This window comes from Mirounga angustirostris, unplaced genomic scaffold, assembly GCF_029215605.1.
Source record: "Mirounga angustirostris isolate CCGP_5_RB_7025 unplaced genomic scaffold, mMirAng1.0.hap1 SCAF_4, whole genome shotgun sequence".
In the NCBI taxonomy this organism is placed as follows: domain Eukaryota; kingdom Metazoa; phylum Chordata; class Mammalia; order Carnivora; family Phocidae; genus Mirounga; species Mirounga angustirostris.
The window spans coordinates 27,863,223-28,151,580 of record NW_026991712.1 but is presented as its reverse complement, the minus strand read 5'-3'; the positions used below and the strand labels follow the sequence as shown (position 1 = coordinate 28,151,580).

General features: G+C 35.6%; 1 long non-coding RNA gene and 3 pseudogenes across 3 annotated transcripts; 2 read left to right on the top strand and 2 right to left on the bottom strand.

Annotated features, from left to right (window-relative positions):
- The first annotated feature begins 49,907 nt into the window (after positions 1-49,907).
- On the top strand, positions 49,908-271,925 carry LOC123858790 (uncharacterized). Of its 2 annotated transcripts, none has more exons than XR_010410400.1 (3): positions 49,908-50,050; positions 66,080-66,281; positions 271,699-271,925. It is a non-coding gene; the product is annotated as an uncharacterized LOC123858790 (long non-coding RNA). The 2 variants fall into 2 exon arrangements; XR_006794233.3 differs by lacking the exon at positions 271,699-271,925 and adding an exon at positions 66,442-66,853.
- On the bottom strand, positions 156,700-157,614 carry LOC123860494 (homeobox protein NANOG-like; annotated as a pseudogene).
- Positions 159,365-160,540, top strand: LOC123858568 (BH3-interacting domain death agonist-like; annotated as a pseudogene).
- On the bottom strand, positions 261,810-264,233 carry LOC123834648 (52 kDa repressor of the inhibitor of the protein kinase-like; annotated as a pseudogene). The gene is made up of 2 exons (XR_010410543.1): positions 264,001-264,233; positions 261,810-263,914 (listed from the first exon to the last, which is right to left on the bottom strand). The product of XR_010410543.1 is annotated as a 52 kDa repressor of the inhibitor of the protein kinase-like (transcript).
- Positions 271,926-288,358: the final 16,433 nt, after the last annotated feature.

Below are 288,358 nucleotides of genomic sequence, written 5' to 3'. Positions count from 1 at the left end.
ACTTCACTTTAAGCTGTAGCCAATCAGTAATTTTCTTGCTCTGCTTCTGCATTTTCTCTATAAAAGTCTCTTCTGAGCCCTAGTTGGTGGAATGCTGCTAACTATTCTGGCACTGCCTGATTTGAATTGATTTTTGCTCAAATAAACCCTTAAAATTTTTAACGTTCTTCAGCTTATCTTTTGACAGATGTTATGTCAATAACCTCTATAATAAGCGTTATACCATATTGCTGATGAGGACATGGGGAGTCAGAAAGATACATTATTTCATAGTATGATAAATATCTCTATTACTACTAAGAAGAAGAATCAGGAGGAGGATTAAAAAAAGAAGAAAAATAAAAGGATGAGGAAAAGCAGGAGGAAGAGGAAACTTGGGGAGAAGGGGGGAGGAGGAAGGTGGGGAGAATGACAAGAGGAGCACAAGGAGGTGGAAGAAGTGGAGGACTTTGAGGAAGAAAAGAAGAGCAGAGAAATGTTGATACCTGAAGGGATGGATAAAGTAGTAATGTAAACAAACAGATGACTGACTGCAAAAACACCCCTACTCACGTTGACTGGTTTCTCTTTCATTGAGAAAAAGGGGACCCTTTGTGCAGCCTCGTGATCCAACCATATTTCCCCTGGGACAGAGTACCCTGTTTTCTCTGGTACTTTATTCCCTACCATTCTCACCCTTGCTGTCTGTGCTCCAACTACATTGGCCTCCCAGCTATTCCCAAACAGCTTCCAACCTAATGCCTTTGCCCCTTGCTCGCTTCTGCATGGGCTCCTCTCTCTAGACATCTGCAAATGGGCTGTTCTCTCACTTCCTTCAGCACTGCTCAGATGTCACCCACAGAGATGTCCTCTCTGCGTACTACATTAAAAATTGTATACACACACACTCAAATTACATTTTATCCCCTACTACCTTCTTCACTTTCAAAGCACTGTAATCTAATTTAATTATGTGCTACATGATGTAAAAAAATTTTACCTGTCTTTCCACAGTGAGCTACTTGAGGGGAGTGGTTTTGTTTTATGCACTGCTTTATCTCCAGTTCTTAGACGAATTCCTTCTTTATAGTAAATGCAGTTTTTTTTGTTTGTTATATGGACAGATGCTCTTATTTCATGCCAAGTGTTGCTCTAAGTGCTTTACATATATTATCTCATTTAGTTCTCACCAAAAAGTTATGTTAAGTGCTATTGCTGTTTGCATTTTACATAAGGGAAAACCAGGTTACAGAGATGTTAAATAGTTTGCCCAAGTCCCAGAGCTAGTAAGTATTGGATAAGGTAACCTGAAATCAGTTCACTGCTAGGGGACACTGCAACACATGGATCATATGTAAGAGCTAAGTTGCAGAACCAGACTTAAATAAGTTTAACTCCAAAGCTAGTCTGACTCAGTAGTCCTTTCTAGAAGTTGTGCTAGAATGTTCTCACACATTTTCTCCTTTAATGATAGCAATAACCCTAAAAATATCTATTACTATCTCTGATTTGCAATTTAGTCTTAAAAAAGTTTTGTCCTGAGAAATGAATTGAAATTAAAAGTGGCTTTAAAAACCACTTCTCTTTTCACTCCATTCAAAGAAATTGCGAACTGAAACCTTTATGTTTAGTGTGTGAGAAGAGAACAATGTTGATCTATGTCTTCCCTCAAGGTTTTCTTGCTTTTCTTAAAATTCAGCACATCTTGTGAAATGAAACTATTCCACAATAGATTGACAGTGACTTTTTTTAATCTAGCTTTTTATTGGTCCATTTGTTCTGCAAATGTTCAACAAAAGTCTTACCTGCCTGTAATTTAGTATGAATGTCATTTATAATAATTACATATCCTGCTGGCTGCCATTTAGGACCAGAAAAATAGATTCTTTTTTTTTTCCTGAATTTTCTGTAACGTATGTGAGACCAATAAATAAAATGATTAAAAAAAATCTACACAAAAGAAAATACCACTATGTGATTTACTTAAATTGACAAAAATTAATGGAAATATTATTCTAGCTGCCACTCCACCCTTATTACAACTCACTATAGTTAGCAAGCTTAAGGAATTGAGTTATTCTATACAATATTTCTAATATAATCCTTGGGGACATTTAAAACTAGCCTGAATAAAGTATTACAAAGTCTATTGAACAGGATAATTTTGCACAGGCAGGGAGATTTATTTAGATTCAATGCATTCTTTTTCTATCATTGTTCTTAATTTTTAAAGGACAATTATATAAATTATAATGCACCTATTCTATTCTCAAGTTTTTTAGTTTTTAGGAACATGTTTTTTAGTTATTAGGAATTGCATACGTAGGGGAATGAAAGAGGAGAATGTGGGATACATACCTTGAGAATAGACTACTTGTTTTCAAAATAAGTTCATTAGCAATTCTTAGTAGACCGTATAGCCTTGTTCTTTGTCCTCCTCCACAATCCATTCAAATACAGGCTAAAGGGAGTAGGTACCTTCAAACTCAGGAAGTAAGGTTCTATATTACTAAGGGTATTTAAGTGAAAGATGCAGAGGAGGGCAGACACACATAGCAGTATCCCTTCGAAATAGAACAGACAGTCCTCACTTTGCATATAGCCCAGAACCACAAAAATGACTGTGTGTGTTGAAACCATGCAAACCAATCTTAATAATTAATAAGAAAAAATTATGATTTTTCTGTGATCCATAATGATTGTTGTTACAACATTAACACTTTTTTATAGGGCTGCCTGAGTGGCTCAGTTGGTTAAGTGTCTGCCTTTGGCTCAGGATGATCCCAGGGTCCTGGGATCCAGCCCCGTGGTGACGAGCCCCACATCATGCTCCCTGCTCAGTGGGGAGTCTGCTTCTCCCTCTGCCGCTCCTCCCCGCTTGTGCTCTTTCTCTCTCAAATAAATAAATAAAATCTTTTAAAAACTTTCTTATAGTCTATTATAAATTTATAGGGAAAAAGAAAATAGTGAAACTAATATTTATTTAGTACACTGTATTTTAAAACGTTAGAAACATGGACAAAGTATTTGTTAAAAACTTATAAGGAGTAGTTTGAACTTTTTTTTTCCTTGTTGGATAACTTACAACATGAAACCTGCATCCCATCTAAGCCTTGGCAAATTGTCATACTCCTGTGAATGTTTGGATCAGCTTCCAATATTTTATTATCTTCTGTTGTTTCAATATTGTGAAATAGCCCCATGAATTCCTTTAATGTGAAGTTTTTTTTGGCCAGTGCCACTTCCTCTGAGACATCTTCATTCTTTTTGTCACACCCACTTTTCTCATGTATGTTGAGAAGTTCACCTCTAAGTTCCTCTGCTTCATATCTGGAATCTTGAATGGCAAGAATGGCAACATTCCCAGGATTAGCTCTAACTCCATTTACTTCTTATTTATATTTTACTCTTGGAAATTTTTGTTTCTTGGCTTCACTTTCATCTTTGTTTATCAATTCCCTTTTTTGATTATTCATTTTTACATCATGTTACGTATGTTTATCATGAGGAGGCAATGCAACGACACCCTTCGTTGTCTTTGTGTGAACTGCATACAGAGGTGGAGTGACCAATCACTAACATGATCTGAAGGAAGTGATGTGCTTGGTCAATAATTATGATGCACATCTATTACCTGTGTAGTGATTTTTGGACCAAAGACATAGCAGCAAGACTTATACTTTATACAACTGCAATATACCATGGTAACTAAACCGTATACCATGGTAACTAAAATTTAAACCATGTTGTTGGGAGGACTGTGTTTATTTATACTTAGCTAAACAGTGGTAACTGAAATTCATGCATACTCAAATTGTGCAAATCAGAGACTGACTGGTATATTACTGCTATGCATATTACTTATGTCACCTTCATTTTTACTACTGTCTTTTACTGAATGGCTGTTATGTGCTAGGTATTGTTTGGCTGTTTCCAAAAATTATTCCATTTAATCCTCACATGAAGTCCCTATGGTATTACAGTATCTATTTTGCTGATAAGAAAACTGGGGTATAATTACTTAAGAGACTTTTCTGAGGTTCTTCAGTAATTGGCACAGACAGCCAGAACTAGGCCAATCTCATTTCAAAGTTGATGGTAGTTTGGATTTGACTTTATTAACTCTTTTTAATTTGGCCAACCACAGTTTCCTATAAGCTAAGCTTTCTCAAACCATTTATAATTTCAAGTAGGGCTTATGAGATAATTCTTCTTGGGATAAGAAGTTTCACTTATTTGTCTCCTTACTTGTGAAGAAGAGTAATAGTACTCTTCATAATCGATATCGTTTGTTAAGGCCCAAATGTAATTATATTTTATTAAAGATTGCTCTAGTGCTATTCTAATCCTTCAAGCCACTGCCACAAAGAAATGTATATCACAAAACATGTATATCATATCACAAAACGTCTAACTTTAACTATAATGGAACGTTCAGTGACTCTAGAATTTTAAGTCCACTGAAATTAAATGATTTGGTTCTATTCTGTTTACTGCATACAGAATAGGAGGAACGCAGATCTTTGCTTTAATCAAGGTGCTGAGTCACAATGATGATTCTGTCCTAAACAATGCTTTCTCGGGCAGGAATTTCAGTAATACACTGATTAGTTAAGTTCTAGCCACAAAAATAGAGTATCAAAATTAATAGAACATTTGCTTTCTCAGGCAGGAATTTCAGTAATACACTGATTAGTTAAGTTCTAGCCACAAAAATAGAGTATCAAATTAATAGAACATTTCTATGTCCTCTCCTACCTATTTGTCTTTTTGTGTTACTTCGTTTATAAACTATACATTTCTTTTTTTTTTTTTTTTTTAGAATGTCAAAATGAACTTCACATTAACTGGAGTAAGGATTTTTGCAACTCATGAGATTGATTAATTTAGGTTACTTTTTTTTGTGTAAATTCTGTTTAAACTTTAACTTTTCTCTTGAAATGATAAGAAAATGCTAAATGTACAGTGATATGAGACCAATATGGAACTTTTTCTGACACCTAATATTTAAAAATTTATCTTCCCTAAATGCTGATTGCTTTTTTTAGTAGTGAATTAATATTTGTGTGATTTAATTTAACTTACTGAGGGTGTGATGCCCCTAGAACATAGGAAGGACCTTACAAGGACCTCGGTCACCCAGCCAGTCACTCAGTTTACTGAGTGTGATATGTTCAATGACAGGCCCAGGAAGAGCTGCCTCAAACTAAGTTTATGGAGAAGATAGATTTTGTTTTGGGGGTCATTGTTCTTGATGAGGTTATTTTGGGGGATGAAGTGTATGAGATGAGATTCAACAAAAGAGAAAATTTAAACGTGCTATTAAAACACTCAAATAAAATCTCTTAGCTTCGGGGCGCCTGGGGGGCTCAATTGGTTAAGCGACTGCCTTCGGCTCAGGTCATGATCCTGGAGTCCCTGGATTGAGTCCCGCATCAGGCTCCCTGCTCGGCAGGGAGTCTGCTTCTGCCTCTGACCCTCCCCGCTCTCATGTGCTCTCTCTCTCTCATTCTCTCTGTCTCAAATAAATAAATAAAATCTTTAAAAAAAAAAAAATCTCTTAGCTTCTTAAAAGCTATCTAATTGATGTCTGGAGAGTGGTTATACCCCTGTGTGGGAATGTTTTTCCTGAAATATTCTCACTCTTGTATTTATAGTGTTATGTCAGACTGTGTGTTAACATATCTCTTTTGGCATTTGCTGTCACAAATACCAGAGGCAACAGGGTAGTTGTCTCCTACCAAGTTGATATGTTCTTTGATAATATGCTCAGACATTTCAAGGCTTCCCATGTAACATATGTTCTTGAAATAAAGCTGGTTTCTTTATTAAAATTTGTTATACCCATTTTTATTTTTATTGTAAGCCACCTTATTTTGAAACAGTATCATCACAGAGAATTAAGTACTTAGTAGTTTCATATTTTGAGTCCAAATAGGGTCTTTTAACCTGAGCATATATATCTGGGGATGTCTATAGTTGCACTTCAGGGCAGCTGGGATGTCCCTGTAATTGTATACAAAAATGCATGCCTTTATGCATTTTTCCAGAGAGAGAATTTTCACCTGGTTGTCAAAAATTGAGAAAGAGTGTTCTTACTAGGGCTTAATTTTTTTCTTTACTTTATTTTGTTCTTTTCATTTTAGCAGGGTAGTTCTCCACCGTTGACCTAGGTGCTGGCCTTCCATATCACCTCTGGTCACCGGTGTCTGCCACTGTACTGTTCCCTCAAGGGACATTTGCACACTCTTCCGCAGAAGTCCTGGCTCAGTTTTGCTTGGATCTTAGTTTCCGTCACTGCCTACTCCTTTGGCAGATCTTTGTTTGCATCATGGCCTGCACTCACCTGGATCTAGACATTTCTGCTTTGCTATAGGTGAAAAAAAGATAGGAACATTGCCGTGTGAGCCTGAAGTTTTATATAGTTTGGGTACATTGACTGTCTTTTTTAAATAAAGTATATTTTGTATTTATATTTCAAAGTTCTTTAGGTCTTTAAAAGAAAATTTTAAAGAAGAAATCTAAAAAGGAAGCCAATAGGCAAAGCAGATAGATAGCAGATCTGCATGTTAGGAAAATAATCCATATTTGTGGTATATTCTTCAGAAGAAAACTTCTTTCTGAACCTGACAGACAGTTATAGCCTTTTGTGATATGGAGGTAAAACTGTGACTCTACCCAGGCACCCAGCTGGAGGTCTTCTGGAGTAACACCCTCTCCCCTAAAGTAGTGTAGTAGATATGTGTTCTAGTAGATACGTGTGTTGTAGATATGTGTGCTTTCCTCCTCAGCATCTACTCCTCCTTTGTCTGATAATACACCTCAATGTCCAATTCCACATCCTCCTCTACTGTTCATCTTCATGGGTTGAATGAGGTTGACACTATGGCTAATTCGTAAATCCATTAGTGTACCCATCCCTCTGGTCACAGTGTGACTCAGCTTAAGAAGAGAGGCACATCCAAGACTTTTGTTTAGCTGCTGGCAGGGATAGATAAGCTCTCTCTCCCCACGTTTCTTCGTGTTTTTTCCTGGAACTACTTCACAGGTCTTGCACCTTGAGGGGAAAACCCATCAGAGAATAAAGTCAACACATAGAAGGGAGCAGGACTGAGTGGAGAGAAACAGAATAGTTTCTTCAGAGTCCTGATACTGTCTTTTAACCCTCTGTATCAAAGTCAAACTACACCTGAAGCTAGATTTATTCATGGATTATTTAGTTAGGTAAGTTGGACATTTCCTATTTTTCTTTGTAAGTCAATTTAATGTGAGTTCTCCATGTACCACGGATGGAGCCCTAGCTGATGTATGAGGGCTGGATTTTGGCTGACCAGTGAATTTGGAAATATTTTCATCTCTGGAGTCTCACTTTCCCATTCCTGAACTGCTCCTTGATGTTTTTGTCCCCATGGCACCCAGACATCTCAGGTCACTCCTGACTACCCAGAGCCCCCTATGGTGATGATCTCATAGGCCTCCACTTTCTGACAATGCTGAAGTATCCAGGCCTTCCTAGAGTTTCTTTCCCATAATCTGGTTTATCTATCAAACAATACCTTTATCTCACCATCTTACTTGCTGATGAGGTGATGTGACATACTAGTTTATGTTATAGAGTCAATAGTGGATAGTATGTTGGTATAGATTCTTATTAAAAAATCATGTACTTTTTATGAGGAAGCTCAGTGTCTTAACCCAAAATAAGTGAGCTTTTTAGTTCTTGAGGTAAATATACAAGGGAAAAATCTTATTGATTTAGGAAGTTGGATGGTTTTCATCAATCTATTTATATGACTGATAATGTGACTAAAATATCTTTGAATTAAAGTTCTTAAAAGACATTTGAAAACCTACCTAGCTGGATTGTGGGGAGACATTCTAAGATAAAGAGAACCAGAGTCGGAAAGTTTACAACTGCAATGCAATTGCAGTTTCTATTTTATCCTTTTCTCAGAGCTGGCGTTGGTCTGTGGTGGAAACCAAGGCATAAATATGGAGGAAAGGACCTGCTTGTCTGCTGACTATAACCTGGGCTGTACCAGGTGTGTCTGCATGAATACTGCTCTTGGTAGCATGTGAGCAAACACCAATGAGTTGCTCATTCTACTTTATTGCCATGTGAATAAAACTGATCCTTTCTTCTATTGAACAGGAAGGAAATCAAGATACAAGGTAGTGAGGGAGTTCATGAGAGAGATGAAATTTTTGTTTAAATACTTCTTTCTGAAACTAAAGCCTCCTAGAACTGATAAGAACTCTTAACTCCATTTCTTTCTGTGATGGTAGCTTTATTTTCAGAGAACTGGGATATTTTCTCCAACCACTTCCCTTAAGTGTGTTGCATATTTGAAATCTCAGGCTGCAGACTTTCAAAAATGTTATCCCCACTGAGTTTCTCTCTGGATAACCACCTAGTCCCTCTCATTTTTAAGATTCAAATTGTTTTTCAGCAAAATTGGCCAAATTGAAGTGATTTCACTTTGCTAAATTACTGTTGTTGATTAGCTCCTTATTCCAGCATAAGTTCCTATTTCTTTGGAAACAATAGGCTCTACTAGAGTCCTTGTTCAATCTCTCAGCTGCCCACCCCAAAACTGCTTTATTCCTCTGGATAACCAATCAGTGGGATTTCACTGTTGTATCCTATCAGGGGAGATTAGTTGATCTGTTCTGCCCTTTTCATTTTACCAATTCATGAAATATTTGCAAGGATCAAATAAGTTAATTTCTCTAGTTCAAACAAAAATTTTCAAAGCTACCTTGTTGAGAAATAATAGAAGGTATTTCAAAATGTCATTATCAAGTCCATCAAAATATACATGGTGTTGTGTCAGACATTATTCAGAACAGTTTAATAGCAGTTTTCTACAACTTTAAAAACTCGCTTGCAGATCTCTTTTTAACATAAGGCATTCATCTTGGTTTTTCTTCCACTATTGTGATCTATCTGTGCTTTTGAGGATGTTGGTCCTTCTCTGTGTTCTGGCTATTTTAAAATCTAAATGTTCCATTTGATTATGTAGAAAAGAAAGAAATTCCATCCCTTTCCATGCCAACTTTTTAATTCTATTATAGTTTTAAAATTTAATGGGAAATACTATTTTATGATTAAAAATACCATAATATTTGTGCTAGAGTTTTGTGTAATGCTTACAGAATTTTGAGAAATCAACTAAAACATGATACTGAAAAATTTGCTTGGTAATTTTTCTTGACAAAAGATAAATTATCCTAATGGCTACCATTTTATTTGTAAAATAAAATATATAAGAATTTTTATTTTTAAGGTTTTTCTACTTGCCAGAAAGAATTGTCAAACTGTATCACCCAGCCAGCTTTAACATGATTGTATGGTTTTTATCATGGGCAAAAGCAGGAGAAGTACAGAATAGGAATCTCCTATTTTACCACTAATACTTTAAATATTTTTAAAATACATTATATTTAATCATATCATAGTACATATATTACATTTAATATAATACCACTTTAATAAGGTTCAGAAACAAGAAACATAAAACAATTGGTAAGCCAATTTTTAAGCAAGGGAAGTATACACAAATTTCAGGTTAGCAATGATTTCTCAAAGAAGTGAATGATGGCAGGAACTCCAGAATCAGTTTTTGGAAGAGAGATAGCGATAAAAAGAGCTTACTCTTTTTATTGCCAGGTGATAAAGTAATGGCATAATCAAATATAACTAATGATGGTATAAGAAAAATGCATGTTTCAAGTTAAACTTAGCAAATGAGAACAGGAAATTTTAGATGTTGGAAAAGTTCATAAAATGATTGGTAAAATCTGTCCCCTTTTCTGACTTCTTGAAAATAATTCTGTCAGTTGTTTTAGAGTTCATTAATTTCGATTTGTAATAAATTTATATATTCACCGATTACGATCCAAATAACAAATAGCTATACTGCATCTCTTAAAAGTGTTTTTTCCAGAGAAACTAGTAGGAGTACCAAGTGTTAAGATCAGTGAGTCTATGAATAATTCCATGTGTGCAGTACTATGATAATTTGGAGCCTGAAACCACTTGCCAAGCTTTGCTGCTGCCACTGGAAGGTAGAAGCAAGTGAAATAACTTTCTTCTTTAAATATTTTCAAGGTACAACCCTTTAAAAAATGGAATCACTTTTTTTTTCTACAGCCAACATTCATTTCATTTTTACCAGCCAGTAGAAATGGGACCAATGACATTTCAAAGCCTGTAAAAAGAAACAAGTTTTTCTAAGAAACTCATTATCTTGCCATCATAAAAAAAAAAAAAAAAAAATCCCAAAGATTTTTCTATAGATGCAAAACAAAAAAAAAAAACACCTTTTTTTTTTAATCTTTGGAGAGGTAATGTTGATTCTTGTTAATCCATAAATTGGCTCAGGAACTGTTGATCTCTAAATTTTAGTATTCATGTGCTTTTGGTATTTTATAGGTACCTGAAACTTTTATGCATCATTTATAAAGGATTTTTTTCTATATTTAAAATTTTCACAGAGACCAAGAATATTTTACTATACTGCTTGAGAAGAAAAGAATATAGGCCCTCTCTATTTGGAATGTACTCTATACTGAGGAAAACTAGCTAATATTAATACATCAAAATGAAAGCTGCATTTGGTTTTCAGTTTATCTTAATGCCTATGTCTCAGTGGTATAATCTGTGTTGCTCCAGGTTTGTTAATGTTCCAAATAGCCCCACTTTAATGGTTATAATTTCATGGGGAAAAAACTAGCCCATGGCAGTTTTATTTCCTATTTGTAATATGGCCAAGTAATTTTAAAGGTGTATTAATGTATTGAAGGCAATTTAGGAAATGATTGCATTTTGAAGTGTTGAAACATGTGTCTTCTTGAAAATTTCCCTTATGTTGGATAAAACTGTTTCTTCCTATATTCCTAACAAATGCCAAATATAATAAAAGACAGTAGAAAAATATAGAGGGCCATCATTACCATGTTTACTGAAATGTAGATACTTTGAGTCTACCATTTTTATGGACCATGATGGTGGATGAATGTCTTTGTGTCAAAATGCAATCAGGTGTTGAGAATAAGAATCTCATAACTTTTACAAGCGAGTTTTATTCATTATGTCTATATGGTCATGTTTGCTTGATTGGGGGAGGGGCTCCAAACAGACAACTAATGAATTCAGTGAATGTGTTGATCAGATTATTTATTTGGAACTTTTAAACATGCTATTTGGTAAATTGACTGAGTTTATTTTCCATCCAGGTGCCATGATATAGAAAGTACATTAATAGTGATATGTAAATATCACTACTTAGTCAAATGAATTATTTGATTTCTTTTTTTTTTAAGATTTTATTTATTTATTAGAGAGAGAGATAGAGCAGGAACACAAGCAGCGGGAGTGGGAGAGGGAGAAGCAGGCTTCCCGCTGAGCAGGGAGCCCGATGTGGGACTCGATCCCAGGACCCTGGGATCATGACCTGAGCCGAAGGCAGACGCTTAACGACTGAGCCACCCAGGCGCCCTATTTGATTTCTTCCAGAGGAGTTTACTGAATATGGTACTACTTCTTTGCCTGAAAAATAATTTTAAGCATTCAACTAGGTAATATGTTTGACACAGTGTGTTAAAACTTAAATCACTTCATAATATCAGTATTTTCTTTTTTTTTTTTTTAAAGATTTTATTTATTTATTTGAGAGAGAGAGAATGAGAGGCAGAGAGCATGAGAGGGAGGAGGGTCAGAGGGAGAAGCAGACTCCCTGCCGAGCAGGGAGCCCGATGCGGGACTCGATCCCGGGACTCCAGGATCATGACCTGAGCCGAAGGCAGTCGCTTAACCAACTGAGCCACCCAGGCGCCCAATATCAGTATTTTCTTCACATATGTTAAATCTTCTGATAAACCAATATTTATCAGTCATCCTAAAAAAATAGTATTTACCATGAACTATAATGCCAGCTTTATTAATTGAAACATTTATGTAAATTTTGAGTAATGTGATTTAAACAAATTGCATTTTCAAATGATCAACTTGTATAGGTAGTATCCTTGGTAGTATTTGAAAGTGTATTTAGGGTAGTACACTGGCAGTTCTAAAGAACAAAGCTTTCATTTATTATTAGAAAATAAATAAGACCTTCCAGGGAGTATGCAACCTTCCGTCAGGTTCTCCCTGAGGGCACTGAGGTGAGATTAAAAGGCATAGGAAACCATAGCTTCAGTTTGGGACAATTTTGAAAAATTTGCTACCAGTCTCTGTCTGTGTGATTAAGAAACGCAATCCCACCTGAATCTAGTGGGATTCCAGCAATGGATGCCAGCAAGTAAATATGAGATACCTAGTTTGCAATTCATTTTTCTTGTATAAGAAAGAAAACTATTAATTGTTAGAATGGATGGAATACTTATTCTAATCTTTTCAAGGGATAAAATTTATGATTTTATAAAAATATTGAAATAGTTTACTTGTAATTAAAATAAATTATTTGAATTCACATTTATATTGTTATTTGATATTTTACTTCATATTTAAATGTGATTTCTTGAAAATTTCAAGATTCTCTGCTATTTATTTTATTTTATTTTACTTTATTATGTTAATCACCATGTATTACATCATTAGTTTTTGATGTAGTGTTCCATGATTCATTGTTTGCGTATAACACCCAGTGCTCCATTCAATACGTGCCCTCTTTAATACCCATTACCAGGCTAACTCATCCCCCCACCCCCTCCCCTCTAGAACCCTGTTTGTTTCTCAGCTTTGCAAACAATATTGGCGTCATTTGCACCAGATTGTTACCAGGTAAATTTACCAAGTTTAGAAATGCCAGAAAAAGAAAGCTCTAGTGGATTTAAATTTTTGCCTTTCAGATAGTTTTGTAGCTATGACTCTTATATCTCAAGTGGGAGCAAAGTGAGGGGGATGGGAAAAAGTTACTGAGGCTTTGCTACTTAACATAAATACATTCATCAAGGTTTTGAAAAGGACACGTTATTCAAATATGTAGCATCTGTCAGAATTAAAGGGAAATATGCATAATGAAAGACAGAATTTGTTTCTGATTGTACAAATTATATAGAGGCCTGGCACAATTTTGCATAATTTAGAAAGTTGATGAAGAAAATATCCATTAGGGTACCTCATCAATTCACCTAATGGTGTGGGATTATCTCCTAAGGCATATTCTTGAATGTTTTAATAAGTTTAATTTTACATCAACCAAATGACTATTTTTCTAGTGCTTTTTATATATGGCAGTGTTAAATCACACCGAAGATTACTCCATCTTTCTTTCCATTTTTGGCTTCTTTGTATTTCATGTCCTCTTGACACTCAACAGCTACAATTGAAGTGAAGTTAGAGGTTTCTTAGAGGACTCTTCAGCCCACCATTGTTATCTGCCTTTATTTAAAGTCCTGTTACTTACCTGTTATGAGGCTCAAATGAGGACAGATATGGTGTTGCTACTTTTCAAGCTGTGAGAGCAAGGGTGTTGCTTCTTTTTACTTCAGTTTGTTATTTTTGTTATAACTTGATCATAGTCTATGTCATATATATTTCAAATAACTTCTGCATACAGATCAAACACATGAGAAAGATGATATATGGATAATCAAGAGCTGAAACTTCACTGTTATACAATGCTCTATGGCAGAAAATCAACTTTGGTCACCAAGGTATCCATTGGAGATTTCATTAGATGAAATAAAAGTAAGTGTAATTAAAGCTGAAGTATCTTAAAAAATTACACTCTATGGAACATCAAACTGAAACATATCGAAGAAAGTAGATCAATGACAAGAACCTTCCAACATGATTCTGCATTAACAATGGAAGTGAATTACTTTAAGTGAAACTCAATCTTTTTTTTTTTTTTTTTTAAGATTTTATTTATTTATTTGACACAGAGAGACACAGCAAGAGGGGGAACACAAGCAGGGCAAGTGGAGAGGGAGAAGCAGGCTTCCCGCGGAGCAGGGAGCCTGATGCGGGCCTCGAGCCCAGGACCCTGGGATCATGACCTGAGCTGAAGGCAGACGCTTAACGACTGAGGCACCCAGATGCCCCAAGTGAAACTCAATCTTAAAATGTCCTCTATTACAGACAATATAAAATTATTATTTTAGTATTTTTCCAGTTGTTTAAAATCTAGAGTTTGATCATCCTAAGTGTTAATTCTATTAACCTGGCCCTCCCTTATATATTTTCAATAAATATTAAGTAAGTTTGATACAATAGATTTAATAAATAAATAAGTACAAAGTCGTTTTTAAAATGACACTACCCAATATTAATTTACACAAGTGTTAAATTTCAAGGTAAAACCAATAATCTCATCGAATCTGTGTATAAGGCTGAGAAGGACCTTAGGAAGATAGTATAGTACTATCCCAATTTTGTTCATGGGAGAATATGTTTATAGATGCGAAAATGCTTTTTCTTCCACTTGGTAGCTAAATATTAGGAAAACTAGAATTCTTACTCATTTTTTCTTATTTTAATCCTATCTATAGTTCATAACTGCAACTTCAGTATAGAAATTGATCTTCTCCAAATTAAAACGATGAATCTTTTTTGTTTGTTTCTTTTAAATGTCCACTATTTTGGAATTTTTTTTTTTTTTACTAAACCTTATAATCACATAATTTAAAAATATGTTCTGGGGCACCTGGGTGCCTCAGTTGGCTAAGCCTCCAGCTCTTGATTTCAGCTCAGGTCATGATCTCAGGGTTGTGAGATCAAGCCCCACGTTGTGTTCCATGCTGGCCATGGAGCCTGCTTAAGATTGTCTCTCTCTCTTCCTCTACCCCCCCCCCAAAAAATGTTGTAATGATATCTTTCTACATCCTTAACTCTTCAAATGAATACACTATAACATCATTGGTATTCACATGCAAAGGATTTCTACAGCTTAATGCATTTTTGAAAAACTTGTCATGGAAACTCCAGAAATACAACTGAGTGGAGCTCAAATATTTAACATATTGGAGACAGAGCCATTATTTGTTTAGTTTTGTTTTCTACCATTTTCCTCCATTAGCATAAACATTTGTCATTTAAAAATTTCTAAAATAAATAAATAATTTAAAAAATTCTCAATATTTCATGTGAGAAATGATAAATTTTCTTTATTTGAAGAACCATATTGAAATGCCTTCCATTAATTTTGGGAAACTACAGTTAGGTCATCACATAGAATACTAAAGAAGGGATGCCTGCATGGCTCAGTGGGTTAAGCATCTGCCTTCAGCTCAGGTCATGATCCCAGGGTCCTGGGAGTCTGCTTCTCCCTCTACCTGCCTCTCCCCCTGCTTGTGCATTCTTTCTCTCTCTAACAGATAAATAAAAATCTTTTAAAAAAAGAACACTAAAGAAATATAGAAATATTTATTTGTCAATTCAGTAGTTCTGCCCTCAGTTCTTTGCTTAAAAATATATATAGTTTGGTGTTAAGACAGGAACTGTGAAGGTTCTGAGATTTAGCCCTACTTACAAGACACAATGTTAGTTGGCTACAGTTTTAAAAAAGGCTGGGGCGCCTGGGTGGCTCAGACGGTTAAGCGTCTGCCTTCGGCTCAGGTCATGATCTCAGGATCCTGGGATCAAGCCCCGCATCGGGCTCCCTGTTCCAGCAGGGAGTCTGCTTCTCCCTCTCTCTCTGCTGTTCCCCCTGCTTGTGCTCTCTCTCTCTGTCAAAAATAAATAAAATCTTTAAAAAAAAAAAAAAAAAGGCCTTTGGCCAGAGAAAAAGAAGATACTTCATTATTCAATTGCTCATGGTAAAAGCAGCATCCAGAGTGTTGTCTTGCATTGTTTCTCTGAGTCTCAATTTAGATAGGATTATTTGATGAGAGCTGATGGTACCTGTATATGAAGTATAATATAGAAGAACTACCTAAATTTTTACAGAAATTAAAAAAGATAAAAACCAAAATACAACTCTGATCTTACATGAGATTTTGGTAACCTGCCTATCTTCCTCTCCAGAAAGAGAGAAACCTTATTTTTACTCTGGATTATAATCAAATTTACTCTGGGGAGTGACAGAAGAGGTCTTTCTCTTTACTAACTTGGGCCATCCCTGGGGAAGAAGGTGTCTCTAAGATTTATTTTCCTGGAATATCTCCTTATACAAACATACCTAAATTGACAGTAAATGTCTTTGTTTAGAGGACAGGAAATACAGAAATGTAAAATATTGATGGAAAATTGTCTTCATTTCCCAACAGTTGGTCTTGGGTTTTTCTAAGTTTTATATTAGTGTGTACTCTGAGGTGGTGCCTTTGTTTTGGTTGGCATCTGTGTTACAGGGTTCTGGAGCCTGACCTGCAGATTAAATCCTGCTCTGTGCTAGCTTCCCTTTCCAGCCATTTGGCTCTGGAGACTTTTCAGAACTTTTTTCCCCCTTCTTTCCAGAGTCACTCATTTTGTGTTTAGCTCTTTTGGTAGAACTCCACTGTTAGGTGAAGGTTGTCTCCCTTTCTAGGTCAGCTGAGATTTCTTAACTTTAAGTTTCTCCTTTTTTTAATTAACAAGTGAACTAACTCTTTGGATCCAAAGTAAATGTTTTTAATTCATTCATTTCTTTTAGTAGCAATCACTCTATAGCCACTGAATATTGGAAGATAAGTACATTACAGCTATTGCCCTAAGGAGGTTATAGTCTAGAAGGGAAAGTCAAACTTGCTAAGTAATCACAATGTGTTACAAGTACATGCTTGAAATCTGTAGACTTTGAATCAAGTGAGATAGATTCAGTTCTACCACATGGGTCAGAAAGTCTTCACAGGGGAAATGAACCTCAAAAGATGAAAGATGTTGGCCACTTGTGAGGTAGCTGGAAATTATGAAGAAAAGGGTATTCCAGGAAGACTAGCAATGTCTTCAAAAACATGGAGGCAAAGCTATATGTGACATTTGGAGAAGCATGAATAACTGCATGTAGGAAGGTAGGATTTGAAGAGAAGTTAAGAGAAGAAGCAGTGACATAGATCAGATCTTAAGGGTCTTCAGTAACATACTCAGGAATTTCAATCTTATTCAATAGGGAAGTTCTTCAATGGAAATGTCTCAATAAAATTTAAAACCATACCATAGGTAATAATATGCTTAAAGTGGTAGTGGTAACATTTAGAAAGATTAGCCTAAGAGTGGAGAATGTACTGAATGAGTATAAATAGGAAGGGAGAGATAACTGGAATATTTCAAGTAAGAAATAGTTAACTAACATAGTTAGCTAACACATGGTATTATTATGTGATTAATAGCTATTGTTATAATGATGATGTTATACTCAAGTAGAAATCTATAGCTGGTAAATGAAATAACTGTGTGGAACTGGGAAGAAAGATTTTGTCTGATCATAAAGAATCAAGAATAATCTGCACTGGGTAGACATAGTCTTTCCTGATTCTTCCTAACTGGATCTTACTGCTTCTTATTTTGAATTCCCATAACAATTACTTCTCTAAGCCACTTATCTTGAATTATTCTTGAATAAAGCCATTTGTTAGCAATGGTTGTGGCTAACTCATTTGTATTCTCCAGTGTGGTTTGAATAAATCACACATTTAAAAAGAAAGAGAAAATATTTTGGGGTAGTTTGTTGAGGGATGGAGAATGGGTAAAGACATGGTGTGGGTGTGGTGCAAAAGAGTTCACAGCCAGCATAAATATGCCTGGATTCTTTTTTTTTTTTTTTATGTTATGTTAATCACAATACATTACATCCTTAGTTTTTGATGTAGTGTTCCATGATTCATTGTTTGCGTATAACACCCAGATTCTAACCCAGGTTAGTCACTAACTGGCAGATAATGGCTATAGAATGACTATATAGGTGTACATTGTTTTCTTAACTTCTTCCAGGGCTAAAGTTTTCTCATCTGCAAAATTAGCTGGGCAAAGCATATCATTTCTAAATTTCCTTCCAGGGCAATCTCAAAAAATCATAGCAGAAGGGTGAATCTCTTTTTAAATTAAAGCGTGTAAGGGTAATGGGTCAAGGGTGAATGGGATGATGGGTGGGATGTAAGAACTGTAGATGGAATGAGCTGATTACAACAGGCTCAAGCAAGGACATGGTGGGTTCTTTGGCAGCAGTGGATCTAAGAGCAGACACTAAAGATATGAGGAAAATTAAATTGACAAGGTGCAGAACATTTCTAAAATTTAGGGCAGGAATTAGGCTTTCTTTCACTGTGAGGGAAAACTAAGACTTGGCAGAATGGGTTTGTAGGATTTTCAGGTATTTTCTCAAGACTCTTAAGAAAACAGAAGACTTTGAAATACCTTGTTCTTGGTAAGTAATTTTTTTTCTTAGAATCTGAGAATTAGCAAGGTTATGTATAGTAGGGAAGATTACACTCTTCAATGTCTCTAATGCTGTGATTGGATAAATAAAGGGAAGAGCTAAGATAAAGACATGACTTGATATAGTGAAAATGGAATAAGAAACATCAACCATATGTTTTTGGAAAACAAAAATAAAACACATTGGTAAAGAACTTTTATTTGCACTTCTGCTTCTTTTCTGTGGCCGATACAGACTGAAATAAAATACTTAAGTCTCTTGAAAAGCCTGATTAAAGAAAGTAGTTATCTTTATATAAACAAACTAATCTAGAGTCATGCTAAATTTTTTGACCTTTATAATGTAATCAAAATGACTTTTTGGTTTTAATTTAGAATCTCCTCTTTGGTTTGTTATGCACAAATTAAGTCCTTCCTATTAATGGTTGTCTTCAGATTCGAGACACAACTAGGAAAGGGTCCCAGTCTCCAGCCTCAGAGCATCACATGGTATTTGATTTCAGGGAGCACTTAAAGACAAACACAGGGGGTTATTTTAATTTGGCATATCCCTTGAGGAAATAGCAACTATTTTGAAAAGTTCATCACATTTTGTTGCTTAGGTGATAAGGTGGTAGGAGGAAAAGCACTCATGGAATAGAGGAAGCAATGAGACAGATTCTCTGCTTCTCCTTTGGTCTGCCCAACAGAGCAGGTCTTCCGGATATGGAGACTGCTCTTGCAATTCATTCACATGACACCCAAGCTAATCATGACACCAGTCCTCAGAGTGTTCAGCCCAGCGTAGGATCATTAATTAAGCTAAGAATGGTCAGGCTTGTGTTTGTCAGAATGTTCATGCTTTCCTCCTTAGGCATAATTTCTGTGGGCAAAAAATTAAATGTGAGGGAAGAGAAAGGAAGGCTATTTCCTCTTTCTAACATCATTCTATTGGAAGAGGGAGTACGGTTTTAGGTTGGAGCTACATAAATCTTTAGCATAAAACAAAAACCTGTTAAAAGGTGAGAACTGCAGGAACATCTACCTTTTTCCAAAATAATGTGTTTGGCATCATGCACTTGAAGAGTACATTTGATAGGAAAATTAAGCTTATGGGGGAGCTCTAGTTGAACATTTATTGGAGTGTGTGAGCAGTCTACAAAGAAAAAAACCGAGACAGTCAAAATATAAGGGAAAACTTGGGGGTTTAGAACAAAGATAATCATTTCTAGGGAAAATCATTTAGAGAAGCGATGGTCAAGTTAATCTATTAAAATATTTTTGTTTCTTTTTATAACAACAAGAAAAAAATGCAAATTATATCAAATATATTTATTTTTCTTCTAACTGGAAAAAATAAAAAAAATTATAAGAAACATTATTGGCCAAAATGTTAAAAAAATAATTCTCATACATTAATGGTATTTATGTACATTGTTTCAGTGTCTCAGAGAGACTGTGATAATTATTATTAAAATTATAATTCATAAGCAGTTTGATTTAATTATTCTATTCCTTTAAATATCCTGTAGATATATTCATATTCATAAGTGGGAAATTGCATACTTAACTATACTAAAAAAAGATGAGAAACAATCTACAATGTGATAACATGCAGTGTTAAAAACAGAACACATCTAGAAAGCTCTATTATATATTTATATCATATGTGTTTATGTAGAGTGAGTTCCAAAATATATGGTTAAGTAAATAAAGCCAAGTGCTCTATGTTCCAAATATTACAATGGCCAATAATTGATTTTATTTATGTATTTACTTATATCTTATTTTCCATTTGTTCTAAAATAAAAATATTCATGGCATCCCATTCAAAAAGGTGGAAGTCTCCCTCCCAAAGCTTGACCTCCAGGTATTCAGATGCAGCCTGTGTTTTTAGTTTATAAAAATTCCTTTCAATAATCTTCTATGTATATAACAAACATTCTCTTTTTTCAACACACATGGTAGCATATTATACATGCTGATCTGATGTGTATAGAGCACTTGGCTCATAAAACTCTATGAGGACAGTCCTACTGTCTCCTTCTTAAAGATGATAATGTAGAGTCTTAAAATATGAAGCAATATGCCTTATCACACAGCTAGTAAGTGGCAGAATCAGAATTTGAAATCAAGATGTTCCAACTCTACAGGTCAGGTGCTTAGTTAGCTACAGTGCAGCCTCCAGGTTCTCTAGAGAAAAACACTGTAGATAGCCTGTTTTCAAGAAGTTTAGAGTCGAGTGAAGAAAGATTTATCTAAATACGTGCATTCAATAAAATGTTATATGTATTTGATTAAAGTCTTTTTGGAGTATAATAGCAACACTAAATTAGCTTTGAAGGGTTGAAGTATCTGAACATTTGAACAAAGACTTCTCCAACTCACTGCTACTCATTCAGTCCCTACCAGCTTCATCTTCTGTATATGTGGTAATAGGCAGGGATAATACTTAATAGTATATTAGGCTTTTGAAAGTTTCTGGAAGTGAGTTACTTTTACATAGTAAATCCCTGGGTGAGCTAAAGATATTATAGTTAAAACTGAAAGATCAAAAAAATTGGAGTCCTGTTTAAAACATATCAGACAAATTCACTATTTTATTTTTATTAATTTTGGTTATCATGCAACAGGTTCCTTTACTTTGTAATTTTATTTTATTTATTTATTTTTTTAAAGATTTTATTTATTTATTTGACAGAGAGAGACATAGCGAGAGAGGGAACACAAGCAGGGGGAGTGGGAGAGGGAGAAGCAGGCTTCCTGCGGAGCAAGGAGCCCGATGCGGGACTCGATCCCAGGACCCTGGGATCATGACCTGAGCCGAAGGCAGATGCTTAACGACTGAGCCACCCAGCCGCCCCTACTTTGTAATTTTAAACAATATATTTTCCAGTAAGATGAACTCATCATTACAACACATTGAATTTATGAAGCACTTTGTCACTTAGGAAATTTATACGTAGACTTATACAGTCCATAAGACAACCAGCATTTTCAGATTTTTTTTTTTGCTCATACATAGGCGGATTTCAGTACTCTCCCCCAAAATCCCCAGACTGAGAAATGGGACTAGCGAAATAGTAGTTGCTAAAGGGATTAAGTTAGTGTAATAGATGTTGCTATTTGTAGATAAGGGGCCTACACATTATAATTTTTTTAGGACACTGAAAAGAAAATGACCTTTTCAGAAGAAAATACTGAGACTTTCCGTGTGCAATTTTCCTATCCGTTTTTAGGAAGCTAAGTATTTTTTGTATATCAATGCCAATTGTGCTATAGAACTATTCCAAATTGGACTCTTTGGTCATTTGGCAAAAAAAAGAGCAGAGGCAAATATTCTCCTTGCCACATGAAACTGTGGCACTTCATTAATTTATCAAATTTTATCAAAGTGTATGTAGATCACTTGAATCAATGTTTATTTTTTTATTATTTTTATTATTTTTTAAAAGATTTTATTTATTTATTCATGAGAGACAGAGAGAGAGACAGAGGCAGAGGGAGAAGCAGGCTCCCCGCGGAGCAGGGAGCCCGATGTGGGACTCGATCCCAGGATCCTGGGATCATGACCTGAGCCGAAGGCAGACGCTTAACCGACTGAGCCACCCAGGCGTCCCTCAATGTTTATTTTTAAAGCTTTTATTTATTTATTTGAGAGAGAGAGAGACAGAGATAGTGAGAGATAACACGAGGTGGGGAGGGGCAGAGGGAGAAGCAAGCTCCCCTCTGAGCAGGGAGCCCAACACGGGACTCAATCCCAGGACCCTGGGATCTTGACCTGAGCTGAAGGCAGACACTTAATCGACTGAGCCACCCAGGTGCTCCAAACCAATGTTTTTTAAAATGCACATTTCCGAGTTCTACCTGGACCTATGAAATTAGAATTTCTTTAGGTAACTCATGAAAACTTGCATTTTTAATAAGCATCACAATTAATTATATATTATGAAGTTTGAGAACTAGTAATGCTGTGCCTTTTGCTGGATGTTTATACTATATACCTAGTCCTTTGATTGTTGCCCTATGTTTCCCCTGGAATTAAAATCAGGTTAACTAGAAGAAAAAGAAAAAAAAAAACTAAAGTTTTTTATTTATTTATTTGAGAGAGAGAGCCTGAGAAGGGGGAGGGGCAGAGGAGAGGGAGAAGCAGGCTCCCGGCTGAGCAGGGTCAGATGCAGGGCTCCATCCCAGGACCCCAGGATCATGACCTGAGCTGAAGGCAGACGCTGAGCCAACAGACTGAGCCGCCCCAAAAGAAAATGTTCTATCTCACTGATCAGCAGGATTTGCACAACATTTTGGGTGCATTTTGTTTAAAAATGCCAAAAGCTTTAAGATATATATTCCCAATTTTGGGACAAGTATTTCTGTTTCCTGGCCTCCTCATGTCAGTTTTTTAAATATTTTTTTTTCCCATGTCATTGATCTTTGTGCATCAACAGTGGAGGTTTCATTTTCCTTGCCTATAATCTACTTTTTTACACCAGTGCTATCAACCTGAGCCCTAAAAGCTGTGTATTGTGATGGTGTTGGAGAGGCTATCTATCCATGGATCAGAATCAACTGGGAGTCTGACATTTGGAGATCAAAAATGCTCCTTTAACTTTTGATAAAAGCTTAGAGTAGAGAATAAAGTTTATGTATATAGCCAAATGGACTTTTGAATATTGTTTTAAAGTCTAAGAACTACTCGTTCAGTTGTTAAGTGGAAGCCAGCAGACTCCTGTGATGGAGGAGGAGACTATGCATTCTTCTTACTGTGTGGCTGGTTCTACAAAAAACAAAGTCAATGGAGCATGCCTAGTATATTTTTTCATCAGTAATCAATTGATAAGATCTCCCTTCTCCTGTAGGAAAGAATAATTAGATAGGAATGGAAAGAGAAGCCAGGAATATTACATTAGGTTAGTTCATTTCAAAACATGAGGAGCAGAAAATAAATGTAACTGCTCACCTATTGTCCTGGGCTCCCAGTCTTATCAGTCAGTCATCCTCTGGTTAATGTGACCTGCTGTGTTAGAAGCTCATACTGTCTCTGTCATTTCTTTTTTTTAATTGAGGTATCATTGACAAATAACATTATATTAATCTCAGGTGTACAACAAAATGATTTGATATTTGTATACATTGTGAAATGATCACCACAATAAGTCTAGTTAACATCTGTCACTATGCATAGTTACAAAAATGTTTTTCTTGTGATGAGATCTTTTAAGATCTACTCTTTTGGCAACTTTCAAATATGCACTACACTTTATTAACTATAGTCATGATGCTGCATATCACATCCTCATGAATTATTTATTTTATAATTGGAAGTTTTACTTTTTGATCCCCTTCAACCATTTAGCTCACCCTCGAACCCCTCCATCATTTCTAATGTCATATTCCATTGTGTTACTTGATTGCCATCCCTTAGGATTTTCATGTTTAACTATTTATTGAGTGTTTAGTGTGTTCTAGGCTCTATTCTAAAACTTCTATAAATACCTATTAACTCATTTAACTCTAACAAGTTCATAAAGTGGGAGTATACACAGGTAATATTACATTATCAATTTTACAGATGAGGACATTGAGACATAGAATTGTTAAATAACTTGCCCAAGGCAAAAATCTAGCATGTGTTTGAATCATAGTTTGAACCCCAGAAATTTTTTTAAAGGTGCCAAAGAAATTTATTGGGGGAAAGGATAGACCATTCAACAAATGGTACAGGACCTACTGAATATCTACATGCAGATAAGTGAATTTATGCCATCATTTTACACCATACACAAAAATTAACTAAAAATTTTATCATAAACTTAAGTGTAAGCTCTAAAACAATATAACATTCAGAAGAAACCATAGTAGAAAGTCTTCAAGACTTTGGGATCAGCAGTTTTTTGGGGGATACTATAGTTAAAGCAAGTCTATTAAAAAAAGATAAATTAAACCCCATCACAATTAAAAAACTTTGTTCTTCAAAAGACATCATTAAAAAATTAAAAGATAAGTAACATACTAGGAGAAAATATTTGCAAAACACATATATGATAAAGGACTTGTGTGGTATGAATAGATATGTCAATAAAGGGGCTGTATGAATGGCTAGTAACCAATTGCAAAGATGCTTAACATCATTAGTCATTAAAAATTGCAAATTAGGGGCACCTGGGTGGCTCAGTCATTAAGCGTCTGCCTTCGGCTCAGGTCATGATCCCAGAGTCCTGGGATCGAGCCCCGCATCGGGCTCCCTGTTCAGCGGGAAGCCTGCTTCTCCCTCTCCCACTCCCCCTGCTTGTGTTCCCTCTCTCTGTGTATCTGTCTCTGTCAAATAAATACATAAAATCTTTAAAAAAAATAGCAAATTAAAACCACAACGAAATACTATTTAATACCCAATAGAATGTCCATAATTAATGACAAACAATAACAGTGTTGCTAAAGATGTGGAGAAATAGGAATCCTCATACATTGCTGGTGTAGTCACTCTAGAATGTATTTACTCAAGGGAAATGAAAACACATGTGCATACAAAGATATGCACATAAATGTTCAAAGCAACATTACTCAAAATTAAAAAAAAACTTGAATCAACCTAAATATTGATCAACTGCTGCATAGATAGGCAAAATGTGGTCTCAATATAATGGAATACAATTCAACAATGAAAAAAGAATTAACTTATGACACATGCTACATCATGGTTGAACCTCAAAAACATGATGCTAAGTGAAATAATCTGGACACAAGAGGCCATGTTTGGATGATTCTATTGATATACAATGTTCCAAAGGGCAAATTTAAAGCATCGGAAAGTAGATTAGTGGTTTCCTGGCACTGAAGGTCAAATGAGGCTTAACCGTAAGAGGGCCTGGGAGTCTCATGGGGAATGAAAACATTCTAAAACTGATTTATGGTGATGATTGCACCACTCAGTAAAGTTGGCCAAAGTCATTGATTTGTAAATTTAAAATGGATGAATTTCATGATATGTAAAGTGTATTTCCATAAAGCTGTTAAAAATATGAAGAATTCCACCTTAAATTGTGTGAATTTACCCCCTGGCTAGTGGCCAGGATAATTAGGCTATATTGGTATGCCTTTTAGAATCCATAAGTCTGGTCAAGTTTTATAATATACAGTTTTTCTAATTTGCTAAAGAGTAGCAATACTGCATGAGAGAGAGGATTAGTGCTTCAGAGTTCTGGGCAAATGGCTTCAACTTATTGATGGATGTTGTCAATTGAAAACACACACACACACACACACACACAAACACTACAGTTTTCTCTAGGGTCTTACACAAATCAGAATTAATATAACATTATTTCAGTTAGCTTATTTCTGTGCTCTCTCTCTTTGAATAAAATACTTGAGAATTTAAAATAAACGCTGGGTATTTTTAAAATGAGCAGCTTTACAATAGAATCTAAACTGGTCCTTTGGGAGCAAATGCAAGGACCATAATATATTTTTCTCATTCACTTAACACTCAGCCTCAAGCTAACGAACAAGGTCATTCTTATTAAAAGGAGATTTGGGACAATTTGTCTCTCCAGAAACTAAAGTTAAAAAACATGGTTAATATCAAGTGTCTAAAAGGATTCTGAGAACCTTCAGGAACAATGTATCCTGCTGTCTTTGCTTTTTTGGTATATAGTAAGTGATAACAGTAACATTTTGTTACTACATAATGTTCTTTTGTGGCTCTGTGGTCTGTACCAGATATCTTGTTAATTATTTTTGAAGGTTAAATAACATCGATCAGTTTTCCAAGTGACTTTTCCTAAACATAGAAAAAATGTGACCACTTTGTATCTCATACTTTCAACATAATTTTCATGGAGAGAATCCAGAGAACAATACATTTCACTAGCTAGAAAACAAAAGGGATGGAAAGAATTTAACCAGTGCATCTCAAATAAAAATTAAAGTGAGGCAAAAATATTGTGTAACCCACAGCAATCAAAATACATTTGGTATGTAAAATATTTTTGGAAAAACGTCTTAAGAGATGTGAGCATTCTTTTCAAAAATCTTTCTGTGTTTTTGATGCATGCTTATGTGACTCAGTGGCACCCATGCTTGATGAGCTGTCAAACTGCCAGTAATTACTGGGTTCCTAGGATTTTAGCATACTCTAGGGATTAGAAAGGTCTACTAGGAGACTCAGTTGCAGATGAGAGAACTGTTGAGACACCAAGGCTAAGAGGAATGTGCCACAGAATAGCTTCATAGCTATTGTGAAGTGTATAAAGCACCTTTCAACAATCCCTTATTATGAAAGATCTGCTTCACTTCCTCCTAAGCCCCTAGTGCCAGAATCCAACAGCCTGGAACCCTCTGAAAGCATCTGCCAGAAATTACATCAGCTTCCACCCAGAGAACGCTGAAACATATGAACAGTGTGCATTTCAGAAGCCAAAAGACAAAATACAGGAAGGACATAAATATAATTGAGCAGCTGTGTGAAAGGAAATAACCCTGTATATCTCCTTAGCCGCAGAGGAAGAGAGTAAAAGAGAATTTTATTGTTTATTTATTTATAATGCTTGGTCAAGAAACCTTGATTTGATAAGGTAGCCACATTCAAACATAATTGAAAAGGAAGTCAAACCAGTAGAAAATTAATAGATTATAAAGAAAGTAAATGGTTTGTGACTCCTTTGGGACACTAAAGCTTTCTTTCTTTTTTTAATTTTATTTTAATTTGTCCACTAAAGCTCTCTATGCCTTAATTTGTTGATCTGAGAAATAAGACTATTTTAACAATTCAGATGTTTCATATGTGTTGGTAGTCATTTGTTATAAAGCTTGGGAAACTAATTTTAAATGGAAAACATTTTTCCTATTTTATGCATAGATGTTAATATGGAGGAAATGCTCAGGACTGTGAAAAAAGGTCTGACACACATTAGTTTGCTATTGGACTATCAGGACCTTTATTTTACTAAATTAACAACTTTTTTCCCTCTTCAGTTAGTGATGTCTCTTTATTTGATATTTGCAGAAAATAAAGAAGGATAAGTGATTATTACCGAAATCTAGGAGTATAAAATTTATTTTGAGATAGTAGAAATGACAAAAGTCATAGGTGTATTTTTTTTTTTTAAAGATTTTATTTATTTGACAGAGAGAGAGACAGCGAGAGAGGAACACAAGCAGGGGGAGTGGGAGAGGGAGAAGCAGGCTTCCTGCGGAGCAGGGAGCCCGATGCGGGGCTCGATCCCAGGACCCTGGGATCATGACCTGAGCCGAAGGTAGATGCTTAACAACTGAGCCACCCAGGCGCCCCTAAAGTCATAGGTGTATTTTAAACCTGATGATGACAACCAATAGCAATAACAATGCCCCCACATAGTGACTTTTTTGGTCACTGGAGTCTACAGATTAAAATAAGGTAATGTATGTGAAGCCTGGTGCACCAAAGATGTTCAGGAAAGGGTAATTCCCTTCTTCCAAAAACAGCTTTAAACTTATTTCTAATATGGAGACCAAGAGCCACTTAGCAATGTGACTCATCTATTCCTTTTCCTACTTTCTGTACTTCTTCTCTTTGAGATTTTGAGGAATGCAAGATGGAAGAAGGAACAAGAAACGGATCCAGAGACTTTGGGTTTACCTTGCTTCAGCCATTAGCATGACATGAATATTCTCTGCAGACCTCATTATTTTTCTAATAGTTGTCTAAAGGATTCTATTAAGTCACAAATTCTATCTTAACAAAAAAAAAAAAACAGGGTGTTCATGGGTCACAGGTGTACCTTCTTTTCTCCTCACACTTGAAGGAGCAGCTTAAATCTAGTTTGTGATGTCTTCCATGTGTCCTTCCTCACAAACCTAATTAATCATTGCCATCTTTGTGGGTCCATTGAATTTTATTCATTCTAATCAAGCATTAGGGGTCATCAGATCAGTTGCCTTTTTTTTTTAAAGATTTTGTTTGTTTGTTTATTTATTTATTTATTTATTTATTTATTTATTTATTTATTTATTTATTTAGAGAGCATGAGCTGGGGGAGGAACAGAAGAGGAGGGAAAAAGAATCTCAAGCAAACTCTGTGCCGAGCACACACAGGGCTCGATCCTACCACCCCGAAATCAAGAGTCAGATGCTTAACAGACTGAGCCACCCAGGTGCCCAGATCAGTTGCTTATTGATACATCTCTCTCTAGGAGACTGTCTAGCAACTCTTTCTAGAGACAATGGCTTCTTCAGTTCTGTATTCTTAGTCCTTTCCATAGTGCCCATCCTATTTACAAATATTTGTTGAGCTGTATGGATGTGTAAGAAAAGGGACTTATATAAACACATTGTGTTAATCTCTTCTCTTTCAGTTCTTTTATTTTTAGCTTTACAGAGGTATAATTGGTATAAAAATATTGTACACATTTAATGTAGGCATTATGATAAGTTTGGACATACACATACACCTGTGATATCACTGTAATCAAGTTGCTAAACACATCTATCACCTCCAAAATTTCCTGTGTTCTTGTGTGTGTGTTTTGTAGTAAGAACATTTAACGTGGGATCTATCCTCTTAACATATTTTAAAATAAACAATACTGTATTGCTACAGCAGAGATACTGTGTTGTACAGCAGATATCTAGAACTTATTCATCTTGAACAAATGAAATGTTTAAGTTCTTGTTCGTGTCTTACTCCCTTCTGGGGTAGAGATGGTAATTTAAAAAATGGATTTTCGTAATAGAAAGAATCACAAACATTTTTGCTGACAAGGGCTATTGAAGCAAAGAAATGTGGCACAGAGAGGTAATCATCCTGCTAATTCAAGTTAATTACAACCCCTTACTTTTTATCTCTTTGTCTGAATGTTTGAGTTGAGCATATCTAAGATCCTGCTTTAATATCAAACAAGACAAAATGCACAGTGCTCTCATTTTCTATTTTACTTTATTTTTTTTTAAAGATTTTATTTATTTGACAGAGAGAGACACTGCGAGAGAGGGAACACAAGCAGGGGGAGTGGGAGAGGAAGAAGCAGGCTCCCCACTGAGCAGGGAGCCCGACGTGGGGCTCAATCCCAGAACCCTGGGATCATGACCTGAGCCGAAGGCAGACACTTAATGACTGAGCCACCCAGGTGCCCCATTTTCCGTTTTACTTTAATATGAAATAATGGCTTTAAAACATTTTCACATGACAAATTAGAATGCTGTTGTATATAGTTTTCCTTGTTTTACCAAGTAATCTTTAGATCCAGGTTTTAAGCGGGTAATGATTTTTGTTTAATATAAATCTAACATGAAATGCAGCATAAGAAGTAATTTGGTTCCCTTTCTCCCTCCCTCCCTCTCTTCTCTCCTTCCTTCCTTCCTTCCTTCCTTCCTTCCTTCCTTCCTTCCTTCCTTCCTTCCTTCAAAATCCCCAAATAAACTTGTCCTTGGTTAAATTCTGAGGTGATTTTAGCAGAAGGAGAAAGTAGCATGGGCTGATGAGGGACTCTTGTAGGTTTGAGGACTATTAGTGCACTCTTAAATAGTTCTTACAAATATACAAATATTTGCTAGGTCATACTTTAGAAATAAGAAATTAAGTTTTATTTATATAAATGTATATGAGTGAATGATTTTGAATACACAGTTGTCACAGATTCACTGGTTACCTAGTGTACTCATTCTTCTTAAGATTTTATTTATTTATTTGAGAGAGAAAGAGAGAGAGAATGAGCAGTGGGGAGGGGCAGAGGGAGAGAGAGAGAGAGAGAGAAACAGACTCCCTGCTGAGCAGAGAGCCTGATGCAGGGTGATCCCAGGACCCAGAGATCATGACCTGAGCCGAAGGCAGACATTTAACTGACTGAGCCACCTAGGCTTATTCGTGTACTCATTCATGGCTCTGAAACTTGACCTGTCATTGGAAATTACTTGTTTCACATCAATAGTACCTGAAAGAATTATTTTTTGAGACATAATGACAATAAAAAGAATATAATTGCTCAACTTAGTAAATGGAATGATCTTTATATAGTTACCAAGCCATTAATATTAAGATAGTTATACATAGAACAGTCTATAGGTCCCAGTTAACTAGCATATTGTTGAAATTCTTAGCAAGTACATTAGTTCAAACTTTTTGGTTGCAAACACAAGAAACATATTTTTACTAGCTTATGCAAAAATGGGGGATTTATGAAAAGAAGTATGATGTGTGTTGAGACCTAAGGCATGAACGTAGGTGGACGCCAAGACCTACTGAAACTAATGATTTGAATGCAATGAAGATTCTCTTTCTTCTGTTTTGCCTAAACATATTTTGAACATCTGCTTCCTTCTTTTCTCTTTGATTTTGTCCTCCCACTCTCTCCAGATTAGCTAGTCTACTTCTTTGATCCTCATGCTGGTGAAATAGCAGTTAAGAGTTTCTGAGGCTCCCATATTATCTCTTTATTAGTTTTAGTTCCAAATTTTACTTTATTTTACTTTTTAAAAAATTTTTTTAGCGAGAGAGAGTGTGCATGAGAGCAAGGGGGAAGGGGCAAAGGGAGAGGAGAGAGAGAATCTTCAATAGGCTCCACACTCAGCATGGAGCCTGTCCCGGGGCTCGATCTCATTACCGTGAGATCATGACCTGAGCCGAAACCAAGAGCTGGACACTTAAATCGCTGAGCCACCCAGGCACCCCCAGTTCCAAATTTTAGAAGAGGGTTTCTTTGGCTAGACCTTGTTCATTTTCCCATCTCTGGACCAAGAGACTCTGCCAAGGAGTCATATTGTGAACATTCACTTTGTTACTACATTTGTCAATTGTTAATACCAGGCAACTTTAAGTGGGTGTATGTTGTGGTAGGGATGTGAATTTTAAATTCCCAATGGGTAAGGAGGAGCAGGATGTGCAGTTATCTACCACATACAGGTTTTGCTTAGGTGATTGCTCTTTTGTGGAAAGTGGTTCCTAGGTTTTGTTTTGTTTTATTTTCGCTACTTGAAAAGAGTATTATGTGAGAAAGTGACTTATTTTCTGGGTTGTACTACTCCCCACCCCCTCTGATACCCTTACCCCAAATTTTACCATCACTGCTGATACCTGAGATTTTACTGCCTTGTGATTTCATGTCCAGAAAATATAGACAATTTATTCTCTTTGTTTTCCTAAAAATCTTAGGTAACAAATTGTTCTAATGAGGCATTGATTTAATTAATGAAAATTTGTCTGTCAAGCTCTTTCCCTAGACGTTGGTGTTCTCTTTGCTCAAGTAACATGATCTACACTCGAGCACACAAGTCAAATTCTTGTATGCCTCCCTGAGATTGTTTTTTCCCATGGGGTCTGACTTACTCTGTCTGGAAATCCATCCCTGCTTCACTGCTGTTAGCACCATCACTAGTGGCTTTGGCGAATGTGTGGCAGGTGGTGGCTCTAATGTCTACCAGCTATGATTTTGGTCAGCTGCAGGAAGAAGACCCAAATGCATCCACAGATGGTATACCAACTCCACCACAATGAATATATATATCACTTATACATGTGTATGTGTGCATTATCCATATGTAATCCAAATATCCATTAACTAAATTTATATCAATTTTGGTATGATAAAAGAGTTTCTCTGAAATCCTGCACTATCTTTTATGTGACAGATACATGTCCACCATTTTATTTTTTTATTTTATTTTATTTATTTATTTATCAGAGAGAGAGAGAGCACAAGCAGGGGGAGTGGCAGGCATAGGGAGAAGCAGGCTCCCTGCTGAGCAGGGAGCCCCATGCGGGACTCGATCCCAGGACCCTGAGATCATGACCCGAGCCGAAGGCAGACGCTTAACGACTGAGCCACCCAGGCGTCCCATGTCCACCATTTTAAGAGAGGCACGCATTTTAGCCTTTTCTGTAAGACATTAATCTAGGTGGCAGAGTCTGATTATGTAACTATTGGGTTTACTCTCCCCAAAGAAGGCTACTCTGACAGACCTGTTTGCAGTGTGTTCTGGATCAGTGCTCACAGGGAACAAGTTTCCTAGCTGCCCTCCTTTTCTCTCCAAAATGTCATCAACTGTTAGATAAATGTGTCAGTGGAAATTATGGTGGTTTTACAGAAACTTCAGGAAACCCCTCTCATGAATATAAATAGCATCGGTGGAAGCCTAAACCTCTATTTTTTAATAGAAATAGGAAATGTTTGAGAATAAGTGCTATTTGATGCTTTGTAAATTGTGGGAATTTAAAACGGCAAATAGCCTCAGAAGCTCTTTTCCTGAAACTACGGCATAAATCTTTCTTACTTTTTGATAAAAGGCAGGGCTGAACAAACCGCAGAATTCAAAGTTCTAATTTTACAAGCACATGTTGGCTTATGTGGGACAGTTATGCAAATAATGTGTCCTTCGATTTGCCAACATTTATGTAATCAATTCTAGAAAGATTTCTTCTTTTCACAACTATTGTTTCTACTACGGCTTGAACAAGGGTAAAAATGAGCTGGAAGGACTTCAATTATAATTATGTGAATAAAATAATTAGTATAGTAGCATGTTTACTTTGGAAAGGAAAAAGGAAGGCTTCCTCAGAGAGATAATGGGCATAATACATATAGAAGATAATCCTGCTAATAACTATAGAAAAACAGGAGGGGACATATTGGTAATAAAAAGGCAGTAATTACCTGTTTTATGGTGCAAGCAGTTCCTTTCTTTGATCACAGGAGAGCACTGTTCATCTATGAAACACTTGGTTTTAAGGGAATAACTAGAGTGTGATCCAGAAGAGGTTTGATTTGGCAAATTATATAGCCCTTATTATTGAATCATAGCTATAAAAGAGAAACACATTCTTCTCACAGAAAAAGAACGGATATATCTGTACAAGATTTTGTAAGCTGTCACTGTGCTAGTCTTGAAATCAATTGGCAAAAATGTACATATATGAATCTAGTGCAAAGATCTAAGACTGAAAATGTCTAACAATATTTCCAAGATGTATTTCCTCTCTGAAAGAGAAGTGATTTATGTCCTGCTTTGTAATTTCAGTGTTTCATTTAAGAACTGATCTCAACTAGGCTCAAACCAATAACACTTAACATAAATATTTAGTAAATATAAGTAACCAAAACAACCCATGAATGGTCCCTGTGGACATGGTATGCATGTTTCTCAGTCAAGTAATACTATGAGACTGTATTTCAAACTTTTTTTCCTTTGCAAGAATCAGGGGGATTTAGCAAAAGATGTGGTTATTTCTTCTGGGGATGTTTAGCAAGAGATTTGGTCATTTCTCACAAAAGCCACAGACAAGGAAGGCTACCTTAAGGATTATTTATATCAATTATATAAGAAAAGTGTAGTATTTCTAAATCATTTAATTTGCAGATGGCAATGCAAATAGGGGTTTACTGCTTTAAATTTATCATATCGAAAATTCTAAATAGAAATTAATTTGGGGAGTACAAGCTGTTTTTCCTTATTACTTTCTAAAGTTAAATCCAAATGTATCCTTTGAGATTGGAAGCTTCAGAGGCACAAAATCAGGAAATGGCCAGGAAAGTAGCTTGAGGTTACCAATTTCACCTTTCCTTGTCCCTTCCTTAATGCATATCTCCCCCCACCTCTCTTCAGTTCTTTCCCAGCCTGGATTTCCAGGTTTCATGGTCACAAAGCTGGGTTCTTCTATACTTAAAAGAGCCATTGATATTTATTGATAATTTAGCTGATGAGATGAGAGTCCAAACCTCCCCACCTCCACGAGTGTCTGTCCAGGAGTATGAGAGAAGAGTATTCCATAGAATTCTCTGGAGCATACCATTCAAATAAAGAAACATCATCTAAGACAGTTAAAAAATATGAAGCTTCTTGCTGTGATCACTGCTAAAACTCCCCATTTTCCACTTAAACATGCAGTACCAGAGAGTGAGCTTTAACTGAGTTCCCTCGAGACTAATTTTCTCAAATATTTTATTAGCAGATTTCCACATATTTGTGAATTGGAACTGCCTCGAGTGTTAATTTTTAAATTTTTAATACTGATGTCTGATCCTGGGTAGACACAGTCTGAGAGCAGTAGGTAGAAAATGTCATCCAGAAGAAAAGTAGAAAATAAAAATCTTAAATAATTTGGACCAATTTTTTGGAAAAAGAAACATACTTTTTTACTTGGACATTACTGATCAATGATTTCTAGTCATGCCTTTCACTAGATACTGCCATCACATTGAGGATTTATTTTTCTTTTCAAAGGATAATGATCAGTGTACTTAATTATCTTAAAATTTTTGAAGATGTCTACAATTTTAAATGTGTTAGCCATAAAATGCCAATCTGAAGAATATCAAAGGTGATTTCATGAAAAAATAATGCATTTTTAAAGAAAATTATCATAGCATCATAGTATTAAGACACAGATAAGGCTAAGAAACTTATGAAATTAAGTGAACTGTGTACTCAAATCTAAAAAGATACATTTTGGCAAGATGGTGGAGGAGTAGGAGACCCAAATTTCGTCTGGTCCCAGGAATTCAGCTGGTTAGGGATCAAACCATTCAGAACACCTACAAACTCAATAGGAGATCAAAGAAAAGAATAGCAACAACTCTCTGAACAGAAAAGCGACCACTTTCTGGAAGGTAGGATGTGTGGAGAAGTGAATCTGAGGCGATATTCGTGAAGATAGATGGCGGGGGAGCGGGCCTCTGTCAGCTGCTTCTGGCAAGTGATAGAGCAGCAGAGCACAAAACTGGAACTTTTAGAAGTTGGCTCTGCAGAGGGATGTCGCTCCAGTGGCTAAGTGGGGGGTGGAACACTCACTGGGACAGTGTGGTCTCAGGACCCTCGGGGTCACAGAAAGACCAGGGGTGCTTGAGTGTGGCAGAGCTCCCAGGTATCAGAGCGGGGAAGCCAGCTGCAGAGACGAGCCGAGGAGCGGGCTTTCAGCTCGGTGTTGCCATAAACCGTGATCCGCGGCACAGTCGGGCCACTGCTCTTCCAGCAGGGATCCAACAAGTGGCAGATCCGGGGAGACTCCCCTTCCTCCCCCAGAAGGAGCGGCATGGGAGCGCACCTCAGGGATCTGCTGGGTTTGGAGACTCCACATGGGGTCATGTGCCAGAGATAGAAATGCTCGGTCACAGGCCAGGTGAGCATGGAGTGTGGCCGGAGACAGGGGAGATGGGAGTGACTAACAGCTTTTCTCTGGGGGCGCACTGAGGAGCAGGGCCCTGAGTTCTCGGCTCATCGGGGGCGGAGATTGGGAGGCCGCCATTTTCACTCTCCTCCTCCAAAGTGTGCAGGGAACAAAAGCTCCCAAGAGCAAACCTGAGCAGCTTACTTAGCCCGGACCGGCAAGGGCAGCTCAATTCCACCTCCAGCAAACACATTTGGGAACCATGGCAACAGGCCCCTCCCCCAGAAGATCAGCAAGAACAGCCAGGCAAGACGAAGTTTACCGATCAGTGAGAATGGCAGAACGCCAGCGCTAGGGGAATACTGCACATAGAATTCATGGCTTTTTTACCATGATTCATTAGTCTTTCAAAGTTAATTTTTTTTTAACTGTCTTTTCTTTTTTTTTTTTTTTTGAATTTTTCTTTTTCCCTTTTTCAACCAACATACTATCAATCCCTTTTTTAAAAAATCTTTTTTATTTTTCATTTTTAGAGTCATATTCTATCCCTTCATAGTAGTTACCCTTATTTTTGGCATGTATGTATAAGTTCTTCTCTCTTTAAAATTTTGAGATACAGTTTCTTCTAACAGATCAAAATATACCCTAAATCTCTAGTGTATGGCTTTGTTCTAGTCTCCTGCCTGATCACATTCTCGCCTTTTTTTTTTTTAAATCCTCTTCTTTCTTTTTTCAACCAACTTCTTAATCTTATCAATTCCTTTTATAAAATCTTTTATAATTTTCATCTTTACAGACATATTCCATCCCTTCATCGTATTTACCCTTATTTTTTACATATATAAGTCTTTCTTTCTTTCATTCTTCAAGACGGAAAATATCACCTCAACAAAAAGAACAAGAGGCAGTACCGACTGCCACGAATCTAATTAATACGGACATGAGTTCGATGTCAGAAGTAGAGTTCAGAATGATGATTTTAAAGATATTAGCTGGGCTTGAAAAAAGCATGGAAGTTATTAGAGAAACCCTTTCTGGAGAAATAAAAGAACTAAAATCTAATCAAGTCAAAATCAAAAAGGCTATTAATGAGGTGCAATCAAATATGGGGGCGCTAACTGCTAGGATAAATGAGGCAGAAGAGAGAATTAGTGATATAGAAGACCAAATGATGGAAAATAAAGAAGCTGAGAAAAAGAGAGATAAACAACTACTGGATCACGAGGGCAGAATTCGAGAGACAAGTGATACCATAAGGCAAAACAACATTAGAATAATTGGGATCCCAGAAGAAGAAGAAAGAGAGAGAGGGGCAGAAGGTATATTGCAGCAAATCATAGCAGAGAACTTCCCTAATTTGGGGAAGGAAACAGGCATCAAAATCCAGGAGGCACAGAGAACCCCTCTCAAAATCAATAAAAATAGGTCAACACCCCGACATCTAATAATAAAACTTATGAGTCTCAGACACAAAGAGAAAATCCTGAAAGCAGCTTGGGACAAGAGGTCTGTGACCTACAAAGGTAGAAACATTAGATTGGCAACAGACCTATCCACAGAGACCTGGCAGGCCAGAAAGGACTGGCATGACATATTCAGAGCACTAAACGAGAAAAGGAGGAAAGTATATAGCAATACAAACCTTTCTCAAGAAAGAAGAAAGGTCTCAAATACACAACCTAACCCTACACATAAAGGAGCTGGAGAAAGAACAGCAAATAAAGCCTAAACCCAGCAGGAGAAGAGAAATAATAAAGATCAGAGCAGAAATCAATGAAATAGAAACCAAAAGAACAGTAGAACAGATCAATGAAACTAGGAGCTGGTTCTTTGAAAGAATTAACAAGATTGATAAACCCCTGGCCAGACTTATCAAAAAGAAAAGAGAAATGACCCAAATCAACAAAATCATGAATGAAAGAGGAGAGATCACAACCAACACCAAAGAAATACAAACAATTATAAGAACATATTATGAGCAACTCTATGCCAGCAAATTAGATAACCTGGAAGAGATGGATGCATTCCTAGAGATGTATCAACTACCAAAACTGAACCAGGATGAAATAGAAAACCTGAACAGACCTATAACCACTAGAGAAATTGAAGCAGTAATCAAAAATCTTCCAACAAACAAAAGCCCAGGGCCAGATGGCTTCCCAGGGGAATTCTACCAAACATTTAAAGAAGAATTAATACCTATTCTTCTGAAACTGTTCCAAAAAATAGAAATGGAAGGAAAACTTCCAAACTCATTTTATGAGGCCACCATTACCTTGATCCCCACACCAGACAAAGCCCATCAAAAAGGAGAATTACAGACCAATATCCTTGATGAACACGAATGCAAAAATTCTCACCAAAATACTAGCCAATAGGATCCAACAGTACATTAAAAGGATTATTCACCACGACCAAGTGGGATTTATCCCTGGGCTGCAAGGTTGGTTCAACATCCGAGATCGGTCAATGTGATACAATACATTAATAAAAGAAAGAACAAGAACCATATGATCCTCTCAATAGATGCAGAAAAAGCATTTGACAAACTACAGCATCCGTTCTTAATTAAAACTCTTCCCAGTGTAGGGATAGAGGGTACATACCTCAATATCATAAAAGCCATCTATGAAAACCCCACAGCGAATATCATTTTCAATGGGGAAAAACTGAGAGCTTTCCCCCTAAGGTCAGGAACAGGGCAGGGATGTCCACTATCACCACTGCTATTCAACATAGTCCTAAAAGTCCTAGCCACAGCAATCAGACAACAAAAAGAAATAAAAGGCTCCAAGTTGGCAAAGAAGAAGTCAAACTCTCACTCTTTGCAGATGATATGATACTTTATGTGGACACCCCAAAGACTCCACCCCAAAACTGCTAGAACTCATACAGGAATTCAGTAAAGTGGCAGGTTATAAAACCAATGCACAGAAATCAGTGGCATTCCTATACACCAACAATAAGACAGAAGAAAGAGAAATTAAGGAGTCGATCCCATTTACAATTGCACCCAAAACCATAAGATACCTAGGAATAAATCTAACCAAAGAGGCAAAGAATCTGTACTCATAATACTATAAAATACTCATGAAAGAAATTGAGGAAGGCACAAAGAAATGGAAAAGCGTTCCATGCTCATGGGTTGGAAGAACAAATATTGCGATGATGTCAATGCTACCTAGAGCAATCTACACATTCAATGTGATCCCTATCAAAATACCATCCACTTTTTTCAAAGAAATGGAACAAATAATCCTAAAATTTGTATGGAACCAGAAAAGACCCCGAATAGCCAGAGGAATGTTGAAAAGATAAGCAAAGCTGGTGGCATCGCAATTCTGGACTTCCAACTCTATTACAAAGCTGTCATCATCAAGACAGTATGGTACTGGCACAAAAACAGTCACATAGATCAATGGAACAGAATAGAGAGCCCAGAAATGGACCCTCAACTCTATGGTCAACTAATCTTTGACAAAGCAGGAAAGAATGTCCAATGGAACAAAGACAGTCTCTTCAACAAATGGTGTTGGGAAAATTGGATAGCCACATGCAGAAGAATGAAACTGGACCATTTCCTTACACCACACACAAAAATAGACTCCAAATGGTTGAAAGACCTCAATGTGAGACGGGAGTCCATCAAAATCCTAAAGGAGAACACAGGCAGCAACCTCTTCGACCTCAGCTGCAGCAAGTTCTTCCTAGAAACATTGCCAAAGGCAAGGGAACCAATGGCAAAAATGAACTATTGGGACTTCTTCAAGATAAAAAGCTTTTGCACAGCAAAAGAAACAGTCAACAAAACCAAAAGACAACCGACAGAATGGGAGAAGATATTTGCAAATGTCATATCAGATAAAGGGCTAGTATCCAAAATCTATAAAGAACTTAACAGACTTAACACCCAAAGAACAAATGATCCAATCAAGAAATGGGCAGAAGACATGAACAGACATTTTTCCAAAGAAGATGTCCAAATGGCCAACAGACACATGAAAAAGTGCTCAACATCGCTCGGTATCAGGGAAATCCAAGTCAAAACCTCAATGAGACACCACCTCACACCAGTCAGAATGACTAAAATTAACAAGTCAGGAAACAACAGATGTTGGTGGGGATGCAGAGAAAGGGGAACCCTCCTACACTGTTGGTGGGAATGCAAGCTGGTGCAGCCACTCTGGAAAACAGTATGGAGGTTCCTCAAAAAGTTGAAAATAGAGCTACCCTACGATCCAGCAATTGCACTACTGGTTATTTACCCCAAAGATACAAATGTAGGGATCCGAAGGGGTACATGCACCCCGATGTTTATAGCAGCAATGTCCACAATAGCCAAACTGTGGAAAGATGTCCATCGACAGATGAATGGATAAAGAAGAGGTGGTATATATATACAATGGAATATTATGCAGCCATCAAAAGGAATGAAATCTTGCCATTTGCAACGACGTGGATGGAACTGGAGGGTATTATGCTGAGCGAAATAAGTTAATCAGAGAAAGACATGTATCATATGATCTCACTGATATGAGGAATTCTTAATCGCAGGAAACAAACTGAGGGTTGCTGGAGTGGTGGGGGGTGGGAGGGATGGGGTGGCTGGGTGATAGACATTGGGGAGGGTATGTGCTATGGTGAGCGCTGTGAACTGTGTAAGACTGTTGAATCACAGACCTGTACCTTTGAAGCAAATAATACATTTCATGTTAAAAAAAAAGAAGAAGAAGAAGAAGATAGCAGGAGGGGAAGAATGTAGGGGGGGAAATCGGAGGGGGAGATGAACCATGAGAGACTATGGACTCTGAGAAACAAACTGAGGTTCTAGAGGGGAGGGGGGTGGGGGGATGGGTTAGCCTGGTGATGGGTATTTAAGAGGCACGTTCTGCATGGAGCACTGGTTGTTGTACGCAAACAATGAATCATGGAACACTACATCAAAAACTGATGATGTAATGTATGGTGATTAACATAACAGAATAATAAAAATAAGTAAATAAAAAGATACATTTCTTGGTATAAGGTAAGTATTATATATCATTATGAATGAAACCAAATACAGAAAAATCCTTTTGACCATGTAAAAATCCCCATGCTTATGTTGGTTTGGTTAAACTGAATAGGCTTAGAAAATATGCATTGAGCTTAAAATAGCATACTTAGAGTAAAGACGTTGGAGGACCAAACTTTCTTTCAGTCATCAAAGAAAGAATTGAGTAAAACTTCTTAAAAATTTGTTTTTTCTATTATAGATTTAACTACTGTCACCCTTTTGTAAAACTATACTATGTTTCTTATATTCTCAGGTTGTTACTTAGTAATATTCATTCTATTTAACTAATATTTAGCTTCAAAATTACTCTCAGGTGCCTGGGTGGCTCAGTCAGTTAAATGTCTGACTCTTGGTTTCCACTGAGGTCATGATTTTGGGATTGTGATATAAAGCCCTGCATTGTCTCCGCACTCAGCACTGAGTCTGCTTGAGATTCTCTCCCTCTGCCCTTACCCCACTTGTGCTCTCTCTCTCCTCCCCCAGTCTCACTCACTCTAAATAAATAAATAAACAAACAAAAAATAAAATCTTTAAAAAAATTTAAAAAAATACTTTCATGAGAATGAAAGTATATTTTCCCCCAGAGAGATTCTTTGTAACCTAAGCCATAACAAATCTCTTTCCTCCAGTATTTTTTTACTTTGACTTTATTATGATTTTTAAAAGTATAAGGGTTGATATCTTCTTAAATATTGAGTATTCAATCAGAAAAGAGGTAAGCTATAGAGTCAAACCTGCCTTGGCTAAGTTCTTAAAACATGCTTCATTTAAGGAAAAGCGTGTCACGGAGCATTTTGTGTTTAACTTTTGATTTAAACCTGTTAGCAATTAGTTACAGGATAATGACTTTCTTTTTTTATCTTTCTTGTATATGGTATTTGGTATCTGTAATTTTTGAGACTTGTTTTATTTTTTATTTTTAAATGCTCAATGTTCAATATATGTGAGGTGTCATACTGGGTGGCAATCCACATTTATTGCCTAGTTTGTAGTGTATTAGATCCCTAGAAATCAAAAGCTCACAAAATGGATGTAAATACACAGACAGGGCTCCTAAAATAGAAGCAAAAAAATCTTGCTGAATCAAGAAGGGTTTTGCGAGTTTTTTTTTTTTTTAACAGAAATGAACTAAAAAACAAAAACAAAAACAAAAAAAACCCTGTGGATGATTTAAGCAGAAACAAATTTTATTGAGAATATTGGTACTTATATAATCAATTGGAAGGATGGATACCTACATTGAGGACAGTGCAGCTAGAAAAAGTATGCCCCAGAAATGGAACAGGTTAGTCACCCTGCTGTCATCAGTGAATATTAGTCAAAGAAGCCTGTGCATCAACCTGGACACCAGATAATATCACTACCTCCAGGTATTCCACCACCTCTTTGTTTCACTCTCTCTTGCTTCAAAGTTTGGGTGAGTACACTTGATTGGTGAGCCTCGGTCATGTGCTTACTAACTATATTCATGGGAGTTACAGACGTGTGTTTGGAGCATTTTCAGATTCTATGATCTAAGAATATTTATAAGGTGGGGGTTTTGCAAACATTGGAAGGGGATTCAGCTAATGAACAGTCAAAAGAATGGCACTTGGTTCTCTTTATAATGAACATCTGTGATGGGATGTTGGTTCTTATGGTCAGATAAGGTTGTGGTAATTGCATAAAATACTATTATATGAAATCTCTCCTTTGGGGAATATCCAGGTACTAACTTTCAATTGTTATCATAATAATTAACTATCATGTTAAATATTGGGGGGATAATTAAGATTTCAATCTTCTCGGTTCCTTAATAATAATAAAAGATGATACAATTATAATTCTGAGAATAAAGCAAAAAAAATGCCTCAAGGGAACCAAAAATGAAAAGGACTGCTAGAATATAAATGAGGTTTGTATGTTATGGCAAAAGCCTGATTATTATGCCAAATAAGATTTGCATTAAAGAGATATATCATATGTTCCAAGTCTTACTAAAGGGAAGAGGACAATTTTTTTTTCTCTATTCATGGAATTGACTCTGTTAAACAAGTTTCTGCTTTTAAAATATAAATGGAGTTAGTTTCTCTTTGAAGTTGTTCAGTGGTATGCTCTAAACACACTTTCAAAGACTTTTCAGTACTAGGGTCTCATTCTCTCTTCACAAGAAGTGTCCATAGGCGGAAAAGAGGAAGAGAGTTTTGCCATTTTCACAAAGTCTTGCCTAATCCCCAAGTAAAGTCAGAGGTTGCCAGGCCACTGGTCTCAGTGGGGAGGAGCTGGTTCTCTGCTGCATTTCTTCTAGTACAAGGACACCTCGGTTTACTTAGTCTATCATTTTCAAACTGTGCAGGAATATGGATGCCATTGCCTAGTTACAAACAGTTCTGCTCCATAGTTTGGCCTGAATTTCTTGGGAAAAAAAAATACTGGTAATTAGGGATACCCAAACTCTCCACTGCAGCTCTTGCCTTGTGAGTGTACCCACCAATGTATGTAAAACAAATAAGAACTGTCAGCATTTCATCAAGTTTTGAACCACACACTTTGTGAATGACTCCACTTCAGAGAATGTTGCGGAAACATTGTACTGTAGCTAATTTGTTGAATTAAAATGAGGTTCTTGTATTAGCAATCCCACATGCAAATGGTAAACTAGCTTTGAATTTAAACAAAGACAATAAGAGGGAGAAAGCTTTGGCCAGCCCCCACACCACATTTTTATTTAGATCTTGCTTTTCCTAAGGCTAATAATAAAACCATGAAGTCAGCGTTCTTTTTTTTTTTTTAAATAGGACTGTATACATTTATTTTCCCCAAGCAAAACAGCAAGTGGTTATTTCCATGCTTGCATATCAATATCATGAATGACTTAAATATATTCCTGTATTGATAGTCAATTGCTTGGGCCGTGCATCAGTTGGAGGCCCGTCAGAAAAAAAGACATCCATCTTGTTTCCTAAAATTGATTTAATTAAATGCACTTTTAAATGTCTACTCTTTATAAAAGGGTATACATTATAGTTTAAAAAATGATGAATTGTTAGAAAGGGTTTCAAGGTAAGAAATCTTAAGTTGAAAATCTGCTTTCAACTCTTAGTGTGTGATGTTGCATAAGACACTATCTGCTCTAAGCTTGAATTCCTAAATTTGTGAAATGGTCTAATACTAATAGTATAATGTGAGGAGCAAGATAGGCTGAATGTTTGGGAGTGCTTTGGAAGCTCCAAAGCACTATGGAAATATTACTATTATTACTCATGCTAAGAGAAAAAATAGATACAGTAGAACTTCAGAAAAATATTACTCTTATCTCCTGCATGCTTATAATGTTCTTCATATGATATATAACTAGATAATAAAGCAAGGGGACTCTGTTGATACAAGGAAAAGCAAGATAATGATTATTGTGGGGAAAATAGGGTCATTGCTTTGAATGCTATTTATTACCTCCTTATATATAATGATATATTTTAAATCTTGAAAAAGTGGGAATATCACAGGAATAGAATAAATGATATGGATTGCCAGACTGGTATATATAGAGCAGTGTCTCTGTGTCAAGCTATTTGGGTTTCAAATCTTGGATCTGCCACTACATAGACATGCAACCTTTGCAAAGTTATTTCAGGTTTCTCTGCCTCCATTTTTTTTTTTTATCTGTAAAATGGACATGCTTACAGTTCCTAGCCCATAGAGTTATTTTATAAATGAAATGGAATAATGCAGTTTTAATAAAGTCCCCTCCCCCTGCCCCCAGGACATGGTACATAGGACTCAATAAATGTTATTTTTTATTATTATCATATCTATGCACTTTATATCACTCAAATATCTGTTTAGTTTTCTGGCTACCTTATTTTTTTTCAAATTAGTCTTTATATCTTATGATATATATATAAGTTGTCTTTGTATTGGCTTAAAACACAAATGCACAGTTTCTTTGTAGTGGTCATGTTTTTAGTTTTTAAATTTCATTCTTTTTCTCTTTTTTCTTTTTTATTTCTCTTCCTTCCTTCCTTCCTTCCTTCCTTCCTTCCTCCTTCCTTCCCTCCCTCCTTCTGTTCTTCCTCCCTCCTTCCCTCCCACCCTCCCTCCCCTCCGTATATATATCTCTCTTATAAAGGCCTGACAACTGTGTGTGATGTAGTGGAAAGACATTTTGCATAAGAGATCTGGCTTCAAATCATGGTTTTCAACAACCTTAGACTCTCAGCTTTTTCACCTGTACTATGTGAGAAAAAAAAAATCCCATTTTTGAAAGAATGTATGTAAACTGCCTGACAGATAACATTCTGAAAATAGTAGCTATTAGAACTATTAATTTTCTTTCTGTGTTTAGAACATTTGGACTATTTTTCTGATTGTTCCAAAGTTAGTCATCACATGTTACCATATTGAACACAGGGATAGGTATGCTTTTAGAACTTGTATAATAGGTTGCCCATTAGCATTGGTTGTAAGGGCTTAATATGTTGGTATAATCAAGACACTGCAGAGGCCTGTGCTATCTCTTCTGCTTGGGGAGATTTTTACTCAGAGTTGTAGCATACTGGATCTTGTGCCCAGGCCTCCAGAAGGCAGCTTCTTTTGAAACAATCAGACATTTCTTAGGGGAGTATATGATGGTGTAACCTAGTACTATTGCTGCAATATGGAGCCTTTTGTGACATTTGTTGTCTATTTAAACTGCATCTAAGTAAAATTTATCATGGCCTTCAGAATTTTCTTTCTAGGTGATGGAAAGATCCCCATGAGTCAACAAAGGATGCTTTTGAAAATCTTTGCAAACTCTTCACTTTAGTATTCCTGTGGACCCTGTCAGCTGCTATTTGGTAACTCTGAAATACCATGGGATATAGTTTACTGAGCATGTTATAGAGCATGTTTGTGAGGGCTGGCAGCCATCTGAACCATGCCACAAATAACCAGAGCAGTGACTTCTGATAATAGAGCTTCTATTTTAGATTCCATTTCACAATAATGAATCTGACCTCTTGGATTCTCTCAGGAAATAAATGCAGTTCAGCTGCATGAGGAAAAATGCATTTTATGGCCATACTCAGTAGTTGACATAGACTAATTACCCATTCACAGTACTGCTTTAAAGCCTTTCTTCATGGTTTTTCATTGCAGTATTACAATTTTAGAAAATGGAGAATAAGCATATGATCCTAGCTTCAAGGAAACCCTCCAAGCCTGTGATCTAATAGCAATGTGCAAATCTTCTTTAGCCTACTTCAGTATGTCTCATTTAAATTGATGTCCAAATAGTTTTGGGCACTTTTAAATACAATGTTATAAACATTTAAAGACACAGTAGAACTATCTGGAAATAATATTTCTTATAGAGATAAGACTAAAAGGGAAAAAATAAAAATAAATTGCAGTTAAGATAATGCTTGTCTTTACTGTAGATAAATCACATAGAGAAGATACATGAGGTAGTCAGAAAGCAATGGGCAACTAATATCCTATTACTACTGCTACTGAGTCACAAGTATTTGGTAAGGTCTTGACCTATGCAGGACGCTCTCAAAGCATGTTCTAAACTGAAAGATATGCAAGGGAGAAGGTCTATCTTTCGTACCTTAGGAATTTATATTTTCATTCACAATAGTGTTTTCAACTGTAATGTCTGATTTATGAAAGTGTTTGAATTAATTTGCTATTCCAGGCTAGGAAGATATGGACTATATTTTTGCATTTATTTCTGGATCTACTTCTTGTGATGGACTTCATTTAGATTCATTTCCATTTGATAATGCATGTAGGGATGAGCTCATTCTTATGGATTCAGTAAAGTTTTCATTGAATGAAAGCATTTAGATTTAATCACTAATGAAAAGTAAATCTGAAAAGAAGGAAAGACATTCTCTTTCTTATTGAATGGGGTCCAGTGGTTTCTTGAGTAACAGTCTATTACTCTGACAACAGATTCAACTTCCTGTCATTCTGAGATCAAAACTGCAATGTTCTCTATATGATTACTAGCTCATCTGTGGCTATTGTGATAGGAAAATTTTTGTGTTCATTTATTACAAAACACTTCGTGCAATGCTTCCAAAAGTATCCAGTAGGTTTCTCTGACATCTTGGTATTATGTCTGTGGGAAAATATGTGCTTACATTGAAAGTTTCTCTATGGAACAGTGCTGGTGTTGGATGCCCTTACCACTTGAGTAGGCATCTTGTAACAGAGAAGAGTAGCAAGTAAAGGATGGGGTTAGTTTGGGGTCAGCACCTTGGAGAGCTCTTAGAAAGGATTTTAACATTGTCCTGTGTACACACACACACACGCATACACACACACACATATATATATACATATACATATATACATTTACATACATATATACACACATACACAAATGGCATGTACATATAAATATACAAATGTAAATATATACATATTTTATGTATATTTATACATTTGCACAGATATAAACATACACATATAATATATTTATGTATTTGCAGATAGACACACAAATTTTAGATGGATTCAGTGTTAGCAAGGACTTCACTGTGGAATTATTAATATGTGATGATTTCAACTGGGCTGAGGTAATGTTTTACTCTTCACCAAATTATGTCCCCAGGATAAAACAGTGTATAACTTGATGGCTCTTTATTTAAAGCAGTGATGCTTCTAGATACATGTTCCCCTTGAAAATCTATTATGATAATAATCATATTCACTAGACTTTGTAGTGATCCTACTGTATTCCAACCAATATGCTAGGCTAGGTATTTTATATAAAAATTATATGGAATCCTCACAATTGCTAAGTAGACACTATTATTGACATTCTAAAGTGTAGAAAACTGAGGTCTAGATAATTTGAATGATGTGTGCAGGATCACTTATGAAGCAATTTGTGGCATGATTTAGACCCAGATACATCTGGTTATAGAATCCATGTTCATTATACTACTCTGGGATTTGTCATTTGTCTTTAAAATTTTAATGTCATATTGTTTGGTCATATCTCTTTTCTCTTTGGGAGCTGGATGAGTGGCAAAAACAATTAACAAATTTTCTGAGATTAATTTGGTAGAGCTGCTATATAATTCACATCACTGAAGGAAAAACAATGCCAGTAGCCATAACACACCCCTGTGGGTGAGTAAATTGGTGCATTACAGATATTTAGTGACAATCTGGCAAAGGAGCAATACTGACTACTGAGAAGTCCAGTGATCTTCCATTTGTTTAATTCTTCTTTTATTTCAACCATCTGAGAGTTGTAAGGGACCACCCATGCTGATTTGCATAGAAGAGTTGCTATAGTAACCTTTGAGCACGTTACTACAGGCAACCTATTAACTGTAACCTTTATTTTTATGAGAGCAATACACTTTATATGTTTTATAGGTTATGAGAGTTATGTGTCATTTATGTCCTCAAGGTGTTTGACTGTATTATGAAGTCAGAATAGTTTAACTTTGAAATTACAGTCTCTTATGAAAGATTTCTATTTTTGAGAAAATAAAAAAATGATGACTTTATTTTTAGTTTAGACTATTAGAGAATGTGACCAAATATGACATTATTGCTATTTTATATGCCCTAGGAATGAGCATACCATTAGGATTTTTTCTTTTTTTCAATGTTTCCAATTTAGTGGAATGTTATTGCCTTCTGCCACTTTTCAACACTATCATCATAAAAGTCAAGTGAAGAATTGAATTTTGAGCTTTATAATTCAAGCAAAACAAATGCATTTTGGTCTCTTATCTGCATATTTTAAAAATTCTCAGTTTTTCACTGCATTTTAATGGTGTATAGTAGATAAGCTATAGTTAAATGTAATAAAATTAGTTGATCTTCTATAAGCCCACCTTTTCATCAGAATTCCCCAGATCATGTACTAATTAATGCTTATTCATCAGGATTCTGTCATCTAAGTGTAAATAAGCTTCAGATAGATCTAAGAACCAATGGTCTTCTTCCTGTCTCCCAGAAATGAGAGGACAATTTCTCCTATCTTTGGGCTTTGGTTATCATCTGCCTCCTGCGTGGAGTACCCTGGTCACTCAACTTCACTTTCCTGTTTATCCTTCAAGTATCAGCTTGAGTCCCACCTTTTCAGGCAAGAGTTCCATTAACCAGTACTCTTCACCTACTCCACACTTACATAGTACTTACAATCTTTAATATTCATTTGTACCTATATGCTTGGAAGTCTTGGAAATATCAGACTGTAGAAATACTAAACCAAAAATTCACTATCAGTTTGAGAGAACCTTATCTGAAGTATATTAAAAGTAGAGACTATGGACTCTGAGAAACAAACTGCGGGTTCTAGAGGGGAGGAGGGTGGGATGAGTTAGCCTGGTGATGGGTATTAAAGAGGGCACGTATTGAATGGAGCACTGGGTGTTATACGCAAAGAATGAATTATGGAACACTACATCAAAAACTAATGATGTGGGGCGCCTGGGTGGCTCAGTTGGTTAAGCGACTGCCTTCGGCTCAGGTCATGATCCTGGAGTCCCGGGATCGAGTCCCGCATCGGGCTCCCTGCTCGGCAGGGAGCCTGCTTCTCCCTCTGAGCCTCCCCCTCTCATGTGCTCCCTGTCTCTCTCATTCTCTCTGTCCCAAATAAATAAATAAAATCTTTAAGGAAAAAAAAAAACTAATGATGTAATGTATGGTGATTAACATAACATAATAAAAAAAAATACCGTTCTCATTGTTGAGATCTATACCTTGTTGCTTCTATTCCTAATGTGCATGGAAGATTTAAACCCAAGTGCCCTTTGTTAATGCAAGTCAGGTTGAATAACTGTATGTCCAAGTTTCTTGCTCTTGATTCTTTCTGAAGAAGTCTCTGCTAGGGTCTAGATCCTTACCCTGTTTCTTCTAATTTCCTAAGGCACCTGGCCACTTACCAATCCCACTCCCTACCTCTGGTCACACATTCTATAAACCTGATTTGGATCTCCTTGCTACAGGAATTGCACTAAATGATACTCTATATTACTGCATATTTCACTTCCAACTGATCTCTTGGGTAGTGAAGCTAGCCGAGAAGCTAGCCGAGTGAAGCTAGCCAAGGTATGAATAAACTTGGATTGGCTGGCTTAGACTCTTCATTCTATACTGAAAGTTTCTAGGCCTCCATTATGTTTATTTGGTCCATCACCCCAATTTTCTGTTCAGGTTCTTTCTTTCTCCTCACCATTTATGTCAAGCAGAGAAGCAGGAAAGAATTACAGGAGACAGGCTGGCAGGGACTAGAATAGGGCATTTGATGGTCATTTGGGCCCTGGTATCGCAGCTTGGATTAGGGCTATTGCTCAGGCCCCAGAAGTTGTATTTGCCAAATAAAGACACCCTCCTGGCCTTAGGATGTGAATAGGAACCAGTCAGTGTATGCAAATAGAATACAGGCACTACTTATCAAGTATAAACCCATCTACAGAGGGTGACACAGTCATGGGGTTCAGAACAGACAGGGAAAACTGTTCTGGCAGCACTTTATATGACCGTGGTCAACATAGGGCACACACAGATTTTCATGTCAGCCTAATAGAAGAGAGGATTAAGTAGGAGAGGAACTCAGAGGTTAACACTGAGGCATTATGTTGCTGAGATGATGATTTTTGATTACTCAGGTCCTCTGATTACAGTTGCTTGAAGAACCAGAAAGGACTAAGTCAACAACACTGACTTTCAAAAAAGGTGAGTATGACATAGATATTGAGTATCTCTTTGACTGATTAATATTACCATTTTATTGTTAGTGGAGATTTTTTTCTTCCACATTTATATACACTTGTTTATATTTATGTTCACATAGAATTGTTTTATGTTATATAGTAAACTTTTATTATTCAAATGACTTAGATTCCTGCCAACCCTAGAACTATATGCAGGAGAACATAAAGGATTATTTGGTGGGGATGATATAAATATAATCAACTCTCAACTATTCAGGAACCCTTAGATATTTTCCCCTGTGTCTAACAGCTAGTCATTTTCCCAAACCTATTAAATGAGTATATCCATGTATTATAAATAACATTTTTTATGATTGTATTTGGTAAGTTCCTCATGATTCATGATTTTTAAACCTGCATGATTGCTATAATGCTGGTCTGATGATTATTTTATACCACTAAGTTTTGAGAGTATTCTACAATTCCCTAAAACTCTTCATGATTCCCTTAAAATCCTGTTTCTTTAAAATATTAATTTAAATAAAAATAAATAAATAACTAAATTTATGTATTCTTATGATAGATACCGCCATTTTGGTTTTCTTTCATCCTGCATACATAGCTTCATATTTTAGAAATATCACAGACATATGCACATTCATTTTTAATGGGAAAATCTGGGGTTAGGAAACATTACCGTTTTTTTACATAAATCTTAATCAAATTAAAAAACAGTGCTAGGCAAATAATAATAATGGGAAAGAAGTAAATGTTTTGTTTGGTGCCTCTTTTTTTGAGTTACCACTGTATTGTATATCAAAGCACACTTACCTGTATTTGGGAGTTAACAATTATATGCTATGATTAAGCAAATTCAGAAGTTAGTATTTATTTCATTCTTCCTTTGGTTTCTTCCTTCCATCTCTCTGGATTTTTCTTTAAGAGTAAACATTTTATTTATTCATATTTTTGCATGAGTGAGAGGTGGGAAACGGTCTCAAAGGCACATTTTATTCTGCAAGGTTAATGGAAGAAAGAAAGGCTCTGGAAACTTTATTTTTCCAATGAATCAGAGATGAAATATTTGTTGGAAACCCTAAACTTGTCTCTACTTTGCACTAGTTAAATATCATACAATTCTCAACCTGTATTCTTTCATTTACATGGACATAAAGAATGAGCTTTACTGTTATTTATTCTAGCATAACTGAAACTTTATATCCAGTCAACCTCCCCATTTTCTAGGCCCTGGCAACACTATTGTATTCTCTGCTTCTATGAGTTTGGATTCATGCACTATTTGTCTTGTGACTGGCTTATTTTACTTAGCATAATGTCTTCCATGTTCATCCATATTGTCACAAATGGCAGGATTTCCTTTTCTTGTGGCTGAATAATATTCCATTATATGTATATACCACATTTCCTTTATCCATTCATCTGTCAGTAAATACTTGGATTGTTTCCATATCTTGGCTATTGTGAATAATGCTACAATGAACATGGGAGTACAGATAATTTCTTCAAGATCCTGATTTCAATTATTTTGGATATATATTCAGAAGTAGGATTGCTGGATCATATGGTAGTTTTATTTTTGATTTTTTGAGGAAACTCCATACTTTTTCAATAATGGTTACACCACTTTATATTCTTACCAACAGTGTATAAGTTTCCAATTTCTCCATATTCTTACCAACACATTTTTTTTTCTTTCTGGTAATAGCTATCCTAACTAGTGTGAAGTAGTATATCATTGTTGTTATTTGCATTTCCCTGATGATGAGTGATTTTGAACATCTTTTTATAACCTATTGGCCTTTAGTATGTCATCTTTGGAGAAATGTCTCTTCAAATTATTTGCCCATTTTCAGTCACTTGTTTTGTGGCTGTTAAGTTGTAGGAGTTAGGTAACAATATGGTACTGTGCACTTCAGAACTTATTAAGAGGGTAGATCTCTTGTAAAATGTTCTTAACACAAAAAAGCCCCAAACAACAAAGGGACACAAAACACTGGTAAGTGTTGGAAATATATATATATATATTTCCTTGTTTGTGGTGATGGCATAATGGGTGTTTGTGTATGTCTAAACTTATCAAACTGTACACATTAAATGTGTGATTATTTGTATATCAATATAACTCAGTAGAGCTGTTAAAAATGAATAAGGGTAATTATTAAAGGATGTTAAGATGAAATGAGCTTTGAAAAGAAATTCAGTTAAATCTCATTAACTTGGAGCCAATTTGGAGTGTTAGACAATTTTGTTCAAGAATGAAGTGTGGTTGAGGTGTTCCTTAATTTTTTTGAAGGACAAATTATTGGTTTGGTATTATAACTGCATGAATGTGTTAAGTATTCTTCCTTCCAACTGCATTTAAAATGTTCCATTCATTACTATTTTTTCTTTTCTTTGTTCATAACAATCTCCAATTAGTAATAACAATGATAACAAACAAACTGTATTGGATTGAATAATGTTTCCCCAAAACTCATGCGCTTCCTGAAACCTCAGGATATGACCATTTTTGGAGATAAGGTCCTTGTATATGTAATTAAGATGAGTTTAAGTTAAGATGAAGTGATACTGGAGAAGTGTGGGCCCTTAATCTATGACTGATGTCTTTATATGGAGAGAAAGAGAGACACAGAGATACACAAGGAGAATGCCATATGATAATGGAGATGTAGATTGAAGTGATGAATCTACAAGCCAAGGAATACCAAAGATTGCTATCAACACCAGAAGCCAAGAGAAAGGCATGAAACAGATTCTTCCTTAGAGACTAGTAGAAACAGATTGGAATGGTGGATTCAGGGGCTGGGGCCTGGGAGAAATGGGGAGATATTCGTCAAAGCGTACAAACTTTCAGTTATAAGGTGAAAAAGTTTTGAGGACTCTTAGGTACACCATGGTGATTATAGTTAACAACAGTGAATTATACAGTTGAAAGTTTCTGAGAATAGATGTTAAATGTTTATCACCACACATACAAAAGGTAAATATGTAGTTGATGGAGGTGTTAAGTAATGCTATTGTAATTATTTTGCAATATCTAAGTGTATGAAAGCAACATGTTGTACACCTTACAATTATACAATGCTATATGTCAATTATATCTCAATAATTCAGGAATATAAATAAAGAGAGACAAAACGTAATCTTAGATCCTGATTAGTTCACTGTTGATTATGGGGGACAGACTTGTAATGAGATAAGGACAATAGAGTATCATATGTGCTGGCAAAGAGGTAAGCACAGGCTTTAATGGAAGCCCATAGAAGGAACTTCTTAATCCTCCTTGTGTGAGCAAAGATTTGCTTGACATGGTAATTAATCTCAAATTAATCTTAAAGAATTATCAGTTGTTAGAAGTAAAAGGTAGACAGGAGAGCAAGAAAGTAAATCAAGTAGAAGAAATAACATGTGCAAATGTCCAGAGTAACAAGGGCTCATTTTGACAATTGCAAAATATTTTATTATGACCACAGCCTGAAGTAAAAGGAATAGAATGATGGAATAAGGCTAGAGTGATTATCAGGGTACAGATCAGGGAAGGCCTTTTGTGACACATTAAAGAGTTTGAACTTTACCCTGAGAGTACTGGGGAATTGGTTAGCATTTTAAGCCTGAAATATCCTGCTCAGATTTGTCATTTAGAAGAATCACCCTGGCTGCACAATAGATAATGGATTTGAGACAGGCAAGACAGAAGGCAGAAAGATAGTTAAGAGGTTGTTATAATAATTCATACTAGAGAAAATAGTGGCTGGAATTGAGATAGCAGCTGCATGGATGGAGAGAAATGGCTATATTCCCCTTATACTGAGAAAATAGAATATTTAGACTTTTCTAATGGATTTGATTTGAAGGGTGGAGGTAGGTAGGCAGGCAGGCATGATTCCCAGGTGTCTGGTTAGACATTAAGGCTGCCATTCACTAAGTTAGGGAATACAGGAGAAGAAAGTTGTGAAATAGTTAATTGAGATAAATCTTTAAGAAATAAAAAAGAAATATTATACAGCTATTAAAAATCATAGACTATGTACTAGTACTATGTACTAATAAGAAATTCGTGCTACTAGCTTAAGAAAAGCAGGATGTAAAATTTTACATGCATTATGATTATGGCTAAGTAAAATATACAAAGAAAAATAATATAGGGAAATAAAAGAAAATGCTAAAAATGATTATATTAGAGCATTGGAATTTTTATTTTCTTTTATCTATTTTATAATTGTTTATATGATTATGTTGGTTTCATAATGGAAAATGTTCTAAGAATAAAACATTTAAAAATAATTGATCAATCTAACATAAAACCAAGGTAACATAAATAAAATATAAAAACTAGTAAGTCTAATTTCCTGATTTCTAATGTTTATTATGTAAAATATAATTCCTACCAGGTTTTATAACATATTTTGATAAACTGAAATTAGTGACTTTTTGACAGTTGAGTTGAGATGAAAAATTAGAGGCAAACCATATCTCTAAGAAAGTTTTCTGTTCATTATCTACACTAGGAACAACTTCCCAATGGCGATAACTAAAAGACAGATGAAGATAACTAGTGCTCAGTCATCTTTCCTAGGTTGAGGAATTAAAGGACCTTTTTCCATTATGGACTGAAAAAAATGATCTATCAGGGAATTTTTATAATGCTTAACATAAATATTCTGAATTCTTCTTGCTAAATTGGAATCAAGAAATTGAAGTATTTAGACCTACTTTTATCTACTTCTTCATTGTAAGACAAGTACTATACCTTATGTATAGATAACTGACCAAAATGCATTCCCTCATGTAGTAATTGTAAATTCTATTACTCAAAAACATTTTCAGGTCTAGTGGGTGGCTTAGTCAGCTAAGCGTCTGACTCTTGATCTCAGCTCAGATCTTGATCTCAGGGTTTGTGAGTTCAAGCCCCCGATTGGGCTACATGCTGGATGTGGATCCTACTTAAAAAAAATCAAAAAACAAAAAACATTTTCTTAACAAAACTAATTCTCTCACAAACTTATATTTTTGTAAATTCAGATTTTAATACATTCGTTTAGAGCAGACTACATGAAAATTTTAATACATTCAGAATATTTATTGATTGGATGTTTTGTAAATGAATTAACCATAGGATTTCTTTAAATGGCCAATTTGGATCAGACCTTTATTATGTCATTTATTTTACCCTAAATGTGGATATTTCTTTGGAACTTTCTTGGAAAAGACCAAGTAGGAGAAGGATTTTTATTCAAAGTTGGCACAGATTTGCCTGGTTCTGGATACATTTATGCTCCAGAAGGCTGAGAACTCTGGTTGTAATTGTTAAAATGATAATAGTAGATAACACTTACAGGCACTAAATGCTTTATTATATCAAAAAGTTTTACCTCCACAATAACTCTAAGACTGTAATGGCCTAGTTTTAAAAATAGAGAAATAGAAGCCCAGAAAGTTTTAACCAGTCAATCTAGGCCATACACCCAATAAAACAGCCAGGATTTGAAGTAGTAAATATGCTCTAGCATCTGTACCCTCAACCACTGCATGTTGCATCTTTTGTACAAATTACGTTTTCTCATTCAGGTTGACAAATTTTGCAGACTTATGTGTCAATGTGAGATGAATTCAATTTCTTCAATATATGAAGTAGGAGTGTGTGTGTATATATATACATATATATGTATTTCATTTAAAGTCCAGATAATTGTCAAACAACTTAGATTTGGCTTGAATTTCAAAGTAGTTTCCCACTTCACATTTTAGAAAATGCGTACTCTTTAAAATTTATTCAACGCTCTTAAACATGTAATGTTATAATGCATAACACACTCTTTTTAAGTGTCTTGCTTGATATTGTAAAATTTATTTTAAAAAATTGAAGCCATGTTATTCATCATGTAGTCATACAAATGAAGTCTAATGACCCATTTTGTGCATGGCATGATTTGTCACTTTTCTTATTTTATTTAGACAAGGAATGCTATGCAATTCTATGATGGTATCTGCCTTACCTTTGAAAGATACAAGGATAAATTGCAATTAAAATTCTCAGTAGAGAATTCTCGGTAGAAAAATGTACAGGCTATACTTCATATGATAATCATAGGTCCTAATTTAAATTTAATTTTAAAATATAGATTCAAAAAGTATTTTTGCCTAACACAGGATGTGGTGTACTTTTCAAAATTCTGATTTTTAACTATTCCTTTTGCTAAACTTTTATTTTCTGTCCCAGTGAGATATTTTCCTGGGAATCAGAGGGATATTGAAGACAACGAATTGAATTTTCATAGATAAAATAAATAAAAATGATTATTTTAAAACTCATCTACAAATAATGTCCATACAGATTCAAGTATAATTAATAAAAATCATCTTGCCCTTCCGTGTTAAATGTTTGAAAGAAATTTGTTAAAGGATTTAAAAATACTTGAAAGATTTTCCATGTCACATTAATGCTTACTGGCAAGTTTATCACTTTTTTTCTTTATGGGATTCTTTTTTTTTTAATTGAAATATAGTTGATACACAATATTAAATTAGTTTCAGATGCAAGTTGACAACTCTACACAGTATGCTATACTCAGTGGAAGTACGGCTACCATTTGTCACCATATGACACTGTTATAATCTCATTGACTATATATCCTATGCTATACCTTTCGTTACCCGGGCTTATTCATTTTGTAACTAGAAGGCTGTATGTCCTAATACCCTTCACCCACTTCTCCCATCTCCACCCCCTCCATTCTAGCAACCACCAGTTTGTTCTCTGTATTTATGGGTCTTTTGTGTTTCATTGTTCATTTGTTTGGTGTTTTTAGATTCTACTTATAAGTGAAATCACATGATTTTCGCCTTTGTTTGGCTAATTTCACTTAGCATAATACCCTCTAGGTCCATCCATGTTGTGGCAAATGGCAAGATCTCATTCTTTTTTATGGCTGAGTAATAGCCCACTGTGTGTGTGTGTGTGTGTGCATGTGCATGCCTGAGTATACCATATCTTCTTTATCCATTTATCTATTGATGGACACTTAGGTTGCTTCCATATCTTGGCTACTATAAACAGTGATGCAATGAACATAGAATGTGGCAGGTACAGGGTTATTCCTGTTATCCGTTCTCCCCTTAGGAAATGGGTCTCCAGTTTTTGACTGAATTCATGGCTACCCATAATAAAAATTAAATTCACAGGTGTCTACGAAACTAAGAATGGCCATGTGATTATATGCTGGCCAAGAAGATACAAAAAGAAGCATACATACTCCTTCTGCTTTCCCCTTTCCCATTGGCCAGAATATTTACATGTAGTTGAGTCATCTCAAATCATAAAAATGAGGACAACATTCCATGATGGAACAAAGAAATGAAAGATACTGGATTCTTGGCATCATGAAATCACCACATTCGTGATGGAATATTTGCACCCAAAGAGCTAAAATTCTGTCTTGTTGAATCAACTATTATTTTAGGTCTCTGCTAGAGTAGTCAAAGCTATAGCATAATTTGTAGCTATTTAGCTAAAGAGACTGTGCTCTTGTTAATGAGCTAACTTCTGTATCTCATTTCTCATTCACCAATTATTCCCCTTCTAAAGTGAAACCAGGGGCGCCTGGGTGGCTCAGCTGTTAAGTGTCTGCCTTCGGCTCAAGTCATGATCCCAGGGTCCTGGGATCGAGCCCCACATCGGGCTTCCTGCTCTGCGGGGGGCCTGTTTCTCCCTCTCCCACTCCCCCTGCTTGTGTTCCTGCTCTCGCTATCTCTCTCTGTCAAATAAATAAATAAAATCTTTAAAAAAAATAAAGTGAAACCAGGAATAAATTTTATATATTATATATATAATATATTTTATATTAATTATATTTTATTTAATATTAAATATATATTATATATATTTTTTATTATATATATATATTTGTGTGTAATTTACCATGAAAATGGTTTTAAGTTGTCATTAGCCAGGAGATACAGAAAGTGAAATTTACTTATTTATTACTGTCATTCAAATTAACTGACAAATACATAGAAACAGATGGTCTGGATGGCAAAATACAAATTATAACCTTTAAGTCCAGATATTTTATGGTCTTAATAAAATGTTAATGTTAATAACATAAATAAGAATATGACATCCTAAATTTTATTGCTCCTGCTCAGAACTCTTCTCTCAGACGCTCACATGTTTCATCAGAAGAATAGAGAACGCATTGATCAGCACTTCTATTACTAGATTTTAAGTCATATTCTGTTAATAGGTAGTTAGAGAATAAAAATAACAAGAGCTCTAGAACTAAGGTTTCTTTATTCCTAATCCAGGATTCTTTCTGATTATACTAGGTATAGATAAAGTAATTTGCCTTTAAGAATATTTTCTTTTTTCATCTACACTTTTGTAATACCTGGTGCCTTTAAGTGTTTTGTAACTACTCTGATACCACTTTTTAAATGTTGAATTGGGAAGCTTTTAGTTCAGTTAATGGTAAGATTCATAACTCACTGTAGATAACTTCATATAAAATTTTTTTTGTTAATTTAATATTTCTAGTAAAATTTAATTACTATTTACTAATTCACTGAAAACCCATGTCTTTGGGGTTCCTGGACCCAATTCCAATGTGTTCATGGAGGCTTCCTCATAACAACAAGCAATTCTTTGATACCGTGCTGTTTTCTACTCAATTCTCAGGTAAAGTTTTAAAAAACCTTAAGAAGTTTTTTTAAAAAAAAAACTGAAAAAATTCTCAGTCCCACAAGACCACGCTTTACTTATCTCAAGCCCAGGTTGTTACCTGTACTTCTGACAGACTGGCTATAAATCAGGGGCTCCCATGATCTTGCCCTTGAGTTTGATTAATTTGCTAAAATAGTTCACAGAATTCAGGAAACCAAGTTACTCACTAGATTACAGATTCATTACAAAGAATATTAAAGGATATAAATCAACAGCCAGATGAAGAGATACATAGGACAAGGTCCCAAACAAAGAAGCTTCTTTCCTCATGAAGTTTGGGAGCTAGCACAGTGGCACGTGGAAGCATTTGGGTTCCCCAACCTGAAAGCTCCCCAAACCTCCTACTTGTGGGTTTTTGTGGAGGCTTCATTACATAAGCATGACTGATGAACTCATTGTCCACTGGTGATTGATTCAATCTCAAGCCATTCTCCCCTCCCTGGAAATCAGGGGATGGGGCTGGAAGTTGCAACCCTCCATCCATGGTTGATTCCCCTGGCAAGCAACCCCCATCCTTGGAGCTTCCTAAAAGTCACCTTCGTTAACATAGACCTAGTTGTATTGGAAAGGGGCTTGTTATGAATAACAATACACCCATTTCACCTTTATGGCTCTGAAGTGTTTTCAGGAACCAAGAACAAGAGACCAAATATGACAAAAGATGCTTTAATTGCTCTTATCACTTGGGGAATTCCAAGGGTTTCGGGAGCTGTGAACCAGGAAATGTGGATGAACACCAAATACATATGTGAAATGTATTTTGGTCATCTGAATGACCAAACATATATTGCTTATAAATCACAATATCACAGTCCACCGCTGGTCTTTGAACAAAAAATGGTAATACCTGTCACAGCACTTACACTTGGTGTAGCACCTATAGGACAGATAGAGCAATAGTACAAGCAAAATATGTCTAACATTTGGAGAAGCCTTGTAGGATACATTGAAAGAAACTCATTTGTCCTACAAAACCATTACAAACAGTTATATATTCTACTAGTTTATTCTTTCTATCTCCTGCTGCTCGTACCTTATGATAATCTGAATGAACAAATGTATTTCTTATAAAACACAATATCACACCATGTAATGGTAATGATTTATAACCTGATTCCTACAGGTAAAGGTGCATTTCCAAGCATTATGGAACTGCAAAATTCTTCAATTTTATATATCTTCATTGTAAGATATAATGCTGACACTTGGGCATAGCAACAGCATAGTTCCTTCATGATTTGGTCTCTGCTTACTCTTCCAGTTTTTTTTCCTCTCAGGCATTCTGTTTGATGCTGTAAGTTTCAGAGATATCATACTATTTTTAGATGCTTAAAGTTGAAATATTCTGTCATGTTTTCACGTAGTGCTTTTGACTTAACAGGGGTTCCAGTGTCACTGTCTGTGGACTTCCCTGACTCCTGTAGGGGCCAAAGGCAGGCTGCCCCAAGATGGACCATTTTGGCAAAAGGATCATTTTTGAGTTAAAAGCAATCAAAACCCAGCAGATTCCAGAAAAGTCCCTTACCTGTCCCTCAACTGCCTAAAAAGAATTTAGATGGAGAAAGAAAGGTCCAGGAAGAGAGCTATCACCATAGAGAACTACATTATTATATGAACTAGATATTGTAGACAGGGAGGAACCTAGCAAGGCCTGTTTGATCAAAGCCCTCTATGTCCCATAGTTTCTGGATGGCCCAGGAAACATTTGTTTACCAAATGTTCACTCTTTTACATCTGTTTGTAAATTACATTCCTTCCCTTTGGAGAGCCAGACCCCTACCTCCTTCGTAGTTCGGGATGACATATATACCTCATTTTGCCTGACTGTCTTTAGAATTTCATGTCTGTGTGGATTCCCCATATGTATGAAATTAAATTTGACTTCCTCTAACTAATCTGCCTCATGCCAATTTGATTCTTAATCAGGCTAGAAGGACCTTGAAGTGCAGAGGAAATTCTTCCTCTTGAAACTCCCATAGGAGGACTCAGGGACTCTTCTCTAATGTTTCCACTTTACCTTCTATTTATCTACATTATAACTCTTATTACTTTGATGTAATTGTTCATTTGTACACATCTGTCTCTCCAAAGTATTTAAATTGGATGAGGATAGGAGTCTTACTTTTATATATATTTTCATTATTTTAATCTTATATTATAAAGATTAATTTGCACTAACTTTAGAAAGCTTGTCTAACATAGCCAACATAACTCTTTTGATGCATCAAATGATGATCTATGTTTTGCTAATAATGCCTAACAGGTATTTTATCTTAAGTTTTAACCACAGAGCATAAAATAAAATAATAATTCTTTCATTTTATGAGTATTTTATTAAATGACTTTTTTTAAGTTTTAAAATAATTCTTCTTTTCATAAAGGATTCATGTTGCTAGGTACCAGTCTACAGCCTTATGTTTCCTGGGTCATTGGCTATTTTTCCTTCTATTAATATTTCAGTTAAGGATTTTTTTTCCTGTTATTTGGCATAATTTCATCATGCCACAATCTTAATGTAGAAATTCTTTCAAACATATCTATCTCTACTTCATTTTCCTTAAGAAAATGAAGGAACTTAAATAGCCAGGACATGCATGGTATCACTTGATTTCAGTGATTCACAGGCTTAATTCCCATTCAGGATAAAATAATATGTTTATCTTTTCCAGTGTCACATCATGAGAAAAGCACATGATTTTTAGATTCTACATTCTTTAAAAGCAGGACCACTTTAGGAAACAAGTACATGACTTTTCAAAAGAGGTTCTGCCATAAAAAACCATTGTCTGTGGAAATTACTTTGCATTATCTGCCCCAGAACCCTAACATTTAGTGTTCCTATGCTGTTTTTGTTTTTGTTTTATTTTGTTTTGTTTTGTTTTTTGTTTTTGTTTTGTTTGTTTTGTTTTTTGCTTTTGGATCTGCCCCCAGCTCTGAATCCTCTTTTTCTCTCAAGCCTGCAGTGCCTATGACTCAATGGCTATGAAATAGTAATAGATAACACTCCTACATTTTTTTCTATGTGGCAGTTTTAAATCTAACACTTTAGTTATGGTAGCTCACTTAATTCCAACACTTATATCAGGTATATGGAATTATTGTCCTATTTTACAGGTGAGAAAACTGAGGCACAGAAAAATTATATATTGTCCAGGGTTGCATAGTTAAACAAATTTTGGAGTTGAGACTAGATCACAGAAATCATCACTATCTTCATCATACCCTATCCTACCTCTCTATAAGTGAGTGATACATGTATGAAAGTGGGTAAAAGAGGTAACATCCTGTTACCAGCTTCATAGTTGAATTCCTATTAGTTGCATATAAGGCTTTGGAAAAAGTAAATAGTTTATAGCATATATACTGGAGTAGCTAATGGAATTGAAGGTCAGTTAAAAACAGAGACATAAGACTCCTCTGGGACTATGCTAGTAGGATTCAGAGACCTCTTCTCTCTTGAGTGCAAGTGACTCAACTCCAGTGACATCAGGTCAAATTGGTTCTCCATTGAATTTTATTTATTTATTTATTTATTTTTTAGTAGAGATTTTTTTTTTTTAAATTAAAGTTAGTTAATATATAGTGTAGTATTGCTTCAGGAGTAGAATTTAGTAATTCATCACTTACGTATAACACCCAGTGCTCCTCCCAACAAGTGTCTTTTTTAATGCCCATCACCCATCTAGCCCATTCCCCACCCACCTCCCCTCCAGCAACCCTCAGTTTGTTCTCTATAGTTTAAAGAGTCTCTTATGGCTTGCCTCCCTCTCTGGTTTTTTATTTATGTATGTATTTATTTATTTATTTGTGAAAGAGAGAGCATGGGGGGAGGGGCAGAGAGAATCTTCAGCAGGCTCCATTGGGAGCCAGGCAGCCACCTTACTTGGTTTGTATTCTCTCAATATGTACTGTACCTTTCTATGATTTATGTGGTAATGTGTTGGAATTTGAACAGAAATAAAATAGCTTAGTTAAACTACATATACATTAAGACTAATTGCTTCTCTGTTTACCCACCTCTTCTTAATTTTACCTCTCTTGTCTTTACATCTGCTTCTAGTTACATATTTAAGATAAATTAGATACATGTAATATTGTTACTGAAACACCCAAGTTCAGTTTGTCATCACTGAAAAAGCCAATAATCAAGAGACAAGTTTTGATTGGAAAGGAATATGAAATTTGTTCAGGAGGCCAGCCGCCTGGGGAGAAGGTGGACTCTTGTCTAAAAACCAACTCCGAGGCGCCTGGGTGGCTCAGTCGTTAAGCGGCTGCCTTGAGCTCAGATCATGATCCCAGGTTCCTGGGATCGAGCCCCCGCATCGGGCTCCCTGCTCAGCGGGAAGCTTGCTTCTCCCTCTCCCACTCCTTCTGCTTGTGTTCCCTCTCTTGCTGTGTCTCTCTGTCAAATAAATAAATAGAATCTTTAAAAAAATAAAAAATAAAACCAACCAAGGTTTCTGCTTGGCCCAAATATTTTTTTTTTGAATTTATTTATTGAGAGAGATAATAATACAGAGAGAGCATGAGAGGGGGGAGAGTCAGAGGGAGAAGCAGACTCCCTGCTGAGCAGGGAGCCTGATCTGGGGCTTGATCCCAGGACTCCAGGATCACGACCTGAGCTGAAGGCAGTTGCTTAAACAACTGAGCCACCCAGGCGCCCTTGGCCCAAAGATTTTTAAAGCAACTTTAGGGCAGGTAATCAGTAAAAGGGGAGCATCTTAGTCTATAACACTTCTTCATTGCAGTGGCCAGCTACACATTATTGTAGTGCTTGGAAGGTGTATATTGGTCCCTGGGGGGTGGGGAGGAGGAGGTAATGCAAGAGGATTTGATTCTGAGTCTTTCTAGGAAACAGTGCATGATCTACAGATATACAAAGAATGGTTTAGTTATGAGGGCTAGAGGTGCTTGCTAAAACTTAGAAGACTACTAAGTTGGCTGGAAAGGCCAAGGCAGCGGCTTCAATATTGACAAAAATAATTTGTTTTTATGGTTAACTATTGTATTAACTGAACTTCCAGGTTCTGTAAAGGATATATGCAGTGTGACTTTTATTTAAAATTATAAAGTAGGGCGCCTGGGTGGCTCAGATGGTTAAAATTATAAAGTAAATTAGGAAAACAAACTGATTCCCTTTGCTTATAATTTTCACAATGGTGTTGTTTGTCCCCAAGGCTAGAAGTGCACTCACATATTAAGGAAGGGAAATATTCCCTTTTATTTATTTATTTTTTATTTATTTATTTTTTTCACCATACATTACATCATTAGTTTTTGATGTAGTGTTCCATGATTCATTGTTTGCGTATAACACCCAGTGCTCCATGCAGTATGTGCAATTTTCTTATGTTCAACAAAACTTACATATTTTCACACAATAGAAACTTAAGTCATCATCTTTTACCCCAGTATGTGTTTAATACCCATCACCAGGCTAACCCATCCCCCCACCCCCTCCCCTCTAGAACCCTCAGTTTGTTTCTCAGAGTCCATCATCTCTCATGGTTTGTCTCCTCCACTGATTTTCCCCCTTCATTCTTCCCTTCCTGCTATCTTCTTCTTCTTTTTTTTTTTTTTTAACATATAATGTATTATTTGTTTCAGAGGTACAGGTCTGTGATTCAACAGTCTTACACAATTCACAGCGCTCACCATAGCACATACCCTCCCCAATGTCTATCACCCAGCCACCCCATCCCTCCCACCCCCCACCACTCCAGCAACCCTCAGTTTGTTTCCTGAGATTAAGAATTCCCTTTTAAAAAGCAAGTTTAAAGGTAAGTACATGCTACTTTAAGTGCTTAGGAATTTTATGCATTTGCTAATGATTGTAAAGAGATGTGCAATAGATCATTTCCACGGTTGAAGGTTTGCCCTTTTACATTGATGAAAAGTTATAGAGGCATCATACTAATGTCACAAGTAATGGAAATCATTTCTAAGCTTGGGGAGGTCAAATGTGGTTTGTAGTAAGTAAACTGCATTTGCTGAATCAAGCTTTTCAATCTAATTAGTTTAAAGGCTCTGTGTATACCTTATGACCTTTGGAACAGTTATCCATTTGAAAAGATTTTTGCCCCCTAGACCTCTGTGAACTCTTTTCAGTATATGACAAATTTAATATATAAAAATCTTTCCAGACTCACTTTTTTTTTTTTAATTAAAGTTTTGGTCAAAAGATAGTACTTAGATTGGGAAGACTATAGATAACCTGAGAAAGCAGCCTGAATTTTGAAGATACCAATATGTTTTAAAATTTATTATCTAATGAGCAAAATAAAGATAAGATCATGGATCAGGCAACAGTAAATAGGTATAAAAATCTTTGTTTCCAGGCTCTATGAGCTTTGGAATTTCTGTTCTGCCAAATCAAATTGACCAAAGTTAAACTGCCAAGAACAAATAACATAGATAAGCCATCAAAGATGTCATTTACCTTTTTTCTCCCAGAATATAAACTTATCTCAAAACTTTGAACCAAGGCACATAAAGAGTTATCCTAGAAGGACCATGAAGTTACAATTTTATACTGGGCAGAATTATATGAAAATTCTTTGAGCTTGCAAGTTTGAGTATTTCAGGAAAACTGCTTAGAACTCTTGACAATGCTCAAAATACAGAGATTTGTGGTAGAAAATCCTGGTATTTGCTATAGTGTCATCAGGTGTCCACATAAAGAAAGTATATCATTATGTTTCCTTGAAAGTGTGTGTATGTGCTCCACATGTGTGACTTACTTTTCTACCAGAGAAAGGAATCCAAACATCAGCTCTTGTTATTAGTTAGCACTCCCTACATGCATCCTTCCAAAACTTTTCTTCTTGCCATATCTGCTATCTTGGTGGATGATTCTGCCAACCATAATGTAACCCAATTAGAAAGTCTGAATTATTTATTTTTTCTCAAAGACAACTAAATAAAACTCAGCAACTGGAAGGTCTTCACCTTTGGGCTATAATGGAGCAATTTCAAATAGACTAATCCTCCTGAAAACAATATTTTTGAAATCTGGACAAAATATAAAATCAACTGATGAAACATCAGAGAACAACCAACGCAGTAGAACTAAGGAGCTAAGATTCCAGGATAAGGGATAGAACTTTGAGGTAAGGCTCATATTTGCCTCCATTTTGCTCCTGAAACATATGCTTATTTCTGCTGCAGACAAAATAAGCTAAAAGTCATAAATTCTGAAACTTGCCACAGTTTAACTGTACAAAGCAGCCAGAATTCAAAGTGTCAGTAACCCAGAGAGAGAGAAATTGGAGAAAAGTAAACCTGACACTTCTCTCACAATTTTTCTTCAAGGCTAACTTCTTAGTGCTTGTGCAAGGACAAGACTCAAAGAAGCAAGAAGAAAGCAGTTGCTGAGAAGCTAAAGAATTAAGCAGAGACTTCAGTGGTCATGAGATGTTGAAGAGACAAAGGTTCCATGTTAACAAATGGATCAAGTCCTCTAGATTCTCAGTTACCTCTCTGAATACCTCTGGAGACATCCTATGCAGCTATGGTAAGTCATTGCAACCAAGGAAGGACAGAGTTCCCTGCTTATTAGCAATATGGAAATATGGTAGTTACTGTCTATTCTCAAACCAACGATTTCAATTTCCATTAACTCTGCAGACTTCTAAAAACCTTCTAATTCTCTTCTCCATCTTTTTAAAACTCAGCCATAATTTTGTTCTTCCTATTGTGGAATCAGAGGAGCCAATGAAAAATTGGATGTTGGGCCAAAGACCCTCAGGCAAATCTGGGTAATTTTTTATTCTTTATTTAACCAAGATGGAGTTATAAAGTGGCAAAACTACTATTTGCATTTTGGGAGGAGAATCTGGCAACTTTGTTCTCTGTGGTGGAAAAAAACAAATACATTATCACCTACAACAGAGCGTACTTGGAAGATAAGTCTCTCTGATAACACATAGCTTCTATAGACAATATTATGAAGGCTGTGGAGAATTCAGGAACTGCAGCTGGAGTGGTATCATTGATAATTCTGAATGGACTAAAGAAAAGCATTGATAAGCTCAAATTCCTATATTTGTGCAGTACACACAGACTGAAAATCAGGTTCTTTTAATGATTATGCTTAAGGAGTCTTTGTTATCTTTGAGTCACAGTACAAAGATGCTGGAAATCCAAAGTTAATGTTGGGGGGAAAAGGATGAGTTTATTTTCAGTTTTATGAGGGATAATTTTACTTTGTCAACTTGGAGCACTTTTGAAAGAATGAGATATAAATGTGAATTCTGGGCAGCAAAGAGGAGAGTATAGTGAATCTTTGTAATTTCTGATTTCTCTGCATTTCTATTTCCTTTGTAATATCACCTTAATTTTCTGTTTGGGGATATTACCCACCCCCCTATAGTGTATAGTTTTGGTGGAAAGGTACTTCCTATATGATGTATGGGAAGATGAAGGAGACAGATCCTCCCTCTGCTACTCTATTACTGCCATGGGGGAGGCTGCAAGACCTACATTTGGCCAGTCAGAATCTCTATTCTCAGACTTTAGCCTTGGAGTGAGTGGAGTGAGTGAATGGATAAAGGGAATCATTGGAGGTCATGTACTGAACTATGGTAGGGGAGAATGGCGTCTTCAGTGGACCATTCTGCAAATGTCCAGATTCTGTCTTTCTGACGTCTCAAACCTCATGCTGTCATTTTTGTTTGTTTGTTTCTGCTTCCATTATTGGTGGTCCTTCAGCTCCAGTTAAATCAGAGAGGATCCAAATCTCTTTTATTAAATTTTTTTTTACTTAATTAGGCAGAAGTAACTGAAGTAATACTGCTTGTTCTTGTATCCAAGAACTCTAATTGATGCTAATTGATGATATATTTCATGGGAAATGAAGGAAAATCATGTGAAATAATTCACATAAAGTCTTAACATAATACCTGATATATAAAAAGTATTGATTAAATGTGTGTTATCAATTTTTATAATCAATAGAATAAGAAAATAACAATTGGAATTTTCTTATGTTCAACAAAACTTACATATTTTCACACAATAGAAACTTAAGTCATCATCTTTTACCCCAGTTAGAGTTCCAAGGTGTATGTACTTAGTTCAAGAAGTCTGATTTGATTAAGTCCTTCAGTGCCTTATCCACTGTCCAATAAACTCTTTAAAAATTGTCACTGGACCAGAAGGATATGGGTCTAAAAGTTTGTAGGACTGTGAGAGACTATAATCTATCCTTAAGTAACTAACAACTACATATCCTGATGGAACCATTCTCAGTCAGCCACTCTGCTGAGAATAACATTTGTCTCCATCATTCTAGGCTAAAGCTAAAAGGCAAATATGGTGGATTAACTGCTTTTTTGTAAACCACATGAACTCTGAGTCAGTTAGAAACCCTTTGAAGATAGTTTGGGTTCCTCTTTTGCTCATGAATGCATTTTCTCTTTAGATATGTCTTCACATGCCAGAAACAAGGTTGAGAAGTTCTGACTGATTATTTCCCACTGTCCTTAGAAGAGAGGGACTTTCCAACACAATATCTAGTTTAGTCTATTATAGAAAATACTGTGCCCATTTTGATTAAATGTTATTTTACAATTTTTAAATAGTATTTCCAATGCATGTTTTATTTTCCATGAATGAGATTATAATTTTCTAAAAGGGGGGGAATATCATTGTGTTGTTAGATGAAAACTAACTATTTTTCTATCTTCCAAAGAATTTATAGTTTTACAACTAAAGCCAGAGTTCTCAATGTCTTTTCTGGGCCCAGCCAAGTCTTTATCTTTCTGCTAAAAGAGCGTAATCATATGACTGCTGAGTAGAATATAGGTATAGACAAAAAAATGGGCTTAGGAAATACATCATAGTTTCTCAACTGAGCCATTTGGTATACTAATATGAGACATCTATATAAACCAATCCTTATAAGTAATAAGTACAAAATATAGTCATGTACTAATTGTTACTAAAAACAAAAGAAAGTAATCGGTTCCTCCTGGGAGGGGGTTTGAAGGAAAAACGTTTCCAGAGAGTTGAGGTCTCAGTTGCATCTTGATAATTAGTAAGTGATTGCTTAGACAAGGGCATTTCCAGTCTTTAAAAACTGCATTATTAAATGGTGTAAGGTCATAAAACTGAATAGATTGCTCAGAAATTGAACTAGCCAAGTGTGGCTAAAGTGGTCAGAGTTTGATGTTGGGGCAGGGTGTGATGGGGATAAAGATGGTGAAATAAGTTGAGAGGATTCTGAAGGCATGGTAGAGAATTTAAGCTTGTTTTACAGGTGGAGTTGTACGCTGGAAGTAGAGCTGTTCTCATTGTATTCTAGAATTGCATAATGAGGCAACCCTGCTTCAAAGATACTGAAAACCTACTCAAGAGGATTAAAACAGGAATGACACAATCCAGTTTGTATCTTAGAAAGATGACTCTGGCAAGAAAATGGATAAGGGGGTTAAACAGTGCTATCTAATAAAAATAGAATATAATCCACCTATATACTTAAATTTTTTTAAGTAGAAATAAACAGATAAAGTTAATGTTTTATTTAACCCAATTTACCCCAAATGTTATGATTTTAATATGTAATCAATATAAACAGTATTAATGTGATATTTTATATTTTCCTTTCCATATTATGTCATCAAAATCTGGTGTGTGTATTTTACACGTATAGCATATTTGAATTCAGACTAGCCATGAAATTTCAAGTGCTCAATAGTCACATGTGGTTAGTGGCTTCCATATTGGATAATGAAGGAAAATGATTAGACATGGAGATGAATGGATCAATTTTTTAATGGAAGAGATGGCTGTGAGGATTAAAACTAGTGTGATAGCAATGAAAACAGTGAGAGGAAAACCCAGGGATATTTAGAAAATGGAATCAACAGAACATGGTAATGGATTGACTGTTGTAGGTGAAGGAGTAGAAAAAAATAAAACATCTGCAGTTTTACTTTGGATGACTGTTACAGAGGATTAGGTTTGGTAGAAAAGATGATGAGTTTGGATTCATATATCAACTTGAAGACAATTTAGATATTCTCAAATAATATATGAATCACAGGAGCTAAGATTTTGGAGCTATTGATGTAAACGTTGACATTAATCCATATAAACAAATGAGGTCATTCATTAAAATAGAGAAGGAGAACTGGGATGGAACCCTCAGGAATACCAAAATACCTAATATTTAATGATATTCCATAAAGAGAAGAGCAAAAAATAGGGAGAGGGAAGTAATTATCTGAGATATAGGATAAGAAACTGATAGAAAAGTACCTAAAGGAAGAGATTTTATAGAAGGAAATGGAGGATCAACAAGCATGAAAACTAAAAAGGGAAAATAAAGGTTGGTAATTATATCAATTGTTGTATTTTCAAAAATCACTTGCATACTTATGATTTCTACATTTGTATTTCCATGGAAAGTGAAAGAACTGGTATTACTGACTTTCTAGGGCATGTGCAGTGGTAAACTAAGATGCTCCAAATATCTTAACACATTTAATCTTCTCTACAAACTCAGGGAGGGCATTGTCAGTCACTTTAATGGTGATGCTTATCACTAAGTCAAGTTACCTGGAAAGGTCACCCTACCATTAAATGGCAGAGCTGGGATGAAACCCAGTTCTGTTCTCAAAATCTTGTGTTTTTCCTCCTATATCATGTTGCATTTCCTCAATTCCTGCTGGGTCTTAGTCTCCCAGTTGCCCTTCTTTGCTACGAAAATCTTTTATATCTTGTTATCTGAAGAAATTCTGAGCAAGAGAAGCTGGGGGAAATAAGATTGCTGGAGAATGAAACCCTTAATATTGAGCAGAGCACCAAAGGTTAAGGAAAATACATCTCTCTAGAATCAAACATCACGGTTACTTTTTCTCTGCTCCTACATTTGGAATGCAGTATGCAAGGCTGCACTTTCTGGCTTCCTTGAGGTCACCATGGTCTGCTAGTGCTGTCCTCTTGAATAATGTATGTTTGGCATAGAAAATGACCTTATCTGCTGGTTAGCATCTTTTATATTGAAAAGTTTATAGCATTCAAGTCAAACTGAAGAGTTTTTTGTTAAACATTTACTTTTCATTTTTATTTACAAATGACATTTTAAATTCATGCATCATAATATGCAGTTTTAATAGGAATTATGGAAATATCATCAGCACAAATCTATGTATCCTATGTATTGTTTGAATTTTTTTAATTGAAACAAGTAATTTAGTCTTAAATTTTTCAAAATGTGTGGGTAAATATTTAATGTGATGATAGATTTTGTTGTCCCTGCCCAAGAAAGATCAGGGCTCCTTGCCAGCTAAGGCCACATCTGGTGTAGGCTTCTGATATCAGGAAGTTAGAACATGTTTCAGTCATACTATTAATTTAATTTGAAGGTGGATCTTAAAGAGGATTTTGGGAAAAACAACCTGAACTATGTTAACAATCCTAACCAAACTTCTATTGTAAATTGCATAATTACAGATTTTATGGCTTTATGTTGCTGAAGAAAAGAAAGAGATAGTGGTATTCCACTTAAAACATGGAAAGATGCTGTATATTCCATCTCCAGACACCAAAGTCCAACCCCTCTTTTGTGCATATCCTTAAATGCCACACCTTCTTAAAACTGCCCCTTTTCTCTCCCATTAGATGTGATATTTTCCTATTCCTCTGAAGAATAAATAATGAGAAAATTTTGTAAAGTTCTGGCATTATTCATACTTAGCCTTTTATTGGAGGGATTGGTGTTCTTTTTCTTTCATGTGCTCTAATTGATTAAAGTTTTTGAAACTATAACCATTTTCTGTTTTTTTATGGGATGTGCTATGCACCTACCTTCTGACTCACACACTCAGTGGGTGCTTGATAAAAGCTTTTGTTTATTTCTGAAATAAAGGTGTAAACTAGTGTTGTCTTTTGGGAGAAGTGAAGCAAGATCAATAATTACTGAGAACTATAGCTCTTCTTACATAATCTATATCCCAATTTCTTCTCTGGTCCCAGTTCCTACAGTTTCCCCTCTTTTACTCGATTCTCATAGAATCAAACTACATTGTGTCTGAAAATGCTTGTATCTTTACCTTTGCTTGTGTTGTTTCTGCTTTCTTGATGTGTGGGTTTGTGGTGTATGTGTGTATGTACATGCATGTGTATAAAGGTGGGGGAGAGATGATATTATGAAGCAAAAAAGTTATTTTTTATGTATTTTTTAAAGATTTTATTTATTTATTTGACAGAGAGACACAGCGAGAGAGGGAACACAAGCAGAGGGAGTGGGAGAGGGAGAAGCAGGCTTCCCACTGAGCAAGGAGCCCTATGTGGGGCTCATCCCAGGACCCTGGGATCATGACCTGAGCCCAAGGCAGATGTATAACGACTGAGCCACCCAGGTGCCCCGCAAAAAAGTTATTTTTTATAAATAATAATAGCTAATAGTTACATAGTGCTGACTCTATTCCTGATGGTGTTCTAAGTGCTTTAAAATATGAACTTACTTGATCCTTCTAACAACCCTATGGCTTAGCTACTATTTTTATCTCTGTTTTTTTTTTAGATAAAAAAAGCATGAGAGCAGGAGGTCAATTAATTTGCCCAAATCATACAACCTGAAGTGACGGTATGCAAGGTAGCATCTGCAACAGAGTCAGACCCTGGCAGAAGGCTTGTGCCCACTTAAGCTATGCCACCTGCTACCATACTGGGATGTTTTGGCTAGGATGAACTCTCCTGGTCCCAGACAGACAAACCATCCTTTTATCCATACTCTCTTTTACAGAATTAATCATTTTCAAAAACAAGTTTTACTAATTTTTCACGAGAACTGATAAAATATCTTGACTTTCATTTCTGATAGAAGAGTAGAATAAACAAATATGGCATTTATATATAAATGAAAACTGGTAAATGATCCTGCCATCCATATTTTCAAGCAATTTGTTACTGATGTATTACTTTTTAGAAAATTCTTTCTAAAATGACCAATGAAGGAATTTTACAGTTATAGTCTTAGAATTTACTGGTATCTTTGATATTTCAAAATGATTGATCTGTTTTTTAAAAAATGATTTATAATAAAGCACATGGGAATTTTTGTATTGTGGATTAAGAGCTAAACTATTTGGTTAATAATACTATAAAGGAGTTCTTTAAAGCATTGGAAAATTCTTAGAAGAGTCAATCATTGAACAGTCAAATGAATATGAGAACTTTACATGTGTCTAGTTTAATACATCTTATGGGAAGCCAAGTTGTTTTAGTAGAATAATAAATTTTATTTAACTGGTAGAGATAATCAGGTAAAATACTTTGAAATATTTTATTCTATCCATAAAAACTAATTTTGTCATTTTAGAAATGTCAGTGACAACACTTTTTTATCTTTTCAACAACCTTTGGAATGTTTTTCGTTTAAAACTAATTTCTGTTGGAACTTCACATTTTATTTTCTTTTCTCTTAGAATTCTCAAAAATATCTCAGTCAAATGCAGTCTATGTTTCTCTTGACTTTGCAACTTTCTAGGATACTTAAATACATCTTTTTTTATCTGTAAAATGCCACTTAACATCCTGTCCTTTTATTTTTCTGTTTAATAACTATAATAACACATATAAATAGATTAATTTGTGTTTGGTGGTTGAGACATGCCTAGATCACTCCTCCACACCACCTGGTTTGCTAATTCAGCATGTTCATTATATATAGATTTTGTTTTAATAACTTTCCTAGAAGCCACAATCTGTAGATAAGTATTTTTTTTTTCTATTGAGAATAAGGTGGGGATATAAAACTTCAGAAACATTAGTTCTGCCTCAATTATTGTGATTATTTTCATGAGGTTAGTTTTCCTTAATTCTCTTGTTAGGCCTTCCTGTAATTAATTTTTTCACTGACCCTCAAGGGATATGTCTCGTTCTTACTAAAAACCTTTTAAATACCAATTTCCTCCAATTTTCTAATCAAAATGTTTATACTCCTTATTATAAAATGCATTACCCAGATCCCAATTCTCTCTAGCCGCAGCTTCCATCAGTTTCCTCTGATACTTGATTCCTGAGCAGAACTGCACCACATTTTCTCTGAGAATTACTTGTTCTTTGACTTTGCAGGTGTTGTTTCCAGCTCCCAGAATACCTTGACTCGAGATCTCCTTGTCTTGTTAATCTCCTACTTATTCTTTAAAGTTAAGATCAAACGACACCTCTTCAAGAAATCCATTGCTAATTTCCTTGGATATAGTTGGCCATTCTGCTCTGTTAACAGCTATATCTTGTGTAAACTTCTATTTTAGAAATTGACACCTACTAAACAGTGAGCTCATTCAGTCAGGATCATATTTTATTCATTTTAGTCTTTGGGGATTAACAGAGTGTCTGGTGCACTTTCACTACTGTAATAGTAATATTTCCAATTTAATAGTGTTTACTATGGACCAGGAAAGACACTATACCTTTTAGATGATTGATTTCATTTAATATAGGATAGGATCCCTGTGAAGTGGGCATTACTCACCTGCAATTCACTGACGGAAAAAAAGTCAGAAAGGCGGAATGACTTATCCAGGGTCACATGACAGTGAACAGTGGAGCCATGATTTAAACCAGGATCATCTGACTCTTGAGAAAATCTCTCTCTTTACCCACAATGTAATAAGACATACCAAGAAACTTATGGGATATTGACTTAAATCTAGCATATCAAAAATTACTGAACTTATTGATAGGTATCAAGAATAAAGACTAAAGATTAAGTTAGTGGAAAAAAAACTGGGTTTTTTATTGTTGACATACAAATCTCTTAAAATGGATAATTATTTGGTATTCTAAGAAATGATTCGAATTTCCTATGTTATGATAGGAAGTATATACTCCTGAGCTTAGTTCTCAAGGCAAAAAAAAGACTTTTAGAGTTTGACAGAATTGATTTGTACTTAACTTGGCAACTTAAGGCTTGCTTTACCTTGAATGCAACTTAGTGTCAAAGCCTGTTTCAAATGCTTACACGCACACTCGACCAAGCATCCAGAAGCCCAGTACCCACCATTCTAAATGTCCAGACAAACACTTTCACCCTGACTTTGTAATTAGACAAATTTTCTCAGTCCAAGGAAACTTTGGAGATCAGAAATGCATTATTTCCTTAAAGATTCTTTATTGTTTATCAGTCTTAATGTCTTGCCATCCTCGCCTTCTTGTAGTACTTATGGGAGTTGTAAATGGCAGTAATCCATACTAACCATTTCTTACAGCCTGAAATGTAGTTTCTACTACCACCCTCATTTTTACTGACAGTGATAGTAGGGTCCATTTTTAAAAAAATATTTGTACTAGGGCGCCTGGGTGGCTCAGTCTGTTAAGCGTCTGCCTTCGGCTCAGGTCATGATCCCAGAGTCCTGGGATCAAGCCCTGCATCGGGCTCCCTGCTCAGCAGAGAGCTTGCTTCTCTCTCTCCCTCTGCTGCTCCTCCTGCTTGTGTGCCCTCTCTCTCTGCCAAATAAATAAATAAAATCTTTAAAAAAATATTTGTACTGACTAACGAATAAGTGGGCAGAAGTCATTGTAACAGCCATAAGATTCTGCAGATTCTATAAATTTGTCCCAAACCAAGCATCTGTTGGAGCTGTCAAAGTGTGGGATTATTGATCTCTAAATGTCTTCATAATCATATCCATCAAATGGCTGAAATCTGTAGCAGGAGGTAAGACACTAATCTAAACAATCAGAAATTGCGACTCATATAGTATTCCTGCTGTAATGAGCCTACTTTATTAAATATAATAAACATGTTTTTGTTTAAGTAATCATTGGTTGAGATTTTTATAGGTAAAACTGATAAGAGAAATATTAAGATTTTATTGCCTGTAGAGGACATATTATATAGGTATTAAGATGAATATTAATCTGATAACTGAGAGGTCAAAAAGAAACATAATATGAATATTTAACTTCCTTGAGACTTAGATTCATGAACTTTAAAATTAAGATGATAATACTTCCCTTTTAGAGGTATTACAAAGACTAAAGCAAATATATGCATACAGTGCTCCTTAGCACAGTACTTAGTACATTGTTGAAACTCAATAACATGTTAGTCTTCTTTCCTCTTAATATGAACAATCAACATTGGAATGAAAGATGTTAACACAGACTTTTTTTTTTTCTCCAGCTGTGGAAATTAGCTAAGAGCTTTAGCTGTGACTCTTAACAGGAAATTCTCTGTAAGCCTTGGACTCCAAAATCCTAGACTAAGCATAGGACCTCGGAAATAGTAGGAACTAAAAATAAAACCTTGAAATAAGTAGTCCCCTAGTGCATGCATTTTTTCTTCATTTATAATTTTGTGTTTGATAGTTATGAAAAACAGCTCTTCAAGAAATGACCAGGAGTATGAAGAGCATAGTGTAAACATTTCAGCTACATTACACATAAGGAACTTCTGTCATATTTTGGGAAATACAACTGTTGCTTAAAGAGACAATTGGCATGTAACTATTCTTATTCTATTATTCACATGATGTTAAAACATGAAACAAAAATTTAAAGATAGAGAATAGATCATTGCTTGCCAGAAGTTAGGGATGGGAAAGCTGATGGGGTGGGTATGTCTACAAAGGAGTAACATGAAGGAGGCTTCTGGTGGTGGTACAGCTCAGTATCTTGATTTTGGTGATGTGAGGAAGCTGTGCATGTGATTAAAATTACATAGAGCTACATACACACAAACACATAAATGCATACACACACACATACATAGACAAATAAGTACATATATAACTGGAAGAACTCAGGCTCTGTGGAATCTGCCAATATCAATTTTCTGGTATTAATACTGTAATGACAACATGCAAACAGGAGGGTGCTGGGGAAGGGATACATCGCATTTACTTGTACATGTCTTTATAACTGCACATAGATCTTTAATTATTTTAAAATAAAAAGTTAAAATTATGATAATAGGTGGAATGGACAGGGAATTACTGTTTTCTAGCATGCAATGAGCACCACATATGGATTATATTTTTTAATTTTTACATCAGTTCAAGTTAAATTATTCCCATTTCTCTTTTACAAGTAAGGAAAATGATATGTTGAACAGTTAAAAACTTACTCAGAAGGAGATAGCCAACTAAAAGAACCAACATAAGCAATACAATTTTATCCCATGTTTTTGAATATTTGTGGCTAAATACAGAATTTCAGAGTAGACATCAAGCATTGCTTCTCATAAATCAGACATCCTGTCACTTAGATGATCAGTCTTCTCAATGACCAATTTGATATTCATTGACATTTAGTAGTCAATATAATGCTAAATCTCCACCACTGTTATTTACTAAAGTTGATTCCTCAAAGTTTATATGCCGAGGTTTGTGGTGAGATAAAGCTCTTTCCATAAAGTCATTAAATGATATTTACCATCAGAAAATATTTGTGAAGCTTTCTTTCAAATTAATTCCTGTCTGATCTGTTTTTATTACACATTAATGAAATGTTCTATTAAAATATATAATGGGTATTAGAGCATGTTGGAATCAGTAGATGCAAAGCTTTGAAAATATGTACTAAATATGGGAGAAAGGGAAATCCCAGTATGGAGATATGGGTGAGCTCTTTAAATGCAAATTATGATATTTAATAAAAACGTGGCCAGCTAATTTGGCAATTTAAAAAAGAATGTATTGTGGTTAAGAACATTTAACATGAGATTTGCCTTCTTAACAGATTTTTAAGTGTACAGTAGCTAAATTGTGGAAACAACTAAAATGTCCACTGAAAGACAAATTAATAAAAAATGTGGCATATACATACAATGTAATATTATTTAGCCTTAAAAGAGAGGGAAATCTTATAGTATGCAACATGGATGAAACTTGAGGACATTATGCTAAGTGAATAAGCCAGTCACAAAAGGATAGATTCTAGGCAATGTTAAGTGAGATGATTACTATTGGTTTATATAGGAAAATAATTCATTCCTGGATACTTACCCAAAACATAGAATGGAAGATTTTTAAGAAATAAAATTGGCACACAAAGGAGGAAAAAATGTCTTACTTTGTATATAACCTGAATGTGGAGCCAATGGCTAATTTAGCTGTGTGAGATTTTCACTAGTGTGGAGGGATATGTGTGGAGTAATAAACATGTTTGGCAATTAAGATTCAACATAAATTTTTATTCATTTTAACAAAAATCAATCAGCTTTTAAAATACTAAAGGATAGCTTGATGAGTGAGGAGAGCCAGGTATGAAGGAGGCAGAATTCACTGTTAATTGTAGTCATTCCTATATTCCAAAGTTTAAATTAAAGTAGAGCTAATTTGTTATATTAGTTATCATTTTTTTGAACACTTACCATGTGCCAGAGACCATACTAAGTGTTTTCACAGCATGATCTTGTTTAATCCTCCCAACAACCCTAAGAAGCAGCTGCATTATTATCTCCATTTTAGATATGAAGAAAAGGAAAATTATATAAATTATCCATTGTTACTTTAATAATCAAAATACTGATTGAACTTCTGTAACAAGAACTAGAAAAATAGAAGTTCAGGGCAGATGATATGGTAATCCCCACAGTACCTGGAGCTCTGCTTCTTCTGTCTTCTTTCTCTACACATCTGTCCTGTAGCATAACATGGCAGCTATAATACCTGCCATTGTGTCTGAGTTCCACCAGTGGGATGAATGGAAGAAGGAAATGCAGAACATTCTCCTTTCCTTTTAAGAACCTGATCAGCCATTTGCTTACATTAGATTCACTTAAACTCCATTGTCCAGCTTATAGAAACATGTCCATACCAAGAAGCAAGGGAGGCTGGAAACATAGTCTTTAGTTGAGTAACTATGTTTTTAGCCAAAACTATTTGTGAAGAAGTGGAGAACAGATTCTGTGAGTGTCCAGTCATCTCTTCTAAAGAAAATTACCGTGAAGGGTCAAATGTGTATGTATTCTTCATCCCACACATAGAATTCATTCATCCCTTCTCCGAGTAACAATCCCAAAGACCGTTGCTACTGTATCCAGTTTAAAGTCTAGGAATAAATTGTCATTCTTTCCATTATGATTGGATATAGATCCTCATGGTCTGACCCACTCTAAGATAAAAGATGAATTATCTGTGGATCCCCACCCACAATTAGCATACCCTCAGTATGGTATAACAGAGTAAGAATAGGACAGTTGCCATAAATGGCTACTGATAAATGGAAAGAATGAAGACAGATATTAATCACGAGTTCATAGTTATTAACAAATCCCACTGAGCAGAAATTACAAAAATCATCTGCTCTGCCTGCTCCAGAAATGGGATCCGTTGCCAGATCCGATGCTGTCTGGGTCTGCGTTCCAGGGGTAAGAGTGGTGCCCTTTGTATATTGTCTGTTGTCTTTCCTGGCCTGCTTTACATTCCATGAGGTTATTTGTCCCCTGTCCATGTCCGTTGAAGAGAATTCACTTTTTTGTGGGTTGTAGAGCTCTTGATTTGCTTTCTTTGATGCATTTTAAGGAGTTGGGATTTTGGGGGAGCAGTCACAGGTTTGTGGTTCCTTTGGCAATACCAATACCAAAAGTCGGTAGGCTTCTTGTAAATACATCTCCAGATAGTTTCAGACCAGCGTATATGTGAGTGTGGTTCTTCTTTGACTGGAATCTCTAATGATTTTCTAGTATCTTTAGTTTCATCTCTTACCTTTTTTTCCCCTGAATTTACCACCTCTATTTACTGGCTCATAACCACTTTCTTTGATTTTTATAAAGTCTTTTTATTCTTTTAGTCATTCAGTAAGTATCAGAGGTCCTTACTCCATGTGAGGCACAGTGCTAAGCACTGAGGTTATAAGGATGAACAGGTGTGACTCTCAGTCCCAAGGAGTTAACTGTCTGCCTGGGGACTAAGACAGTAAGCAGAAGACTGTTCTGATTGTTAAATGTTATTCTAATAGAGTCTACAATGGAAAAGTGTAGTGTATGCATATACTAATAATTTTTAAAATGTAAATTCTATGCAATTTTGACGTATTCTTTTCTCTCTTAAATAATCAATTCTCTATCCTTGATCATTTTTATACTCCCCTTGCTCTTATCAGTGCTCTTGTTCATAATGTCCAGGTCTTTGTTAGTTTGGCTTGAGAAATAAATACTATCATTTATTTTTTTAGAAAATTAAGTATAGCAACACTAGTTTTTCACTGAAACTGTTATATAATCAATAAACAGTCTTTGGTTATTGATTAAAGACTGTAATGTATCTTTAAGTAAAATTTAACTTAAATCCTTTATGTTTCCCATTAATCTCTTTCTAGCCTACTCAAAGGCTACAATTATCAGAAAAGAGGGTTTTTTTTTTCTCCCCGTTTTAATCTTTGGAGCTATACAGTAAGATTTATGTTTTTAGCACGTATCTCCTTAAGAAGTAGGATTATTAGCCAAACTATTGTGAACAATATTCACACTTGTACTCCAGTTTGACAACTATGAATATGTTTTTGTTATGTACTGTATATTCACTTGGTGTTTTTACATCTTAAGTGCATTTCCCCCTAACTGCTACATGCAGTTTCTATGGTTACAGGCTCATTCCATTTCTATTTTTGCCTTTAAGAGGCCATACTGCTATACATGGAAACAAAAGCCAAGAAGAACTTAGCCCTGATGCTTCTTCTCTGGATTTTGTTTTCAGTCCAACAATCTTTAGTACAAAATTGATTTCATGTTATTAATCTATTAATGATATACAGTAAATTATAGAATTGTTCCCCTCTTTTCTATCTGTCTAGCATGAAGACTGCCTTTGTGGCTGGACCGATTTAGTCATTTACCAATGTTCCAGTGTTTTGCATCAGACTTCTGCCAGAAAAACCATTGTCCTAAAAGCACAGTGGGACTACTAATTTTCTTTCTTCTTTGAATCTATTGCTCCCTATTTTGAGAAGAAAAAAATTTAAAAACCACACTTTCTCAGTTATATTCCTTCCAACTCCAACGATCCTTTTCCCAAATAATTTGAAGCTACTGCCTGCTGGACAAAATTCTAGTTGCCGGGGATTAAAGCAAACAAAAATACTATAGTTCCTATTTTGTTATGGCCTAGATTCAGATAAATAACAATAAAAGTGAGCCAAATCAATGTGATCGGATCACATTCAACAAGACATGATCAATGAGGGCTTCAGTCATTAGGGAAAGCTTTACAGAACTAGTGGGATGGAAATACCTTTTATAATTATACAGAAGATGCTTGTGGCTAGATGTGGCGTATTCATAATAGGTGTCTTTAATACTTAAAACCGCATCTGGCCACATGCAAAGTTGATGGCCATGGAAGGATAGATTGCTGCCAATAAGCTATGATTTTAGTTAAAGGGAGAGTGACTTGGAAGTTGTTCTCGCAAACTATCTACCTACTCTTTCAGTCTTAGTGATTTATTCTTCATCTTAAATACCTGATATAGTTTTAATATTATATACATATTTTTAATGTTGGATCCCTTTGATCCTGGATCATTATTTGTTGATTCAAAAATATTCACTGAGTACTTGCTCTGTCCTAGGCATTCTTCCGTGTGGCAGGGATACAATAATGTACATTTCTAGTTACTTATCTAGTCTTTCCTCATTTGCAAAATAGAGATTATAATTCCTGTCTTTTATGCCTTATAAAGCTATCATTCCTTGCATTTTAGATAGTTTAGTGTTAGCTAAAAACTCATTTTTGTCATATCTCCATACAACCTATACTATTATTTTTTAAAAGTTCATCTTAAGTCATTGTATTTCAGCACAAACCATATCACTCAATTACAGTGTATAGCTGATATATATATATAAAGATTTTATTTTTAAGTAGTCTCTACATCCAACATGGGGCTCAAACTCACAAGATGAAGAGATCAAGAGTTCAGAGGCATTAATTATATCAGTTACAATTCAGAGATATTAATTATATCCACAGTGTTGTGCAACCATAACCATTGTTTTTAAAACTTTTCCATCACCTCAGACAGAAACTCTGTACCCATTAAGCAATAACTTCCCATCCCCCCACTCTTTTGAATCTGGTTTTGGGGGAAAGCTTTCAGTCTTCCACCATTTAGTATTGATATTAACTTTGAGTTTTTAAAATAAATATCCTTTAATCATATTGAAGAAGTTCCCTTCTATTCCTAGCTTTTTTAGTGTTTTATAATCATGAAAGAGCGTTGGAGTTTGCCAAATGCCCTTTCTGTGTCTATTGAGATGATCATGTCGTTGTTTTCCTTCATTTTATGAATGTGGTATATTATATTAATTGATTTTCTTGTGTTGAATCACCCTTGCATTCCTTGGATAAATCCCACTGGGTTGGGTCATATATAATCTTTTTGATAAGCTGTTGGATTTGTTTGCTAGCCTTTTGTTGAGAATTTTTACATCTGTTTTCCTAAGAGATTTTGGTCTGCATTTTTCTTTTCTTTGATGTCTTTATTTGGCTTCAGTATCAGTATCAGGGTAATGCTGGCCTCATAAAATGAGTTAGAAAGTGTTCCTTCCTTTTATGTTTTTTGGAAGAATTTGAGAAGGATTGGTATTAGTTCTTAAATGTTTTGTAGAACTCACCAGTGAAACCATCCATCTGGTCCTAGACTTTTCTTGGCTCTGAAGTTTTCTTTGGAAATTTTTTTATTACTGATTCAGTCCTTTACTTCTTATAGATCTATTGAGATTTTCTATTTCATCTTGAGTCAGGTTAGTTAATTTGTTTGTTTCCACTTCATTTGGTTCGTCTACTTTTTGGGCATACAACTTTTCATTGTATTCCTTCATACTCTTCTTAATTTCTTTAAGATCAGTAGTTTATCCCCGCCTTTATTTCTCACTTTAGTTATTTGTGTCTTCTCCGTTTTTTTCATTGTCAACCGAATTAAAGTTTTGTCAGAAATGAAGAAATGTAAGAAAATCTAGCATATATTTATTTATTTATTTAATTTTTTTTAAAAAAGATTTTATTTCTTTATTTGACAGAGAGAGAGACACAGAAAGGGAACACAAGCAGGGGGAATGGGAGAGGGAGAAGCAGGCTTCCCGCGGAGCAGGGAGCCCGATGCGGGGCTTGATCCCAGGACCCAGGGATCATGACCTGAGCCGAAGGCAGACGCTTAACGACTGACTGAGCCACCCAGGTGCCCCAAATCTAGCATATATTTAACTTTGTAATGGATAGCTATAAAATTCTGAGTAAGGGAATATTACTGACATTTAGTAAACTGGAGTCAGAATAGATAAGAACTATTCTAAAAAGTAAAGATGGTGGGGGAGTAATTTTAGGAGATCATTAATATCAAACAAATGATTAATAATCATAATTCCTACATTCTTAGTCCCATTACTGTAGTTGTAAAACTAAAAAACTGAGTTAGGGAAAACTGAAGACTTCAATGTGGCATAGTTCCTGAAAAGATTTCAGGGGATGTCTGGGTAGCTCAGTCGGTTAAGCATCCACCTCTTGATTTTGGCTCAGGTCATGATCTCAGGTTTGTGAGATCCAGCCCTGTGTTGGGCTTCATGCTGGGCATGGAGCCTGCTTAAGAGTCTCTCTCTGACCCTCTCCGCTTCTCTCCCTCTCTTAAAAAAAAGGGGAAAAAAGATTTCTTAGCATATATGTATTAAAAATACAGACTTTATGTGTTATTTGGACCCACAAGTTTGGGTGATCATATTGTAGGTGAATCTCAATGGAAGAATTCATAATAATTCCCTATTCTATAATAAGCTTTTTCAAAGAAGTACCTGCTATATAAATGAACCAAAGATAGACTTGTATGTTGGTCCTTAAATTGTTTACTTTATGACAGGATGAGATCTGTCAGCTCAAAATCCCCCTACCAAACTCAAAATTTTATACATAAAATTGTTTGAACATAGTCCAAATAAGCAAGATTTTAGCCATTAGAACTATCTGATTTGCTTATCTAGGGAAACTATGCTCAACATTTACTAGCCATAGATTAGATAAAACTTGAGGCTAAAAAGGCTCAAACTACAGCTGCCCTTCCAAGCTATCTAACCTGGGAACTCCACACTATGTTGCTGAGCAACATCCATCAAGACACATTAAAGTCCAAGTCTGTAGCCAGTCCCTCTCTCCCCTAAGAGTTCCTTTGCCTTCCTCTTCTGGATGGTATCCGCTCCCTATAACTTTGGGTGGCCCCACACCGTGAGAGACTTACCTTGCATGCAAACCTGTCAGTGTCACTCAAGTAAAGCTTATGTGTGCTACTACCTTTTTGTGGTTATCTTTTCCTTGATCAACTCAGAGCCCTTGAATCCCCTATAGGACCTTCTATTAGATAGGGGTGGCAGATAGCCATATTTTCATTGTAAAAAAAAGCATACAGTTCAAAATCAAAGGAGAGGCTGACTTGGGTTTTTCATATAGAAACAGCATGTGCAGAAGTCCTACCCCAAGAAAGAACTTGGTACTTTTGAGGGTGTGAGAGGTGCTAATGTACGTGGAGCATAGTGTGTGAAGTAGAGAGTAGCACACCATGAAGCTGGAGAGATGGGCAAGGCCAGATTGTTTAAGGCCTAATAAATAATGATAAAGAGGTTGCATTATTGCATGTATAATAGGAAGCCATTGAAGATTTTACTTAGAGAATGACATAATCTTTTATATGTTATAATGTTAGAATAATCTTTTAATGATGAATTTTAAAAAGGCAGAATAAACTAAACTAAGTAAAAACATGCGTAGAGAAATGAGTTGGAATTCAACTGGCTTTTCTTTAAACTTTTCTATTAGTCTGGCCAATATGAGGAGAAGGAGAGAGAAGGTTAAGCATAGAGTTAGGATGATGTGCCAACAGGCTGCAGCATTACCCAGAAAGCTAGGTGGCTGCAGTGGTCATGGAGAAACATGCTAGGACTTGAGATACATTGTATAGGTAGAGACAACAGGCTTGCTGGTAGTATAGATGGTGGGTTTGATGAAGAGGGTTTCTGACCTGAGGAACTGCATGGATGGTGTTGCCATGTTCAGAAAGGGGAAAGATGTAGGAACAATATATTTTAGTTCTGTTTTGAATGTGTTAGAGTTATGGTGCTTTTGAAACATCCAAGTGCTGTTGTTAAGAAGTCAGCTAAGTGTAAGAAATGGAGATCTGAAGAGAGTTCATATAAGTGAGGGACTCTTCAGAGTATATAGAATAAACCTTGAAGGTCGGTCCCAAAGGAGCATGAAATCACAGTTTTAGATGGACAGATAAGTAGATAAGACATGAAAAATAGTCATGATCACACTGTGGAAGTATTCAGTGCTAAGGTAAAAACTGAGGTTGGAACTTCAGTTGGATGGCAAGGGGGAATTATTGGATGTTTTGTATAGGAACTACTTTATAAAAACGGCGATTATGAATACTAATCTGGTGGTGGTAAGCCGGACAGGTTGAAAGGGAAAACTGAAGTGAGGGATATGAAATACAAAGCAGTTTCATCATTACAAAATTATCAAGTATTTTTAGAAAGCGTCATTCAGTACATGTGAGAATAAAATAAAATGCATATGGCTGCTGAGGATGGACATTACTATGAATTTTTTGGAAAGAAAATTTACTAAAAAAATTATATAATGTATAAGTGTATTTTATTTGTCTCAGAAATATCAATTCAAGGAATTTACATTAAGGGGAAAAAAAGAGCTTCCCAGAATCCTCAAACAAGAAAAATTCTTTTTTTTTTTTAATAAAAATTCTTAAACACAATCATTGCAGTATTCTTTAAATAATAAAAACAGAACAATTGGTTAAATAAATTCTAGTATGTTCACATAAAATAATACTATGAAACCATTAAAACAATCTTTATGCAATGTTTATTAAATAATGAAGGAAATACCATATTTAAATTGCTATGTAAATTACAGGTTATATAATATAATTTGCAGTAAATACAAAAAACTAAGTTATTTAAAACATGCATAGAAAATGTTATAGTGATATTAGTAATGCCTTCTTCTTTTCCCTTTCTAAATTTTCTATTGTTAAAATAATGACCATGGAGAAGAATTCAAAAAGACACTGCTAAAAAGATAAAGCAATTGTAAACATTTAGATGTAAAGTAATAAAGGGATGAATCAGAGTGTTGATTCAAATGGAAATATAAGAGCAAATTTTCATAGGTATAATCACTACAATTTTCAATATTTTTTGAGTACTTACTTTGCTTGAAGTTTTATTAAACATTTAAAATACCCTGTTTTAATTCTCTATCCTCTTAATTCTCACAATGAACTTAAATGGTTAAGGCCAATATTATACTCATTATACAGATAAGAGTTTTATTAACTTGCAACGGGTTTGCTTTAGGAAGTTGACATAGCAAAATTCAGACCCATTTCTATGTAATTCAGAACCACCATACAATAATTCAGGAAGCTCTCAAAAGGGGGGTGGTTGACCTTATTAGGGTAGCTGAGATAACTAAGAAAGATAAGAAGAAAATCTTGTGGAAAGACGACCATAACTGAGGCAAGAGAGGGATAAGGAATTCATTGCCAATGCAAGTTTGCTTGGAACATGATTACCCTGTCCTCCCCATGTGGGTGTTTTGTTTGAATCAAATCATCCATTAGCTTGCCTGACACACTCCTCTCAACACCAACCCCACTCCTTTTCACCCTGATTTCCTCTTTCTGACATGCCTTCACTCTGCACACCCAGTTGAATTCTAACACTCCTCCCATCCCTCACATTGAAGATTTCCCAGAAAGCTGCATACCCCCTCAACTTCACTCATTGTTTTTATGAGGCTCTGATGTGGAGTTAACAGTCAAGACAATTCTAGTTTAAATATATATCAATTCTAATATTATTGAGAACCTGGGGCTCAACCAGTTCCTGAGATGGAAGTGGAAAGTCTGGTTACCTAAATAATTGAGGTTCTTCAGGACCCCTTGTGTACAATGGTTACGAAGGAGCTAGAGCAGAAAAGAAAAAAAAATGCATTTTCTTGTGATACATTTATTAGCTGATAAACTGAAGAGGAGAGACACTACTAATTAATAAAGTGCATTGATTTACAAATCTTACAATCAGGCTAGGTTATTCTCTGCTGCATTAGCTTTGGAAGGAAAGGTGGAATCAGTTTTACCATTCTTGGTTTTCACACCCTATTGTTGTGCTATTTTTTCCGACATTATACTCTTTTCTAGCTTTATTCTCTTCAGGTTGGCTATACTAAGAGCAGAAGATAGGAAACATTGTTCAGAAGCATTCAGTGATATTTGGAACATTTCTTTCCATCATTGATCAGCCATTACATAAAGCCAACTAGGATGTCTATATCTTTAGCAATGGCCCAAAGTCTCTCATAGCCAAGATTTATATGTAAGGGCAGAATCAGTGGCTCTTGTGTTACTTATTAATCTTCTGTTATGTGAGGCAGACATGCCCATTTTTATTATCTGCTTAGTTGAAAGCAAAATCACTACTAATTAATAAAGTACATTGATTTCCAAATCTTTCAATAACTGGTAACTATGCCACAAGGGCAACCTTTAATTTCCAAACTGTCTTCTGCTATTAATTAGGCTTGAATAAACAAGAAGATTAGTAAATGCAAATGGATAACAAGATCTAGCTTCACCAGAGATATGTATGACTTTTTGTGAATATAATGTTTGCATGCTAACGACAGGATCTATCTTAAAAGTAGAGATAATACCAGAGAGAGCTATTAAAAACACAACATGATACTTATAAAATTCCTTAACATCTTTCTTGTGCATTGATGAGGTTCACGGCAGCCTCCTTCAAAATATGCCACCTTGGCATATTGATTATTTTGAATTAAAGTTACACAAGAAACAACCAATGCAAGAAGTTCTTCTGATGTTCTTTGTCTCCCTGAAGGCAGGGAATAAGTCTCGTACATGAAAGGTACCCTCTCTGTACCGGGAGGAAAGGAGATCATTATTGCCAAGGATAGGGAATCCAAGGGTGAGAAGGTTGTATAAATCAAATTTGTTAATTCTTTACTAATTTACTGCCCCAAGCCCCAAATTCTTTGTCTTGTCAATTCTTCACACGTTTGTTTCATTGTCTAAAAGGTATAAAAGCTGCCTGCTTTGTTCACTTCTTCAAGTCTTGTATTTCTAGGAGCTCCTGGATGTAGGAATTAAATTTGTTTTTCTCCTGTTAATCTGTCTTACGTCAATTTAATTATTAGATCAGCCAAAGAACCTAGAAAGGAAGCAAGGAACACTGTTTTGCTCCTAAAGGATGAGTATCTTTTCTTTCTTGTTCTTTGTTATAAAATATTTGAAACTTTAACAGGAAAAAAATATATATGGTATCATCTTTGGTTGTTGGGTTTCATGTATTGGTGTTATTGAATACTTTTACACTTTGCCCACTTACTTGGTGAATTTCAGAAGCATCATGTCATTTAATGTCCATAAGGGTGAGTGTGCTTGTTTTTATGTAAGATGTTAGGAATAAAGTAGAATGCCTCTACTTGATGTAGGGAACATACCATGGGGCAAAGGAATCATTAGTTCAGATCTCACAGGATGGTTCTTATAAAAATGTCAGTTATCTGAAATTTCCACTTAAATATATTTCAAGCATAAGAAAAGAAAATAATTTATTTTAGGAGGCCAAAGTTAAAATCCCATCACTCTTGCTAAGTTTTCACTTGATGACTTAGTCTGTGCTCAGGCTCTTATTCTGTGTCTCAGTCATATCTGGAAAAGAATGTTTGAACTGGACAAAGGCTGGTACATGCATGGAAGATAAGGCATCAGTCTTGTCCACAGCTGGCCATGGACTGCTTCACTAGTTGATGATGACTAATTAGTTCTTTCCAAAACAAGAACTGGTTTTACCACCTTCCTCAGTACAGTACTTTTGGCAGCCGTAATGTCAACGAGAGTTATCGCAGATGCTGAAACTTGCATAGTTACTTGGAATACATTTACTAAATGTCCTTCCTGGCTTTAAAATTCTATATTTCTGCTCAAAGTTTAGTATTGATGGTAATAAAATGTTATTTTTGACTCAGTCTTTGATGCATTTCAAGTATATATTATACCTATTTAATACTTGTATCTTAAGATTTTAAAACTAGGGGTGTGTGGGTGGCTCAGTCAGTTAAGCGTCTGCCTTCAGCTCAGGTCATGATCCCAGGGTCCTGGGATTGAGTCCCGCATCAGGCTCCTTGCTCAGCAGGAAGCCTACTTCTCCCTCTGCCTGCCGCTCTCCCTGCTTGTGCGTGCTCTCTCTGACAAATAAATAAAATCTTTAAAAAAAGATTTTAAAACTATATTACACTTACTTGATATTTACACTAAGATTCTTGAATAATCAAGACTTTCAACACATAAACATTTGTATTTGGAGTATATTTTTCACCATTTTAATTAAAGACCAATTAGAGGGGTGCCTGGGTGGTTCAGTTGGTTAAGCATCTGCCTTTAGCTCTGGTCATGATCCCAGGGTCCTGGGATCGAGCCTCGCATCGGGCTTCTCCCTCTCCCTCTACCTGCCACTCTGCCTACTTGTACTCTCTATCTCTCTGTCAAATAAATAAATAAAATCTTTAAAAAAAATAAAGACCAATTAGAATTATTTTACTGATTTTGAAATATAGTTTTATCTCTTATTCATTTAATGCTAAATTTGTTATGGGATTTGAATCTACCACTATTCCTTTGGGAAATATAGTTCACTAAATACAAATTCGTTTTATCCTTTGATTCCAAGAATTCACTCCCTGCAATTTTCTTGGTTAATATTTGACCTCTTTTAACCCTTTCTTCATAGACTTACCTGTGAAAGTTGCCTGAACCTGTCTTGACAGGTACCATACTCATTTACTGGGACAGTTGTAACAAATTATCTCAACATTTGTGCACTGAAATAGTACTTTCTTACAGTACTGGAGGCCAGAAGTCCAAATTAGTTTCAGTAAGCCTAAATCAAGGGGTCAGCAGGGCTCTGGTTCCTTTGGAGGCTTTAGAGGAGAATCCTTTGCCTTGCCTTTTCCAGCTTCTGCAGCTTGCTCCTTGTGTTTCTTGGCCTGGGGACCCTTTCTCCATTGAAGCCAATAGCATAGTATCTTCAGATCTCTCTCTCTGCTTAGGTCATTTCGTCACCTTTTCTCTTCTGTAGTAGTATTTCCCTCTATTTTGCTTTTATAAGGATACTTTTGATTATATTTAAGCCCAGCTGGTTAATTTAGGATAATCTCTGTACCTCAAAATCCTTAAATGAGTCGTATCTGTAAAGTTTCTTTCTACAGTAATATTCACAGATTCCAGAGATCAGGATCTGGATTTCTTTGGGGACATTATTTCAGCTTCCCACTGAGGCCTCAGGGAGACATAGTTCAAATATAAAAAATAAGGAAAGCAAACTTTTATCAAGATTTATGAACATATTCATGGTATCTCAAGTTCTGATGTCAGGAAATGTTATGACTTCTCTAGTTATATGCAATTGAAACTATAATGGTACTACTGACTTCTTGTTGGTTGAAAACTTTTCTTTTATTATGTTGAGGTATTGGTTAAGTCATTTTGTAATCTGACTCTCTTTGTGGCTAAGTTTATGCATTTTTTTTTTTAAATCTAGCTGGGTTTAGGGGCATAGTCTATGCCTATGTACAAGATTGTCTCATAATACTGCACACATATTATGGTATGTGTTTCTCATACTTACTGTTAGGCCAGAGGAGAAAATTTCAATTATAGAAAATATGATGAAAAATTTAGTTTTCCATTCAACTAATATTTATTAAACTTCTTCTATATTCCATGAATTGTTCTTAAAACTGTGGCTATGTTTAAATCAAATGGTCAAAATCCCCTGCCCTAATGATGCTTTCATTCAGCTTGGTGGAACATGAACTATAATAATACAGTTGACCCTTGAATAATTTTGGGGGTTAGGGATGCCAACCCTGGCACAGTTGAAAATAAGTGTATTACTTATGACTCCCCAAAAGTTGACTGCTAATAGCCTACTGTTGGCCAGAAGTCTTACTGATAACATAAATGGTTGATTAGCACATATTTTGTATGATATGTATTATATACTGTATCCTTACAATAGAGTAAGCTAGAAAAAGGAAAATGTTGTTAAAATCATAAGTTAGAGAAAATGTATTTACAGTACTGTATTTATTGGAACAAATTTGTGTATGAGTGGACCCATGCATTTCAAACTTGTGTTGCTCAAAGGTCAACTGTATTCCACTCTTCTGATATAGCATCAAAATCAACTTTTCATTAGAATAAAACATGAAGGCCAGGAAAATTTATGACTGCTGATTGTCTGATTTATTTCCTTCCCCTCCTTCTTTCTTTACCCACTCTCCAGAAACATCTCCCCCACACATGGGCACTTTTAATATAAAAAATCTTTGAATCACCCTACTCCTCTGGAACAGGTGCAGTACCAAAGCCCTGAGCAGTTTGAGCCCATAACATTGGTATCATTCCCTTCATCAATAACCTACCTGATAAGCATAGTTTCCTCAGGAAATTAAAAAGTCATTGAAACACTGAAAAATATATCACAATTTCTGTATGTGCTATCAAACTGGATATAATCCTTGGCCATCCTCTAAGCAGTTTGCCATGTCTCCCTACATTACTTACAGCTTTGGAGAAGGTATGCTTCCTGAAAAAGAGCCCCAGATCATTGTTCTCACAACCTCAGTGTAAAAGAGTATTTGCCTCCAAGCACACAGTATTTGGGGTTGTCAAAATGGTACTTATTGAAATTTGATGAGGTTAGAAATCAGTAGGATTATAATGTAGACCCTCTGGTGACTGAGAAATGAACTTTGATCATGTGTTGTTTTTTTTTTTTTTCCACATATAGATCTTTTTTAAAAAGATAGGAAATGAGATACAAATAAATTCAAAGATATGAATATATCTTTCTTTGAGGAGGTAAATATTCCTTAAAATATATTATTTTCATGTGTAATATTGGTTTACAAATTCTATAGAAATTATTTTTTAACATTCTAATTATCATACATATTAGATATGTATGATATCACTGCCTTTGGAGATAAATTTCATTTAGCTAATGTAAATGTTTGATCTCTTTTTAATATCCTAGTAGTTCAAATAAATTATCATGGTCACTAGGTTAAAAGCTTTCTAAATGTTTACATGGGCTGGAAACCCAAGGATATTTCTAAACTATCAAATACTGAGACACAAACCTATCTTCACTTATATGACACTATGAAGGTTAAATTGCATTTGACACTATCTATATAGTCATGACTAATGCTATGAATATGCATAAAAGGTTACAACAGAGAAGGTTTTCTCTGTTCAGCATGTCAAGGGTTAACTGTAGACTTAGGTAACACAACTAGTGGCGAGCGGAGGCTCAAGGTCTGTGGAGCTGCATCCTAGTTTTTGTAACAGTATCATACTCTCAGGTCTCCATATCTTCCCTGAAAACCTTCTGTGATCCAAATGTGACAAACTTTAAGTTCTTCTTAACTTAATTTGACATTTTCTGGGTTTTCATCACCTCTATAAAGCAAATCAGTGAATGCTGAGTAAGGAAAGCAGAAGACCACCAGCTTGACCAAGGCTGACAGAAATGATAAAGGGGCTGCGTAAGTAGGAAAAGTGATTTGTGTCTCTAGGAAAACTATAGCTACCCTATAATTCCCTAGACACCCCAGTAGCAAGTGCTCAACAAATGTTTACCAAATGATGAAATGTGTGATGGGGTTCATGTTTATATTTCTGTAACAATATCTGAACATTATAGTAGACCCTTTTCAGATATTGAATCTTAGTCTTTAACAAAAAAAATCTGTAAAGACACCAGTGGGACAAAGGGCTTTCTACAGATCTCAGAACTCTATCAGAAACTATATAATGCTCTTTTATATATTATGTGCATATGCTTAACTGAATGATGTTTTCTTTAATGATCCATTAGTATAGCAAATTAATGCCTCCCCCAAGAGTAAATTAAGCAGTAGAGAGTTGGGAGATTAAATTAAAAAGCCTATTGAACGTCCTCATTAAATCAGCTGAGTATTTCTCCTACTGCATTCCTGCAGAGACACAGAAGGCTGGGTCAAGCTTTAAAATTCCTGCTATTTGTAGATCTTGGCATTGTAGAAAAGTGGCAGATTAAAACCCACACATTGACCCTGACTGCAATCAGTGTCAACAATGGTCTGCCCTAAACAGTGCCTTCAATTTGTTTTTGGTTTCTGCCTAGGACTCTGTCAACCTTTACCTTCAAACTCTATAGTTTCCTCTTGCAGCTGTTCTGAAGGTTTTCTGGTTCTTATCTAAGAGTCAATTGATCCCTTTACAGATGTTAACTAAAATCACTTAGAGGACACATTTCTTTGTAGGCAGCAGTTAAAATAAGTAATCCTTTTATTAATAACCCTCCTTTACTAGTACTTCATTCCTTTACTATACTATACACAAGCAAATGTTTTGCATTATCATTCAAGTTAATTTTTGTGACATTTAGTTTTTATGAGGTAGCTATCATTTGTACTTTTATTTAAAAAAAGAAGAAGCTTAAATTAAGAAAAATGTAGTAACTTACCCATCGCCTCCTGTCTTTTGGGTCCTTCATGGCACATTGTAGAGGTGGTTTTCTCCATTAACTGAACTCTCCCTACTTCATAGACCAAACTTGGTTCCAGCTTGCGTTTGTGAACTTTTACATTTATTAATTCCTCCCCACCCACCCCAGCTTTTGTTGGTTTAATACAGACTTCCTCTGACTTTGGAAATTGTCAGATAGGCCTTACTTCTTCTGGCTTCTCCTCAACTAACTTCTCACTCAATTCTATGCTTGTTTTGATGGTTAAGAAAGACTTGATTGCTCCCTATCTGCAGTTGGAAACTCCGTATCCTGATGTCTGGAGCTTGGAATTTGGATTAGAAAAGTGAATTATCAAATGAATAAGAAAGATCAGGATATAGTCTTTTCTTTTCTTTTTTTTCTCTTGTGGCCTAAATAGGGAAGAGGTAGATGAACGTAACTTCTGTTTAAGAGCAGACATTGTTTTCTAGTGCAAGCACATTTCTCATGAACCTCCTTACTTAGGAAGTTCACTAGCACAATTTTGCATTAATGTTATGATCATGGGGTTAAGGTAAAATTGAATTTGGTTTAAATAATATATCTTTGCTAATTCAATATAAATTCGTGTTCTATTAATGCTTGGGTTACACAGGGTCAAAGCTAGAAGGAGTCATTGATATTCTGGTATATTGACAATAATATATGCTGGTCTGTTACAATAATGTAATTTCAGTATAGTTGGTATAATAATGCAATCTATGTAACAGTTGATTAAACATCTTCATCAAAAACTAAGAATGCATGGTGGGGTTTCACTTAATTTTAATATAAATTTAATTTAATGTTTAAATTTAATTTAAACATTTGTTACTTTTCTATTATTTTAATATCCTTTCATTAGCTTCTGTTATATGAATTGGCCTTCTTTGCAATAAATGTCCAATTAGTACAGTGTGGGACTATTGCATGAAAAACCACAACAATAATTTGAAGTGTGGAAAAATTTTTTGAAAAAATTTTAAAGCACTTAAATTTTTATACTCCTAATTTATAGTGAAGAAACATATGGTGAAGAGACGGAAAGAGAAAAAAGTATAAGCAGCCTCTTGCAGTGGGGTCTTACATGCACACCTTCATAGGGAAACTCTTGGCTCAAGGTCAGGTCCTCCTATTTTGGGGTTTAGAATGCTCAGATCAACAGAAAACTCTACTTAATAATGTAAGATGCTCAACTACTTTTTGATTGCTGTCTTAGACCAGAAATGGCTTGAGGATCATATAATCAGAGCAAAGGGGTATGGCGGTCATGAAGGATATTCGATACATCTTTCTCTACAACATACCTATCCAGAAAATAGTTATGCCATGTGGGTCTTGGCTACTCCATCATCATCTTAGATCTAGTGATATAGTTCTAGTCCTTTTTTTGAGATTTTTATCAAATGGGTAAATTTGACTGTTTTCTCTATTGATCTTCCTTTTGTATTCTGCTACTTTTCTAGTCTCTCAGTTTAGAATTTATATTTTGGACTGGTTGAACAAATTCTAATTAATGGGCTCCTTCCTTTTAGCCTTTATATGAAATGCTGCCCTATTCTTATGTTAGTGAAGTAGATAGTTCCTCCTCTTAGTAACTATTTGTCTTTTGGGTGGTGTCATGGGATTCATTTCATATTAAGTAACCTGATGATATTTAAGAGACATCTGAATTCCACTCAGACTATTTCTTAGGTTAGGTACTTTATTTCATTTATTTAATCTACATACCAGCTTTACTTTCAGTGATGATATTTCCTTAACTTGTCCTCTAATTCTGGGGTCTATGTCCTGTTGAAAGCTAATTCTGGGGGCTATGTTCTGTTGAAAGCCTGCAACTCACTTTTCACTACTGTACTTAATGGCAAGGTAACATTTTATAAAATAATAAATGAAGTCATAGGCACATAAACATTAGTTCCTTAATAAAGGGATACATTTTGCTACTGAAATATTTTATCTAAAAGTTTTTCAAATCAGTTTGCTTTTCTATAATGAGGGGGCATTTCCCAGGCAAATTTCCTTGTTTTTGGCTGCAAATAGAATTGTAAATGAACTGGGAAATATTCTTGCCTCTGAGATGCTTGTACTTTGAAGGGCTCTGAATCAGGTAAGATGTGAGTGATTTAGTAGAATTAGAATAAACATCCTGCATCCAGTCAGTTTCTTATCTTGTCCTTCTTCTATAGACATCTTTTTCTTTAATACCAAGAGAAAAACATCATGACAGCTGGAAACTTAATCTTAAAAATATCTTCAAAGAACATATGGATAAGTTTAAATAACCGTATCTATCCTTAGTTATAAATCATCACAAACTTGAATCTTAGGATATAATTGTGAGTGATTATCATAGTAGCCTGTGCTTTTGCTATGAGTACTACAAAACTCTCTTTTAATTAAAAAAAAAGAAAGAAAAGTCAGAAGCTTTAGACTTATTGGTGCAGAAAGTTAAACCCAGAGAAAATACTCATGACACAAATATCTTTGCTACTCTGTCATCAAGATCTAATGATCTGACTATAGTGTAATTAGAGAATTATATTAACTTCCCCAAACTTGAATTTGACCTTATTTTTCATCTAGGTTATATTTTTATATTTGATAGACACGTGTCAATGGAGGTTTAGTTTTTCTATTATAATCCCTAAAATATTTACTTTTAGTTATTTTCAAAATATAAGTTGTATCTACCTGCCACATCTAATCATTATGCTAGTCTGAGTTACTTTTTTTTTTTTAAGATTTTCTTTTTCTTTTTTTATTTGAGAGAGGGAGAAAGAGAGAGCATGAGTAGGGTGAGGGACAGAGGGAGAGAATCTCAAGCAGACTTCCTGCTGAGCATGGAGCCCAAAGCAGGGCTCAGTGATGTGGGGCTTGACCTCACGACCCATGAGATCATGACCTGAACTGAAACCAAGAGTTGGATGCTCAACTGACTGAGCCATGCAGGCACCCCTAGTCTGAGTTACTTTTGAATAGAAAGTAGGATTTGTGGTGTGATTCAGGAATGTTATGGGGGACATCTATTTTTGCTGGCAAGAATTCCTTCTTATGATATCACAGTCCCTCTTTTCCTTTTAGTAAATGACCCTTCAATATTATCAGTACCCAGAGGTTTTGGCTTTGACATATGACCCAGAGTTTGTAAATCAAACTTCAAAGTGATTGGTTCAACAATGGGCACTTGATCCAATCTAGCTTGGAGAATTTAATTAGCTTGAAATATTTGGAAAGAGGTGTTCCTTCATTCAGAACTGCCTGAAGTGAGGATAAGTTTAATTTTTTTTTCTTCTCTTTGGAAAGATGTATTAGTTAACAATTGTCCATATAACAATATTATCACAATTATTATGGCTTAAAACAACACACTTAAAACAGCTCATATTTTCTGTGGGTTTTAGCATGACTCAGCTGGGTCCTTTCTTTTGGGGTCTTACAGGGCTACAATTCTGATAATGGCCAGGGCTACAGTCTCATCTGAGGCACAGCTAGGGCAGAATTCATTTCCAAGCTCATATGGTTGTTGGCAAAAAATAGAATCCACAGATTATTTATTATGAAGTCAGTGTTTGGGATACTTGAATAGGCTAATAATGGGGCTTTAGGGTGATATCATAAAAAGAAAGTCAAAAACACAAAAAGATTAAGGTAGCTCATCCACCCCAGCCATTCAGACCTCTGGCTGAAAGTTAAGGCAGTTGTTTCAATGTGGCCAGATTTCACACAGAATTTTAAAAAGCAGATCTGGAGTATTTAGTCACATGTTAATTAAGCCTTAGCATAGGGAATGAGATTATGCCTCAAGGATCCATATCTCACAGTTACATTGGACCACATCATTCAAGGACTTTCCATAAAGTATAAGTAAACAGAAACAGGATATCTGAAAATCCTCACTGTGTTCATTTTTTAAAACTCTCCATATCATTAAGCCACGGTGTGCTTTCTCTATATATTTAGATAGGCACTGATGCCCTGCAAATTGTGCTGGAGCTCTTTCAGAGTCACCATTTGGGAGCTCAGCATGCCAAATTCTCACACACTTTTGTCCAATGTCCCAAGATAGAGTATGGGTGATGTCTCAAGTTAAGTTCTTTAGAAGCAGAGGTTAGGGAAGAAACTCTTGTGAAAGAATGTATTGAGAAGTACTCTCAGTAGAAGGGAAGATGAGAAAAGACAGAAGAAGAAAGTTAAGCCATGTTGTGCTCTGGATAGAAATTGCCCTACAAGTTGGTGCCATCTAGAGAAGAGGCCCTACCTTTGGTAACCCCGTGGTAGTCAACCATCGGCTGCTGGCTCTAAGGTGTTGTCTACCTTTGGTAACCCCGTGGTAGTCAACCATCGGCTGCTGGCTCTAAGGTGTTGTCTACCTTTGGTAACCCCGTGGTAGTCAACCATTGGCTGCTGGCTCTTAGGTGTTGTGCTGTAAACAGTTCTCTGGGAGGAGGGGAAGCTATGAGCCTCAGCAGCCAACATACATAGCCATGGGGGGAATGGGTGCACCTGCTTGGGGGAAGTGATCAAACATCACCTACTACAGGTATACGTTACCTATTTTTATTACAGTAACTATCAATTTGTCTTCTTAGCTTCTGGGGGTAAATGGGAACATGATTGCTTCCTGTTATGTGTATGGTATTCTAGACTCCAAGTAAAAGGGAGATTTTGCCAGGCATCTGATTGTACCCAGAAAACTCCATGCAAACTTACAAATAGAATGAAGGGCAATTGGTTGAAAAAAATGCATAATGTCACGCAAGTGAATTGAATTTTCATAGGTAATTTATATACAGTTAGATATTAATGCATTATAAAAAATCAGGATTATTTGAAACATAATTAAAGTTTAGAATATAGATCATCTTGGCAATGGTGAGAGATTATGTAGTGGACAGTGAGAGGCTGCAAGAGAGAAGGGGTAGTGGTCGTAGAGGAGAGAGAGAGACACAGAGAGAGCAGGAGGGAGAGAGAGGGACAGAGAGAGAGACTGAAAAAATAGTTCAAGAATAAATCGAGTGATAGCAAAAAGCAAAAGGCTTAGGCGAATGACAAAGAAATTGAAAAATCAGTTGTGTAATTGACTATGGACAGGTAAACGGCATAAAAAAGAGTAATATAGACAATAGGGAGTTTTCTTCATCACAATTCTCTGATTATAAACTGCCGCCATTTCCCTCCCAGTCCTCACACATACATTTCTCTCTAACCTTATCTTACCCTTACCTTTTGCATATGCTCATCTCTTTACCTTGGACATTTTTTCTTCCCACTCCATTCTTATCTTGGACAGCTCCTCCTTTATAAAATTATATTTCAGCTTCGAAAGGAGCAGTTCCTTCTAGAGACTTCCCTGCTCACTTAAGTTCATGGTTAGTGGTGATTCTCTTGTGTGATTCTCTAGCAGTGTACATACAAACAGGACACATTTTCAGACTGTATTTTAACAGCACATTTATGAATCTGGATTATTGTTTTGTAAAGACAGCAAGCATCACTTTTCAGTTTACCTGTGCCTAATACAGAGGCAAGCATATAATTTTATACTTAATTTGTGTGTAGACTATTTGTGTGTAGACTATGGCCAAATTAACTCAACTGTGTGTATTTAATTGTATACACCTGGATAGGAATTTTTCCTATTTTGTATTCATAAAGTGTTAGTAAAATTACAATTATTATTCAGATTTGGATATTTTAGGTTATCATTAAACAGAAATAATCATCTCAAGCCTTTCATAGAAATAGACAAACATGGAAACAGAGAAGCAAAAGTAGAGGGGCATAGAGAATTTATAGAGAGACAAAGAGTAAAAGAAACATCTAAATAAAAAGAAACAAGAATGCATTTGATATTGAGGGGAAAATATGGAAGATGTAGAGAAAAATTCAGAAGCAGAGCCAAATACATAGTCAAGAAAAACTGATTAGGAAGAAGCTACTTAGAGTGAGATAAGTAATATTGATAATAACAGTTGTCAGTCTCCTCAGTATTTGAAAACCAAACAACTACTTTATCTTTATTAAGATATCCAGAAGGCCTGATTCATTCCAGTATTTCAGAGATATCTCGGAATTAAGATTTAATAAATTATTCTGAACATTTTCCCATCAAGTCAAGTTTGGTTTCAGGGTTTATTTGAGTAGGTATAATTTATAATTAAAACCAAAATGATGGAAAATATCTTTAGACATGAAGAAAATTACCACTATTAATAGCTCTTTAATTTTCAAAGGCTTCATGCTGGATGATATGGCCATAAGAGTCTAACTTGAGGGACATGATTCTGCGGATTATTACCTGTAGTGTTAAACATAATGTTTAACAACTGGTTCTGAGGGGAAGGAGGGGAGGGGCCTGGTTTGTACCATTTGCTAAATTCTGTGGTGTAAATATTCCTACCATGGCTAATTTCAAGATATCAGAATATCACTAAGTATGGATCTTGGGAGAAATGTGCCCGTTTAGTTCTCATGGCATACAATGGTTGATAACACACTTTTTCATACTTAGTAAGAATGGAATAATGGTAATTACCAATATGATTTCTACCTGTATAAGTCAGCATTTTTTTCAGCTGCAAGTGGCATAAATCCAACTTAAATTAGCTTCATTTCATTCTTTTTTTTTTTTTTAAGATTTTATTTATTTATTTGACAAAGAGAGACACAGCGAGAGAGGAAACACAAGCGGGGGGAGTGGGAGAGGGAGAAGCAGACTTCTCGTTGAGCAGGGAGCCCAATACGGGGCTCCATCCCAGGACTCTGGGATCATGACCTGAGCCATCGCTTAACAACTGAGCCACCCAGGTGCCCCACTTCATTTCATTCTTAAACTCATTGTTCCTTCTTCACATCACAGAGAGGGCTAAATATAAGGCTGATTTTGCCATCTTGAGACCCAGGGGTTCAAGACATTTCAGCTTTCGTGAAAAATTTCTGTATTTCCTTCATCCTTTTTTTCTCTGTGATGGCTGTATTTTCAGGGGGCTTTTCTGTAGTAGGCAGATTCTAGGGTGTTCCCCATGATTGCTATCTCCTTATGTTCATACTTTTTTTCTGATTCTGTCCTGATCCTTTAAAAATGAAGCATTTCTGCATTCAGAAAGCTTATGGTCTGATAATGGAGGCAGATACACATGTCAATATGCTCAAGTACAAAAGTAGAAATTCCAGACAAGGAGAAAAAAGTGTGTTAACCAGCATTAGTTTTATTTTTCTTATATATATGTTAAAAGATTTCAAAAATATATGATCAATTCTTTGAAATAGTGGCTATATTTTATCATTTTTTCCCTTTGTGACTATATAAATGTGGATGAAAATAGAAAATCCCATCATTAACATAAGAATAAAAAAATAAAGAAAGAAAGAAAAAACAAAAAACAACAAAAAAAGAAAATCCCATCATTATGATATTTGCTACAATACTCATAAAGTACCCTGATTTTGCTACTGTTCTATTACCAAAAAATATATCATTGTTCTTCTAGAGTCACATTTTCTGATTTGGATGGCTGACTTCTTTTGTCAAGAATACCTATCATTAACAGTAAGTCATAGAGCTAGAAAAATAAAATGATACCCTACTTATTTCATAAAAATTTTATCTACTTTTCTTCTAATATTTCTCTTTGAAGTCAGAACTTCCTATGCTTATAAGTGCTAGCTTCTTTTCTGGCTTTCGCAAACTGGTTATGAATGCTTTCATTTAGACGAGATGACTTATGCCTATATGGTTAATAGCTCAAAAATTTTAGTGTGTTGTTAAATTCTATCTAAGATGCACATAACCTTTTAAGCAATTAGCTATGATGATACTCTGAAGTGTCTAAAATGTAAATAAAAAGCCAATTTCGGTGTTTTTTTTCCTTTGTGATTTGTTTTGGAATTCTATTCTAACTGTGTTAAAATGATATTTGGTTATACAGAATGAAGCTGTTAAAAATAAAGCATGAATTCGCACTCAATGATAAACTTCCCAGCTTTCACCTAGTAGGAAGTTCTAGGGCTAATGTATTCAGTTTGGGAGAGGAATAAAAATGTTTCCCAGATTTCAATGAAGTTACGTTAAGAAATAATAATATGTTACCATATAATTTTTCCAAATAGACACAAAGTTCACTTTGAGGCTACTTTGCACCGTTGGTAATAAAAGAAAAATAACTCAGTTTGTATCAGTCATTTTTCACTTCTGTGAGTGCTTAAAGATTTATTCAAATATAGCTGTTCTGAATTTCTAATTGTAACTGGTGACAAGTGCCTTCAGCTCTTGCAGTTTAATATTTAAAGTAAGTACTAGTGATTCCCAAACCCTGGCATACACAGGGCTTACACTTCAGTGACAAATAAAATGTCAAAAATACCTGTTAAAGAAAAACAACAGTAGAGAGAGAAATAAACAGAGAATACTCTCTTAAAACTTTATTTTTAATAACCTGGTATAGCAATTGAATTGCATTTGGACCATTATGTGTTTTTTAAAGCATATAAAAGTTTTGATGTTTATAACATTTGAGTAACAATTCCCCATTGATCTTCAGCATTTCTGCACGTCTTCTTAGCAAGACACTGAATGCTGCTTGTTCCATACTATATCCCGGAATGATTGTGTAGAAAACCATCTTGAAAGATATAGTATCTCCTCCTGGAACAAAGGGCAAATAAGCCAAAGACAATGCTTTCCTCCAGAACAAAGGGCAAACATGCTTATTGGCCATTGTAGAATATTCTAGTTGCCTAAATTTGGAGTTCCTCTATCATAACCTAACCTACAGCCTGTGTAGCTATCTGATTCACTTCACACAGCCATGTGGGAATTGTGGCTTAGGGAAACAGCACAGGAATGCTGATACTCTAGCTACTGCTATTGCTCTGTGTAAGCAATCTCTACACCCAATGTGGGGCTCGAACTCACAACCCTGAGATCAGGAGTTGCATGCTCAATCTACTGAGCCAGCCAGGTGCCCTTACTTGCTCTGTGTAAGCAATCTCTACACCCAATGTGGGGCTCGAACTCACAACCCTGAGATCAGAAGTTGCATGCTCAATCTACTGAGCTAGCCAGGTGCCCTTACTTGCTCTGTGTAATAATCCATCCTCATTTCTGACCCAGGAGTCTTGTGTCTTCTGTCAGCATCCATAAAATTGTGACAGTCTAACTTATTAGCTTGCAGGTAAGGTAAAATCTCAGACCCTTAATAGTTCTTGACAGTAGACTAATTACTACCTAGTAAAGCTGACAACCGAGACATTCTAAAACTATTATAGTAGTCACTTTTACTAAATAAATTTGTTTGTGTTGTATATTACACAGGCAAGTCTCTGGAAACTCAGGCCTGATTTTATGATGTTGATATACCAGGACCAATGAATGCTTTAGACATTCTATTTGAATTAGTTCTGCAATGATTTTTTTCATCTGAAAAAACTGTAGCTCTCTAGAGGTATTTATTAAGCCTAACTTTATTACCTATATGTACTAGAGCTGATGGGCTTCACCAGAAATTCTATTTGGATTTTTTTAATTAGACTTTGTTTTTTAGAGCAGTTTTTAGGTTTACAGCAAAAATGAGCTACAGATACAAAGATTTTCCATAAACCACTGCCCCACACATATACAGACTCCCCCACTATCAACATCCCACAACAGAGTGGTACTTTTGTCACAGTGGATGACATTGACATGTCAATATCACCCAAAGTCCATAGCTTACATTATGGTTTACTTTTGGTGTTACAAATTCTGTGGGGTTTGGACAAATGTACAGTAGCATGTGTATATCATTGTAGTATCATTCAGAATAGTTTTGCTGCCTTAAAATTCCTCTGTGCTCGGCCCCTTGATCCTTCTCTCCGCACAAATCCCTGGTAACCACAGATCTGTTTACTATTTCTGTAGTTTTGTTTTTTTCCCAAATGTCATATAGTTGGAATCATATGGTGTGTAGTCTTTTAAAATTGGGTTCTTTCACTTAGTAATATACATTTCAGTCTGCTCCATATCTTTTCATGGTTTGATAACTCAATTCTCTTTAATGCCAAATAATATTCCACTGTCTGGATGTACCACAGTTTATTTATTCACTCACTGACTGAAGGACATCTTGATTCCTTCCAAGTTTTAGCAATTATGAATAAAGCTGCTATAAACATCTGTGTGCAGGTTTTTGTGTAGACATGTTTTCAACTCCTCTGGATAAATACCAAGCAGTGTGATTGTTGGATCATATGGTAAGAGTATAGTTTAGTAAGAAACTTTTAAACTGCATTCCAAAGTGGAGGTGGCCATTTTGCATTCCCATCAGCAACGAATAAGTGTTCCTATTACTCTATGTCCTTGCATTTGATGTTGTCAGTGTTTTGGATTTTGGCCATTGTGATATGTGTACAGTGATATTTCATTGTTTTAATTTGCAAGTCCCTGATGACATATGATGTAGAGCATCTTTGCCATCTGTATATCTTCTTTGGTGAGGAATGTGTTCAGATCTTCTAAATCAGGTTTTTCATTTTTTTTACTGCTGACTTTTAAGAGTACTTTGCATGTTTTAGATAACAGTCCTTTATCAAGCATATCTTTTGCAAATACTTCTGCCCAGTCTGTGGCTTGGCTTCTCATTCTCTTGATAGATTTTTTTATGTAAGGATTTTACATTTGAGTATGTATGCATACAATCAACAAAAGTTAAGAAAATTAAGACAACCATATTTATTTGTTGCCATGAAAATATTTAATCAGATATGCTGTCAATCTCTTCTATTTTTAATAATCTCTTTTGATTCTTTTAGAAAAATTTCAAACATTATAGATCTCTCATATAACAAGTTATTTTCACATGAATCCTGGATTTTTGGATTTGACTAATGTTCTTTGAGGCTAAAAAAATAAAATTAAGTTTCCATCCTAAAGGAAATTGCAGTAGGAAGACAGACATGTAAAATAAGAAAAATATCTAAGGAATCAAGTGGTAGCACGAGCCAAGCAAGTCAGGTTTGTGAGAAACAATTGAGAGTGTTCCCAGAGCGATGAACTGAAAAAATGTCTGTGCTCTCAGTACAAAGTATCAGGTACTACTGGGCCAGAGATAATTGTTTCTGTATAGTAACAAGTCTTTTTAGTTTCAAGAGAAGCCAGAAACCTAGACTTTGGTGTAAACATTTTAAATTTTAGAATGTGAGAAAATATGGTGTGGACCAAACAAATCTGTGAACCTGTCAGTCGCTTTAGCCACATTTAACAGCTTCTGTTTAAAAAATAATATGATATGTACTGAATGGAGGTATATACAGCGTGTGTAGTAGCATTGGAAAAGTTATATAAAAAAGATGATTTCTGAAGCAGTCATCCTTGGAAGGATGTATAGGACCACTCCTTAGCATTGCTAAAAGAGGCAAAGAAATAACATGGAAAGCATGGAGGCTTGAGAATGTTTTCCATGTTTGGGAAACTATTTATGGTTATATGGGATATAGATAATGGTATGTGGGGAGTGGTGGATGTGCTTCATCAGGTCAGAGGGCCAATTCATGAAAATCCTTGAATGCCGTGCTTAAAAGCACGTTCTCTAAGTGAGTAGATGGCATTAAAGCATTTTGAGTAAGAGATTGCCTGATCTGGTTTGTATTTTAGAAATAGCACTGGTTGTTGTGTTGAAGATTAAATGGAAAGGGAGACAACTGAAAACAATTTCCTCTGAAGGGAGAAGAGAATGGGAACCAGAATTCAGCTGACTGGATTAGGTTTAGAGAGTAGGAGGAGCTCATTCATGCATTTGATATAAAGTAAGTTCTTGATATGAGAGGATTTATTTTGCTTCTGCAGATCTATATTAAAATTATATTTTATTATGTTTCCTCACGTGATTTAATTAAATTAGTTCTCAGAGGTTCGCATTAAAAAAAATTAAAGTGGAAAATATATAAAGATGCTTTTAGTAACATTTTAAAAGTATTTTCAGAAGTGCTGGTTATCTGAAGGGATGACCTTCTCATATCACTTCAGGTATGCTGGACTCAGGTCACTTGGACTCTATCGTTCTCTCTTATCTCTATTTTCCTTAACGTCTGCTTGATTCTCAGTTCCCAAATAGTGGCAAGATGGCCATTAGCTTCTCCAGGCTAAAAAGCATTCTACTGTGTGAATCTTTATTAGATCAACTTGAACCACACATCTATACTTGAAACAAATTCTTCTACCAGACCTATGAATGCTCATATTGATTAGTCCTGGGCCATATGACATTCTTGGAGATAGGTTTAAGGTCAGCTGTATTCAAATAACATGGATTTAGATTGGGAGCTAGGCAGATCCCCAAAGAAAAAGCAGGAGACACTTATTAAAGAAGGGAAATGATTGCTAAGCAAAACAACAACAACAACAAACCTGATGAAAATATATACCAAAAAAAGAAACAATAACATCTGTTCAATACAAAAACAAAAATTTTAATCAATTGCTTTATGTCAACAGAATTCAATAATACATGTGTTTCATTGAATTAATTGAAGTTTATTTATGTTTTGTAACAAAATAAAAAGTTGCTTACCATTTGGATACAACCAAATATTTATACTGCAAGTTTGCTTCAAATTACTTCATTCTAGAGAATTAATTAAAAATAACAATAACATATATAAAATCCTATATTACTTGGAATGTGCTTGGAATTTAATGTCATTTACTTTGGAATAATTTATTGAACACCTTTGAGACCTATAAAGAGAACTGAAAAATATTGCAAGATCTCGGTTTTGACCTGAGTGTTCTTTTGGCCTGAGTGTTCTTATTCATTTGACTGCAAGAGCCAATGAAAGTTCTCATGTACTTCAAAAATTATTTCTACTTACATTATATATTCAAAAATTTATGTAGCATTATGTAGTATTAGTGACTATGTCAAGAACAAGTTTGATGAACTAAGAAAAATGGGCTAATATCTGAGGGGAAAAGAGCCATTTTTAGAAGCTTTCTTAATTCAAAATTTGTTAATGTGATAAATGCTCTATGGAGTCTGATTAGTGGACCTGTTCAGCATAAAATCTTCACATAAGTCAATATCTAGTTTATTTTTGCATTTCACCTTTGATAATAGCCCCACTGACATTTACATGTCTATTAAAGCTTATTTTGCTTTTCCCATCTAAGGTTAGAATAATTCCTTATGTTAAAAACAAGAAATAATATCATTAATTGTATATTTAAAACATGTTTGCAACTTGTCTATTACTGATCTGATTAAATTATATAAAAGAGCCTATTTATAGAAAGTTGGTTCTCATAAAAACATGGGACTCATTAACGATGACTCCTATTAATCCTGCTTTAAAGTTTATCTAGAGTGAATCGAGACATTAGCTCTAAATTGGGAGTTAAGGAACCCATCTTTTCTAATGTGATTTCTATCCTCTTACTTTGTAGTACAGGGATGAGGCTCTACATGTATTATACAAGTTGATTATGTGACTCTTCCTAAGAGACCTCTCTCCTTTGCATCATTTTATCCTTATTTTTATTACATTATTTATCTGTATTAGTATTAGCCCTATTGATGACAGAACCTTGCTTATTTCAAGGAGTAACTTAACTATATTTATTGAATGACTCTAAGAAGTAGAATAAAAAAAAATTAAGTGTAGGGGCACCTGGGTGGCTCAGTCGTTAATCGTCTGCCTTCGGCTGAGGTCATGATCCCAGGGTCCTGGGATCGAGCCCCATATCGGGCTCCCTGCTCTGCAGGAAGCCTGCTTCACCCTCTCCCATTCCCCCTGCTTGTGTTCCCTCTCTTGCTATGTCTCTCTCTGTCAAATAAATTAAAAAAAAAAAATTAAATGTTTTCCTGTCCTCAATAACTTTTAATCTAATGCAGGAAAAAAAAAAAAAAGGTGTGTGTGTGTGTGTTGGGTACATGAAGAATAGGTGCAATCAAACGTAAGATGGGTATTTTATTTTTCATTATTATCATTATTATTATCTCATGTTAGCTTTTGAGTGAGAGAATAAATGAAAGTTATAGAAATTAGCAAAATAATACCTAGTAGCTGATGGTTGTGAGTAGAAGAGTGCAATAGGAAACATCTCTAAAGGAAATACTCTAAAAAATGTATAGAAAGTACATGTAGCTAAAACTGTAAACAGTGAAATAGATTTCCACATTTGTAGAATTTGCTATAGGTCAGAGAACCCATGATTTTAGGGTTCCAGTTACAAGGTAAATTATTAAAAATAAAAATATCCAAAGAAATTTTAATGAAGTTTGAATCTTTTTAATGGGCTGAATTGAGGGGATTGGATCACTGCATAACAGGACATTCTACGTATATGAATGCAACCAATCTGCGGTTTTCTAAATATTCTCTGGGGAGAAATAAAGGTTTGATAGAGTGTTGCCCTTTAGTCATTAATATAATACTTCAAAATGTGCAGGTATTTGATTTTCTAAGCAATCACTGAGTATTTCAGCAGTGGTATAAGAATTTGCTTCTGGGTGGCTCTTGACAGTGTTTTATGTGACATGATTGGCTATTGGTTTAGAAAAGAGATTAAAAATCACAAGAATATTGTGGATATTTTCCAGCCCAGTTGGCTTTTAGGCTTTATTCCAAGTGAAGCTTATTTCAAAGGTCTTTGAAAAAAAACAACAACAACAAAAAACAAACACAAAGGCAGAGGCTGTTCAATAAGGTTTAGCAGTAGTTAAGACTTCATTCTGTGTATTCTGCTCTTTTTAGCTCTAACCCCATGATTATTCTGAGGGACGAGAGAAGACTGATTCTGTGGAGTGGTGAAATTTTTTTTTTAATTACTTGCTTGATTTTTTTTCTTTTAACAAAGTCCATGTACATTTTAGCTCTGTTGGCAAGTAGCAGTGCACTTCCATGTTTTTTCCCATGTGCACATGAAAATATATTAGCATAAAATTTTAGGAGTGCTTAATCTAGCATAAATATGGAGCTTGCCTATGGTACCAACCTTCGACACAGAAATTACTTTTTCACTTGAGTTCCCAGCATTTATCATAGAATTTTCAGATCACTTCTCCATCCCTTCTTCCTCAAATATATGTTAAATTCTTTTCTCATGCTAAAATACATGTAACATAAAATTTACCATCTTAACCATTTTTAAGTGTGCAATTCAGACGTATTAAATATATTTGTAAGGTTGTGCTATCATAACCACCTTACATCTCCAAATGGATGCGGAAAAAGATCTTGTATAACTGAAACTCTGCACCCATCAAATAATAACATTTTCCTCCTTCCCTTAGCTCCTAATAACCACCATTCTATTTTCTGTCTCTGTGATTTCAGTTACTCTGGGTACTTCATATAAGTGGAATCACATATTATTTGTCTTTTGGGGAATGGCTTATTTCACTTAGCATAATGTCCACAAGGTTCATCCATGTAGTACATGTCAGAATCTTCTTTCTTTTTAAGGCTGGATAATTTTCTATTATATATGTATACCATATTTTGTTTATCTGTTCATCTATCAGCATTTAGGTTGTTTCAGTTTCTTGGCTTATCCATTCATCTATTGATGATGGACCCTTGGGTTGCTTCCACATTTTAACTATTGTGAGTAACAGGTTCTTTTAGATAAATACCCAGAAGTGGGATTGTTGGATCATATGTTAATTCCATTTTTACATTTTTGAGGAAAACTCCATACTGTTTTTCACAGCAGCTATATCATTTTACATTCCCACCAACAGTTCACAAGTTTCTAATCTCTTCATATCCTTGTCAACACTTATTATTTTCTGTTTGTTTGTTTGTTTAATAGTAGTTATCCTAATGGGTATGAGGTGGTATCTCATTGTAATTTTTATTTGCATTCCCCCAGTGATCAGTGATTTTGAGCATTTTTCATATGCTTATTGGCCATTTGTACACCTTCTTTAGAGAAATGTCGGTTCAACTCTTTTGCCCATTTTTAAATTGGGTTGTTTGGTTTTGTTGAATTGAGTTTTAGGAGTTCTCTCTATAATTTGGATATTAATCCCCTATGACATATATGATTTGCAAATATTTTCTCTCATTCTGTGTGTTACCCTTTTACTCTGTTGATAGTATCTTTTGATGCACAAAATTTTAAAATTTTTATGAAGTCCAATTTCTCTATTCTTTTGTTCCCCATGCCTTTGGTGTTACTTCCAAGAAACCATTGCCAAATTCAGTGCCATGAAGTTTTTGCCTTATGTTTTATTTAAGAGTTTTATAGTTTTAGTTCTTACATTTAGGTCTTTGGTACCTTTTGAGTTAATTTCTATTTATGTTTTTAAGTAATGGTACAACTTCATTCTTTGCATATGGATATCTGGTTTTCCCAGAACCATTTGTTGAAGACAGTCTTTTCCCCATTGAATGGTCTTGCACCCTTATTAAAAATCAGGTGAAGGTTTATTTCTGGGATCTCTCTTCTATATTATTGGTTTATATGTCTGTGTTTATGCCACTACCATGTTCTTTTGATCATTATAGCTTTGTACTTAGTTTTAAAATTAGGAAATGTAAAATCTCCAACTTCTAAATCCCTTGGAATTCACTATAGCCAGAGGGTAGGTGCTTGGAACAATTTTCTGTCTCTGTGTGCACCTCTGAGATCAGAAGCAGCAATCAGCAATCATAGTACAAATCCCCAGTCTTTGGAGGATAGTTCCTTTTTGCCCAATTTGGCTTTCACAAACTGCATGCAAGCTGATCCTAGAATGCATGCACAGATGCCTGCCATGAGGATAGGAATTGAGAGATGGGTAGCTACTACTGTGCTAAAAGGTGAAATTGACCTAAAGCAACCACAATTTACTGTCCAAGCCTTCTCTTGGAAGTTGTAAGCCTTCAGTAGACCTCAGAGTTCCAGAATAGTTGCATCTGACAGATTCTGCCAGTGTAATTGTTGTCTAGGTGGAGAGAGAGATTCCTAGTACTTCCAACACTATCATCTTCCCGGAATCCTTTCAAATACATATTTGGGACTGAAATTGAAAGGGCCTGTATGAAATATGGTAGCATACTGGTTTCTTTTGGTGAAATGAAATAAAGCTGGTGAGGTGGAATAGGCTCAGGTTATGTTGTATCAATCTCTCCCTTCAAGTATGGCCTTGAGTAAATCTGCGAAAAATTTTCTCACCAAATGGGGATAACAGTAGCACTCAATTCACAGAGACCTTGTGAGTAATAAATAAGATAGTGTTGTAAAGACACTGGCACTCAAAAATGGAGGAGCTGTGGCCCCATGTTATAGGGTGTCATCCAGAGAAGAAAATGTTCATGCAGTCCAACTGATTATTTATAGACAACCCTCATTCCCAGATGAATTCAGACAATCTAGATCAATTGAACTGCCAGTGACTCTCAGAACACCACCCTCTCAAAAGATGATTAAATTAGAGTTGTGAACAATGAATGTTCTTCCTTGTGTCCCTTATGCTCTAGTTATACACAGAATAAAAACATAAAACCATACATTCTAGCTTGAACAACACTTCTGTAGCTACCCCAATCAAAAATAAACTCAGTGTCGTAAGAACCAAGGGAGCTGAAGATAATATTATATTTCATGAAATGAAATCACTTTTAAAAGTGATTTTCTAAGGTCTAAAAATAGTGAGTTTCTTTTTGGTGTGTCCTCATGGGTTTGCTACAAACTTTATAAAATGTCAAGACATGACACTGCAGTTGAATAGATTTCCAAACCAGTAAGCACCAAATATACTACACATATGATCTCTTTCATTTCTAAAGCAATTTTGTGAAATAAATACAAGAAACACAGGTGAACTATATTACAAAATGTAGAACATATTCAAGTAACTCATATGATAATCCAATCTTGATAACTAAATTCAAAAGATTTGTTAAAGTCACAAGACAAATGGCAAATTTTAAAATGTTTATGTGAAAAAATGTACATTGAATTTTGTCACTCTGGTCATTACTAGTGTTTGCCTCCCCAAATAATTCTCATTTGATATTTCCCCTGAGATTTACAATGCTTATACTTCCTCTCATATAAGAGTCACTAACCATAATTGTGGGTAGAAAAGCTAAAAAACATTTTGATAAACTCAAAAGCTTTGGCTAGACTGGGAAGAGCAGAGCACTAGGATAATGTGTTTTCCAAAAATGTTAAAGTTCTGCTGTAAGTGTTCATATTATGGTTATTTTTGACAGATTTCTGGTGAATTCTTCTTAGGGAATCAAATGGGGAGAATGTTTACGTTCCTAGTTAGAGTCAAAAATTTAAAAATGCTCAGATGATAGCACTCAGAAAAATCTTCACACTCTCAAAAATAGGGCTAACCTCTAAAACAAATGAAAACAAAACCAGGAATCAAGAAGACAGTTTTTATCTGAAAGAATGTGAGCCTCTTGCAAATCCTTAGAGACTACTGCTGCTGTCAGACTTTTAGCTCAGGGAGAAGCAGGTAAAAATAAATGCATTAACTGGATGGAGAATTGAGTTGCTTTTGTTCCCACACAGGTAAAGAGCATAGTCGTTACTTAATCTGAAATGGTCAGACCTCATATAATCTGATTCTTTTTTTCAAAATGTATAGTTTCATCTAATATAGCAGTGACTAATTTTTATATATTCTTTTTATACCAAAATCCCTTCAATATCCTATTGACAATAATAAATACTCACATGCAGGTACATCAAGGGTGTTATTGGAACTTAGTTGATTTAGCAGTTAATTCTCCCTGAATTACTAGAGTTTGACTTGAACCTTGAAAGATGAGTAGGGGTTTGTCAGATGAACAAAGAGTAAAGGAGATTTACACAGAGGATGTTGCAAATGTTCAGACCTAAAGATACCAACAAGCTGGGTGGGTGTGTAGGAGGACCATATAATTTGTCATCCAAACTGAAATTCATTTGAGAGTAAAAGAGGACACTACCAATTCAAATTACATTACTTTTTGAATGCTAATTGATCCACAAATCTAATTTAATAAGTTGATAGACATATAATAATTCTAAAAAATTTACTTTCAAAAGTAATTTTTCTAAAAATTAAGCAATACATCTGTGTACTAAAGAATATTTTAAAATTCTCTCTTCATTATTGATTATCTGAGTATGAAATTCAATAGAAGCAGAATAATTATTTTTGGTGCACCTTAATAACAATAAGTTTTTGGTTGTTTCTGTCTCTAGATTCTGTCTCTAGTATCTGGTATGTTCTTATTATTTCATAAAATAGCCTGCAATTCTAATTGACTGCATCTTATAGCTAACTCATTTGAAATTGTTGATAATTTAAATGGACTCTTCTCTGTAGACAATAATAGTTTAAAATTTTAAAATATAGCATATGGGTAAGTTTACTATTTTTGGTATGAAGTACTAAGAATTTTAAGACACTTATAGATTCATGTAACCATCAATACAGAGTTAGATTAGTTCTACTATGCTTTCCCTTTGTAGTCACACCCTCCATCCAGTTCTAACTCCTGATAACCACTGTTGCCCCTTTCTTACTACAGTTTTGTCTCTTAGAAAAAAATACTCTTTCATAATGCATAAATTCATAGTTAAAGATATAAATATTTTGCATGAAATGTTTTCAGGGTTACTGTCTTTTTGTCTCCATTGAGAATACCTTTACGTGACATCTTTTTTTAATACAAAACTTAAGTTCATCTGTCTGTATGGTTCTTTTGATGATTCTAGGAATTTACATGCTGCAAGAGTTGTAGGTTTTTGCAATGCCATTTTATACCAAAACAGAATATAAACTTAAACAATAGAAAATAGGAGCCTAAATAAGTGATTCTACAATTCAGGATATTTCAAAGCACAATTATAAATATTAAAATTAAGTCCTGTATACTAGTTGAGTTCTATCATTTAATTTTGTTACTCCCATTCATTGATACATATAAATTTCAAAGTTTTACTATTATCAAGAATAGCTTTCAAGAATTACTTAATAAAGCTTCAAAAGCCAATATATTTGGAGACTTATGGGGAAAATAATGGAGTAGAAGGACTGTAAGCTCACCCCATTCTGTGGATACAACCAGATAACACCCACATCAGTGGAAATAACCCAGAAAATGATCTGGAGACTGGCAGAGCAGACTCTCCAGCTAAATGTAGAAATGAGGGCATGTCAAAAAGGGTGGGAAGGGCAGAGATGTGGTCAGGAGCTAAACTGACCTTGAAAAGGAGGGACTGTACCCAGGAAGGGGGGACAATGTGGGTGTGGAGGGGGGAAGGAAACAGACCCTCACACTGGGCACCACTCCTGCTCCATGGAGAGGGGAAGGTAACCACATGCACCAGTCGATGGCAGCCCCAGTAGTCAGACAACTAGTCTGACTACAGACCCCATCCACCACCACAATTTTCTCAAGGGAAAACATGGGAGAAATCACCCTGGCATTTAATGCTATCACATCTCTGGAAAACACTGGGTCTGACTCAACTCAAGCCCAAGGCAGCCACAGACCTGGCCTACTAACAACAAAGGGACCAAACCTGACCACAACAGGCAAAGAGAGCCATTGCAGATGGCTGGACTAAAAGCAAAAGTGGCTCAGCCACAACAGTAGGGCACATGCAATGCACATAGGCAGCACCCCTGAAGGACCAGGTTCTGATAAACAGGGGACACTGCACTGTAGGGCACTACAGGATCTCTTCTTCATAAGGCTACTATTTTCACGAGCAGAAGACATAGCTGACTTTCCTAATACATAGAAATAGACACTGAGACTTAGACAAAATGAGGAGACAGAAAAATATATCCCAAATAAAAGAATAGGGCAAAATCACAGCAAGAGAGCTAAATGAAATGGAGAAAAGTAATATGCCTGATAGAAAGTTTAAAGTAATGGTCATAAAGATATTCACTGGACATGAGAAAAGAGCAGAGGACGTCAGTGAGACCCTCAAAGAGTTATAAAACATAAAAAAGAACCAGAGATGAAGAATTCAATAACTGAAATTAAAAATACACTAGTATAAGTGGTAGACTAGAGGAAGCAGAACAGATCAGCAAGTTGGAGGACAGAGTAATGGAAAGCAATCAAGCTGAACAAGTGAGAGAAAAACAATAATACAAAATGAAAATAGACTTAGTGACACCATCAAGTATAATAACATTTGCATTATAGGGATCCCAGAAGAAGAGAGGAAAAGGGGCAGAAAATTTATTTGCAGAGATAATAGCCAAAAACTTCCCAAATCTGGGGAAGAAAACAGAAATCCAGATCCAAGAAGTACAGAAAGCCCCAAAGAGAATTTTAAAAGCAGCAAAAGAAAACAAACAAACAAAATCAAAACAGGTACAAGCATGGGAAACTCTCTAAGGCTATCAACTGATTTTTCAGCAGAAACTTTGTAGGCCAGAAGAGAGTGGCATGATATATTCAAAATGCCAAAAGAAAAAAACTGCAGCCAGGCATACTCTGTCCAGCAAAGCTATTGTTCATAATAGAAGGAAAGATAAAGAGTTTCTCCAACAAACAAAAGTTAAAAGAATTCATGACTATCAAACCAGCCCTACAAGAAATGTTAAAGGAGACTATTTGAGGGGAAAAGAATGACCATAAACAAGAGTAAGAAAAGTAGGAAGCACAAAAGCAATATAATTAAGTATATCTATAAAAATCAATCAAGGGACTCACAAAATAGAAGGATGTAAAAGTATGATACCATAGAGCCAAAATGTGGGAGGGGAAAGGAATAAAGTATGGGTTCAAATTTAAGTGACCACCAACATAATATAGACTGCTATATGCATGAGATCTTGTATATACACCATTACCATTAGGTAATCACAAATCAAAAACCAGCAATAGATATGCAAAAAATAAAGAGAAAAGAATCCCAGTATATCACTAAAGAAAGCCAACAAACTATGGGAGAAGAGAGCAATAGAAGAAAGGAACACAGAAGAATGATAAAAACAACCATTAAACAAATAGCAAATTGGCAATAAGTACATACCTATGAATAGTAACTTTGAATGTAAATCGACCAAATGCTCCAATCAAAAGACATGGGGTAATGGAATGGATAAAAAAGCAAGACACATCTATATGCTATTTACAAGAGACTCATTCAGACCTAAAGACACATGCAGATTGAAAGTGAGGGGATGGAAAAGCATTTATCATGCAAATGGAAGTGAAAAGGAGTTGAGCTAGCAATACTTATATTGGACAAAATAGACTTTAAAACAAAGACTATAACAAGAGACAATGGACACTATGCAGTCATAAAGGGAACAATCCAACAAGAAGATATAGCAAGAGTAACTATGCACCCAACATGGGAGCGCTGAAATACATAAAGCATCTAATAACAAACATAAAAGAAGTAATTGATAGTAATACAATAATAGTAGGGGACTTTAACACCCCACTTACATCAATGGATAGATAGCCAAAGAGAAAATCATAAGAAAACAGTGGCTTTGAATGACACATTGGACCAGATGGATCTAAAAGATATATTCAGGACATTGCATCCTAAAACAGCAGAATACACATTCTTTTCAGGTGCACATGGAATATTCTCCAAAACAGATCACATATTAGGCCACAAAACAAGTCTAAACAAATTCAAAAAGAATGAAGTCATACCATGCATCTTTCCAATCACAATGCTATGAAACTAGAAATCAACCACAAGAAAAAATCTGGAAAGAGCACAAATACATGGAGGTTAAATAACATGCTACTAAACAATGAATGGGTCAACCAAGAAATCAAAGAAGAAATCAAAAAATACATGGAGACTCGGAGGGGTAGATGAACCATGAGAGATGATGGACTCTGAAAAACAAACAGAGTTCCAGAGGGGAGGGGGGTGGGAGGATGGGTTAGCCTGGTGGTGGGTATTGAGGAGGGCACATTCTGCATGGAGCACTGGGTGTTATGCACAATGAATCATGGAACACTTCATCTAAAACTAATGATGTAATGTATGGGGATTAACATAAGAATAAAAAAAAAAAAGAAAAGAAAAGGGAGAACCAGAAAAAAAAAAAAATACATGGAGACAAATGAAAATGAAAACGCAAGGTCCAAAATCTTTGGGATGCAGCAAAAGCTGTTCTAAGAGGGAAGTTAATAGCAATACAGGAGTACATCAAGAAGCAAGAAAAATCTCCAACAATCCAACCTTACACCTAAAGTAGCTAGAAAAAGAAGAACAAACAAATCCCAAAACCATTAGAAAGAAGGAAATAATAAATACTAGAGCAGAAGTAAACAAATAGGAGTTGAAAGAACAATAGAACAGATCAATGAAACCAAGTGGTGGTTCTTTGAAAAGATCAACAAAATTGATAAATCTGTAGCCAGACTCCTCAAAAGAGAGGGGGCGGGAAAGGCGGAGAGAGAGAGACAGGGGACTCAAAATCAGAAATGAAATGAAAGAGGAGAAAAAACAACTGACACAACAGATGTACAAAGGAATATAAGAGAATATTATGAAAAATCATATGCCAACAAATTGGACAACCTACAAGAAATGGATAAATTCCTAGAAACATATAACCTCCCAAAACTGAATCAGGAAGAAATAGAAATTTGAACAGACTGATTACCAGCAATGAAATTAAATTAATATTCAAAAATTCCCAACAAACAAAAGTCCAGGACCAGACAGCTGCACAGGCGAATTCTACAAAACATTTAAAAAGTTAAGACCTATTCTTCTCAAACTATTCCAAGAAATAGGAGAGGAAAAAAAGCTTCCAATTTCATTCTGTGAGGCCAGCATTGCCCTGATACCAAAACAGATAAAGACACTAAAAAAGAGAGATCTACAGGTAAATATCTCTAATGAACATAGATACAAAAATGCTCAACAAAATACTAGCAAACCGAATCCAACAATATGTTAAAAAAAAATCATTCGCCACAATCAAGTGGGATTCATTCCTGGGATAGTTAGATACTCACAAATTAATCAAATGGCATCTCACATCAACAAGAGAAAAATAAAAACCATATGATGATTTCAATAGATGCAGAAAAAACCATTCAAAAAAATACAATATCCATTCATGATAAAAACCCTCAACACAGTAGGTTTAAAGGGAACATATTTCAACATAATAGAAGTCACATATGAAAAACCCACAGCTAACATACTCGATGGTGAAAAACCAAGAGCTTTTCCATTGAGATCAGGGACAAGGATGTCCACTTTCACCACTTTTATTCAACATAGTCCTGGAAGCCCTAGCCAATAAATAGAAATAAAACGCATCCAATTGGAAAGGAAGAAGTAAAACCTTTGCTATTTGCACATGACATGATACAATATATATAAAAAAACCCTAAGGACTTCACCAAAAACCACTAGAACTGATAAATGAATTCAGTAAGGTCTCAGGATCCAAAATCAATATACAAAAACCCATTGCATTTCTGTACACTAATAATGAAGCAGCAGAAAGAGAAATTAAGATAACAATCCCATTTACAATTGTACCCAAAATAATAAAATAACTAGGAATAAACTTAACCAAGAAGGTGAAAGGCCTGTATTTTGAAAATGTTAAAACATTGATGAAAGAAATTAAAGATGGCACAAACAAATGGAAAGATTCCATGCTCATGGGTTGGAATAACAAATATTGTTAAAATGTCTATACTACCCAAAACAATCTACAGATTTATCATAATCCCTATTAAAATAGGAACAGCCTTTTTCACAGAAGTAGAACAAATAATTCTAAAATTTGTATGGAACCACAGAAGACCCTGAATAGCCAAAGCAATCTTGAAAATGAAGAACAAAACTGTAGGTATCACGATCCCAGATTTCAAGTTATACCACAAAGTTGTAGTGATCAAAACAGTATGATATTGGCACAAAAATAGACACATAGATCAGTGGAACAGAATAGAGAACCCAGAAATAAACCTACAATTATATGATCAATTAATATGCAACAAAGGAGGCAAGAATATGCAATGGGAAAAAGAGTCTCTTCAACAAAAGGTGTTAGGAAAACTGGACAGCTACATGCAAAAGGATTAAATTGGAATACTTTTATACACCATACACAATAATAAACTCGAGACGAATTAAGGACCTAAATGTGAGACCTGAAACCATAAAAATCCTAGAAGAGAGCATAGTCATTTCTCTGACTTTGGCCATAGCAGCATTTTTCTAGATACATCTCCTGAGGCAAGGGAAACAAAAGCAAAAATAAATTATTGGAACTATATTGAAATAAGAAGTGTGGAGCCTGACTTAGGGCTCGATTTTATGACCTTGTGAACATGACCTGAGATGAAATCAAGAGTCAGATGCTTAACTGACGGAGCCACCCAGGCACCCCCAAGAACAGACTCTTACCTGTAGAGACAAACTGATAATTACTAGAGGGGAGGTGGATAAGGGGAATGGGTGAAATAGGTGAAGTGGGTCAAGAGTACACTTATCATGATGAGCACTAAGTAATTCATAGAATTATTGAATCACTATATGGTACACATGAAACTAATCTAACACTGTATATTAACTGTACTAGAATTTTTAAAAATGATTTTATTTATTTATTTGAGAGAGAGAACAAACAAGCATGAGTGGGTGGGGGAGGGGCAGAGGAAGAGGGACAAGCAGACTCCCCACTGATCAAGGAGCCTGACACAGGGCTCAATCCCAGGACCCTGAGATCATGACCTGAGCTGAAGTCAGACACTTAACTGACTGAGCCACCCAATTGCCCCTATCCTGGAATTTTTTTAAAAAGCTGGTATTTGGGCGCCTGGGTGGCTCAGTTGGTTAAGCGACTGCCTTCGGCTCAGGTCATGATCCTGGAGTCCCTGGATCGAGTCCCGCATCGGGCTCCCTGCTCGGCGGGGAGCCTGCTTCTGCCTCTGACCCTCCCCCCTCTCATGTGCTCTCTCTCTCTCTCATTCTGTCTCAAATAAATAAATAAAATCTTTTAAAAATAAATAAATAAATAAAAAATAAAAAGCTGATATTTTTGGTGCACCAGTTGACAAACATTTTGGTTAGGATTATCAGATGATTTGCATTTGAACAAAATGCAACAATAATTTAGAAGCCTGACATTAATAATTTATTGATCATCAACTGTGTACCAGGATTGTGTCAACATGGGGAATATAGTGGTGGAACAGACATAGGTGGTTCCTAACTTCATGGAGCTTTCATTTTAGTACAGGAGACAGGTAATAAAGTGAACAAATAAACAAATTGTTATATTATTATAAATGCAAAATATGAAATAGATTGCATGAAGAGGGAATAATTGATATGTATGTTAGATAAGTTAGTCAGGAAATACTTATTTCTACAATCCTAATTACTGATGAATACACCAAGCCTCAGGGAGGTTAACATTCAACCATTGATATATGCTGGAGTTGAAATTCAGATTCAAGTCAACCCAATTTCAGATTTTCCATTTCCACTGTAGTCTGATGGGTGGTGGGAGTAAATGCTGGATAAGTCCCCTTCAGACCCCAAGATGCTGAATTTCATGTGACATAGGCTTTCATGGTTGTCAGTGATATAATCAAAACTGCCTCCATACTGATTTTTAAATTATTTTTAATATTATTAGAAAGATTTTCTTAAATACTGCTCAAAAATGAAAATAAGGAGAGATATGGTAAAGCCTAGGCTATGCAGAGTGGTGGGATTATTAATCTAAAGATATTCACTTGCATTTTTGTAATACATTTCCTTTGTATTCAAATGCTGCTGCTAAAGTTGATACTATCTGCCAAACTAAAGTGGTTGACTAAAGAGGAGGAGGCATTTGATGAAATACTTGCTTCAAAATCACATAGAGTGTAATTTTGTCTGAAGAATAGACCTTGTTAGAATATTTGCAGTAGATAATTTTTGATATGTTCCTCCTAGATTATGCTGTAGGATTCCATTAAATAATTACTAGGACTTCAACTGCAAGATACCAAAAGGAGATAGCTATGGATATGAAATGCATTCTGAGTTTGCACTCAAATGGCCTGAGCTCAAGTCCCAGCTCTGAGCCTCAATTTCCTTTTTTATGTGTAACATGGGCATACCATTGTTGAGTTCACAGGATTGAGTGTTGAAGACTAAAATGCAGTGCTGTGCTTCCAGGGGAGAAATATATCTTCTTATAACACTAATCCTTAAGGAATAATACTTTCTTTGTTCACTCACTGTTCAGAAATAATTTCTTTAATAATTCCTAAATGATGAATTTTCTATATATAGTTAATTTAAGCATGTATGTTTCAAATTACATATAATTTTGTATATCCTTTACCTCAACAGTAAATAGCCATTGTGGCAAATGGAATTTTTTTGGAAACTCTTTTTAGTTTGTTGCCCTGCTGATTTTCTGTGCCTGATGCCATTCCTGCATCACACCTGTTGAATAAAAAATGTGCTCATCTTTGTTCTAGGGTTTAAGCTACTTTTAGGGCCTTCCTTTCTTTATCTGCATTTTTCTAAACTGCATCTTCCACATGTATGGATATCTATTGCTCTGGCTCTCACTGTTTCTAATTTGGTCTAATTTGGAATAGATTTTTGGGAGGCTGCAGCTTTAAGAATGTTTGTTCTCTTTTAACTGTTATGGTACAAAATGCCTACCTGTAAGCTAGGGTTTACATCCTTCTCTAGCAGGGGAAAGGTCATCTGGATTGTTTTGGATGTTGGCTCTAAGTGAATAGCTTTCAGGTTGGCCACCACCTGAGAAAGTTTTCCCTGCTGTGTAGAAGTCATTGACTTTAGGACACTTACTGGGCTGCACACACTCGAAGATTTCTCTAGAGTGTGCAGTCTGAGATCTATTGTTTAACTATTTTGAGCCCAGCATATGCAGGCTATGAAAATGTTTTATAATCTTCAAACCTCTCATTATAGGAATTTGCTAAGAGATACAGCCGTTTTTATTAATTATATTATCTAATTTTACAAAAAATAATACCTTTGGAGGGACCTCAAGTTGTTAACATTATCTTTTAATGACTAAATATTAAAGATCTTATAAATGCTTGATATCAGTGGTTCTCAAAGATGGTCCCCAGACCAGAAGCATCCTCAGCATCACCTGGGAACTTGTCGGAAATGCCTACTGAATCAGAAACTTGGGGGGTGACTCCCAGCCATGTGTGTTTAACAAGACCTCCAGGTTTTTCCGATGTTGCTACAGCTTGAGACACACTGTTTTGTAACATGCCCATTATAGAGAAGAAAGTAAGGAGGTCTGGTGTGGGGAGTAGAGACAGGAGAGATGAGTTTTGATAATGTAAGGAGAAAATAAGAAAATGGTACACATTTCCACCACAGAAGGAGAGCAATTGATAGGAACACTTCAGTTAAGGGACATAAAAAGCCTGGATTTTAGCACCTAAGCAGAGGGTTTCCGTATGGAGAGAGATATGAACAATGAAAAGAATGAATTTAACAGCTACTGAAAACTCACTTCAGATTGTCATTATTTGCTCAGAGATGATGGGCTCAGCAGTGTAAAACATTGCAGGGTCCACAGTGTTTGTGGGAGTCTTAGTACAATGCACACTCCAGCAGATGCTGTGATATCATACAGTCCTTTATCCTGCAATAACTGACATATCTGGTCTGTTGGCTTTGTTCTCCCAATTTTTTTGTTGGTAACTTGTTACACTGGAGGTATCATCTGCAGTAATTCACAGACCACACCTATAAACAAGATGGGATAACATAACTGCCAAGGAGATTTTAACTTGGTTGGTAGAATTATTCTTTGTGGCTCTCCTGAAAGACATTCTGGTCTCCTTGAATGTCTTTTGCCAGTGATCTGTCTTTTGTCAGTGATCTGCTCAGGGAGTAAAAGTCAGTATAAGTTTTATTTCATTACTCATGATGAATATGTTTGTGTAAAGGGTTTCTTTATTCAAGTTGCTAAAAAAATTTCATTATATTCTTGCTTTTTTGGCCAGTTCATAGGGCTTACAGATGTCAGCATACCCTAAATAGAATTTCTTCTGTGAAGTTCTCATTAACTTATATTAGTGTTCAAACCATTAAGTTTGGATTTAGAATATAAAGGGAAAATAAACCAACCCTTTATTTCATTTTTGTTTGTGTGTGCCATCCAGATCTCTCCCTCCCAAAGGCAAAAGCCTGCATGGTCATTTATACATTCATTCTTCTCTAATTACTACTTGTAGGAGCTTCCAACTACACTTCCAGATTAAATTATGTCATGTTGTTGTTAAATAAAAACAAATCATTCTTCATTTAGTAAATGATGCATCTTAAGGACTCTCAGTAAGTATTAATTAGACCATAGTTCATGTAGTTGATTCTCTTTGAATTACACACTGCATCCAGATAGAACAAATAGTTAGAAGTAATGGTGGGTAGGTTTGCTATGGAAGGAGTGCCAAGTATGTGCTTGGATACAGTATAAATGAGGGCACTGCAGAAGTGGTAAGGGTCATGGGAAGCGTCATAAATCTTAAATCGTAAATATGAATTTGGTTAAGACTCAGCAAAATTTGTAATTTTGCCCCAACTGGTTAATAAACTGTAATTAAACTGAATATATTTTTCCTTCTCTTAATCTTTCATCTTTCCTTTCTTCTCTTTACTTTTATTTAATTATAATACACACAGATCAATTATGAAAATGCAGTGTATTAACAAGTACTTTGTAAAATTGGAAAGTTTAAAAAGTTAAGTTATAATTTTTACTTGCTGGCTTTGTATTCTCAAACAAGTTACTTTATACTTAGGCTTTTTAGTTTTTCCTGTAGTAAAACTTATGTGAAATTCACTTCAGAAAGGTAGTACTTTATCTATTCATTCATCATTCAGTAACATTTATTGATTGTCTTCCATGTTGCAGACACTGCTATATACCATGGTTGCCTATGATCCCCTAATATGTACAAGACCCATTTCTAGAGACAAAAAGAAAATATATATGAAGAAGAAGTAGAATAATATCTAAGGCTTTAAATAACCAAGTGCTCCATAGCTACTCGTATTCTCTCCACAATGCTGTGATGTAGAAATACTTATAAACCAATGTTAAAGATAGGAGAACTGAAGCTCAAAGATATTAAGTGACTTTTCCTAAGTAACAGCTTTGAGGTGGTGGAGGTGGAATACAAATCCAGGAAATTTTGCTTAACCAACTGAGCCACTCAGGCATCCCTAAAACTTAGGATCTTAAATTTATTGCCGAACTGTCTCACTCTAAATAGATATTATGGAAGTATGCTTGTAAGTTGTAAATGTGTAGTCTCTAGCATTTATATCCTACTTTATTCTAGGGTTGTTTTAATATGATGCAAATATAAATAATTAATAGTTTCAGTCCTCGAGTATCTTCCAGTCCCATGGGAAAGACAAATAAGATATAATAGTAGAGTCATGTACAAAGTCCTACAACCTGGAGCTATGTATGGAAAAACATTTAGCCATTTACCAAGAAGGAGGGAGGTAGGTTGAGGGAAAAGTATTCTGGACACATTGCAATCTATGCAAAAGCACAGACCTTGTAGTTCCAGTGTAATAGAGACAATGTGTATTGGGATATAAGAATCACTTAGATTAAAAAAGGAAGAGTACTGAGCAAGAGAACGAGGTGTTTTAAGGTTATTCTAAGTGTCCATGCAAAAAACTATTATTATCTCCAACTTACAGATGAAGAAATTGACATATGGAGACATTACCATTGAATTTCTTGGAGCTAATGAAGTCAGCAATAAAAATTCTTCTAAATCTAAATCTGGTAGTCTTGTACCACTCCAATCATAGTCAGTTGTGAAAAATTAAATTATCAGTATGAGAGGGCAGTGGAGGGCAAACTGAGAAAGCTAGGGAAGAAGTGATAATGAGCAAGTAGTCAAAAAGCTTATTGGTGAGAAAGGTCAATATTGAGAAAACAATACTTTCTGAATGACCTCAATTGGGATGTTGTCATGGAAGCTTAAGTTGTAGAGATTTTAGAATGGCTGCTATTGATAACATTATAGTAAATCATTTAGAAATATTTAAATAGCATTGAGGATTAGTGGGAAGTTAGCTAGCATACAATTTTAGCAGAACAAAGAAATAAGGGGTTGTAGAATGACTAGAAATAATAATTGACTGGATAAACCCCATGTTCAGGTTAGTTTAGAAGGTAAGTAGACTTATTAAGTCCATGAGTTACCATACCCAGCAACATTAGAAATATCATGTATCTGGAATCAAGAATGACATTTAACACTATTTCTTAGTCTCTCTGCCCATAAAATGAAGAAATATGAGTTAGGTGATAGTAAGATAAGAATAAGTGACTACTTGGCTTGGTCATAGCTAAGATATATTGAATAATTGATTCATTCTGGGTATCTGATTCAGCTACACTGGCTTTCTTCTTGTTTTTTTTAATAGACCAAGCATAATTTCACCCCAAAGTCTTGCTGTTCCTCTTCACCTAGATATTTACATGGCTTTCTTTCACTTAATTTAGGTTTCTGCATTCTTTTTTTTTTTTTTAAGATTTTATTTATTTATTTGACAGAGAGAGACACAGCGAGAGAGGGAACACAAGCAGGGGGAGTGGGATAGGGAGAAGCAGGCTCCCCGCAGAGCAGGGAGCCCGATGTGGGACTCCATCCCAGGACCCTGGGATCATGACCTGAGCCGAAGGCAGTCGCTCAACCGACTGAGCCACCCAGGCGCCCTAGGTTTCTGCATTCTTAAGAAGGTCTTCCCTCAGCACTTATTTAAAATACTCAATTCATATTACCATAGTTTATTTTTCTTTGTAGGACTTAACAGAATCTGTCACCATATTGTATATTTGTCTCCCCCACAAGGGTGAGGACTTTTTTTTTTTTTTAAATGTGAGGCAATACCTTTCTGTTCTTTTTTTTTTTTTTTTTTAAGATTTTATTTATTTATTTGAGACAGAGAGAATGAGAGACAGAGAGCATGAGAGGGAGGAGGGTCAGAGGGAGAAGCAGACTCCCCGCTGAGCAGGGAGCCCTATGCGGGACGCGATCCCAGGACTCCAGGATCATGACCTGAGCTGAAGGCAGTCGCTTAACCAACTGAGCCACCCAGGTGCCCCTGGGTGAGGACTTTTTTAAATAGAATAACCTTGACACCACAAAAGTGCCTGGCACACAGTGGGCACTCATTAAATATTAGATCAATGAATGTCTGAATCAATGATGGGGATGAGATTTCTTGACTTGTGTGGAATTGTCCTGTTTTAATCAGTAATTATATAAAGACATACATGGCAGCTTATCAACAGCATGGGAGGAACTTCTGGGAAGATGGCAGAGGGAGTAGATGTGTTAGGAAAAGCTCTGTGCAATTTTTTTAACACAATGCTTGGAATATAGACACAACAAATAGCATTTCTCTATACCATATGCTTAAGAAGTCATTTGAATCAAACAGGTGGAAGACACAAAGCTGGGAATCTCTAATGTGATGCATTATGATTCAGAAAGATTTTGAATAATAAGATGGGTTACATCTAAGAAAATGAAATGTAACGGGAAAACTGTAAAAACTACACATGGGTTTTTAAAAAACATTGCATAAAGATAAGATAGGTGAAGTTACAATTAAATTCATAATGAAATGAATCCAGCCTAACCAAAACCTAGAGACTTTAGTAAACAACGAACTGTAATAAAGCTATTATAAAAGTTAATTCAATATTCAGCTTTGTAAACAAAAGCATGGTGTGCAGGCACAGTGGTAATTACTCCATTATACTCTAAAGGTAGCACATCTGGAATATACTCTTCAGTTTATTCATTTATTTATTTGTTTAATTTTTTTTTAGTATCTACTATCTCTTAGGGACTATTCTAAACAGTGAAGATACAACAATAAATACATCTCCATATCTGGTTTCTCTTTGTGATGGTGTATGTATTTTTGAAGCCGTAGAAAGCTACTCACTTCTCGATAGAAGTATTGACAAATCAGCATTCATTTAGCCAGAGTAAATTTGACAAAGATGGAAAGAATGAAATTGATAAAAAAAGAGAAGACTTGCTTTAAGTATGTGAAGATGTGTTTTTGAGAGAGGGAACAAATGTGCTCAGTGCAGAGTCTGCTTGAGATTCTCTCTACCTCTGCCCCTCCCGCTTCTGCTCTCTCTCTAAAATAAATAAATAGATCTTTAAAAAATAAATAAATAAAGCCAGGAGAGGGGAAGCAGGGTCTTGATGTTGAAGATGGTAAAGAAATGTGAGACTGGGCTGCAGAAAAGGAGAGAGGAGGGAATAGAGAGGAAAATTGTGACTGCGTCACTGAAACCATTATGCTTTGCTGAAATGAGAGTGGGTAAAAATTGTTTGCATAATGGATGCAGAAATTTTAAAAAGCACAGGGTCATAGCAGAATTTCCCAATTGGCTTCATAATTACACTTTTTTCTTTGGAGAGTGGGAAATAGTGCAGTTGGAACTGGAGATGATTTAAAATGGAAAGAGATGACATTAGAATGAACACGGTCTTCTTGGAAGTAACATGGGAGGAGCCCGGGAAGAAGATCAAGGTAATAAGATGACTTTATTGAAATACAGTAGAAATATTAAAAAGATCAGATTAATTAAAGGTGGAAAGAACTTCTAGACTATTATCTCAAGGGATATAGTTACTGACTTAAAGAAATTGCTAGAGAGAGAGAAATTTGCACCCAGGATAATAATTAGGGATAATAGGATGATGGAAGCAGTGATCTGGTAGGAAGGCTAGGAGGACTTTTCAGGAGTGTATCTCTTACAGGTTGATCTGGAAATTGCTGAGCAGGCTTATTTTTGCAATTATAGGAGCGTACTTCCTCAAATTCTGTTGGTTATGCCAATATTTATTTGAGAAACTAATTCTTTAGGTGACAAAGAAGACCCTAGCTTAGAATGACCAGAAGAGATGAACAGAAACAGTGTTAGGTTTTGACTTGGGCAGAAGTAAAAACGAACTAATAAAAGAGAGCAGTGCGACTCCATAAAGCTTGTATAACCGATACAGTTAACTTGAGAAGATGGATTGAGGCTGTATGTGAGAGCACAAAGTTGTGCTTTAAGGTTAAACTAACTGAGTAATGGAAGTTTGCATATTATGCTACCAGTCACGTGCCTTTCTTTATCTGTGGCAAAATATACTGGTTAAGAGCACAGAATGTCGAGTTGGACCTCTTGGGTTGGAATTATGATCCATAATTTACTACCATCTAATTTTATGCGAGATATTTAACATGTCTGTGACACAGTTTCCTGATGTGTAAAGTGGAACTAAAAATAACACCTCAGAAAGTTGTTATGAGTATTAAAATGAGTTAATATATGTAAAAACAAAAACAACTGATAAATAAAAAAATCAAAGTCTTGGCACATAATGAGAGATGTATACGAGATAGTTAATATTCTGAATAGGCGACCAATTGGACTAGTGTTACTTTGTGTATTTTCCATCAGGTACAACAGAAAAAAATGCAGAACCTCTTAGTTAAGGTTTTCCCTGGGGGCTTTGTTTATCATAGCTATTTTCTTTAAAGCACAAATAAGTGGAAGATTAATCTTTCATTTACCTGCTCTTGTAAAACTGGCAGAATGAACAACAGTTTTAAAAAGTGGTTTTATCGTCCTTTTTGGAAATGTCTATGTACTCTTTTTGTTATCAGAGATTTTAAATGTTAGAGCCACTTGTTTTCTTACATTATTAAAGTTCTCGATGGCATCAAAAATGCCCTTTTACTCTAATTGGATCATTCTCTGTATCAGTCTTCAGTAACTTAGGAATCCATATTTTCATAAATGCAATCAAATCATCTCCTCCTTCAGAATTCACCGACCCTGGAGTCTAGCAACACACAATCGAGTTTGGTTTTTTAGCCACTCAATCTTGTTTAGCAAAACTTGATTAGATTCTATCATCCTACTCATTAAAGATTCCATCTGTTTAAAACTTCTGTTTATAACAAAATTTCTTTATTGTACTCTGCTTTCTTTTTGACTTACTCACTATTTGAATATTGTAATATATACTTTATTTTTCCCAAAGAGAATCTTTTAGCTATTGTTTAAAGTTAGTTTTAAAGACTAAATTTGGGAATCTAACACAAATAGGAAAAAAACCTTCTCTGAAATATGGTAAACCAGATAATATGAGGCAGGACAGAGTATTAGGGTGGGGTGGACCCCATGGAGATGAGAATTGGAGCTTGATTTTGGGATAGACAGGCTGTGAAGTCAACCCAGATACAGATAAGACACAATTTTTTTTTAAAGATTTTATTTATTTATTTTACTTTAGAGAGAGAGCATGAGCGGGGAAGAGGCAAAGGGAGAGGGAGAGAATCTCAAGCAGACCACTCTCAGCATGGAGCGGATATGGGGCTTTATCCCATGACCCTGAGAACATGACCTGAGCCAAAACCAAGTCTGAAAACTGACTGAGTCACCCAGGCACCCGAAGGAGACAAATTTTATTCAGACAGAACAAAATAAGAATATGGTGACAAGCAAAAGGTAGTAAGCATGGCAGGAGTTTGCATATGAGAATTAAGCAATAACTAAATAAAAATCCTAGACAGGGAGAAAAACAGAGCGATAAAAAGACCAGAAAATTTGCAAATCAGAGTAGGTAAGCAATTGGAATTAAAGTCAAACCACTTTGGGATATACATAATGTATTTCTCCCTGGAGTTGGGATGGAAAATAGAACTCCAGATTTAATGGAATCTAAGTCCTGGGTTCGTTATTAAGACTTAAGTATAAGGAGAGATGAAAGAATTCTGTTACCTGCCTGGGGTACCTGAGTGCTGACTCTCAGGTAGGGTACAGTTGTCCTCCTAAAAGAACTTGGGATCGAGGGGGAAGTAGGACTTAGTTTCAGAGTGAAGAGAAAAGACATTCCACTGATAATTAAATACCCATATACCTCAAGATAAGGTCATTCTAGTCTGAAAACTTGAAAATTCCCATTCCTTCTCTGAAAGTTAGTTTTCTCATCTGTAAAATAAGAATAATCAAAACTAACTCAAAACAATTTGGTGACCTAGCATACAGTGAGCATTCAATTTATGATAACCATTAATATTTAAATTAATTAAATACATTTTAATTAATATATAAGCCCTAATTTTAAAACAGTATTGTGAGAAAATGATGACCAATAAAAAACTGCATCCTATGAAGAATAAGATCAGAATCTAAGAAGTTCTGCTATAGAGTGGGTGATCACAAAGTTTAGTACAAAATTTTGTTAATCATCTATCACCATAAAATTTTCCTGAGTTTAGGCTGTTGAATCTACCTCAAAGAATTGATTCCAAGCAACTAATTTGAAAATAGGAAAAATATATGTACAATGATGTTCAGTGTTAGGTTAATTATTATAGTAAAAATGTAAAACTATTTGAAAATCTGTCAGAAGAGGAAAGTTTAGGTAATTCTAAAGACTAACGTGGTGAAAAATCTATATAAAGTTAAATGAGAGACATATTTTGTGATCTAATAGGTGATCTATCCTGGAGAATGTTCCATGTAAGCTTCAGAAGACTATGTACTCTACTGCCGTTGGGTGGGAAGTTCTGTATATTTCTGTTAGGTCCATTTCATCTACGGTGTTGTTCAAGTCCACTATTTCCTTATTGGTTTTTCTGTCTGGATGTTTTATTCATTATTAAAAGTGGGATATTGATGTCTCCTACTCTTTAATAGGTATTTTCCAGAGAAGATATACAAATTGTCAACAGGTATATGAAAATATGCTCAACATCACTAATCATCAGGGAAATGCAAATCAAAACCTCACAAACGTTAGGATGGCTATTATTTAAAAAACAACTAAAGGTAACAAGTATTTGTATGGATGTGGAAAAATTGTAACCTTTCATGCACTGTTGCTGGGAATATAAAACGGGGCAGCAACTATGGAAAACAGTATGGAGTTTCCTCAAAAAATTAAAAAAATTAACAGCAATCCCATTTCTGGGTATATATTCAAAGGAAACTGAAATCAGGATCTCGAAGAGGTATCTGCACTTCCACATTCATTAACTCTGGATTTTTCCCTTACTTGAATCAATGGATTTCAATTGTACTTGACTTCTTTATTTTTGATTTTTTTTAATAAGATAAAGTTTTGAGTAATAGATTAAAAAAATCAACTAATGGTTTAAGACTTCTGAGAAACATTTAGAATTCCAAAGCCTGGATTTTCATTTCTTGGATTTTACCTCAAAATACATTGAGAACTATACATTTGAATTACATATTTAAAAATAAACCAAATGCCCTCTTTCTTGCCTTGCTTAAAAGCAATATTATTATTTAATTTTATGCCCTTTTCTGAACTCAGTTATTTGTATTTAGAGAGCACACTAGTTGCTGCAATCCCTCCTCAACACAATAATTAATTTATGTTAATTCCTCAAGAATTACAAAATTTCCTGCTTTTACTTCAACTTCTCTAGAGACAAAATGCAAAGTGAGCTCTGTAACCATTGAAGCCAACTGCTGTTAATCTATTTTAGGTGACAGATTCTGGGACGTTATGACAAGAGTACATAGATGACATCTTTAGATAATCCTGAAAGAACAAATGGCAAACCTATCAAATAACTTTATTGAACCAAGCCAGAAAAAGATCACACAGAACAAGAATGCTTGGAAAAACGTGAACAAAAGAAAGGGATTTATGGAAGTCATTTTTAGAATGTTCCCTTACGGATCCTGACACAGCAGAAAAAAAAAAAAGGTGTTGGAATACATAACACCTTTTTTCCCTGCTTACTTGGCAGGCACTTCTCACTTGGGGGAACTTTATTTTATTAAATGACTGTCAGGAAAGAAAAGGATCTGCATTATCACATTTTTCAGGAAGGGTAATCTGGTGCAACAGCTGTTAGCCTTTGTACATTATTTGTAATTCTGTCTTTTCCAAGGTATGTTAGGAGGCTTGATTTTGATTTACAGGATTTTATGGAAAGTGTAAAACAGATTACCGGCAGCATGCACAAAGGAAGTCTAGTTTTCATACAATAACCATTTTATTCAGGAGAGTGCATGTCACTCAAGATTGTTACACTTTCTGTAGTTCTTTTAAAACAACTTAAAAGTGTGTATTTCTGAAAACTATTTTTTATTTAAAACTTATCTGACTGGTGCGCCTGGGTGGCTCAGTCGTTAAGCGTCTGCCTTCGGCTCGGGTCATGATCCCAGGGTCCTAAGATCGAGCCCCGCATCGGGCTCCCTGCTCGGCGGGAGGCCTGCTTCTCCCTCTCCCGCTCCCACTGCTTGTGTTCCTGCTCTCGCTGTGTCTCTCTGTCAAATAAATAAAATCTTTAAAAAAAAAAAAAACAAAAAACTTATCTGACTGATTTTTTACAAACAGTTCATGGATTTAAGTTATATACTTCTTTTATGAAATCTACAATGTAGATGGTAATTATCTCTTTAAATATCTCTCCTCCTTCCACCTGCTCACCCAACTGGATTGTGAGCTCCTTTGGAGCAGGGGTTATATGGCATAATAATTTTATTTATCTTTGGAACCCCAAATTCAAACAATGAGCACGTAGTATTTGGTAACTATTTTCAGAATGACAATAAATGCAAACAAATTTATTCTTTCAATGGTTATCTCTTGTTACCAGTGGCAGGCATTTTGTCTGCAGTTACCCATGATTTTTCCTTAAATCTTTACTATTATGTTTTTCTGTTAGAGAGTATCAAAAACTAGATTTGGCTTAGGCAAACCAGAAGTTGATTATATGCCTTCTATCTTTGATGGCTCCATTTAATATCCTTTTTTTTTAATTCAGCATTTCTTAAAGTATATTCCAAATAAATTTAGACCAATGATGTGCTCTCTGATAAATAAACTCCATATTCAAATAAATTTGGAAATGCTTCTTATATTCTATATTGGCTTCTTGGAAATTCATATGAAAGCCACAAAAGAAAAGCCTTGAGAACTTTTTTACTTGTTTGACTGCAAGTCACATATATCAAAACTGTGTTTGCCAGGGGTGCCTGGGTGGCTCAGTCAGTTAAGCATCTGACTCTTGATTTTGGCTCAGGTCATGATCTCAGGGTTGTGGGTCCTGCATAGCGGCTCCATGATCAGCGGGGAGTCTACTTCTCTCCCTTTCTCTCCCTCTGCCCCTCCCCCATTCCTGCACTGGCTCTCTCTCTAAAATAAAAGGAAATAATAATAAGCCTTTTTAAAAACCTGTGTTTGCCAAACTTATTTATATATGGACTTTTTTTTTCCTGTAAAACTTATTCATATCTCTTTCTAAGTATGAAGAAAACACATTTAGGTTATGATGTCCACAACATTTCAAAGTTACACAAACATTTTGTACTCTTGACTTTGTTCTATGTTTTTGCAAGTTCCAGTTGCCCCAGTAACCTATTATATAAATACTTAAGTGTTTTGTTTAAGCAAAAAATAAAGAACTGCTTATCTTCCAGTATTCTGCTGTATAAGATTTGAGATCTCCATTTTGATCTGACTGGTTTACTGTCACTTTGTGGTCTCATTTCTACTTCATCTCAAGTTGAAAAATCATGAGCCAAGAGTTTATCTATAGAATCTGGCCTGGCCTTCAACCTGGTTTAAACATCATCAAGGAAAAAACTTCTTCTCATCTTTATATTTTCATCTCACATTCTCTGATAAAATTAACCCAAAGATATTTGAAAAACAAATTGAGATTTCAATTGCATTAAATAGTCCCCAGATCACAAAATCTCTTAGACACATAGAGCTGCATTTCAGAGTGTTGTCAGAGTACTGGCATGACCTCTCTCTCCCCTGCATTCTATGTTCATTGCTAATATGGTCTGCTCTATAACACTCTAGAATGAGATCAGCAAATTTTTAGAGCCAAAGCTCTAAACTATTTTGCAAGCCAATTAGAGAAATCTATTATTAAACTAGAAATCACAACTTCGTTAAAAAGGAGAGGTGAAATGCATGCTCTCATTTCTTCTAAGCTATTAGTATAGGGTACAAAAATGAAAAATGATTAATTTTTGTGAGAGATATCTCAGCAGTTGAGCCCTTTATTTAATTTTTTAACTGATTTTGTACTCATTTTCTGAACTTGATGCTTTTATTTTCATTATTTAAAATACAAAGCTATTCTTAAAATTCTGTACAACTGTAGTCATGTTTTATCTCAACCCAATGACTGCAATTCAACATTGCATGCAGCTAGCATCCAGGATCGTTATTCTGTCAGTAGCTCAGTTATAACATTCACTGAGTTTAGAGAAGTTGTTGAAAATATCATTTTTTAATTTGGATTTTTCATATTGTATTTCATGAAAGGTAGGAACACCAAATGAAATTTCATGGTATTTTAGTAAGTATGTATGTTGCATTTATAATGAAATCCAAGAAATGTACCTAATCTACCTAATTAATTATATCAGTTATACATCCAATTCCTATTTTTCCTACTGCATTGTTAGAAGTGTTCAATTTATCACAAGTAAATAAAATGAGATTAATCTGAGTTTTTGAAGATCTGTTTAAACAAAAAATTAAAAATCTGACCTATTTCGGGATGCCTGGGTGGCTCAGTCAGTCAAGCATCTGCCTTTGGCTCAGGTCATGATCTCAGGGTCCTGGGATGGAGCATCACATCTTTGGGTTCTGGGGAGTCTGCTTCTCCCTCTCCATCTGCCCCCCCCCCCCCGCTCATGCACACTCTCTCTCAAATATATAAGTAAAATCTTTTTTAAAAATCTGACTGATTTGATTCTGTTGTCTTGTCTGTCCTTCACAGTCTCATAACTGAAGGATCTTTCTACTTGTCCCTTTTTGAGAAACTTCTATGGCAAGATTCTTTTCTCCCCCTTTTCTATTTTCCATTCTGAAAATGGATCACACTAATAACCCAGATCTTTATATAAAGTTTAGCTTAATAACTATATAGATGAGCTAATGTATACATTCCTTGTCATGATTTGGATATATGTGCCACTGCTAGATAAGAGGGAGAGATATGTGGTTGCTTAAGTCCTTCAGAAGCCTTCATTTAGACATTTCATAAGGGATAATGGACTCTGGGCTATAACAACCTTGAAGGATAACCAGAGAAGGGTTGGTGGATCTGTTCTCTAAGTCTGGGCACTGAGTAAAAGAATAGAGTGGGATGCTAAGATTGCTACATTACTGAATGCTGCATACATTTACTTTCCTAGTGCAAATCCTTTCCTTGAGAGAACTTTCAACATGTATTTTGAAAGAGCTAAGCAACAAAGCGTTTCTCATATGTGAGCTTAAATGTGAGCTTAACTATCTCGAAGTGGTGCTGAGGAAACAACAAAAGTATACCACTTCAGTAGTGATTTATAAGTCTTTAAGATAGTTGGGAGGATGCATGCCTGATTGCATCACATTAATGAATGAGGAATGATGATGAGAACATGTACTGGAAATAATTAGTGGGAGTCAATCACTCCTAGAAACAGGCCATGTTATGGTGGGGATATTGTATTACCTGGGAACATATTTTACAGTTAGGACAATGTCGAGCTCACTGCTGAAAATCTCTCCAATATCTATCAAAGCTTTCCGACATTCAAAATAACCCCTTCTAAATGCTCCCATATCATCCTTGTAGCAGAACTGTCATATTGATTCTCATACTATTTTATAAATTGTTATTTTTCTGTATCACTTACCAGACAATATTGTAATGCATGAATTGTAATTATTATACTCCCAATGTTTAGTACAGTCCTAGATAGAGAAGAGAGTTGGTAAATATTTTATCAGTAAAGAAGTAAATGAATGCAAACATGATTGGATAAAATAGTTGAAAAAGCAATGTTGCATTAATAATTTATCCATCATTTCTTCAGTTATCATGAAATATGACTCAGAACACTCAGACAATGAAAAGTGTTCTGAACCTCAGCCTTAGGACTATTGTTTCAGTAATTCTGAGGTTGAACCTAGAAAGTTTTATTTTAAAAATTTCTCCCATGTTTAGGACCTATTATTCTAGTCAAACTTTAGGTTATTAATACCCCTACAAAATTGCTTTTATGGATTGTAAGTTGATACGATGAAGCCTTTGTGAAGGAGAATGATAAAAGGAATACATGTTTTAAGAACTTTGTTATGACATTAGATGATGTCTTCTCTATGAGGACACTGTCAAGATAGCTGTATATCCTTAGTGTCTGCATAGTTAGGTGATCAACAGTAAATTGTATTGTCTGAACCTGAGTCTACAGTCTCAGATATATAATCAAAATTATTGTATTCTTTTTAAAACAAATTATTTTTACTCTGAACTAATCCTCTGTTGGGTGGGGGTAAATTCCAATCATAGCTGGGACCCTTCCTTTTCCAGGGTGGTACCATAATCTGGGAGCCTTACATGGCACCACCAAAATGGGTGAAAGAGCTATGAAAAATGAATCTTAGCCATTAGAAATAATCTTAATGATATGACACTCTTAATAATGGTGAAATAACTAATATTTATGGAATTATTTGTGTTGGGTGCTTTCCTAAGTATTCAAATGCTTTATGTCAAAAAATTATTCTGACACTTGTTAAATAGTTAGGCAGTCTTTATTCAGGACTATCATGATATGCATAGGGACTAATACAGTAGGGTTTTTCAGTTTTTTACACAGGGAAAAATTCTGGGCTCAACCACCAAGGTATCTGCAATTAATGCCAAACCCCACAAGTTAAGTGCTCAGTCCCACAAGACTGCCCCCACTTCACACACCAATTGCAAGACCAAGACTGTCAGATGTATTCCTGACCTACTGGCTATAAATCCTACAACCCCCTCCTTGGGTTCATAATTTGTTAGAAAGGCTCACAGATCTCAGGGAAACACTTATGTTTGCTGGTTTATTATAAAGAATATAACAAAGGGTACAGATGAACAGTTAGATGAAGAGATGTATAGGGAAGGGATGCAAGTGTGGGAACTTCTGTTCCCATGTAGTTGGGGTACACCACTCTCTTGGCAAGTAGATATGTTCACCAACCTGGAAGCTCTCTGAGTCTTATACTTTTGGGATTTTTATAGAGGGTTCATCACGTAGGTATGACCAATTATTTACTTAATTTCCAGCCTCTATCCCTTCTCTGGAGAATGGAAAGTCGGGCTAAAAGTGCCAAGCTTCTAACCATGGCTTGATATTTTTAGTGATCAGCCCCTATCCAGGAGCCCACCAAGAATCTTCACCTTAGAACTAATGTTGTTCCTATTATTCAGAAAATTCCAAGGGATTTAGGAGCTCTGTGTCTGAAACCAGAAATAGAGACCAATCCATATGTTTCTTACTATTTCACAGGTGATCAAGTTGAAACAAGATATTTGCAACATCCAAAATTGACAACAGATTATAGTTCCTTAAAAATATAAGAAAATAAGACATAACACCCAGTGGAAAATTGGCTAGGGGAGGTGAACAGGCAACTTCCAGAGGGAATACCAAGAGGCTAATAAGTATATGAAGAGATTCAATTCATTAGTAATAAAAATAGTAAAAATTGCCTTCTACCAAACTGCAGGGCTATAATCAGAAAGGTATGCTATTACCTAACATCACTTAGGTGTTGATGAGACTATGAGAAGCTGGAACTCATATTGAGGCTACTGGGAATATAAATGTTTAAGAATATCCAAAAATAATCTGACAGTATTTACCAAAATTAAGCCAAATGTCTAACAGTCCTACTCCAGAGTAGTGCAGAGTTGAAGGCACCTTCCACAATTATGTGAGTGGTGAACACAGTTATGCACCTACTAGATTTTCCTTCAATGAAGGATTTGTTATACTATGTGCTAAGATTGTTGTCAGTAAACAACCTTCAGTCTCAGCTCCTTCAGAGCACACCAAGGTCTCAGCTGCACAAAAACTAGCCCAAGTCTGTTTATGGAAGGCCCACATCCAATGACTCATTGATGCAGATATATAAAGCTTTGGACATCTCTGTCCAGTTGAGAAAAACTGAAAGACCATTCTACCTCCAGAGCTTCTACCAAAATTATTGTTGGGTTGGTTTCACAGCTTCATTTTTCCTCCACTCCCTCCCACTTCCTTCCATTCATTCCTTAATAAAACACTTGCATGCTAAACTCTATATTAAAACAAGTTTCCAAGGGAAGCCCAACCTGTCTGAGAAAGCAGATGAGAAAGATGAAGTTTTGAAGCTGCATCACTTGCTACCCAGACAACAATGAGGATTTCATCACTAGCTGTAGGTGAAGCAGTGAACCCTGACATAAAGTAGAGAATTGGGATCATATATTGGAAGGGGATGTATTAGCCAATATGGTACATTAGGGATTTGGGAAATCATGAGGAACTGGCAGCTATAAGGAAAACAAAATTAGCCATTGTTAAGCTCTATTGATATTTTAGAAACAACTATAACAAAAAGCTGATCTCATTTGTAGAATTTTTACTTCTAGTTCTTGAAACTTTGGGCTCTGCTAGTTTAAAGACCTTACTTCTCAAATGGGATATCTTTCTGTCAAGGAAACAGACATTGAATTTTAAGTGGTAACTGTTGCCTGAGGACTTCAGGCTCCTTGTTCCAAGGGACCAGAGGGCAAGAAAAGGAGTCCCTATCCAGGCTGGGATAAAAGGTCTTGATTAGGAAGTGGGGCTACTGTTTCACAATGAGGAAAGGGGGTGGTATGTTTGTCAGCCAGATCATCCAATTAAGGGTCTCTTTTGATGGTAAATGGACAAGTTCATCAAACTTGGCCTGAAAAAAAAGTATGATGATCATGGGATCAGAAGTCTCAGAGATGGGGTTTTGGGTCATGCCACTTACACATAAGCCAGCAGGATGGCAGAGGTGTTGCTAAGGATGTGGGATGGATAGTAGATGAAGGAGATGATGAGACCAGCAACAACTGTGGGCACTGGTTTTCTTTTTCTGATTCCCCTAAAGAAGAGAGGTTCATCAGAATGCCAGTGGAACTGCTTCCAGAATTGTGTTTGAAGAGGTGGATCCAAACAACTAAAGGAATGAACTATGCTATGCCACCCAGTCTCTCTCAAGGAAGGACATGTCGATGGTGATGCTGGGAGTGTTCTCCTCAGAAAGCCTTCTGCTGTCAGTTTAGGGATTGTGCAAGGTTACACCCCTTCCTGTGTGGCCCTCATTCATCAAACTATAGATCTAGAAATATAAAAGCCTGGTCATTCTGGCCAAGAGAAAGATATTTCACTTTAATATAAGAGAGACTTGAATATGTTTAAATGCTTTTGAAAAGAAGCCAATAGGCAGGAGAAATTTCTTCAAAAAGCAGAAGAAGGCAGGCGGGATATGAGATTCAGATCACAGGTGATATTATAACATGGGATCATGTCTTAATATTAGTTAAGAGGCACAATTGAGTATAATAATATTTCCATGAAAAGCATCACCATTACCTTCACTGAATTTTAAAAATCACACTTGTAATATATGATAACAATTACAGTTAAATCATTTAATGTTGTCTGTATTTGAATATTTGACACATTATAGCAATTTGATATTGTCATCAAATTATCAGTATGATAGTATTACCCCCAAATTGAGGTATCTGCAATATAATACAATATTGTAACTATGCTTAAATTTTTATTTTAACAATTTTTCCTTATGAATTTTGACTGAATTAGGCCATGGTTGTTGGCAAAAACCTTACATTGGCTCTGGGCTTCATACCAAGTATTGTGTCTTTACATAGAAATAAAGCAAAACTTCTTGTATATAGATCACTGGGGAATGGGGCTGATTTGGATATATGGGAATCCTGAAAGCTTGGCTCTCTTTCAGCCATGTGGCCGCTTGCTCTGCCCCCTTCTGGCTAGCCCCATTTCTGCTTTGGGAACTCATCCCACCACTGCTTCATGCCAGTTTTTCTTTAGATCCAGCTGGCCCTAACTCTGCTGCTGGCTCTGGCTGTTCCATGTTTCTATGACAGACTAAGTCTTCTATTTCCAACATGGCTGGCCCCATCTTTATTTCTGGTCTCAGGCCAGACTCAAATTTATGCAGATAAACTGGAAATTTGGGTGTGGTTAAACAGAGTTGGGGAGGGTATTTGGGATTGTCTTAAAGCCCATCAAATTTTACAATTTATTCATCATAAGATCAGTAGTATTCTATCTTCAAAGGGAAATTATTTCCTGTCATTCTTCCCCCTTCACCAGGCTTCCATCTCCCACTGGCTGAAAATCTGGAGGGGCATGGTCCTGGACATTCTTTTGAGTTAGATTGGTGCAATATAGCATCACCACCACTCTAACACATTTTGTTGAGATTTAAATTTATCACAAAGTGTCAGACACTAGCCATCTCTAGAAAGTAGCTACCGTACACTTTGGTTTCTCTGAATCCTAAGGCACTCTCAAGCCAAGCAAGAAATGTCGATAAGCAGTGCAGAAGGAATCTCTTTACCATCTGTACTTGGGGATTTTTAGTCTCAAATATCCAGCAGATAGTTAGGCAACTTGTTTGAAATAAAAAGCAAAGTTGTAACTGCAAAAACTCCCAAATGCCCCTCTTTTTATCTGCCAGTGTTGAAACTATTTAATAAAAATAAATCAAATTTAGAGATTAAGTGGAACAGTATTTTAACAGAATGTAATGACCATGCTAATATACAGCTGTAATTTTAGTCTATTTGTATACTTAGAGATATAAATATATTGCTCATTTTTATTACATAAATCTAATTTAAGAAACATTACAGATGCAAAATAAATCAAGTGATTGTATTTAAAGATCCTATAATGATTTATAAAAGCAGTTGTTTAAGAACCTATGGAAACTAAAATAGGTTAAATGTAACTGCATGTACTAATTTGTGAAATGAGAATTTTTTGCCTTCCTTAATTCCAGGTTTAAAAAAAAAAAAAAAAAACAGGCCAGAATTTTCACCATCTGTTTCTAAACTGCACAGATGGTTGCAAATTTAAGTCTGTTGTAAAAGCGTATTGCTTAGTGGGCTGTCCACAGTGTTCTCTGATAAGTGTCAAATAAATCAATCGCCAATTTATAGTAGCAGTAACTTTTCATCTACCTAACAATGGTACTAGAACCCATTAACCCATGCAGAATCTCAGTCTTTTCCTAGCTAACTCCCTGATGCTTCTTTCTCACCTGATTCTCTCCCCCAGGTTAGAAAAATCATGACAGTCAAATTCCCGTGTGTCTTATTACCCAAATTAAATGTGTGTAGTATTAAAATGGTGAGATAGCATACCTGATTGAATGGCATGACATGAAACTTAAATACATATGAGTACCTGTAATTGTTCACTGTGAGAAGGATTGCTTTATTGTCACTAATATAAAATTGAAAATATGAATTAATCTATTCCAATTTGGTCATGCTGACCTATTTTTTGTTAGTATGTTGGTTTTGCTTTGTTCAGTAGTGGTAGTTGGAAAAAAGAAGTAGCCATCCCACAAGTAGGTGTAGTGAAGAGTAAGGGACAAAATTCCTCCATGTATAATACATGGCACATATATACTGCAAAGCAGAAAAAAAGTTCTGTCATACAACTTGTTCTGAACTTGATGTGGCTGTGTCTCTTTCTGTTTTTTTCTTGTCCTTGGCAACCTTGGCAAACACTTTGGCTATAACTTTCACGTGAAGAAAATTTAACAGCATTCCACCTTGAGGATTCGGCTGAACATCTACTTGTCAGGAGGCCACAAATCCTCCAAAGTAGGACATTAAATCATTTATGGTTTAAGCTTTGATCACTTTCTCTAAACTTAGGGGCTATTGGACTTCATAGATTCTTATATTTCCTTTATCTGAGAGGAGTGTCTGTTTGATATTTTATTCAACTCACATTTCTTGAATACCTTTTATTGCTTATGCACCAATGATAATTCATTTTTGATATGTATTACCTAAATGTCCATTAATTTCATCCACCAAAACCCACTTCTAAAATTAATTGTGTGGATACAAGAGTCTCTGGTATTAATGTCTGCTTAGTAAGTTGCCTTTCTTCCTAGTGCTACTTCAGGATCCCTGGCGTGTAAATTTCTAATTACAGCAACTCACTGCCACCAAGTAGTGATGTAAACAGTCTAACTATACATTCGTATATTCTGTCTCTGGTCATGTCTATGCATAGCTAGACTAGTTTGTCCTTGGCAGGGATTTGAATGTGAGAAAGCATCGCATTTGCCCTCAAGTAATTCCTTATTAGCATTTAATTTTCTTGAAATTCTCTCTTCCTTCATCTTGGGTGAAAGCTGCTGAAGAACTGAAAATTTTCAGCCGACCCTAGCAAGATCTTAGTTCCCAAACTGGTCCTCCCCTCTTCCTGATCAAAAATCAGCCAATTAATGGCTAAACCAATTAATGGCTAACTGCAGTCTTGGTCTTGAGGTCTTGCACCCTATCTCATCATTAACACATTCCCCATGCCTTCTGAGAATTTTAACAGTGAACAGTTCTTGAAACAAAACTGGACTTTGATTGATCTTCCTCAGTTTGTTCCATGAAATCTTTAATTATCTGTCATTATTAATAAGTTACTGTACTAATGGTTTCGGGTTGATTTTCCTCCTTCCCTTTTTGTGAACCTCTTCCAAATTTTGGGGCTTCTGGACAAATTATCCTGTATTCCATGCAGCTAGTGTAAAGAAAATGATGTGCTGTTTGTTGAATACTTTATACTATTTTTAGTAATAAATATTTACATAGTACTTACCACATGCACTGTTCTAAGATCTTTAAAAGTATTAACTACTGGGGCACCTGGGTGGCTCATTTGGTTAAGCATCCAACTCTTGATTTCTGCTCAGGTCATGAGATCAAGTTCCACATTGTGATCCACACCAGGTGTGGAGCCTGCTTAGGATTCTCTCTCTCCCTTTTCCCCTGCCACTTCTCAGCACCCCACCCCAGCTCACTCATGCTCTCTCTCTAAAAAAAAAAAGTATTAATTACTATAATCCTCATAACTATCCTATAATATAGATACATATATTATCTTGATTTGAAATATGAGTAAACTGAGGCACAGATAAATTAAGAATTTTGTTCAAGGTCACACAGCTAGTAAGTGGCTTAGCTGAAGTTCAAAACAAAATAATCTGATTCCAGAGAATGTGGTGTTAATTACTTATAGCACATAACATATCAATCAATGATTGATTAATAGAATGATAATTATTGATTAATCAATAATTTCTTATTCATTTGTCTTATTTTCTTCTCCAAGTGATTACCAGAAAATGAGAGGTAATTTTTATCTTCAGCCATCCAACATCTAAAGAATTACCAAGACTTTCTATCCTGCAAGACTGCATTCCCTTTCCATAGGTGATTACTAAGGAAATGTTACTGTCATCCTATGGGCTTCTAAGGCAATCAAACTGCCTTACCTAGGAGGGAAGAGAAATCTAGAGGGTGGAGGGAGGAGTGACCTTCAAGAATGCCAAAGAAGAATAGAGAATTCCTAGAGTTTGGGGGCATTTGAGAGAGTGAAGCCCTTTGAGGAGGTAGTATTTATTGGCATTGATACAAGGATCCTTGCAGATCACAAATTAGTTCTGCAGTGTTGCAGAAACTAAGATGACCAACATCCAATTGAACATAAATGGACTGACTCCTGTAAAGACAAAGCCATGGAGTTTTAAATATACCTAAACAAAGTTACTTGTTTTTCATTAGAAGTGGGTTTTATTTTTTATTTTTTTGTTCCCAGACTTATTGAGATATAATTGACACTAACACTCTGTAAGTTTAACATGTACAACGAGATGATTTGATACATGTATGGATTGTGAGATAATTACCACAATAGGGTTAGTTAACACTTCTATCACTTCACATAATTACAATTCTTATTTTGTGGTGTAAACATTTAAGATCTAGTCTTTTAACAATTTTCAATTATATAATACAGTATTATTAACTATAATCACCATGCTGTGCATTAAACCCTAAGAACTTACTCATCTTATAACTGAAAGTTTATACTCTTTGACACAAATCTTCCCATTTTCCCTACCCTCAACCCCTGGCAATCATCCTTCCCTCTGGTTTCAGTGAGTTTGACTTTTTTAAATTCCACATATAAATGATATATATAGTATTTGTTTTTTTCTGTCTGACTTTTTTCACTTAGTATAATGCCTTCGAGGTTCATCATGTTGTCTCAAATGGCAAGATTTCATTCTATTTGTGGCTGAATAATATACCATTCTGTATATATACACAACACTTTTCTTTATCCATTTATCTGTTGATGGACACTTAGTTGCTTCCATATCTTGGCTCTTGTAAATAATGCTACAATGAACATAGGGGTGCATATATATTTTCAAATTAGTGTGAGTATTTTTTAAGATTTTATTTATTCATCTAAGAGAGAGAGAGAAAGAGAGCATAAGCAGGGGGAGCAGCAGAGGGAGAAACAGGCTCCCCGCTGAGCAGGGAGTCTGATGCAGGGCTCGATCCCAGAACCCTGAGATCATGACCTGAGCTGAAGGCAGATGCTTAACCAACTGAGCGACCCAGGCACCCCAAATTAGTGTTTTTGTTTTCTTCAGATAGGTACTCAAAAGTGGAATCAATGGATCATATGGTATTTCCATTTTTAATTTTTTGAGGAACCTCCATACAGTTTTCCATAGTGGCTGCACCAGTTTACATCCCCACGAACAGTGCAGAAGTGTTCATTTTTCACCATATCCTTGCCAATATTTATTATTTCTTGTCTTTTTGGTAATAACTATCCTAACAGGTGTGAGGTGATATCTTATTGTGGTTTTGCTTTGCATTTCCAGATAATTAGTGACGTTGAAAATTTTTCCATGTACCCATTGGCCATTTGTATGTCTTCTTTGGAAAAATGTCTATTTAGGTGCTCTATCCATTTCTCAACTAGATAGTGTTTGCTTTTCTGCTCTTGAGTTGTATCGAGTTTGTTACATATTTTGGGTATCAACCCCTTATCAGATAGATGATTTGGAAATACTTTTTTTTCATTATGTAAGTTGCCATTTCATGTAGTTGATAGTTTCTTATGCAATACTCTGTACTCTGGGTGCAGTGAGGGAGAAATGAGCCCATCTGGCAGCATCCCATGCAGCTAGGGAAGCAGGGCACTCACTCACTTACATTCTCTCACCTCCTCCTGTGGGAAAAATCAGGGGCCAAGAAGAGCTTCCCTAGCACTGGGTTGTGCCACCTTGGGGGAGAGCTGATGTTGGTAAAGTCAAATTATTCAGCTTACCCTTTCCAGTGTGTCCAATCTCAGATTTTTTTTTTTCTCCTGCAGTGTGCTGGAACTTCTCTGCTGGGCTCCTGGACTTTCACAAAGGCTCCATGGTCCCTGAGTGATTATCTAAATCAGTGATGGCCAGGGACTCCCAGACCATGGCCAAGAAGGGCTGGAGCTGGTTCACAGTTCCTATCAGGGTCCACAGCCAGGATTAGGGTATGTGTGCTTCTTCCACGATGCACAAGTGGGCTAGATTCCTCCTGGTCCTTTGGTATAAAGAGCTGGTGACAGAACCAAAGCCAAAATGGCTATAGCCAAATATTCAGGGATATGGAGCTATTTCCAGATCTATAGATAGGATCACAGGTCAGCACATCAACTGCTTGGCTATGGGCTTTTCTTCTCAAAATGGCTCTCCTGGATTTGGACTGTACCAGGATTTCACAATCTCTTTACCCAAATCCCACAGCTCTCACAAAGGTACTTTTGTCCGTAGATGGATGCCAAGTTGTTATTGTTGAGGGGAATATGAGCAAGGGATGTCTTATCTGGCCCTCTTCTTGTTCTGTTCTAAACTTTCTGCACTGTGTAAGCCTGAGTATACTTTCATGACTTAAGGCCAAGGAGGGGTTGCTATTAAGGACTGATGTTTGGATACCTTCCACACACAGGCCACTGGAGGCTTGAGATTTAGAACTAGCTTTAATTTGATGAAATATATGTTTGCTTTAAATTGTATGTGTGTGTGTATGTGTGTGTGTGTGAAATTTTTAAAACATAAAAATGTGGCCACAGTATGCATGCTATTTTATAATTTGACATTTAACTTATCAACTCTTCTTGTTATTAGATTTATATGTCATTGTTTATTCAAAAACTCTTGTTAGATGTTATATATTTTCTAACTTTGTTACTAGTAATGTAGCCATGAATATTTTAATAGATAAACTTTTTTTAATTTACCCTTTTACTTCTAAGATAATTTGCTAAATCTAATTATTTTGGAAATTCTGTTGCTAGGTCAAAATGATTTTGTAACATTTTGTGGTCTTTTTTTTTTTTAATTCAATTAGCCAACATATAGTACATCATTAGTTTCAGATATAGTGTTCAATGATTCATCAGTTGCATATAACACCCAATGCTCATCATGTCACATGCACTTCTTAATGTCCATCACACAGTTGCCCCATCCCCCAACCCACCTCCCCTTCCACAACCCTTAGTTTGTTTCCCAAAGTTGAGTCTCTTATGGTTTGTCTCCCTCTCTGATTTCTTCCCATTCAGTTTTCCTTCCCTTCCCCTATGATCCTCTGCACTATTTCTTATATTCCACATATGAGTAAAACCATATGACAATTGTCTTTCTCTGATTGACTTATTTCACTCAGCAAAATACCCTCCAGTTCCATCCATGTTGATGTAAATGGTAGGTATTCATCCTTCTGATGGCTGAGTAATATTCCATTGTATATATAAACCACATCTTCTTTATCCATCCATCCATTGAGGGACATCTCAGCTCCTTCCAGTTTGGCTATTATGGACTTTGCTGCTATGAATATTGGGTTATAGGTGCCCTTTTGTTTCACCACATCTGTATTATTATGGTAAATACCCAGTACGGCAATTGCTGGGTCATAGGGTAGCTCTATTTTTAACTTCTTGAAGACCCTCCATATTGTTTTTCAGAGTGGCTGTACCAACTTGCATTCCCACCAACAGTGTAAGAGGGTTCCCCTTTCTCCATATCCTCACCAACATTTGTTGTTTCCTGTCTTGTTAATTGTAGCCATTTCTGACTGGTGTGAGGTGGTATTTCATTGTGGTTTTGATTTATATTTCCCTGATGCCGTGTGATAGTAAGCATTTTTTCATGTGTCTGTTGGCCATTTGTGTCTTCTTTGAAGAAATGTCTGTAATGTCTTCTGCCCATTTCTTGTCTGGATTCTTTGTTTTTTGGGTGTTGAGTTTCATAAGTTCTTTATAGATCTTGGCTACCAGCCCTTTATCTGATATGTCATTTGCAAATATCTTCTCCCATTTGGTAGGTTGCCTTTTAGTTTAGTTTAGTTTTTTTTTTTTTTTAAGATTTTATTTATTTATTTATTTGACACACAGAGAGAGAGACCACAAGCAGGGGGAGCTGCAGGCAGAGGGAGAAGGAGAAGCAGGCTCCCTGCCAAATAGGGAGTCCAATTTGGGGCTTGATCCTAGGACCCTGGGATCATGACCTGAGCTGATGGCAGACACTTAACCGACTAAGTCACCAGGTTGCCTTTTAGTTTTATTAACTGTTTCCTTTGCTGTGCAGAACCTTTTTATCTTGATGAAGTCCCAATAGTTCATTTTTGCTTTTGTTTCCCTTGCCTTTAGAGATATATCTTGCAAGAAGCTGGTGCGGGCGAGGTTGAAGAGATTGCTGCCTTTGTTCTCCTCTAGGATTTTGAAAGATTCCTGTCTCACATTAAGGTCTTTCATCCATTTTGAGTTTTCTTTGTGTATGGTGTAAGAGAATGGTCCAGCTCCATTTTTCTGCATGTGGCTTTCCAATTTACCCAGCACCATTTATTGAAGAGACTGCATTTCTTGCTTTGGATATTCATTCTTTCCTGCTTTGTTGAAGATTAGTTGACTATAGAGTTGAGGGTCCATTTCTGGGTTCTCTATTCTGCTCCATTAATCTATGTGTCTGTTTTTGTGCCAGTACCATGCTGTCTTGTTGATCACAGCTTTGTAAAATAACTTGAAGTCAGGCATTGTGATACCCCCAGCTTTGGTTTTCTTTTTCTTTTTTTAAGATTTTATTTATTTATTTGAGAAAGAGAGAGTGAGAGAGAGCAGGAGGGGAGGGAGAAGCAGACTCCCTGCCAAGCTGGGAGCCCAAAACAGGGCTCGATCCAGGACCCTGGGACCATGACTGAGCCGAAGGCAGATGATTAACCAACTGAGCCACCCAGGAGCCCCTGATTTTCTTTTTCAACATTCCTCAGGCTATTTGTGGCCTTTTCTGATTCCATACAAATTTTAGGATTGTTTGTTCCAGCTCTGTGAAAAATGTCAATGGTATTTTGATAGGGATTGCATTGAATCTGTAGATTGCTCTGGGTAGCATAGACATTTTAACAATATTTATTCTTTCAATCCATTAGCATGGAATGTTTTTCCATCTCTTTGTGTCTTCCTCAGTTTCTTTCATAAGTGTTCTGTAGTTTTTAGTGTACAGATCCTTTACCTCTTTGGTTAGGTTTATTCCTAGGTATCTTATAGGTTTTGGTGCAATGGTAAATGGGATTGATTCCTTAATTTCTCTTTCTTCAGTCACATTGTTAGTGTATAGAAGTGCAACTAATTTATGTGTGTTGATTTTGTATCCTGCCACATAGCTGAGTCACTTTATGAGTTCTAGCAATTTTGGAGTTGAGTCTTTTGGGTTTTCCACCTAAAGTATCGTGTCATCTGCGAAGAGTGAGAGTTTGACTTCTTTGCTACTTTGAATGCCTTTTATTTCTTTTTGTTGATTGATTGCTGAAGCTAGGACTTCTAGTACTATGTTGAACAACAGTGGTGAGAGTGGGCATCCCTCTCATGTTCCTGACCTTAGGGGAAAAGCTCTCAGTTTTTCCCCATGGAGAATAATATTTACTGTGAGCTCTTCACAGATGGCTTTTATGGTATTGAGGTATGTTCCCTCTATTCCTACACTGTGAAGAGTTTTAATCAATAAAGGATGCTGTATTTTGTCAAATGCTTTTTCCGGACCAATTGAGAGGATCATATGGTTCTTGTCTTTTCTTTTATTAATGTGATCTATCACGTTGATTGATTTGTGAATGTTGAGCCACCCTTGTATCCCAGGAATAAATCCCACTTGGTCATGGTGAATAATCCTTTTAATGTACTGTTGGATCCTTTGTCTAGTATCATAGTGAGTATTTCAGCATCCATGTTCATCAGGGATATTGGTCTGCAATTTTCCTTTTTGATGGGGTCTTTGGTTTTGAGATCAGGGTAATGCTGGCCTCATTGAACGAGTTTGAAAGTTATCCTTCCACCTCTATTTTTTGAAACAGCTTCCGTAGAATAGGTATTATTTCTTTAAATGTTTGGTAGAATTCCCCTGGGAAGCTGTCTGTCCCTGGACTCTTCTTTTTAGGGAGGTTTTTGATTAGTGCTTCAATTTCTTTGCTGGTTATTGGTTCGTTCAGATTTTCTATTTCTTCCTGTTTCAGTTTTGGTGTTTTATATATCTCTAAGAATGCGTCCATTTCTTCCAGATTGCCTAATTTGTTGGCATATAGTTGCTCATTCTATGTTCTTAAAATTGTTTGTATTTCCTTGATGTTAATCATGATCTTTCCCCTTTCATTCATGATTTTATTAATTTGGGTCCTTTCTCTTTTCTTTTTGATAAGTCTGGCTAGAAGTTTATCAATCTTATTAATTCTTTCAGAGAACCAGCTTCTAGTTTCATTGATCTGTTTTACTGTTCTTCTAGTTTCTATTTCATTGATTTCTGCTCTATTCTTTATTATTTCTCTTCTCCTCCTTTGTTTAGGCTTTATTTGCTGTTCTTTCTCCAGGTCCTTTAGGTGTTAGGTTAACTTGTGTATTTGGGATTTTTCTATTTTTTGAGAGAGGCTTTTATTGCAATGTACTTCCCTCTTAGGACTGCCTTTGCTGTATCCCAAAGATTTTGAACAGTTGTGTTTTCATTCTCATTAGTTTCCATGAATTTTTAAAATTCTTCTTTAATTTCCTGGTTGACCCATTCATTCTTTAGTAGGATGCTCCTTAACCTTCCAGTATTTGAGTTCCTTCCAAATTCCCTCTTGTGATTGATTTCAAGTTTCAAAACACTGTGCTCTGAAAACAGGCAGGGAATAATCCCGATCTTTTGGTATCATTTGAGACTTGATTTGTGACCCAGTATGTGATCTATTCTGGAGAAGTTCCATGTGCCCTCGAGAAGAATGAGTATGCTGTTGTTTTAGGATGGAATGTTCTGTATATATCTGTAAAATCCATCTGGTTCAGTGTGTCATTCAAAGCCCTTGTTTCTTTGTTGGTCTTCTGCTTAGATTATCTATCCATTGCTGTGAGTGCGGTGTTAAAGTCCCTTACTCTTAATGTAGAGTTATCAATTTCTTTTGTGTTTCTTTACTTTGGTTATTAATTGGTTTATATAATTGGCTGCTCCCATGTTGGGGGCATAAATATTAAAATTGTTAGATCTTCTTGTTGGATAGACCCTTTAAGTATGATATAGTGTCCCTCTTCATCTCTTACTACAGTCTTTGGTTTAAAATCTAATTTGTCTAATATAAGGATTGCTATCCCAGCTGTCCTTTTTATCCAATCTGATACCTTATGTCTTTTGATTGGAGCATTTAGCCCATTTAAATTCAGAGTAACTATTGAAAGATATGAATTTAGTGCCCTTGTATGGCCTGTAAAGTCCCTTTTTCTCTAGATTGTCTCTGTTTCTTTCTGGTCTGTGTTACTCTTGGGCTCTCTCTTTACTTACAGGATGCCCCTTAATATTTCTTGCAGGGATGGCTTGGTGGTCACATATCCTTTCAGTTTCTGTCTGTTCCGGAAGCTCTTTATGTTTCCTTCTGTTCTGAATAACAGCCTTGCTGGATAATGTATTCTTGGCTGCATGTTCTTCTCATTTAATACACTGAATATATCATGCCAGGTCTTTCTGGCCTGCCAGGTCTCTGTGGATAGGTCTGATATCAGTCTAATGTTCCTACCTCTGTAGGTTAAGAACCTCTTGTTTCCAGCTGCTTTCAGGATTTTCTCTTTTTCTTTGAAATTTGCAAGCTTCATTATTATATGACGGGGTGTTGATCTATTTTTATTGATTTGGGGAGGTGTCCTCTCTACTCCTTGGACAAGAATGCTTTTTTCCTTCCCTAGATTAGGGAAATTCTCGGCTATGATTTGCTCAAATATACCTTCTGGTCCCCTCTCTCTCTTCACCCTCAGGCACTTACATAATTCTGACGTTGGTACATTTCATGGCATCACTAATTTCTCAAAACCTCTCTTCATGGGTTATTAGTTGTTTTTCTCTCTTTTCCTCAGCTTCCTTCCTTACCATCAACCTGTTGTCTAGGTCACTTACTCTCTCTTCTGCCTCATTCACCCTAGCTGCTAGATCATCCAATGTAGACTGCGTATCAGTTAAAGCATTTTTAATTTTGGCCTGATTAGATTTCATTTCTGCACTAAGAGATTCTGTAGTGTCTTTTATGCTTTTGTCACGCCCAGCTATTAACTTTATAATTGTTATCCTGAATTCCATCTCTGACATCTTACTTACATCCATATCAATTAGATCTGTGGCAGAAAATATTACCTCTGGTTCTTTTTTTGTTGTGAATTCCTCCTGCTAGTCATTTTGCCCAGAGAAGAATGGATGAGCAAGTGAGCAGAATCAAAAGTATCAACCATGACCCAAGCAACATACACACTAGACAAATCAGAAAATGTCAGAAACCAAAACAGAAAAGCAAACAAAACAAAACAAAACAAAGTAAAAACAAAAAAAAGGAGAAGGGGAGAGAGAATATAACCTCACAGGGTGGGCAAAACAGGATGATCCACTTGTTCCTGAGTGAATTTTGGTCTCTGTGTTAGAAGACACTAACTCCCAAAATTGCAAGGAAAGCAGAATATCTATCTATCTATCTATCTATATATATACACACACAAAAATAAAATTGAGTAGAGAGAAAGGAGGCCAAAAATGAAGCATATATCTATAAAATGTAGATGGAAAAAATAAAAGTTAAAAAGCAACTAAAAAAACAGAGTTGATAAAATAAGAAACTAGGTGAAAAGGGAAAAAAGAAAAAAAAGAAATGGGAAATTTTAGACTAAAAGATAAACGAATCATGAGAAAAACCTCGAGTTCTATATACTATTTTCCCCTAGCGCTGGAGTTTTACAGTCTTGTGGGATCCATAAACTTGTCATGCACCTGTTCTTCCAGTTGGTCTTCTGGGGGAGGGGCCTGCTGTGCTGCTTTTCAGGTGTCTTTGCTTGGGTGGAGTTGCACTGCCCCTTGCCATGGGGCCTGGGCTTAGTGTAAGCTGGTTTTCTATGTGGCTTTTGTTTCCTGAAGGCTTTCCACACCTCTTTTGAGGATCAGTATAAAAATGACTGTGCCCCCATTTCTAGCCCCAGAGCTGAAAGATCGCAGACCCCCTTTTCAGTAAACACTCTGGGACAAACGGTCTTAACTTTTGTGTGTGCCAAACTCCGCAGACTCCTGCGGTGCGTGCCCACAGCAGTCCTCCCCGGGGGACCCCGAGAGTCCCGAGTTACTGCCTTTTATAGGGCTCTGGTGCTGAGAGCAGTCTCGGAATCCTGTGTGTACCTGCTCAGCCCCTCCCGGAGGATGGCAGATGGTTCCCGTGTTCCAGTCCATTGTAGGGTTCCAGGCAGAGTGCCGGGCAGCTTGTGGTTTATGGCAACCTGACCTGAGATCCCCCTTCTGGGCTCGCTGACCTTAACCATTTCCCCTGCTCCACTGCTAGGGAACTCTACTGGCTCAGGTACCCCTTCTAGTTCTGTGACTCCTGGGATCCTGAGACCACACTGATCCACCTAGAATTCTGCCTGTTTTATCCCCTAAGCCCCTTTCAGACAGGGATATCTTTAACTGGAGCAGATTTCTAAGGGTTCTGGTTTTGCCCTCTGGGGCTATATCACTTTCCAGTAGCTAGCTTATGGAGGTTCCCTCCCCCATCTCTTTATCTTCTAATATCTCCCCTAAGATACACTTCTCTGCACCTCCTACCTTGTAAAAAGCAGTCACTTTTCTACTTGTAGAATTCCAGATATTTTTTTCTTACATCTCAGGCCGAATTCATGGGTGTTCAGAATGGTTTGATAGTTATCTAGCTAAATTCAAGGGACCAGATGAAACGAGGTCCCCTAATCTTCTGCCATCTTGCCTCCTCCATCTAACATTTTGTGGTCTTTAGAAAGATATTGACTTACATTATTATTAGCTGGTTATAGGAATGTTCATTTCTTCAGATATTTGAAATTTTAATAATTCTGTGCCAAATCTGATATTATTATGAGTGGTATCTCATTGATGATTTATTTTTTGCATTTATTTGATTACTGGGGAGATTTCATGGTTTTATTTATTTTTATGTCAATATTTTTCCTCCTTGGTGGTTTGCCTACTTTGATTCCAGAGCAAATGTTTCTAAGATCTTCTAAAATTATGATATCACCCTTTTTCTTCAATAGCTGTATTCTTTGGCTCAAGAACTATCAATAAATTGTCTCACTTTCTCCTTAAGTTTTATGTTTTCAGGATAAATCTTGAGTATAAACACATATTAATTTTCCTAAGTTAAAGTAACTATTCTGGGACATCAGGGAACATTACAGAAGGGGGAAAAATTCACAACCTGATATAATGACATAGTCTATTTTTCTTGTGAAGATAAACATTTCATTTTTATAGAAATCTGTATTTAAGTTCTCCAAATACATAAAGAACCTCATTACCAGTTGACATATTACAGTGTTGACATACCAAGTAGACTTTGAAGCTGTTTTTTCAACTTTATTTTCTCATATGTGAGTCAAATTACAGAATAAACATACCTGAATATGAAATAAGTTAAAATAAATCATAGACTGGTAAAAGAAAGTTGATAAGAGTAGATATAGAGAGCAATCTTGCTACCCGTGAAGGTTTTCAGCATTTATTATAAGCATTTATTAGACAAGCCTGAAAAAAATTCTTCCTCATTGGTGCTCTGAGATTGGTTGAATCACTATTATAAAACTTATCTGGTAGGCTTGCTAAAGTGTATGCAGGGCTATATGTCATGAAGAATTTATATCAGGGTGTTAAAAGTGATTTGAGAATCCCATTAAAAGAAATAACTTTAATCATCCACAATAACATTGCATTAATTATTGATAAATCTAATCAGTAGTCTGAAATTGCTTACATCTAATATTAATCAGAAAGGCAGATGAATTCCCAGCATGATGACATGCTCTTTTTGCCTTCAAGTACCTTTATAGTGTTATTATTTACATGTTCCTGGGTTGGAGAAAATTTATTTGAGTGAGAATCAGAAAGATTAGATCCTTCAAAGAAATGCCCTCACTGTGGTTGGTTTCCACTCTCAAAATTGGTGTATATAGTATTGTCAATTCATGGAAAACATAACTTCAGTGTTTTTTGTTTTAAACTGATTCTCTTATAAAGTCAAATTATCTTAATATATTTATTTTTGTCTTGATTTCAAGAAGCAAATGGAGAGAAAGGGAGAGAGAGAACTGTATGCAAAATGGCAATATACCCATAACGCAGCTTAAGAAATAAAATATTTCTATCAGAGCACTTTTCCCTAATCCTCTTGGATCATATTCTCCACCCTCCCAATTAGAGTTAATCATCATTTTGAATTTGAATGTGTTTACAAATTTCATTTGCTCCTTTATACTTCATGTATGTATGTATACAAATATACTTTATGTATACATGTATACAAATTAAATTGAAATAATATAGGGTGTCATTTTCTGTTTTAATTTTTACAGAAATTATATCATTATGACTCATATAGCTCTGTATTATTCACTTTCAGAGATGTAGAATGCCCCAGTGTATACATATACCGGAATTTATCATCTATTCTCCTGCCAATAGACATTTAAGTTATTTCTAAATTCCTGAGATTTGAAATACTGCTGCTTTGAACATTCTTGTACATATCTGTAGGAGAAAATATTCAAGTGTTTCTCCAGGGTATAAACCTGGATTGGAATGGCTTGTCTGAAGCGCTTGCAAACTCTTCAACGTTAATAAGTTTTCAGCAACTTGATTTTCAGATGGGATTGTGCTCATTTGCACTCTCACCATCATCAGCTAAAGTTTTCAGTTTGTTCACATTCTAATTAACTTAAAAGGTTTTTTGTTTTGGGGCGCCTGGGTGGCTCAGTCGTTAAGCGTCTGCCTTCGGCTCAGGTCGTGATCCCAGGGTCCTGGGATAGAGTCCCACATCGGGCTCTCTGCTCAGCGGGGAGCCTGCTTCTCCCTCTCCCACTCCCCCTGCTTGTGTTCCCTCTCTCGCTGTGTTTCTCTCTGTCAAATATATAAATAAAATCTTTAAAAAAAAAAAAGGTTTTTGTTTTTGTTTTTGTTTTTTTCTGCCAGTTTGCTATATGTGATAATGATTTTCATTGTGGCTTTCCTCTAAATTTCCATGATATTTGTGAGACTGAGCATTTTTTACTTGTATTGACAATCCCATTTTCTCTTTTGAATTGTATATATTTGTCATGTGCTATTGATATTTAATTGTCTTGGTAATATATTTTGCAGTTAGCTGCCCACATCTGTGATTTTTTTCTTTACTGTTTTTGTTACTGTGTTGTCTTTTGGAGCACTTAAATTTTTATTTAAATACAGCTAAACTGTCAATAGAGTTTCATTTATGGTTTATACTTTTTTGTTTGTATTCTTTAAGAAACCATACATTACTGAAGCTAAAAAGGTATTATATAATTTTTTCTAAATGTTTAAGGTTCTTATTTTTCCTGATAAGGTAATTGTGTATACAATGTGAAATAGGAATCCACTTATATTTTTAAATATATCATTCCAGCATTGTTTTAAAAAATGAGTCCAGCTTTTCCCATTGATGTTTGATTATATCTCACATCACAAATGACACTTTCCTACACACAGATTTTTTTTTAAAGATTTTATTTATTTATTTGTCAGACAGAGAGAGAGCACAGCAGGGGGAGTGGCAGGCAGAGGGAGAAACAAGCTCCCTGTTGAGCAAGGAGCCCAATTGGGACTCAATCCCAGACCCTGGGATCATGACCTGAGCTGAAAGCAGATGCTTAACTAACTGAGCCACCCAGGCACCCCACACAGATATTTTTTATGGTGGCTCCTATTCTGTTCCATTTGTGTGTTGATTTATCTTTACATCAATACTATATTGTCTTTTTTTTTTTCATAACACATGATATCTTATAAGGCAAGTTTATCCACCTACCACACACACCAGTTCTTTTTCTTAAAGAACATTTTGATTATTCTTGATCTTTTACTCTTCTATATAAATTTTAGAATATGTTCCTCCCAACACACACACACAGAATCATAATTGTTATTGGAATTATTTTCTCTTATACACTCATACATGAAATCAAGATTTATTATTTCAAAGCACATTTTCTAACTTTATTACTGATTTTTATATATTGATTTATCTTTAACATATATATTGATCTGTGTTATTAATCTTCTAGCTAAAATCCTTACCTAACTGTCCTATTAAATCTAAAAATGTGTAGCTATCTTGATTTCTAAGTAAATAATTATAAGTCAATACATGAAGATATTTGGTGTTCCAATCTTTAAACTGCTGCTTGTTTTTCTTGCTGCGCTGACTGAATCCTTACTATGATATTTAATACACACTGTGATATTTGGATCTTGTTTTATTCAAACTCTTAAAGCAACATTTCTAACATTTTACTATCCATTATGTTGTTGCCGTAGGCTTTTTTTTTTTTTAAGTGGGTATTTTATTTATTTGTACTTAAACCTATAAACGAATCAGCCAAACTGGTACTATTATCATGATACATTAAAATACAAAACATCTTTCTACAAATACTAGAATAATGAACAAATTAACAGTTCTAGTAAAACATCACAAGGGACAGAGGAAATCAATGAAGCACATTATAGCTTAACCCTTCACCGTTAACAATTGAGGTTATTAACAAGAAAAGCCTCACAATCTCAGAAAATACAAATTATCCTTCATCACATGTCTTTGTATCTTCACTTCCTATTCTTGAGGTTAGATTCTAGAGCCTAAAGATATCCACATTAGGATTGTATCTAGTTATCTATAGCCAGAAACACCTTTTATCATGTTGTCCATAGCAGCCAACGCTACTGAAACCTCTTTGACTCCAATTGTACCCCCTCAATGGACACAATAAATAATAATGGGAAACAGAATATTGAGGCAGAGCTATATAGGACCCTTAAAGACAAAGCCTAGGAGAAGTAATACAGCCACCGCCCAAATTGAGATCAAATAATATACTCATCGTCACACATCTTCAGGCTGTATGTTCTTCACAGAGTAATTTGGGAACAAATTCCTTATTTGCTGGGTACTAAAATACTTCACAGATTGTTGTATTACACTATGGCTTTCCCCAAAAGTTTCTAAGATGGACTCCAAATAGCTGATGGAATTTTGCTGGGACTGGATCTGGGGCTGCAGGGATTCCTCTCCACAGTTCTAGAGCTGATTGTTCCAGGCTTGGGGGCACCAGGTCTGACTGGCCCAGGAGTGGTTGCTCCAAGACTGGCTGTTCCAGGTCTGGTTGCTCCAATTCGGGTTATTCCAGGTCTGGTTGCTCCATATTGGAAGGTTTCCGGAAGTGTTCCTCAGGTATCCCTGGTGGTAGGAATAGAAGCCTGGGTATTCTGTGGTTGCTGTGCTGTTCTGAGTCACACTCTTGCTCTCCTTTGGCCAATGTTTTTTCTGCCACCTCTTACATTTCATTCTCTGGTTCTGGAACCAGGTCTTCACCTGCTTATAACTAAGGTTCAGAATGTTGGAAAGTTCTTGCATCTGCTGGAGACTGAGGTATTTCTGTCTCTGAAATCAATCATTGAGGACATAGAGTTGGGTCTGAGAGAACATAGTCCTGATCTTCCTGATCTTCTGTTTCTTGCTCTAGTTCATATCTTCCTTCCTCACTGTTCTCTCCTCTCCAGAAGTGGGTGGTAGTTTTACCCTGGGACTGGTGGAGGAGTCGGGGCTGTCCTGAACAAGCAGATCCATGGACGAAGGAAGAGGAGAGACAGTCTCCGCGTAGGGTGTCTCAGCAGATGACATTTGCAGGGACGCATAATTTTCTTCAGGCCCATAAATCTCAGGCATTGGAGAAGAGTCCCTAGAACTGGGTGCTTCAGGACCAGGTGGGCACTGGGGCAGAGTTGGATCTGCACTCATGTTGGTGAGTTGAGGGTAGACGGAAAAAAAAAAAAAAGGAGCAAGATTGTAAGAATGGCCCAGGTTTATGGATTTAGGTGGAAGAGCTGAGAGGAGTAGGAACACCTCCAGATGTTAAGAGTCTGAGAAAGACAAGATGAAGTGTGTCACCACCCCAATAGTAAGAGCCAACCAGCCCAATGGAGCCTGCCATAGGCTTTTTGATAGACACATTTTATTACCCTAAGAAATTTGGTTTGTTCCTTGATTGCTGAAAAGTTGTTTATATGTATTTTTAATTTTAATGTTGAATGTATAACTTCAGTCAAATACTTTTTTCTGAACCTAGTGAGATAATCCTTTTCTTTACATGGTCTATGCAGCTTTAAGCAATGATGGGATATATAATCTCTAGCTGGTTGGCCATGATCCCAGCTAAAACGTTATGGGTTATGGATTATATTACTACAATTATCAGTTTTTACAACATAAATTTATACTGCTTCATGCATTGATTAGAAAGCATTTGCTCTATTTCAAATCCCTGGAACAATTTATATGTGAGGTATTATTTCTTTCCCCCTCTGTGCCTGGTGTTTTATTTTCTTTGACTCTTTCTCCCTCTTCCCTCCCTTCCTTTCTCCCTCCCCTGTTTCCTTCCTTCCTTCCTTCTTTCCTTCCTTCTCCCCTCTTGGGGGATTGATTCAATCTTTTTAAACTTTATAGTTAATTAATGTTTTCTATTTCATACTGAGTTAATTTTGGTAAGCTATATATATTTTTTTGTGTATTGACTATTTTCTCTAAATTTTCAAGTTTAAGTATTCAAAATATATTCTTTTTATATATCTTTTTAAAAATCACTGCTATATTCCCCTTTTTAATTCTTTTTAAAACTTTTTTTTTATTATTATTATTTTTAAAGTAAGCTCTACACTGAGCATGGGGTTTGGTCTCATGACCCTGAGATCAAGAGTCACATGCTCCAGGGACTGAGCCAGCCAGGCATCCCTTCCCCTTTTTAGTTCTTAATATTGTTTATTTGGAACTTATTTTGTTTCCCTTGATCAGCCTTGTGAGTGGTTTGTCTAGTTCATTAATTTTGCTTTTTAAAAAACCAATATTTATATTTCAGGATCTTCTCTATTGCGTTTTTGTTTTCTGTTATTAATTTCTTATTTTATATTTATAAAGCTTATATTTATACAGCTTTTTATTTTTATATTTATACAGTTTATTTTCCATTAGCATTTTAAGGGTATAATCGTAGTACTTTTCACTACATTTAGTATTAAGTATTTTCTGATTTCTATTATTTCATCACACTTACTCAGAAATATGCTTTTAAAATTTTAATTTATTTTATTATTGTTTGTTTATCTTTTGGATATTGATTTATTACTAATGGTAAACTTGACAAAACATTGTTCTTTTGAAATATGATTAGTTTTCCTTTTGAGTCAAATAAATAGACAGTACCACTGTCTTTTCTGCAAATGCTTGAAAACTGTATTTTCTGATTGTTGACTGCAGGGTTAATTGTGCCCATTATTAATTTGTAATCAGATTATTCAAATCTTTATTCTTCAAAATTTTCCCCATTGATCTATTTCCCCATTATGAGAGTTGTGTTAAACTGTATTTTATTATAATTGTGGATTTGCTCATTGCTTTTTACAGTTATGTATATTTTTTCCTAATACATTTTAGGCTATGATATTAACTTCATTTTTTTGTTAGTTAACATTCAAACTTTCTGTGGTCTTATGTCTTATATATGCTGATTTTAAGTTGTAAATAGTTAGGTTGTATTTTATCCAATAAGGTAACCTCTTTTTATTTTTACCTGTTGAGTTTAATAAATTTATATTCTTGGTGCCTTGGGGACTTTGCCTCCACCTCACCTCACCTGGCACCCAGCACCACGCCCCCCAGCTGCCCACCTCTCAGCCTCCTGCCACAACTGGTGGGTGAGGAGTTCAGTCTGGAATGCCCAAGAAACTTAATAGCTGGAGCAAGCAGCAAAAGTATGACATCTAATAAATTATGGACATAAGAGCCTTTAAAGTTTTATCCCCATTGGAGGCTGCTGACTTGGAACACCTGCAAAGCCAGAAGCAAGTGAGAACCCTGCAAGGCTGCTTGGGCCATGGATTCTAAGGTCAGCAATGTTCAGCCCTCCAGGATGAATGCATCACAAATTTGCTGGTGTTTGGCTTCCTCTAAAACTGCTCCAACTATAATCTCCACAAAGAGTTGGAGGTGTTGAGCCATGAATAGCCCGTAGCAGCTTACCTGCAGGGGGACCATGATGATGAGCTACAGATAATGGCAACTTCCTGAAATGTGAGCCACTCAAATGGCAGCCACTTCCTGAAAAGTGAGGAGACAGATTCTGAGAGGAAATCATCCAGGATCTCACCAGGCAACCCACCCAAATGGAGTGAGTTGGATGCCGGATGGATCACAGCATCCACTCAAGACTAGTGTATAACCTGGCAATGCAGTTTATGAGTGTGATCCTGTGGGAGAAGACAGAAGGAAGTACCTCACTGCTGTGTTGGAGCAGGTTGTGCAGGCTGATCCTAAAGACATGGAGAAAGAGAAGACCAAGCTGATGTTGACCATACTGTTGGCCAAAAAGGTGACCAATCACACACCATCCTTGCTCCACAATGTCTTTTGCACAACAGTGAACTTTATTAACCAAAACCTACTCACCTACGTGAGGAACTTGGCAGGAATGAATGGGCTGAGTGGACAGCTCTTCAAAAGTATGACTGGTTAAAACTTGATATGGTGACAACTGTATACATTTCTCCAGCGGAGATGGAGCTGTGGCCTTTTAAACAAAGTTCTTAGAGAAGATAGGCAGGAGATAATAGCTGTTTATTTCTTACTACTTTAAAGAGGATATTTTAAGCAGGTAATCCATTTAGAAATCTTTACATTAACATGCTTGAATGAAAATGTCAACTTGTACATATTTCAGTGAGTTTCATGCCATCTTCTAAATCCCCTACACACTGTGCCTTTATCTTATTTCAGCTGTATGGGTCTTCACTTGAAATTAAATTGAGGAACAGATTGTAAGGCAGAAGTGAAAAAAACACATTTTTTTTTTTATTTTAAAAAACAACTTTACTGTTTATTAAAGTGCAGCCTTGGGGCATGGTCTTACAGCAGGCGTGTTTGAGGAGAGCAAGGACTGGAGACAGATGCACATACCCCTCACAAACGAAAAACATCTTAATACTATCTTAATACTAAAAAAGTAAAGTATTCTCATTTAAAAACCAAACAGTATGAGAGGTTCTGGACTAAAGTTCTATCCTCAAACAAGGGAAAAATCAGGCCTCAAGAGCATGTGTTTGATTATTTTTTTTTCAATTTGATTTCCTTTTATTTGAGTCAAGAAGGACCACAGGCAATTAAAAGATGTGGAAGTAATTTAAGGGCCCATGTCAACCTCAGTTTCCAAAATTGCATAACTAAATGCACCTTTTCTCTTTCCAGGAAGTCAAAGCTTTGATAAAAATTTTAAGCTAATGGAGTACCAGAAGCTACTGCATACCTCCCCATAGGGGAATGTCTGTTAATAATCTTGTATTTTTATTTCCCTCCCATATGCCTCAGCTGATCCTTGCCCAAGAAGCTACATCTGAAGAAAATAGGTTTCTAGTCATAAAAGATGAAAGAATGGTTAGACTTTTAAAAAAATTCAGCACTTGAGGTGGTTCCCTTTCTTAAAGACACAGTCAGAATGCAAGTAATAACAAAAGCAAGTCACTTGGGTAGTGCCAGAATAAACCAGTGAGAGCTTACATTTTAGAAGCAGTGCAACCCCGATAAGCATTTCCTAGGATTCTGTTTAAAAGTATGATAGTGGATTCTGGGTCCATATCACACATGTTACTGTTACTCTTACCAGTAACACTCTTGCTACTGTGAATATGACACTCTGGGGAAGCATATGAACAAGATTAATTAGGTACTCAATACTTTTTTGTTACCAAAAACACTTTTCTCTTCCTTGAGAGTTTAATCAGAAAAGAAAAAAAATGACTATATTGTTCAGTATTAAATACATACCACACTAGGGCTGGGTCTCAATCTGATATCTGCAATATGTTGCAAATACTAAAAGCAGTACTAAAAGCCATGCAGTATGAAGGCTACCATTGGAACTAAATCTTCCAGTAACACTATTAAAAATAAATTAATTAATTATATTCTTTATTATTACTGATAGATTTATGCTTATATCATCTTATTTTATGCTTTCTGGATATATGGCTTCTTCAATGTACAATTTGATATTTCCAGATAATATATTTATTTTTAATATGTGTTCAAAAATTGTTTTAATTCTTGTTCCCCAACACCCCTTGCACTGAATTGAAGTTTATACATTTTATTTTTGTTTTTGAAGTTAATCTTAAAATATCAACACCTATACTTTATTTAGCAATGATTAATATTAATTAATCTTTTTACTTTTCTCTCCTCCACCCCCACTCAACATCAAGTTCTGTATAACAGTTTGAACTTGCCACTGCCCTTTTGTCTTACACCTGAACTTGTAGGTTGAGTTCTGCAGTTTGTTTTTCCTGAAAACTGTGCCTAATATTGATTAACTTCCTGGTACATATTGTTAAATTAGAGCTTGTAAGCTCATGCTCACTAGGGCATTATTTGAGAGAATTCTGTAAGGCTTAAGAAGAGGATGTGTTCTTCCAAAGGATATTTTAGTTGGTGTCTTGACAAGGGTGTTACCAGCCTGGGATGGCTTTTTATGGTAACTCTCAGCACTGGAGTGTCTGGACAACACAGATAGTGACAATTCAATACCAACAAACAACAGGACAGACTTTTGTTATGAATTCCTATGGGGAGGCTCTTTTTTCTACTTAGAGCCTAAATCAGTCAGATAAACTTTCTCCTTTTTCCTCGCCTATCCTTGTGCTAAGAGTGCAGCCTTTCAACAGCTCTGTCCTTACATAGAAATAAGGCACGGCTCTAGTTCCACAGATAGCCCTGCTCCCCTTTCTCCACCAGATTCTCCTTGTTTGTTTAAGTCTAGCAAATGCCTCCTAAATAACCCAAACTTCAGGACTACTTGTCCCGCAGTGTTTCACTTTCTTCTCTAGCTTCAGGGTCCATAGATAGAGGTAAGAATTAAATAAGTAATGTTTAAATGTTTTACTGATCAGCTGTCCAGACACTTCATTTTATATCTGACAACAATGAGGAGCAGAACTGAGTTTTACTGACTTGACCACATGCAGATGTTTTCTGATGCGGAAGTAGTTGGGAGGTTATTTGTTGTCATTTCCCCTGTCACCCAAAGTTTTATGCTTCTGAGCAGCCACAGTAAAGACTCAAAGAACACTACCCTCATCCAGTTCTCTTTGTAAGATTGATAATATAACAAATAATAGGTTTTCTTCTTTTTCTTAGTATATTTCTAGTCCCCAAAGAAATCAAAAATGTTATGATTCATTAACATAGAACTTGTCCCAGCTCCTGTTAGACTAACTGGAATGAGAACCAATCAAATTTTGCATTACCTGAGAATAGCTATAATTTTAAAATATATGTATCTAAATGTAATTTAAATTTTCTTTAATCTTACATTTAAGTACTTGACACATTGAACTTGTAGCAATAAGCTGAATGTTATTCTACAGTGTACACAAATTCATAGTTAATGGAAAATGGTATAGAAAAGACATTATATAAACCCTTTTCTTTCCTTATTTAAAAGTCTCACCTGTCTTAGCTGAACAGGCTGCAGCTTTAAGATAGAGTTGAATTGTATGATTGGATTCTCTTTTTAATTGCTCTGTAACAGACTTCACAGAACCATGTCAAGTTTAAGAAGAGTTACAAAAGAGAGTTTCACCTCAGTTGTACCTGTCACAAAGAGAGCTGTTGAAACATGGATAATGGGCGTGTGCCCTGGGTTTCTTTGATTTAATTGCCTGAGGCCTCCTCTGTAGTAATAAGTCTGGCTAAGGTTTTCAGAGTGAAAGTTGCTAGACTGTAGAGCTATTTAATAAAAACCTTTCTGACTGACTTTCAAGATACTCAGTCTCCCCAAAGACAGGAAAGCCTAGTTTTAAAGAAAAAAAAAAATAGATTAATTGATCTTCATGTGAAACTTTCTAGATAACTAGACAGATATTAACCTTTCTGAAAATTCAGAGTTAAATCCTTGCTGCTTGAAATATGTCGCTTTTATAAAGTTAAACCATCCATGAAATGAACTTGAACATTATGGAGTACAAACAAGAAGATGATTATTTTATCATCAACTTTATTAACACAATTTATTAAAGGTCCTGGCTGTGGTACAGGGAGGACTAAGTGAGGTACTACAGGGAATTATAAGGGAAAAAGCTTGTTCGGCCCAACTAGGGTTTTAGTCCTGAGAAGAACCTCTGGAAGGCCTGAGAAAGGGGAGCCAACTTTACTGAACCAAGGGAATTTAAAAGGAAATAACCACCCTGTTTTCACTGTAATTGGTCCCTTTGAGGCCAGCTTTGCCTGAAGCAGATATAATTTCAAAAGGAGGCAGACAACCCACTTGGATTCTTCTTTAAAGGATCTGAGGGGAAGCATGGGATTAAAGATTGGGGACATATTCCTTGGAGCTTCTCCTGTCATTGAGGCAACATCTCTGTTTAGCTCATGGGATATCTTGGACTTTTCTTGAATCTTTTATTTTTACATTTTATCACTCCTGAGTTTGCTGAGTCCAGTTGTATAAATATCTGAATTGTGACTTTTATTTATTTTTTTATTTTTTAAAGATTTTTTATTTATTTATTTGACAGAGAGAGACACAGCGAGAGAGGGAACACAAGCAGGGGGAGTGGGAGAGGGGGAGAAGCAGGCTTCCCGCTGAGCAGGGAGCCTGATGCGGGCGCTATCCCAAGACCCTGGGACCATGACCTGAGCCGAAGGCAGACGCTTAACGACTGAGCCACCCAGGCACCCCTGAATTGTGACTTTTAAGCCATATGCTTAATTGTTAATGCTGATAAGGAAGTACAGTTGTAAATATACACAGAACATGGTATATCTATATCTGTCTATGCATATCTATGCATCTGTTTATTAAAAATAAATGAGTTATTATAAATTGTTGATTAGAACAATGCAATTATTTCTGAAATAAAACTCTTTCTTCCCAGAAAATCATGAAAATAAAACAAAGATTTATTAAACACCTATCTAATAAAGAGCAACATGCCAGATATTGTTAAGGACACAAACATGAAGGCATGGTCCGTGGCTGTGAAGTACTCACAATATAATAATGGACACAAAATAACTTTAACACATGACAGAAATTGATGAGTGCCACAAGAAAGAAAGAAGACAATCTCTGTACTAATTTAGAATGAATGCTGTTTCTTATACTTTGAGTATCAGAATTTCTGGGACCTTGGACATTATGCAGATTCGTATTCCCCCCTTCCAGGATGGACCTAGAATTTGCAATGTTAATTAAATCTCCAAATGATTGTAATGATTGGTCTGTGGACCACAATTGGAGAAACATCTCAATAAGTAGAAATATTATTTATGGCTAAGGATGATGAGGAAAAACCGTGTTCATGAAGCATGTAGGACTTTTGTTGGCTCTCAAAACTAGAATTTTAACAGAATGGAGATAGGGAGAGAGGACAATCCAGACAATCCAGGTGATAGAAATAGTATAAAGAAAAGCATGGAGGAGGTATTCTCAGAGACTGCCCCTGAAACAGGTAGCCACTGGCAGTAGAACTGCAGAAAAGCAGAGTTGTATAGACTTGGGGAGTCACCCAGGAATTAGCATCTAAAGGGCCCAATCAAACTTGGCTACTCTGACTTCTTTTGTTAACTCAATTTTAGTTTTGGAAAAAGAGACTGGATGGAAGAAGTCATGGGAGGAGGAGATGGCAATAATAATAAAATAATATACTTAATGAAAATTTAGCTTGTCTGGGGGTGCCTAGGTGGCTCAGTCGATTAAGCTTCTGTCTTCGGCTCAGGTCATCCCTGGGTCCTGGGATCAAGCCCCGCATCTCCCTCTCCCTCTGCCTGCCACTCCCCCTGCTTGTGCTCTCTTTCTTTCTCTCTTTTTCTCTGTCAAATAAATAAATAAAATCTTGAAAAAAAATATAGATTGTCTGAGCTTCGTTATCCAAGTGAATATTGTCAAGGAAATATTTAACATCTCACTGTCTTTGCAGCCATTTGTAAGATGGAGATGGTGTCCTTCTACCTGTGGTGGTCTGTCCCCCTTATTAGGGAGAATAGGATTTTGTTAGTCAGGCCGCCTGTCAGTGAAGGGTGCTCCCTTAACTTGTCTTTTCTTTTAAGCTCAGGAACTGCTCTTGCACTGGATTTGCTTCTATCCTAAAAGGAAGCATAGCATTGATGTAATAGGGTTAAATGGATTAAATAAGTTAACATTTGCAAATTACTTGTAATGGCTGTCAATGTAAAATAAACAATGGGACAAAACAAAGCAAAAAAAAGAAACTTCTTGGTTTCTGTCTATATCTCTTTAGAATTATGTAAACTGCTGCCTAAACTAAACTCCATTCTTGCTACCATACATTTCCTTTTAGTTCTTAATCCATTTTCAAGTTCCACTGTTCCTGGTTCAACCCTACCTTCTGACAGTGAGTGATGCTTTGCCTACTGCAGTATTTCTGAAACCTGGTCACGTTAACTCTTTCCATTTATAAAGAAGGGAGTTCTAACATTATGCCTACAACCTTTCTTGGTTCCACTTTGTTGGCTCAGAGAGAAAGGTGTTATTAATACTTGTTTCTATTGTTTCATATTTCTGGCTCCGCTAATGGCCCTTGGTGCCTGTGCTGGATGTTTTCCATCTACTCCTTCAGATCCACTCTCCTAACAGCATCTCTGTGTCTGAGTGGCTGATCTTTATAGGCTGCAACACCAGACCTCCTTGTCCTTTGGTTTGGGCAATAGAAAGCCCTTGCAAAGGATCAGAATGTGCCTCACTGAATATCCTCAACAAAGGAGAGCTTATATGAGTCAGAGACAGTACTATATACATTTCTAGAAGAAAAAAAAAAGATTGTTAAATGCTGTTGCTTTTTATTCAGTGCCATTTGGGAGCTCTTTTCCTTAGTCTTCCCTCCATCTCTCATGGATCTGTTCTGTTGGTATAATACAAAGAACTTGAGCTTGTCCCAACACAAAAGAGCTCCCTCACTTTGAAGGTGCAACAGAACCTAAGGTCATTCCGGAAAAAAAAAAAGCATTGCAAGCTGCATCTTGAGCCAATTCTACTTTCTTTTATCTAGATCCATCTTTTTATGCCGGAGGGGAAAAGGTCAGCATAGGGAGCTACCTTACTTGTTAAAAAGGGCAATTTTGTGTTACCTGCCCTATTATTCTACATGATAATCCCCATGCCAGATACTGCTAATTGAATGGCACTGCTTTTCTCTAAACCGTGTTCTGCACGAGCATCCTTCCCAATACAACATTCAGACAGCCACTCCCAGTCCATCAGAATTGGTATTCAAGATGAAGTATATTTTTCATCCCTTCTAAGAATAGAGGAACAAAAAGCGCTCCCAAAGGTCGTCCATGGTGTAGTTTAGCTCACCACAAAAGGAAGGGCAGTATGAATTTGGAGCCATCATTCTAACAAATAACAGAGTTTTTCTTTTTTTACAGTTTTGGAGAAATGTTGTGCTAAATTAAACAGCCTAAGCAATTTAGAATTTTGTATATGCTAATATGCACTGCTCATCTTCAACAGATGAGAGCAGTCTATTGTTTGAATTAATCAGCTTTATTTTGGTTGTAAGTGAGGGAACTCCAGGTGGAATGAGTTTAGTGGGGGGGAAGACAATTTATGGATACCAAACTACAGAAATGCATGGCAAAAGTAAGCAGCAGTTCAAAGCAGACATGGAACCAAGGAGAGTGATATTGTCAAGGTTTTTTCCATATCCTTTTTCTGCTTCTATCAGTTTTATTTTATTCTTTACTCTTTTTAGACTGGCTTTTTCTCTATGTCATAGAACATTCCACTAACATTTCCAAACTAGTATCTCAGGGCTTTGCCAAAGGGAGGGAGAGAGGGAGATTGCTCCATTTTACTTTTTTTTTCCCAGTTAAAAGAATAAAAGAAGGAAGCACACAATGGGCTTAGTTTGGGACATGCCCTGGGTGTAGAATATTATAATGGTCAGCCCCTAGATCCATAATGGTCAATGCTTACAAATGAAGAGCTCAAAATTGAAAAACAAAGTGCTTTTGTAAAGAGCAAATGCTATTGGACAGAAAAAATTTATTTGATCATTTAATCCTTTTTTTTTTTTTTTGGTAAAGAATATCTTACAAAGACCTCTAGTTTGCTAAATATCCTCTAGAAAATATTGGTTAATTTTAAAGATAGTTCTCAGAATATTGAAATGGTAGCACATGGCTTCTTGAGAAATCATACATTCAGATTTCTGGCCATATTAGGTACATCTATACTTAGCCAAACAATGCAGTGGTTTTTCACACTTGCTTAAACAAAATTTTCACTCTCTTTAGTCCTTTTACTTCTTTATAACATTTTTATTAATTATCAATTTCTTTCCTTTCTACTTACCCATACTTTACCTAAACTTTTAGCAATGTTCAAATTGCTCTGATTGTGGGAAACTCACTGCCGAGTGAATATTTAATGTCTTTAAGATTTTATACAATGTTATTTTACAATTATCTGGCAAAATTGCAAGTACTTTAAATTTTCATCTTTGTGTGTGTGTGTACATGGAGTGGATATGTGTCTATATGTGTGCATAGATGTGCATGTGTGTGTCGGGGGCATGCTATGTACATAACTGAGGGCATATAAATCAATCAACAGGTTCTGTCATGTTGGGGTTAATGTAGAGCATAAAATAAGCCATAATACCTGGCTTGCTAAAATGTAACACAGAGGCGGCTGCGGGCAGGTGAGGGTTTTGGAGAAGGGTGTGGGCCTTTGGAATGCAGGGTCCACTCTGTGGAGCGACCACTCTGCTGTTGGAATGCCATGGGGAGTTACCTTCCCCGAAGCTCTCTTAGCCCAACAGCCACGCTGTGATCTAAGAGATGTATGCATTGTCCCTTAGGCTATGTTTAGTAGAACACGCAGATTAGCATATTTTATCTTCCCGCAAATCCTCTCAGTTTCAGTAAGACCCCCTTGTCACATCAGGCGCTTGAGAACCAGTGATAAGGATTTGTGATAACCCTGAAGGCCCAATAAAAGCAGGAGCAAAGAAGAGCAAAGGGTCTTCATCTCTGAGCGTTGACCCCCTTGCCTTCTCCTCTCTTTCACGGCAAAGTTTTGAGTAATCTTTCATCCGTCGGTCCAGGGATTGCTGGCCACTCCCAGCGCTGTCATAGATCACAGAGAAAGAAAGTGACAAAATAGGTCTTGGGAGTTAAGAACAACTTACAAATTGTCCTACCTGTGCAAAAGTTATTATTACTGATGAGAGTGTGTTATTTTGGTGACCATAACTATGTTCTGTAGTAGATGGTCAGTACTGGCAGGGAAAAAAAAAAAAAAAGTCATTTTTCTCCTTTAGTTATTTCTGCCTTACTTTTTAGGGAATTTGGATATTGAGTCCCCAAATTGTGATGCCTGAAATGTCAACATTGTTTTCCATTGGTATTCCAAAATAAGAATCAAACCAAAGTTATGCAAATGAATATATATTATTTGATAATTAAAGAGTGTATCATTTAGATTAAGGTGGGTTGAATGAAAAAGAAAACCCAAAATATCGGTGATTTAAATAAAATAGAGCTTAATTCTCTACTTGAATTAAGTCCACAGGCAAATAGTCCTGGTCAGATGTGAATCTTCCATACTCAGGAAAGATCCTTTGTCCTTCCACTCATGATTACTTGCAGAAGTTCTATTTTCATGGTACAAATTGAATTTCAGGCAGCAAAAAAAGACCTTCAGTCTTTTAAAATGTGTTCTCAGGAACTGTTATCCAGCAATTCTACTTTAGTGTCTCCAGTCAGAGCCTAATCCCACATTCTCATCATTGACCTTCTTTGTTATTTATTTACTAATTAAATAAATATTTGGCACCCTATGCAATATCTAGAATACTGACAATAAATTAGAAGTTATATAATTGTCAAAGTCAATTCACTACAGTCCACTCATTCCCTGATTGAACAAATTTGTGTGTCTTGACCTTCACAACTAAAGTCAGCCTCCAGACCATGGTGAGTTTACCCAGGCAGTGTTGTGCAAGAATGCTTCCCAAAACCTGGCCAGTTGCATTTTTTTCTGGTGACATCTGCACTTCTAAATAACTCTCTTCAAATTCAACATGTCATAATTGTCATGGTTGCAAATGCCAACTTTGTAACCAGGCCTATCTACATTTACCTAACACATTTGAGATGACCAGGATCATTATTTACAAAAGACCAAAACAAACAAAATATAAATATGACATTTATAGATAAATTGACTAGATACAGGACAAAATATCTAATTCTGATACTTCATGCACTGATAATTTCATGATGTCAGTCTTCAGATTAGTGTTCAAAATTTGGAAGCTAATAGATTCATTATATTCCAAATAACATAGGTATAATGAAAAGATCCTTATTTTTCCTCCCATACACACACTCTTTTTCCTTCAATTAGAATTTGTGATTCTTTTATCTTCCTAGAAAGTTTCCTTCCAGCTTCAAGTTATGTGGATTAAAATTTGTTGATTTTTACTATCACTAAACTAAAGTTTACTACCTCACATCAAGCAACATCCAAGTCAAGGGAGCAAACTTTTCTTTCCTATCACAAGTAAACTTATTTATTTTGTGCTTATAGGGTAGATTTGTACTTAATAGTTTCTTTTAATGTGCAATTATTTTTAAAGAATTTTCCTTTTTCTTTTTGAAATAGCTGTCTGAAATTTATCTTAGAAATCAGATGAATTAAAATTAATTGAGTTTTGGGAATTAGAGGATTTAAAGCATAGATTGAATGACTGAAGACATCTCTAGATCAAGTGTAGATAGTAATTTCTAACTTGAATTATGGTTCCAAGGGTTGAAAATGGCAGGTGATGTAAATTCAGCATGTGAGCAAAGAAGGACAGGGCATAAACAAATGCAGAATGAATTCAAGAAGTGAGAAAAACATTATATATATGAAAAAGGCTGGCAAAACTTACCATAATTGTAGGAATCCATGAATCATAAATTAAGACAGTGTAAAACGTTCAAACATATCTGGCTATAGCTTACATTGAAAATATAATCCTACGTTAGGACTGTTAGCTGACAATTCAGAAATATTCTCTTTTTTTTTATTATGTTCAGTTAGCAACTTTATATACATCATTAGTTTTTGATGTAGTGTTCAATGATTCATTAGTTACGTATAACACCCAGTGCTCATCACAACATGTGTCCTCCTTAGTACCCATCACACTGTTACCCTCCCCCAAAACCCTCAGTTTGTTTCCCATGGTCCATAGTCTCTTATGGTTCATTTCCCTCTCTGATTTCTCCCCCTTCAGATTTCCCACCCTTCCCCTGTGTTCCTCTGTGCTATTGCTTATGTTCCACATATGAGTGAAACCATATGATAATTGTCTTTCTCTGCTTGACTTACTTCACTTAGCATAATCCCCTCCAGTTCCATCCATGTTGATACAAATGGTGGGTATTCATCCTTTCTGATGGCTGGTTAATATTCCATTGTATATATGAACCACATCTTCTTTATCCATTCGTCTGTTGTAGGGCATCTCAGTTCCTTCCACAGTTTGGCTATTGTGGACATTGCTGCTATGAACATGGAGTGCATGTGCCCCTTCTTTCATTTGAGGAAGGGGGTAACCAAAAAAAGAAAAAGGCATCTCTTCCCTACAGGTAGGAGTCCTTGTGTGTACAGGCACTGGAAGACTGTAGCTGTGTAAAGCTGGGACATCTTCCCATGAAGTGGACATGAAATTTTCCCTGATAAAAAGTCTATGGTTTTTAGGACTGAGCATTACTGTTCTTCTTCATTGTTGCAAATGAGTCCTTTTGCCCATTCAGCAAATGTCAGTGATTGCTAGATAAATATTCAGTCTCTGGAGTTTAAAAGGAGGTAGGAATGTATTTCTTTTCCTTCATATCCTTAGTACCAAGTGGTAGGTATCAAAGAAGGCAAATACTGCTTAATGTACAAAGATTTAATAGCAAGAAAGCACAAAACAGTCTTATGACCTATTCGGTAGCTCTCTCCCTTCAATATTTTCACTGGCAATTTGTATGAAGACTTAAGTCCAAGGTGGATGTATAGATTCTTCAAGACAAAACTGGCCAACCTTATAGTGAGGTCAAGTATATGTTCCCTGTGCATTTGGATGTAGGAATGTTTTAGCTTGGAGTTACTATAATAATACTACATAATAGACATGAAATCTGAATGGCATAAAAAACCTAAAAAATATATACTTAATTCAAGCTTTTTATATTGGCAGGTGGAGGTAAGGGGCTTGGCTGGATGGCTCTGCTTTAAGCCCTGGCTGGACTTGGCTCTTTGCTAAGATATAATTTGGTCTGGGGACCAAGATACTAAAGAAGTAGTTACCTGGGGGAAGCGCTCATCTTATGGAAACAGTAGGGGCAAAGTGGGCAAGCCTAACTGCCCAAGTGCTTTTTAAGCCTGTGGTTATGGGACTCACACTAATATTCTACCAGCTAAAGTAAGGCATGGCCAAATCAGTAATGAAGGGTTAGAGAAATATACTCCTCTTTAGTTAGAGAAACAGCAAAGTCAGATGGTAAAAGATGTAGACATAGGGAAAGGTGAAAAATTGGGACCGTTGAAACAATGTAGCCCAAGGACCAACAAAGTTATAGAAACTCAAGAACTGCATGCCCTGCTTGCCAAATTCTTACACCCAATATTAAGAAAATGAGACTTGCACTATCTTCCTAATCAAACACTTTTGTTTGAACATCACTATTTCACCAATAAAAGTATTGCTTCTAACATCCTCTTGCGCATTAACAAACTCTCTGGCATAGATTTCCACAATGATATCAGAAATGTTAAATAATACTTTTTAGAGTATCAATGACTGCTTAAGGTACTTCATGCACTGTCAAAATCATCTTAGTGTTGTGGACACACATATGCTACATCTTTGGTGCTGGAATATGTTTAATAGAAGTTGACATACAGACAATACAAGAGCCACAAGACTTCTAGTGAAGTAATATCACCTGGCTTTTGTAAGGCAATCCCACATATGTTCTAGGAAATTGGTCCCTCAGATTTTAAATTGTATATGTTTGGAGAATTTCAGGCTTTTTAATAACTGTATTGAGCAGAATTATAGGCCCCGGGTCACTATTTCCTGAAATTCCTTTCCACAGTTCATTCTCTTTTTACCCTCACTTGGCCTTGGATACCTGGTGGTACCCATTCCTCAGGTGTGACCACCCTGACATACTATCAATTGGTTATTGTTAAACTAGCCTAGAACCAGCTACAAAGTTTTAAAACCAATGGTAATGTCAGAACTACATAAAATTTCTTCTAATAAAAAATTTACCCTGGAGGGAAACAGAATTTCTATCCCAGCTAGTTAGCTAGAGATTGAAAAGGTGAGGAGATCAATCTCTCAGAAATGAGTGGCAATTCTTGACTGCAATCATTGGGAAGGAGAAATTTGAGTAAGTTGAAAAAATATTCACACGAAAATTGCTCTCCTGATGCTTCCCAATGCTGGTAGGGGAGGCCAAGTAGGCAATCATGCAAGGAAAGTTAATTGCCTATGAGGCTTGCAGCAGAAGAATAAGCCAGAGGGAAATCATTGGATTGGAATCCAAATATAAGTTTTCAGAAAGGAAATTAGTGAATGATAATAAAGTCAAACATAAGGAAAGAAAGCCTATAAAATACTACTAAAATGATAACAGACACTTGAAATGTTTCTAAATATAAGGAAACTATGCCCTTAAGTTATGGCCCTATTTGTATACTAATACACCTGTTAGTGGACAAAATGAGACTATGGTTATTTGAATAATAAAGATTCGAAGGAAAGGGTCTATTAGAATCCATGGAATGAAGGTATGAATCACAAAACGTCAGAATTTCTTTGAAGAGATGTGCTGGCAGTTATTATTTGAACCATTAAGGAAAATAAAACTATGTGCAATATTTCTGAACAGTAAGGGAAATCATTACAATATATCTTTAAAGAAAAAGTATGCTGAAGTTTTTAATAGAATATATAAGAGGTCCCTGAAGTTCATGGGCTTTTTCCAAAATCTCTACAAATTATCAGTGAGATTTAGGTATATTTATTGTGGAGTATTTTTTATTTTGTCTTTCACGATACCTTAAATTCTTTTGACTCTTGTCTTCAAAAAAAAAAGAAACAAGTGATTGTTTGTAAGCTAATATTGTTTTTAATCTATAAAAATAAATTCTAAGATGCAAGAAGTTATTATTTCCTATCATTTCAAAGGTCAAAATGTTTAATAAAGTGTGCAGGCTGTGTGTATGTGGGGACAGAGGATAAAAATATATATAATAAGATAAATTTATAATTAGAAACTTCAATGTCATCTACTTTAACCACTTCATATAAATCTGAGAAAACCACTCTTAGATAAAGTAAGTGCTTTGCACAAGTCAGAATATTCAGTTAGATATTAGATCTTTGGCCTCCTAGTCAAATGCTCCTGAACTCCAAAATTCCTACTAACATTTTGACAAGAGAGAAATGTTTCATATAGATATTAAATGAAATACAAAAGTCTTACTGATTGCAAATTAAGAAATATTTTTATAACTATTCTCTGGAACAAAAATGAAAACAAAATAATTTTTTAAACTATCTAAAGAGCAACAAAAGTGTAGCACTTTACACTAAAATGTGTAAGACAAAGCTACAGCATTATTCTGAAGAAAATAAATAATTTAAATACCTCCATTGCTAAAGAAAAACATTGCCATTCAAGGACTAAATTACTCATTTTAAAGATTTAGGGAGGGGTGCCTGGGTGGCTCAGTAGGTCTGACTCTTGATTTCAGTTTAGGTCAAAATCTCAGGGCCATGAGAGCTAGCCCTGGATTGGGCTCCTCGCTGAGTGTGGAGTCTGCTTGTCCCTCTCCCTCTTCTTCTGCCTCTCCCCCACTCACACTCTGTCTCTCTCAAATAAATAAATACAATCTTTAAAAAAAATAGATTTAGGGAAACAATAAAGTGAATCAAAACTGTAGGAGAATTAGAAAACTCAGGAAAAAATCAAAGAATAGATACATTCTGAAATCAGTTCTTAGAAAACAAAAACAACAAAATTTATATAGTGACTGATTTAAAAAATAAGAAACCTATAAAGGTTTAGGAATGAGTTTGGAAATATAACAGTATAGAAGAAATGAAAATGAATTATAAAACCTATGAAACAATGAAGAATTTAAACTTCTAGAGAAAATAAATTATTTCAAAGTAAAATGTAAATATGCTAAAATTGGCCCAAGAAGAAGTTGAAATTTAAACACATTTCTTATCAATGAATAGATAAAAATGAGGAACTTTATGATTTTGTTGTGAATATTCCTGAAGATTGACACATTCCTATCCCTGTTGCTTCCTTTATAATGAATAACAGACAATAAAAGGGTAACAACTAAATAAATAATAAAATTTCAGGGAGTGAATAAGGCTCTGAAGAAAACAAAAGCAAAGTAAGGAACTGAAGTGGACATATACTGAGGTTATTGTAGAGGCAGTTTTGATCGAATGCCTCTTCCAAACAAACAAACAAACAAACAAAATGATATTCAGACAAAGATCTGATGTGATATGCAATCTATGCAAAGATCTGGAGATGAGCACTTTCTGAGGCAGAATATATGAAACACTGTCGATAAGGAGAAGGTGTCAGGCAATGAGACGGAAGTGGCATCAGCCTCCAGGCCAAAGCCAGGCCTTTTAAGTCACAGTAGATTCTATTCTAAGTTTTAATGGAAAACAGTTTTTATGTTTTAAGCACAATGATGTTATAATCTAATTTACATTTAAAAATATTATTCCAAGTGTTTGAAAAAGAACTGAATGAACAATGACATAGTGGCACAATTAAGAGGCTTGTTTTTTAAGGATTTATTTATTTGAGAGAGAGAGAGAGGGTGAGGAGGGGCATCAGCAGAGGGAGAGAGAAGGAGAGAAGCAGACTCCCCACTGAGCATGGAGCTGGCCACGGGGTTTGATCCCACCACCCTGAGAGAGAAAAAAAAAAAAAAAAAACAGAAAGAAAAAAAAGAAAGGAAAAGAGAGAAAAGAAAGAAACATATTTTTAATATCTGTAGTCCAATAGTGATGTTTCATCTTTTATTACTGATTTTAGTAATTTGTATCTTTTCTCTTATTTTCTTGGACAATTTTGTTGATATTTTCAAAGAAACATTTTATTTCATTGATCTTTTTCTTTTGTTTTCTGTTTTCTAGTTCACTTATCTCCCCTGTAGTTGTTATTATTTCCTTATTTTTTTCATGCTTTGGGTTTAGTTGGATTATTGGAGAAAGGGTGTGTTGATCTACTCGTTCTATTATGCCAGAAATGAATCTCTCGTTAAAGTAGAGATGCATCATTTCAGACCTTATTAATCAAAATCTCTGGAGGGGCTTCCACTGAGTGTTTACTTCATAAAATTCCCATGATGAATCTAACGCTCACCAAGATTGAGATACAATTATATTTGGCAGTATGAATTTGGTTAAGTCTGTATTCAGAAGCAATTATGTTCATATTCCTGACATAAGATAATCAAGCTTAAATGATAACCTAGGTGAGGAATCAACAAAAGTTATGTATATTTCATATATATATATGAAAATTTCAAAATGACAAATAATATATTATCATATCAGTTTTCTACAACACTCTTTTCTTCAGAAAACCAATTCACATGTGAAGTCAAATTGTAATGAAAAGCTTGTTTGACATGATTAGGTAATTAGGACAGAGAAAGCTAAGTAATTGATTGATGGTTCATTTGATTAGGTTTTGAGAGCTTGGTATCTCCTTTTCCCCTTGATAATTACACCTGACAGAGTAAATTCAAATATCCAAAGCAATCAGGCACTCTCCAATGGACGGTATTAGAAACATATTGACAGCTCTTTCTATTTGGTTGCACCTATTCTAGATTTCCTTCAGATCTTTAACAAGGTTGATTTAAATGCAGGATTAGTTTTAGTTACATAATTGGATATGCACATATACAAAGTCTTCAGAGCCACATATTTAAAATCTCCTCCATTATGGGTTATTTCTGTGTGGAGCTTCATTATTAAGAGGGAGTGTCATACTCTCAAATGATACCAAGACTAGAATAAAGAACATCTTCATTCCTGATGTTTTAGCAGCACTCTAGATAAATGTTGAGAGATGACTATAACATTACTTTTTCAACATTGGATAAGGACCAAAATAATCTTGATATTACAGTTTTATATCTGATGGAAGACTTTAGTGTAATTTTATAAATACTATTAAGTTAATATGAAAGAGAGAGAGAATGAGACTCATATAACCTTATAGGTATTTGGCTTTAGTCTCCACTCAGATCAAAGTTCTCTACCTGACCTTTAGGCTGCCAAAGGTAGCATTTGAATTGATAAGGTCTCACTCAAATAGTCATGAAAGTAGTGTACATGTTCCATACGATTATTTGGACAATTTTAGCATAATAAGCCCCCATACCTTTGCCTGTGTTTTCTTTGTGTTTCATTTCAAGAGATTTGGGCCTAAACTTTTTAGATAACTGGCTCCATCCCTGTCTTAGTTTGGGCTGCTGTAACAAAGTACCATAGACTAGGTGGTTTATTTCTCATAGCTCTGGAAGCTGGGAGGTGCTGCCACATTTAGTGTCTAGTGGAGGCCCAGGTTCTGGTTCATAGGTGTCCTCACATGGCAGAAGGGGCAAGTAAGTGAATTCTCTAGGATCACTAATCCCATTCATGAGGTCTCTACCCTCATGAGCTAATCACCTCCCAAAGACCCAATCTCTAAATACCATCACACTGGGGATTCGATTTTAACACATGAATGCTAGGGGACACACACATTTAGTTTATAACAACCCTGACTTCACTTTGCAAATGTAGATACAGGAATGCTCCTGTGACCATATACACCTGCTGATTCTGCTGAGAATCTAAGAAAGAACAAAATGATTGCATTTGCACGGGAAAGAACAATTAACACTTCTTTTTATTTTTAAGCAAAAAAATTCCTAGAAGCAGTGGAATTCAGTGTGTTCTTGAAAGATAATTGTCATGTTTGTTGTAGTAAAAAGTCTACAATAGGGCTGTTTTCACATGGGCGCAGATTTATTTATACAGGATTTCCTGCTAGCAAAGCAAGTTTGCTTCAACTAAATTACACAGAGACAATGCTTAAGAGACTCCAGAGAGAGCAATCCCAACTCAGTAATTCCAAGCAGCTTTCCCTGTGGTGATTCATAGTCTATACCCTAACAGTGTTTCACTCAGCTTGATTGTTGCTAAGCAACAAATAGGGGATAGGGGTTAAGCTTCTAGAATCACTTACACATTAATTATAAGTGAGTAACATTAGAATAATGCAAGTTTTGATAATGAAGGGTATTACATACATTGTCACAGTATGCCTTTTTTTCCTACCCAAGAAGAGAAAGACCTGTGTGCCAGTTGTCATGGTGAAATGACATTTCATTAGCATTTGGAGGTACCAAGGGAGTAGGTTTTAAGAGAAACAATTAGGTGTTTTATAGCTATCTTTTCCTTTCTCAAAGGTTTTCTTTCCTAATTGCTATTGACTTTGCATTCTTTGAACTACTGAAGCTAACAATAGCCTAAGTAGGTGTTAAGTTTCCTAGTTAGGAAGTTGCTGAAGTGTTTTGATGATTGCTTGATTGCCAAAGACTTTTAAATGCAAGGGAATTAAAAACCATTAAATGCAAAGAAATTAAAGACCAATTTTTTGTTCCCTACATTTAGAGATCTTGATCAGAATTTAATTTTCCCACCAGGAAAAAGCAATATTCTAAAATCATAGTGCATCTCCATCCACATTTCTCAGTGTGCTTGCATTGCTATCTACAGTCACTCTCTTTTGTGAAATTGTATTTCTACACGACTTTCCTTTCTTTCTAAATGAAAAACTCTGGGGCATGTGTTAGCTTAATAAATACCCTTTTTATCCTATGGTAGCATGCCAATATTTGGCCATTAAAATAGACTACGGAAAACCTGGATTGTTGTCAGCAATGAGCCGCCAATAGACGTAAATACTGGAAAATACTTTTCATACTGAAAAGCCATTGAAATAGTGCAGTGTAGGCCTCTCAATCAGCAAAACTTGGATATGAATGATTTTAGCTACACTATAGCCTATCAACTCAAGCTATTGAAGAGAACTGCCAAATTAAAAATGCATTCAACCTTCACATGTATAAATATTCTTTGAGAAAAGTGCACAGTATAGTGAAAAATGAAATTCGGATAAATACGAGTCCGATTTCAAGCTCAGGCACTTGATACCAGCATAACCATGACTCAGTACTGCACTGTTTCTTCGTCCTAGTTTACTCACAGGTAAAATGGGGAAGGGGAGTGTTAACCTAACTCAGGGGATATTTGTATGACTGCTGTAGAGATGACTCTTCCTGTCAGCCACACCCACTTTCATTTCTTTGCTACATTTTCATCTTTGCTGGCCAATGTGCTCTTTTGATTTTTCCATTGTTGTCTGTACACGGTCACATGGATTTATCACTGGGATAAAGGGGGCAACACCTTTCCTATCAGATACTGTCAGATAACCACATCTTGCTCTTTGTGCATGAAATGAATATAAAATGTGCAGTGATCAATCACTGACAAACACTGAAAGAAGTGGTGTGATTAGCTACACATCTGCACATCTATTATTTATGTAGTAATTTGTGGGCTGAGGAGGTAGCAGTGAAGTGTGTATTTTATGAGTTTACTTACTGTAACTCTCACCCCAACTCTAACTGTAACTGAAATTTGAACCATTTTATTGTGACTCTGGTGCTATTTAACTAGACGTTGGTATCTGGAAGTTACATAGGTCGCAACAGTGTACAGCAAGGGCTGCTTCTGTATATGGATGTATCTATCTCCCTTTCTCCATGAGAGATCATGGACTTTGTCTATTTTATTCTCTGCTGCCTTCCTGGCACTTAGGAGAATGCTAAATACCTAATGATATCTGAAAATGATAAAAGACAGAATGAATGTTATCACATGTCTAGAGTCTTATCAGAGAGCCTGGAATATATAATAATTCCTCACTAAATGTTGGGTTTCTTAGTGTTTGCTTAAAGCCTCTGGTTTTAAGAAGAGGCAGATTTGTCAAAATTAATTAAGCACTCAGTGTGCTCTAAGTGTATATTTGGCACAGTATAATTTTGTGAAGGAAGATAGAATTTATTTCCCTGAAACAGTCTGATGGTACAGCTTAAGGCGTTCTGCTTTACTGTCATAGAGATCTAAATTTTACTCTTGGCTTTGCTACTTCACCCTAGGTAAGTTATTTAAACACTCTAGGTGTCAGTTTCTTTAAATAAGGACAGCTACTATGTCTATTCATCTCAGTAAAGTATGTGAGGCCCAAGAGAGATTATAAATGCAAAGTGTTTAGCCCAGTACCTGGCACTTAGTAAGCATACAAAATATTTTAGCTTTAGTTTATGAGCTTCTGGACTAATAAGGAAGAACAAAATTTAAACAAAAAAGATATAATGAATTTAAAAATGTAGATGACAAGAATATACTACAAATATATCCAACTGTGACCACATGCTATATTTTAAAATTCAAATGTAATTTCCCCCAAGTGTAATTGACTTTTTTTTGAGAGTAAAATCTGAAATTGAACAAATTCCAAGTCCTTTTCTTAGAGGAAACCACTGTAGGCATTCACAAAGCAGGAGTCTATAAATGTCTATGGAGAAATCAGAGCTGTAAAAAATTATATTGAGAATTAAAGGCAAATTTAAGATTATTCTGAAATCAATACCAGTTAAAAAGATTCGGTGTTTTAATTAGGGTTTTAAGAAAAGCAAATTTCTTAGTATCTATGTGCCTCAGTTTCTTTATTTATAAAATAGAGGTGGTAAAAATTCCTATCTCATTGAGTGGTATGAGGGTCAAATGAGAAAACACATTTAAATTATTTATCATAAATCCTGGACATAGCAAGAAATTTAATGACCTTTCTATTCCTTTGTCCATATTAAATTAATCTTAATCCCTGACAATTCTTTCCTTATTATGCATTTTTACTTCTGCATTTTCATAGCTTTCTTTTTTTTTTATTTTGCATTTTCTTTCTCATTAATGCTATTTCCCTTCTAGGCACATGCTCATTACAAGATTAATATAATAACCCTCCTTTGGTTTCCCTGTTCTCAATTGCTCCTTCATTTACCCCTTTCCTTGAGTTTTTAATCATTCTCTGTTGTACACAAGAAAAATCCAAACTTCTAGCCACCAATTATAGTTCTTACAAACATTTCAATTAATTTTCCCTATATTCTTCCTGTTTCAGTCAAATAAGTCTACTTATTATTTCTCTGTTATACTCCACAATAGTTTGTTTGGCCACCATGGATGAACAGCAAAGTTCTCTGTAGTCCATCTTTAATTGATTGGCAGCCGCATCTTGATGGGCATTCTGAGGCTGCCCCTAAACTCAGGAAGAGGAGAAAGCCACAGTTTATTAGTGATGTGTGCTATGGACTCAAGAGTGGGGACCGGATGAGCATCAGAGATATTTGTTATTTCTGACTTATGTCATTCCCCTGACAAGACATCCTTACATGCCTTTGCTCTACTTCTCTAAGTTCTAACTTTTTCAGAGATTCAGCTCAAATTGTACCTCTTCTATATCCTAGCCCACAGTAATCGCTGCCTTCTCACATAGGACTTACAACCTGAATCTCTTCTTTGTCACTAACATATGCTACTTATATATTTACAACCTATAGGTCCTGTGATGTCACCTATATTCTACTTCTTTTCAAAACAGAGAATTCTGTATGCATTGATTATCCATGGTTTTTAATAATCAATAATAGCAATCCCTTACATTTTTTATTATTTTATCTTTTTACATACTAAACCCATTGAGATTTAATTCTTCATGGCTTTATCAGCATCATGTATTAATATTTTGAATATTGACTGGCTTTAGTAGAAAGTTTATACTCACCAACTTTATTTTCATGTCAAGTGTTATTCAATTTATAGGTATAGACTTGGAAAAATCTGGGTAGTGTGTCTTATAATTCAGCACATTTTTATGAGTCCACACTAATAGTGACAGTTCAGTTAAATTAAGTATTAGAATGAATATTAAGTATGTTTATACACAGTAATTATGGATTTCAAATTAGAGAAAAGGGAATGTAGTATTACTCCTTGAGTATTGAAAATATAGGGGAAGGGTTTTGATTTTCAGGAGAAATTATGACATTAACTTAGAGTCATTCCACTTTACCTTCTCAGATCTTCCTTTGTTCTTGAACACCTCACAGTGGCCTAGAAATTAAGTTTGGGGATTATTCAGACAAGAGTTTAAACCTAATTGCAACACTTACTAATATCTTGATCTTGGACAAGCTACTTAATTTATTTGAACTTCAGTTTCCTTGCAGTAATTTGAGATTAATAATCTTATCTTATATATTATTGAGTGGAAAAATGAAGTAAAGTCCCTTGCATATAGTAGGGATTCAGCAAATGGTAAAGAATATGTTGTGTTTGACAGTTGTACCAGTATCTTTTATTGACTTATAAAGGATGCATTTATCATTTTCATTATTATTTGAATTTTAACATACTAACGTATTTCAGTGACTGGAAATACAAGATCTTTTATCCTGGAACATAGATGAAAATTCTAAATAAAACAGTAGTAATTGAATCTAGTAGTGTTTTATAATAATTCTATAGTATGACCATTTCTTTAATAAGATAAGAAGGATGCTTTAATTTTTTATTTATTTTTTTTAAAGATTTATTTATTTATTTGAGAGAGAGAATGAGATAGAGAGAGCATGAGAGTGGGAAGGGTCAGAGGGAGAAGCAGACTCCCCGCTGAGCAGGGAGCCCGATGTGGGACTCGATCCCAGGACTCCAGGATCATGACCTGAGCCGAAGGTAGTCGCTTAACCAACTGAGCCACTCAGGCGCCCAGGATGCTTTAATTTTTTAAAATCTATTGATAAAATATTTAGATCAGTGTATTTTTATATTATTTATAGTTTATATAAACATACATTTTTGTAGTCATTTATATTAATTAGATGTATTAATTTATATTTATTTTATTGCTGCATAACAAATCACTCCAAATCCTAGTGGCTCACCTCACAGATTTCAAGAAGAAGCATGGAAATATGCAAATTCTTTGAGACCTAGGCTTAAAATTGAAAAATAGTGCTTTTGCCACAGTCTACTGGACACAGTAAGGCATATGGACAGTAGAAATTCAAAGGCTAAAGAAATCGATTTCTCTTACTGGCAGGAGCTACAAATGCATGTTTTAAGGAGGTGTACCTACAGGGAAAGGTGGAGAATTGTTGAGCCTTTGTAATCTGTCACAATATTAATACAGTAAAGGGGAAAATAACAATAGAACATATCAATTGTACCGCTGAGAGGTCATTATATTCAACAAACATGACAAAAACTTTATGTAAAAGAGAAATAGAAGAACATTTCCTTAATTTGATAAAGAATATCTTTAGAAACCTAAAGATGTCTTTTTTATAGTCAATACTTGGATTAGTTTTCTAGGGTTAACCCCAACAAAATAACACAAATTAGGTGGCTTAAAACAGCAGAAATTTATTATCATAGCTCTGAAAGCTAGAAGTATGAATTCAAGCTATCTGCAGGACTGGATTCTCTCCTGGAGGCTTTGAGAGAGAATGGGTCCATGATTTTCTTCTAGCTTTTGGTGGTTGCCCATTGTCTTTACCATCCCTTGGCTATTTCACTACAATCTCTGCCTCCATCTTAATATGTTTTCCCCCAAGTCTCTATCAGTGTGTCTCATCCTCTTCATATGATAGTGGATGCCTAGTGGATGAAGGGCCCACCCTATTCCTGTATGACCTCATCCTATCTAATTACATCTGCAGCCATCTACAGCCATCCTATTTCCAAATGAAGTCACATCCTAAGGTTCTAAGAAGGACACAAATTCATGTGGACACCTCCAACCCAGTACAATATTACGGTGGTGGGATATAGATATATATCATTCAACTACTTTTCTGAATATTTATGTCAATAATTTTAGATGAGATAAAGAAATAAGATAATGAAACAGATTTGGATAGGAGATGAGTTATCTAGCTAATAGGGTTGTCTATTAGGAAATGTCAATAGATTCAGTTATAAATCATTATAATTAAGATGATAGTTTAGTGGAATGGCTGAATTCTAGACAAAATGGTAATACAAAACTAGTAAGAAAATATAGTGGGGAAAATACACTATTCATACAGAGGCATCAAAACATAAAGAAAGTAAATGTGCAGGTCATATATGAAGAAACATGTAAAATATCTCCTAAAGATAAAAGCCTTGTATAAATAGTGTGAAAGAACATTTTCTAGGTAGGAAGCTTAAATATTATAAGGATGTTAACTATACTCATATTAATATATAACACTAGCTGTAATACCCATCTGGAATAATCATAAATACAGGCAAAAAAATTGAAAACAAAGAACAATTAAGTGGGACCTGCTTTAACTGGTGTCTAAAATTATTATAAATTTCTAGAGATAAAAGAAACAAGGTGCTGATTCAAGATTAGACATATAGATTAATGGAACAAAATAACAGGTTCAGAAACAGGATCGAGGACTTGTGGGAGTTTTGGAATGATATACATGGCATTTCAAATTAGTGGAAATACTTCTTTGCAATAGATGACATAATTGGTTTTTAATTTTGGTAAACATAAATTAAGGCCCTTAAGTTCATAATGGTAAAGACTTTAACATTATGAAACCAAAACACTAGGATAAAAGCTTTTGTATTCTCTAGATGTAGGTCATCTTCAGCCAGCCTCTAAACCTAGAAATAATAAATGATTGTCAGATTTGACCACATAAAACATTTGAAAGGTCTTTACAAAGAAAAACATCATAAATAAATGTAAAAGACAAATGATAGTGTAAAGGAAAATCTTAGCAAGACATGTAACAGACTGATTTTCTTTAAATCAGTAAGTAAAAGACATATAGCCTAGTAGAAAAATAGGGAAGATGTATGAATGGGTAATCCATAGAAAAAGAAAAGGAAATGGCCAATAATCGGCTACAAAAAATGCTCAAAAATCACTGTTCATCAAAGGGATTGAGGTGATAAGATTTTTTTAACCATTAGTTTGATAAAGTTTGAAAGACTGATAATATTTATATTAATAAGGGCCTAGGAAATAGACATTCTCAGATACATAAAAATACAATAACACAGTGGTTAAGGGGCGCCTGGGTGGCTCAGTTGTTAAGCGTCTGCCTTCGGCTCAGGTCATGATCCCAGGGTCCTGGGATCGAGCCCCGCATCGGGCTCCCTGCTCTGCAGGAAGCCTGCTTCCCTCTCTCCCACTCCCCCTGCTTGTGTTCCCTCTATTGCTGTGTCTCTCTCTGTCAAATAAATAAATAAAATCTTAAAAAAAAAAAACCCAAAAACCATAGTGGTTAAAAGCTAGATTGCCTGGGTTCAAATCTCAGTTATGCCACTTACTGTGTAATCATGGACAAGTTATGGGACCTCCCTCAGCATCAGTTGCCTCATCTGAAAAGGAATACTGCTACTACTACTACTACTAAATAACTATCTGATAGGGATGGGCGGGTAAACAGGTTAAAAATGCAAAAATTGCCTGGCATACAACAAATATTGAATTGATGTTGGCTGTAAATGTCATTCCATATTTGAAGGGGTATCTACTATACTATTTGGAGGGTCAGTTTCTGTGTTTGTGTGTGTGTGTGTATGTGTGAGATTGTGTACATAAAGTACAATACTCATGAAAATGAATTAGATAACTTCTACGTACTAATATAAGTAGCTCATAATTTAATTATAAATAAAAAGTGTACATTTATACATTAAAATTGGATAACGACAGGTATATGATGATCTTATTTTAGTAAAAAAAGGAAAAAAGCTTATTTTTATATGGATATAGAGACATGTATAGTCAGAGAATATTTCCATAAGCGCCTAGCATAACACTGGCAAGATACATAGTGACTCTCTCAGAGCTCCAATCATAAAATTCCAAGGGAAGTTTTGAAGGGACCATATGAATTCCCCGCCTCCCAGCCAAGCACCGTGACTGGAAGGGATAGATGCTCTCATTGGTTCACTGTGGGCCAAGTATTCAGGCTTCTGTATAGAAAATGGGAGATGCTCATGGCTACAGTGGAAAAGAATAATTCTTCAAAATTGGGGGAACTATTACCAGAAAAATGGTGAAATGGTTTGGGGAAGTTAAGCAACAAAACAAAACACATGACTACCACATTTCCAACTATTTTGTGTATTTCTCATTGCATTTCCCCCTGCCCATCATACACATTGCATGCATGCGCTCACACACACACATGCACACAGCATTATTACCACGTCTTTATTTTTCTCAATTAACAATAAATGACTGGCTCTATATATTTAACTATGAGAGTAACCCATACTCATTAAGGCCTATTTCCTGTAAGTTTTTTGTGGCTTATTGGTAAGTTACAGAGTTGATCTGGAACTATCCCTGATTTGAATTAAAGAGTTTGAATTTCTGCTGTAACTGAAACGGACTTTTTTTTCTGGTGAGAGAGGTGGGTAAATATGAAATAGAAGATGGAGTGATTTTTATGGATACAATTTCATTGTTCAGTCAAGTCACATCAAAACGAGGCTTATAAAATGACCTTTGAGACATTTGCTACCTCTAAGTTATAATTCACAATGATATTTTATCATAACGAGGACACATTTTTATAATCCTTCCTTCCACTTTTCTTTTGGCTAAAAAAGCTAACAAAAGCTAGACATAAGGCAGAAAAGAATCGACGTATATCCAGTTAGATTTGTTAATGATTTTGTGGCCTTACACCAAGGATCTGTAGACTACTGCCCTGGGACCAAATCTAGGCAGTATTTTTACTGTAGAAGATTTCATAGGCATCCAGCCAACCTTATTTCTGTATGAACTGTCTGTGGTTGCTTTTGTGCTACACCGGCTGAGTTGAATATGTGACAGGGACCAGAAGGTCCTCAGAAGCTAAAATCACTACTCTCTGGCAATTTACAGAAAAGTTTGCCAACCTATTCCTTACACACTCACCCCAACATAGCCAGTAATTCAAACAGTTCCTTGCCTTCTGCTGAGACTGTCAGCGTATATTCTGGTAATTATATTATTTCTTTTGAAATGGGTACTTTTCAGTTAATTTATTTAAAATTATACTTGATTTCCCCAACCTGGGATTTTTTTTTTAAAAAATGCCTCTCTCTCTCTTTTTTTTTAAATGCCTCTTAACGATTTCTTATTTCTAATTTAGCTTTTCCTCTCTTCTTTTAGGAAATTTAATGCCTACGGAATCTCAATTAGATTAAATGGTTTATATTTGTTTTGAATTTGTTATAATTTGTGAAATTCCAAGCAGCCATTGGAACCAAGAGCAGATTAATAGAACTGTAATAACAGTAAGGTATTCGTACAAAGTAGAACAAACTATTTATTTACTTGTGGCGAAACTTTCTAAACGTCTTGTTTGCAAAGTGTTTTACCACTGGCACAAAACTTTCAGATATTTTATCATGTTTAATTCCCCTAAGAGTATGAGATATAGAGATAATATTATTTCCATTTTATAGATAATGAAATGGCCTAGAGAAATTAATTGAATTGCTCTGAGTCTAGAGAGGAACTAGAGAGAAGGAATTAATCTCATACCTTTTGATTGATTTACACTTCCACTGTATATATACTTTGCTACAGTTTCAGTCTATCTATGATCTATCATCTCTTTATTTACATGAAATTTAGCTAAGTCACATAAGGCAGATAAACTTAACTGCAGAGACTGTGTTTTATTTATGCCTCATGGATTCTACTGGGTAGCTTAGAGCACTACTTTGAATCAGCAAATCACTGCTTTGAACTCAATAAAATTTTTGAATATCATGTTATTCTAATGTTTGGTAACAAGTTAAGTTTAATTGTAGGATTGGGTAGAAAATATAACTATAAATCTGTTGCTTTGTTTCACTAAGTTACAAACTTCTTGAGCTACCTGTTTAGATGATGCCCCTTACTTTCTATTGTCTAAGCATCTTCACCTTTCTTACTGTAAAAACATCTTTCTTTTTGTTGGAAAACACCCTACTCTGTATTGCAGAAATCTTTTTTTTTTTTTTTAAGATTTTATTTATTTGACAGAGCACAAGCAGAGGGAGAGAGAGGGAGAAGCAGGCTTCCTGCTGAGCAAGGAGCCCAATGTGGGACTCGATCCCAGGACCCTGGGATCATGATATGAGCAGAAGGCAGACACTTAACTGACTGAGCCACCCAGGCTTCCCATGCAGAAACCTTTGATGGAGTCAATTTTAGCTGCCTAGTCCAGCTTGTTACCTGGGCTTGCCCAAATAGAGCAGAGATCTTTAATTTAAGCTGCATGTTTACTGGGAGCTATTTGAAAGCTGGGGTGGCCTGTTCAGATAACTGTTATATTAACAAAATAGTGGCAGAGTTATCTTTGGATTGTTTTTGTGTAATAGAAGTTTTCTTGAGTTGGGAATTTTATTTTATTTTATTTTATTTTATTTTATTTTATTTTATTTTATTTTATTTTATTTTATTTTATATTTTATTTGACACACAGAGAGGGAGAGATAGTGAGAGAGAGAGCACAAGCAGGGGGAGTGCCAGGCAGGCAGAGGGAGAGGGAGAGGCAGAGGGAGAAGCAGGCTCCTGCTGAGCAAGGAGCCCAATGCGGGGCTGGATCCCAGGACCCCGAGATCATAAACTGAGCCGAAGGCAACCGCTTAACCAACTGAGCCACCCAGGTGCCCCAAGTTGGGAATTTTAATATGAAAAATGGCCTTTCTAAAACAACTCTATGCAAGCTTCCATCTTCCTCAAGCTCTAGTCTCTCCATTTGGCAACGTCCCCCACTGTACTGATAAGCTTCAGCAAGGGAGCGAGCATGTCTGGCTTTTTTCCCATTGCTTTGCTCTCTGCACCTAGCTCAGCACTTGGCATGCTGTTAAAGGATCAGTGATTAATAGCTAGAAGGACTGGAGGAACAGCCTGAGAGGGAGCGTGAACCTGTGAGAGAACAGCATGTATGAAGGCAGACAGTAACAGAAGAGCACGCTGCAATTAGGTCATGGAAGGTTTTACAGAATAAGACAACTTGTGGAGGAGAATGGTAAGGGTGAGAAAGGAGATCATGAAGAACTTCATAGAGATAGGCAAGAGAAGGGCTACTTTATTGTGGAGGCTTTAGTGAAATATTGAAAGATTTCTACGGGAGGATTAAAATGGGTAGGTTTTGGAAAGCTCATGGGGTAAAAATGAGGGGGTAGATTGAATGGAGCCAAGACTGGGAACAATGACCAGTTAGATGTTGTCATAGTATCTGGGGGCACTTGGACTAAAACAGAGGAAGTAGAAATAAATAAGAGGAAAACAATTCAAGAAAATTACAGAAATCGTCATCCAAAAATCATGTCTACTTTGTGGGATGCAAAGAGTGATGAAATGAAGGAATTTAGATTTATAGGAAGCATTCAAAGATCATGTTTAGAAAGAAAGAATTGAGTTTTAAAACCTTGCTTTGAGGTATTTGTGAAAAATCTAAGTGAAAATATCCAGTTAATTTTAAGGATGTGGGTTCATCAGTTCATCAGTCACTGTTTATTAAGTGCACGTGTGTGTGTGTGTGTAAGACACTGTTATAAGTACCAAGGGTTCCATGGTAAAGAGAGCAAATCTTTGCTCTCATGAAGCTTAAAATCTAGGGTTTGTATCCAGACAGTAGATTATTCTAAATAGGGTGGTCAGAGAATGCCTCTGAGGTGGTCTTTAAACATGGGCCTTCATAACGAGAATGAATCTTGTCACATTAGCTAAGGGAGGAGAAGATTTAAAATGGTGGCAAGTTGTCAACATTGTGAAATCCATGGAGTGCAATAAAATAAGGATATAAAAATGTCCATTTGATCTAGCTCTCTGGAGGCTATTGGTGACCTAAATGAGAAATAGTTTAAGTAGGTACAGGGACAGATGTTAGATTGAAAAAAGAAGGCATGGATAGGCTTAAAGAAATACAGAGTTAGCACAAAATAATTTTAAAGGAAAGCTTGGCTGTGAAGGGGCAGAGGGAAGTAGCCCTCAGGATCTGGAGAGTGCCAGGAGATAAATTTGTAAATTTTTCTGGTTATATTTTTTTCATAAATCTACAGAATGAGTATATCTTATATAACCCTCATTAGAAGATAAAAATTAGCTCATTGAAAAAATGATATATTATTTTAGAGGTGGGTAGTAGTATAGTATTTTTTTCTTAGTCCATTAATTTCATGGTAGAACAAAATGGATAAAATCTGGGGAGTTGTGGGTAAACTAGCTGCATGCTGTGTAATATAAAAGTCAAAATTCAGTCACTAATAGATTATATCAGAATGACTTGGAGCTAATGGTATTTTTAAAGCATTTCTAAATTTAAGGGATGGATCATTTTCCTTTTGTCATTGTTTTCATAAGATGAGAGCAATTTTTAAACTTTCCTCTGGGGAATGATTAAAATATTTGCTCTTTCTGATTCATCATTATCATGGGAGCAAGTCTTGGTAAAGAATGCCACACTTTCAGTAATAAACATGCAGATACACCTCTAAAAAAATAAGCTGGAAAACTAAGCACAATTTGATCTAATAATCTTAGTCCCATCATGTTATTTTCTCTTCAAATGTATAAGCAATTCTTATTGCACTGAGTAGCACTTAAAATATATTGTCAAATGATGACAACAACCATTATTTTTCTTCTCCTTTCAGTGATTGTTCCTTTATTCTACCAGGCAGTGATGCCATTTCTGATTTTTAAAGTAAGACTTTCTAGCTACTTTTTTAAAAAAGCTTTTATCAAGAAAGCCACTGGCACTGAAAATTAAATGTCTCCAGGAATGTTTTTGTGCCATTAGGATGTGAACTAATGATGAGCTATCAGATTGAGTCTATACCTAGAAACGGCTCAGGAGACCCAGATTTTAATTGACTGTAGCAAGTAAGATAGGGCTGTGCTTACGATGCTAGGCGACTGTCAGGTCTCAAACAAATCGTTGAGCATTTTTCATAACCAATTAATAGATGACACCTTAAATAACATGGCTGTGCTATTCTTTATTAAAAGAAAGTAGGGCAGAGTTGCTAAACGAAAAAATGCTAAGAATATCTGCAACTCTGACAATTAGATTTATATTCAGAGTTCTCTGCAATTATTTCTAAAGGTAACAGAGATGACCCTAAGATTTTCCAGAGACTTCCTTCACAATCTAAACCTTTCTCACCACAAGAATAATGTCAGTATTATGTGCATAGAAAGTTACTGAAAATATTTCTGAAATGATGATAGTTTATCTGGTGGATAACAAATACACCTGGGTTTGCTTTTTGATCTGTCCAACCATTAGTAATTTCTTTACAGACTAAACCATTCTTTTTTTAAAAAAGATTTTATTTATTTATTTGACAGAGAGAGAGAGAGAGCCAAAGCAGGGGGAGCTGCAGGTAGAGGGAAAGGGAGAGGAAGAAGGAGGCTCCCTGATGAGCAAGGAGCCTGACACAGGGCTGGATCCCAGGATCCTGGGATCATGACCTGATCCAAAGGCAGACGCTTAACTGATTGAGCCATCCAGGCACCCCCAGACCAAACCATTCTTTCAACTGTGTATTAGGAGACACTGAGCTCACATCCCAGCATTTCCAGGGAAGCAGGAGTCTGTGAATTATTCTTTCACTACTGTTTGTGTAAAAGGGAACAAAGGGCATGTAAATAGCTGTATTTATTCAGTTCCATAAATGCAGATTCCATTATTACTAGCAGACTTCTTATTTTCTCTCTTCTAAAAGGTTATTTCAATACTGGCTGTTTTCAACTCAGAAGAGATTCCTTATGGCAAGAAAATTATAATTGGCCATCAGGTATTAAAGCTCCCACAAGTCCCACTTATTAGAAATTGTACAGTCTACTCATGTTACTAATTGTGATAAAATTGAATTGAGGGAGAAATCAAATTTAGGATAAAGAAGGAGGAGGAAGAATAAATTATTTTATTTGATTTTCCTAAGTCCAAGATTGGTATTATGCAAGATTTTCCAAGGGCTTGCCAAACTATACCCATATCCTATTGTTCTCTCCAGCTTCATGGTATATCATTGTCTCAGTCTTACAATTTCTCAGGAAGGGGGAATAATGGTTATGAAATTACCAGTTGGCAAAAATCAATGGAAAAAGTTAGGGGCACTTAGGGTGAAAGTGGAGAAAGGAATAAAGACCATACTTAGGGAACTCCCAGCATCTCTATAGTGGGAATTAAAAGACTCACACAGACATTTTTATATTTTAGAACAATTAGATTATTCAACGATAAAATATGATTACAAAGCCTACTTCACATGGTATTTGGGAAAAAATACCCTGCATGGGTTTGAGAATTAATATTCAATAAGTATTGCCCCTCCTCCATGAAAAAAAAAATTGCAGATTTCTAGCAAGATTATATAAGCATATAAAAGAGCATATCAAAAGATATGCTATTATTATTACTATTATTATTCCTTTTCTACTTTCACCCTAAGTGCCCTTTTCTCCATTGATTTCTATAAGTGAAAAATGCAGAGAAGATCCTTGGAATATTTATAGAAGAATCTTTATGAAGTTTCCATTAACATTACATACACAAGAAAGTGTCAACATCTTTACAGTGGGAATAAAAAGATTCACATAAGACATTATATTTGAGATCAGTTATATTAATTGTACTAGTACAAAGCTGAGTCTGAGTCAAATGGGATCCAGCATTTGACCAATATCGCTATGCTTGACCTACCTACATGAGCATGCTAGGATTGATCACTCTTGCCATTGGTACTTTATCTTAATTCAGTTTTATTTGACAAATATGTTTAAGTACTGGTATGGACTGGATGTTTGTGTCCTCCCCAAAATGCATCTGTTGAAGTCCAAATCTCCAGATTTTTTGTGTGTGTATTAAGAGGTAGGGCCTTTGGGAGGTAATTAGGTTCAGATGAGGTCATGAGGGTGGAGCCTCCATACAGCAAGAAAGCAGTCTTCTGCAAGCGTGGAAGAGGGGCCCCAGCAGAACCCAACCATTCTGCTCCCCTGATCTCAGATTTCCCAGCCTGAAAAATAACTGTATATTGTTGAAGTCACCCAGCCTATGATATTTTGCTATAGCAATCTGAGCTGCCTAAGAAAGCACCTATTTTATGCCACACAATTTCCTAGGCACAGAGGATGCAAAATGAATAAGATAGGATCCTTGCCCTGAAAAGTTTCACTGTATTTTTGGATACAACTTGAGTAGTACAAAATAAATGTTGAGGTATCAGAGTGGTGACATCAGATACATCACTAACTTGAAAAATCAGATTTTATATTTACTGGAAAATATAAAATCTTGCACTAAATCTAGTGACATGTTTTTCTGTTTCTCTTATTTTCCTTACACTGAGATGAATGGAATATATTTTATCTTGGTACAGGCAGAATCCTAAAAGAACTGACACCATCTTCAATAAAAGGTTTCAAATCTTGAGATTCTTACTGTAATCGTGGAGACAGATAGAGAGCATAAGACAAAAGAAAATGATGAAAAGTAAGAGAATATAGTTTGGAAAATATTATTGTATTACCAGAGAAACCTGTTATATAATTGGTTAAATCTATGAAATTAGGGATTAGACTTGCATTTAATCTCTTTCTTAGGACTTCATATTTAGAGCCCCATTAAAACTTTATCTATTACTGAGAAATGTCTTCTTGTATCTTAAAGTAATACATATTTAGAGGAATCAAAATGGCTTATTATATTTCCAACCCTAAAAAAAAACTAAAAGAATTTTTAAAACAGGACTTTGTGTATATGCTTAAAGAAAATGATGACAAATGATTCCTATGTTCAGTGTGTTTTCCATTGTTTTTACCTCTCCATGGTTTTGCATGTTGTTTCTTTTTATAATAGCTATATACATGGGTTTTATGTCACTTTCTTTCTAATGATCAATTATCTTCAAACATAGCAAACTTTTATGAAAAATATTGTGGGGTGCACTGGGAGTAGGAGTCTCCAAATTACATTCATTGGCTCAAATCCCTCTCACCTAATTTGTATTTTCTTCCTATGGGGCATATCTCCCCATCCACCTCGAAATAGCCTACCTCACCAAGTTTTTTTTTTTTAAGTTTTTATTTAAATTCCAGTTATGTTGGGGCGCCTGGGTGGCTCAGTTGGTTAAGCGACTGCCTTCGGCTCGGGTCATGATCCTGGAGTCCCGGGATCGAGTCCCGCATCGGGCTCCCTGCTCAGCAGGGAGTCTGCTTCTCCCTCTGACCCTCCTCCCTCTCCTGCTCTCTGTCTCTCATTCTCTCTGTCTCAAATAAATAAATAAAATCTTAAAAAAATAAAAATAAAAATAAAAATAAAATAAATTCCAGTTATGTTTATCTAATTGTAGTACATGTGCATAGGTGTATATATTTTAAATTTATTGTATTGTGCTTGAGAGCTCTCAGATATATATATTTTATTTTACTTTATTTTTTCATTAAATTTAGTTTAATTTTACTTATTTTTTTAAGTTTCTGTTTTAATTCCAGTTAGCTAACATAGAGTGCAATATTAGTTTCAGGTGTACAATAAAGTGATTCAACACCCATATATCACCCAGTGCTCATCACAAGTGTACTCCTTCATCCCCATCACCTATTTTGCCCACTCCCGCTCTGGAAACCATCAGTATTTCTCCATCAAATCTTTGATGTGCCTCACCTTCTAAGCTTGAAATGTAGTTTCATCAGGTTTACCTTTGAGTTTCCTTTTGTCGATGTTTCTATTGTTTTCAGTTGTCTCCAACTAAGACTGTCTTCTCTTACCTTGTAAAACTTATTTTTATAACCAAAGAATCATTGGAGGGAAATTTTAGGACTATGATGATTTCAGGAAAAATTCTGATACTATAGGTCTGAGGATTTATGTGACAGCTTTCAACTTCCTTTTTTTATTTTGGCCCTATTTATACAGGATTTATTTATTTATTTATTTATTTGAGAAAAAGAGAGTGTGAGTGGTAGGGGAGGGGCAGAGGGAGAGAGAGAATCCCAAGCAGACTCCATGCTCATGCAGAGCCTGATGCAGGACTCCATCTCACGATCCTGAGATCATGACCTGAGCTGACGTCAAGAGTTGGACGCTTAGCTGGCTGAGCCATCCAGATGCCCCTGTACAGGATTTCTTACGTCCATTCTGATTTGTTGATTGTGATTGTAACTCTTGTTTCATTGAGCATTAAGTTTTATGTCAAATTTTTTTTGGTAATACTTTAAAGTGGTTCAAAGATAAAGAAGACAGTAAAATTGTATTTATTTCAAATCATCACCTCTTCTTTCCATGTTAAAATGTAATGTGGCCAACTATACAGGAAAATATGCTTGGCTGTTGAAAATGCAAATTGCTGCAACCTTTAATAGAGGACTTTGGATATAAATCAAAATCCTTAAAAATGATTTTAGCCTTTGGTCCCAAAAATTGGCTGCTAGAAATCAAAGGACATAAAATGCATTTTTATCATGTATATTTATTGCTATAGGTTTCTTGTATAAAGTGACAATTTGGAAACCACCTAAATATCTAGGAGCAATGATATGGAGATTTAATTGTGATTATGGATAATGTTTACATTGTATTGTCATGAAAAAGTTTAAAAGCACTGATCCCACTTCTGTAAGAAAATACATACACTTCATTTTATATATATATATGGAAAAATAAATAACAAAATGTAAATAATAAAGAGATTATGGAGATTTTATTATTTGTATTGTATATGCTGTATTTTCCACAATAAACTTTCAATGTTATTTTAAAATAAATCAAGAGAAAAGATTTGCAAGATTTTCTATCAGTAACGTTATTTTTTTTTTTAAATTCAGTTCTTAGAATGTACTTAGCTTTTTAAAGTTTAAATATTTACTTGCTAAAATAATAAGGAAGATGATATGAGGAGGCTTTGTTATGTGATTTAGTTCTTAACACAAAAGTTTTTTTTCCCCTCTGTTGAAAATGAGTTGAATAACCAGTGACCACTTTCTCTAGTAACATATCTTTTAAAATGCTTTTCAACATAATGTTAATGTAGATTGAAATACAACATAAATCCAGTAATTCATCTACTAGACTCTCAACCACCTTATCCAGAGCATAAAAAAAAAATATCAGATTGTTGGATCCATTACTATTTAAGCTTACCTGCTTAGTTTTGTTTGTTTTTCTCCTAGAATCCTTTGCCCATATTAGATTCTTCCAAACCATAATGTGTGTTACATTACCAACAAAAATATATTTTAACCACAGTAATGGTTCACTGACACATAACTATTGGTTGAATAAATGAGTAAGTGAATATGAGATGATTGAAAAAACATGATAATAATTTTTTTAAATATATTTTATTTATTTATTTGAGAGAGAGAAAGAGAAAGAGAGAGAAAGAAAGAGCAAGCACACGAGCAGAGGGAGAATCAGGCTCCCTGCTGAGAAGGGAGCCCAATGAGGGACTCGATCCCAGGACCCTGAGATCATGACCTGAGCTTAAGGCAGACGCTTAACTGACTGAGCCACCCAGGTGCCTGTCATGATCATAATTTTTTAAAGATTTTATTTATTTATTTATTTTTTGTTTGTTTACTTTATTTGAGAGAGAGCAGGGGAAGGGGCAGAGGGAGAGGGAGAGAGAGAATCTCAAGCAGACACCATGCTGAGTGTGAGCTGGGTGCAGGACTCGATCTCACAACCCTGAAATCATGACCTGCCTGAGCCAAAACCAAGAGTTGGACACTTAACTGACTGAGCCACTCACGTACCCCAATAATAATTTTTGCTAGTTCTTTTTCCTTTTACCAGTATGTTTTTGAGATATTAATCCCTTCCATTATAATTTCTCTACATTAAACCCTCTCGTTACTCACAGCCTTTGTTCTCCTCTGTTCCTACAATATCTTCTTTTAAAGGTACTGATCTCTCTACTGTTTACCAGGTACATCTGAATAAATACAAATAAACATTTATAGAATGAAAGCCATGGATTGTGATGTGTCTATTAAAGCTCAAGCTACTGAAAAATGTGAGAGCAGTCCAAATATTTATGCATGTAACCTGGATAGCCTTTATACCCAATAAACTTATGAGCCTAGCTTAGGTAAAATCACTGCATTTCTAGGTTTGTTTCCTGACACAGCCACTGTTTCTGTGAGGTTGCTGACATGGGACTACTGATTAGTTCTGTTTTTTTTTTATACTTAAGACATCTTTATTCCCTTCCATAGATTATTTGTTGTTGCCGCCTATGATTGGTATTGTTCATTCTATGTCCTGGCAAGAACAGAAGCATATATTCCTTTCAGAGGTTGGGCAAGGAAAAGAGGGAGTCTTTGGGGTTGATGTTACTAGTGAAATGGCTCTTCAGTTTCACATACAGCACTTTCCTTCCTAGGATATTCCATCCACTTCTTTATATAGAGATCCTGGGTTTGAGATTACAAAGAATGGTTGATGAGTAACTGTTTCTACAGCTGCAAACATGCTGTTACAGTCAAAAGGCTTGGCTTGACCTCTGCACACAGAGGATCTCTAGGGTAGGGACTAAGATGATTTTATATACATACATATTTACACCCACACAAATATGTTCATATATTTGTAATTCTTTAAAGGGGTTCAGAGATAACGAAGATAGTAAAGTTGTGTTTAATCTACTTCAATTGATCACATTTTCTTTCCATGTTAATATTTAACTTTGTCAACTATACAGGAAAATATGCTTGGCTGTTGAAAATGCAAATTGCTGCAACTTTTAATATAAGAATTTGGATATAGATCAAAATCAAGTGGAACTTATCCCACATATGCAAGCCTGGTTCACATTCAAAAATCATTTAATGTTCTCCATTATATCAACAGGCTATAAAAGTAAAATCACAGGATCGTATAAATAGATGCACAAAATGCATTTGAAAAAACCCAATACCCATTCATGTTAAAACCCTCAGTAAACCAGGAATAGAAGGGAATCTCCTTAATTTGATAAAGATTGTCTACAAAAAAACCTATAACTAGTATCATACTTAATGGGGAGAAGCCTAAAGCTTTCCCACTAGGATTGGGTATAATGTAGGAAGTCCTCTCTCATCACTCTTTTGCAAGATAATATTGGAAGAATCTTAAATGCATATTACTAAGTGAAAGAAGTCAATCTAAAAAGGCTAGATACTATATGATTCCAATTATATGACATCTGGAAACAACAAAACTATGGAGATAATAAAATGATCAGTGGTTGAGAGACATGGACTGTGGGGAGGAATGAGTAAGCAGAGCACAGGGGATTATTAGGGCAGTGAAAATATTCTGTATGATTTTATAATGATAGATAGATGTGATTATACATTTGTCCAAACACCCAGAATGTGCAGCACCAAGAGTGAACCCTTATGTAAATTATGACTTTGGAGGATAATGATGTGTCAATACAGGCTTATCAGTTGTAACAAATACACCACTCTTGTGGATGATGATGGTAGTGGGAGAGTCTATGCTGGTGTGTGGGCAGGAGATTTAAGAGAAATATCTGTAGCTTCTGCTCAATTTTGCTGAGAACCTGAAACCGCTCTAAAAAAAATCAAAATAAAAACACCTAATTTTTTTAAGTGAGAGAGAGTGTAACATAGTGAAACATATTTCTGGAAAATTATTGAACTATTATTTTGGGTGAAGAATTAAGAGGATTTTGCTGATGAATTGTGTAAAAAGAGTAAAGAAAGCAGTAAACTAGGGGTGATCGTTAAATGTTTGGATTTGCACAACTAGATAAATAATCGTGTTACATTCCACATGTGTAGGAACAGGTCTGGAGGACAGAAAGCAGGTATTTTAAATGTATTGCCTACCTTATATTTACTGTTGCTACATGCTGCAATTTACCAGTTTGCTACATATTTTATTGATATTTGTATAACCTAGACTTAGAAACACCAGTGATTTAATACTAACTACCTTGTGAGACAACCTTTTCCTAATTTCTGTTTTTAAGCTTATCTGAGATCCTCCATGTAATGTCCATTTTTTTTTTTTAAGATTTTATTTATTTATTTGACAGAGAGAGAGATAGCGAGAGCAGGAACACAAGCAGGGTGAGGGGGGGAGAGGGAGAAGCAGACTCCCCGCTGAGCAAGGAGCCCGATGCGGGACTCGATCCCAGGACCCTGGGATCATGACCTGAGCCGAAGGCAGACGCTTAACGACTGAGCCACCCAGGCGCCCCATGTAATGTCCATCTTAATGTCCATTCTTAACTCAGTCATTTGGAGGAAGGTTAGACAAAGTCTGGCAGTTTCTTAAAAAAGTTAAACATATACATCTCATAGACCCAGACATTATATAGCTATAATATACATATATGTATTTATATATATATATATATACACACACACACACACACACACACATATATCTCCAAGAGAAATGAAAACATTATTTAAAATAATGTATATATATGGGGGCGCCTGGTGGCTCAGTTGGTTAAGCGTCTGCCTTCAGCTCAGGTCATGATCCCAGGGTCCTGGGATCGAGCCCCGCATCGGGCTCCCTGCTCGATGGGCAGCCTGCTTCTCCATCTCCGTTTGTGCTCTCATGTGCACTCTCTCCCTCTCTCAAATAAATATATAAAATCTTAAATAAAAATAAAATAAAATAATGTATATATATGTATATACGTATATACATATATACACACACATTCAAAGGTTTACAATGACTACAACTCAAATATCTGTCAACAGGTAAGTTAATAAAGCACATATAGGGTATGCGTACACAACTGAACACTGCCTGACAATGAAAAGGCATTGACTGTTGCTACATGCTGCAATTAGTATTCTCAGAATAATTTTTTTTCTGAGTGACACAATCCAGTTCAAAACTATATGATTTCATATATGTAAGATTCTAGAAAGTGCAAACTAATCTATAGTTACAGAAGTGGATCAATTATTGTCCGTGTGGGCTGGGAGAGGTGGCAAAGGGCTGGAGTAGAGATTACAGAAGGGCTGGAGGAGACGTTGATGGCTACAGATATGATCACTACCTTGATTTTGGTGATGATTTCATGGATGTTTACACAAGCCAAAACCTCTCAATTATACATTTTTAATGTATGCGGTTTACTATATGTCAATTATACCTCATAAAGCTATTAAAAATACTCTGGATATCCAGAGTAGTACTTGACAGCTGTAATTTAGATATTCATGGTACATAATGAAAAAAGCTGAAGACAAACAATTAATATGTATAACTTTATTACTCCTGGAATGCAAATTTGTGGACAACAATTATAAAAAGTAATATTTTCCTCTGCTCAGATATTTGCAAAAATGGAGATTATGTAATATATCAAAAATGTAATAAATTTGGTCACAAGCTTAATCCTGTGAATGTGTCTTTATACATCTTTTAAAAATATTGTATAATTAAATTCATGTGTATGACTTAGAGAGTTAAGTATGCTGTTTTTTTTTTATGGACACTAAAGAAATTGTAATTGGCATAATGTAATGGCAAAACATTTATTAATAATACAGATATAATATGTGCCAGGCACTTTCTCTTCAGCAGCTCATGATCCAATTTGAATATGGGAGTTACATTAAAAAAAAATCGTTCTTTCTGCTGTGTTGAGTATTAGAATTGCAATATAGTGGAAACGAGACACCTCTCTATCTCCGTGCACCAATTAATAGATAAGTATTCCAGGTAAGAAAATGGTGTCTTAGCATAGTTACCAGTAAGGTTTAAGTGAAATAGACAAATATACAATATATTTTGGGAGAAGAATTAAGAGGACTTGCTGATGTAATCCTCAATTTAATGTCTAGCTGTGGTTCCTAACTCAGTCCTTTGAACACACTAGTATTTGATGAGTCCAGACAGATTCTAATTTGTTTTGAAACCTAAATAGCAACTTCTACATATACTAGATTTCTTTAACTCGGGGGACATTAGCCAGCTTTTATCTTTTAAATGTAATATAACATGAATACAGATAGTGATATTTTATAACTTTTCTATTTTGATATTAATGAACAAAATGAAAGCAATATCACAGTAGCTCACAAGAAAATATACTACTACCTATGAAAAAATGTTATTCCAGTTGTGAACCAAATTTATTTTACCAGTAGATGCCAGTCTCAGCTCACAAAACAGACTCAAGTAATTGAGTATTGGTAAATTCCATTAGAGGGATTTCTGTTTAAAAAATGTAGAATGGCAGAGATTTTAGGTCAGGAAAAAAGGCAATTAATGAACTTTGAAGGCAGAATACAATACAAGCTCCTGAACAAGCCTATGACTCTAACAACAACTGGAAATAAGATTAATCACTTCTTCCAGATTTTTCAAGTTGATATGAGGAGATACTATCCCCATAAGAAGGGAATGAGAAATTAAAAGGAAAAACAATACATAACTGACACTTACTGAAGTGAATTCTCTGCTTACCTTATCTTCACTCCTGTCTTGTTTTTCCTTTATTTTGTTTCTTGGTGGATGTGGAATAAAAATATATAATACATTAAAACCAACTCGACTGGATTTTTCTCTGCCAAGTTGCAATAGCCTGAAGTTCCTGAACTGGACGAGGAGAGGCCTAGTTTACTACTCCCTGCAAATCGACTCGTGTCTCATTGAGGCGAGGTGTATTCACGTACTAGATCAAAGTTAAGGCACATTCTTAGATTATCTCTCTGTGAGTAGCTCAACTATGCCAAGTCAGGTGTTACTCACTTGTACCTGTAATAACTTGAGTCATAGATGTGACTTCTAAAAAATCTTTCTTAAATGAATTATTCCAAGAGATAATAGAATCTGGATTAATAATGTTTTGTGTGTGTGCTGGTGCCTCAGATTTTTCTCTGTCCATCAGCCTTGTAAAATTATATAGATAAATACTTAAGAGGGTGACACAGAATTCAATTTTACCAAAACAAACAAACAGAAACCAACCTCTAGAATACCGAGTTTGTTTCCTCTGGGAAAAGCTAAAGCAATTTCAAATGTAAGTTATGTTTGGGAAATACACCTATGCACAGAGGTGTCAATTTCATGCACAAAAATACTGTTGCATAAAGGTGTACCTGAAGATTGCCGAACTAGCTTTCCTTAAAAAGAAAGGAGAGAATAGCAAAGTGCTGGGTTGGTAAAGCATGAAGGTGGCTCTCCCCTTCCAGAGCATTTGAAGATTGGTGTGGACCTGGCAATTGACCAGGCTGAATATACACAACCAATAAAGAACTCGTCCTCATTAAATAAAATCTCCCTACCCACAAGTTCCCCTCTCTATGACCCAAGAAGGGATGCCCAGAGACCTGCTAAGGGAATGTGAATTAATTTGTACATGCTAAATTCTCTTAGCTTTTTCTCTGCTCCTTATTTTTGCACATAAGATATAATAGGATGAAGAGAGAGATTTACTTCTCAGGCTGTACAAGTCACTAAAAGAGAATTGAAATACATTGAAATCTGGTACCACTTAACTCAAAACTCCACTCCACTCATGATTCCTTACTTATCTAGAGATTATGCCTATCCGACTTAGGGAAAAAAAGTAGAAAACATGTTCAAATGGAAAATAGAAACAAAACAGCAAAATCAAGCAAACTATGAGCAAAAATTTTTTTGATCACTTACCTATTGTGTATTTTTAAAGCAGGGATGTGTAGGTTGAATGGTGTAACTCTAGGGGCCCCAACAGTCCTGGAATCAGCTGGCTGACTACTGTCTAATGTTGACATTCTGTGAAATTCATTGTAAAATTCTAAAACTAAGTAATAAATTACATGATTTTTTTTTAGAAAGACAAGTCTTTGTTTTATTTTCTTCATTTTCATTTTTACTTTTCTCTAAATCTTTAACACTTCACACTGTGTTTTTCAGACAATTACAAAACAATGAAGGAATGCAAGAGAAGGAAGACAAGGGGATAAATATAGGTCCTATTGAGTGAAGACAAGAAAATTAATTTAATTTCAAAACAATTCCATCTCCTGTGGCAATCCTATGTGTGCTGTGTGCTTTCCAGATATAATATCTGAAGAAAAGTGAAAAGGAAACCAATTCCAAATTAGTTAAAATGTTATATCGTTGACATTACTGTGGGTCCCATGTTTCAACCTCTTCCCAGTAGAATCTTCTTTCCATCATCATAGCCACCTGTGCACAAAGCACCAGTTGATCACAAAGTGATCCCTAGACCAGTGTTATATCTTGTGAACTGATAACCCTGCTTCTGTTCTTGCTCTTTTCCAATAAGTTTTTCATACAACTGAGTGAACATTTGTAAATGGAAAGCAGACCCTCCATTTAATACCTTCCAGTGGCTTCCTGTGGCTGCAGAATAAAATAAAAACTCAATAACCATGACTTATACACCATGCATGAACAGGCTCTGCCAACCTCTCCCTCCTCATATCCACCAACTTCCTCCATATACCTGCCATGCCCAACCACGGGCACATCCAGCGCTCACTGAGGCCAAGTGAGTTTTTTAGTTCCTTGGATATTTCAAACTCTTTTTTTTTTCCTTTAGGATTTATTCATTTGCTGTTTCTTCTACCTGGAAGATTATCCTTTACGTTTTTGTGGACATAGTCCACAGTAAGTATTAGATTTCAATACCATGACCCAGCAGGCACATGCATGCATGTTTGTGTATATGTGTGTATAAAACTGCAATGAGAATTTCCCTAAACCACTACTTGTCTTTGCTATATGTGATATCTCTGCTTTTTTTTTTCCTATTTATTTTATTTTTTAATGGCTGGTCACAACCTACTACATTGATTTTATTCATCACTATTGCATTGAAACCCAGAGTCAGATTACACCTTTATTTTTTATTCATCATATAACTGAGTTATTGGCATTAATTAGGTCTCAAATTAAATATAATCATCTATTCATGAAGGCTGTGTCTGACCACCCAATCTGAAAGAAGTCCTTCTTGGTGTGATACATATTGAATTGTAACAGTTAAACATGTATTGTTTTGCCTGTTACTCTGTGTCAGTAAACTCTATAGTCTTTGCAGGAAGGGCTGCATTCCTCTGAGTACATTTTCTTTTCTTTTCTTTTTTCTTTCCTTTTTTTTTTTCTTTTTAATCCAGTGCTGTGTACAGAGCCTGACACATAGCTCAGGCCATCAATAACCTTCTCCAGCTCCTCTCAGTACTGGTTAAAGTAAGTCCTCTTGCTATCAGTTTCCTGAAATCATTTGTAACCATAAACTTACTTATGCAGGTAAACTGAAAGAAGTAAATACACAAAAATAATTTTAAGAATTGGATCTCAAAGTACTCTTAGTTGTTTAAAATTACCAGATTCATTTCCTGGGCTGCTGGTGGTAATTTATTTTCTTACAGTTTTGGAGACCAGGAGTCTGAAATCTGCACCACTGGTCCAAAATCAATGTGTTAGGAGGGTCACACCCACATGAAGGCTCTAGAAAGGAGTCCATTTCTTTCTTCTTCCAGTTTCCAGTTGTTGCTGGCATTGCTTGGCTTGTGGCTGCATTACTCCAATCTCTATTTTTGTCTAAAAATTACCTTCTCCTCTGTATGTCTCAAATCTCCCTCTACCTTGCTCTTAGAGGATACATATAATTGCATTGAGGTCCCACTTGAATAATCCATGATAATCCCCCTATTTCTAGACCTTGATTTAACCACATTTGCACAGAGTATAATAAGGTGATATTCACAGATTCTAGGAATTAGGATGTGACTATCTTCGGGGAGTCCATTTTTCAGCCTACTACAATTATCAATTCATTTTGCATTGGTATCAAAGATCTGTGCTCACTAATTACTCCTTGGTAGTACTGTTATTTGGCACTGGATTTAGTCTGAGAAGGCTGATTCAGAGGCATATTAAAAAAAGTTTTCTTTTTCTTTAATTATTGGGCTTTACTGTTTGTAGAAGTAGTGAATATTTCTACTTAGAATAGTAATAAAAAAAATTAAAAAGCCCTCCTGATTCTAGTGAAATCTTATAGGTTAAAAGGTTAGGTAATTTGAGACCCAGATATAACCCCAATGATAGTGGGCATTCAGTCACCCAATCCAACCTCCTACTGACTTCATGTTGTTTAGTTGAATCATCATGGCATTGTACAGAGTGTCCATGTTCCATTCAAATTCTAAGCATCCAGCTACAATGTCATTGAAATATTTCTATATTGAAGCTAGAGAGAATTTATTTCCAGAGTTAAGAGATCCTGTTCCTCTGGATAGAATGCAGGTAGTGCTCAAGTTAGGAGGGGGGTTGGAATACAGAATAAAGCCAATGATGTCAGAGTAACAAGTGAAGCTTCAGTATTCAGTGTCTATATATAGAGCATATACATGGGCAAATGACTAGACTTACTAATAAAGTCTATGAAGAAATAATTGGATGTCCTAGTTTATCAAGGAGAGGGAGGGAAACAGAGAATGCCAACAGTACTTCCCTAGCCATGTGGTTGCCATTGGGGTGTTATCAGATACTGCTCATAGTTTGTGGGATTAGATCTTCAACACAGACAAGGTTTAATCATGCTCAACAGAATTAGTCTTCATCTTCAGAAAACCTGTAAATAAAAATAAACAAGAACCAGCAACTTGAAGTAATTTCCTATCTAGGTAACTTATACAGTCTACTCTACTCTACCTACCATCATCATTTGGATGCCTAGACTGGGTAAAACCAATTCAGCAGTCCCAGCTGTCCTTATAGAACTTTCTCTAGGCTTCTTTCACATTGCATAAACATCTCTGAAACTGACCTAAGCAAGGGATTCACAGTTTTTTTTTTAAAGTTAGGATGTGGAAGTATAAGAAAAAACCAGAGACATATATGAACCTAAACATTTATAGCAGACTATAATTTTCCACCTAATATCTATTTTCCACATTTTTAGTAATAGAACTTCCATTGTAATTTAGGCAGCAATGTGACAGGTAAATACCACATTTCCAAAATTCCTTGTAGCCAGTGGTGACATGTGACCAGCTTCTAGCCACTGAGATGCTAGAGTTCTCACAAAATAGTTGTGGAGGGGGCCTGGGTGGCTCAGTCGTTAAGCGTCTGCCTTCGGCTCAGGTCATGATCCCGGAGTCCCGGGATCGAGTCCCACATCGGGCTCCCTGCTCGGCAGGAAGCCTGCTTCTCCCTCTCCCACTCCCCCTGCTTGTGTTCCTGCTCTCGCTATCTCTCTCTGTCAAATAAATAAAATCTTAAAAAAAAAAAAAAATAGTTGTGGAGCACCTAGAGGAGGCACCGGAACTGAATTTTAGTGAGAGGGACGTTGTTTCTTTTCTCCTTATTCTTGCTGTCATGAAAACTATAGCAAGTCTCCTGGACTACACAGTACCCTTGGAAAAGGAACTAATGTAGTCAAGGTGGTAAAGCAGATATATTGAAGAAACCTTGTTTTATGGGAAAGAAAAATAAACATCTACCTTGTTTAAGCCACTGTCACTTTAATATGTTTTTACGTGCAGTTGAACCTAATCCTGACATGCTACCCAATGTGTCATTAACTGTGTCATTGATAAAGTTCGCTCAAAAATGTGTTCTGTAGCAAAATATCAGCAGTTATAAAAAGTTTGCTAAAAAGTTTCTAGGTTGGTAAACATTATGGGATTCTCAAAAAAGTACATATCTATATGATCTAACTTTAGGGAGCTACTTACCCTAAACATTAAATTATTTTATTTCATGACCATAAAACATTAGAATTCGAAGTCATTACCTATTCTTTTGCAGACCTCGCACAGGTTTGATTTTACTGCATTTGCAGTTAATAACTTTCCTTGGCCATTTTATTTTTTCCAACTTCAAATGTGACCTTTATCATCTGAGTCCCCAGTCAGCAGTTAATCTTATGTTTTGATGTCATGTTTCATGGCTAAATTGCTATAGTGTGGAAAGTATTCCAATTAATATGGCAAGATGTTGGAAGGAATGGTTAAGTATTTTGATTTCACATATCAGCTGCAAGTTACAGCTGCTTTGGTTAAAAGACAATTTGTCCACGTGAATGTAAAAATAACATCTGTCATTCAAATTCACTTTTATGATAATTCCTTAATCCCTCATTTAATTTTCTGTCAATCTGATTTAGCCTGTTGCTCAAGTGCATAAATATGCTAGTCAGTCTAATTGAGTTCTATATATATAGACATATCACACATATAGGATAAACTTCTTTTGTTATATCTGTATGAACCAATCTTTTGATTTCAAAAGTAAAGCTCTGGGTCATATTTAGTTTTCAGCAGCTAAGGGGATATTTGAAAAAGGACATTTCAAGTTCAGTTTTGTTAATATCCTTATCAAGTTCCACAGTTGTCAGATTTCTATTAAATCCAGACTGGTTGTAGTGAGGCATTGGTGAGGGGAGGGGCAGTTTTATTTGAATTCATTTGTGTGGGCTGGGGTTGTTACCTGACCATTAATTTGTTGTTTAATTGTGATTCATCTCCATGGTACCACTAAGGGGAGCTGGCATACTAATGTTAATCTTTTCTTTGGGGCCATATTGAATATGTCACAGTCATGTATTCAAGAGTGGGTATTTTAGGTGAATAAGCCTACATAGGTTTTTTTTTAAATGGCCTGTATCTTTTTCTAAGTTGTGGTAAAATACATATAATATAAAATTTACCATTTTAACCATTATTAAGTGTACAGTAAAGTGATATTAAATGCATTCACATTGTTATATAACCATTGCTACCATCCATCTCCAGAACTCTTCTCACGTTGGAAAGCTGAAACTTTGTATCCATTAAACAAAAACTCCCCATTTCTCTCTCCCACATCCTTGCTATTATTTTGGAGTCTTTTTTGGTATTAACCATTCAAATGGGTGTGAGGTTATTACCTTTTAAATATCATAAATTGTGTATGTGTTGATCAACAGTGTTAATCATGATAACCTAACTTTGCCATGTAGATGAACAAAATAGCCAGCATATTTAAAGTTGTATCATATTTTGTATTTTTATTTGCATTATGATTTTGTAATAAATGCTTGTGTATCCAGTGTCTGGGCTTCATCTAAGGTGTCTTTTTACAATATTGTTGAATTGCTTTTAATGTAGACAAATAACTTCTTAAAAATAGATTCTATTCTATAACTTTACCTGGAGGATCATTATTAAGACCATCAAGAACACTTTCCCGTAGACTTTGCGCTTTAAAAATATGTCTTGGGGTCTCCCACAATTGAATATTTGACCAATAGAGTAGTTGAAATCTTGTATACTAAAAATTAAATCATAAAAAAATTAGAATATGAGATTGAATACAATATTTTAATGTGCTACAATTTAAAATATTTTTACAAGGGACAGGCATTTTGATATAGTCAGATAATATAAAAATTTCAAATATACATTTAACATGTTCAAACAATTCCCTGCAAGAAGATGTATGCATTTCAACATCAAGTATGAATCTCATATGGTGTGAATAATTTGAAGTACTTTGATGACAATCACTAACAATATAAACAAATACACCAAGAGCTCAAATGCAGATAATTCAGAATATGTACAATTATTTTACCTTTTCTTTTAAGAGGTAGTGCATGGAGCCTATTTGAGGATTACCTGAGGATTACAAAACATTTCTGACCTCGTTTAGCAAATGCTCATTCAGAAATACCCACTTGAAGCAATCACATTTGTTTTCATGTCATAAATATTTAATTTACAAAAGGTATTCAAAATTTTTTTTCAACAGATGATTTTTTTAAAGAAAACTTTTATTGTATTAGTTACTTCAGGTATTATAAAAATGACAACGCTTTACCCACAGAAATGGTTTTATATATAAATGAAACTTTTGCAATTGCAATTGTTTTAACTGTCCACACTACACTGAAAGGAACTTTAATGTCTCTTTAAAAAAAACAAAAACAAAAGCAGGCATGCTTTGAATTGCTAATCAAGACAATTTGCCAGTTGTAAATGGGGTACTGTAATGGAAGTAGATATGGACTTGAATGACACCATTTACCAATTCACCCTTTTAGGAGGTATAAGAAAAAATTCACCAATAAACAAATTTGATCTTGAGTTAGGGACCAGTCCCATTTTCCACAGGTCATCTCTAAACACAAAATCCTGGAGAGAAATGAGTATTGTCCCATTGACTAACATATAAGTCACTGTCACCTCACAGTAATTGCTGTGCAAACAACATGACCTGTCTTGCTTTACTTTCATAAAAATGAAGAAGGATCTTCTATTTCCAACATCCTCTCTGTGCTCATCGTAATATGGGTACATACAGGGAAGTTTTTGGTGTAGGTTTATTTTGACTGATCTACTATTATACAATATGTAGTATGTAAAACATAATAGTCATCATGACCCAAGCAGTTGCATAGAATTCATTTTTTTTAGTTTCCATTATCCTTCATGAAGAAACCATCTATTATTATTATTGTCTGTGCAATGGCCCAAAATTTTAATAGACAATTGCAGTTTTGGTTTACCTGTCTGAAATATGTTAGTGTCCCAGAAAATTTTAGGGCTGATGAACCCCAACAACTTTGAACTCCAAATTATAACATCTTCTGTAAATACTAGTTTTGACTAGTTATTTTCCCTTTCACAAATCATTTGAAGTTCTTAAAAATATGTACCAAAATATTAGGCTCAATAAAAGCTCTTTGGTTTGTTTTCTGGAGCTCCCTGCACTTACTCACACAAAGAAAAACGGATGTGGTAAACTTATTCTGACTAAACTGTGAGTGCTTTAGGTCTTCTTTCCTGGAATTTTAATGCATAAAGAAATTTTCTTTCCTTCTGTAGTTTTGTTATGTATTCATCTGCATACCAGAAAATCTTCTACATCCTGGCATCATCACCTTCCTTTTTTTTTTTTTTTTTTTGGTCACCTATGAAAATGACTCATGGAATTTGGAAAAGTTTTGTTTACCCAGTGTGTTTTTCTCAATTGTTTATTTTATTTGACTTTTTAATTTTATTCTAATTCCAGTACAGTTAACATACAGTGTTATATTAGTTTCAGGTGTGCAATATAGTGATTCAACCCTCAATCGTTTCTTTTTTTAAAAATTTTTTTATTGTTATGTTAATCACCGTACATTACATCATTAGTTTTTGATGTAGCGTTCCATGATTCATTGTTTGCGTATAACACCCTCAATTGTTTCTTATGTCATATTTCCCTATATTACATGGCCTTCCTCTTGGCATCTCTTGAATTATTGCTTTGTATTATTATGTGACTATTTCATGTGCTTTTAAATCTACATATGTTTTTATAGTATGTTCTTTTCGGGAAGGCACCAAGTCTTCTTATTAAATAAGTCTACTTATTTTGCATTTGCCCTAATGTCCATTCCAGTGTTGAAGATCAAGTTTCTTCTTGATAAATACTTTCGGGTGTCGTGATTTCCTCATACTTTTGCGTTACGAGCGTGGCATTGCAATAGACTTCGAATTCGGTAGCGATAGAGCTGAACCAGCAGCCGCCCATGAGCTTAGTTTTGGCAAGTGTTCTGGTAATCTCTTTTGCAGCTCTTCCATGTTTAGTAATTTAATTCCAACTTAACCAAAAGAACCTGGGGGCACAGGAAAGATGAGTGGCTTGTTTTGGAGAAAGTGGGAGCATGTCTGAAACTGAATGGTGGGCTTTTCTTCTTCACATGCTTGTATTTTTGTCTTTTGAGCCAGGGGGAGTTAGCTAATAGGAGTACTATCCAAATAACATAGCTAAATTGAGTTAGTTCATATTGCCAAAGTAAGTTGTTTGTTAGGATTTGTGAAAAATATCAAATACTAAAGGGTCTTCAACTAATCTGGATTGATGAGGCGGGAGCTTGCTGAAATTCTCTTGAAATGACTTCAAATAACATTGGGACTCTGGTTTTCTAGCCTGTTTTTCTATGCTTATATTTTTCACTGCCAATCTTTCAAACACTGGAAATAAAATTCAGAATGATAGGGACACAATATAAAACAAACAAACCTGAAACTGGTATTAAAACTTTCCTTGTTTGCTTATCTGTTACTTAGGAAAAAGGTGTTTTTTTAAACTAAGGAATAATTTCAAGAATTTAATTTAGCATTTTAGAAATAGTGTCATCCAATCATAATTGGTGATATATATTTGAACCTTCTCCTACACTAAATCTAGAAACTCACACAAGCAATAATAGCTAATAATTACTGTATGTGTACTTTATGCCAGACACTGTTCTAAGGGCTTTTTAATTATTAATCCTCACAATTAACCTATCAGGTGGGATTATTCCTATTCCCATCTTGTGTGTCAGGAAACTGAGGCTGAAAATGTTTAAGATCAAACAGGTACTAAGTAGTGGGATTAGGAACAACAGTTAGGAACCTCTTATTAATGGTCAAGCATCTTTATGTTGGGTTCATATTTTTGTGGCTCTTTATTCTGGTACACATGCATTTGAATGCTTTGTATGACTTGAACACCATTTGAAGACTACCATTTCTAAGACAAACATTCACATTATTCTATAAACAAAAAATTAGGTGTAGTTAATAACTGTATAATTGCAGATGATTTACTGTTTATATGATAAAATGTATATATGCTTAATACATTTGAAAATGTGAAGTCCCTGTTTGTATTGTCTCAGAGAGATACCACAGTGAGATGGTTGTGTAGAGATTTTCTGCTATATTAGAATAGCGAGATTTTTATGTACTTGGAGTTGGCTAATGGAGATCATCCCTCCTTTCCACTTAATCACTTTCTCTCCTTCCTCCCTCCCCATTAATAGTAGGATGATCTAAAGCTTACCTTTTTTTTTCCCCAATACCACTTTGTCATTTTCCCTTCCTCACATCTTTTGTGCAATACACAGGTAGTAGGGGAGTGCATTCATATGTGTGTCTTGGTGAGGTATCTCTAATGCAATTCATTAGCCTTCTGAGGACGTATATAGTACAGAAAGTATACCAGGTTGATTTTTTTTTAAGCTAATGAGCCTCTGATTAGCATCTGACTAGCCATAGTTAGCAAGATGTGTGCCCTTCCAGTGATTAACATAATCCAAGATTCTTACCATATTTGAAATTTTCTTTCTTTTTCAGATTTTATTTATTTATTTGACAGAGGGAGAGAGAGAGAGAGAGAACACAAGCAGGGTAGTGGCAGGCAGAGGGAGAGGGAGAAGCAGGCTCCCTTGCTGAGCAGGGAACCTGAGGCAGGGCTCCATCCCAGGACCGTGGGACCTGAGCCGAAGGCAGATGCTTAACTGACTGAGTCACCCAGGTGCCCCTCATCTTTGAAATTTTCTTATCAGCTAGCTTAAGGAAATCATATGCACACACACACAAACACACACACTTCTGATGTTCCTTGTGGGAAAGAGAACAAAATAGTTATTACACTAGAGAAATTATTTTCAGTAAAAAATGCTTATTAAATATTCCACTGGCAAGAAAAAGACCAAAACGTTATTTTGAAGAATGTGGCAATTAGAAACCTGCATATATAGGGTTATATACTGCTGTGCCCACATAATATACAGAAGTTCCAGATGGGTAATGATAGGTCTCTATTTGAATCTTGAGTTAAAGTTTCATCAATTCCTACATTTATTCACTCATCATTCATTCATCAACTATTTACTGAGCATATGCCTTATGACCTTAAACTGTGCGAATTATAAATATGACCAGGAACAATACAAACATGGTCCCTGTCACAAAATACTTACAGTCTGGTGGGTGTAGGCTGGTAATTAAGTCAGCTACTGACTGTGGTGAATGTCGGGATTGGAGAAATGCACAGCAGGAAGAAATCATCTAGTTGGGAGGCCACAGAATTTATATTAGAATAAATGAATTTCAACCTGATATTTAAGTGATGAAAAGGAGGTCATCAGTAAAATAACTAAGTGGAGTGTGTGTGTGTGTGTGTGTGTGAAGGAGGTAAGAGTAGATGCATAGTGTTCTGAAAGCTATTTTCTGAACCTGCTTTCTTATTTGTAACATGAAGCAATTTGGTCACATAAATTCTAAGACCTTTTTGCTCAGGAAAATGCTGTTTTTATGAAATCCTAAAAGCAAGATCACATCAATGAGACTAGAAGAGTCAAGCTCTCCTACTGCTTAAGCAGTGTAATGCCTTATCAAAATTCTATATCTTTTAAAGTTACAACTTTTTTTGACAAATAAAGTAATAGACTCATTCCAAGATGAGTGGAAATCTTGGATTATGTTTAATGATCCCTTAACATTTAGTAAGTTATGATTACAATAAGTTAAATAATATCCTAGGGCTTAAAAGAATGATTGTAGTCTTTGAGGTTCACAACTTTCTACCAGGGGTAGTGTGCAAAGTGAGAGATACTAGTTCTTAACATGAGAACAACCAATTTGTAAAAAGTAAAATCAAATTGTATGCAGAAGATTAATTTCATAAACTCTAGCCTGTAAAAGACCTCTTATTTCATCCTACAGAGAAAATTCTTTAAAATATTCTGAGAGATTTAGACCGGAAGAATCAAATCTACTATAACTGTAAATTCTTTAGTTTCTCCTAGCATTCTTCAGCACCCGACCCTGACCGTCCCTCACGTCTAGATCCCTGGAAAGAAGGAAAGAGTACAGTTATAATGGCAAGATAGTAAAATTTTCTATTTGGATCTTGCAGGAAATGGAATTTGGATCGAAATCATTGGACTAAACTCAGTATCAGAATTACCCCTATAAAAGGGTTTGGCTCATTGTCAATAGAGGGACTGTGGAGAAATCATTCCTGAGAACACCGGAAAGATTTAGGCTGCATTATTGTTTGGCAACATGCAAGCATGAGCTCTATTTTCTCCCTTCAGATAAAGATATGGCCTTGTTGATTTGAGACTAGTTCCAGAAATGAGAGATTTTTTTCCAGTGATTTTTTTTTTTTGTGGAAAGATCAGATAAAGTCTCACCAAAGATACTAAAGACCTATGTTAAGTTTAATATGTTAACAGTTGATAAGAACATTCCCATTTTTAAAAGAATATTTATTTAATTCAAAATAATTTAGTTTTAATGGTGAAAATTCAGAACTATCACCAATTCTGCAGAAAAGACATCTTTGTACATACTCTACAGTGAATTTGGTTTGTAAATAGAGTGTAATATGCTATCAAGTAATACCTGAATACAAAGGGTAGTTTAAAGAATTACTAGCTCCAAGACTTGGCATTTCCCTCTTATGTTTTTTATTTTCATATGTAAATGGGGAAAACAATAGTTAGAAAATCAGCTATTTGTAGTCTGGATTAAATGAGATGGCACAGGTAAAGAATTTAGTATAGTGATCAGTACACACCAAGTGCTCAATAAATGTTCACTGTTACTTGCAAAAATGTAGGGGAAATAAGAGCAACAATAACAATAGAAGAGTGAGATTAGAAAAAACATCAACTTTTTCATAAAATTAATCTGTTGTAAAGTTGAAGAACACTTGCTTCTCCTCTCCCATCTCCCATCCTGCCCACAACAAGGAAAGGGGGTAAATTGATATATCTAATTTTATGTAAAACATTTACATTAATATCAGTCAATTAGTTCTTCTATAAAATTCTCAGAATAAATATTTATGGCATTCTATAAACATTGCTGTTGACATTTATTCCCAGTGTGTTTTCCTTAAAAATATTAGAAAATCAAAATAAAATTTGCATTTCAGATCGTCTCTATTGGATCTTTTCCTCAAATGTGGAATATAATAAAACTTCACCATCAAAGTAAGCATTTGTTGAGGTTCAGCAAGACTAGTCAGAGAGTAAAATAGGACTGTGGTCCTACACCAATAGGGAGAGGAAGCAACAATGAAATGATTCGGTGCATTCAGTCCAGGACTTGCAACTCAGAGCCAAAGAATGTTGCAGTCAGATAATGAATTATGAATGACAGAAAAGCAATGGATATAATTAATCTTATATTTGTGCTAGAAAGCAATTAAGGATATTCAAAATTTTATGATAGAAAGAGGACAAATACGTCAATAAAATATTAAATTCTTAATGGTTACTGATCGAATATGAATACTAATTCTTAAACCTCCACAAGCTGTATTTGATCTTTTAATAGTTTATTTTACATTAACTATATACCCTATCTATCCCATGTCTTAAATTTTAATCCTCTAGAGTACATATATCTCCTGTATTTATAGTGGAAAGGTGTTAACAAGATGCAAAATAGCCATTAGAACAGCTTTCAAAATATTTTAAAAGTCAATTTTTAATTCTGTGTATTTTTAACACTAATCTGTTTAGCCCCTATTATGTGCTGGGCAATGCATTAAGAGTGTTACATGCTCTATAATTTAACTTTAATGGCAGCCATATCAGGTGAATGAGATTGTACTAATTTTAAAAGTAAAATAACTTAGATTCAAAGAGCTTGAGAATCTTACCTAAGATTACATAGCTAAATATGTATGAGAAACCTGGATTCATAGCTCTGTCTGCCTACCTATAAGTTACATTCTGTTTGATTAAGAATAAAACTAGACTTATATAATTATACATTCATATATTTTAAAAAGGTGAGTAGACCTTCAAGGTGTGCTACATAAAAACAGCATCTTTCCTACTTCCCACTCCCTATAGGCCATAATATTCAAGTTTTCAGCTAATTATTTTCTTGTTTATTTCCATATAGCTAAAAAAATAAATTCTACTTTTTAAGACCATGTGATACATCCAAAATAAGCCATAACAAATTTATAAGAATCAGGACCTCACAGAAAATATTCTCAATAGCAATTAAATTACAAAAGAAGAAAGAGATTTTCTTCTTGTAATTGAATCAGTTTTATTTTATTGCTTTAGATTTTTCAAGCAAGATTTAGATACATACAATTTTATGATTGTTTATTCTTCTTGGAAGTTATTCCATTCCCTTCTATTGAGCACTTTTTAAAGATTTTATTGAGCACTCTAATTGAGATCCTAGTCAATTATAAATATATATAATTATATTATTATATATGCATGTATAATATATGTACATATATGATTTTTATTCCTTTACATACAAAATTATAAAATTAAAAATAGAAGTCATAAGAATTGTAAAGAAAGCAATAGAAAATCCAACAAGATCTACAAATTTCCACAGAAAATAATTCAAGGGAGAATTGGAACTAATAATTCATCCAAATAATTGGAAACCATAACATGTAAAATTAAATATTCCTTTATATCAGCAATACACAACTGAAAATAAAATAAAACTATCCTATTCACCATTACATCAAAAACTATAAGGTATGTGATTAAATACGTAAAGTGTTTTATAACAAATTAAAAATATATTAAAATGTTTTATTTAAATATTTTAAAATATTACTTAAATATTATAAAAGAATATAAAAAACGAAAAATGGTGAGCGGTACCCTGTTTAATCATGGGGAGGTACAATACAATTCTCTGTGGTGGTAATTTTCTAAGAGCGAGGCTAATTCTTTAACTTCAGTATAATGATTTTGACATGCTTGAAGAATTTAAAATTGTATGTGGGATTATTTGCATTGTTTATTACTGATAGGAAACAGAATTAAATTTCTTTACATTTAAGGGGGATCAAGCCTGTGAATCAATGTAGAGAGGAATGCGGGACCTTAGAAAGGAGGAAGGAGAAAGAGAGTAAAAGAAAAAGAGAGGAAAGGCCAAGTTTATGGCTGAGGGGAAACACTTAAGAGAGCAGACACAATTTAGCCATCACAGGGCTGTTGCTTTTGTTTCGTTTTCATTTTATCTTGTTACCATCATAGGGCTGTAGTTCCTGTGCAGTAGACTCTCCTCTTTACCTACCAAATCTTTCCTTTTTACCTGACTCACTGACGCTGTTGCATATGTGAAATTTTATGTAGGTGAAGCTTGACACTGAGGAGAAGACAGCTGATTATCAGTCACAAATATAAAAATAAAGGATAAGGTTTATTAATAGAAAATGAGTGTTGTGCTTCCCCTTCTTTATTGGCCACCATTCTCAGAGATATAGAACCAATAGCACATGACCCTCTCTCTATACACACATATGTACACATATATATGCATGTTTATATACATATACATATATATACACATACATACACATGTTTCATATCTATAGGAAACAGAACCAATAATGTATGTGTGTTTGTTCATGTAATATATATATATGATTCATTTTAAGAAATTGGCTCTCATGATTGTTTGGGACTGGCCAGTCTAAAATGTGTAGGGTATGCAAGGAGGCTGGAAACTCAGGCAACGGTTAATGTAACAGTTGAGCACAATTTCCTCTTCTTCAGGCAAACCTTAGTTTTTGCTGTTAAGGCCTTCGACTGATTCAATGAAATCCACTCACATTATTGAGGGCAATCACCTTTACTTAAAATCACCTGATTATAGATGTTAACCACGTCTACAAAATACATTCACAGCAACACCTAGATTAGTATTTGACAAATAACTCAGTGCTATAGCCTAGCCAAGTTGACACATTAACCATCATACTTACCAAATGATACCAAATATATAGATTAAAAAATATATAACCTATATATACCAATTAATATATTCCATTTAGTTACCTAAGTAATTTATACATCTTAACCATTCAATCTCCACAATAATCCCATGAGATGTTTATGATCCCCATTTTATAGAAAAGAAAAATAAAATTTAAAGATATTTAGTAATATACTCATGATGACTCAGTTAGTGAGCATCAGGGCTGAGATTCAAACTCAGTGTGCAAGTTTTTCCCAATCTTGGAATAGCTCTGTATACACACACACACCTACATACACCCCACATTGGAAGAAGAATCTATTGAAATTCTGGTTAAGATTTTTTTTTATCCACAGTCCTACCCTACCCTAAGTCTAATCTTTTTAGGATTTTCTTTGGATAATACAATGCCTGGCACATAAATTATCAAATGAGTGCTTATATAAGCAAATGAGAGATAAATGAATGAATGAACAAGTGAATGAATGAGTAATATGTTAATTGGTTATGCTATTTTCTCAGTGAAAGACTGCAGTTATTTTGTCTGACGTTCATCCTTTCCAAGAAAGAAGGAAAATATTTTGCATATAGGACAAGCTGGAATTCCATCAATTTGTGATTAACTGTCCAGGTACACTAAAATTATAAAATTTAAGGAGATATGCTAGCCCACTGTACCAACCTTGTGTTATACTAGAATACATAATATCTTTGTGTAGACCTCCACAAAATTACCCTTCTTTCCACTGCTTGTCTTAAATTATTTTGATAAGAAAAAAGCACATTTTACTTCAAACTTTGAGACCAAAATATTAAAAGGCATATATAACTGGTTGACAAATGCCTTGTACGCAGAAGATGATGCTGTATCAGCAAGTCCCTTGTCTTTTTGCTGAAGTGTTGGATTAAAAGGTTGGAAGGTACCACCTGGAATGGTGATGAATAAAGAAAAAGAAATGGGATGCATTGAGACTAAGCTAACAATTATGCTAATGAATTTTTTAAAAGTTACCTCATTTGGTGTGGCCCTGGTTATGCTATTGAGAAGGTATGTGGGGCAGCTCTAAAGCATCCACTGTGAGTTCTCAAGCTCAAATAAGGATCTGAATAATACTTAGCAAGAAAGAGCCAGGGTCCTTGTAGGAGTGAAACATTTTTCTCAACTGATACCAAAAGATTGAGATTATTCCCTGCATATTCTCAGTCCATAATGCTTTAAAACTGGAACTCAATTACAAGAAAAAATCTGGAAGAAATTCAAACACTTGGAAGCTAAAGACCACTCTGCCTAAGAATGTTTGGGTCAAAGGGAAATCAGGAAATCAAAGAAGAACTTTGGAAATCGAAGAAGAACTTAAACAATTCATGGAAATCAATGAGAATGAAAACACATCAGTCCAAAACCTATGGGATACTGCAAAGGCAGTACTAAGGGGGAAATACATAACCATCCAAGCCTCACTCAAAAAAATAGAAAATTCCCAATTTCACCAACTAACTTTACACCCTAAAGAACTGGAGAAAAAGCAACAAATGATGTCTAAGCCATGCATTAGAAGAGAAATAATTAAGATTAGAGCAGAGATAAATGAATTAGAAACCAGAAATACAGTAGAGCAGATCAACGGAACTAGAAACTTGTTCTTTGAAAGAATTAATAAGATCGATAAACCACTGGCCAGATTTATCCGAAAGAAAAGAGAAAAGACCCAAATTAATAAAATTATGAATGAAGGAGAGAGATCACAACTAACACCAAGGAAATAGAAACAATTATTAGAAATTATTATCAACAATCATATGCCAATAAATTAAGCAACCTGGAAGAAATGGATGCCTTCCAGAAACCTATAAACTACCACGACTGAAACAGGAAGAAATAGACAATCTGAATAGACTAATAACCAGTAACAAGATTGAAGCAGTGATCAAAAGCCTCCCAAAAAACAAGAGTCCAGGGCCTGACCGATTCCCTGGGGAATTCTACCAAACATTCAAAGAAGAAATAATATCTATTCTCCTGAAGCTGTTTCAAAAAATAGAAACAGAAGGAAAGCTTCCAGACTCATTCTGTGAGGCCAGCATTACCTTGATCCCCAAACCATCAAAAAGGAGAATTTCAGACCAATATCCCTGATGAATACAGATTCCAAAATTCTCAACAAAATCCTAGCTTATAGGATCCAACAGGACATTAAAAGGGTCATCCATCATGAACAATGGGGTTTATCCCTGGGATGCAAGGGTGATTCAATATTCGCAAATCAATCAATGTGATAGAACACATTAATAAGAGGAGAGAGAAAAACCATATGGTCCTTTCAATTGATGCAGAAAAAGCATTTGACAAAATACAGCATCCTTTCCTGATTAAAACTCTTCAGAGTATAGGGATAGAGGGAACATTCCTCAAGTTCATAATATCCATCTATGAAAAACCCCCAGTGAATATCTTTCTCAATGGGGAAAAGCTGAGAGTCTTTCCCTTAAGATCAGAAACACAACAAGGATGCCCACTCTCACCACTATTGTTCAACATGGTACTAGAAGTCCTAGCAACAACAATCAGACAACTAAAAGAAATAAAAGGTATTCAAACTGGCAAAGAAGAAGTCAAACTCTTTTCACAGATGACATGATACTTTATGTGGAAAACCCAAAAGAGTCCACCCCCCAAATTACTAGAACTCATACAGCAATTCAGTAATGTGGCAGGATACAAAATCAATGCACAAAAATCAGTTGCTCTCTTATACACTAACAGTGTAACTGTAGAAAGAGATATTAGAGAATCGATTCCATTTACAATAGCACCAAAAACCATAAGATACCTTGGAATAAACCAAAGAGGTAAAGGATCTATACTCTAGGAACTACAGAACACTCATGAAAGAAATTGAAGAAGACACAAAAAGATGGAAAAACATCCCATGCTCATGGATCAGAAGAATAAACATTGTTAAAATGTCTATGCTACCCAGAGCAATCTATACCTTCAACACCATCCCGATCAAAATTCCAATGACATTTTTCAAAGTGCTGGAACAAACAATCCTAAAATTTGTATGGAATCAGAAAAGAGCCCAAATCGCCAAGGAGATGTTGAAAAAGAAAAACAAAGCTGGGAGCATCACGTTCCCCAAATTCAAGCTATATTACGAAGCAGTGATCACCAAGACAGCATGGTACTGGCACAAAAACAGACATATAGACCAATGGAACAGAATAGAGAGCCCAGATATGGACCCTCAACTCTATGCTCAAATAATCTTCGACAAAGCAGGAAAAAATATGTAATGGAAAAAAGAGAGTCTCTTAATAAATGGTGTTGGAAAAATTGGACATCCACATGCAGAAGAATGAAACTGGACCATTTCCTTACACCACACACAAAAATAGACTCAAAATGGTTGAAAGACCTAAACATGAGACAGGAGTCCATCAAAATCCCAGAGGAGAACACATACAGCAACCTCTTTGACCTCAGCTGCAGCGACTTCTTTCTAGAAACATCGCCAAAGGCAAGGGAAGCAAGGGCCAAAATGAACTATTGGGACTTCATCAAGATAAAAAGCTTCTGCACAGCAAAAGAAACAGTCAACCAAAGAGGCAACCCACGGAATAGGAGAAGATATTTGCAAATGACATATCAGATAAAGGGCTGGTATCCAAGATCTATAAAGAACTTCTCAAACTCAACACCCAAAAAACAAATAATCAAGTCAAAAAATGGGCAGAAGACATGAACAGACACTTCTCAAAAGAAGACATATAAATGGCTAACAGACACATGAAAAAATGTTCATCATCATTAGCCATCAGGGAAATTTAAATCAAAACCACATTGAGATACCACCTTACAACAGTTAGAATGGCATAAATTGACAAGGCAGGAAACAACAAATGTTGGAGAGGGTGTGGAGAAAGGGGAACCCTCTTACACTGTTGGTGGGAATGCAAGTAGGGACAGCCACTTTGGAAAACAGTGTGGAGGTTCCTCAAAAAATTAAAAATAGAGCTACCCTATGACCCAGCAATTGCACTACTGGGTATTTACCCCAAAGACACAGACATAGTGAAAAGAAGGGTCATATGCACCCCAATGTTCATAGCAGCAATGTCCACAATAGCCAAACTGTGGAAAGAGTAGAGATGCCCTTCCACAGATGAATGGATAAAGAAGATGTGGTCAATATATACAGTGGAATATTACTCAGCTATCAGAAAGGATGAATACCCAACTTTTGCCTCCACATGGATGTGACTGGAGGAGTTTATGCTAAGTGAAATAAGTCAAGTAGAGAAAGTCAATTATCATATGGTTTCACTTATTTGTGAAACGTAAGGAATAGCATAGAGGACATTAGGAGAAGGAAGGGAAAAATGAAGGGGGGGAAATCAGAGGGGGAGATGAACCATGAGAGACTATGGACTCTGAGAAACAAACTGAGGGTTTTAGAGGGGCAGGAGGTGGCGGGATGGGTTAGCCCGGTGATGGGTAATAAGGAGGGCACGATATTGCATGAAGTACTGGGTATTATATGCAAACAATGAATCATGGAACACTACATCAAAAACTGATGATGGTGACTAACATAATAAAATAAAATTTAAAAAAAAGAAGAAAAAAGAAAGAGAAATGGGATGCATTTCAAGCTAACAATTATGCTAATTAATTTTTTAAAAGTTACCTCATTTGGTGTGGCCCTGGTTATGCTATTGAGAAGGAATGTGGGGTAGCTCTAAAGCATGCACTGTGAGTTCTCAAGCTCAAATAAGGATCTGAGTAATACATAGCAAGAAAGAGCCAGGGTCCTTATAGGAGTGAAACATTTTTTTCTTGCAGCAAAGCTGGGATGCACGTTTCTTCACATTAGCTTTTTAAATTGGTCTTAAATTTTGAAATAAATGTCCTCTATTTGATTTTGGCCTATGGTTTTAGCCTCAATTATTGGGGACTGATAGGAGGCTTGACTTCTTTCAAGTGGCATCCTTAAGTTTAGTGAATGTAGATTGATAAAGCCAGTTGAAACAAAAAGGATATATCTATATTATCTATCTTCTTGGTATGGACATACTGGATTTACAACAAATATTTTATTTCATTAAAAAATAACTACAATATGGTATAAATCTACCCTTCTTATTTTCCCTTCGTTTTTAAAGTCCAGTTAAGCTGTGTGACTTCTGAATCACAAGAACAGAAATTTAGGAGCTTATACAAGTGTTCCTTGCTATCCAAAACTAGAATGCTCTTGTGAAAACTTCCATAGGCTGAAATGGTAGAAAGCAAAGAAATGATTACCATTAATTTATATGGAAAATTTTTTGACTATTCCCAGACCTAAAAAATAACCTCTCTTAGGTCTTTCTGATACCTGAGGGCACATCTTGCTAACGGATGCACAAAATAAATTGAGACGAAGCAACAGATGCTCACAGAGTTCAAAGCTATGGCAGCTTGATGCTGAGATGCTGAGTGTCGGTCCCTGGGAAGGAGCTTGGCGGTAAGACTGTCATTCCTTGGGGTGTGTTCTGCCTGCATAACAGCTCACTGCTAAACAAAGGCTGAAGACCATTTTCACTTTTCATAAAAGTGGAAATCTTCGGATTTCTTTTGACTAGCACAAGCAGGTACGTAATGTAGGCTCGTAAAAGTGAGGGGTCCTGATGCCAACTTTGAAAAGCAGAAGATAATCTGTATACTATACAATTTGAAAAGGAAGCTTCTGGCAGGGTGGTTCAAATATGCAGAAGTAGCCGACAAGATTGATGCCTGGCCCGGAGCTCTTGCACAATGATTATAATGGCGCAGTCTGTCCTGTTAATGGTCCCTGCATCTATTGCTTGTAGGCCCTACTTCTACTGATTTTGCAAATAGTTTAATTGTTTCCTTAAACAAAATTCCTAGCTGACTTGTGGAAACTCTGATACAAACTTTCCAAATTCCATATCTGGATCCAAAATTCCAGGTTAAGTTGGGAGAAGTTTACTGTACTGAAAATCAAGATTTTTTTTCAGCGTTTTTTAGAAAGTATAGCTGTGATTTTTGTCGCATTTTTTTCATTTCCTAAATATGACTAGGCAGGTGAGCACTCTTGTCTGTAACTTTTGGGATATTTAATTTTTTGTGCAATGGGAAAGAAGTCCTCAGTCTGCTATAGAATTCCTTCCAAAGTCAAAGCACTTTCTGAGAATTGCCTAAACACAGTTTGGCCTCATGGTGATTTTTATTTTTATTTTTTTAAGAAACAATTCAAAGGAATGGGTTTCCTAGTGCATCCCTTATCCACTCTCTGAAAATGAGGGGTGATAAAAATAGACTTGACAATATGTAATATCTTCCCAGCAATCTATTTAACCTGTTGAAAAGATAGCCAGCTGGGCAGATTTTGATTAGCACAGGGCAGAGAGTCAGTACATGGAAGAGCAATCAGAAATATCTGAGAGCTCTCTTTTGGTCATTGAAACCATAGCATATACTGGTTATTTAAAAATCCTCTCTGATATTGACTGAATGATTAAATGGAAAAATAGTATGTCAATTCTTATTTCTGGTAAGTGAAACAAAATCTAATCAGCTACCTTATTTCAGCCTGTCATATTAATAAAAAATGATGAAGCTCTATGTGAAATACTTCTTCTCAAGTACAAAGATAAGATAATCTTGAAAAGAGTAATTGCTGTGGCCTTGCTTTTTTTCCTAACAAAATTTGGAGGGAAATTCTATTTCTTCACACCTCATCTCGCCCATGAATGCTCTAGAAAAATATGTAGTTATTTTATCTGAATTCTCACAAAAAACACCATGGAGGCCCTTGGTTAAAGTGAAAAGAATTAATTCTTTAAAATCAGAGGGCTTTGATAATGAAATGATATGGCAACTTTCATGCTTAATGTTGGAATAAACATGAGATAAACTTAAAAACAGAAATGTGTTTCATCTAAAAGAATACCAGACTCCGTTAAGAAAATTAAGATACGGGTTTGATATGCACTTGAGATTGGAGTTGCATTCTATCAGTGGTGGATGCTTATTTTCCTGTGTTTCCACTTCCCTGGTGGGAATCTAGATGTGATTTTTATGAGTCTTTTCTCTGTAAAGTGGAAAATTAGGCTGCATAAAAGCATTCTTAGTTATGTTAGTCCTGAAGTAGTTTTAGCATGTCTTAGTAACTGTGCACATTAACCAATTTAATGTATTTTATAATTATAACTTTACGCTTTTGAAATGCAGGTCTGCAACTTTGTATCTTCATTTCTAAAATTCAGAAAGTTGTGAAAAACATAGAGTTTTTTTTCCCTTTTATAACCATGTAGCAGGAAAAACAAGATCTGACTTGACATGGTCTTTAATTAACTCGTGTAGCATGAATATTTATAAATTTCTATGATAAATATCACTATGTTCTATTACAGTGTGTTGCCCCAGACTTCCATGTATAATAATTGTATTATATCAGGTTTCTAAAACCCGAAACAGATCTAGTTGTGAGGGTTTCCTATAAGAAATACAGATCTTACATTTTCCTCTTTCAAGTTCTTTTATGGTCTGTTTTGAGCCTAATGAACTAATTTTGGTTATTGTTTTTGAGGCAGTCTCAGTGTTATTATTTAACTTTTCATTCATTAACACTGGCCACTTAACCCAAGAATATCTCTTTGTTTATGATTTGATTTGAAGAAGCCCAATAATTCATCGTTTTAAAAATAGGAAACTTAAGGAAGTCTTAGTTTAGCTAGTACAAATGGATCTGGACCACAACACTCAGATTTGACATTTAAGGTCTCAATTTTTATAGTTGGCCTGAGGAAAGAAAAGATGTCTTGATCTAGTGTTATTTCATGATTTAGATAGCATGAGAGTTTTCAGTTTTTTTCTTTTGTTCAGTCCATTCATCTTTGGCATTTCTTTTCTTCTACTCAAAACAACAACAACAACAATAAATCAAAACCAAAACCAAAAAGGAAGAGTATTGATAACTATTTGAAAAGATCAGTTATATTTTGGTATGTTTTCTTCTATTAAATTTAAAGTTTATAATTAGTTTTTTTTTTAAAAAAATCTTAACATAATTAAATGTAATTATCCCTGAAGAAAGAAAAAGAAAGAGGTATTTAAAATTCTTCTGGGTGACAGGATTCATGGAAGATTAATAATTGTTATTTGTATATACATTTGCTTTATTTCACTTTGAAATACAAGTAAACAAGTTATTGAAAACATATGAATGGAAAGTACCATGACTTTAAATAAAGTCCTGGCAAATTTTCATGAGTCACTTTACAAATGAATCTTTACCTTAGGTACAAAATTGTAATTTTCACTCATAAAGATTCAAAATAGAATATTATATATTTTTCCTTTACACAAATGGGCAGTGAGATTGATTTTTCATAGTAATGTTAGGATGCATATTTAACATAGTTTTACATTTGAGTACTCTCTAAGAAGTCATTCATTTATTTTAATGTTTATACCAATATTTTCAGAGCATATATTTTGAAACTCAATAACATCTATATTCCATTTTAGAAATGTATATGTACATAAATATAATAATGGCTGAGTTAATGTATAAAAACATAATGATTTTCGTACTAATGTACAGAAACCTAATGTTTTTTGATTAGCTGGGTCAAAATTTTATTTACTGTATTTGCCTCTGACTGACTTCTGTAACTTACCAGGCTGAGTTCCCTTTCAGTGAAAAAAAAAAAAAAGATTTGAAATAACTGAGTGTTTTCAAAAGAATTCATTCACTTAATGAGTTTTATTCAACATCTACCTTATTCAGACACTATTATATCACTGGGAATACTACAGTGAATAAACAGACCAAAAAAAAAAAAAAAATCCCAGACCTTAATGAGGCTAACAGTCTACCAGGTCAAGGCAGTCAATGCTCAAAGACGTAAAGCAGATAAGAGATAGGGTAATAAAAAAGGCCAGAGAAGCAGATAGAGAATTTCGAAGTGGGGATTTGTGATTTTAAATGGAGTGATCAAAGGGAAACTACTGAAATGGTAACATTTTAACAAATACCTGAAGGAAGGCAAGGAGTAAGCCATGTCGATAACTAGAACAGAGTATTTTAGTGAGATCAATCATCAAGAGAAAGAGCCCAAGGGAGGAGGATGCCTTCTGTGTTCCAGGAAAAATACAGGATCCTGTGTCCATAATGCATGTTTGCTTTTTCACAGATATTTGAAAGCTGAGTTTCCAGAGTGTTATTTAAATGACTATTTATAATTAATACATCAGTGAAATGAAATGATATATAGATACCATCCCATAGAAAATACTTTGATATTCATTGTGAAGATAGCTTGAAGGGAAAAATAATACCTAGAAAAAAGGGAAGTGAGAGTCCCTTGCTCAATCTGAGTCAGTCTGCTTTTGAAGCGTTGCTTGAAATTTTTCATATTTTGTTTTAGAAAGGCTACAAATAACTAGAGAACCCAGAGGAAAAGCTCAATGTGGTAAAGGAACTTAAAGCCTTATCATGTAAGAGCAATGAAAGGATCAAGAATGTTGAGTCTGCAGATGAAGAGCCTTTCAGGAGAAAGAATAAACAGAGAGGGGGCGCTTGGGTGGCTCAGTCGGTTAAGCGACTGCCTTCGGCTCAGGTCATGATCCTGGAGTCCCGGGATCGAGCCCTGCATCGGGCTCCCTGCTCGGCAGGGAGTCTGCTTCTCCCTCTGACCCTCCTCCCTCTCGTGCTCTCTGTCTCTCATTCTCTCTCGCAAAAATCTTAAAAAAAAAAAAAAAAAAAAAAAGAATAAACAGAGAGGAGATGATAGCTCTCCACCATTTGATGTTTTGCCAGAAATAATCATGAAACTTTAAATCTGGAAATTATACTTGAGCTCAGCCCTTTATTTACATGTTGCTTTTATGTAGCCAAATTATAATTAAACTTTCTACAAGTGGCCTATAAAAGGAGAGCCCGAATATGACTCAATAGTTACTTTATGAATACCATGTTTCTAGAGCCCTTAAAATATGCTTACCATGTGCATTCTTTACCTCTGGTAGTCTTTACAGTAACCTGAGAATGTCCTCATCTCCATTTTGCAGCTGAAGAAACCAAATTTCAGGGCATTAAGTCACCTCTGCAGAATCATACTTCTGGTAATGATTGACCATCTCCAAACCCCACATTCCTTAAGCTGCCATCCAGGAATCCCACTACAGTGCAATGCAAGGAACAGTCTTCTAACCAGGAGAGATACTGAGATTGGAGCTACTAACCTCATGAGGAAATGAGAGTAGGATTGCTCAGGCGATCTCTGACAGGCTACATGACCATTGTTGAGGATTCAGACATTGAGTAAGGTGCTTCAGGAATGTGTTTCTAACATCCCTCCTGATGCTAATGCTTCGTGATTATAAGTTGTATGTATGTTTAAAAAATCAGAATACTTGATAGTAAAAACTTGTATATAGTCTTGTTTGTATTCCATATGTCTTTGAATCAATTTGATTTCATTTTTATATATTATACTCTTAGATGTTAGGCTTACTTCTCCAAATCAAAATTGATGTGCTGGTTACAAAACAAAAATCAAAGCTCGACTTTTTATATTTGTTTATTACTTTTAAATTATGTCAAAACCTAAAGACATCTCCTGGTGAATATAAAGCTTAACATCTAATGATAACTCCTCTACAAAAGGTGTTTTTTTTTTTTGTAGTATCTAAAATGTTTGATTTAACCAAAAGCTGCTACAAAATCTATTCCTTAACATCTTTCCCTTCACGTGGTGTGTCCCTTAATTACACAAGTGTGATGCTTTTGCAGACCAAAATACTTTCTATTAAAATACTAGAGTATATTTTCCAACCTATTTTTAATAAATAAAGCCCTTCTTTTGTTAGTCTGTTAGTTTACAGTTCCCTCTGTTTCTAAATGAATAGCAGCAGGAATTCTTAACTGCTGCTTGGTTTCACCCCAGAGAATAGAAACTCCAAAGACATATATGTATGCTTTTAGGTTTGACATAAAAGGGAGACAGAGGTACATATTTTATAAATAGTATTCAATCTATGCATGACAGATTAGAGCTTGATAGACACCTCATTAAAAATGTCCCTGCTGCTTGATTTCCTCAAAGTATTGATTCATAAAATATTGATTTTCTATTTGCTCTAATATTCCCAAGCTTGCCTGATTATTGAATAAATGTCTCTACTTCCCAGATATATGCTGTGTCTTTTCCATATACAAAAAAAAGACCGCCTTATTAAAATGAAATAATAGTCATGTTTATAGTAGTTAACACACATGTTGAACTTATTTTATACCAAGAATTACTTCTATTGAACTCGCTACTATTATTGTCCCTTTCCTATTATCAAATGTGTGTTAGGATCTACATTTTTCAAATATTATCTTGTCACTAAGGCCTTCCTTGAACATCTCACTTGAAATCACAACCCTTAACACTTATTATCCCCATTTCTGCCCTATTTTATTTTTATTTTTTATTTTTTTTTAAGATTTTATTTATTTATTTGACAGAGAGAGACAGAGCAAGAGAGGGAACACAAGCAGGGGGAGAGGGAGAGGGAGAATCAGGCTTCCCGCGGAGCAGGGAGCCGGATGCGGGGCTCGATCTCAGGACTCTGGGATCATGACCTGAGCTGAAGGCAGACGCTTAACGACTGAGCCACCTAAGCTGCCCTTGCCCTATTTTAAATCAATAGTGTTAATTACTTCCTAATCAACTGCATATTATTTTTTAATATGGTTTATTGTTCCCTTCCACCTTTCAGAACAGCAACTCCATGTGGACAGACATTCCTTTTTTTGTCCAGAATGAAAGTGACTCAGAGCCTAGAAGGTATCTTGCATGCAGTAAGGACTCAATAAATATTTGTTGAGTGACCCCATTTTACCTGTGATGAAAATGAAATAAAGCAAATGATGTCATCAGCTCTTGAGCACCACTCTGTGCAGGGTACCATGCAGTAGGAATGGGAATAAAATGGTAAGAAAACATCTGATCTGGGCCTTACTTCCTCATTCCCTTGAAAGTGACTCCAGAAGGGAAGATATTAATCAAATAGTTGTAGGTCAGGTTATATGTATAATTACATTATAATTAATATAATTATAATTATATATTTATATATATTTATATATAATTATATAATATAATATATAATTAATTATAATTATGATAAGGACTGAAAAAGAGAGACCTAGAACATTTGAAGAGCCTAAATGTCACACCTGGTATGCAGGTAGCTGGGGGGATTAACCTTTCTGGGATAGTGATGAAAGATTAAAGAACCCTTATAAAGCAAAAGGGAAAAAAAGAAAGAAGGAGAGAAAGAAGGAAAGAAAGAAAGAAAAGAAAGAAAGAAAGAAAGAAAGAAAGAAAGAAAGAAAGAAAGAAAGGAAAGAAAGAAAGAAAGAAAGAAAGAAAGAAAGAAAGAAAGAAAGAAAGAAAGAAAGAAAGAAAGGAGAGAGAGAGAAGAAAGAAAGAAAGGGAAAGGAAAGGAAAGGAAAAAGGAAAGGAAAATAACTTTTTGTTGAAAATCTTGCTCATATTCTGGTGCATATATTTATTTATTTTTTCTGGTGCACATATTCAAACACAGAGTATGACCATTAAGTTGCATATAATAAACACTAATTCACAACTCCTTTACATGAGCTTTGGAAATCCTAATTCCCTCTCCCAGAATTTCTGTTCATTTCTCTTTCCTTTTCAGGATCACTTTGGGCTCCAAGTGCAGGACCTTTACATACTGATTTAGTTTAGGATTTCTTCCACCAAACTTATCTTTTCCTGTTCAGACACTGTCAGTCTGGATAAGAAGCCCTGCCTCTTTCCTTAATTGTCATCAAGGTATTTTATATGCATAGGATGTTCCATTGAGTCATTAGGGAGACAAGGATTTTTTACTCAGCCATAATATTGCTGCAATGTTGAATTCTAGACATCCCTGTCTCTAAAAGCTATTTGATGGGGTGCCTGGGTGGCTCAGTTGTTAAGCGTCTGCCTTCAGCTCAGGTCACAATCCCAGGGTCCTGGGATCGAGCCCCGCATCGGGCTCCCTGCTCAGCGGGGAGCCTGCTTCTCTCTCTCCCACTCTCCCTGTTTGTGTTCCCTCTCTTGCTGTCTCTCTCTGTCAAATAAATAAATAAAAAATCTTAAAAAAAAAAAGAAATAAAAAATAAAAGAAATAAAAGCTATTTGGCCATTAAGCAGCTGGGACTCCAGCTTCCTACCATGTTGCTTGCTTTCCTTGCTCTCAACTCTTCTCCTCTAAGATTGCCTTTTCTATTTTCTTTCTTTGAAACCTCTTTCCATTTATAAAGTGATGCCATTAGGTTCCTTTCTCTCCCTCTCTTCCCACCTCCCCCTCTTCTTCAGTTCCTAGTAATCCAAAGCATCGTCTCAGGATCTCATCACTCTCTTAAGACATTCTTTTAGATGACCAGTCACCTAATTCCGTGTATCTAGGGTTTTGTTTTTCCTTTGTTTCAGTTTTAGTTATTAGAAGTCATGTGATAATGAACATCTTTGTGCAGTAGCGTGTCATAAAATTAAATGGAAACCAATTTCTTTGACCTTTATCTCTTCATATATTTCTTCAGATATCTTCAGATACAGATACCTGGCCTTCTGAGGTCAGTTCCTTCTTCTCTGGAGTATATTCTTTATAAGTTATTTTATATTAATTCATGAAATAATTAATTAATTAATTATGTAGTTTTGTTTTTTATTATTATGTTCAATTATCCATCATACAGTACATCATTAGTTTTTGATGCAGAGTTCAATGATTCATTATTTGTGTATAACATCTAGTGCTCATGACCACATGTGCCCTCCTTAATACCTATCACCCGGTTACCCCATCCCCCAACCACCCTCCCTTCTGTAACCCTCAGTTGGTTCTTGGAGTCCAGAGTCTTTCATAGTTTGTCTCCCTCTCTGATTTCCCCCCTTTCAGTTTTCCCTTCCTTCCCTTAATGTCCTCTGTGCTATTCCTTATGTTCCACATATGAGTGAAACCATATGATAATTGACTTTCTCTGCTTGACTTATTTCCCTTAGCATAATCCCCTTCAGTTCCATCCATGTCGATGCAAATGGTGGTTATTCATCCTTTCTGATGGCTGGATAATATTCCATTGTATATATATACCACGTCCTCTTTATCCATTCTTCTGTTGAAGGACATCTCGGCTCCTTTCATAGTTTGGCTATTGTGGACATTTCTGCTATGAACACTGGGGTTCATGTGCCCCTTCTTTTCACTACATCTGTATCTTTGTGGTAAATACCTAGTAGTACAATTGTTCGGTCATATAAGTTATTTTAAAGAGAAGCTAGTGAACTCTTGTTTTTAAAATATCTGAAATATGTTTTGCTTTACTTTCATTCTGAGGTTTGGTGGTTATGCAATTTCTAGCATGATGGCTATATACTCCTGGCACTTTAAAGATCTTATTTTACTATCTCTAGCTTCCAATGTTGTTGTTGATAAGCCAAAATTAAGATATACTTGTTCTTACTCAGATGTCAAGATATACGACACAAGGGGTGCCTGGGTGGCTCAGTCGTTAAGCGTCTGCCTTCGGCTCAAGTCATGGTCCCAGGGTCCTAGGATCGAGCCCCACATTGGGCTCCCTGCTCGGCAGGAAGCCTGCTTCTCCCTCTCCTACTCCCCCTGCTTGTGTTCCCTCTCTCGCTGTGTCTCTGTCAAATAAGTAAATAAAATCTTAAAAAAAAAAAAAGATATACATCACAAGAAGTTGTGAAGTTGTATGTTGCTTACACAATCAGGGTCCATGGGGTTAGCAGGAAATGGCTCTTAAGTTGATCCAAAATGGCTTGAGAAAGCAGAGCAGGGAGATTGGCCTGGCTTTCCTTGTGGTTGGGCAAGGGGTTGGGGTGAAAATTCCTTTGCACTGGCAGGAGATTGCATGGTTTGAATCTCACAAATGCTCCAAAGGAGTGGGCACCAAGCATCTTTATCAGTTTGTCCAGATGTGGGGCAACAGGGGAAGACAGAGGGTGAGGCTTAGAAGTTGTCAACAAACATCTAAAAATGCAGTCAGACTCCTTATCAGCCTTATCAGCCTTATAAGTACTTCGAACACATTTATGTAAAGTTTCACCAAGTTGCATGTGACAATCATCCAGATTCTGAAGGCAGGATAACCTCCAAAGCAATGGCTAGAATCAAGACCATTCAGAGATCAAGCTTCAGGCACCACTCATAAGGTTACAGACTATGATTATTTACATCAGGGTCTAACACATCTCTATAATATTTTAACCAATCAACATTTCAATAATGAGAAATATTTTTAATATTCATTATTCTAATTCTAAGCCAGGGCCAAGATCTTCCCTAAATTTCTCCTATTACTGCTGAGCTGCAGTTGAGATTCTTGGAACACTTAAAGGAGGCTCAGCATAATGAAAATGGAGTTGGACAAAAAGATAACTTGTAATGCTTCTACTTGACTAGTTCCTTGTCTACCGCTATGTCAGTGATTCCAACCCTATTAAGTTGAATCCTTTTTACGATAACAAAGATTTTCAAATTTCTATGTAGTATAATGAATTGAAACTCAGGCAGAACACAACATGAACATATACCTTTTCAAAAACATACTTAAATAAAAATATAAAGGAAAATAATTTTAAAAAGTTTGTAACTCTCAGTAGAATCAATAGCTACAAAGTAGCTGATAAGGAAAAGAGCACTCACCAATGCAGATGTGATATGTTCCCATACTCTAACAGTGCTGTCATGACGTACCACCTAAAGTACAACGTACTTGCATGTTCACAAGAGCAGCATGACAGGAAAACACATGTACATATTAAACTTACCAAAAAACACCTTGGTTTATATGTAAAACAGACTTAGTTTCCAAACATAGATAATTTAAACAGGCTTTTGACCTCAGTGAACATCTCTCCGTGCTGTGTATGTATTACAGAAATGCTAGCATCTTTGGTTTTTCCTTCTAATTGCCAAGGCACTTTTATTAAATGGCAGCCAAGAAATTTCCTCTACAGTACAACCCACCTAATTAGTTCTCATTTTCTGCCTCAGAAGCTGCTCTTCTCAGGACAACTGCCAGTGTGAATAATCCTTCCTTTAGAGAAAATTCTAGATCCCCATGCTGCCCACACTGTGGTGTGGATTTGTCCTCTATTCCTCCAGAGGAACTCTGCTCCCCAACCCACCCCAACACACACAGACACACACACACACACACACACACATGCCCTGAAATTAGACAGAGATCATAGGTACATAGATGGATAGATGATAGATAGACAGACATAATATTATGGAGCCATCTTTAATTAATTCAAGTAAATAATTCACCTATTCGCCTTACCTAACAGAACAGTTAGCATCTCAGCCTAAAATATTTGCTTTTAGGTCATTTCAGTTTTCTTTAGAATGAATATGCCCTTGCTTTTAGTTTATGTAACTAAATGTCTGTTCATAAGTTTTGCTCAAAATAAAGACAATTCAAAAGGGAATTCAAATCTCAATCTTTCTAGATATTAAAACTTAGATGTGGCTTTTATTTTTTTTAAGATTTTTTTTATTTATTTGATAGAGAGAAACACAGTGAGAGAGGGAACACAAGCAGGAGGAGTGGGAGAGGGAGCAGCAGGCTTCCTGCGGAGCAGGGAATCCAATACGGGGCTCAGTCCCAGGACGCTGGGATCATGACCTGAGCCAAAGGCAGACGCTTAACCGACTGAGCCACCCAGGCACCCCAGATGTGGTTTTTACATAAAATATTTCCTTCAGCTTCAACCATTTAATAGCTATAAAGCCTCAATCCAGAAAAAAAAAAATTGTCTTGAGTTTCATCCACTGCTTCTCACTACATTATCATTTCTGTTATCAAAAAATAATGCCTTACCTAAATAAAACATAGTGTTATATTCACATGTTCATCATTCTCTGAACCTCATTGTTGATACAATATTTCTGGAAGTTTTAAAGCTGTTCAGGAGCATAAAGCAGCAGAATCATTGCTTTTTACTTGATCACCAAATTTTCATGACCAAATCTTGCTTATACACCATGTTTCTCTAGAGTGCTGCCAGTTCTTTATGGTGAATCTTCAAGTTTATAGCAAATTGCTTGTTAAAGTTTTAACTCTAAGTAAGTTCTGGACTTATTTACACATGGCGATGAAATTTTTATCATGCTGTGAATTTCAATGCAGTTGTCAATTCTGCTATTTATTCTTAGGTTTGCAATATCCTTATTCACATTAGATTTTCTGTTGTTATAAATCAAGTTCCAATTTCTCCATAATATTTGAATTAGAAAACACAGGATGCAAGGTTTTTAACTTCCTACTAATATCACTGCTTATATTTTAAGAGAGAAGCCAAAGTGAAATTCTAACGAAGTGGGCTTTCAGAAATTGAATGTTGTCAAAGAAGTGCCATAAACTAAATGTAAGAATCATGGTAAGATTGAAATTTCCTTTGTAAAGCAGCCATTGCCAGCTGTCCCAGGAGAGGCCTACAACAACGCAGTGTATTGATCATCATAATATTCCGATCTTTATTAGGAAAATGAGCCAAAATTACAGTAGAATGCTTAAGTTAAAAAAGTTATGTTTACCAGCTAAAAAATTAGGAGCAATAATTGGGAAGGTTTAGGGAAGTGTTTTTCATGAATGAACTGTTCTCTCTATATATTCAAATAAGATTCTAGCATGCCATAGGTCAGGTCTGTGGCCCATAGTACATGCAGCTTTGGGAAATTAAAAACAAAATAAAGCTATCACCTACAATAAGATCACTTCAGTGTTTTAGAATCTAAAACCTGGGAGGTAGGATTTCCCCAAGGGAGTATTTGGTGAGTCTGTAATAGCCATTGGGTGTAAGTAGCACATACATATTTAAATAAACATTATTTTATTATGAAATATTATTCATGTGTTTTTATAGTTAAGAGCATTATGTTGAATGTTTTAAAATTTATATGTAAAAGGTGATATTATACATATATTTGAATCCAGGAGATTAAAAGGAGAATTACACAATATTTATCTAATAGGAGAAGGGACTTTGATAGGATGGAGGAACACTGCTACTTCAGCAAGGTCTTCTTCATCTCTCACCATGGTCAACTGCTGTTAGCATTTGAGGAAACACACGCATACTTCTTACGTGACTATATCTTATGTTCAAGTCCACAGCATCTAGAATAGTTCCTGGCACATAGTAGATTTGCCATATATGTATGTTGATTTGGATCAATTACATTAATTACCCGATGCCTACTGATGTAGCCAAGCAAATGTAGCATTATGTAAATCCCTATTGGGCACCTGTTTGCAGACAGACTCAGTATATTACAGTGTTAGTATAAACTGAAGCCTTAAGTTTAAGGCTCATGGCTTCTTTATTGCCAGCTCAAAATAAAAATATGGAGGAAAAGACCTTTCATTGGCCTTGATGGGTCATTTCTCCTTTATGGCATCCCAAACTAATCACAATGGTCAGAAAGTTGAGTACGAAAATTCAAAGGGACCTTGGTCAACACTAAGAGATACTGTATTGGAAGTCTTGCCAAAATCTTGGGAGTGGAGTAAAAGAGTAGCAGTAACTCATAAGAAAGTTGAAATGGGTTGTTGGATGGATAAACTAGGAGTCACCTTTGAGAATCTGAAGATTATGGAAACTTTTCCCAGAAAGATTTATATGTACACTCACACAGAAACATACAAATTATGTTTTATTACACATCAAAGATGTTTGTTTCAAAACCCAGCTTCCCTGATTTTGAGTCAGGTGTGGAGCTGGTTGAATATGAAACAGCAGTTGGTAGCATTGAGGCTACTCGCCACATAGGAAGCCCGATCTACAAAGAGAATGCTGCTGGGCACAACAAAGCAGAACTGAGGGAAAGGAAGAGAGAGATCTGAGTCCTTGGACCCAGTTTTGCCTGAAATTTGTTTTGCCCACAATTCCCAGTTGTATGAGGCAATAAATTTAGCTTTTAATTTGTTTGATTTGGGTTCTATCACTTGAAACCAAAATAGTCCATTCAATACTGATGAGTAACTCTCAATATATTAAGAACAACTGCATTATGATATTAGCAAAATTATTTGGCCTCAACATCAACCAATGACACTGCAAAATCTTTATGTTAGTAATTAATTTTTTTCTTTTTTTTATTATGTTATGTTAATCACCATACATTACATCATCAGTTTTTGATGTAGTGTTCCATGATTCATTGTTTGCGTATAACACCCAGTGCTCCATGCAGAACATGCCCTCTTTAATACCCACCACCAGGCTAACCCATCCCCCCACCCCCTCCCCTCCAGAACCCCCAGTTTGTTTTTCAGAGTCCATAGTTTCTCATGGTTCTTCTCCCCCTCTGATTCCCTCCCCTTCATTCTTCCCTTCCTGCTATCTTCTTCTTCTTCTTCATTTTAACATATAATGTATTATTTGTTTCAGAGGTACAGGTCTGTGATTCAACAGTCTTACACAATTCACAGCTCACCATAGCACATACCCTCCCGAATGTTAATTTTAATTATTTTTTGCTTTTAGCCTAACAGAAAGAGAATGCATATTGTGGCACATGGATGCATCTAAATTTACCTTGAAATAATTATGGATCTCTTTTCTTGAATGACAGTGGCCTGTTAATTTTATTATGAAGTACCTGAAAACTATTCCCAATAGGAAATTAGAATAAGGCCCATAAAGGATAAAATACTTAAACTCAACATGGATTATGGAGATGAAGTTTATTGAATGCTGACACTTAGAAATATACCCGGCAGTCTGTATATGACTCTTATGGTGGGAATTGTTTTCTTGATGATTGCCATAATATTATGCATATAATTTTTTGTTTAATTACTATTTATTTGAAATATATATTTTATTTAGTGTGATTAAAAGTCATGCTAACAACAGTTAAAACATGTTCTTTTTTTTAAGATTTTATTTATTTATTTGAGAGAGAGAATGAGATAGAGAGAGCATGAGAGGGAGGAGGGTCAGAGGGGGAAGCAGACTCCCTGCTGAGCAGGGAGCCCGATGCGGGACTCAATCCCGGGACTCCAGGATCATGACCTGAGCCAAAGACAGTCGTCCAACCAACTGAGCCACCCAAAACATGTTCTTTAATTTTTAAGCAGCTGTGCTTTTTTGGGGGGTTGTTGGGCAAATTTGGTGTGACTTCTTAAAAACTTTAAACAAACCACAGACCTAAATGTGCTGCAAATCCAAACTTTCTGTGGCAATAGATCTTCTCAGACAGACTTTCACAATTCATGATGGTTTTCTCTACTGGTATCTTAGCTACACATATGGAAAGTAATTTCAGTTAGAAGCCCATTTGCATGTTCTTTTTTCCTAAGGAGAAATATAGCTATGATATTAAAACAAAGAATACAAAATATAAGTGCAAACATTTGGAACATTTGGTTTTATAATAAAGTTATTGAAATAAATTAGAATTTTTATTCTCTAGTTTTTAGCAATTCCTGAGATTCTGTATCATGTTGAAGAAAGAAATTTACACCACGTGTATATGGCTCTTATAATATTGTCGATTCTTATAGAAGATGATGGCTTCACTAAATCATTCATTAAGTGGTAAATTACCATTACTATGATTAGAATTACAAAGTTACAGAATAGACATATCCCTCCACAAGATTTGTTAAGGACTTAGCATTTCTTTATTCTTTTCTTTCTGGTAGATTTTCTACAAGAACTGGACTTAGAAATAGCATGTCTTTCTTCAGATTTATGAAGACATATATTTTTTTCCAAGCAACTTAACAGCATGTGATGTAATTGTTGAAGCACTGAGGTCAGACATGCGGTAGCTTCTGTAAAGATGTTTAAAATCTACTGTTTGCCACATACTCCCTGTGGTCTTTAAATTAAAGGAACCACAAAAGCAACCAAACGTATAGAAAATATGTCAGTCTTTTTCTCCCAAGGGAATGTCCCCCCAAATCAATTTCCCTGCATCTTAAATTTCAAATGAGACATTTCAAAGGATTTTGAAGATAAGCATACTTCTTCTATTTATTATCCCATACCAACACATGTGGATAACAATGGAGTCCCATGTTTGTTTTTTAAAATATGAACCATATGGTAGATTTATGGTAAAACTAAGGAGTTTTAATTCTGAGATTAGAAAAGCAAATTTTACTGTTCCTGTAAGCTTAACAACAGTCTCCATTAAATTCTTTAAATTAATTGAATGTCTCATACAAATTAATTGTGTAAATAATTGGCTATTCTTCTATTGTTTTAACTAATTTAACTCATTTTTTGAGACATAGAAACTAATAGTATACTAGGAAATTGATCACTTGAGTCCCAGACAAAAATTTTCCAGAGCCCCAAAATTAATTAATCAGTTAATACTTCTGGCCTAAATCTACAAGCTTAACTGCTTTGATCACAGAGTTGTTCAAATCAGTCAGAGAACTGCCTTCCTTTCTCTAAATTCCAAGGATGTTTAACACACTTGACTGGTTTTTGATTATCTTAAGGATCACAATGGTCAACTAATTGTGCATGTTGCCATAGTTACCAGGTATCTTTTCTTTGGCTGATTAAACTTGCAAGGTGAAAAATATTTCCACTGACTATTCATTATACACATTGGAGGCTGAAGGTTAAAAATACCACTCATACTCTAATTATTACACTACCTGGGTATAATGAGTGCTGATCTCATAGTTCCACTGGACTTTATGTACAATTTGTTACAGCCCAGAAGATGCTTAATGTCTTATTCCAATTGGTCAGTGACTTAAGGTGACTGAATATATGGATTGTGTAATAATTATTTTTATTACTTTAATTCAAACTAACTTCATTTATAAATATCATGTTCAGTATTGTAAGAAGAAATTTTGTATTTGGGGAAAGTCTCTTATTTGAAATGGAGAAAAAAAGGATAACTTTAATTATGAATTTTAAAATATTGATATCATAATTACCAAAAATTTGCATTCTTTGAAAGAAATTTTATTTTACTTACTTTTAGTTGTGTTATAAAGGAGAAAAAAATGCATGGTGCTACTTTCCTTTCATTGTTTCCATGGAAAGAATTGGAACATATTGATAGATAAATAACCTTGAAGGTGATAATTTAGTAAGGTTTTAAACTAAGTTATAGATTTGTGAGAAGTTTTAATTTAAGAATTGACATCACTCTTCTAAATATTTTCTTTTTTAATTTCTTTTAAATATTTTCATAGATATTGATATATAAGGCCAAGAAAATTCACATTAAATAATTTTAACTTATATTAATATTTTAGAAGGAAAATAACAGATTATTTTTTGTGTATTTTATACCTATTCCATATTTGGACGGCTTTGAAAATGTGGGTTAGGGTCTGGAAGTAGATCTAAATAATGTCTTTTGTACTATTTTGTACAACTTACAATTTTCTTTTTAGGTAATAAAGAGATTCTATCTCTATATTTCATCTTGCATTTTTTTTGGTAAGGAAAATTCTAATTGTGGGATAAGAAAACAATATTTTTCATTCCTCCAAATTTTTAGTCCACTTACCCAGTTGATTAGATCTGTGATGCTCACCACTCATCCCAGACATGATGGGATATGAACATCCTTCTGTCCTTATAGATGAGAATGTATCTATTTTTAGAGGAACCACCTATGATAGTTAATGAAACTAAATGGTAAATCGATATTCCAAATAAACCTCTATTTCAAAAATGCAGTATCTTAAAACAGAATGTCATAATGTCCTCATATTTTGCTGAACTGTCCACAGTTCAGAAACAATATTTGAATCCCATGCAAGATTAGAACCATGATGTGCAAACATCTCCATTAAATGAAATTTAAAAGTCTTCTAAAAAAACATTAAAAGTGATACTTTCCTTAAGCTTGAATTGTTTTCTGGTCATATTATTTGTCATAATATGATCTCCTTATTGAAAACTACAGATATCTGCAGTGGCCAAATGAACAATGCGATAATGTCTTATTTCTGTATGCACTTCTTGATAATTGTGGTACTGAATTACACTGTCTTCAAGGACACTCCCTCCTACCCCCATTAATAATACTTCAGTATAATAATAATTTTCAAATGTCCTGAACAAAAAAAATATATGTAAAAGTGCAAGGAAAAAAAGCATCACCCAGGACATTATGTGTAAATATTTGCACTTCTCTTCATTATTCAGATCTGAGCAGAATAAAATGACTTCTTTGGACAGTTATAGGCCATATGTACTAGGGATACACTTGACAAAAACAAGTATCCAATTAGATAGAAAATTATCCAATCACCTGACTTATGACATTTTATTTTATTTTTTTTTTGACTTATGACATTTTAAAAATATTAATATAATTGGGATGGTGGTCAGGGCTTAATAAATAAATGCTTATACAGGTAAAATTAAAAATATTAAAAAATAAAAGGAGTGAAGATAATGGTAATTATAACAAGGAAACAGATTAAAGGGAAGGAATACTATAAAAGCAGTGCAAATGATGAGCTTTATATAAAAACGAAGAAAACATTAGTCCATGGGAAAATATAAAAATAGAAACAGATGCAATACATGGTATGAGAATTTTTAAAAGATTTTCTTTATTTCTTTATTTGAGAGAGAGAGAGTGCTTGTGCGCATGAGAGCACAGGGAGGGGCTCAGGGGGAAGGAGAGGGACAAGCAGATGCCCTGCTGAGCGTGGAACCCCAAGGGTTGGGGAGGGGGAGTTGCAGAGAGGAGGGGATGGGTGGCTCTATCTCACCACCCTGGGATCATGACCTGAGCCGAAATCAGGAGTCAGATGCTTAACCAACTGAGACATTCAGGCGCCCTATGTAGTATGAGAATTTTAAAAGGAGTTTATATTTTGACTTAAAACATAGACTATGTGCTTGGCACAAGGTAGATATAAGTAAGTATTAAACAAATGAAAGGAATTGAAAAACTTGCATACTTACAAAATGAGAGTGATAACATTTTCATGTTTGTTTATTAGCTAAAGAAGTGATAGTATTCTTAATAAAATTACCATAGAAATAATTTATTTATGTTGGCTTCCAAAGGAAGAGTTTCAATATATGAAAACAGACTAATGATGGGGAAACATAGAAGGTAATATGTTGTAAGTTCTTACAAAAAAAAAAAAGTGGCTATTATGCTCATTAGGGGTCAGTGTTAGTTATTTTATTATCATAGAAGTTTATTAATGATCTGGAAAATTCTGTAAGTCATATATTAAAATTTGCAGATGGCTCTGGTTATGACTATTTGCTCATATGATGTAGTATTACTTTATTATTTCTTGAATTTAATAGTGACGCTTTTATGTTGATACGATAATGCAGAGCTAAAAAAATGAAGTTGGGCAATACATTTAGAAGGCAATAGAAGTATGTAATGAGAACATTTAAATATTTCTAGATGAATGCAGCTCAGATAACCTTTAGTTCTGATCTCTTCAGAACTTTCAGTGGATAAGTAAAGGGAAGAAAGTAATTCTACATTATATTAGGTAAGCATTAGATTTCCCTTTTTCATATATTATTTCATCAAATTAATCCCTATTTTCATTTCAGTTAGAGGAAATATAATAAAAGGAGTAGAGATCTCTGTTCAGTGGAGCACTAAATCAAGTAATAATAATAGTGGTAATGGTCATGGTGGTGGTATTGTTGTGGTCGTACTACTATTACTACTAATACAACTACTAGATAAATACCTATTCATACCTTTCTATGTGTCGGGTCCTGTGCTAAACATTCTGTATGCATTCAACTCATTTCATCATTGCAACAAGGAATCTGTTTATTATTTATTATTTTATTTTATTATTATTGTCATTGTTATTAATATTATTATTATTTAAATTGTTGTAGGGGTATACCTGTTATTTTATTTTGTATTTTTTCTCCCAAATTTTAATTTAAATTCTGGTTAGTTAACTTATAGTCGAATATTGGTTTCAGGAATAGAATTTAGTGATTCATCACTTACATATAACATCCAGTGCTCATCATAACAAATGCCATCCTTAATACCCATCATCCATTTAGCCCATCCCCCACCCCCTCCTTCCATCGAGCTAGCCTGTTTAATAGAAACACAGACACACCTCTTCTAGATCAAATTATTATTTTGGGAGTACTGAGAGATCAAATGTAAGAACTCCAAACATATTTAGAGCATTATAAAGGCAGATTATCCATAGTTTTCCACTCCCAAGAATTTTTTTTTGAGAAATTTTATTATTACATAGCTCATATTGAATGCTATTACCTGGAGATCAGTATGCATAAGGGAGAGAGAAAACTCACTTTGTGATATATGACATTCAATCTGTGTCCAAGGCTAGAACTCTGTGGTTGATTAGAATGATGATTTGCAAATCAATTACTAGTAATTAAGTGCTTATACCTACACATGGTAAACTGATATTGGCTTCAATATGAAGAGGTCAACATATGAAAACAGACTAATGTTGGAGAAACACAGCAGGTAATAAGTTATAAATACAGAAGAAAGTGGCCCTATGTGCTCATTAGATGTCAGTGTTAGTCACATAATTAGTCATAAACTTGTTAGTCATATGTTCATTAAGACAGTCATGCTAAATTGGGAGAGAAAGGTGGATTAAATTTTACACACACATATACACACGTAAACTTTATATTTATATATAACTTTGTGACTTTATAAATACATAAAACCTTTCTTTCCATATCATGAATCCTTTCTGTTTGCTATAATTTGGCATTGGCATTTGCCATTTGGAATTTTCCTTCTAGAACGGTGTCCTGTTAACTTTGTTAATATCTTAAAATATAGCTCCAAAATAAACTTTCTGTTTCTTGAGTTCTGGATACACATATAAAACTAAGGAAGATTACAATATGCATTAAATGAATACTTGATCAGTGGCTAGTTAATCCAGAGTGAATCTTATAGAGTTCCAAACACTGAAAATTTCAGGGTAACTACAGTAACAACCCGAACTTTACTTTCTCCGTTTATCAGGATTACATTTGAATCTATATATGCATAGATGCAAGTAGTAGATAGTTGAGGTGGTGTCAACAGCACTAGAAAAATGTCTGATAAAGGCAATAAAGAGGGAAAAACAAAACTGTTCTTAGCCTTTTAGAGTTTTCTTTAAAACTGTCCGATCCACTGGAGCATGAACATATATCATCTTTTGCAAAGGCATCCGTCATATTCTTAAATAGGCTATTTGCCAACTTCATTTAAGTGATGCTACCATGAACTGAAGTGGGGATTTACTACTTGGCCTATATATTATATAGATTTACTAAAATGTTATTTCGAGCATGTAGCCCTAGAGGTCACTCAATTTAACTGTCCCCCGAAGTTATAATAATTGATTACAGTAGAAATCGAATGGGTCGCATATGAAACTCGTCACCACAACTGAACTCCATTAAACGCATTCACAATGCCAAAGTCAGTTGCTTCTGGCAGTGCCATTCTTGTTACCCTGTTGATCAAAAGGTAATGGGAAATGATAAGCAATATCACAAACACTCCATCGTAAACAAAATATTCTGCAAACACTCAAGTGACCATGGTGATAGCCTGTTTTCATAATAGTCAAACCCAGCAGTCTTTTACAGCTTTCAGAAACATGCCTATAATTTTATAGGAGCAAATCTTCCTCTAAGGACTTTGAAAGGAAGCCAGCAAGGCACGCCGGAGCAAGCAAAGTTCCATGTACAGAATCGATGTAAGGACCTCATTTCCATATTCAACCTCAGTTCGTTTATGTGGCTGTTCTTTCTTACTCCTCACATAAATAAAGATGCTGGTGGTGTCAATTCATTAAAACTCTTCTCTGTCTGCAGCATCTACTTTCAGGGTTTTATGAATTTACAATGATTTTCCTGCTTGGAATAACCTGTGCTCTGTTCTTGCCACTGGCTATCTCATCATTCGTGATTCACCTCAAATAAACTTTCCCTCGATGGTTTTCCCTAAACTTTTTCACTCCCAAACACAGGTCATTGGCCTTTTATTTGTGCTTATATATTTTAAGATCTGTAGTACAATAAACTGAGTCTTGTAATTCAAGGCACATCATATTCAGTATATGAGACACTGAACTCAATGTTTCATCCTTTCCAAGCCAAACTGCTCATATTCTTGAATCAACCATGTAAGTAATTGGAATTACCGTTGATTTATCTCAGACACCAAGTAAGGAACTTAAAAATTGTTAATAAATAAAATACACTATGCTTCACCATCAATTGTATTTGTACAGTTGAAATCCTGTCGGTACTTCATAAAAAACATGTCCTAACCCTCATAACTTCTCTGTGTTAACTCTGCCACCAGTATCAGATATCTATGGGCTTATCATCAGCTTCCTTTCTAACTGGCCTGTCTGAAAAATGTCTCTCTTTTTTTTTTAAAAAAAAGTTTTTTATTTATTTGACAGAGAGAGACACAGCGAGAGAGGGAACACAAACAGGGAGAGTGGGAGAGGGAGAAGCAGGCTTCCTGCGGAGCAGGGAGCCCGATGCGGGGCTCGATCCTAGGACCCTGAGATCATGACCTGAGCCGAAGGCAGACGCTTAACGACTGAGCCACCCAGGCGCCCCCAAAAATGTCTCTATTTCGCTATTTTGTCATTGATATTTTCCCAACAAATTAATATGATTGATGGCATCCTCAGTAAGTCTAAAAATATCAAGGTGTTCATAGACTCCTCATTGCCTACAAGACTAATTATTTTCTTTATATAACAGAAAATAAACATCCTTTCATATATCCAACCTAAACAATTATCCAATCTCTCTTCTTGATATTTGTGGTACATACACTCTCCTTAACATTACTCTACAAAATAAATTATTCATGCACGTATCCAACAGATATTTATTGAGTGCTCACTGTGTGTTGGGCATTGTTTTAGGCCCAAAAGTTATAACAGTGAACCCAATGCACAACTCATCAGACTTGACTTTATCTCTAATGTCCTTCAGATGCTACTCAAATGTCCCCTTCTAATTCAGGTCTTTTTTGGCTTCTCTGTTTAAAATTTCACCCCACAAAAACACACTTTCTTGCTCTCTTCCTGATTCAGCTTTTTTTCCCCGTAGCTCTTTTAATTCTAAAGCCACTATATCTTCTAGAATGTTTGTTTATATCTCTTCTTTCACTTTTATCAAGTAAGCTCAGGAAGGGCTGAGATTTTTGTCCTCTAAAAGTCAGTAAATAGAGTGAACAGCTCTAATATGTGAATTACCCTCAAGAATAAAGTGAATCTTACATAACTCAAGCCAGTATGTTGTAGTCCAGTTAACTGCTGTCCAAGTGGGGGAGTTTTTCCCTCCACTGTCAATCCTAAATGATCTTAGTTTTATTTTCTTAACAAAAGTGAAAAAATTATGTAAATCCCCACATCGCATCTTCTATAATCCAATTATATTCATTTCATATGTCACATCCTGCCTCAAATAACTCCGCTGTGAAGCCCTTCTTGATAATCCTGGTAGAACTGCTTTCTTCTTTGTCTGTGACACTGAAGAATAAGTAATGCTTCTACCAAAGCATTTATCATATTGTTTACACAATTCATTTTAATTTTATTCACAGTTATGTAGCATTAGGTGGGGTGAAGAAAGGGTAAGCAAGCATTAGCCTACACAATCAGAATTTCTTAAGGAATACTGTTATGTTTTTTCTCCTAGAGAAGAAATGCAAAACTCACACTAACTGTATTTGGGGTTCAGATGAGCACATTTTAATTTAAAATTTAAAACATTGGGGCACCTGGGTGGCTCAGTTGGTTAAGCGACTGCCTTCGGCTGAGGTCATGATCCTGGAGTCCCGGGATCGAGTCCCGCATCGGGCTCCCTGTTCAGCAGGGAGTCTGCTTCTCCCTCTGACCCTCCCTCCTCTCATGCTCTCTCTATCTCATTCTCTCTCTCAAATAAATAAATAAAATCTTTAAAAAAATAAAAAATAAAATTTAAAACATTAATAAGAACAAATGTCCAAGATATATCTTAATTTTAAAAATAATGAAAATATGAAACCGCATCAATTTTGCTTAAGAAAAAATTTGTGATGAGACTTTTTATTTCTTATTCTCTGTACTTTTTGATTTGGGTCATATGGATATATTATATATAAAATAAAAATAACAATACAGTTATGCCCTCCCTTTTTGTATTGCTCAGCATAAAAAGGTAGAGATATATTCTTAATTTTAAAACAAGTAAAATTCTGATTCTTTAGGTTAATTGAGCCATTTGTGATGAACTGTTATATTTTGATATCAAGTCCTAAGAAGAATAAGCTAATGACAATAAGTACTTGATTTGTGTGTGTGTGTGTGTGTGTAACACTCGGGAAATATTAAAACAATGTTTACTCAATTAAAAAATCCTCATTAAGATTACTGACTATTCAGGAGAAACCAAAATACATTACTAAAATGATTAAAGGTGGGGCACCTGGGTGGCTCAGTTGGTTAAGCATCTGACTTTGGCTCAGGTCACGATCTCAGGGTCCTGGGATGGAGCCCTGCATCGGGCTCCCTGCTCAGTGGGCAGTGGGGAGTCTGATTGTCCCTCTCCCTTTGCCCCTCCCCTGCCCCGGCTCATTCTCTCTCTCTCAAATAAATAAATAAAATCTTTAAAAAAATTAAAAAAAAAATAAAATGACTAAATGCAATATATACAAATACTGTGTAAAGAAAGCAGAGAGTATAGCTATAGAGAATGAAAGGAGCATAGGTCTAACTCAGAAGGACTTTGAGAGAGGGTTATATCTATGCTGAAGCACAAAGAATGACAAAGAATCATTCATGAATAAAGAGTCAGAGAAAAAAAAAAAGGGATCCATCTTCCCCGAAGAGGTGATTTCTTGTTCAAAGTTCCTGAGGCAGTAATGAGACCACTACGGCTCTACTGATATTGGAGAACAATCTACTGATATTGGAGAAAATAAAGAGAGTAGCATGATATGAGATTGAAAGGGTTTGCAGACACCAGGTTCTGCAGAGTCTTGTAAGATCAGTTAGGAGTTTGCCTTTTACTCCAAGTTCAAGGCCCTTGCAAACACAGATGCATTTTAGCTCATTATAGCCTTTCAGACAATATTTTACCCTTCTTGCTACATTCTTAGGGCACTTTTCCCTACACATCATTTATTCCTTATTTCTCTCTGCAAAATAAGTTAAAACTGACTTTTGGACTTCTATGTTTCATCCCCAAGGAAATTAAAATAAACAAAATCTACAAGCTCATTTAACCTTGACAATATTGCCTGGATTTCAAAGGAGCAGATAACAAAGGTCATTTAAATCTCAAACAAAACTGATCCCCTTCAGGATAATGTTTCTTAGGTGCAGAGCACTTGTGTACCATGGAAATCTGCTGATTTAAGCATGCTTAACATTTTACATTTCTATTAAACTCACACATTTCCCTTATATAATAACTTAAAGACACTGATGAAATTCCCAGACACCTTGTAAAAGTAAATGAACAAAATATTATTTTCCAAGAACAAAACTTAAATTGAAAAGAGCAAATTATATAATAGCAATTCTTTATCATTATTATATAAATATCACTGTTGTGTGGGTGTAAATTTGCATAGCATTAGAATGTATGTATTAAACATTCCATTGCTGGGTCTATGATTTTGTAATAATTACCAACTATATATAAAATACTACAATAATAATTGAAATCACCAATACAAATTTTCCCATGCCTAAATTTCAATCACTAATTCAATAATTTCTTAATCTGATGAATGCATGTACTCTGAAATACATTACTACCGACCAATTTGTACTCTTCAAATGTAAATGTCTCATTTCAATCAAAGGCTTTCTTTTAAAGAAAAAAGAATACAAAAATGAAAAATGACATTGAATGAGCACATTAAAATTACTTCTCCATTTTCACATTTCAAAGGAATAGACACATCTAATTAAAGTTTCCATCAAGTCTACACCCTTTAACTATGTGTAGCCTTTAGCAGTTTATTAAATTCAAGTGAAGGAAAAATACAGTTCTGGCAGTATTTTTTCAAGTGTAGTATTAGGAGCACCTGAAGTGCTTTTCACACTGCAGATTACCAGATATTATGATTCCCTAGATTTATTGTGGAAACCTGGAACTCAGTATTTTGGCAAGCACCCTTGGGATTCTGATTCACACTCAGATGAGAGTTCCATAATAAGCAAACACCCAAGAAGGTAGGATTTTTATGTGTTTGTCTTTACACAGAAACAAACAAACAAATCCTCTGATATAAACAGCTCTCTGCCTATTATTCTTCCCTGATGATTACTGGAGGCCCATGGCTCTGGGAAAAACACATTGTAGGTGCTTTTCCTTTTTCCCTTTTCAAGTCCATGACTGTAGAATAAAGGATTTATACGAAGTAAGCTCATCTATCTTCTACTACAGAAATTTAGTGGGAATTACCCATGTCCTGTTCAAAGTCAGATGTGAAGGAAAAAACGTTACCTAATTGAATCGAAAATGAAAAATACTCCACATAATTACAAAATACAAAATTTAAGAAGCTTAGGGTAATGCACATTGAAATTTTGCAGTACTACTAAAGAAAGAATATAACTTCTAGAGGAAAAGAGCCTGAAATGGAACAAATAAACAGAACTACGAAATTTGAATTATATCAAAATAAATTAACTCCAAAATAGCCAGAATTAGTGGATAATGTAACTGGTAGGCCTTACTCCATGCCAGGCAGTGTTACAAGATTTTTTAGAGACTAACTCATTTAATACTCACAATATCTTAAGCAATAGCAAATATTGTTCTCCTTAATTTACCAATAAGGAAACTGAAGCATGAGAAGTTTAAATAACTTCCTCATATTGAAGCTTGTACAGCTACTCACTGTCACAGTTAGGACTGAACATATGTGTTGGGCTCATGACAATTTCACCATACTGACTCAATAAAAGTGACCCAAAACTCTTATGCACATTTAAAGAAAAATTCTTTAATCATCTGTAGGTTTTACAAAGATATATTTTTAAATCTTTCAGAGTTTCATAGGAGCTAACATTCTCAGATGACCAGTTTGGTTACTTATCTAAAATAGAAACCCAGTCCCCAGACTAATAAAATTTATATAAGGTCCACTGGCAGACACTTCATGTATCTACAAACAGAGAATAGCAATAAAGAAACAGACACTATAAAAAAGAACCAAATGGACATCCTTGAGTTGAAAAATGTTATAAGTGAGAAATGAAGGGGGGTGAATTGGAGGGGGAGATGAACCATGATTGACTGTGAACTCTGAGAAACAAACTGAGGGTTCTCGAGGGGAGGGTGTGGGGGGATGGGTTAGCCTGGGATGGGTATTAAAGAGGGCACGTACTGAATGGAGCACTGGGTATTATACACAAGCAATGAATCATGGAACACTACATCAAAAACTAATGATGTAATGTATGGTGATTAACATAACATAATAAAATAAAAAAAATTCTTAAAGAACAACAACAAAAAAGAAAAATGTTTTAAGTGAAATGAGAAACTTCAGGGCAACCTGGGTGGCTTAGTTGGTTAATTAAGTGTATGATTTGATTTTGGCTCAGGTCACGATCTCAGGGTGGTGAGGTCAAGTCCCACATCAATCCTGCATCAGACTCCCTGCTCAGCAGGGAGTCTGCTTGAGATCTCTCTTCCTCTGCCCCTCCCTCCTGCTCTCTCTCTCTCAAATAAATATATCTTAAAAAAAAAAAAAAAAGAAAAATTGCACTAGAGGACTCAACAATAGATTTATTTATTTTATTATTATTATTTTTTAAAGATTTTATTTATTCATTTGACAGAGAGAGAGCACAAGCAGAGGGAGCAGCAGGTAGAGGGAGAGGGAGAAGCAGGCTCCTGCTGAGCAGGGAGCCTGATGCGGGACTCAATCCCAGGACCCTGGGATCATGACCTGAGCCGAAGGCAGACACTTAACCGACTGAGCCACCCAGGCGCCCTCAGCAATAGATTTAAAGATGGATTACAGACTATACAGTTCAAAGATTAGAGAAAAAAGAAAGAATAAAGGAAAATGTACAAAGCCTTAGAGAAATGTGGGACACCATTAAGCTCACAAATGTATGCTAAATGGGAATATCAGGAAAGAAGAGAGAGAAAGAAGCAAAAACAAAAATAAAAAACAAAATAACTGAAACCTTCCATAATTTGCTGATAAACATTGATTTACACATTCAAGAATTTCAATAAACTCCAAGTAGGAAAAACAAAGAGAGCCACAACCAGACACATCACAGTAAAAATGCTGAAAGACAAAGATAAACTTTCAAAAGGAGCAAAAGAAAAATGCTCATCTGGTACTATAGAGGGAAACTCCAATAAGATTAATCACTGATTTTTCATCAGAAATAATGAAGGCCAGAAAGCAGTGGATGACATATTCAAAGTTTTAAAAGAATACAACTCCTGGGGCACCTGGGTGGCTCAGATGGTTAGGCGTCTGCCTTTGGCTAGGGTCATGATCTCAGGGTCCTGGGATCAAGACCCACATCGGGAATCCAGCTCGTGGGGGGGGAGTCTGCTTCTCCCTCTCCCCCTGCTTGTGCTCTCTCTCTCTCTCTCTCTCTCAGATGAATAAATAAAATCTTTAAAAAATGACATAAAGTAAGAGAATACAACTCCCAACTAAGAATCTTATATTTGGCAAAGCTATCTTTCAAAAATGAAGGCAGGATAAAAACAGCATCAGCCAGGTAGAATGCTATTAAAGATACAACAATAAGAAAAATGATGCAGTTGCTATCTTCCTGAATTTACATTCTACTTATTGACATTTTGTGGAATAAGTAGAGGAATTGATGAGTTGTAGATCTATAGTAATTTTCTAGATACCAGATCTCTACCCCAGTCACTACCAATAACGGAGCTATAGTTTTAAAGAAATCTCAATTTTGGGGTGCCTGGTTGGTTCAGCCAGCTAAGCGTCTGCCTTTGGCTCAGGTCATGATCTCAGGGTCCTGGGATCGAGCCCCGCATCCAGCTCTCTGCTCACCGGGGAGTCTACTTCTCCCTCTCATACTCTTTCTCTCTCACTCTCTTTCTCTGTCAAATAAATAAATAAATAAAATCTTAAAAAGAAATCTGAATCTTTTTAACAGTGAATACTTTGGTGACATATATGAATATTATTAATATTCATAACTCCATCTTATAAATGGAAAATCCCTAAGAAGCCAGAGGGAGTTCACATCATGTAACCAATATGCAAGCTCGGTAGGTTTAGTTTCATGTAGGATAGCTCTATGATAATACATAGCAGAATCTAGCAGAAATTTTTCTTCTTGCTTGTTCAAAATTATTACCTATCGACTAACACCTACTTCCTAAGTAGAAATAAAACTGGTTCATGAAATTATTGGGAATGATTTCATAGTCTTCTTTCTTTGGTCAAAGTACTGTTATTCATACCAGTTAGTAGATGGGTCAACTAAGGCCAGGACAGATGAAGTCACTTGCAAAGGCAACAACTAGTATGTGGCAGAACTGAGATTTGTAACTTTTCAGAATTTTGCACTATTCTGAAATGCTTCTAATTCCTATTAATTTGCCTTTCAAAAGGTTTGATGGAGAAAGGAAGGAATTAGAGGTATAGCTTGAGGGAAGAGAGCGTTGATAAAAAAATAAAATAACATTAACATTGCACACACTTTGCATATAATTTAATCCTCTTGATCATTCAGATAAGCTTTTGGGTCTTTCATTACTTCTCATTTCTTATCAAGCATATGAATTTTCTATTATATTTCTCCTATATTCTATAATATTGCTGTTATAATTACTAAGCGTTTCTCTTCCTTGAGATCTCAGACAAATCAATTTTTGCTTCACACAAAGTATGATGTTTTCCATTGTGTGCCTTCAAGTATTTTGTAACAGTTAAAAATCTGTTTATCAAATAATAACTTGGGGCGCCTGGGTGGCTCATTTGGTTAAGCGACTGCCTTCGGCTCAGGTCATGGTCCTGGAGTCCCGGGATCGAGTCCCGCATCGGACTCCCTGCTCAGCAGGGAGCCTGCTTCTGCCTCTGACCCTCCCCCCTCTCATGTGCTCTCTCTCTCTCATTCTCTCTGTCTCAAATAAATAAATAAAATCTTTAAAAAATAATAATAATAACTTGGAATAACCCATTACTATTATTACTCCTTTCTATTTATTTGATGAGATAAATTAAAGAGAATATTAGCTCTACTCTTAGGTTTCCAAAGTAATCATATTCTATTAAGACATTCTAAAAAAAAAAAGACATTCGAAGTGAGAGAAATTAATTCTATTTCCAAAGACAGGCTTATTACTTAATTTTAGTATTTTCTTCACAAAATGAATTTTATATATATATATGAATTACATATACACATAGATATCAGAATTTTTAATATAATTTATTGGAGCAGGTTCATATTTTAGTATGTCCTAAGGCATGAATAATATTCAGTCTTTGTGGACTTGTGTTTCCCTAATATGAAAATATTTTTGGTATGGTTTATGTAATGATCTCTAAAAGATATCACAGTATTTATTTTAGGAATGAATGCAATAATGGACTAGTTTTGTTCACAAAATTAAATATCTTTTTTTTATCGATAAAATGGGAGACAGAACAGATAATCTTATGAAATGGGCATGACTTTATTTATATGTTGCTTTTTCCTGAGCCCAAATCAAGGTGTTGGCAGGACCAAACTCCATCCAGCGGCTTTAGGTGAGAATCCATTCCCATCTTCCAACTTCTGGCGGCTACTGACAGTCCTTCACTTGTGGGTGTACCCTTCCAGTCTCTATCTCCTCCTCCTCTCTGTGTATGTGAAATATTTCACTGCCCCTTTCTTATGAGACACTTATAATGGCATGTTTGACCTATTTGGATAATCTTTAATTCCACTATATCTGCAAACATTTTGCCATATAAAAACATTCACAGATTCTTGGTACAAGGACCGAATATCTTTGGGGCCACAGTTGAGCCCACTACAAATTTTAATTACATTGTGCTAAATGAAAGGAGACAGACTCTGAATGTTACATATGATTTGGTTTTTTTATACTCTATTCTGGTGTAGGAAAAAACTATAGGAAGAGGCTGGTGGTTGGGAGAGGGATTGACTACAAGGGAATGCAAAGGAATGTTGGAGTAATGAAACTCACTTGTATGTTTATTATGATGATGGTTACAAAACTGTTGTATTCATCTGTTAAAAGTCTCAGAATGGTATGATAAAAAGGGTGAATTTTACTGTATATTAATTATGTTTCAATTTAAATAAAAGGAAAACATAACATGGTATCTCTTATATTCTTATTGAATGTGACTTGGGTATAAGACTTGGGAAGTTGTCTCTTCTCAGCAATATCAGGTGGATCAGCAGCCATGCTTTCCTTTGTTTCACCTTCAACTGGAGATAATATAATTCTGTAAAATTCTTATTTGTTCAGAATTCTTCGATAGTACTCTAATTTTTTTCTGCTCACTATTTTCTATTTAGTTGCTTCATATTTCTCCAAAATTCTCATATTTTTTTGAGAGGGAGAGAGAGAGACCAACTGAGCCACTCAGGCACCCCAATAATGCTCACTTTTTAAAGATATTTTGGCCTTATGATTTGCAGTGTGGAATAATTTTTCTCAAATATTTCTCAGGAACCTGTTTCTCAAAACTTCTTCTTTATTATTGTTACTTAATACAGAAGGCACATGCATACACACTTGTGTGCGAGTGTGTGTGTATTGATTTAAATATATAGGCTACCTTTGGTTAAACAGTCTTTCTGAGAGGTTATCATTTGAACTGAGACTGAAGGACAAGTAAGTCATGTCATGCAATGAGTAGCATGCTCTCTATACAAATATGAACCTGAAGTCACACTTGATACCTCTCTTCCTTGTAATCCTCTTACCCATTCCACCACCAAGTCACGTCTATTGTACATTCTATTTTGTAACATTTGCCACTACTCAATTTCTCTTCCAATAATGTCCTAGTTTAAGCTACCCTCCATATCATGCTGGGAAAGTTACAGTAGTCTCCCTTTCTTACTAGCTACCCTTCCAACTAGTTGATACACATCTTTTTTGACCCTACCAAACTTCTCCTTGTGCTTTAGCAAAAGTGACCTGATCCAGAAGTAAATCGAATCAGGTAACTTCTCCTGACTTTTAGCACCTCATGTCAGTTCTTTGCCTTAGGAAAGACTCCTGTTCTTTCGGAACAGAATATATCTTACAATTACACAGTTTTTTTTTTTTCCCCACCATATACCTCTCATTCATAGGACTGATCACAATTGATATTTTATTATTTTTATGTTTATTTGATTAAAATCTGTCCTCTAATGGAAAGATCCATGAACTCAGAGATTGAGAATTTTTAAAAAATATTTTGTTTGCCATCACATCCTCCATCACCATCCTAATTGTTGGAAAATAATGCTCCATGAATATTTTCATATTTCTAAATGCTCAGTGCTTTCTGAAAAGAAATCCCTGGCAACTTGAGTTAAAGGACGATTGATTAAATGATAATCATGTCTTGGAAGTCAGAGATAGTGAATTGCTCTGGAGAGATTTATACGTTTATCTGCCCTGGAGCCATTTATTTGGATTCCAAACAGTTGTAAGAAATTTGGGAATCTCCCCTTCCTCTTCCTAGAAATAATTTGCCTACATTAGAGAGCAAAACTTCTTCTACCCTGTAAGCAGAAGTGAGGAGAGGCAGCTCCTCTGGCAGATTCTATGTAACTCCTGAAGTTCTGAGATTCATAATTTCGGTGAGACCCTCTCCTGAACTACAGATTCCCCTGTATATGCAGGGTCCAGCTGGCTCTCACAGTACCCACCCCCTCCATGGGAAATAAATAAGGCATGGGGAACAAATTCTAAAATTGGTCTTCTTCCTATCCAGAACCTTCATGTTTATTATCAAGATGTTAAGATAAAATAACTAGATATAAAGACTTATCACTGGGGTTTTGTACATGGTAAGTAATTTTTAAAGGAATAATTTATATATATATAAATTAAATATATATGGAATTTCATACCTATATATGTAATTATATAATTATATGTAATCATATTCTCTCCCCCTAAATTATATATATATTGTATAATTATATATATGATTACATATATATTGGGTATGAAACCTCATAATGAGTTACATATATATATTATACTCATGTTTATTTGAATATAAAGAATTATATTATTTATATATGTAACTACCTTAGTTTCAGAAGTCACCACCTGCATAAGCATTGGTTACTTTGAATGTCACATATTTCTTTTTTTCTTAGTTATTTGAATCTAGAAAATCTGAAATTCCTTTTATTAAATAAAGGAAAATGTTATTAAAACATTAAAGGAATGTGAAAAATCTAAATTGATAATGCAATTATTATATCAAATTGCCAAGAAACTTACATTATGTAGTAGATAACTTCTGTTACACAATCTAGAATTGGTTATTAGAGTGGGTATAATTCAAATTGTGTTTTTAGATGCTTTGACACTTGAATTAGGCTCTGAAATGATATTTCCTTAATGTAAGCCATATATCTTTCTCCTCCAAGAGTTGGTTTTATTGTTGCTTCTCTATTTCCCTATTTTAATGTATTTTGTGGCAGTATTTTATGCTGTTTTGTTATTTAAAATAGATATAAAATATTTATATCCATCCAAGCCATATTGGAGCTTATGCATAACATGTTGCATTAGTTTCTCCCAACTCCCGTCAAACTGCACATAATAATATTGAGGGTGTCTGTTCCTACCCTTAAGATTGCGCTGTCCTAGAGACAGGAAAATATTAACACAGTTATCAATTCGTCCAGTAAATGTTCATTGACGGCCTCTGTGTTCCAAATATTGTCTTATGTCACTAGAAGTTGTCAATTTTGATAGCAGTTGCAGTCCTTACCCTCAGAGGTCTGAGCTAGCATGGAAAGTGATGTTCACAACCCCAATACAAACCCAGCTACAGAGCGGTGTTCACAGGACTAAGTGCTAATGCATAAGAAACACTTGGTTGGGTGTTTGCAGACATCAAGAGCTTAATATGTTTAGTACCATCATTATTTTTCATATTAAGAGTACAGCAGAGGGTAGGTGCTTAGAGGGAGCCAAATTATAGCTGCCCAAAGTACAGCTCATGGCACCTAACCCACACTGAGAGCAGGGACTGGGGAAAACCTGACCGGAGGCCGCAAAATGACAGGCATAGCTTTTGTGAAAAGTGCTCAGCTATCACTTCATGCTCCTCACGTCTGCTTCCAAATCTCACACAGACATCTATCTTAGGAGGACTCTGTCATATATAAAGTGTTACTGCAAGGAAATACAGAAAATGTTGTTTTAGAATTTCAGGTTCTGTAGTATAGGAAGATAAGTTAGAAAAGGGGTTTTGAATAGACATCCATTGAATTAACATAGCATCTGCAGTCTACAGTTTTGGTTACTTATACACACAGACATATCTGCCTTATTATACTTAACTTTGAAATAACAACAATAATAGCATGTTTTCACCTATCCTAAACAGTCATCTACCTATTGTATCAGTAAAGATATACACACCATTTACTCAGAATTGGAACTCCAAGGTATTGTCATTCACTGTATCCATCTATGGGTGATGTTCACTTCTTTAGTTCAGTTAACATCTTAACATGATAGATTATAGATTTATGGAATAAATTATAAATGTAAGCATCTCCAACCCATCCTATATAAAATTATAGAGGGAAGTTAGTGGAGAAGGATTAAAATTAATATAAATATGTTAGAACAAATAAAAATATAGTATTTATTATAGTCCTTGTTCCTGCAACCGGCCACAGTTTGATAGTTGATCTTTACAACTTTCTTCCATTATGCATTTTTTTTGCTTTGCCCTCCTAATGCACCTCATGTGGTCTCTTTTTCTGATAAGGTATAACCCAAACCTTCATTTCTCAGGGTTTTGCTTTGTTGGTCCCACCTACATGAGCTTTCTGGGCTCAACTATTATCTTTTATCATTGTACATTACAGTATTAAAAGGTAGTTCAAAGGATCCCTGTAGGCTTCAGACATGATCCCACTATATAGCTACACAGAGTTTCCATGGAATTATGCATCCCAGGCTACACAGAAGCCCTGTGCCCTGTTTATCCAGTGGAATGAGAAATTCAGAGAGGTCAAGTGATGGGCTCAATTTCCAACTTAGTGGACTCATTCTTTTGTCTTCTAGTGGAGACATTCATCCTTTGGGTTCTAAGAACTGTAGACCAGCACAGCCCAGCATATATCTGTGAGGTCTAGAAAATAAAGAAGGGGTGCCTGGTTGGCTCAGTCAGTTGTAAGTTTGAGCCTCATGCTGGGTATAGAGATTACTTAAAAAATAAAATCTTAAAAAAGAAGAAAACAAACAAAAATAAAAACAAAAACAAAACAGACAATAAAAAATCCTGTGTCATTAAATGTAATAGTGAGAGATATCTCTATACTCCTTTATTTCCCATACTTACATATTCTGGCTGTGGGTGAATAAAATAAAACACAACAAAACATATATTGCTCATTCTTGATGGTATAAAATACTGTATTTTGTGGGAAAATACTAACACGAAAACCCTGCAAAAAAATGATTCAGAAGAGGACTATGAATGCCAATTATTTTAATAAGAAATGTAAATAATAAAAAAGTACCATGTCAAAGATTTCTTTGGTGGTATTTAAAAAATTTCCTTCAGTGTTACATAAAGTAATTGTGCAATTACAATAACTGGCATCTTCTAATTTAAGGTGTTTGTTAAAAAGAACAGTCACGAGTCCTTGGGCAGCATGCATATTTGCCACTCAGATCTTTCTTTAAGAGAGAACCTATTGTTAGAGGTATAGCTGACTGACAGACTCCAGGTGTAGCAGTTTGGGGATCCACTTCAGTTTTCCTTTGGAGGCCAATCTCCCTAATCTCCTCTCAGTCAATATCAGAAGATGGCAGGTTTACTAGGGATGGACCATTTCTGCCCAATGTGAGATTTCTCTAATGAGAAATCTTTTCTCTAGAGTTCTATTGACTTAACCAAGATCTTCTCAGATTAGTACTCTGTGTCTCTCTTTCAAGATAATAAAAACCAATTTTAGGCTTTCAGTCTAGAAGGAAAAATTCAAGTCTTTATTCTGAACTTTGTGGAAATGTTGGGATTTACATGTGCCCTTGCTAGTAAAAGGCTTTCTTAAGCTTATTTTTAAGTCTAGAAGTAAGCAACTTTTCCAAGCTTTTGAGACCTTTTTTCCTGAATTCTATTGATTCCCCTTACTTTATCTTTGAAAACCATTAAATTTTGGGGTGCCTGGATGGCTCAGTCATTAAACGTCTGCCTTCAGCTCAGGTCATGGTCCCAGGGTCCTGGGATCGAGCCCGGCATCGGGTTCCCTGCTTGGCGGTGGGCCTGCTTCTCCTTCTCCCACTCCCCCTGCTTGTGTTCCCTCTCTTGCTGTATCTCTCTGTCAAATAAATAAATAAAATCTTAAAAAAAAAGAAAGAAAACCATTAAATTTCACCCAAGCTTATCTTTTTCTTGTATTTTTCTGCCAAATGCAGACTGTGTTTGCTAAAACTACATGGTTTGGTTTTTTGTTTGTTTGTGTGTGTGTGTGTGTGTGTGTTTTCTAATCACTTTTCCTAGGGCTTTTGGTTCAGTACACTCAGGATTCGCTTTCTAAGCTATCATGATCAATAGTTTTACTAAATGTTTTTCCACTGAATAAAACATCTTGTTCTATATACAGTCTGATATGTTTCTTTAATGCTCGCTGTATGGTCAAAGGGATAACTTAAAGCTGCCAAGTATGAAGATTTCCTTTCTCTATTCTCCATCAGAATAAATCAGTGGGACTCCAAAGCTACCACAGTTCACTTCTGGCTGGTGACAGCATATTCCGAAGAGCATTTTGTAAACCAGGAAGAATTATTTTTTTTTCTCCTCTCTATCAATTGGATATGAAGAGTTTCTATAGAGGTCATGGGTATGTGTTGAGGCAGTAGTAAATGCATTGGGAGTGTGAGCGGATGGATGAAGGGCTGTTGATGATGTCTAACTATATGGTTAGATGGATCAGTCAACTTATAAGGCAAGCTGAGCTAATGGGGTCATCTAGGTTTCCAGCAGAAACTATTCAGCCTGTACCAGGATTCAATAGCAAGCAAAATCTATTTCTATTTCTCAGAAGCAGAATAGGTATTTGATGAAGAGGACATAGCTGTGTTCTAAAATCCCAAGTTCATTTCTGTTGACTTTATTCACTTAGATTCCATTGATTCAAGGTTTCATTCAACTAACTAAGCAAACATTCCCAGCTATGGGTTAAAACAATGAAGGTGAATAACCTGCAAGTGTGATCACATCAATGAGTCTACTTCAATCTAAATTGTCTCTCCATTCCATAAATATTTCTGAAGATATGCCAATATAAATAAGCAAAATACTGCAATTCCTCTGGTGTTTAAATCTTTTCCTTTTGAATTTGACTTTGGAATTTGTCCTTTGGGATATAGAGAGATATACTCCTAGTTCTAGTTCTGGAGGCAATAAGACATAAAAGGAGAAGCTGAAGGAATTGACATCTCTTGCAGAATTACTACCTTAAGTTGCATCATTATAAGATGTTTAAGTAATGAAGGACAGGCTCCATAAGACAGAGAAGGGGCTGCTGCAGTGGCAAAGAAAATTCTGTGAGGTTAACTCTATTCAGACCCATCTGAATCCTATAAAATGTTTTCATTCAAATTCTGCGGTTCCCACTATTTCTTACAAGTTTCCTGGTGATGTTGTGAATTCAATTTACGCTGTATTTGAGTAATAGGATCAGATCTACATCTGATTTTCTGATGCTTATGTTCTGTAGTAAAGAGAGAAAGGGACTATTTTAGAGTAGACAAAGAAACCTCTGCTTTTTATTATCAACTATTTAGCTGAGATTCTCAAACTTTCAATTTGACATTTTATTTCTTTAAGACTTCTAGCACAATTAAACACAATCTGAATCTTCATTACTTTAACTCTGAATCTTTATATTCCTCATGAAAAATAAGTATGTTATTCACCAAAACCCTACTCTTTTTTTTTAAACAAAATTCACATTTTATTTAGGTTGAAATAAACTATACAAAATTGATTTTCTTCACCAAAAATAACAGCAATATTTTCTGTATTATTCCTAGATAAACCACAAAACACTTATTTTTGTAGGTTTTCCAGGTTTTGTTTATAAATCAAGACGAGGCAGTAGATATAGTCATGGAAAAAGAGGAGAACAGACAAATCAGTTGTCAGTATCCATGGCCTCTGATCCTGTCTTGACCATGAACAGAGGTGTTCAACATATACCTGCTAAAAAGCTTATGAAGACGTAGGTGTTCTACATACACTTGCTAAAGAGCTTATGAAGATGTAGGCTCAACAAAGGAATGTAAACAGCAACAATCCAATGTGGAACAACAATGGCAGGCTCTCCCATTCAAACTTTAACTGTAACTTGTTCCTTTAAGTTTATTTGATAAAGACAAAATCTCTACTGCAATCCTTGCCTGGCAAGCTCACGTGTTTCTCTCTCTCTGTCTCTGTCTGGTAACTCCCTTAACTGTCCATTACAGATTTTTAACATACTAACACTCCTACTATTCAAAGGTCACTCTGAGCTTCATTGTAACATTTTATAAAATGTACTCCTTCCTCCCATACCTCTTCAAAATCTTTATCTTCTAAGAACTGATAACTCAATACCAGACAATTGGATCCAGTGACAATAAATGTTTTATCTAAAATGACTTAACTAAAACAATTTCCAAGTGCCATTAGCAGAGATCCCACAGAAGTGTAATGTGGCACTTTCAATGCTATCTTCTGGAACAGGTATGTCTCCAAAGCATGAGAGTTTAAACAGGGGCCATTTAAATTGGCAGATTATCAATGGCTAATGTACTCAATGAGAGGTCAACAGGTCAAGATATTCAGTGATTAAGTGGCCTACATACACCTGACAGCTTTTCTGTAAGATGTTTTCAAATTTCTTACAGATTTTTCCAAATATCAAACATAAGAGAAAGCCTACTTTAAAAGTCTTTTAGGTATTTTCAATGGTTTCTGAGTTATCTGTAGGAAGCTCTGACTTAGTTGTATAGAGTTTGATATACGTGTCCACCATTAAATCCAGATCATGTTTTATATCAAAATTTATGTTAAGCAAAGCCAAGTTACTTGACCTTTGGTCTGTCAAAGTGTTCCTCAGGTATGCTTTGAGACGCTTTCGCCCATTTTCATAGCGTTCATTCTCAACCTTCATCACAGGAAGAATACATAGGACTTTTAGCAATGCATAAACATTAGGAAAAAACTTGATGTCTGGTAGATGCAGGGCTTCATAAATGGTGGATGGAAGCTCTATATCTTTCCCTCTGTGTTTCCACTTGATTCTCCAGCAATGCAGCTCAGCTGAGAGTGTGTCGGGATTGGGCAAGTCACTTCTGTACATGTCAGCATGGTGCTCCTCCGATGTATTAAATTTGAGCTGTCCCATGACAGAGGGTACAAGAGATAAGCATTTAAGAGCTTTGAGGTGCTGTTCTGAGAATATATCTTTCAGTTCCTGAATAATGTTCCACTGTTGGAGCACTTAGAGTTTCTTTATAGTAACTCTCAGAAGTGAGCTGAGATTCCAGGTTACCTTGCTGGGCTCTGCGGACTTTTCCCAGGGAGTTTCATCTGAACATCAAGCTTAGTTGCCAAATTTGTGGCTTCTTCGAACCAAAATTCATGATAAACTTCAATATTTTCCATCACTTCATTTAGTGAATGCAGCACTGCAGTCAAGCTACTGGCTGCAAAGAAGACATCAGAGGTTTGCCCTTGAAGGTTTTTCCCAAAGGCTCTTGTAAAAGATAGAACATTTTTAAGAACAACAATGGTAATGATGAAATCAAAATCTGTTACTGCACTACAGAGTACAAAAGCTCGACCAGCTATATAGTTATTCCATCTAATATTTGTATCACTATTTATACCATCTAAACATAAAACAAGTGCTTGTAGGAGGTCCACTAAAATTTCAAAAGCATCATGCCTGCCTGTCCACTGAGAATGGCAGATTTCCTTCAGTTCTTTACCCTTTTCCTCATTGTTCTGAAAGAGGACAGAAATTACATTGTCAAGCTCCAAAAGCAATTGTGGAGATCGATGGAAGAAAGAACAAACTTCCTCAATTGTTCCTAACGCAACAGATACTCCCACAACAGGCACTGATTTTGCCAACCATATATTTAAGGCACAGGAAGAGCAAAGTGTGTAGACAGCTTGGGGATATTTCTCTAAAAGTCTAGAAGCAACGACTTTCATTTTGGAAGAAAATCCACTGGACACAATGAAAGCCTGGCCACGACAATACTCCATGTTTAACCCCCACTTCTCAGTTATCGTAGTGTGAAATTTTACAGCCAAAATGTCTGCATCAGCTTCATAAGGCAAGAAGCCCACAAATTCCTCTCTCAGGTTATGAGATTTATCAACAAACCTCACCAACACAGGCAAGTGTTCTTCCCCTGCTATGTCCACTACGTCATCAGTGATGATGGAAAAGAAGTGGGAGTCTCTCACTTCCCTGAGGGTCTCCTCCCGAATGCAGCTCTCACAGATGTCTAGCATCTGTTTCTGCTGTGTTTTCGAGCAGAACAATGTGTTAACTGCTGTTGTCTCAAAGCGCTTTCTCAGAACCTCTTCGCCAGAATTTATCCGGCACTCCAGCAGTGCTTGGAAGTTATCCGGAGTAAATAGACCCTCTGGGATTTCATCAGTTTCATGCCCATCCAGAGGGATGTTTTGTTTTCCCATAAGAATCAAAATTTCAAATAAAGATTTTAAGTATTCTTTGTTTTCTTTCTCTTCAAGGGTTAAAGGTAAAATGTCTTCATCCTGTTCTTCACCCCCTTCTTCTGCACTGGGATTCTGAGCATTGCTGTTATTTATTTCTTTATGTTTTGGTTCCTGTTCAGAAGTTTCATCAATTTTTTTCTGTTTCAGTGTCCTGATTTCATCTTCACTCAATTCTTTTATTCGTTTTCTGTGTCTACTATGTGGATTGTTCAAATGACTGGTAAGATCAAATATTGTTGGTATTGCATTATCTCGAAGAACTGTCCTATAAGGACTCTCCCAATGACTTCACAAGTATCTGCTTCAATTAATTTTGAGAAATAAAATAACCCAATCATTCTTTAGTTTTCTGATGCCTCTGCAAAATGTATAGTTCTACAGATCATAGAGGTCTCAAAGTGTTTGGCACATAATCGATAATGTTTATTTAGTTGATCAGGTGTTTTATCTTCTAAGTCTGCTCTCCTACAATTCTCCACCCACTTCTGGCGTCTGGCCGGATCCCGCGGGAACCTGAAAAAGGCCAGGTCCGACTGCGTACTCTTCCTCGTGCAGTTGGGGCAGCGCAGAGGTTCGGCATCGTCGCCCACCCGCCGGCCGGCCCAGCCCTCCCCTCCCCGCCTCCTCAGGGCAGCCCGCCCGCCCGTCGGGGCCGGGAGGGGAGCCAGGCCGGGCGGCCGGCTCGGCAAGGCCGGCGCGCCGGGGGCCAAAACCCTACTCTTAATGAATGTTTCTTTTTAGTTATTAATTTAACTGTTTCACCACAGTATGTTATAGATTATTAATGTACTGTCATCAAAAGCTAAATACATCATCACTAAAAGGAGCCAAATCAGGTAAGATAATAAGTCCTAGATTCACAATTTCTTAATTGTATACTAATCTGATATCTCCTCTGATAATAATTATTCTATCAGTAAAGTTTTTGTAGTTTAAAACAACATAATCCCCTACTTAGACCCCAAGTAGTTAATGCAGAAAGAAGATTAATATAAAGACATTGATTAGTTTACAAAATTTCTGAAAGAATCAGAGAATCAGGCTTTGCTATTAAACAAAGATTTAGAGCAGCAATTGCTAATGTGCTAGTATAACATATGATATTCTAAAGTTTGCATTATTGTTAAAGTTGTCCATTCTTCAGCACCTCTAATATTTTACCAAGTCTAGAATAAGTTTACATCATCATGCTTGATAGAATATCCAATACCTTTATATGTTGTCATTGCCCTGTGTTGCTTACTTCTTTTTCCGAATCTCATGCTTCTTATTAGTGGATCCAGATCATCCACAGGATCCAAGTTACAAGGGTGTCTGGAAAAGATAATTTTCATCTTTTTTGTGTTTTCTATATTATAGAAAGGCAAATTCAAAGAGGGTTCAAATAGGTTATGACCGAGTCAAGTTTTAAAATTTAACATAGCTGGAAAAAGTCTTGTCAAGCAGAAGGATCGGAAGTAAAAGAAAGTGCAGGCTATTCAAAGGCAACATGGCTAAATGGTTGAGGAAATGCTTTATAGCTTCAGAAATTTACAATGCATACTGATTACTCTCAAAAAATCTTCAGTTTGACAATCTTTTGGTCCAGGACTTTTCAAATTTATTTATCCTAATTAAACTTGTTTTGCATAATACCTCTTATCATGCCACACAATAGCATCTGTGGAACACGTTTTAAGAGACAACACTAGATTGAAGGTATCAGAAGAATGGTGATGGACAGAGATGAGGCTGGAGATGCTTGTTTGTCTTGTTAAGGGAATTGGAGCTTTATGCCAATAGAGGGAGAATCATGGAAGTGTTGTGGGCAGCTCATGGCACAATGAAATTTAATTTACATCTCATGCACCTGTATCAAGCAGGTAGGCCAGTTAATAAGTTGTTTCATTAGTCTAGATGAGAAATTAAGAGATTGAAATATTATGTGTTAAAATCTGTCAAAAGTCCTGCGATGATGTTACAAAAATAACACAAAGTTTAAAGTGCCCAACTGAAGCTAATATAAGGCTGAAAAGTAGCTTGTATGCTGCTATCCACCCCCACCTCTCACTTGTCCCTATTCCCCTGCCTGTCTTTTGAGGAAGTTCCAACTTAACCCTTGATCATGTCAGAAAACAAAGGAAAAGTGAACATTCCCACGAGTGCTAAGGAATAGCAGAAACCATAGGATAGATAAATGTCAAGAACTCACGTTCCAAGGACCAAAACCAGAGAAGCAAAGTCAAGAGCAGAGACTAGGGACTAAGAGACATCAACACTGAAATGAAACATGGTTATAAGAGTAAAGTGTCCCTACGTGATAGTGTTGTTATAAATTATAATTTTATCTTAATTATATTTGAAACTTGGCCTTATGGTGTGTGAGTACATTGGGCTGAGGAAAAAAATGCAGAATTTATGCATTACCATGAAACGAGAGGGTCAAGAGAGACAAAGAAGCTGTAACAAAATTAGTGTTACAAACACTTAACAAACCAGTGCTGGTTTGGAGAGGGAAAAAAGGCAGAATTGATAATAATATCTGACCATATCTTATCTAGCATAATAAAGCATTTCAAATATTTGCAGTATGTCCATATTTTAATCTTTTTATTAGAGTTTGCTCAAAGATTATTATAATTTTAGTTTCAAGATTTGTTGTTATTATTATGAAAGTTATCTAGTTGTCAGTGGAATTAGAACCAATGATCCAAAACTTCAATATATATTGCTGAACTAACAGAAGTGAGGAGCTTATATATTTCTATGCTAGTTTGATAATGCTTTTTTTAAGATTTAGCTCCCAGCAGGGAAAACATTTTAATTTGGCAGGAAAAAGTGATATTGAACATCTAGCTCATTAGTTGGATATTTTTCCCCTTGAAATTTGATAGATTTAAAATGAATGAATAAAATGTGAAACCCTCAAGTCAATGTTTTATACATAAGTTGGGGAAAATGTGTTGAATTGTATTAAATAATTGATGACAACTTAAACATCTATTAGCAACATATAATTTGTATTTCTGACTGTACTCTTATCACATCCTTGTGCTTTTACTTAAATCTTTTGAAATAAGCCCTAGAGTTAACCACTTAATTTAGTTATAGAATTCTCTATGGAAATTTATATTTATTGTCTGAACAAGGTGACACGTTGTCTATACATATTTTAACATCTTAAATGTAAAAATTACTTTGGTGCATTTTTGGTGGGCAAGGGAGGGGTTCATCACAAATTAAAACACCTTAACAATTTCTATAGCAAATACTTGGGCACATTTGTCCTTAGAGACTAACAAATAAAACAGAATCTTCTAAGAAAATACACATTTTTAGAATATCCTCTAGTCAAATTATATAGTTAGAGTACACACACAGGTTAACAATAGACCTCTCTGATTATCTGAAACATTAATAGAATAATTTTATTGGAAATTAGGAAAACAATCCCATTTACACAGCACTCAAAAAAATAAAAAACCTAAGAATAAACTCAACTAAGAAGGTTGACATAGAATGAATTTTTGCAGCCCCTATTCATATGTTAAACACTAACTTCTGAAGTGATGATATTAGGAGGCTAGGCCTTTGGGAGGTGATTAGGTCATGATAGTAGAGACTTCATGAATGGGATTAGTGTCTTTATAAAAGTTGTGATGTTTTTTGATATTCCCATTTGGTTACACTATAGTCCCCAGTTATTTCATATAACACCAGTCTGCCAATTTTGAAGATCTGATTAAAGTACATAATCAGTTGACACTAAGTAAGGAAGATTATTCTAAGTAAGTTGGGTGGGCCTGATGCAATGAGTTGAAAGGCCTTTCAAAGCCAGGCTGAGGCATCACTGAGAGAAGAATAAATTTAGTTTATGGACCACAGTTTCAGATTATACCCATGAGTTTCAGTCTACCTTTCCTGATGGCCTGCCCTTTCAATTATGGATATTCCTAAGCAGCTCTCACAATCATATAAGCCAATTCTTTGCAATAAATCTCTTGATATATTCTGCTTCTCTGATTGAATTCTGGCTGACACAACTATTAAACTCAAGATGTCTAACTTCCAACCCAAACTTATGAAACACATAAGGAATCAAGGTAAAAAAAATATACTGTCAAGAGAAAAGTCAACCAACAGACCAGGCTCAGAAATAACCCAAATGTTGGAATAACAGACAGGAAAATTAAGATTATTATGATTAATATGTTAATGTCTCTGGTGGTAAAGATAGGTAACATATGTGAACAGATGGGAAATTTTGACAAAGACATGGAATCTATAGTAAAGAATTAAATGGAAATATTAGAGGGGTGCCTGGGTGGCTCAGTCCTTAAGCATCTGCCTTCGGCTCAGGTCATGGTCCCAGGGTCCAGGATCGAGCCCCACATCAGGCTCCCTGCTCGGCAGGAAGCCTGCTTCTCCCTCTCCCACTCCTCCTGCTTGTGTTCCCTCTCTCGCTGTGTCTCTCTGTCAAATAAATAAATAAAATCTTAAAAAAAAATAAATGGAAATACTAGAAATAAAAAACATGTTAATGAGATAAAGAATGTCTTTGACAATTTATCAGCAGACTCAATGCAGCTGAAGAAAGAATCAGCAAATCTGAGCATAGGTCAAATTGAAACACGCAGAGAAAAAAAATGTAAAAAAGCAAAAACAAAACAGCATCAATTATCCAGGTGTTGTAAGGCAACATCAGTCAACATCATGAATGCTAAATTAAAATATAGTAGGATAAGAGACAAGAGAGCAAACTAAATATTTGAGTGATAATGGATAATTTTTCTCTCAACGCTAATGCCAGTCCACCACTCCCCACCCCCCCAGCCGGTCACACACACACACATATATACATCATATTTAGACTGTGTAAGGCAATGAAATAAAGAATACTTTGAGGACACTCAGAAAAAAACACATTTCATTCAGAGAAAAACAAAATAAAGATTACAGTGCATTCTTTTAAAAAACTATTCAAATCAGAAGACACTGGAGTGATATTCTTAAAGTACTAAAAGTAAAACAGAAATGTTAAGCAGATTTTTACATGAAGAGGAGAATATCCTTGAAGATAAATAATTAGCAAATTTTTTCAGACAAAAAATAAAATTAATGATCCACAAAAAACAAGCATTATTAAGTAAATTTCCATGATATACAAAAATCTCATGTCAATTTATTAAATATAACTATCAAGTGTCTGAATTCTCATTCTGTTTATAGGCAAATTTACATAGAATGCCTGATTAAAATCAGAAGACTTGTTGGTGATCATGATATAAGAACAGAGGAGGTTTAAATTAATAGAATACTGAATACTATCTATACATCATAATTAATCAGGTATTAATCATGTAATTGTGTATTAATGTTATCAGTATATCAAAGACACCTGGCTGCACATTCACCACCTGAAAAGTCTGCAGCTGAGAACTGGAGAGGGACGTTACATGTTTATTTTTCCAAGAGACTTGCTCTTGTTGATAGCCTAGAATATAAACACTTAAAAAAAAAAGATTTTATTTATTTGAGAGAGAAAGAGTGAGCAAGGGGAGTTGTAGGGGGTAGGGAGGGGGCAGGAGGAAAGAATCTCAAGCAGACTCCATGCTGAGATGAGCATGAGCCTGAGGAGGGGCTCAATCTCTTGACCCTAAGATCATGACCTGAGCCAAAACCAAGATTTGGACACTTAACTGACTGAGCCACCCAGGTACCCCTAAACACCTAAACACTTTAATAGTGACTGTTTCAAATCTTTTCTACCTTAGGTTGACACTTCTATTTTTTTCTCTACTTTTCCTCCTTTTTATGCTTTCCTCACTGATCCTTCACCCTTTTAGTTTACACATTCTTTTGTTTAATATATTAGCATATGCAGTCTTTATAACATACATACTTGTTCACTTAAGAACCACTGAGTCTTTAACTTAGCTTTGAATTTCTCTATCTTTTGTTTTGATTTTATAGTTTTACTCTAAAAGAGTAATTTAATTTCCCTTACTTCCCAGGATTAAATTGGCTTTCAGACATTCCTTAAAGAAGTTATTTCTAACAATTTTAAGCTTGCCTTTTTAATTCCTGAATAAGAATAGTAGCCACCATTTCTTTAAGCTCTCTTGAACAAAATCCAGTGTACTGTGTCCTTCAACAATCTACACAATCTGCAGTTACCCATCATTTCTCTGATCTCATTTCCAATCATTTTGTAATTAGTACATTGCTGGCTGTGCCCAAACTACCACTCTCACCATTCTCTAAACTCATTTACTATTTATCTACGTATCACTTCAGCTCTGCTGTTTCATCTCCCTGCCATGCTTTCCTCTCTAAAAATCTACATAGCTTGTCCCCTCACTGTTCTGGGTCTCTGAACAGATGCCATTCCATCACAGAGGCCTTCTCTGATTACCTCCATCACTGTAGACACCCTTTATTTGACTTTATTTCTTGGCTTACACTTATCATCAATTGATGACTTATGATTTTTTATTTAAGAATCATGAAAGAAGAAACTCTATTTGATTCACACTTATATCCCCAGCAAGTAGAAAAATTCTGGCACAAAATTGGCTTCGGTAAATATTTGTAAAATGAATGAGTAAATGTATGTCAGACATTATATGAGATCTTTCCTGTTCTATTATTTCATTAAATTCATATTTTAACTAATTTTATAGATGAGGAATTAGAAGCTCAAAAAGGTTAAAATAATTTGGTATTTCAAAGTTTGAAAAATTACTTAAACTTTGTTAATCTGCTAGGAGTAATCAGCCATGATGTTCACAAGACTGTCTTCCCTAACATATGTCACTCTTAATAAGCTTTAAAAAATACAAGGAAGTGAGGTAAAGATGAAGGGGAATATTGAAACAAAATATATAATTCAAGGAAAGCTGACCCAGATGAAACTCTCAGGGTTCTCAGGGTGAAGATAGGATTGAAAGTAGAGAATAGAGATTCTGGACTGAAAGTAATTTTTTTTTAAAGATTTTATTTATTTATTTCACAGAGAGAGACACAGTGAGAGAGGGAACACAAGTAGGGGGAGTGGGAGAGGGAGAAGCAGGCTTCCCGCGGAGCAGGGAGCCCGATGTGGCACTCGATCCTGGGACTCTGGGATCATGACCGGAGCCGAAGGCAGACACTTAATGACTGAGCCACCCAGGCGCCCCTGGACTGAAAGTAATTTAGAGAAGTGGTATTACATAGTAGCAGCCAAGAAGAGTGGGGAAAAAAAAAATGTGAAGATGAAAAAAAACCGAAAGCATACTTTTTTTAGAATTTTCCTCTGTAGCTGGTGAATATATTTAAATTCTCAAGACTACGAGGGGGATAAAATATATTATCCTGATCATCTTAGAGCATTGTGATGAATGAGATAATGAATGTGAAAGTGCTTTGGAACTGTAAGGGAGAAAAAGTAATTTCCCCTTTACCCTTCTAGGTTCTTGGCTGAAACCCTACCTCCACCCCCATTTTTAAAGACAGATTAACAGGAGAAAAACAAACAGAAGTTTAATAACATGTCTACCTTCTGTATACATAGGAGATACCCAAGAAAACTGAGTAACTCCCCAAAAAGTCCCAAGCCACTGCCTAAAATACCATCTCCAGCTAAAGACAAAAGAAAGATGTTGGGGGAAGCAGTTATGGGAGGTTATCAGGCAAAGCACTATAAATAAGGGCAAGGTTCTTATGCAGACTGAAGAGTTTCTAGAGATTTGGTCATCTCCTCTTCTTGGTACAGAGAGGGAGACACCTTTACAAATGGAGATTTCCTTTATTAATGTGTATTTTACAAAAAGGTAACTCTTACTCAGCTTCCAGAGCTTTCCCTGTGTCTGTTGTTTCTTAAAAATAATCAGTCTACAATAATCCTTATGCCAACATGTCATATTTTGGGGTGACAAATTCTGCTCCCCTTCGACACCATAACGTCTCTTCAGTTATAAGGAATTTGTATTCATTAGAAGTCAATTTTCTTATATTCTGAGTAGATGCTTTCATTTCTCAGTTTCCCTGTAATTGTTATTTATTTTTTTAAAAATCCTATTTTCCACAATCTTGTCTTTCAGATTAAAATGAATTCCAGGGCGCCTGGGTGGCTCAGTTGGTTAAGCGACTGCTTTCGGCTCAGGTCATGATCCTGGAGTCCCTGGATCGAGTCCCGCATCGGGCTCCCTGCTCAGCAGGGAGCCTGCTTCTCCTCTGACCCTCCCCCCTCTCGTGTGCTCTCTCTCTCTCATTCTCTCTGTCTCAAATAAATAAATAAAATCTTTAAAAAATAAAAATAAAAAAATAAAATGAATTCCAAATGTTGTGCAGCATAGATCCCATATGACCGTTCTCAGAATGTGAGATTGTTTATCTTCTACATTTAAAGTCACAGAAACAAAATCCTCATGTGGAAATGTCAGGGGATTAAAAGAGGAAAAAGAAAGAATTAAAAAAAAAAAACCTTTATAAATGTCATTTTTTTTTTCAATTTTCAAGGAATTGTCACAGGTAAACATACCTATTCCATTACCATGCCAATCCAGTAAGAGACATCTTTGAATAATAAGACAAAAATACCTGTAAATGAAACTTGGGGATTTCTTTTTTTTTTTTAATTTTATTTATTTATTTGAGTGAGAGAATGAGATAGAGAGAGCATGAGAGGGGGGAGGGTCAGAGGGCGAAGCATGCTCCCCACTGAGCAGGGAGCCCAATGCGGGACTCGATCCAGGGACTCCAGGATCATGACCTGAGCCAAAGGCAGTCGCTTAACCAACTGAGCCACCCAGGCGCCCCTGGAACTTGGGGATTTCTATTAGGTGGAAGTCACAACCACTTATGAAGCTTTTATAGAAGGATTATTAGTAACTTATAGAAAGAACCATATTTTATGTTTTGATCTTTGCAGTATAAAGGAAATCCTCAGGTTTAATGTCCCAAATGCTAACTTTTGGACTTGATAAAAAACTTGATTAAGATTAGTTCTACTGGTACTCGGGGGTTGCTCAGTTGGTTAAGCAGCTACCTTTTGCTCAGGTCATGATCCCAGGGTCCGGGATTGAGTCCCCACATCAGGCTCCTTGCTCAGAGGGGGAGCCTGCTTCTCCCTCTGCCTGCTGCTTCCCCCTTATCGCTCATGCTCGCTCTCTCTCTCGCTGAACAAATAAATAAACAAACAAATAAATAAATAAATAAAATCTAAAAAAAAAAGATTAGTTCTACTAAGTATGTTCATATTTGGATGAGTATTTTTCCTCTCTTTTATATATCCTACTATCACAAATGAATCAACTGAAAGTATCTTAGTACTTTCAGTGCATGATACTTATAATTTAGCACTTACAATGCTACCAAAAAAAGTGTATATTTCAGGAGATGATTATTCCAGGAGATTATATATTTATAATCTTGAATTTGAAGACATATTAAATGACTTGAAATAAAGGCTATATAGTCTTTCTATAATTTCTTTCTAAAATCATAATAGTCTTTCTAAATAATTTCTAATGTGGAATTAGAAACCAGTGGTGCTTATTAACACCTAGCAGTTTAGCAGTTGTTAAAGGCTATATTATGAAAGCAGATGCGCAAGCTCCTTAGTACCACTGAGATAGCAAGAGAAAAACATTCCTGGGGGATCTGAGCAAATTTGTGTTTAAAAAAAAAAAAAAGAACTACAAAATACGGCAGTTTAAGACCTAAGAAGTATGTACTGTGGGAAATGCTCCAGTGACCTTCTGGCCATGTGTTAATTTTGTCTTTATGTCTGAGTTCATCATTAATTATGTCTGTAATAAATTAAAACTGACTTCTTTGCTGATTGAAAGGGAAAAGGGTGTGAGGGACCTCCTTCCTAAGAAAATGGGATGGAATATATAAATGGGAAAATAAGGGAGAGAGAAATGATAATGTAAAGAATGAAATGAAAGAATATTAACCAGGGGGGAACAACAAGGAAAAAAATATTAGAATTACTTTATAAAGATGTTATTATTTCAAAAGAGGGTGAATTCTGGTATTCTGAAAATTAATAAAGATTCCATATATTTGACAAGTTAATTCTGCAGTGTGGTGAATATCACAAACATGTTTCTAAATATGATAATATGCTCTGTGCCCCATCTCACTCATTGATTTCACTCTGTGCAGTTGATTTAAACAGGAAAGAGTAATTCTTCAAGTCAAAGCTTACTAGGAAACTAAAGGAGGGCCAGATTGGTTCTGCATTCTTAAAATTGAATGTATAAATTTGGCATAATAATGAGGAACACAGGAATGATTCAGTTGCTACTATAGTAAACAGGATCTACTCTCTGGACCATGCATGACTCAACATCACAAAATAATTGGCTTCAATTATAGGGACATAGGGTATTTCATAACATTTGCTGTGAAGTTTGTTAATGTTGTGTGAATGTCTTGCTGATAACGTGGTTTTAAAAGTGATAAGCAGCAAATGTCACCACAGTAAGACGAACCTGAATGGAACTGGAGCAGGTGAAGTATGACAGAGTGCAAATGAAATGCTGAAAATGGGGAGAATAAAAAGCAACAGGGAGAAGGTGTGAATGGAGGACCCCTAATCTCTGGGGGTGCTGGGCAGTGGAGACTAGGCAGTATCAATTCCTCCTAATTCAAATGACCCTCACACTTGCTCTTAGAGCCTCTTTCATATCTGAGTGAAAGACCTTCCTTTTTTTCTTCAAAGGCAATTCCACTCCCAGAATGAGTCTATACCATCTTACCATTTCTAGTATTTCATCATGCTTACGCCATTTTCCTGTTATCCAGAATCATTTCCCTCAACATGCTTGAGTTTCTGCCAGTACTAAAAAAAGGAAAAAAATAAAAGAAAAAAATTCAAACAAATTAACCTCTTTCTAATTAGTATTTCATTTGTCTACTTCCATTTACAGCCAAGATTCTTTTAACAGATTTCTTCATTCATTGTCTTCAAATTTTCTCTCTCCAATATTCTACTATAAAGTTTTAAAATTTAGCTTCTTTACCCACCCCTCCACTGAAAGTGCTATGGCAAGCTACTGGTCATAAATTACCTTATACTCTGTGAAAATGAATAATTTTTAATCCTTATTTTATTTGACATTTCTGCAGGGTTTGTCAGTTAATTCCCTCTAGGGAGTCTTTCCCTGGGTGTTTAAGGGTTCCTGGACCCAATTCCAATGTAAGGAGGGTTCTCTCCCCCCACCCACACAACACTAAGCAACTCTCAGATACTAGTAGGGTGTCCAAGAATCTAATCCAATCCTGACATTATCTACTCAAAGACAGCATCAGATTCCATAGGTTAAGGATTCAGTCTTACGAGACTGTCCCCCACCCTCAACTTCCACACCCATTTCAGTGGCCTGTCGCAAGCTCCAGGCTATTACTCATGCTTTTGACTCACCCACTACAGATTGGAGGTTCCAATGAACTCTTCCTTAGGTTCTTTCAATTTGCTACAGTGGCTCACAGAACTCAGGAAAACACTTATGTTTACAAGTTTATTAAAGAATATGATAAGGGATATAAATCAACAGACAGAGGGAAGAAATATATAAGGAAGGTAAGGGAAAAGGGAATGGATCTTCCATGCCCTCTCCAGGAGGGCCACTCTCCCAAATCTCTAGGGGTTCACCAACCTGAAAGCTCTCCAAACCTAGTGCTTTTGTATTTTCAGAGAAGCTTCATTACTAAATCATTGTCTGTTGGCTGATTCAGCCTTCAGTCCTGGAGAACTTGGGGTGGGACTGAAAGTTCCATTCCTGTATTCACATGGTTGGTTCTCCTGGCAACAAGCTCTCCCTGCTCCCCCATCCTTAGGTTACCTAAGGGCTTTCCAAAAGTCACCTCATTAACATAAAAAAGACCCTTATCACAGGAAATGCAAGGGTTTTGAGGAGCTGTGACCCAGAAACCATGGATGAAAAAAAATACCTATGAGAAATATATATTTGGAAATATATATTTGGTCATTATGACCAATTTATTTCTTATAAAACACAATATCTCACTGGGGTTCCCATGACAATGATTTTTAAATTCTATTTTCCTCAGACCTTGACATGGTCTTCTCTTTCTCTAAAAATTCTCTAATGGGTTGGCTCTTTGGAAATCATCTCACTTTCTACTTTCGTCTTTGGGATTTTCATTCATTCCCGTGAATCCTGGTAAATGACACCTAATTTCCTATCTATTTTGAAAACTTCAGACCCACTTATCTGACCTTGTCCAGAAGAGTCATGATATGAAATAAATAAAGAGTAAATTATTATTATTATTATTTTAAAGATTTTATTTATTTATTTGAGAGAGAGAGAATGAGAGACAGAGAGCAGGAGAGGGAGGAGGGTCAGAGGGAGAAGCAGACTCCCCGCTGAGCAGGGAGCCCGATGCGGGACTCCATCCCGGGACTCCAGGACCATGACCCGAGCCGAAGGCAGTCGCTTAACCAACTGAGCCACCCAGGCTCCCCAAGAGTAAATTATTAAGTAAGGTTGTTTTCATGCCTTCACTATTAATTTTTTGCATCTTCTTGGAGTTGACCTAATAAAAGTATGAAACATTCTTCTATTTATAGTCATTTTACATGTGGAATGGATGCTATTTAAATAAATTTCTCATCAGTGATTCTCGTATATGCAGAGAGGTACATTCCTTGCTCTAGTGCAATGGAAGCTGGATGAATTCTGTGCAGATATCAACCCAAATGTGTAAGTTTGTTGTCTATTGACAGCCCACATGAGATACTGCAATTCATTTTATGTGTTATTTTATTTATTTATTTATTTATTTATTATTATTATTTTTTAAAGACTTTTTATTTATTTATTTGAGAGAGAGAGAATGAGAGACAGCACGAGAGGGAAGAGGGCAGAGGGAGAAGCAGACCCCCTGCTGAGCAGGGAGCCTGATGTGGGACTCGATCCCGGGACTCCAGGATCATGACCTGAGCCGGAGGCAGTCGCTTAACCAACTGAGCCACCCAGGCGCCCTCATTTTATGTGTTATTTTAAATGAAAACTCCTGCCGTGAAATCTATGAGTTTCAACACGGAATCACTGGCCTCCTCTATTCTTTTCCTCACCACAATTGTGTTTGAGGATTGGGGAAACATAGGTTGTTTTCTTTTTTCACACAGCACATTAAATAGAACCAGTTGCAGGACTAATATAATGCTCAAAGCTACAGGAAATTGAAACTTACAAACTTCTAAATGTACACTCTGTAGCAGGTTAGTTTCCTACCTTTAACATTGAATTAGAGCATAATTTCACATAATCCTTTTTCCTTTCTTTCTTTTTCAAATTAGGAAAACTGCCTTTTCTCCCTCCAGTCTGTTTTTTTTTTTCCTAGATGGCTCTGTTGAGAGACATCAAACTGGAAAACATCAAAAATGGCATGGGAGCTGAGCTCCTCTCACTAGAAAGCTGCTTTTTTGTGATTCTGATGCAGAGAAAGAGCTGAACTTTTGGAATTTAAGTTCAGTTTAGCTTTACATAGCAATATTTTTTTTCTAATTTGTGTGATATCTCCAAATAAATGCTGGGAAAGTTGACTTTCCAAAGGGAATCTGAAGTGTCTAGTGAACTTTGACCACGGAGTTTCAAAAAAAAGAATATAACAAATTCTGATTTGTTTGTTTTGATTTATCAAAGAGCTTTAACCTGAGATAAGACAGGACTGAATTTTTAAACTCTTTTTGAATTATTCGGGTCCCAGAAAACATGAGAACTGTCTTTTAATCATTTTGTCTAGAGATTCCATTGACTGAATGGATACTCCATTTCTGACAGCAAAGCATGAGAAATAATTTAGTTTCACTAACTCTTAATGAGCAAAAGCTCTTGTGAGCTTACATAAGTTATTTCATAGAATGAAATATAAATGTTAAATTACAAAATTCAAAGTTTTTGGAATTCATTTTTGGAAGAACCAACACTGAAAAATCTTGCACTGCTGTCAGGGTTCAATTTTGTCAGCCTAGTGTGCAAAATAAATAGTAAAACTCAGGGTTACAGCTTTTCTGCTTATATATGTGTTGACAGATTGTGCTTATCAAAGTCTAGAGGTTCAAGAAAGGTGGCACAGCAATCATGCCTGGTTCAGCCATGGCTGTCTTCCCCACTACAGTGATTTTAACAAAAATGCAAATTGACCTCAACCTGCCCTTGAAAGTTGTGAGCTGAGATATGGCAAGCATTCACCACTAGACTGCAAACACAAACGTGCAAAACCAGTAGGAATTGGTTACTCAGTAAAACTGTTAAAAAAGAATTCTTTCACTAATTAAATAGATGGGGTGACTTTACATACTGAATGCATTTACTATTTAAAATGCTTTACATAGAAAGTGATTGCAAATACTAACAAGGAGATAGAAAAAAAATCTTTTTAGTATATGAGGCTAAGGGGATGTGATTTCTTTGAACATAACTTGAAGATCAGTATTAGTACAAAGCTATTTATTTAAGGTAGATAAAAGAAAAAATAATCTTCATCTTAAAATACTTGCTTTAGCAGACTGTATTTTCAATTTATCTGAGATGACTGTACGTTTTGCTGAGCTAACATGGATAACAAAGAAAATCGTCAATGCTCAAATATATTGTCAGTTTCCATGGAGACCAAAGAAATCATAACCCTTGAGTTCAAACAATTTGAGAAAGGCTAAATATCACACCACATGGAAGGTGAGTAGTGAATGGGATGAAATTGAATAAGTCATGGAAACACAGTTTTACTTATGCCATGCTTAATATGCATAAACTGAATTTTTTACTCTCCTTAAATTCCCCTAAATACCTAAAGTTATGATATGTAATGTCGTGAGTAGTGTGTATTCTGACTCAAGTCAGAACACTTGGATTAGGAATGACTCTCCCTTAACAGCTGCTTGACTTAGACCAAGTAGTATACTTCAATTATTAATTCCTTTCAAGAAGCTTAAAAGATGGATAATAATCAGAATTAAGATGAGCAGCTGAAGGGTCAAAAGTCTAAATTCAGCCAATATTTCAACCACTTGCTTACATTCTTTTTTTCTTTTTTGCTTTCAGGACTGTGCCTTTTCAACTTGCTGATATTATGATTTTCCTTATCTTCAGTCATTGGAAATCTGCAACTCTTTGTCTCAGAATCTAATTCTATTTTTGTAGGGTGGAGTGTAGTAGTGTGTTGGGGTTCTCTACTCTTCCTCTTGTTCAGTTGATGAGATTTATGTATACAAGAAACTTAAAAGAACAATATTTCAAAAACTGATATCAGAGCTATCTATGACAGAACAACTATCATTGTTTGGAAAAAATTTTTATTGTAAATTGCTTGAGTGGAAAGTCAGGCACCAGAGTAAAGATATCTGAAGGGACAGAATTAAAAGGAGAGAGGAGGAAGCTATGAGAAAAAGAGAGGAATTTGGTTTTTCATTTGAATGGAAAAAGTAATTATAACTAGAGGAGAATTAAAAAGGGGGAAAGAAGATAAGAGGTGGTGAAAGGACGTTCCTTAGAGGTTCAGGAGCCATAACAAACTTTTAATAAAAGAATAATGTCTTCCTGTTCATTTCATTTAAAGTTGGCTACATTTCTGTGATGAAATTCCTATCTAAATCATCCCATCTTGAACTTTAGTAAAATCTGCTATACTTCAATATACTCCCAAATGCTGTGTGTGTGTTTGGGGAGAGAGGGGCTCTCTTGTTACCAGTTCTTTTTAGGTTCCTGGACCTAATTCCAATGTTGGAGGTAGGGGGACACTGAGCTGGCATCTGGGAATTCAACTCAATTCTGACACTATCTACCCAGGGATAGCAACAGATTCCACACATTAAGGGTTCAGTCCTACAAGACTGCCCTCCCTTTGGTTCCCCCCCGGTCCCCTGCAGATGTCAGTCACAAGCCCAGATTTGTTACCTGTACTTCTGACCTACTGGCTGTAAATTAGAGGTTACCACTACCTCCTCCGTGGATTTGATTAATTTGCTAAAGCAGCTCACAGAACTCAGGAAACCTGTTTATTCACTAGATTACCAGTTTATTATAAAAAGATAAAACTCTGGAACAGCCAATGAGATGCAGAAGGCAAGATATGGGGAGAGGTTGTGGAGACTCCATGCCTCCCCAGCTATGCCACTTTCTCAGCACCTCCCTGTGTTCACCAACCCAGAAGCTGTCCAAACCCAGTTCTTCTGGGTTTTTATGGAGTCTTCATTACATAGGCATGCCTGATTAAATCATTGCCCACTGGCAATTGATCCAACCTCCAGTCCCTCTCCCCTCCCCAGAAGTCAGTGGGATGAGACTAAAAGTTCCAATCCTCTAAACACATGGTTGATTCCTCTGGCAAATCACCTCATTAACCTAACGAAAGGCACCTTTGTGGTTTTCATCACTTAGGAAATTCCAAGGATTTGGGGAAATGCAAGCCAGGAACTGTGGGTTAAAGACCAAATATATATGGGAAATATATTTTGGTAATCTGGATGATGAAATATTTATTTCTTATAAATCACAATATTGCACTAGTGAAGAATTTCTTCATTTGCAAACATTTATTATCTTCCATGTGCCAGACATTGTACTGGGTGCTGGAGGCACAATCATTTTTGGAAGAGGTGTGATAACAGAATAAAATGGAATAAGCATTGGTAAGAGGATTACTTAAAATGGAGTTGGGAAGGACATTGATAAAGTGGGGCTTATGCACATTGTCTATCTTAAATTCTCAGAATTTTTGCTGAAGTCAGCTAAAAGCCAAGACATCTATCTGCTGCATGTTAAAATGGACATAAGTGGACTTTCTGCTTAACACTAGCTCTAGCAACCAATCCCAATTATATTGATGTAACTGTTGGCTATCCCAGCACCAATCACATTCTCTCCAAAACTACTTATGTAAATTCCCTCTTTCCTCTTTAAAAACTCTAACCTCTATCATCTTTCTGGAGCATGCTTTCGATTTCAGTCAAATCTATGTCCCTGGATTACAATCCCTAAACCCCAGATAATGCACATATTTTATTTTACAGCTTGCAATGTTATCTTTCATTGGTTGACAAGTCTGTAGGACTTTATTAGCCAATTGGGCAAGCATTTAAGGTGCCCGTAATAAGTGGTGCAATTGAGATATATATGGGTCCTATAGAAATGGTGGGGGGGGGGCATGTACATCACACAGCTGAGTAAAGAATCAAGTTTTAGCAGACTGTTAAAGGATGGCTTTATCATCTTTATCTATAAAACAGGGTATGTAGTCGGAGGGGGAGACAAACCATGAGAGACTATGGGCTCCGAGAAACAAACTGAGAGTTCTAGAGGGGAGGGGGGTGGGGGGATGGGTTAGCCTGGTGATGGGTATTAAGGACTGCATGGAGCACTGGGTGTTATACGCAAACAATGAATCATGGAACGCTACATCAAAAACTAATGATGTAATGTATGGTGATTAACATAACATAAAAAAAATAAAAAAAATGAGAAAAAAAAATAGGGTATGTAGTAACTGCCCTAAACACTTCACAAGAATGTTCTACAGATCAAATGTAATAGTAAAAGCACTAAACAGATATACTCGTTTAACTTTTTTGAAATTGACTGTTATGTTAGATTTAATCCACTTCCATTACTGCATGGTACTAATAATTCATATTGATTATGGAGAGTAGTTAATTTGATTATTGTTACAAGTCTTGTTCCAATATTTTAACACAAGTTGACTTAACCTTTTGCACTCTTCAGTCTTTCTGTCCTTCCATTTCATCTTGCAGCTGTATGAACCAATATCTTAGAAGGTATATTGAAGTGTTTTAAATGTATATACTAAAACAAGTCACTTGTTTTCTGTTAACATAAATCACTCGCTTTTGGAATTTTAGCTGATTGTTGGAGGTGACTCTGGTACCTGCCTGCTGGCTGGTCTTTTTATTTGGAGGTTGGACTAGTAGTTGTACAGAGAGTTTTGTAGTCAGGTGTTTCAAAAGTACTCAGCAAGTAATGGTAACTACTAAACAGGAATCTTGGCAGCTTCTACTCCTTCTATCAAAGTGGACTAATTGTTCTTTCTCAGTCTATGAATCAAGTGTTGGAAACTGTCAACTTTCACTTTGATTTTTAGTCAGAAATGTTTTAGTATTTGCTGTAGACTGAATATGTGCCCCCACCGGATTCATATGTTGAAAACTAATCCCCATATGATGGTATTTGGAGGTAGGGCCTTTGGGAGGTGATTAGTACTCTTATAAAAGACAGCCCAGAGAGCTGCCTTCCCTCTTTGGCCTTGTGAGGACACAGAAAGAAGATGGTCATCCACGAGGCTGAAAGCGGTTCCTCACCAGACACTGAATCTGCGGGTGTCTCGATCATGTACTTCTCAGCCTCTAGAAATACGAGAAAGAAATTTCTGTTCATAAGTCACCCAGCCCATGTATTCTTGGTACAGCAGCCTGAATGGACTAAAACCACAGTCTTCATAGAATTATGGCTGCCCTGCCTAGACCTACTTCACAGGCTGGTGGATGCAGACACAGCCGCACGCACCTGTGAGTGATAACCTCTCCCAGAAGTAATTGAGAGCCAACTACGGCCAGTCTTCTTGATTCAAAGGGGTCAGTTATAGTGTGGCATTTATTTGCAGGCATGTGTGGAGTATCTGCTATATACCAGGAGTGATTCTCAGTGAGCCCAAGCTGAGTACAGGCTTCAGCTGAACCCATTTCTCTGCCAGTGTTCTTTCCCTACCCTGTCCTTCATCCCTCACTCCCATACAGGTTTTATCTGACTTTCTCATTAGATCACTTGAACAAGAATCTTTAGTTAAGGCACTGCTTCTACCGAGCCTAGCTTTAGAAATAGAATTTATATTAAATGATCATGAGGTTCTCCTCATGTTAAGAATTCATTTAAAAATAGGAACAATCATAGAATTTTACACTTATGAGTGACTACATAACCTTTTGGTTTAATTTTATATTTTAAGGCCTTGAAACCTCTTTTTTCCAATACATGTTCTTTTGTATTTATTGAGATATTCTGGCTACCATTTAAATGACTCTTTAGTTTATAAAATATGCATGATTATACTGGAAATAGAATAGTTATTATTGACATTAGATCATATTTTAGGATCTCTACAATAGGGGAGAACTTTAGCACTTGTATCCAAGTGAATGTAATTACTTACCAATTTTAATTTTTGCATTTTAAAAATATTACTTCCCTTTATTCTCGTATTTGCTTTGTTAAAATTGAGCCATTGCTGATCCTAATAGCTCAAATAGAAAATTTTCTCTCCCCTGTTATGAAACAGACTACTGTAAGATATTCCTGAAAACTTCTGAAATGTACTTATGAATCAAAATACTTTGGAAAGACAATCCAGCCATGTAAGAACCTTTCTATTAATTAGTACTTGTATTGTTCAACTTCAACTTTTTATTTTATTTATTTTTTAAAGATTTTATTTATTTATTTCACAGAGAGAGAGGGAGAAGAAGCAGGGGGAGCAGCAGAGGGAGAGGGAGAGAGAGAAACAGGCTCTCCGCTCTGCAGGGAGCCCAATGCGGGCCTTGATCCCAGAATCCTGGGATCATGACCTGAGCCAAAGGCAGAGGGCCAACTCACTGAGCCACCTAGGCACTCCTCAACTTAAACTTGTTAATATGAATAGTTGGAAATGGAGATCTAAGAAATTTAATCCTGAGTTTCTTGGGAATTTTTTAAAATGTAGAATTCTAAGATTTTATTATCTAGGGAACTGAAATCTAACCCTTTCTATTGATTATACCATGTACTTGGATACATAGCCAACTAAAAAGAATTTTAAAGAATGTGCCTAGTTATTGATAAACCCAAGATTTATCATGTTCAAACATCTTGAGTTCATATTATAAGGACATTTATTTCAGCTATATTTCCTTTTAATGTCTATATCCTTCAATCTCAAATTCTACCAGTGAATCAGTTACTTGTAATTGCCATGTTATCTATCTAATGAGAATTTATAGTCATTTTTCAAAAAGTGAAGTAAAACAGTAAAACATGGGCATTTCCTTGTAACTTATTTCTTGTAATTCTGACCATATCTGACAAGCCAATTCCATTTTTATGGTAAAAGGGCTACTTATCCTGGCATACTTAAGCCTGTGTTCCTCAAACACTGTGCTTAAATCAAACATTTTTCTATAAGGCTTGATAGTAACTTGCGATTTGAAACCTGGTAAACTTATGGGTATTTAAGGAAAACATAATTACAGTGCTCAAATTTGTCAAGTGATAGTCTCCTCAGTTCATTATTCAGAAAATTTGTGGAATTTGAGTTATATCATAAAAAAATTTATAATTAGAAATCAATATATATGGTACAATTACAACTTAAAAATTAATTGCTTACATTTTACATGTTCTTTTCTGGACTTTGCTCACCTTCATATATGCAGAATATATAGTTTTATCTTAATAGTTTTGTATTTTGCTTTTGCCAGTATTTTTATTTAAATAACATAGAATACCATTGAAAAAAGGATGCCATTATTGCTGCTCATATCTTATGAATCAAAACCTTTCTTTATCATGTCACATAGATATATTTGTAAGAGATTTGAGAATTTTATCTTTATTGGTTTTATTTTGAGTTTTGTACATGTGAAAGCATGATACTTTCATTTCTCACAGTTCAAAAAGGAAAGAATAAAGTCACCAATAAAAAGAGTATAGTCCAGAAAATAAATTATTTCATTACATATAAATAGAATTAAGCACAAGTTGGATAAAATGGGGTTGTGTTTTGCTATAAAATTATTTTTCTGACAGGAAAAATGGGAAGCAAAACATTTATTAAAGCTTGTATATGTATGCATGTACTAAATTAATATTACTAGACACACTATGGATAGATGTTAAGTTGAGGTGTTTTGTTTGTTTTGTTTTGGTTTTGGTTTTTTATTTTATTTTATTTTATTTATTTTTTAAAGATTTTATTTATTTATTTGAGCCAGAGAGAATGAGAGAGAGAGAGAGAGAGAGCACATGAGAGGGGGGAGGGTCAGAGGGAGAAGCAGGCTCCCTGCCGAGCAGGGAGCCCGATGTGGGACTCGATCCGGGGACTCCAGGATCATGACCTGAGCCGAAGGCAGTCGCTTAACCAACTGAGCCACCCAGGCGCCCGGTTTTTTATTTTTATATTTTCCTAAACAAGTCCAGATTGGATCTTTGGTCTAGATTTTCATTTTCATTGCAAGACTGAAAATGAACAGTAGGATTTCCCTTTAAACTTGAATGAAGAATCTTGTCTTAATTCCCAAATTGACTAGTGATTAGAACCTTAAAAACTTGCCAAAATGGGTGGGGAAGGAAGTCCAAGATGACCTTGTAGGAAGACCCTGAATTCATCTCTTCCTATGGACATGCCAAGCTCATAGCAATATATGGAATAATTCCTGCTGAAAAAAACCCTGATAACTAGCTGAACAGCTCCCTCCACAACAAGGGATAAAAGCACTACTTTGAGACAGGTTAAAGAGCTAGAGTCACCAAAAGGCAGGGTCTGTCCCAAAACTGGTGTGGCTACATGCAACATGGAGGGAGAGATCTCATGAATCTGGAGCTTTTCCTAAGTAGTGAGGCATTTGTCCCCAACATCAGGCACCTCAACCTTTGGGACCTGCACCAGAGAGACAATGCCCTCAAAACAACTGGCTTTGGAAAGCAATGGGGCTTACATCTACGGAATCTGGGAGGCTATAGGGACGTAAGATACTCATTTTGAGGGGCTCACATGTGGACTCACTCATCCTGGAAACCAGCGCAAAGACAGAAGTTTGAGAGATGACTAGATTATATGTGAAAGAGGGGCAATCCACACAAGGGATTCCTCTTGATCTGGTGTTCAGAGGGGTTGCTGTCCAGAGGGGCTGGTATTCCTAGGCCCCATGGGACTGTAACAACCAGAAAGACAGTTCAGGGCAAGCTACCACAACCAGGGGCCTCACCTACCCAGACTGAAACACCTCCAAATCTCTTGGTCTGGATGTCAGCATGGTCTATGATTGAAGTCCCACAGGATTTTATATATTTACATATATTAAGAACTACTGATCAAAGATCTGGCTTCCAGTTAGCCTGAAACTATTAATCATCAAAACTCCTCCCCCCCCCAAAAAAAAATATTGGAAGAAATAATGGCTAAAAACTTCCCTGATCTGGGGAAGGAAACAAATACCTAGGTCCAGGAAGCAAAGAGAGTTCCAAAGAGAACCCAAAGAGATCCACACCAAGACACATTATAATTAAAATGTCAAGAGTTAAGAGAGAATCTTAAAAGCAGCAAGAGAAAAACAACTTGTTACATACAAGGGAACCTCCATAAGACTATCAGCTGATTTTCCAGCAGAAATTTTGCAGGTCAGAAGTGGGGAAAGGAAAGAAACTTCCAACCAAGAGTACTCTACCCAGCAAAGCTATCATTCAGAATTAAACAGATAAAGATTTTTCCAGAAAGCGAAAGCTAATGGAGTTCACCACCACTAAACTGGCCTAACAAGAAAAGTTAGAAGAATTTCTTTAAGCAGAAAAGAAAGGGCACTAGCTAATAACAAGAAAACATATGAAAGTAATAATCTCACTGGCAAAGATGAATATATAGTAAAGGTAGTAGAGTAACCACTTATAAAACTAATATGGTTAAAAGACAAGAGTAGTAAGCTTAACAATATTTGCAATAATTAAATAAAAATGAAAAGATGTAAAATATGACATCAAAACATAAAAAAATGGGGAGGGGGAGCACTAGCAAGAATATACAATGGAGGAAAAGACAGTCTCTTCTATAAAAGTGCTGGGATAACTGGACAGCCACATGCAAAAAAATAAAATTAGACCACTATGTTAGGCCATACACAAAAATTAGCTCAAAATGGATGAAAGGCTTGAATGTAAAACCTAAAACTATAAAACTCCTAGATGAAAGCATAGCAATAAATTCCTTGACATCAGTCTTGGCACTGAATTTTTGGATCTGACTCCAAAAGCAAAAGGAACAAAAGCAAAAATAAACAAGTGGGACTACATCAAACAAAGAAGCTTCTGTACAGCAAATGTAACTATCAATAAAAAGAAAAGGCAACCCATTGAATGGGAGAAAATACTTGCAAATTATGTATCTGATAAGGGGTTCATACCCAAAATACATAAACAGCTCAAACAATTCAATAGCAAAAAATCAAACAATTCAATTAAAAAGTAAGCAGAGAATCTAAACAGAAATTTTTCAAATGAAGACATACAGATGGCCAACAGACATATGAAAAGACGTTCAACATCATTAATTATCTGGGAAATGCATATCAGAACCACAATGAGATATTACTTCATACCTGCTAGAACTGCTATTATAAAAAAGACAAGAAATAACAAATGTTATAGAGGTTGTGGAGAAAAGGGAGGAACCCTCATGCTCTGTTGGTGGGAATATAAATTGGTGCAGCCACTATGGAAAACAATATGGATCTTACTCAAAAAAATTAAAAATAGATCTATCATATTATTGAGCTATTTCACTTCTAGGTATTTATCTGAAGAAAATACAAACATTAATTTGAGGGGCACCTGGGTGGCTCAGTCATTAAGCATCTGCCTTCGGCTGAGGTCATGATCCCAGGGTCCTGGGATTGAGCCCTGCTTTGGACTCCCTGCTCCGCGGGAAGCCTGCTTCTCCCTCTCCCATTCCCCCTGCTTGTGTTCCCTCTCTCACTGTGTCTCTCTCTGTCAAATAAATAAAATAAATTAAAAAAACTCTTTAAAAATTTTTTTTAAAAACCACATTAATTTGAAAAGATTAGGGATTGAACACCGTTATATTCATTGCATTATTATTTGTAATAGTAAAGATATAGAAACAATATTAACATCCATCAATGGATAAATGGGATAATGAAGATGTGGTATATATGCCCAATGGAATACTACTCAAACATAAAAAAGAAAATCTTGCCATTTGTGACAGCATGAATGAACCTGGAGGGTATTATGCTAAGTGAATTAAGCCAGACAGCGAAAGGCAAATACTTTATAATTTCACCTATATGTGGAATCTAAAAAATAAAACAAATGAACAAACTCATAGATACAGAGTACAGGTTGGTGGTTATCAAGGGGAAGGGGGTGGAGATGTGCTAAATGGGTAAAGAGGGTCAATTGTATGGTGATGGATAGTAACTAGATATATTGTGATGATCCTTTTGTAGTGTATACAAATATTGAATCATTATATTGTATACCTGAAACCAATGTAATGTTAAATATATAAACTTTTAAAAAATTAAGTTAATTTTTTTAAATTGCCAACATGTTCTCTATAGACACTCTTGAGATTTAAATTGTGACAGGATCTGATTCACTAACAATATTTAAGGCTGGAGTCAAGATTCTCATAAATTTTAAAAACATGGTTCCAAACTTGACCCTGTCCAATTACTTTTCTGCATTGGAAGTGATTGCAATTCTGGGTCATGTCTATGCTGCTCAGTGTAGGTATGATTTAAAAGCCATTTTCTGTAAAAAGCTTGCCTTACCAAGACAAATAACATGTGTGATAATTTCTTTCCAGTGGGTTTGCTGGCACTTCTTGATTAGTATTTAAATAAGAGCAATGGCATATTCTGTGGTTTGTCCTATTTTTTAGGACAGAAAAAATGAATGTGGATTCCATTATAGTTGGAAGGAGAACTATTTTAGAATGGATCTC